Source organism: Heteronotia binoei, chromosome 17, assembly GCF_032191835.1.
Source record: "Heteronotia binoei isolate CCM8104 ecotype False Entrance Well chromosome 17, APGP_CSIRO_Hbin_v1, whole genome shotgun sequence".
Taxonomy (NCBI): domain Eukaryota; kingdom Metazoa; phylum Chordata; class Lepidosauria; order Squamata; family Gekkonidae; genus Heteronotia; species Heteronotia binoei.
This window is the reverse complement of record NC_083239.1, coordinates 11,797,292-12,085,649: the sequence shown is the minus strand read 5'-3', so window position 1 is coordinate 12,085,649 and position 288,358 is coordinate 11,797,292. Positions and strand designations below refer to the sequence as shown.

At 45.3% G+C, this 288,358-nt stretch overlaps 4 protein-coding genes and 1 non-coding gene across 11 annotated transcripts; 4 read left to right on the top strand and 1 right to left on the bottom strand.

Moving 5' to 3' along the window:
* The first annotated feature begins 76,516 nt into the window (after positions 1-76,516).
* On the top strand, positions 76,517-145,792 carry GRHL3 (grainyhead like transcription factor 3). 3 transcript variants are annotated; one of them, XM_060258090.1, is made up of 16 exons: positions 76,517-76,732; positions 100,941-101,127; positions 102,819-102,880; positions 106,240-106,576; positions 108,183-108,262; positions 108,988-109,141; positions 109,328-109,439; positions 110,631-110,725; positions 115,565-115,723; positions 117,510-117,588; positions 121,934-122,067; positions 123,125-123,165; positions 125,026-125,114; positions 125,428-125,513; positions 132,252-132,316; positions 144,849-145,792. In XM_060258090.1, the coding sequence occupies exons 1-16, from the start codon at positions 76,716-76,718 to the stop codon at positions 144,961-144,963; spliced, it is 1,812 nt and encodes a 603-aa protein (XP_060114073.1). In that variant the 5' UTR covers positions 76,517-76,715; the 3' UTR covers positions 144,964-145,792. The 3 variants fall into 3 exon arrangements, with proteins under 3 accessions (XP_060114073.1, XP_060114076.1, XP_060114075.1); XM_060258092.1 differs by having other exon boundaries at positions 76,564-76,732; positions 123,128-123,165; XM_060258093.1 differs by lacking the exon at positions 144,849-145,792 and having other exon boundaries at positions 76,559-76,732; positions 132,252-132,320.
* Positions 145,793-149,830: 4,038 nt separating this feature from the next.
* Positions 149,831-222,593, bottom strand: STPG1 (sperm tail PG-rich repeat containing 1). The gene is given in 10 exon segments (XM_060258592.1): positions 149,831-149,959; positions 164,435-164,625; positions 172,019-172,042; positions 172,869-172,954; positions 172,956-173,014; positions 174,061-174,172; positions 191,463-191,636; positions 198,644-198,745; positions 208,558-208,661; positions 222,347-222,593. Coding segments are annotated over 10 exon segments (1,176 nt in total). The 3' UTR covers positions 149,831-149,882.
* On the top strand, positions 161,771-161,842 carry TRNAT-GGU (transfer RNA threonine (anticodon GGU)). Its single transcript has one exon. It is a non-coding gene; the product is annotated as a tRNA-Thr (tRNA).
* On the top strand, positions 222,342-251,972 carry NIPAL3 (NIPA like domain containing 3). 2 transcript variants are annotated; one of them, XM_060258354.1, is made up of 12 exons: positions 222,342-222,565; positions 228,239-228,511; positions 232,451-232,519; positions 232,606-232,777; positions 234,406-234,465; positions 236,780-236,925; positions 238,103-238,199; positions 238,833-238,968; positions 243,370-243,458; positions 244,921-244,984; positions 247,309-247,403; positions 249,275-251,972. In XM_060258354.1, exons 2-12 carry the CDS (start codon positions 228,425-228,427, stop codon positions 249,472-249,474), a joined length of 1,215 nt encoding a protein of 404 aa, XP_060114337.1. In that variant the 5' UTR covers positions 222,342-222,565; positions 228,239-228,424; the 3' UTR covers positions 249,475-251,972. The 2 variants fall into 2 exon arrangements, with proteins under 2 accessions (XP_060114337.1, XP_060114338.1); XM_060258355.1 differs by having other exon boundaries at positions 222,472-222,565; positions 236,804-236,925.
* Positions 251,973-259,692: 7,720 nt separating this feature from the next.
* Positions 259,693-283,185, top strand: RCAN3 (RCAN family member 3). Of its 4 annotated transcripts, XM_060258099.1 has the most exons (7): positions 259,708-259,966; positions 265,069-265,170; positions 269,361-269,438; positions 269,547-269,799; positions 276,313-276,486; positions 278,989-279,160; positions 282,213-283,185. In XM_060258099.1, exons 4-7 carry the CDS (start codon positions 269,605-269,607, stop codon positions 282,419-282,421), a joined length of 750 nt encoding a protein of 249 aa, XP_060114082.1. In that variant the 5' UTR covers positions 259,708-259,966; positions 265,069-265,170; positions 269,361-269,438; positions 269,547-269,604; the 3' UTR covers positions 282,422-283,185. The 4 variants fall into 4 exon arrangements, with proteins under 4 accessions (XP_060114083.1, XP_060114081.1, XP_060114082.1 ...); XM_060258100.1 differs by lacking the exon at positions 265,069-265,170 and having other exon boundaries at positions 259,693-259,793; XM_060258097.1 differs by lacking the exon at positions 265,069-265,170 and having other exon boundaries at positions 259,744-259,966.
* The last annotated feature ends 5,173 nt before the right edge of the window (positions 283,186-288,358 follow it).

The window sequence follows — 288,358 nt, the reverse complement described above, 5'->3', positions numbered from 1 at the left end:
GTCGGCGCTTCCCAGGTGCCCTTATCTCCTTCCCAGGAAGGAACCCTGCTGGTTACCTTGGGCACACTAACTTCAAAGGCCCAGATGTTCTTTGTGCCTAGTGTGAAAATTCCTCCCTTTGCGGTCAGTACATACTTTGAAATGCAATGCAAGGTTATGTTCTCAGGGTTAGTAAGAAGTAGAGGTTACATAGCAGGTTACAAAATGGCGTTAGTCATGTCAAGCAGTTACCTTTATTCAGTATAATAGCTAAGCTCAGTTACATGTCTGACAAAATGGTTACCATATCAACTAAACTTATTATTCCTGTTTGATCCTCAAATCTGTTAAACATCTTCATTATGCTGTATGATAATTTACTGCTCACTCTTTGGACTGGAAATTTCCAATTTTTTTCTGTCGCTGTCTTGACTCTAATTAGCCCTTCCTGGCAACGACCCCCCCTTCTTTCTTTATGTAATGGTTGAAGAAATTCTGTTTCACTGTGTCTGAAGAAGGGTGCTTGCACCCAAAAGCTTATATCTTGAACAAAAACTTTGTTGGTTTTAAAGGTGCCACTGGATTCAAACTTTGTTTTGCTACTTCATGGCTACCTATCTAAATAAATATATGCAAGAGAATAACAGTGAAATGCTAAAAAAAAGTTATTCCTTTCGAAGCCCACTGAAGACAATAGGTTTAGAACAGGGGTCCTCAAACTATGGCCCGTGGGCCAGATGTGGCCCACTGAGGATGCTTATGCGACCCGCCGGGTTATGGCAAAATCAGACCGGAAGTTATGTTTGATCTAAACTCGCGTTAGCAACGCACACTTCCGGCACTGGGCTGAGGTGGCGGAAACAGAGTGTGAGGTGATACCGAGGTGAGGTGAGTTCCCAAGCCGGGGTGTATGGTGTGGGGAAGGGAGAGAGATGCAGAAGACGGAGAACTGACGGCCCGCGGCCTTGTACAGTAACGGCAGTCCGGCCCTCCAACAGTCTGAGGGACAGTGAACTGGCCCCCTATTTAAAAAGTTTGAGGACCCCTGGTTTAGAAGGATGAAACTCAGCTTAGAATCACACTGCAAAACTGGCATCTCCATGCCAGCAAGGTGTTCTGTTCCCTTGTTAATATTCAATTTCTAAAAATAGAAGTCTTCAGGGGGGGGGGGGGTTCAGGGACTGATTCTGAAACCCAGGTGAGTAGGAGGGCTGCAGTTACTGTTTTTCAAGGAGATACACTGCATTTGCTCAGAAGTATACTATTTGCTATAACCAAGACTATCCTATGACTGAGCTATTAGCAGTGTGTGATTGTGGGGAAGACAATAATCCTTTTAATGAAAATTGGGGTGCTGCGAATGTGTTGCTATTTTCAACTGTAAAATGTTAGCAGATATGCCTGCAGAAATAACTGCTGCAGATGGACTTCTAATAAAGTTTATACTGAGCTTCTATCAAGTTATTGCCTTCTGTCTATCAACCAAGAAATATTCTGGCATAGTACAGTTAATACCTGAAAAAGTAGAGCAACACCCTTATTTTAAAAAATCACCAGGTCTTGCATAGGTGTGCCTGTCTATGTGTCATTTGGAAGGAGAAAGGAGAGAAGTTTTCATCATATACGCATAAATCCGTCCAGTCTCGTCCTTGCACTGTGGTGGTTTGTGATGTTTGTAACCCTTATTTCCACAATGAGATGGGGCAGAGGAGGATCTTGAGTAGTTCAGGGCGTTGCCAGTTGCCCTACATTAGGTCTCCCAAGATCAACAGATTCATGCAGGTGCCTGAGGCAATGGAGGAGGATTTTTCATCTCAGAAAGCTGTGAGGATGTGGTTAGATGATAAATAAGGGCTGCTCTTTATTGCCCCCATTTACTCCATTCTTACCCTGGGAACTTTAGAGGAAGAAGAAAAATGTTCAAAGATACACCTGATGCCTACAGGCCACAAGGGGAGAAAATTCAGGAACTGAACTCTCATATTTGTGTCTTTAGCAATTTCACCTTCCTCTTCTTGGCCTTTCCCAACCACCAAGGCTTGAAAAATGGCCAGTGTGTGAGGCAGTTAAAAAGGTAAAGGTAGTCCCCTGTGCAAGCACCAGTCATTTTCAACTCTGGGGTGACATTGCTTTCACAACGTTTTCCTGGCAGACTTTTTATGGGGTGGTTTGCCATTGCCTTCCTCAGTCATCTACACTTTCCCCCCAGCATTTATATGTACGTTACATTAGAACTTAAAAAATAATTATCTTCTATTTTTGTGAGAGGTATCCATATCTCTGGGTTAGCTTAGCAGTACCTTTGCCTCCCACTAGTATTAATCTGTAAAGTCATCTGGTCTTTGAAATTTGCCAACATTTCCAGTTTTCCTATTCACATTTAGATTTGGCAACTGCATATGCATTTTGGGTGTGAAGTTTTATCTCAGAATGTGAGTGGATATGAGATTTTACCTCAGAATTTGAGTGGATATGAGATTTTACCTCAGAATGTGAGTGGATATGAGATTTTACCTCAGAATTTGAGTGGATATGAACTTTTACCTCAGAATGGGTGCAATATTACCTCAGGATTTTCATGAGTGTGAAACCTCTACCTCAGAATCCAAGTGCACAAAACTCAGGTTTATCTTTTGTAATCTTTTTGTGAATGTGAGGCCAATTTTTGTTAAAAGACATTTGCTTCAGCTGTACTTAAACATATATGACGCAAAAGGAAATGCTGGAGGGCACATATCATACAAGAAAAAGATTAATGGAGAGGGGAAGAGGTGAACAGCACTTTGACAGAGTCTAAACTGAGACTACAAAAAATCTGCTATTTACCAGAACCTTGGAGAGAAAAGACTAAGAGGCAACTGAGTTCAGATTGCAACAAAGTAGATTTGGTTGGCAATCAGGAAGTGTTTGCTCACTCCCCAAGGATGGTTGGAATGAACTAAGGGGAAACAATTGGCCAAGAGAACTGTGGAATTACCTCTTCTGGGCCATCCTGGGTCCACACAGGAGACTTCTTAGGGCCAAATAGAGCAATAGGTGCAGCTAACCAGAAAATGGCCATCGAGATACACGAGGCATGTGTGAGGGGCTGGGGAGGAAATGTTGCTTATATTTTTGTCCAAGGATCGGTTGATACACTACACTACACAGAATCTACCTTTGCCTTGATGTGAAATGCTTTGGTTCTGCTGTTTAATGCATGCTTGTGCATGATTGTATGGACTGCAATTCATTATATTTCATGGTCATATGGTGGAGTAATGGGTGGTGATGGTGAAATGGATGGATTCCAGGCCGTTGTGGACTCATTCTCCCATCCATTCCCCTTCATTCTACTAGTTTCTCAACCACCGTGTTCTTGGATGCACTACATTCCTGCTCTCCTTCACTCTATTCTCTTCTCCCACAGAAAAACATGAAGCTGCCTTCTCTAGCCCTGTTCACTTGTTAATGCATGTACATCTATTCATAAGACCCACTCATTGCATGTTCACTTTGCAAATAATACCAGGGACCAGTTGCCAGTTGCCAGGTTGCCATTTCTTATTGAACTTCCAGTGGGGGGCTCCCAGGTCCACCTCAGAATCTTCTTGCATGTACACAATATGCATGTGGCACAATGACACAACCTGTACATGACACCATTGCACCAGGCACATCACGTGTATTTACTAATTCAGCTCTAGCATTTACTAATTCAGCCAAAATGTCAGAGTATTGACTTGCAACAAGGTCAGCATGATGACATCACTACCAGGTGACATCATAGCACTGATGACATCGACACAGGAGGGGGCTGTTTGGGGGTGGGGCTTCCCCTGCTGGCCAGCTGGCTGGCATAGGACTAGAGTCCCTGAAATTGGGGATATCCTCTCCAACTGGAGGTTTGGCAACTCTAAGATGAATTATTATGCTGTTTCTGTCACACATTGAGCTGCATTGAATGTAACATGAGAACCACTCAATGTGAGTATAAAGAAAAATCAAGTGTATGTTGTGAAGATGCCCTGTTAATATATTACAGTGAACACATGTACAAATTGTGTGTGTGTGTGCATACTCCTGTTTGTAAGAAACAGCCAACACACATTCACATTACAAATCAAATTAGGGATCAGTACCTGGATAAATCATAGAATCATAGACTTGGAAGGGACCTCCAGGGTCATGTAGTCCAAGGTCCAATCATAGACTTGGAAGGGACCTCCAGGGTCATGTAGTCCAAGGTCCAATCATAGACTTGGAAGGGACCTCCAGGGTCATGTAGTCCAAGGTCCAATCATAGACTTGGAAGGGACCTCCAGGGTCATGTAGTCCAAGGTCCAATCATAGACTTGGAAGGGACCTCCAGGGTCATGTAGACTCCAGGGTCATGTATCTCCCCCTGCACTCCTTTTCATGATCTGCCTAAGTTCACAAACTCAACATTACTGTCAGATGGCCATCTAGCCTCTGCTTAAAAATCTCCAAGACAAGTCTCCCCCATCCTATAGTTATGCATTTGATTTTTCCTTCCTAAATGCAGAACTTTATATTTATCCCCAATTTTATTTGTTTTAGCCCAGTTTTCCAGCCTGTCAGTATCATCCTGTATCCTGACTCTGTTTTGAATGTAATGTGAGAATTAGTCAATGTGTGTATAAAGGACAATCAGGTGTACAGTGTACATGGATTGGATGTGTGTTCACCATAACCATTTGAACATGGTTACTGAGTAGGGCTGCCAACCCCTTGGTCAGGGCGGGAGATCCCAAATCTGAGCTCACATTGCCTGCCACCACTCCAAATGGCAGTTTGTGAAGGGGGGGGCAGATTTTTAAAAACTGGGAGCATCATCAGCCTGACAATCTCACTTCTGGGGGAAAATCTGGAAGTGATGGCAGATAGCTTTAGGAATTGCTGGAACCATTTTGGTTTTACCCCCAAAGTGACATGGTCATGCCAATGATGCCCCTCAACTGTGTTCCTCCCCCAACCCTACTAGTGAGTCAGAACACTGGCTTATCAAGATTGGCAGTCTCAAACAAAGATCTTTCACATTACCTATTACCTGATCATTTTAATTGGAGATGCCAGGGACTGAACCTGCCGCCCTCCTCCAGAGTGCCCTACCCCACTGCTCGCACCCTTCCACCCCCTCCCCTGAGGGTGCACGTGGTGAAGTAGGGTAGGGATGGTGCATAGGCGGCACCTGGTCTGCAGCACTCTCTTTAAGTGCTGCAGAATCGGAGGGAAAGCAAAGCGAAGCCAGCCAGCTGATGTGCAATTTCTTTGTGGCACATAAATAGAGCACCACAGAACAGAGGGTGGGAACCACTCGGGCACCCTCCCCACCCTACTTTGCTGTGCGTCCTCCGGGGGAGTGGAAGGGTGTGAGCGGTGGGGCAGGGCAGCAGGCTTGCCTAGAGCCTATCTTGGATTGGATAGGGCCGCCTCTGGGCAGAGACAACTACAAAATGGCTGCTCCAAGAGGCAACGTCACCCATAAAATGTCAGCAAGTGAGGTTGTGTATAACTCTAATAGTAAATAATCAACATTTCAGGCTGCAGATCTGTTTAACAGGATGCCTTTTAAAATGAACATATTGTTTAAAAGTATTTTCCTGCATACACAGAGCTTCAGTCATACAGTTAAGATCCTTGGAGTATGGTGACAGTTACTATCAAAGCAAAAAAACTTTTTAAAAAAAAACTAACAAGCCAATCAGATCTGCGGTGATCTTACAAAAGAATTGAAGGTAAGCAAAGGTACAAGACAAGGATGTCCGTTATCACCATTGTTATTTATAATGACTCTTGAAATTTTATTACAACAAATACAAAATGACAAAGAAATAGAAGATTAAAAATCAGAGGACTCTCTTATAAATATAAAGCTTTCGCAGATGATATTGTGTTCATAACAGAGAATCCGATCCAAGTGTCACCATTGCTGTTAGCTAAGATAAAAGAATATGGAGAGTTAGCAGGACTATATATAAATAAAAAGAAATAAAAAATTTTATGCAAAAATATGCAACCAAATAGACTTAAAGAATTGCAAACTGCGACAGGCTGTGAAGTCACTACTAAAGTTAAATATCTTGGATTGGAAATAACCATGAAGAATATTGACTTGTTCAAAAATAATTATGAAAAATTATGGTGTGAGATGGACAAAGATTTGATGAAATGGAATAGACTTAACTTGTCCTTATTGGGCAGGATAGCTGCAATTAAGATGAATATTTTGCCAAGAATAATGTATTTGTTCCAAACTATCCTGATTGTGAAGGATACTAAACAATTTAATAAATGGCAAAGGAAGATTTCTGATTTTGTATGGGCCGGAAAGAAACCAAGGATTAAGATGAAGATTTTAATAGATGCCAAAGAGAGAGGTGGGTTTCAGCTCCCGGATTTAAGATTGTATCATGATGCAGTTTGTTTGACATGGATCAAAGATTGGATAATGCTGTTAGATAAAAAACCTTTACTGTTAGAAGCTCATGGGAATAAATTCTGCTGGCACGCATATTTGTGTTATGGGAAGAATAAGATGGACGGGTTTTTCTCTCACCACTATATCAGAAATAGTTTATTAAACACTTGGATAAAATATAAGAAATATGGTGATGAGAGAAAACTGCTTTGGATAGTGCCAGCAGAAGTAATAAAAATAACAGCTGAATCTGATGAAGAAAGAGCGATGTCATATAATCAACTGCTCAAGATTCAAGGAGACAAAATTGAATTAAAATCTGCAGAAGAGTTAAATAATAAATACGACTGGTTTCAAATGCAACAAATTAAAAGCTTGATGGAAAATGATATTAAATCGGATGGAATTAGACGTGAGCAAACAGAACTGGAAAGGGTCCTGCTTGGAGATAATGAAAAAATAATATCGAAAGTATATAAATTATTATTGAAATGGTCTACAGAAGAAGTAGTAAAGTCTCAAATGGTAAAATGGGCAATTAATGTGAATAGAGAAATACAAATGGATACACGGGAGCACCTTTGGAAGAACTCGATGAAGATCTCAACTTGTCAGAGTATTAAGGAGAATTGTTTTAAGATGATGTATAGGTGCTATATGACTCCGAAAAAGCTGGCTAGGATGAGTAAAAAGATGTCGGATAGATGTTGGAAATGTAGAAAACACGAAGATTCTTTCTTTCATATGTGGTGGACTTGTGAAAAAGCGAAAGAGTATTGGAAGATGATACAACAAGAAATCTCCAAAATTTTGGGTTATGACTTTAAGAAAACTGCAGAGACTTTTTTGCTTGGATTACAATTAGAAAAATTTCCAAAGGAAGATAGGACTTTAATTTGGTACTTGCTCTCAGCTGCTAGGACATTGTATGCGCAGCTGTGGAAACAAGGAAAAATACCAGAGAAATGGGATTGGATTGTGAAAGTTTTATCATGGAGTGAGATGGACAAATTAACTAAAACTTTAAGAGACTATGACTTAGATATATTCAAAAAGGAGTGGAAGAAATTTAAAGGATATATGGAGAAAGAGTGGAACGTAAAAAGACATTGGACAATTTTTTAGTATTAATGAGAAAAGAAAAGTATTGAACTTTGATAGATTAGTGGTACCTTTATAATTGAACTTAAATTTATAACTTCGGGGAAGTCAAATATTGGAGGGAGGGGTGGTGGAAATATCATATGGGTTAGTATAGAAAAAGACAATTAAACATTAAATATTGTAACCATATGTTATTAATAAATTGTTAAAAAACAAGCCCATCAGATCTGCAGTGGCCAGTTAGAAGCCGTGATGGCCAGAAGCCCCACTTGGTCCCACCCATTTTTAACAACACTTGGCAAGTGCCAGGAAAAGTGTATTCTGCCCACAGCCATTCCATGTTACAGAATATGTAAGACAAATCTCAATTTTTATTTTTGAAATGACACAAAAAAGACCTCCCTGGTTTCCTAGGCTTCAACAAAATGTACCTTTCAGACATTACAGTAACACATGCTGGACCTACCAATTGTGTGTAGATTCACCTGATATGTGCTGTTGCCATGCTGTATGAACAGGGGCAACACGTGTATTTATTATGTACATACAGCTATTGCACACACTAACTGACCATTGTACTTTTCGAGATTCATGTTCTTGCATACCTGGGAACTGTACACACAAGTAAATATACACATTGCCCTGTTCATACAACATGATGGCTAAGTGTATTGGGAGTATCATGGGCAGGACTATGTTTGCCACCCAGGCTGACAATTCCTAGGAGACCAGGAGTTGGGAGTAGGGTTGCCAGTCCCCAGGTGGGAGCAGGGGATCCCCCCAATTTCACAGGTTTCTGCCTGCCACCAACCTGCTGGCCGGTGTGCGGAAGTCCCACTCTCTCTTTTTTTTTTTTTAACAATTTTAAAAATTTTATTGAAACAAGAAGACACAAAAAAGTACAATAACTCACAAACAACGAAACACCAATCACATATAAACACATAAAACAAACAACACACCACCCTATACCATAGCTATCCTCTAACTACATCTACTACAACAACAACTACTGCAAATACCCAATCACCCCCCACTGGGAGAAGGAAAGGATTAAACATATAATCGAACAGTATTTATTACTCCGTTATTACTCTTGCTTGATATAGTTACTCCATATCAAAGCCTCTGCTTTTAACCCAGTTATATACATGGTCCCACTCCTCCCGACATTTCTGCACATTTCCACTTCGTAGTCGGGTGGTCATTAAATCAGATTCCGCGGTTTCTAACAACTTAGTAATAAATTCCTCTCTATTAGGAGTTCTGTCTTCCTTCCAGTACTTGGCATATAGAATTCTAGCCGTTGTGACTATGTATAACAGTAGTTTCAACTTTGTCACCGGTAAGTTTTGCCTACAAATATTTATAAGATACAGTTCCGGTACATGTTCCACTTGTATTTTCAAATTTTTTTTGATCCAGATATTTACTTGTGCCCAGTATTTTTTGGCCTTTTTACATTGCCACCATATGTGAAACAGGGATCCTTTAACTTCACTGCACTTCCAGCATTTATTGGAATAAGAAGGGTAGATTTTTGCCAGTCTATCTGGTGTAAGATACCATCTATATACCATTTTATACAAGTTTTCTTTAAGATCTGCAGGCTTTATTAGCTTTATATTTTGTTTCCATAACTTCTCCCATTCTTCCAAGTCTATATTGTATCCAAAATCCTTTAGCCATCGGATCCACGCTTCTTTCACCACCTCGTCTTGCATTTTAATTCGGAGCAGCCAATCATACACCTTGGCAATTAGTTTACCTTTAGACTCTAAAATCAAATCTAATTCAGAATAAGAGTTCACGAACCCTTTCACCTTATCCTTCTGGAATCTTGATCTCAGTTGACATCTTAGCCACCAAGATAGCTTTGACACTTCTTCCTCAATCAGTTCATTCTGATCATTTAACAAATAAGCATAATCCAGTTGACTATCCCAGTCATATAACTTAGGATGCAATGAGGCCTCTATCGGAGAAATCCATTTTGGAGTATAATTATAGTGTACTTTGATCTCATTCCAAACCGTATACAAAGATCTTCTTATTTCATGTCTAAGGAAAGACCCAGTTCTAATAGGAGTTTTGTACCACATATAACTATGCCATCCTTCTCCCAGACCAACTCCTTCAACAGACAGCAATCTCTTGTTATCCAATTTACACCAAGTTCTCAACCACGCAATGCAGCAGGCTTTATAATACAAATTCCAATCTGGAAGAGCTAGGCCACCTCTTAACTTACTATCTTGTAAAACTTTCATTTTAATTCTGGCCTTTTTGCCCTGCCATATATACGTCTTCACCATCCCATTAAGTTGCTGGAAAAAGGATTTGGGTAAAGTAATTGGAATCGTTTGAAATAAAAACAAGATCCTCGGAAGAATATTCATTTTAATTGTTGCTATTCGGCCAAGAAGCGAGATTTGAAGGTCTTTCCACTTTAATAGATCTCTGCGAATCTCTCTCAAAAATTTTTCATAGTTGTCCCTATATAAAGTCTTCAAATCATTAGTCAAGATAATTCCCAGGTATTTAACCTTTCTTTCATTCTTAAATCCAGAGAGTTGCTCCAACGTTTCAGTTTGAGCTTTGTCCATATTTTTGACTAAGATCTTAGTTTTGATGACATTCAGTTTAAATCCAGATACTTCACCAAATTCTCTTAATCTTTGCTTTAGAAACACTATCGAAGATATGGGTTGTTCCAAAATAAATACCAAGTCATCAGCAAACGCCAACGTCTTTAATTCTGTGTTATTTATTCTAATCCCTTGAATTTGTATATCCTCTCTGATCTTCTTGATCAACGGTTCTAAAGTCAATATAAAGAGTAATGGAGATAAAGGACACCCTTGTCTTGTTCCTTGTTCTACTTCTATCCGATCAGTCGTCACTCCATTAAAATTCACTTTTGCTGCCTGCTTCGTATACACTGCTTCGATCATTGTGCAAAACCTTTCACCACAGCCGATCCCTGCCAAAGTCGCCTTAATGAAATTCCAGTTAACATTGTCGAAGGCCTTTTCAGCATCTATCAAAATTGCAGCAAATTCTTTATCTGGATGTTCCCTATAATATTCAATCGCATTCAGGAGCAACCTCACATTTTGATTCATTAAACGACCTGGGACAAATCCAGTTTGATCTTCATATATTAAATTTATAACAACTTTCTTCAATCTGTTTGCTAATATTGTCGCAAAGATCTTATAGTCGCTATTCAAAAGTGAAATTGGTCTGTAATTTTTGATTTCTGCTGGATCAGAATCTTCTTTGTGTATAAGCGATATTAAGGCTTCTTTCCAAGATTCTGGGATCTCACCTGTATTATAAACATTTTCAACTACCTTCTTAAATGGTAGTAACAATTCATCTTCAAAAGCTCTAAAAAATTCAATCGGTAACCCATCTGAACCCGGCGTCTTATTACTTTTTTGAGTTTTAATGGCTTCTACTATTTCCTGCATAGAAATCGGGTTCTCCAAGCTTGCTTGCTGGTCCTTTGTTAGCTGTTTCACTCTCAACGGTCACTCACAATCTCCCCAACGTGATGGTAACCAAAGAATTTTGCCTCAAACACCAGAGCGTCACTGCACGATGTCCCTGGCATGTGACATCATCAATGTGGGGGCACTGTGCACAGTAATGTTACCCTGCCCTCCCCACTCCTGGAAATCTCCCTCCCACCCATCTCACCAGTGAGAGGCTAGGATTTGCCAACCCTATGGGGGGGGGGACTTACCCAAACAGCATTCTATGGTGTCTCATGATACTTCTGAGTGCATAATTTGAAGTGACATCACCTGCCTTGCAGGATACTCTAAGACTAGGGTTGCCAAGTCCAATTCAAGAAATATCTGGGGACTTTGGGGATGGAGCCAGGAAACTTTGGGGGTGTAGCCAGGAGACATTGGGGTGGAGCCAGGAGCAAGGGTATAACAAGCATAACTGAACTCCAAAGGGAGTTCTGGCCACCACATTTCAAGAGACCGGACACCTTTTAAATGCCTTCCTTCCGTAGGAAATAATGAAGGATAGGGGCACCTTCTTTGAGGGCTCATAGAATTGGACCCACTGGTCCAATCATTTTGAAACTTAGGAAGTATTTTGGGGAGAGCCACTGGATGCTATACTGAAAATCTGGTGCCTCTATCTCAAAAAACAGGGCCCCCAGAGCCCCAGATACCCGCAAATCAATTCTCCATTATTTTCTATGGGAATAAGCCTCCTTAGGGAATCATGAGTTCCCAGCAGACATTTCCCTCCCCTCTCCCCGCTTTCTGATTACCCTGAAGTGGGGGGACGGTCTCCAAACCGGGGGATCCCCTGCCCCCACCTGGGGATTGGCAACCCTATCTAAGACTCAACTGAAACTCACCTGTGATGTTACTTCTTGTTATGCAGTTGAAGTGACGTCGTGGATGCTGTTTCTCCCTTCTCACTTCCCCCAAACTCTATCAAGTGGCAGTGAGGGATTGAGATTGATGGTGGAGGGTCACCTGCAAAAGGCAACCTAATCAGTCTCGGTAAAACCTGCTCCAATTATGCATGGTGTAACATCTGAAAAGGGCTAGTGTATTCACTAGTGATTATTGTAGAATAGATTATTTGAACCAGGTTTTTTTTAAGTCAATGTTCTTGTATATGTGACACACAATACATAAAGGCCCACAAATCATGCTAAATTTGTGACCGAATACCCTTTTTGCAGTCCCATATTTAGCATAAATTTTTGTGAGCAGAACAAAAAATAAATTTAATCTTATTTCCCCTTGGCTTTGTGCTGGATCATTCAGAAATGGTTTAGAAATGCAATGCTACATGATGACACATGATAAAATCACAAGGATCGGCAATAGGGCCTTGTTGCTGGAAATGGTTCCTGGGCAGCTGTGTTCCTCTAGGGACATTCCTGCACTTCGTGGATTTTTAAAGAGGTAGCAATTTTTAGTCTGCAGATTTCAATATATGTAATTTACATCAAAGGGCAGAGTTATGCTGGGAAGCATTGGTGGTGGCCACACCTCAGCTTGGAGTTAGTTTAGTTCACTTTATCCTGCTTCAAGGTTTGTCCTGTAACACTATGTTAATTGTTTTATTAAAAAGACACATGGGAAGAGCACCTACCCCTGAGGTTGCTATTCAAAGTGGTTTGACCCCTATCAACTCATCAGGTTCTATGTTCCCAAGGAGATAGCTTTCTTTTGGAGAACCGGAGCATTTACAACATTTCCAGTGTACAAAATGTTTAACAGTGGTCATCTTAAATATTCTCACAACAGTCCTATGAGCTGTGTTGTGAGGATAACATGGGAATCAGTATACCAATCTGAACTATAGTGGGAGACCTCCTACCTCGGGCCTTTTTCCTCCTGCTGCTGCTTGACTAGGGTTGCCAATCCCCAGGTGGGGGCAGAAGAGCCCCCAGTTTGGAGACCCTCCCCCCGCTTCAGGGTCGTCAGAAAGCGGGGGGAGGGGAGGGAAATGTCTGCTGGGAACTCTATTATTCCCTATGGAGATTTATTCCCATAGAAAATCATGGAGAATTGATCCGCGGGTATCTGGGGCTCTGGAAGGGGCCCTGTTTTTTGGGTTAGGGGCACCAAATTTTCAGTATAGCATCTAGTGCCTCTCCCCAAAATACCCCCCATGTTTCAAAAAGATTGGACCAGGAGGTCCAATTCTATGAGCCCCAAAAGAAGGTGCCCCTATCCTTCATTATTTCCTAGGGAAGGAAGGAATTGAAAGGGTGTGCCGTCCTTTTAAATGTGATGGCCAGAACTCCCTTTGGAGTTCAATTATGCTTGTCACACCCTTGATCATGGCTCCACTCCTAATGTCTCCTGGCCCCACCCCCAAAATCTCCTGGCTCCACCCCCAAAGTCTCCTGGCTCCACCCCCAAAGTCCCCAGATATTTCTTGAATTGGACTTGGCAACCCTATGCTTGACAGAGTAGTGGGAACAAAAGTGTGTGTGTGTGGCGGGGGGGAGACTGGCATTGTGTCAATACCATGACATTCCTTCTGGTGTGAACCTGGAAGTGACATTGTTGCATCAATGTGGTGATTGGGAGGCTATAGATAAATTATAGAAATAACACTATAGCACTGCCACAACAATACTGTTAGGTGCATCTCTGCCCCACACCCTGGTCTCTTGGATTCCCAAAAGGTATGTCTACTGAAAGAGTCACTGTGGTGTAAATGCAATGTTTGGTTTGCCTAAAAAAGAACTGGGTTCAAATGCCCATTCTGTTATGAAAATCACAGGGTGATGATGAGCCCGTCCCTTCAGCTTAGCCTAGCCTCCCTCACTGAGTTGCTACGAAGGGAGAAAAAGCATACAACTCAGTTTTCCTGAGTTCCTTGGAGGAAGAATGGAACACAGATTTAGACATCTAATTTGGAAGTAGCTGGTCACTGCCATGGATGATGAACTAAAGTAACAAAAAGGACATCCAAACTACTTGGGAAGTTCCCTCATGGGCTGCTAATTAGCAGCTGGCTCAGTGGGAGGCTGGAGATAAGGGTGCCAATCTCCAAGTGGTGGCTGGAGATCTCCTGGAATTACAACTGGTCTCTAGATGGCAGATATCAGTCCCCCTGGAGAAAATGGCTGCTTTGGAAGGTAACATTATACCCTGAGTCCAGGGCTTTTTCCCTGGGGAACATGGCAGAATGGAGTTCCGGAACCTCTTCGTGGAAACAAAATTATCAAAAAAAGTTTATAAATTCATGAGGGGCACCCACGTGTTCTCAATTTCCCTCTTGAGAGTTCTGGCACCCCTTTTTCCAGCAAAAAAAGAGTCCTGCCTGAGTCCCTCCCCCTTCCCAAACCCTGTCCTGCCCCAGGCTTCACCCTCAAAATATCCAGGTATTTTCCAACCCAGGGCTGTCAGGCAGCAGCCCCAGCTTAAGTCTGGTGTGTGTGTGTGTGTGCTGTCAGCATCATGCCCTAACATCACTTCCAGGTTTTCCAGAAATGACATAACACCATTGCACCAATTTATTTTCATCTGCCATCTGATGGAGTGGCAGTGGGCAGTGGCGGTTGCCAGCAGGAAGTCTCATATGGACATATGAAGTTGTCTTCTACTGAATCAGACCCTTCTTGGTCCATCAAAATCAGTCTTGTCTACTCAGACTGGCAGCGGCTCTCCAGGGTCTCAAGCTGAGTTTTTTCACACCTATTTGCTTGGATCCTTTTAGTTGGAGATGCCGGGGATTGAACCTGGGACCTTCTGCTTCCCAAGCAGATGCTCTACGACTGAGCCACCATCCCTCCTACATATGAAGCTGCCTTCTACTGAATCAGACCCTTCTTGGTCCATCAAAATCAGTCTTGTCTACTCAGACTGGCAGCGGCTCTCCAGAGTCTCAAGCTGAGGTTTTTCACACCTATTTGCTTGGATCCTTTTAGTTGGAGATGCCGGGGATTGAACCTGGGACCTTCTGCTTACCAAGCGGATGCTCTACCACGGAGCCACAGCCCCATTCATGGCTCTCCAGGGTCTCAAGCTGAAGTTTTTCACGCCTATTTGCCTGGACCCTTTTTAGTTGGAGATGTCGGGGATTGAACCTGGGACCTCCTGCTTACCAAACAGATGCTCTACCACTTAGCCACCGTCCCTCCCCTAACAGGTCCCTCCCACCGTCTCCCATCATAGCAGGGGACCTGGCAACCCTAGGATACCGTTGTAGATTATATTATCTTATAATTTATCTATCTCCTGCTTTTGTTCCGAATTGGCACTCATAGTTTGCATTATTATCACATCAACCTGTCTCCTCCACATACCCCCACAGCAACCACCTTCTGAGATGGATTAGGTTGAGAGATTGTGGCAGGTCCAGAATCACCCAGCAAGCTTCCATGACAGAAGTCGTAGTCCACCAATATGCCATACAATAAAGGTGTATTTTCATTTTCATTTTATTCAGCAACAGCAAGCCTTTATTGGCATAAAACAGATTTAGCAGTAAAATAGCAATATAAATAATATAAAATCCTAGATAATAGAGTACATAGGGAGATAATATACATAAAATAAGTAAAATATATATGAGTCGAGTTTAGCCAAATTAAATAATTAAAACAAATAAAATGTGGTCATTCCAGAACCATTCTCTGTCGTATTTCCATGGCCTGTTGAAGAAATCTAGCCACCATTAAAGTTACCTCAGAGCAAGTGTCATTTAAAAGTTTGTGGACTTGGATGGGAGGGCGATCTGGCTGCAACATGCCACCCCATTGGTCGCCAGGGATGATTCGGCTGATCTGGCTGGCTAGGTGGGTGTCCCCTACCTCCCTCACCGCTCCATGTGTGTCCCTCCTGAAGCTGCGCGCTTGGTGGAAGAGGACGACCATCCCAGATAGAAGGAGTGTGTTCATTTTATTCGATTTATATCCCGCCCTCCCCACCGAGGCGGCTCAGGGCGTATTGTGAGCCACTGCAAAACAGGAAGTTCCTAAATACACGCAGGCTAATGTTGGGAAAGTTAAACACTTTTACATAAAATTTATTGCTAATAGACTCAAACACAAGCACCAAATGCCACTCTCATGCTGAGCCTTCCCAAATTCCTTCACACTCAACATCCAGAATGCTGGCAATTAGGAGCAGGTTGACTTCTTGTTAAGCAATTCAACAAAAGTCTTGCACACGTGAAAAATACTTCTGCAAGCAGAAGGGCTAGAGACTACCCTCCCTCCATGAAAGCCTGTATTACCCATGAGTCCCCCTAAACCAGCTCCCACAGTACCCTTCTTTTTTGTGACTGTGAAGGATTTATTCATATAACCACTGGTTGTGACGCAATAACAAGATTTTTTTTTTAAGTATCGAAATAAAGACATCTTGTCTATGGTTGGCTGGGAACTATCCTGAAATCTATACTATGACACAAAGGTGTATCTGTTAACGGATGTGTTCCTTCACACTTATTGTCCTGAGCCCTGATGAGGAGGAGCTGGAAGGGTTAACAGACCTGGAAGAGTTGCCAGCCAGTTCCTCAGCTGAACAAACAGCAGCTAGCCCATCAATTATTCTCCAGGCACCAGGGTCAGCTGTTGAAGATCAATCTCCTCTGAGCTCTCCTCCTCCCATCTCAAGAGTTCAAAGCAGGCTCCGGAAAGAACTTTCAGAGCGAAGACATGAGGCACGCCAATGCTTCAGATCTCTCAGCCCTGAGTTCTAGCAGAGTCACTGCCACCCAGGGAGCAGGCTGATTGAGACTCCCATATAGCTCCCACCCAGGTCCTGGTAACCTTGTGGAAGCAACAAGTCTATTCTCTGGCTTGCATCCTGATCCTTCCTGATCCCTGATCCTGACCTGCTTGATTTCCTTGGCACCCTGAACTTTTGGCTTTTGGACATTGACTTCTGATTCCGGTTAGTGATTCTTCATTGGTGACTTGGCTCCTGCTTGACTTCCTGGATTTTGACCTTGGACTGGCTTTGGACTCCTGCCTGCCTGCACCCTGAGAACGTGACACTTATAAGACAAGCCAGAGCTGGCATCAAAAAAAAAAAGGAACCTCCATAGTTTATAGCCAAAGCATTCTTTTCTATTTTACAGTCAATATAACTTTCTGTATTGAAATTGATTTTTACATTTCTGCTACACTCTCCCTTCAAAGTGCTTATGGTAGTATTCATAGTTCCCTGGCTCCCCCTCAAGTTTATCTCATTCACACCAGTTCTGTGAGATAGGTCAGGCTGATAACTAATAGTTGGCCATAATCACCTGATGGATTTCATGGCTAAGTAGTGAATGGAGAGAGAATACTTGAATAAATTTGGCTCAATTCCTGCCAAATTCATAAACTAGAAGACTTCTTGGGGCCCTTTTTAGTGAAAACACAGGGTTTTCTTTTTACTAATTCCATATGTCAATCCCTCATCCCCAAAACCTCCTATATCTGATCACCCACTACTTCATCTTTCTGTGAATGTATCTCCGCTACAAACAGACAGCCTGATCCTATTCATGGTTCTTGAAAGGGTGTGATAGGACTTACTCTCAGGTAAATGTAGGCAGGATTGCATCTTCAGTCTAGGGCTGTCAGCTCAAGGTTAGGAAATACCTGGAGATCTGGGGGGTGGAGCCTGACGAGTGTGGAGTTTATGGGATATAATGCCATAGAGTCTTCCAAAGTGGCCATTTGGTGAACCAATCTCTGTCGCCTGGAGATCAGTTGCAATCGTAGGAGATCCTCAGCCACCCCCTGAAGGTTGCCAATCCTACCTCAATGCAATATAATAATAATTCAATTACACGAAAGTATGTGGAGAATTTTAGCATTTGTAAAGGGATGAAATGGGGAAACCTGTAACAGAATAGGTTTACCAACTCTAGGTTGAGAAATTTTTGGCGATCAGGGGATGGAGCCTGGGGAAAAAGCAGATACCGATTTCGCACACAGCTTACCCCGTGGTCACGTTCCTCTTTTCTGCGCAGCATCCGTCAGATTTCCCACTATCTGCACCGGAGTTACAGGAAGTGTCACGGCTTTCGCGTAGCAAACGTAAACCGCTAAAGCCCAGTTTACGTTTGCTACGCAAAAGCCGCGGCACTTCCTGTAACTCCGGCGCAGATAGCGGGAAATCCGATGGACGCTGCACAGAGAAGAGGAACGTGACCGCGGGGTAAGCTGTGTGCGAAATCGGTCAGAGTTTAAGGAAGGGAGGGACCTTAACAGTTCATAACGCCAGAGTCCCGCCTCCAAAACAACCATTTTTTCCAGAGGAACTAATATCTGTATAATCTGGAGATCTGTTGTAATTCTGGGAGAACCCCAGGCCCCACCTGTAGGTTACCAACCTTGAATTCCCAGCTTGTTCATAGGGTTGCCAATCCCCAGGTGGGGGCAGGGGATCTCCCAGTTTGGAGGCCCTCCCCCCGCTTCAGGGTCATCAGAAAGCGGGGGGAGGGGAGGGAAATGTCTGCTGGGAACTCTATTATTCCCTATGAAGATTTATTCCCATAGAAAATCATGGAGAATTGATCCACGGGTATCTGGGGCCCTGGGGGGGGTCTGTTTTTTGGGGTTGAGGCACCAAATTTTCAGTATAGCATCTAGTGCCTCTCCCCAAAATACCCCCCAAGTTTCAAAAAGATTGGACCAGGGGGTCCAATTCTATGAGCCCCAAAAGAAGGTGCCCCTATCCAATATTTCCTATGGAAGGAAGGCATTGAAAAGGTGTGCCGTCCCTTTAAATGTGAGGGCCAGAACTCCCTTTGGAGTTCAATTATGCTCGTCACAGCCTTGATCTTGGCTCCACCCCTAATGGCTCCTGGCTCCACCCTTAAAGTCTCCTGGCTCCACCCCCAAAGTCCCCAGATATTTCTTGAATTTGACTTGGCAACCCTACTTGTTCACCAAACTATATTTCTCATTATTCTCTTTAGAGCCATGATACTTAAAACTGGCTTGGCCCAGAGACCCAAATCTTATCCTTTAGCTTCCTATTACAATCAGTGCAATCCTACACACTGTTGGTGGTGAGAGGAAAGGGCCATCCAATGGCAGCTGACACAGATTTTAAAGGGTATCACTTCTTAGAATGATGCTTTTTTAATTTATTTGAAATATGTAACTTCAATCCTTCCAGCGCAAGTGTATGGTTTGGGCATTTGTATTTCTTTCTTTACTGATTAAAAGTACAGGAAGATCCCACCCTGTATATTTCCCACTGCAGGGCCCAGGGAAAAAAAGCTTCCACAAAGCCCACACATTTTTGCCATCACGCAGGGCGTGTGTGGTGGTGCTGATAGAGCAGATTCCATGCTGAGCTGGGAGCATCTCTGATGGCAACGATGATTAATTGCCAGCCCTTTCAGAGAGGAAATTCTGCTTATTAACTCCATCGAGGCAAATTGTAGCTCTTGCCAAAGGGGAAAAAAATAAAAGGAAAAGAAAGGTCCTAATTGCATCGGTGAGTTCGAGCAGCCCTTGTGGTTAAACTCTGCCGGAAGTTCACACACCCTCTCGACCTATCATTAGGGATTTCAAAATAGCCTCAGATGTTTACGCACTGGAACCAATAACATGTTTGTGTTTCTTCCTCTTTTCTTTTCTCTCTCTCTCTCTCCCCACCCCCATTTATTAAATTATAAACGAGAGGAACAGTGATGTAAAGGGACACAAAATCAAAATCCTCCAGCATTTCAAAATTCTCAAGAAATGAATCTGTGGAGAGGCTGATGGTCAAATTAAAAGGCAGTTTAAATTTGTTTCCTATAGTATCATGCTGAGTGTAGGGCTCACCTGATGATAAAGACGAGACTGTTCTTGAACATGAGTAGATTGTCTTTCATTCATCCTTGGATTTAGGGCTCCTCAACTCCTTAAAGGGATAAATCCTGTAAGAATTTTTAGAAAATCAGCTTTAATGTGTGGCTTGGGTCATGTTTGCTTTTTGCAGTCACAGGGACTGGATGTTTGTCCGCATAGCCTCAGAAAATGTATCCTGCTACATTTTGTTTCATGGAAGTATTTTCCAAGCAGTTCATCATATGCACAAAGAGCTACAAAGAATCTGATTTGAACTGCTGTATCTACATATATTCAGATAAGTATTAACATTCCTACTCATTTGAGAATTATGAACAGAACAGGGAAGCCAATCCCAGATCTCCCATCTCATCTAGTTTGACCCTGAGAACATAAGAACATAAGAAGCCATGTTGGATCAGGCCAATGGCCCATCCAGTCCAACACTCTGTGTCACACAGTGGCCAAAAAATTTATTTATATACACACACACACATACATACACCCTTTGGGTGAAGAAGTACCTCCTTTTATTCGTTCTAACCCGACTGCTCAGCAATTTCATTGAATGCCCACGAGTTCTTGTATTGTGAGAAAGGGAGAAAAGTACTTCTTTCTCTACCTTCTCCATCCCATGCATAATCTTGTAAACCTCTATCATGTCACCCCGCAGTCGACGTTTCTCCAAGCTAAAGAGCCCCAAGCGTTTTAACCTTTCTTCATAGGGAAAGTGTTCCAAACCTTTAATCATTCTAGTTGCCCTTTTCTGCACTTTTTCCGATGCTTTTTGAGATGCGGTGACCAGAACTGCACACAGTACTCCAAATGAGACCGCACCATCGATTTATACAGGGGCATTATGATACTGGCTGATTTGTTTTCAATTTGCTAAATGGCTGCGGTTAGAGGGGTATATTCAAAGGCATTGATTCTGTGTCACCACAGACCCTATGGTCACATACAAGACAAGGATTGCTCCAAAAATCAGCCATCCTACCTGTATGATAGTCTACCAACTAACTCTACAGAACCTGTTGCTGGTTTGCAAGGCACAATAAAAAAGAGCTTGCACAGTAGTACCAGGCAGGACACCATACATGGCTTGGTGGGCTACATTCTGTGCGAGAGTGAGGCTGCTCAGAAAAGTTGGCAACCCTAATCCCCACTGTTTCCTCCACCGAGCTGTAACTATTGGCAAGCTTTTGCAGCTGCGTAGCTTGTGATAATCATTCTGAAACTCAGGAAAATGCACGCAGCATGAAGCCAGCAGTAGGTGGCCATGCACCTGCTTATGGGAATAATCACCCCAGCAGATAAATATCTGCGTCCACATCTGCTTTAATTAGTTACTGCTGTGCTAATAGTTTGCCTTTATTCTTGCTGAGCAACAGGAAGAAAGAAAAGGGGGGGGGACCTCTTAAACTAGACTAGCCATTCCACGGTTCTATTCTAATTTTTGTTTCCTCCCCCCAAAACACCTCCCATGAGAGTTAATTTAAACAACCCTACAGGACTGTTAATTTAAGGAGTCATCCTTTCTATTCATCCTGTAACAAAAGCAGCCAGGTACAACACGACCACACACAGCCCAACCACACACAACCTGGACATCTGCACAACTTTCCCTAATCCTCCCTTAAAGAGGGAGGGGGGGGGCTTCCTTACTGCAAACTTTAATAACCAGGATTTGTGTGGGGGGGAGGGTAATGTTTAATTTGAGCAACACTGAATTATCTTTATGTTCCATCTTCAGACACAACGAAACTGAAGGATGTGTCATCAAGTCTGTTTTGTTTTCATCTCATCTTGGTTCCAGTTCCTCTGTAATGTTTTGTCCCCTACGCTTGGACTTTAGACCGTAAACTCCTCGGGACAGGGATCTGTCTAGCTGTCTATGCTGTAAAAGTCATTTAGATTGCTGTGTAGATAATGAATGAATCAAGCCTAAAATCATCTTGACTGCATAATAGATAGGGTTGCCAACCTCCAGGTGGTAGCTAGAGAACTGGGATTACAACTAATCTCCAGGTGACGGAGATCAGCTCACCTGAAGAAAATGGCTACTTTGGAATGTGGATTCTATGGTATTATGTCCCAAAGAAGTCCTGCCCCTCCCCAAACCCCATCCTCCTCTGGCCCCACCTCCAAATTCTCCAGGTTTTTCCCAACTCAGAGCTGGCAGCCCTAGTTCTCAGGTTCGGTCCGGCCTGGGTACAACACAATGACATTCAGTCAGATTTTCCTTGCTGGTAAATCAATTCCTTTGATGTAATAGTTTCAGAGAGTTCTCCTTAAGGGCTATCAGTATAGTTTTCCTTGCTTGTATCAGGCATAACTTATTCTGTATTTTGTTCTATTTTTATTCCAATATCATTTCCCCATATTGTTTTCAAGCCATTTGGTGTACTTGTATCTATTTCAACTAAATGAGAATATCAAAGATTTCAGGTTTTCACGGCTGGTAACATCATTAGGGTTTGTAGAATCTTTCGGGATCAAGTGCCGTGTTCTACTGGAGAAAGTTTTCCTTCCAGACGTTTCATTCTCAGCTGCAGAGAACATCCTCAGTGGCGTTGCAGCCGGAGCAGGCGCTCTGACCTTCTTGGCTGCTGTGCATTGAGTGGGGCCAGGGCTGCTGGAGAGCTGCTATTTATTTGCCCTTTCATCACACCCCCTCCAGCCTAGAAGGTCAGAGCGCCTGCTCCGGCTGCAACGCCACTGAGGATGTTCTCCGCAGCTGAGAACGAAACGTCTGGAAGGAAAACTTTCTCCAGTAGAACACGGCACTTGATCCCGAAAGATTCTACAAACCCTAATAAATGAGAATATCTGTTGACTAAGATTTGTTCAAATTTCATCATCCTTCTGGTCATAATTACCCTTACGGTAGGATTTACAATTAAGTAGTGTAATTGATTAAGAGGAATCCAATTTGTTAAAGCTCCTTGTAGCTTTTCTTTTCGTTGTATTTAGGGCTTTTTTCTGGTGGAATATGGTGGAATGGAGTTCTAGAACCTCTTCATAGAAGCAAAATTCTCAAAAAATGTTTAAAAGTTCATGAGGGGCACCCATGTGTTTCTCTTTCATTTCCCTCTTGAGAGTTCCAGCGCCTCTTTTTCTGAGAAAAAAAGCCCTGGCTGTATTACAGTAAGGGGGTGGAGTTCTATTTACATAAAAGTGTCTCATTCTGAAACCCCCCTTTCTTTCCATTTAGTAGGGCTGCCAATCCCCGGGTGGAGGCAGGGGATTCCCCAGGTTTGGAGGCCTTCCCCCCACTACAGGGTCATCAGAAAGTGGGGGAGGGGGAGGGAAATGTCTGCTGGGCACTCCATTATTCCCTTTGGAGACCAATTCCCATAGGATATAATGGAAAAATGATGTGTAAGTATCTGGGGGTACGGGGGTTGGTTTTTGAGGTAGAGGCACCAAATTTTCAACATAGCATCTGGTGCCTCTCCTCAAAGTACTCCCCAAGTTTCAAAAAGATTGGACCAAATGGTCCAATTCTATGAGCCCCCCAAAAAGGTGCCCCTCTCCTCCATTATTTCCAATGGAGGGGAGGCATGTAAAAGGTGTGTGGTCCCTTGAAAAGTGATGCCCAGAACTCCCTTTGGAGTTCAATGGTGCCTGTCACACCCTTGCTCCTGGCTCCACCTCCGAAGTCCCCAGATATTTCTTGAGTCGGACTTGGCAACCCTACATTTAAGATATTTTTCTGGTTTATCTAAAAAAGAAACGTTCGGGTGTCACGTAAAAGGAAGCAATGGGGACATCTCTGGAATCAGTTTGTTCTTCCATTTAATCCAAACTTTTAATGTAGATTCTCTACCCATTATGTCTCCTGCTTTCTCCCTCCAAAAACAATTTTTTTAGTTAATTCCAGATGTTTTCCCTTTGCTTCTATACTGAAGAAGATGTTGGATTTATATCCCGCCCTCCACTCTGAATCTCAGAACAGCTCACAATCTCCTTTATCCTCCTCCCCCACAACAAACCCTGTGAGGTGGGTTGGGCTGAGAGGACTCTCACAGCAGCTGTCATTTTAAGGACAACCTCTGCCGAAGCTATGGTTGACCCAATGCCATTCCAGCAGGTGTAAGTGGAGGAGTGGGGAATCAAACCCGGTTCTCCTAGATAAGGAGAACCACTTAACCACTACACCAAACTGGCTCTCACCCATGGCTCATCAGAAGTTCTGTCTAGGTATGACATGTAGGGCTTTTTTTGCAGAAAAAGCCCAGTAGGGACTAATTTGCATATTAGGCCACACCCTCTGACATCACCATTGTTTCACACACAGGGCTTTTTTGTAGAGAAAGCCCAGCAGGGACTCATTTGCATATAAGGCTACACACCCTGATGCCAAGCCAGCCGGAACTACTTTCCTGTGCATTCCTGCTCAAAATTCCTCCCGCTGATTTGCCTCATAATATTTACTAAAACCCATCCCTCTTGATCCAACCTCTTTTGTCTCATAACCATAACTCTCTATTTTTGCCACCTTACCGAGGTTTTTTTGGTGTAATAATTACTACAGGAAGTGTTTGAAAAAAATAATTTAATTTTAGTATCACCACCATTTTATGGTGTTAATTCTACCCATAATTTTCAAATGTATAAGGGGCCAACTTTTAATATCTTTTCTTATTTGTTGAATCACTGGATGGAAATTTAGCTGTTGAAGTTTCTTATTATTTTTGATGAAGTTTATTATTATTGTCCTTTATGTTTGTAATTTTCTATTTTTTGCTTCTGTATCATTTGTAGAGTGGTGGTTATTCCTGTTCTTTTCCTCTCCTTTTTTGTATCTAATTTAAAACTAATAAAATATTTTTTTTAAGTAAATCAATTCCTAGATATGTGGGGACTGATTTGAATTTAGGCCATAGCATAAGGGGGGAAGAGGGAATGCTCATGTCTTCCTCCTTTGCCATTTCCCCATTTCCTACTTCAGTGGGAGATAGAAACCATATTTCCAACCGAAAACAGGATTGCTGGAGATCCCCTACTATAACTGATTAGGGTTGCCAAGTCCAATTCAAGAAATATCTGGGGACTTTGGGGGTGGAGCCAGGAGACATGGGGGGGGGGGAGTTAGGAACAAGGGTGTGACAAGCATAATTGAACTCTGGCCATCACATTTAAAGGGACAGCACACCTTTTTAAATGTCTTCCTTCCATAGGAAATAATGAAGGATAGGGGCACCTTCTTTTGGGGCTCATAGAACTGGACCCCCTGGTCCAATCGTTTTGAAACTTGGGGGGTACTTTGGGGAGAGGCACTAGATACTATACTGAAAGTTTTGTGCCTCTATCTCAAAAAACAGCTCCCCAGAGCCCCCAAAACCTTCAGAACAATTCCCCATTATACCCTATGAGAATCGATCTCCACATGGGGAATAATGAAGTGCTCAACAGACATTTCCCCCCCCCCTCCGTTTCTGGCGACTCTGAAGTGAGGGATTGGCCTCTCTATTCACGAGTTGCAGCCAACTGCTTCCAAGTAACACAGACACCCCATCCCAAGAGGAAGCCTTTCTAGTCGGAAACTGGAGCCTCCAAAGGGGGAAAGTCACATGGTGGCTTTGGGGATGGTACTTTCCCCTGCTGGCCAGCTGAATAGGGGCAGGAAGGAGCCTGGGAAAGTGGAAGAACCCCCACTGGGAACTGGGGATTGGCAAGCCTACAACTGATCTCTAGGCAACAGAAATAAGTTCACCTGGAGAAAATGGCAACTTTGGAAGGTGGCCTCTATGGCATTATACCACATTGAAGCTCCTCCCATCCCCAAACCTTCCCCTCCTCAGGCTCCACCCCAAAAAACTCCAGGTATTTCTCAACTCAGAGCTGGCAACCCTATTGCTATTTGCCTCAGTGAAGAGTACCCTATTGTACACACATAGGGACGCCAGCCTTCAGGCTGGATCTGGGGATTCTCTGGAATTACAGTTCATCTTCAGACTACAGAGATCAGTTCCCCTGGAGTAAATGGATGCTCTGGAGGGTGAACTCTATGGCATTGTACCCTGCCAAGGTCCCTATCCTCCTCAGTCTCTTTCCCCAAATCTCCACAACCTGGATCTGGTAACTCAACTCACCTCCCATTCCTTGACAGCTCTACCTCCCATAAGTCAAACAGCAGCTCTTTAAAGTTTTTTCAGGTCAGGACAATAGGGTGGCTTAACCCGCATCTCTTTGCATGTACAAACTATTCTGATCCAAACTAGGCCCTGTGTTCCAAGAAAGTGAGTCTTATGTAGAAACTCACAGGCACATCTGGATTGTGTGGACCTGGGAAAGAACATAATGTGTTGTTAGGCACTTAGTACAAGGGTGTCAAACATGTGGCCTGAGGGCCGGATCAGGCTCCCAGAGGGCTCTTGTCAGGCCCACGAGCACCTCACTGTCCTCTACTTCCTTCTCTCTCTGTTGCTTCTTTCTGCATCACAGCTTGCTTTGCCAGGCTTGCTCAGTCAAGCTTCAGAGCAAAGCCTCTTTTTTCTCCATTGGCCGATCAGCACATGAAGCAACTTATGTACAAAAGCTCTCAATGCCCAGCCATTTCATGTTTTCCTCTGGGTCTTAGGCTCAAAGCATTGACTATAAGATTTCTGTAATGAATGTCTATAAATCAAAAGTAGGTTGCAACTTACACACACACCTCTGAACAACACCTGAACAGCATTCTCAAGATTGCTGCAGCACAGACATTGTTTCCAGTTTTTGATGCAATTATTCATAGCAAGAGGTGTCAGTTATCAGAAACTGTTAAATAAACAAAATATTGCAAGAGTGCTAATATTTTAAGCATATTCTAAGGCTTTTTTAAAAAAATAATCTTTAATTGTGTATGTCTGTGTCCTTTATAAAGTTTATATCTCCACTACCTGGCATTACATTTTATGACACAAATGGCCCGGCCCAACAAGGTCTCATTTATGTCAGATCCGGCCCTCATAACAAATGAATTTGGCACCCCTGCCTTTGTATCTTCGTTGTTTCATTTGCAATTTTGGTGTTTGAAGGAGATCATTTGGATATTTTCTATTAATGTTATAAAATTGCACTGCCATCTCCCAACCACTTCAAAAAAAAAAAAAAAAGCTCCTGTGGACAGAGTGCAAATATGAGAATGGGTGCATAGGGACACTTCCTTGCTGAATGGCCGGAATAAAACAGTCTGGCCTGCTCCTGCCTTTGTAACCAAGAGATCAGCCAGTGACACAAGAACTCGTGGACAATCAATGAAATTGCTGAGCAGTCGGGTTAGAACGGATAAAAGGAAGTACTTCTTGATTAACATGTGGAATTCACTGCCACAGGAGGTAGCAGCTCCAAGCATAGCCAGCTTCAAGAGGGGGTTGGATGAAAATATGGAGCAGCTATTAGCCACAGTGTGTGTGTGTGTGTGTGTGTGTATTGGATGAAAATATGGAGCAGCTATTAGCCACAGTGTGTGTGTATATATATAAATAAATTTTTTGGCCACTGTGTGACACAGAGTGTTGGACTGGATGGGCCATTGGCCTGATCCAACATGGCTCCTCTTATGTTCTTATGTGACACAGAGTGTTGGACTGGATGGGCCATTGGCCTGATCCAACATGGCTCCTATTATGTTCTTATGTTCTTATGACACTTGTCATGGCATGGAGCAAAAATTGCCAATCCTATCTCTACCTCATAAGCAGTTGTTAGAAGCACAGGAGCTCTGCTCCTCAAAAAACCCCACGGCAACTGTATTGCAAATATAAAATTAAGTAACCTGACCACTCACGCGTACACACACACACTCACTCACAGAGCTTTCACAACACATTCCTGCAAATACTTGCAATCTGCTCTGATTCATGTTCTCTTTTGATAGACCCAGCAGAAGAAGTAGGATGGGGCAATAAGAGAACCTGCCAGAAGCTGAGCCCGGGCAGAAAAATTGGCAACAGGGATCATGTAACAATATTAACACGTATTTAAAATAATTCAAATTAAGTGATGGTTTCCATTCTGTTTGGAATAATAAGATGGTTTTTTTCTAGCCGGTATCAGAGTCTAGGTTCAGTCCAAACTAAATTCCCAAGTTAGAGTCAGAATTCAGGTCCCAGTTACCAAGACAGCAGAGTCCAGTTCATAGTGGCACACAGAAAGTGAGATCCAACAGTCTGAGGTTGTTCAGGCACAGGTCCAAGAGTCGCGGACATTAAGCAGGTTGAAGGGAGGTAGTACAGAGCCAGATAATTCAGGAGTTTCAGGAGAAAACACAGTGCAGTGGTTGCAGCTTCAGCAGTAGTGTGACATGTTGCTTCCATGTGTGACCTGTCTGCAGCTTCCCCTTCCCCTTTTAAGCTAGGCTCACAGCCAAATCTCGTTGAGCTTGTGAGTGAACTATCAGCCTAGCTTGTTGGTCCCAGGTGGTCCCAGGTTGGTCCCAGGTGGTTCTCCTGAGACGCAGGTGCCTTCGGGCAGCTAGGCGCACACTCCTCCTCCCTTTGAGGAGTTCCAACTGTGCTCTCTGGTGCCAACACTTAAGCAGCTGTGGGGATCTGTGCAGCAATGCCGCCCTTGACATCTCATCTGGATCCTGGGTGCTGCATTCTGAGGGTGACCCCTTGGCAGGCCCAATGCTCATGGAGACTGCTGGCATATTATCAACATCCAACTGTGCACTGTGGCCTTCCTCTGCTGTTTCTGTGCCATTGACAGTGCTGTACATCTTGTCAGGACCGGCCTGCTCAGGCTGACCCACGACAGTCAGTAGAGGAAAAGCCAGGCATCAGATGCTTAGTGAGGGCAGCATGCCAAGCACAGCAGCAAAGTTGTAGCTTTTCCTAGGCTCTGTGCCTCCAACCTATCACAGTGAAAGATTTCAAGTTTTCACGGCTGGCATAATCATTAGGGTTTGTAGAATCTTTTGGGCTCAAGTGCCGTGTTCTACTGGGGAAAGTTTTTCTTCCAGACGTTTCGTTCTCAGCTGCGGAGAACATCCTCAGTGGCGTTGCAGCTGGAGCAGGCGCTCTGACCTTCTTGGCTGCTGTGCATTGAGTGAGGCCAAGGCTGCTGGAGAGCTGCTATTTCTAGGCTGGAGGGGTGTGGTGAGAGGGCAATTGGTTTGTGAATGCTTCCAACCCTCCCAGCAATCAACACAGAACAATGGTCACATTCCACAGCCAGTTTCCTTATCACCACCCTTATGGGAAGCCCCACCAAACAATGGGTACATTCACAAACCAATTGCCCTCTCACCACACCCCCTCCAGCCTAGAAATAGCAGCTCTCCAGCAGCCCTGGCCTCACTCAATGCACAGCAGCCAAGAAGGTCAGAGCGCCTGCTCCGGCTGCAACGCCACTGAGGATGTTCTCCGCAGCTGAGAACGAAACGTCTGGAAGGAAAACTTTCTCCAGTAGAACACGGCACTTGAGCCCAAAAGATTCTACAAACCCTACAAACCCTAATCATTTTGCTATATATTTATACTGCTCTGCATGTTAGAAGACCCACTTCCTCAGTGGTGTTGCAGCCGGAGCAGGCGCTCTTGGCTGCTGTGCATTGAGATAGCAAAATGCCATGTTTTATCAAAAGTAGCATGCTTCCATATACCAGATTTGTAATAAGTTTCAATGATGAAGGCTATTTGTGTGTGTGAGGGGAAGTCTTTTATCTGTGTGTGTGTGTGCTGAAAACCAGCTTGTGGAACCTCCAAGTACAGAAGCAGTCTACCTCTGAATGGAAGATACTGGAAACAAACAGTGCAATATTATCTACATGCCCCATTTGCTTGTCAACCCCAAAGCATGTGGCTGGCTGTTTTTGGAAACAGAATGATGAACTGAGTGGGCCTTGTTTGGTCTAAACCAGCAAGGCCACACAAATGAAGATACCGGAAGCCCTGCCTAAGCTTTCTCCACTGTGTGGCCTTCAAAACAGACTTGCACGTTCCTCTGATGCCGCAAGGACCAGCAACTTTTACAAAGCCGGGATGCTATACAGAGAGGGGGGAACAGAAGCAAAGCAGCTGCTGCAGCTGTGTGTTAACTGGAAAATATGAAGACACTTTCCTCAAGACTGAAACTTTCAGCAGGCCGATAAGGATCAGTGGCTGTGATAGAGCTTAACTAACCACTTCCATGCGATAAAGAACAGCTGTTGCCCAAATGCTTGTTTATGCGAAGCTGTTCTCATGCATGCAGGGCCATGGCATCCATCAGCTGAGGAGGAGAGGCAGGTTGGGATGAGCCAAGAAATAAAGGAACTGTGATCTTGAGCATCCGATAAAGGGTTTACATTTTTTTTTCTGTTTTTTAAAAAAGCAGAATCATGTGATTGCTGCCAGTTATTTGGCAGAAAGTTGTAAGACACTTTATTTCATCATATGTCAGTTTGCAGGACACAATAATTGCTCATCATATGTCAGTTTGCAGGACACAAGAATTGCTCTACTAGATCAGAAGTCCACCTGTTTCTAGCAGTAATTTCTGAGAAGATCTCAACATATGCTTTTCTACACCTTTGCCTCTAGTATCTGTTCTTCAGAGGTACAGGAGGGAGACCCACAAAGGCTTGCAGAGGTGGTGGGAATGTTATTTCCCTCTTACAACCGCTCCATCTCCTGCTTGCCATTGCCTATCCCTTCACCTTGCTGCTCCCCCACCCCTTACATTGCCTCTCCCATCCTTATTCTGGCAATCTTGGAGACTTCACACTGAATCTCTGGACAGGTGCCTCAACACGGAATGTGTTTTGCTACGGCAACCCAAAATATTGATCAAACTTGAGCCAGAGGTTTTTCAGTGACTGCACAGATGTTGCATTTAAATTTGGAGGGGGAGGTTAAACCCTCAAGTTTAAAATTTTTAGGTTTTTGTCCTGCAAACCTACGATTCATCCCAGGAGAACGTTTGTGGCTCAGTGGTCGAGGATCTGCTTGGCATGCAGAAGGTTCCAGGATCCAACTTCAGCATCTCCAGCTAAAAGGATCAGCAGGCGGGTAATGTGAAAGACCTCCACCTGAGATGCTGAAGAGCCACTTCCAGTCTGAGCAGACAATACTGACCTTGATGGACCAATGGTCTGATTCAGTATAAAACCTGGCTGTTAGATACCACTGGTGTTCCCTCTAAGCTGAGTTAGTTTGAGCTAGCTCACAGCCTCCATCTTACGCACTTTTGGCTTAGGTCAGGAAAAATGGCTCCAGAGAAAACTAATTTATGCAGTAGCTCATAACTTTTATGCCAGTAGATCACAAAGTGGAATTTTTGCTCACAAGACTCCACAGCTTGGTGGGATCATTGCTACCCACCTTGGTAGGTGAAAAGTCCACTTAGCTGTCTACTAACTGTTGGGAGATCTCTCCTGCATGCAGCTATCTAATTTTTTTTAGTCATCTGGCTGTCACATCTAGTGGCAGTTGAGATATGTGCCCAATCTGTCACTTTAGTTCTGCGTTCTGCTTTTCCAGCCCATGGTCTCAAGATAATCACAGAAACTCTGTGTGGATATCAAAGTTTTTAAGGAACGTGGGCATCAATCTGATGTGCGTTTGATTGTGCATCCCACATACAGATGCTGCCCATTATTTACAACAACATGTACACTCATAAGCACATCTTGTGCAAGAGCTTACTGAGAGCCATAAGCACTCAGTACACTCATAAGCACATCTTGTGCAAGAGCTTACTGAGAGCCAGTTTGGTGTAGTGGTTAAGTGTGCGGACTCTTATCTGGGAGAACCGGGTTTGATTCCCCACTCCTCCACTTGCAGCTGCTGGAATGGCCTTGGGTCAGCCATAGCTCTGGCAGAGGTTGTCCTTGAAAGGGCAGCTGTTGTGAGAGCCCTCTCAGCCCCATCCACCTCACAGGGTGTCTGTTATGGGGGGAGAAGACATAGGAGATTGTAAGCCGCTCTGAGTCTCTGATTCAAAGAGAAGGCCGGGGTATAAATCTGCAATTCTTCTTCTTCTTCTTTTTCTTCCTCATCCAGCCACTGTCTTGCAGCTGACGAGCCACAGGGTGCTCATTCTCCCACAGCCCTCTTTATTCATGCAGCCCCATTTGTCTCCTGGATTCTTGGAGCCTTGGGACACATGTGAAATCATACAAAGCAAAGAGTGCTGCTAAGTGACCGTTGGTTTCCAGATGTGACAAGGAGCATTCCTCTCTGATAAAATGTTAACAGCACAAAGTTGGAGTCTAATGGCACCTTCAAGGCTAAAAAAGTTTAATTCAGTTATAAGCGCATCAGAGGGTGCCCCAACAATTTCAAGGACGAGGTGGTAGGTAATGTGAAAGACCTCTGCCTGAGACTCTGAACCGATGGATAACTGAGGGGGTACAGCGAGGTTTGTGGCCCAGCACAGAGGAAACTGAATGAGCTTTCTAGCTGCCCCTGTCCTCAACCATATGCCCAGTGGGACATCTTGGTTTACAGATCCTGCGGAACTAAGCCAAGTCTCACAGATAGAGAGTCCCACCAGATTGGGGCCAGGATTGGAATGGCCCCGGTCCTGGTCAAGGACACCCCAGGCCAGCACCTGCCCTGTGTTCCCCCCCATACCTGCCCTATCACCACACCTCCACCCATGGGGAGAGAAGGTGCAGCGGTGTGGAAAGAGGGCTGGGTGGGCTCTGACCAAGCTGTGCCCATGCAGTGCCACCAGCAAGAGATGGCAGGGGATAGAGTTGCCAGATCCTGGTTGGGAAACTCCTGGAGATTTGTGAATGGAGCATGGGGAGGACAGTGGGGTACAGCGCCATACAGCCAACCCTCCAACACTTCCATTTTCTGCAGGGGAACTGATTTTTATAGTCTGGAGATGAGCTGTAGTTCCAGGGGATCCTAGTCTACTCTTACTTGCAGTGGCTCTCCAGGCAGAGGCCTTTCACATCACTTATTATCTCGTTTCAAAAAACAAACCAACAAAGAATCTGGAGAATCTGAGGATAGAAACAAAGTACTTTCTGCATGCCAAGCAGATACTGTACCGCAACGCCACCCCTCCTTGCCTGCTGCGGTGATCAGGTGCAGTAAAAACCCTTGAGACAAGAAATAGTGTATCTCATGAGAACGGCAGGAGAAAAATAGGCACAGTTTTCATGCCTAATGTGAAGGTTTCTTGGATGCGTCCAGTTGGGTGCTTTTGGCAACAGAATACAGAAGTAGACAGATTGTGATCTGATTCAATGAGGTTGCTCTTATTTTTATGAACATCTTGGAAATGCTCCTTAAGCAGGGCTTTTTGAAATAGAAGAAGCCCAGCAGGAACTCATTTGCATATTAGGCCATACCCCTGATGTCAAGTCAGCTGGAACTGCTCAAAAAAAAAAGCCCTGTCCTCAACCACTTTCTGATTTGTGACTAAAAAAAACCATGCACCAGCAGCTGGGCTGTTTTCAGCCACCAAGGGGAATAGAAATATGCTGTTTACGTTTTGAAATAAGCAAACAATGAAAGCCCAGGAAATGTGCCCAATACTAGGTGAATGCACAGATCCATGGCATTGCCTGTTCCCTCCCCACTCATTTCTTATTACAAAGTCTTACTGCACAGAGCGTAGTGAAATGGTTACATTGCTGCCTACATTTTTAAACGGCTATGAATGGTAGTGTGCTGAAAAAACATGGATGCAAATTAGCCCTGACTGTTTATGAGTCATATATGGAAATGTGAAACCGAGGTCTTCCTGGATTGATTCCTTTTATCACAATTAGGAAATATCAACCTGCTAGCTACTCAGAACTTTCAAACGCCCTTGCCATTGGGAAAGGATTCCACATCTTTGCGTAGTTCAGAAGCTGACTTGACAATCACTGACATCTATTAATTTTTTTTCCAATTAGGCTCATGACTTACGTTTTTTAGAAGAACGGCATTGATTGGGGTTCATTCCTGCCAGAAGTTATTCCTAGAATCCTGGTCTTGATTGCAGTACTGTGCATGTGATTATTCACTGGCAAGGAGGAAGGCACTTTGCATGTACTCAGAGGACCTCAAGTCTTGTTTACTTCATAAATTCTAGCAGACCATGGCCAAAAGAAATAAGTTCCAGGGATCAATCCCACAGCATCCCTGCCTCAAACAAAACCATACTGCAGTGTCTCTGGCAGAGTCTTGTCATTTACTTGATTTGAAGGCTGGATAGCCTTGCATTGAAGCTAGAGTCTGAACATGGTGTGTGGCCCTTGGATTCCTCCCAGGCAGGCCACGACATGAGGCTCTGGCAAGATGGTATAACTCAGACCTGCACATTTTGGATCATCCATCAAGGGCAGCAAATGATCCATTTCGTTTTTTCTTCTGCTCTTTCAGTGGCTCAGTTCGGTCATGGTGCAAACATGTGATTTCACAGAATCATAGAGTTGGCAGGGACCTCCACGGTCATCTCTAATCAATGAATTTAATTAATTGGGCTTACTGTGATTGCCTAAACATGGGCCACTCCACAAACTATGGTTAGATGCAGTTTGTACTGCCAGGGTTCTGAAACCAGATCCCTTACTTAACCAAGGGAGGGACGGTGGCTCAGTGGTAGAGCATCTGCTTGGTAAGCAGAAGGTCCCAGGTTCAATCCCTGGCATCTCCCCAAAAGAGTCCAGGCAAATAGGTGTGAAAAACCTCAGCCTGAGACCCTGGAGAGCCGCTGCCAGTCTGAGTAGACAATACTGACTTTGAGGGACCGAGGGTCTGATTCAGTATAAGGCAGCTTCATATGTTCATATGTAAGGTATTCTTAAGTATGGTTTCATATGATGCACAGATATGGACATCCTGGCTTAATCCTGGCTTCTTCCTCACAGGGTTGTTGATGGGAGGGGGGGGGGGGAAGACTAGGGAGACAAAGTCTTGGAGACTTTGGTAAAATTGGGGGCTCAAGGAGCTGAACAGCCATGGAATTTCTAAGTGGTGATGTTTGGGCTGAGTCTAGGTGGTGAGAAGGTTAGGTCCAAAGGGAGCCTCTGTCTGGGGGCTTATCATGGCCCTTGGCAACCCAGTGCAAGTTGGGATAGCATCGTGTTCTCTGCAGGAGAAATGGGGGAAAGAGCAAAGGTGATCGGGTCATCATACATGGGTCCTGGGTCATCAAGAGCTTTAAAAGTGAGAACGAGCATGGGAAATTATGGGTAGCAGCCACTGTGACTAAATTTAGCCCAGGAGAAGTATGTTAATGGCATCTAACTCCCAATAACATTTTGCAGCAGCTGATTTTTCCAAGTTGTCTTCAAGCCCATTCCAAATAAAGTCTTTGTGTGGCGACAAAGGTAAGGAAAAAAAAATCACAAACCGCCACCACCCCACATAAAAAGCAAGAGATGGAATCATTTGAACCCGGCCCAAATTCTAGTCCACTGAGTGCAGCTTGAGAGAATTCCCTTCTATTTGCACATTCATGGAAGCAGCCAGGACAAGGAGCAGGACAAGAAGATGTGAGAGAGGACAGGACTCCTATGTCCTGGCAAGGAAGGGCAGGTTGGCTGGCGCAGGCTTATTTTCCAGCCCCCAGAGACATGATGATGAGCATTTGTGCTCCCTCTTTCCTGTGTGGGGATCCTTGACTTTTGGTGACCTTTGGAAAGGTGAGAAAGGATTGTCTGGGGACAAGGAGGCCTTGATTGCTCTCAGTCAATCCTATCTGCATTTTAACTGAGACGTCCTTAAGGCAAGAAATCTCCCATCCCCATGATCCTTGTTCTTTTGCCAGTGGAGCCCCAAGAGAGGCATAAAAGCAGATAAGAACAGCAGGGATGTCTGTGACCCTTCTGGCCACCAGCCATTCTGTCTCCTATGGGGACATCAAACACTGCAGACATCATACCCCCCATAACTCTGTCACCTTCTCATATCTGCCATCTCCAAACCTCTGAGGCTGGCGTATCCCAGCGTCCATTCCATCCCTGGAGGCTACAGATATCCAAGGGTCACTGTAATAACTTCAGCTTTCTCTTTTTAGCCCCCTACAAGCTTCTGGACACACCTTTGGTAATGCAGCTGAGATAATAGGATGGCGCTTCATATGATTTGCCCACATTATATTAAAGGGGCACTGAGTGAGGGGTTTGAGAATTACGTAGATAAGCTGAGTTTTCTTTTTGGTGGACTTTTCTTCCCCACTGCATTTCAAGGGCAGTGAAAAGACCTTGAACCCCCCCCCCCCCCCACCCAGGTGTTAAAGAGTCATGATTTAACTTGTTGGATTTGCAAGTAAGTGTGTTCCATTGGGCCCAAAGGATTTAAGTACTTCAGTGGCATTGCAGTTTACAGCTATACTACAAATGTATATCAGGGTCCAGGGATTGTGTTTTTTTTTTTAGCAGGAATGCAGTTTCAGCTGACCTGGCATCAGGGGGGTTGGCCTAATATGCAAACAACGTCCTACTGGGCTTTTTTCTTTTCTTCAAAAAATCCCTGTGTGAAACAGTGGTGATGTCAGGGGTTGTTCCCTACTATGCAAATGAGTTCCTGCTGGGTTTTTTTCTACAAAAAAAAAATCCCTGTCAGTTTCATATCAGTTTAACTGTCATAGCTTCCTGTTTTCTCCCCCAAAATGCTTAGGATTCTGAAAATTCTGTTAGAGATCCCTTGTGTCCCCTCCCTCCCCCTCCCCGTAAGTCTCAGGGTTCTCTTGGCAGATTGAATGGCTATTTAACTAGTAGCCTCTGGCTCACATAAGCCATAGACCTTTATTGGCATTAATACAAAAATACAGTATATTTTAAAACCAACAGTGACACTATAGAATATAATAAAACCTTAAAAAAAAACAAAAGTTAAATGACATAAAATAGCAGTAGGCTACGCATGAGTAAAAGCCTCTCTGATTTGGATCGCAACCTGTAAAAAGCAAGCAACGTGAGTAGTGACAAAGTTGTGTTTCCCGTGGAGTAAAAAACGAACCTTGGCATTGTCAGAAAGGTCTTGATGGTCAGAAAGCAATGCATCTAGATATCTTGCACGTGGACTGCTATAAAAAGGGCAGTCCAAAAGAACATTTGTGGTGTAAAGATGTCTTTATGAAAGGGATAAGTTTGGATCTTGAGTTTCATGCTTCTTGTACAAGTTTATTTAAACCAAAGCCATTAAAATCTGGAAGGGAAGGCAGCATGGCATAGCCTGGTCTTGTCAAATCTCAGAAGCTAAGCAGGCTCAGTACTTGGAAGGGAGACCGCTAAGGAACTGTCTGCAGAGGAAGGCAATGGTTCACTGCCTCTGCTATCTCGCTTGCCTGGAAAGCCTCTTACTAGGGTTGCCATAAATTGGTTGTGACTTGACAGCACTTTACACGCACACGCACACACACACACACACACACATTAATATTTTCAGTTCTTTATGTAGGTATGTATGTGCCACCAAGTCACAACCTTTCGGGACCCCAGCAAGGAGCTTTCAAGGCAAGGTGAGAAGCAGAGGTCATTTGCTATTGCATAGAACCCCATCTTCCTTGGTGGTCTCCTCCCATCCAATTTCTGACCTTGCCTAGCTTCCGTGATCTGATGAGATCAGGGTGTTCCAGACCATTCAACATCCCTACAGTTCTTTAAGGCTGCTAAAAAAAAAAAAAGGATGGAAAGCCTTCAAAAAGTTTAAAGAAGAACAAGAAGCAACGCCCTTCCCCTCCCACTGCTGCCAAACCCCACCGATCCCTGTCCCCAAGGAACAATCTAGATTTTGATGGTGGGAATCACCAGGGAGAGAGGTGAGAAGAAGTGGAGCTAAGAAAGAACGGATGTGCAGCATCCTAAGCAGGGTTGCCTGACTTCAATGGACTTCGAGGGGTGCAACTCTGCTTAAGATGGCAGTGAGAGGAGCCAGTGCAGATGTGATTGTGCAGATGATGGGGAGGGACGGTGGGGGGAGGTACGGTGGCTCAGTGGTAGATCATCTGCTTGGGAAGCAGAAGGTCCCAGGTTCAATCCCTGGCATCTCCAAAAAAGGGTCCAGGCAAAGAGGTGTGAAAAACCTCAGCTTGAGACCCTGGAGAGCCGCTGCCTGTCCGAGAAGACAGTACTGACTTAAGGCGAGAGAAGGTGGCTCAGTGGTAGAGCATCTGCTTGGGAAGCAGAAGGTCCCAGGTTCAATCCCTGGCATCTCCAAAAAAGAGTCCAGGCAAATAGGTGTGAAAAACCTCAGCTTGAGACCCTGGAGAGCCGCTGCCAGTCTGAGAAGACAATACTGACTGTAATGGACCAAAAGGTCTGATTCAGTATAAGACAGCTTCATATGTTCATATGTTCATTGTAGTGAAGCAGGGAGTCATGGTTACAGATGAGGGTAGTAATCTTTTTTTAAAATGGATCATGCAGGTGATGGGTACTAAACGACTCCACTCACCTGCCCTTACCTTTCACTTCCAGTACTGCAGGTGGACTTGTGGGGTGCTTCAAACAATGGAGGACAAGGCAGGTGAAGGAAAGGGGCAGGGAATGTCCTCTCACCCGCAAGCACTGGATTTTTGTTACAAACAACAGTCCCCCACAGCCCGTGCCCACTTTGGATGTGAACATGTGTATCCTTCTCACCACGTCTGGTTTGAAGGCTAGGCTTTGCTTCAGTTGGGAACCCTTCAGTTACTTATTTACTTACTTCATTTACAGTTCACCGTTCTTGTTGAGACTTGAGATGGATTACAGAAATGGCAAACAAACAATGCAATAAAGACAAGCCTAACAAATGGTGGTGAAGTTCTTCGTATTAAAAAGTGGACTTATGAAAAAAGGAGAGAGAGACTCACTCTTCTGGGTAACCGAGGATGCTAGGAAGCTCCGAGCATGACGGTGCTGCCTACCAGACAATGAGGCCCAATTGCCTTTAATTCACAAGGTGTATGAATAAATTCATGGGTAGATTCCAGAGACTACAAGATAGGAACATGTCAGGAAAATAAGTTAATAAACAAATGTATCTTAAAGCACAGATAAGCCAGGAAGGGCCAACTGGCCATTGCAATAAGCTTTGTAGCCCAAAACAGCAGTCTTTGGTCAAAATATGACACTTCTTAATAACTAAACCTGTACACTTCTTTATCCATGTTCTGATGGCATGCCATGTGTCCTCCCTCTACATCACTGGTGATCATGGGTGCTGAGAGTCAGTGAAAGTGAATGGGGGCATCAGGACACAAACCCATTTACGGGAAAAGGCAGAATATAAGCCTACTAAATAAATAGACAATTTGGCTTAAGGGTTATGCACTTGCCACTGCAGATCACATCTTTGCTTTGTACTTCAGGTCACCTTGAAAAACCATCAGGAAATTCAGTTGCCCTTGAGAACATGACAGCTGGCTTCTTCACTGGTGCCGCTTGCCGGAAGGAACAAATTATTTCTCTGCTACTCAGAGGTCTTCACTGGCTTTCTTGGTGGCAGCACCAGAGCTTTGGAATGCTCTTCCAGAAGCCATACGGGGCCTGCGGGATCTGTCTGCATTCCGCAGGGCCTGTAAGACCGAGTTGTTCAAGCAGGCCTTCGAGGCTTGACGAAGATGGCTGCCACCGGACATCACACAGAATGCCGGTGTTCACGGCTTGGAATTCTAATGCCGCTATAATGTATTCAGCACTATATAATGGTTTTAATAATCTCGAATTGTAATACGTTTTTAAACATTTTCAGTTTTTAAACTGAAAATGTAAATTATGGTTTTATATATTTTATTTGTTTAATTGTGTAGATACTGTGAGCCGCCCTGAGTCCGCTTGCGGAGAGGGCGGGATATAAATCAAATGTAATAAATAAATAAATAAATCCTTTTCTTTCTGAACATAGTTTAAAGTGTGGACCTGAACCCCCAAAGTCTTGAACCATCTTCTTCCATATGAGCCCCTCTGTTGAGGCTTCATTTGGGGGTCCAATTTTTTTGGTGCCTCCACCTTTAGAAGCTAGACAGGATGCCAGTGAAGATCTCTGAGTACTGAATTTTCAGCAGGTTTGTTTTGCTTATGAATCTTCCTCTCAAGGAAGTTTGTCCAGTGCTGTCTTTATGCAAAAGGTGGCATTCCTTCTGTCTTTGGCAGCTAAAGATCCCCAACCTGAGTGCTGTAGTTTTTTAAAAGTAGTTTTCATTTTTATTACTATTGCTAGTTTTATTGCTGCTGCTCAATGTGATCCCCTCTTGCTAGGTTTTCTTTTTTTCTTTTTTCATATGTTGGGAGGCATCCACCTTCAAAACCCTAATTGGAAGATACAACAATAGGAGATTCATGGGGGAAAGGTATAAACTATGAATCAAACCCATGAACAAATAACTAATCAATATATCTCACATTTATACAAAATATTCCTTAAATTCATTCACATTACAAAATACCAATTCAGGGCCAGATCTGCATATTTTTTGAGTGCGGGCAAGAGTAAAAAATGCACCCCTATGCAAAAAATGGTGGGAGTGAGCACCAGCGCTAGAGTGCTACCTTCCCCTGGGGAGGGGGGGAACCTTGGGGCTGCTTTTGTGCCTCTCTGCCTTGTGGAGAGGTGGCAAAAGCAGCCAGTCTGCCTCCTTCAGTGGTAGGGGGCAGCCCCACTGCTGACTTGCTCCCCCCACCTGCCCCCCAGAGGACACCCAATTCAGGGGCTCCCAGGCAGCACCCAGGGCAAACGCCCCCTCTGCTCCTCCTTAGATCCAACCCTGAACCAATTTCATGCAGAGTTCAGTATTCAAAATTTCAAAATGTCCACTAAAGGTGACGTGTATCAATGAAGTCGAAAAGTTCCCATACAAAACTACAGTACAAAACTGGGAGATAACCACCTTCAAAACCCTATCAGGACAAAAAAGCAATATATGTTCTTTTAAAAAAAAATTAAGCACATGCTGATCATCTGCTTTGGTCCAAGTTGTTAAAAACAAAATAACTCTGACATCGGAAGCAACCTTGTGTTTGATTCACGCCATAATATCTGTTTGCCCCACAGCATTATTAAAAAATACCCCAGCAAACATTCCTTTTGTCATATTTGGTTGAAGAAGGACTTTGAAAACACCAGAGATGGCAGTTTTGAAAATGTTACTGCTAGCCCTGAGGGGTTGTGGGGATTTTCCCTTCTGGTGGAATGTACCTACTTCAAGACAACACACTTGTGACTCCAAAACAAGACACTGCTGCTATAGCATTGCTATGGGAAAACATAACACCCCATCTTCCACTGCCACTCCTTTCCTATCCAGCTGAAGAACATATTGATAAACTGGTTTATCAGATTAGACCAAAGATCCATCTACTTCAGCATCTGCCAGAGGATTTTGGGAAGCCTCCCAACAACATATGATAGCTACGGCTATTTGTAGTTGTTTCTTCTAGTGAGTGGGGAGGCTCCATTTGCTGTCAAGGCTCATAGATGCTAGGTAGGACTTATTTTCCTGGCATTCCACAAATCCTTCTTACAAAATCCGGATCAAATGCATGGCTGTTACTTCAGAGGAGAGTGATGAAAATGGAACTCAAGTCCTATGAGGAATATTGAAAGGAGCTGAGTCAGATTAGCTTGGAGAAGACTGAAGGGAGGTGTGACCCTGCTCTTGAAGCACCTGGAGGGCTGTCTTATGGAAGAGGGCAAAGGTTTTGTTGGGGGCTTTTTTGCCACTTCAAGACTAGATCTAATGGACTTAAGTTATAGGAAGGTAGATCTGGCTGAACAGAAGGAGAAACTTTTTAATGGTAAATAGAGTTTAATAGCAGAATCAGTTGGACATGGGTTCTTTCTCACTGGAGACCTTCAGCCAGTGATCTGGGGGCTAGACTAGATGGCCCTTCCAGTTCTTGAACTCTATGGGAAGAAATGTTTTCTGCTTTCTGCATAAGACTGAACCTCTCTGCATGACAGAATGAATGGACACATATTTGACATAAACAGCTGTAAGATTCAGAAATCTGTGAGAAAATATTTCATACTGGGACACTTGCCAATATTTTTCAACTACGGAACATCAAAAGGAGACACCAAAGTAAAAAAAAAAAAAGTGACTTAGAATATATCAGTTCATTTAATTTTAATTATTAATCAGGGCATGACATCTTTTTTAGCCACAACAATTATTATTTAAAATAACTAGGGAGACATCATCTATTACAATTGTGAATGGTTATTGCAGCTATTGTGAATCTCTTGCATTTAATTTCATTTTAATCCCATAGTTCATATTACAGGACTTTTTTCCCGAGCAGGAATGCAGTTCCAGCTGGATTGGTGTCAGGGGTGTGGCCTAATATGCAAATGAGTTACTGCTCAGCTTCTTCTACCAAAAAAGCTCTGGTGCATATTATCTTTCCTTCTATCTTCCTCTGTACATCTATATTTATGTTTATTATTTCTATCTGCATCCTAAGATTTCACTTCATGCAACTGATGAAGTGTGCTCATGAGCGCGTATGATACAATAAATTAGTTGGTCTTTAAAGTTCCATAATCTTCTTTTTTTTTCCTGTGGATACACAACAAAAGAAGAAAATTCCATATATGCTCCCTTGAGCTCCTTGAAGGAAAGCAGTCTTGGACAGAAATCTGACAAATGGCTAGTCATAAAACACAGTGTTTGAAGGGACTGGCTTCAGATACCACTTTATAATACGTTTTGCATCATTTCTCTTTCCTCCATGTCCCTAACACAGGTGTAGGAGTCAAGCTGGCATCTTAACTCCTTTTCTTTTCAGTCAAGTCACAGCCAACTTATGGTGACCCTGTAGGGTTTTTAAGGCAAGAGACAAACAGAGGTGGCTTGCCATTGCCTGCCTCTGTGTAGCAACCCTGGACTCCTGGGTGGTCTCCCAACCAAATACTATTTTTAGGATTTGTAGACTCTTTCGGGCTCAAGTGCCGTGTTCTACTGGAGAAAGTTTTCCTTCCAGACGTTTCGTTCTCAGCTGCGGAGAACATCCTCAGTGGCGTTGCAGCCGGAGCAGGCGCTCTGACCTTCTTGGCTGCTGTGCATTGAGTGGGGCCAGGGCTGCTGGAGAGCTGCTATTTCTAGGCTGGAGGGGGTGTGATGAAAGGGCAAATAAATAGCAGCTCTCCAGCAGCCCTGGCCCCACACAACGCACAGCAGCCAAGAAGGTCAGAGCGCCTGCTCCGGCTGCAACGCCACTGAGGATGTTCTCCGCAGCTGAGAACGAAACGTCTGGAAGGAAAACTTTCTCCAGTAGAACACGGCACTTGATCCCGAAAGATTCTACAAACCCTAATGATGTTACCAGCCGTGAAAACCTGAAATCTTTGACAAATAATATTTATTTATTTATTGTATGGCAACCCATCCAAATACTAATCAGGGCTGACCCTTCTTAGCTTCCAAGATCTGATGAGATCAGGCTACTATTAATAGAGAATTATGCTATAAATGGCCATACTGCATTTCATTGCCTTGTCTCATTGCCCAAGTGAGATATCATGTTGCGACGCACTGACATATTTGCTGGTCCTTTTGGAAACAGCTGCAGGGATCATGCTGAGGGTTTGACTTAGTATCATCATCAGTAAACTGGAAGGCCCCTGTGTGGGTTACAGAAAGCAGCAAAACTGAGTCACCCACAGACATGTTTGGGGTCTCTGCCTACTTGGGGGACTCCCTAGGTAGGCAGGAAAATACGATTTGTAAATTAAACAAGAGGAAAAAGAGCCCTTAAAAAGTACAACAATAAAAAAAATCCAGATAAGACTGAGAATGCTCCAAAGGGCCGGGAGTGCTGAGAGCACTGAAGGATCAGTTATTCGTTAATTTTCTTATTTATGTCCTCTTTTTGCCACCTCTCTTGAAAAGGGGTTCGCCCTGTTCAAACCTCTGAGAGCGTCAAGAATCTTTCAAAGGGAAATATGTATCAATTTATTACAATCTCTGTTAGGGCTGTCTAGGGCCATAGCCAGGATTTCAAGTTTGGTGGGGCACTCTAGAGGATTTTTTGTTTATTTAGGGGGGGGGGGGTTAGGGCACTGAAATGTCTACTCAGGAGTAATCCCTCTGCAGGAACCTCGACTGGGAATCCATCCAGGGGCTTCTTTCAATGCCCCTGCCCCTTTGCTCTGCTGCTCCCAATGGGCTAGCCTGGGGTGAGAAGGGGGAGCCTGGGGCTGAGTGTACCTTCCCACTCTGCTGCCTGGCCCAGTCGCCCAAGACTCAGCAGTGCTATGAGGCCAAGCATGGGCCCTCCAACCTTGGCCAGTGACTTCCCAGCAAACTCTGGTCTCCAGCCTCTTACCCCGGGGCCCTGGGGCTTGGCTTTGAAGGAGTTCAGGAGTCAAGAGGAGGGGAAGGAAGTGGATCCACTCCTCCCTCCTTCCCTGGCCAGCTCTTCTGCCTGCCTTGCAGCATCTGGCGGCTGCTGACATTGTGGATGTGAGCACGGTGCAGCCCGCCACTGCCTGCTCCAGTCAGCCACCCCAACTGGGCTCCGCCACTACTCTTCCCCTCCCATTACATCCCATGCCCCAGTTCTGGGTGTCTTCAGAAAGTGACAGCAAGAACAAGAAAACAGTGGAACAGTGGAAGTGAATGCCACAAAGTGCTAGCCATAAGTCTACGAAAAAGCCCAACAGGAACTCATTTGCGTATTAGGCCACACCCCCTCGTGCCAAGCCAGCCAGATCTGTGTTCCTGCTAAGAAAAAATCCCTGATCAACAGTATCAAAACCATACAGAACCAACACTTAGCTTAGAGTATCATCTACATTCTAACTTCTGTAGTATAGCAAAATGGAAACAAACAATATCCAGCAGAAAAAAATTTATACTACAGATAAAACACAATAAAACTGAGACAGCCTATGTAACAAGGAAGTAAAACAGATCAGAGATAAATGCAGCATTAAGCATTTTCTGTTTAACAGCTGAACTTTTAATACTGTACAGCTGAACAATCAGGAAAGTTCCAACTACTGCTTTATGACAAAATACATTGGGCGTTTTCGCACTGACCTTAATCGGGAGCGACGTCCCTCTTCAACGCGCAGCGTCTGCGCAGATTTCGCACTAATTGCTCCGCAGAACCCGGAAGAGCCGCAAAGTCCCGCGGCTTTTGCGTCTCAAATGTAAACTGGTTTTTGGCTAGTTTACATTTGCGACGCAAAAGCCGCGGGACTTTGCGGCTCTTCCGGGTTCTGCGGAGCAATTAGTGTGAAATCCGCGCAGACGCTGCGTGGTGAAGAGGGACGTCGCTCCCGATTAAGGTCAGTGCGAAAACGCCCATTGCGTCAATCAGTATGAACCAATACCAATGTGTATAGCTTTAACAGCAGAAATGCATTTAAGAATCACACTTTTCCAACAAATGCCCCAAATTAAGACTGTGACAAAGGTGGAAATAACCATGTTCAATTCAAATGAAGTCATCCCAGGTATTAAGAACCATTTAGAGCAGAGTGACACAAAAGTCTGTGGAAAGAACTATGAAAAGGGAAGACAATAATAATACTAACTAATATAAAAAAGAAATAATATAGAAGGAACTTCTGAGGATAGCCCAAGGAATTAAGATACACAGGCACACAGAGCAGCCAAAATAAACACAGCACGCACACACTTTTGTGATCTCACTGGGGCAATTTTCTCAGGAAAGTTATTGAATGTAACCAAGTTTCAACCAAGTTCTTCAGACTAACACAAAACAAAAGGTCCTAGTTTACTATTTGCTATCTATTTTACTGTGCAAATGACTTCTAAAATGAATGCAAAACAGACAGAGGCGCTCTTGCTTTCCTACAGTTTCACTATTTTCGTGCGTAAATTACTTGAATGCAAAACAGACTTACTTTCTCACAGCTTCACTGATTATTTTATTGTACAAAGGACTTCTAAAATGAATGCAAAACATTGGAGGTGCTTATTTTTTCACAGACTCTGCAGGAAGACCCATATGGCTCTGCTGGCTCACCCCACCCATCCCCAGCCAGGCTCCTACAGAAATTTAAAGGCACACACATCTTCCAAAATCAAGCCGTCCCCTGGTTGGGGCTTTCCCCTGCCGGCCTGCTGGCCGGCAGAGGGGAGGAGCCTGCAAAACTGGGACATAGGGACTGACTAGTCTTGGTGGCAGGCACTTAGCAGTCTTTCTAAGTACCTGCTTTCTCCAAGTCACAAGATTGGAAAAAGCAGGCTATGAGGGGGCAGGCACTTCAAGAGACAGTCCCCTAAGTGCCTGCCTTCTCTCCAAGCCAGCTGGAACGCTCTCCAAGTCAACTGGAACTCCATTCCTGTGCATTCTGGCTCAAAAAAAGCCCTAGTGGTGGGGCCATCCAATTTCACCTAGGGTGAGGTGGAGGGGCCCATACCCCATGAGCCCCACTGTAGTTATGGACCTGGGCTTTTCACTTGCCCAACTGTGGCAAACCCCTGCTCTCAGTCCCAGTTCCATGCCCTTAAGAAATTAAGAAGCAGGAGAAAAAAAATGGCTGTAAAATGTCTTCTATAATGATGGTCTAAGAAATTTCCCATGTCTCTACAGTCTTTACCATAGAAATTAGGGGAAATTCCTAGAGTGACACCCAGAAGTGACATCACATCCTCTCCAAACTCCACCCTCCCCAGGAATCACCCTCAACTTTAAGAGCCATACAATAAAATGATGGCTTAGATGCACACATCTTTTTGACACTCAGCTTCACCTAATGAACCCTCTTCCTACAATCCTTGCACCTCATGACTTTTGTCCATGCAGGTCTCATAATCCCCAGCATTATTTTCTTGGTGGTCTAATGGAATCCCCTCCTATCCTTTTCAACAATCAAAAACTAGCCAGATCTTACCCAATATTATTACATTATGTTTCACACCTGGTTTCTTTGTAATCTCCCAGGTTTTTGGGGGGGAAGGGGTTGCAATTATTATCAACAGATATACTTGTTAAGAGCAGGTTCATAACAAAGTTCATTGAGGTCTCTGACAACAGAAATCAGAAACATGTGGGTTCCCAAGCAGAGGCCGTGAATCCAGGCGTCAGAGGGGGTAAAGGAAAATCAGCAGGCATGGGGAGTACATCCCCCTTTCTTGTACCCATTGGTTCTCCTTTGCAAATGCCCCTGAGTCTCATAATCCTCCCAGTCAAGCTTTCCCCATCCTTGGAACACAGTTGGAGAAAAATTGGTTGAAAACAGCAGTGAGAGGGCATTGACAGGGACAATCAGTGGACAGGGGGAAAGGTTAAGAATGTTGTTTTGCTGTCTGAGTCTTTCCTGAAAATATGTATACCTCCTCTTCCATACCAACAGCAAACATAAGGCTTGGAGACTCCATGTTAGATCATAGTGTCCTGTTCCACTCCTCCCACAAAGCCTTTAAGACAGATATCTCAGTACAAGGTTGGTTACATCTTTCCAGCCACCCCTTTTGTCCATAACAAAACAACATCTTTCCTACCCACCCCTTTTGTTCATAACTGACTAGTCTAGGTGGCAGGCACAGCAGTCTGCTTTCTCCAAGTCACAAGATTGGAAAAAGCAGCCTTGGAGCAGGCATTTATATATTTATTTTTACTGAGCCTGTGGATTTGGTTCAGACTGAACAACACTGCAACATGACTTTGATCTCTTATTGTTGTTAATGGCCTCAGATCAATGGACTTCTCTACTGACAATGCTCCTTGTTTCCATTTTGATGGGAACTGGGCCACAAACGTTGCATGGCGTCTTTTGCTTCCAAGCCAACCAACTCCTCAGATATTGCGAGTTAATCAGACAGCAATCTTTCCTCCCCTCCTCCCATGGCTGACTTGTTAGACTAACAAAAAAAAAAAGATAGACGGGTGTGAAGGTATAATATTTGCATGGATTGGAAAGAGGCACTTGCTTCTTCTTCCCAGGAGAGGCTGGAAATTTTCGGTATTTCACGGATCAGTTTACTAATACCATCCAATCAATAGGCACAGATGAGTCAAGAGGAAGCTTTCCCCAGATTTCTTCTTAGATACGGGAGTGGCAGAGAGCGGTGATTCAGAGTCAGTTCATGGAAGGAATGCTTGTGTGATCAGTGGCAGTTTTTTTTTTTCTATATTATTTTCTTTGTAAAAGAATTGTGTCGAGCATATGGTTAAATACCAAAATAATTGTTGCAATGCTGTCACTGGGAAAGCCCAGGCTAGTACGCTTTCACCCAGGTTCGGCCCTTGGGCACATAGCACCCTGAGCAGACTCAGGCCAGCTACACCCCACCACCACCGTGCCACTGGAGTGTCACTCCTCCATGCCGTCGCCTCCCTCCACCGCCTCCTCCTCCTCCCTCCCCCCCAGGTCCATTTAAATGCCCAGAACCGGCGATAGAGCGTTGGGCTCTGGGCTATCTAAAAGTGCACCCTCCGCCTATCAGCTGATCAGTGGTAAAACCGCACGGCACGCAGTCGATGTCTGGGCAGGCCAGCAGAAGCAGACCACGAAGTGCTGCCACTGCCTCCTCCCCACTTCCTGGATGGAAAGGAAGTGGGGAGGAGGCAGCGCCGCAGCTGCCCTTTCAGGCTTCATAGTCCACTTCTGCTGGCCTGCCCGGGCATTGACTGTGCACCACGCAGTTTTCCCGATTGGCAGGGGGGTTGGTCCTTTAGATAGCCCGGAGCCTGGCACTCCACTGCCGGTTCCAGGTGTTTAAATAGACTTGGGGGGGAGGGAGGGAGGAGGAGGCTGGGGAGCAGGCAAACAAGGCATTTGCCTAGGGGGGAGGGGGGAGGCCAAATTTGGCACCCCCACCCTGCTGGTGCCCTAGGCAATGGCCTAGTTTGCCTAGTGGATGAGCCAGCCCTGATCTCACCAGATCTTGGAAGCTAAGAAGGTTTGGCCCTGGTGTTGCCAGATCCCCTGGTTCAGGTGGGGGTTTCCCACTTTCGGACATTACTCTCCCCTCCAAAAAAATTACCCCCTCTTACCTCCAAGAAGCTAGAAATAACCGTGATGTGCCTATATAACCTGGAACGTGATGTAGGCATGTTGAGGACGTTGGGCAGCAACAATCTGGGTTCTGGGCAAAACTCTTATGATTTGTAGCTAATTTTACCACACAGTTTTGCCCAAAAACCAGAGCACCTCTTCCTCTTGTCCCCAGTGTGCCTACATCACTTCCAGGTGACACAGGCAGTGGCGTCACTAGGGCGGGGCCAAGGGGGCCATCGGCCCTCCCCCAGAGCATTCTCATTGGCCCCAGGCACTGACCCATGACCCCCCCGCAACAGGAAGGGGCTGGCCCTGGGACTAGAACGCTGCTGCTGTGTGTGGGCTGGCCGGGATTCTGAAACCGGGGCCGCGCTGCCGCCGGCTCAGCTAAAAGCGTGTGGGTGAGTGGGGGAAACTTAAATGCTGCAAAACTGGTATCTTGGATTACGGGGGCTGGTCATGTGACCAGAGGGTGGATGAGGGAGGGGCCATGTGAAGTGGGCGGGGTTGTGTGCGGAGGGGGTGACGCAGCCCTCCAAAAGGGGTGATGCCCAATGGGGGGGGGGGTGACTTGAATCAGTTACACCCCAGGGTGCAACCCACCCTAGTGACGCCTCTGGACACAGGCACATTGCGGTGCTCCTCCCCACTTCCAAAAGGCTATTCCCACCCCCTGCTGGTGCACCACTGGGATTGGGAAATCCTATTTGACCCTGGTTAGTGCTCAGATGTGTGACTGTCAAGGAAGTCAAGGGTTGCTATGCAGAGCCAGGAAGAGTTGCCAGCCTTCAGGGGGAACAAGCCAAAAAGGTCTCTTATGATACAATTTATATCATCCTGATTCAATACAAAGATATAGACATACAAAAATATTCTTACGCATCAGTATAAAACAGTATATGCTATGGTAGATGCATCACTGCAACGTTGGCATGGTCTGGGTCATTTCCGAGGTAAGTCCCCTCTGTTGGCCAGGTGATCAGTGGCAGGGTGGTAAGGTATAGCTGCACCTGGTGTTGAGGGGGCCCTGCCTTCCACCAGCGGTCCGGCAACCCTAAAAAACTACCAAATAAATGCCAGAGACTCTGTGACTTTTCAACAATAGTTATTGTAAACATAAAACAGAACAGCTTTTTCCTCAGGGTTCCTTTCCAGTGTGATGTTTCTGTTTTTCTCTATTCTCTGTTGGGTCTACTAGCTCCTCTCCTCCCCCTTGGGCCTAGTAGAAGAAAAACAAAACACAAATAGTGATGGAAGGAGAATAGGGTTGCCAAGCAGGGCAACTAGCTGAGGAATTTACTCGGGGTGGGGGAAAATGGGGGGGGGACATCAGCACTTTGGGACACTGCTGGTGTTCTTACCTTTCTGCCATTTTTCCTCTCATCAGGCAGCTGAGCAGTAGTAGCGAAGTGACCCTGGGTCTGTGGGTCTGGGCCAGGACCTGGCAAGCCTGAGGGAGAGGCTAAATCCACTTAATCCTGCTTGCTCTGGTTACAAATCAGAAAGTGTGTGTGTGTGGAAGGCACAAAACTCTCACCATAGATATGGTACATGTTCTTCAACAAACATGAGAACTTTATAATATGTAGCTGAGCCCTAAGGGCATAAGTGACATGACAAAGGTTTATAAAATTATGCACTTCCTTCTCCCATGACATTAGAAATTGAAGGCATTCATGGAGGAAGAGTAGGCCATTAATGGCCACTAGTCCTGAAGACTAAATGGAACCTCCATATTCAAAGGCAGCAAACCCCTGAATACTCTGTTAGGAGGCAGAGAGGAAGACTTCTATGCCCCATTTGATGACCCTCCAGAGCAACTGGTCGATGTGTGAAACAGGATTATGGACTTGATGGGCCACTGGTCTGATCTAGCAGTGGCCCATCAAGTTTTATGTTCTAGTTTTCTCTTGGGAGAAAGCAAGCTCATCGTCAGAACGTTGGTAGCATAACAGATTGCAGGTTAGAAATCGAGAGTGAGTGACTGGCTCAAGATCACTCAGGGAGGCTGATTGCTTCCCCACTGGGTCCTGTCTCAAATGTGCTTTCAATTTAAATGCTGATGTAAGGGAGAGAACAGAGAGACCAGCATCACGACAGATCACCATGAGGAAATAGCAGTGTACACTAAAGCTACATCTACATTTAAGGTTGCCAACTCCCCCCTGGCCACCAGCAGTAGATGGGGCAGTAGGGTTGCTGGATCCAGGTAGGGAAACTCCTGGAGATTTGGAGGCGGAGCCTGGGGAGAACAGGGACCTCAGTCAAGTATAATGCCACAGAAGCATCCATTTTCTCTGCAGGAACTGATCTCTGTACTCTGGAGATGAGCTGTAATTCCAGAGGATCCCCAGGTCCCACCTGGAGGCTAGCATACCTATCTACATTACAGATTATTATCAATTTAACATTCATTTGCTCTCCCCAGAAATCATTCAGAATTGTAGTTCTATAAGGCCTTTGGTTTCCAGCTGATAATTCTTGACATCTTCTTCAAACCATAGATCCCTGAATTATTTGACAGAAACCATGGCATTTAAACTGTTATAGCACAGATTTGTAGTGTAAACAAGGCTTTGGGAATACTTCAGAAGGAATGACCAAAAGGCGAAGTCAGTTTTATGGTGGTATCTAGAAACAAGTGACACCACATAGAAAAGATTCTGAGAGGGAATTCTAGTTCTAAGAGGCCAGCAAGTAGGAGGCCTCTTTTCAATCAAGCATATTTTAGCAGAAAAGCTGCCATTTTGGGGACAGAACAACAGCTCTTGAAAGAGTTAACTATGAAGGTGGTTCCTATGAAGGTGGTTCCAAAAATCTGAGCCCTGCTACGATACATTCATATCCGGTGTGAATCAAGAACAGAATAGGATGTGTAACTTATTTTTGATGAATGAGCACTATAATTTTCTACCAGTTCTAGGGACTAATTTCAGGCAACTCCCCAGCCAGCATGTGATTCTGCATGACAGATCCCAAGAAGAAAGAGAGAGTTTAGGGGAAAAAAGCTTTTACTATTTCCCACTTTTTCTGACATACATGGCTGAGGATGGGAGGTCACCAAACAAAGTCCAGGCTTGCCTTGCAGAGCCAAGCAATAGTAAACCACCCCTGTTTGTGGTTTGTAGATCACATTGTTGAATAGTATTGGAGCTTAACTGTGTTGTATGTATATTATTACCATATTGATGTATATTTATTTTATGTACTGATGTACGTACGTACATGTTCTATGCCACTCTGAGTCCTGCTTGCAGGAAATGGAGCAGGATAGAAATATAAATACATACATACATACATTTAGTGGGGCTTTTTTCAGATTCCCAAGTAAATCAGTTGCTTTTACTCCTAGATATCAATTGCTTTTGTTCGTATTTTAAGTAAAATAATAATATCGTTAATTGGGCTGGCTTGCCTGTGTCCAGTACTTAATACAAAAATATCAAAGATATTGTGCAAAAACACTCTTGACTAGTGTATACAAAATTAAGTAACTTATATTATATCATATAATAAACAGCCTACAAAAGTAGGCAAGCATTCATATTCAAGCTGCTAATTAAGATACCAAAATGGGCGTTTGAGAGAGAACTTGGCTGGAACTTTCAGTTGGCTTACGAGGAAGCTGCAGGAGCAGCGGAACGCAATCAAAGCCGGAGTTTGCGTGAAGGCAAGAATTTTTCCTTCAGAAGTCAACAAGCAACGGAGGGACTCCTGTGGAACTTTATTGTTGAGTCTTAGTACTCTGTTTGGAAAATTAAGAGACTGTGTGGGGTCCTCCCTGGAATACTGTATTTGAGACTCTTGTTTGTCTTTAATTTCTACTGGATGAATATGAATGTTTGCCTACTTTTGTAGGCTGTTTATTATATGATATAATATAAGTTACTTAATTTTGTATACACTAGCCAAGAGTGTTTTTGCACAATATCTTTGATATTTTTGTATTCTATATATTGTGCTGCCATTGTTCTTTTGATTTGTTGTGTCCAGTACTTAGCATTATATTTTATGGTACACATGGCCCAGCCTGGAAAAGTAACATTTATGTCAGATCTGGCCCTTGTAACAAAGGAGTTCGACACCTCTTGCCTACAGGGTGGTTCCATGGTGGAAGAGGTCTTCAGCAGGATATCCTTGGCGGAGGGGAGGGTTCTCCTCTTCTGCCAGATCTCTTCTTGGTGGTATTTCTTTGAACCTCTGTATGCCCTTGCCAATATCTCCTCACACACCTGGAACAGACAGGCCTCTTAACAGGTGAACAGTAAAGCAAAAATGTAAAAATCTCTGTGTTAACCATGCTGGAGATTAGCTTTAGCTGAAGCGCTAGGTAAAGACTAAGTCAAATTACAGTAGTAGTACATAGCATAGCTTCCCTGATTCTCTAGAAATAATTGTTCTCAAACTAGGTGAAAGTACCCTTAAACTGAAATGCACTGCGTGTGTATGAAATTTGTTTACATATTTAAACTGAAAGCAATTGCCTCTCAGGCAGTTAAACTGTTTATGACCCAAACTTTTTTACTATATGAAAATTGGTAGAACCAGCTAAAGCCACACACACACACAAAATTCCTAGTGACTGGCTGTAGACGATGGTAACAAACTGGGGCATTTCTTTGTTTTGACTGTTTTGTAGCTTCTGGCAGGACACAGTCCATTTAGGGGGGAAAAATGTTCTATGATGTGTTTTTCAGATGCAGGATGGTTTGCATGGGTCAGCCCTGTGCTTCTATGTTACATAGGATTTCTGGGGTTCAGAAATAGCTGGAGATTTTGCAGAGGGGGTGGAGCCTGCAAGGGGCAGAGCTTGGGGTGGAGTTTAAATAAGGAATGATGCTATTAAAAACACCTTCCAAAGCAGTCATTTTCTCAGTCAGTCCCTCTGGTCCCAAAACAATCCAGTTGTCTTTGACCGGGGCCAGGGCTGAAAAGGAACTTGGTAGAACTCTCTTCCCACTAAGAACCAAGCCCTAGGGGCCTTAGCTGAGTTTTGCAGGACCTGTAAGTCTGAGATGTTCCACCAGGCATATCTGTTGCCTGGAGATCTGTTGCCTGGAGATCAGCTGTAATAGTGGGAGATCTCCAGCCACCACCTGGAGGCTGGCAACCCTACAGCAAATGACTGAATTTGGGTAACTCTCTGTCAGCATTACTATATGAACAAGCGGGGACCTGCAAGAAACTTGTGAGGAGGAGACATTCCCCACCTTTGCTTCTTTCCCCCTCCCCCTCCATTCCCTTTCTTTCTGTTGCACAGTCCCTGGCCCACCAGCCTGCCTGCAGTGTGCACAGGAGTGTCCTGTTGGTGCCAGAGCCATGGGGCCTCTCTATTCCACTGCCACACTTCCTCCCTCCCATGTTGGCTGGGTGCAGTAGTCACCTCGAGGTTGGACTACTGCAACGCCCTCTACATGGGGCTGCCCTTGTGCCGAACCCGGAAGTTGCAGTTAGTGCAGAAGTTGCAGTTAGTGCAGTTAGTGGAGAAAGTAGAGAAAGAAGTACTTTTCTCCCTTTCTCACAATACAAGAACTCGTGGGCATTCGATGAAATTGCTGAGCAGACAGGTTAAAACGGATAAAAGGAAGTACTTCTTCACCCAAAGGGTGATTAACATGTGGAATTCACTGCCACAGGAGGTGGTGGCGGCCACAAGTATAGCCACCTTCAAGAGGGGTTTAGATAAAAATATGGAGCACAGGTCCATCAGTGGCTATATAACATTTTTTGCCACTGTGTGACACAGAGTGTTGGACTTGATGGGCCGTTGGCCTGATCCAGCATGGCTTCTCTTATGTTCTTATGTTCTTATGAATGCCGCTGCCCGGCTGCTATTGGGGCTCCCAAGATGGGAGCATATTCGGCCGGGGCTCCGGGCTCTGCACTGGCTGCCAATAATATACCGAGTCCGGTACAAGGTGCTGGTCATTACCTTTAAAGCCCTAAGTGGCCTAGGACCTGCCTACCTGAGGGACCGTCTCTCCCCACATGTTCCCCAGAGAGTACTGAGATCAGGAACCCAAAATCTTCTCGTTGTCCCTGGGCCAAAGGAAGCCCGCTTAAAATCTACCAGGGACAGGGCCTTCTCTGTTATGGCCCCTTCCTGGTGGAACCAGTTGCCGGAAGAGGTGAGGGCCCTGCGGGACCTTGTTCAGTTCTGCAGGGCCTGTAAGACAACCCTCTTCCGGCTGGCCTATAACTAACCGGCATAGGAAATTGGGTGTAGTTCTATTAGATTTCTGCTATGTTTTAAAGTTTTTAACTGTAAAATGCTTAATTTTAACTGTGTAAAATGCTTAATTTAATATTTTAATGTTGGATTTTGTGTGTTGTGAGTCGCCCTGAGCCACCTCGGTGGGAAGGGCGGGATATAAATCATAAATAAACTAAACTAAACTAAACTAAACTTTTCCTCCATGGCTATGATAGCAGCCCAGAGAGCTCTGGCAGCCCTGTGTATGATAGGATGGATGCAAGCATCTAGTGGCCCTCCTGGGGCATTGTGGGAGCTGTAATTCTTACAGAGGGCTGGGGCTTGAACACTGGAAGCTGCTGCCCCAAACAGAATCAGCTGCCACCGCCAAGTTCTGCCACAGTTCCCAATGAAAAGTATGTTCATTGCGCATGTGCAGAGATAGCTGTTATAGTTTGGGAAGGGGGATTTAAGTATCCCGCGTATATATATTTTTAACATGTCAGATTTCTCTGCACACTTGGGGAGTGGTCCACATGTGCAGGAAATAGATGTTTACCCTCCATGAGCCCCCAATCTGCAGAAATAAGTATCTGCACACAGGGGGCCATGTTGGAATTAGATATATAGATGTTGTTGACCCAATATGCCCAAACAGATTTTCATTTATGTTTGCAAACTCAAAAGATACATGGATGAATGCTGGCAGTTTTCTAAATGGGATCGTTGGAAATACAGATCTATTTTTCAGGCCTTTACAAAATTTTATCACGGATTTATTCATTAAGACACAAATAACCTACTTTTTGGTACAAGAAGTGGCTCACATAAAATAGTACTAGTTTGGTGAGCCAGTTTGGTGTAGTGGTTAAGTGTGCGGACTCTTATCTGGGAGAACCAGGTTTGATTCCCCACTCCTCCACTTGCACCTGCTAGCATGGCCTTGGGTCAGCCATAGCTCTCGCAAGAGTTGTCCTTGAAAGGGCAGCTTCTGAGGAGAGCTCTCTCAGCCCCACCCACCTCACAGGGTGTCTGTTGTGGGGGAGGAAGGGAAAGGAGATTGTGAGCCGCTCTGAGACTCTTCGGAGTGGAGGGCGGGATATAAATCCAATATCTTCATCTACCTCACAGGGTGTCTGTTGTGGGGGAGGAAGGGAAAGGAGATTGTGAGCCGCTCTGAGACTCTTCGGAGTGGAGGGCGGGATATAAATCCAATATCTTCATCTACCTCACAGGGTGTCTGTTGTGGGGGAGGAAGGGAAAGGAGATAGTGAGCTGCTCTGAGACTCTTCGGAGTGGAGGGCGGGATATAAATCCAATATCTTCATCTACCTCACAGGGTGTCTGTTGTGGGGGAGGAAGGGAAAGGAGATAGTGAGCCGCTCTGAGACTCTTCGGGGTGGAGGGCAGGATATAAATCCAATATCTACTTCTTCTAATATCTTCTACTAAGTGTAAAACATATTAAAATAGGACACCACTAAAATCTTTTTTTAAAAAAAACCAGTAAAACAACAAGTTCAGGACCATGAACAGCAGAGAGAGCTGGGACAGCAAACAGTGAAGAACCAGGAGGTGAGGAAGAAGTCAGAGCCATGGACAATGCACTTTACCACTAAGTGACCACATTTCACCATTCTCTCGTTGTGTGTGCAAAAGAAGACACGGGAGCTGCATTATTAGGCTTGCCAGCCCCCTCATGGAAGCAGGAGATCCCCTACCCCCAGTGCTTTTTTCCAAAGTGGCAGTGGGAGAAAATTTTTAAATAATGGCCATCAGGCTATTGGCGTGACATCACTTCCAGCGAAAACCAGGAAGTGATGTCAGTCCTCTGTAGGATTCACCCAAAACTTCTTAATTACTGTTTCTGCGACAAAAGTAATAGACTTTGAGCTACCACACAATCACCAGGAGATATAGCTTTATGAAATCAGTAGAAACTCTATGGTCTCTAGAAGTAATGACATCACTTTTGGGTTTTTTAGGGAGTAATGTCATGCTGTTGCTGATGGCCGCCCCCATGTTTGTTCCTCCATGGGTTTCCCCTGGTTGCCAGGCTATATCTAGTTACCCTATGTGAGGCCCTTGCTCTCTACTCATGTAAAGTAGCAGCAGGTAGCTGGTAGCCCACCCAAAATGGCATCTCTAGAAGACTTGCATATCCCACATGATTGCCTCTACCCATGGGTTTCAAACAACCGGATTAGCCCCCCTTTCCCCACGCCGTCCAAATAGCAACAACCATTGCAACGGGACAGGTATCACAACACATCCACCATTGCACCAGATCCTTTGCAGCTCCTGCAACCAGCCCCGGCATTCCCCGTGCAATTATTAAACCACCTGCTCAGTTTTCATAACATATCAAAGAGGGAGCTGAATAGATTTTCAACTATGCAGAGACATTTTGCTCCTAAGAAAGTGGTCCCACATGTTTCATAGTCTTGCTGGTTACGAAACACGCCACGGTGTTGTCGTTTCTTCAAGCTCTCCTGTTAAATACCAGCTCTGCCCTGCAGTTTATCTTAACTGCCTGTCTCATTTTATTTTTAGAATATCATAATGGGCTTTTGTTTGAAGGTATATTTGGCAGGGGAGTGGAAGGAGGGGTGGTTGGCCTTGTGCACAGAGAATGTCTTCCTTCTTCAGTCTCTCCCTTCCCACCCATTTTCCCCAAACACTCCCAGAAGGTAGAGTATTATATTTTTAAGGGAGAAAATACTAATTAAACATACCAAAAACCATAGACAATGGTAGTAATCTCTAGGTGCCTGAGCCTAAGGGCATCTGCGCAGCTTGCAAGAGAAATTATTTCAACATGTCCCAAGTCATGTCAAATGTGGAACAGAGGTGGTCTCTTGCCTGATGATATCATTCTTTGAAATCAAAGTGTCTTCGACCAGCAATTGCAATGCTAAAATATTCCACAATAGATCTTAATTCTGCATGGGCAGCTGGGCTAGGCTGTAGCAGCAAAATTTATCAAGAGCCACTGGCACCTTAGTTTCCCTTGTATCTGACAAAGGGAACTTTGACTCTTAAAAAGAGCCAGTTTGGTGTAGTGGTTAAGTATGCGGACTCTTATCTGGGAGAACTGGGTTTGATTCCCCACTCCTCCACTTGCACCTGCTGGCATGGCCTTGGGTCAGCCATAGCTCTGGCAGAGGTTGTCCTTGAAAGGGCAGCTGCTGTGAGAGCCCTCTCCAGCCCCACCCACCTCACAGGGTGTCTGTTGTGGGGGAGGGAGGTAAAGGAGATTGTGAGCCTCTCTGAGACTCTGAGATTTGGAGTGGAGAGCGGGATATAAATCCAATATCATCTTCATCTTCTTCTTCTTCTTCTTCTTCTTCTTCTTCTTCTTCTTCTTCTTCTTCTTCTTCTTCTTCTTCTTCTTCTTCTTCTTCTTCTTCTTCTTCTTCTTCTTCTTCTTCTTCTTCTCCTCCTCCTCATACCCTGAAAATCTTTTTCATCTCTAATAGAAAGTGCTGTCAAGTCACAGTCAATTTATGGCAATCTCAGCAAGGGGGTTTCAAGGCAAGTGTGAAGCAGAGGTGGTTTGTCATGGCCTACCTCTGCAGGTCTTCCTCAGCTATCTGCCTTCTAAGTACCAACCCTGCTTAGCTTCTGAAAACTGACGAGATCGGGCGGTATCATACTGCCTTCTGTTTCTTGTGGCACTTCAAAGATGAACACAATTTATTCCCGCAAAAGCTATTGTGAAACAGAGCTCACTTCACCAGATGCCTGAAGGCCGGGTCTCCAACCTTGTTGAACCAGTGGGCACTTTAGTATTCTGACCCACAAGATGGCTGCCACAGGAGGTGGAATCAACCTCACAGAGAAAGCTCAAGTGTATAGGAAAAGGAGGGTAATTTAAAAAGTACAATGGGAAAGAAAAGTGAAAGAGAAAACAAACACTGTGGTGGCAGCTGCCATTGAAACAATGTTATTCTATTCTGCATGGCCAATCAGATCTTCAAGGGCAAATCAGAAGCCTTGCAGGGTGAAAGGCCTGCCTGGCCCCACCCACTTTCTAAAAAACATTTGGTGAGCACAAAAAGAAAAAGTCAGTGGGCCCCATGGGCATCATGTTGGGGACCCCAATCAATAGTATATGAAGTGTACATCTTAAATGGAACGGATGCACACTTCATACACATGTATGTGAGGTTGGTTTCATCTCCTGTGGCAGCCATTTTGTGGGTCAGAATACTAAAGGTTCAAAATAAAAGAAAACTTCAGCTGCTCATTTTTGCATATTAAACTTCTATTAAAGAGAGATTACTTTTTTTTCCTTCTGGCAGTCAACAACCTGAAATCCAATGTACAGATTAATAAAATTTATTCCAGTGTGAACTTCTGTTAGCCCAAGCTCATTTCATATGTATGGAGCTTGGGCTAACAGAAGTTCACACTGGAATAAATTTTATGAATCTGTACATTGGATTTCAGGTTGTTGGCTGCCAGAAGGGGGGGGGGGGAAGTCATCTCTCTTTATGAGCAGCTGAAGTTTTCTTTTATTTATTTAGAAAATTTATCTGCTACCTCTTGAGAGACCTGTTCCAGGCAGCTTATAACTAATAAAATTAAAAATCCCATCACCTGATAACTGCTGATGTTAAAGGGACAGTTACAGGGACCCCAATGTAAAGTCAGCAGTTGTACCTAGACTTGAGTTTTATTTCACTATAGGTCTGCCACTCTTGACAGAGGCATGGCAGTAGATATCTGACAGGAATGGTCCTGTGCTAGGGGGAAGCTATTCTGATTCCTGTCAGTCATGAATCAGATTGTCGGAACTGTTTGGCTGCATCCAGTCAAGGTCCACCCCATCCAGCATTTCTGCTGTCAGGAGAAGTTAGCCAGATGCCTCTTGATGCTCACCACCATGGCACTGTCCCTTCTCCGCTTGTCCTCAGTGTCTAATCCTCAGAGGATGCTGCCTCTTTACATGGAGGTTTCATCCTGCTGGCAGCACTAAATGAGGTGCTGATGGAAGTATCCTCCATGAATTATATCTAAACCTTGAAACTAAAGTTAGTTGTCTTCACCACTTCCTGCAGCAGTGAATCCTATACATTAATCACACCTTGGGTGAAGAAACGCACACAGTTGTAAACATCACAGGTGCTACACTGCGGAGATGATAGCCACAGCCCTGAAAGAGTACATTCAGCTGCAGGACTTCCACATGCCAGTTGTATGGTCTATTTTTATCTGCAGACGCTGAACTAGCCTCCAACCAATTATTGGGATGTGTAGGTTAGAACAGCCACTTACAGGAATCGTTTTATTTTTCCAGTCCTGTTAGGCCCTTAAGGTACTTATATCAACTGGACTTATTGTGATTTTATTAATAAAGAGCTGTAAGGAGGGAGGGAGCAGAATAGTTAGGGACTGTACTGATTAGGATAGGTATTATCTGTTAATTAGTGTTAATAAGTTGTTTTGATAAAGGATTAGTGATTTAATGTGTGTTGATGTGATGCAGAGAGGGTGGTGGTAGATGAAATTGACTGGGGGAGGTTATCATGGAGTTGGGGATCCCTTTAATTGGGAGACGCAGGAGGTATGGCAGTGAGATAAGGTATTATAAAGGAAGGAGGTGGAGATATGGTCGTGCTTGGTCCTCTTCCAACCTTCATCCCATCCTGAGAGGAGAAGAAGAAGAAGAAGAAGAAGAAGAAGAAGAAGAAGAAGAAGAAGAAGAAGAAGAAGAAGAAGAAGAAGAAGAAGAAGAAGAAGAAGAAGAAGATGACGATGATGATGACGATGATGATGATATTGGATTTATATCCCGCCCTCCACTCCGAAGAGTCTCAGAGCGGCTCACAATCTCCTTTCCCTTCCTCCCCCACAACAGACGCCCTGTGAGGTGGGTGAGGCTGAGAGGGCTCTCACAGCAGCTGTCCTTTCAAGGACAACCTCTGCCAGGGCTATGGCTGACCCAAGGCCATGCTAGCAGGTGCAAGTGGAGGAGTGGGGAATCAAACCCGGTTCTCCCAGATAAGAGTCCACACACTTAACCACTACACCAAACTGGCTAGTAGTGGGGCTAGAAAAGCATACCTTTCTCCTGCACTGATGTTGTGCAATGCCAGGTCCATTCGTGACAAGACCTCAATGCTGCAAAATTATTTTGCAACATAGAAAGTGGACTTGGTGTGTGTGACTGAGACCTGGGTGAGAGAGGGTGAAACAGTTGCAGTGAAAGAGCTGGCTCCCCTGGGTTTCTCTGTCTTCCATCAATCCTAGACAAAAGAATAGGTGAGGTGGTGATACTCACCCAGGAGGCGTTCTCCTTCAGGTCACTCCCCGTCCAAAAGATCCCAGGCTCTGATGGTGTAGGCCTGGCATGGGATGCTGAAGAGAATTTGGCTATCTGGCTGGTGTACTGACTGCCTAGGGCACCATCAGATACCCTGTTGTACCTGCTGGAGGTGGTGTTGAGCTGGGCCTTGAAGTTTTCCAGGCCCTTTGTCCTGGGGGACTTCAATGTCCACACCAACGAGGCTGCCTCCTTGCAGGTAATAGACATAGTGTCATCCATGGCAGCACTGGGACTCTCTCAGTTTGTATCAGGCCCCACTGTCAAGCAAGCCGCAACTGGATTTGATCTTTGAGATGGGGATAAATGTGGATCTAGATGCCATAGATACGGTGCCATGGTCTGACCACTCTGTGCTGAAGGCCCAGCTGAGTATCCCAACCCCTCCCTGTTTAGGCAGTGAAGTGATTTATGCTCGCACACAAAGACTAATGGATCCTATTGGTTTCCAGAATGCTCTGTGGGATCCAATGCCCCCTGGCGACTCATTAGATGTGCTGATAGAGGACTGCCATAGCTGTCTCTCTGAAACCATTGATGAAATTTCTCCCTAATGTCCTCTTCAGTCCCATACCAGACTAGCTCCATGGTACACCCTGGAGCTCTGAAGGATGCAACAGGAGCTGAGATGGCTAGAGTAAATGTGGCAGCAGACTTGTGATGAAGGTGTGAGAACATCTCATAGGACAAGGGTGGCCAAACTTGCTTAACATAAGAGCCACAGAATAAATGTCAGATGTTTGAGAGCCAGAAAGAAGGAAGAAAAATAGATGGGGGAGAGAGAGGTGGAAAGAAAGCAACTTTAACTTTAAATACATTCTCCAAGCTGGCTTGGCTTGGAGCAGTGATTTAAAGAGAGAAATGCCTTTTTCAAGCCAGCTGACGGGGCAGTGGGGCTTCAAGAGCCACAAAATATGTGTGAAAGAGTCACATATGTCTCCCAAGCCACAGTTTGGCCACCCCTGTTATAGGATGTTTATGAAATCCCATGAGGTGGCAGTGAAAACCACTAAGAAGGACTTCTATGTATCCTCTGTTGCATCCGCTAGCTCTCACACAGCTCAATTATTCAAAATAATCCATTAACTTCCCTCCCTCAGGGAATACCAAAAGGCAATAATTTGCATTGAGGCTTTTGTGAGCTATTCTGTGGACAAATTCTTGTCAATCTACCAGGAACTGCTGACCATTATTGATACAGTACATGAACTGGAGGTCCCTTGGCTGTCTTCAGATCCAGTAATGGAGCACTTCAACTGACTCTCTCTCAGGACAAGGTTGATAGGATCCTGGGTACTGTGAAGCCCACTACATGCCTCCTGAACTCATGCTCGTCATGGCTCATGAAAGCCAGCGGAGATGGGATACAGGCCATCCTGGCAGATATTATCAACTTGTCCTTGAGTTCAGGGACTTTCTTGGGGGCTTTAAAGGAGGATATGATGAGACTGCTCTCAAAGAAACCATCTCTGGAGGAACCCCACCGATCCAGTCACTGATCCAGTTTCAACTCTTTCGTTCCTGAGTAAGGTGGCTGAAAGAGTGGGAGCTGGACAGCTCCAAGTTTTCCTGGATCATTCCTCAATCCTGGATCCAATCCAGTCCAGTTTCCACCCAGGCTATGGGATGGAGGTGGCACTGGTTGCCCTTGCAGCTGATTTCTGGAGGCACCTGGATTGAGGAGGATCAGTGCTGCTGTTATTACTTGATCTGACAACAGCATTTGATATCATTAATTACAAACTCATGACCTTACCAATATGGGGATACGTGGGACAGCCTTACAGTGGTTTGTCTCCTTTCTTCATGGTCGGGGACAGAGAGTAGTGCTTGGGGAAAGAGTTTGCTGCATTACCCTTGGCTATGCAGTGTTTCACAAAGGACGCTTCTCTCTCCCATGATAGTCAACATCTATATGTACCCCCTCACCCAATTGGTCTGGAGTATCTGGCTGCATTGCCATCAATATGCTGATGACACCCAGCTGTATCTGTTAATGGACAGACTTAGGTGCACTTTGATGGCTAAATTCAGCATTTCCCAAACTAGACACAGGTCATGAGTAACCATGTTAGTCCACAGAAATATCTACAATTCCTTTTGCTTTGTGTGGCTTTAATACTTTTGTGTTTATGGATTTAGAGTTGAAGGGAATCCTTGTGGTTTGTTTTCTTGTCTCTAAACTAGGGACTCCAACCAGAGCTCAATCTTCATGGCAGTGCAAAAATGTAGCTCCACTATTGGCCACAGCAATAAGAGGAGTGGGAACAGCACCGGCACCCACCCCCCCGCTGCTGCTGCTGTTCCCTGCTCCTCCCCTTTTCTCCACTGTGGTGGTTTTGTCCCCTCCCAAGTTAGAAACCCCCTTTCTCAAGCCAGCTGTACTGCAAAACTACAGGATGGCTCAACTGGGGAAGATTAAAAAGTTCTTTAAAGGCCTAAAAGAGGGTATGGCCTGGGGATATTCTTGGCCCACGCCATCTAGGACAAAAAGAAGGGGAAAAAAGCCTGCTGACATTCTGGGATTTTTTGCTAGCTGAAGCAACACTCTTGACAACGGGGTAGAAAGGGGGGGGGGAGAGGGGAATAAACACCCAGGCATGCCTTGCAGGGAGGAGGAAGGCTCAGTTCTCTGGTTCTCCCTTGGGCTATGTACTGCCCAAAGCATTTGAAGGAGCATACACAGCTTCCTGCCAGAGGAGGGGAGATTTCAAAACACAACAGCTTCTCCCACTGCCAAAGAGGCTGTAAATAGCAGTGCCTCTCCTACTAAAGCAGCTTGTTGCTGGCCTTCTTAAGAAACGTTTTCCTTCCACCACCCCTCCTCCCATTCCACCCTCTTTGATGCAGAAGAGCTCCAATCCCAGTTCTTTGGAGAAGTAATGAATAAGGAACTGCGAATAAGGAACCAACTTAAGCCTCCTGTTCTTTGGGCTCTTATCCCAGCCCTCTGCCCATATTTTCACGTATCCCTTAAAGCTGGTGGATCCAACGTGGTGTCCACCAAGACCTTTTTTCTAAGCACCTACTCAGTGTTTTTAGAAAGTGGATAGGGCCATGTGGGACTTTTGTCCAGCAGAAATTCTGATTGGCTGTTAGAGATTTGATTGGCTGTGCAGATATTTTTTTTTTTAAAGTTGCTTTAGCAGCTGCTACCGCCAGAACACAAAGATCTTCACTGTGTGATTGAAGTGGCCGCCATTATGTAGATTCAAAATTTCTAAAGTGCCCAAAGGCTCAAAAAATCTGGAGACTCCTCTGCTATAAACTCTAACTATTCCTGTTGACTTGAAATCACCCTTCTTTTTTGGAACTTTCCCCTAACAAATCACTGCCCTAATTTTTGCTTTGTTACAGTTTCCTTAGTTGTGCTTTATTTATAGTTTGCCTTCTTTGCTGAGCCTCAAGGCAGATTTCAAAATGAGAAAATTTTGCAATTAAAAAACCCCAGCATGAGACATACTATAAGAAATGCAAAAATCGGGTTACAATAACTAGAAGACTGGTTTTACCCTCCTGAATGCCCTCCTGAACAATTTTCTTAGTGTGAGATGCTCTTTTTCTTCAAGCAGTGACTCCCTGAGTCCTGGAAGTTCAATCTCTGAACTTGGTCTAAATATGCAGCAGAATAGATTCTTTCTTTTAGTTAGGAAAATGTATGTGCCATGCTCTCCAGAGACCTGAGGCGCATCAATAATTTAAAAAAAATGGGAACAATCAGAGGCGTCACTAGGGTGGGTTGCACCCTGGGGTGTAACTGATTCAAGTCACCCCCCCCCCCATTGGGCATCACCCCTTTTGGAGGGCTGCGTCACCCCCTCCGCACACAACCCCGCCCACTTCACATGGCCCCTCCCTCATCCACCCTCTGGTCACATGACCAGCCCCCGTAATCCAAGATACCAGTTTTGCAGCATTTAAGTTTCCCCCACTCACCCACACGCTTTTAGCTGAGCCGGCGGCAGCGCGGCCCCAGTTTCAGAATCCCGGCCAGCCCACACACAGCAGCAGCGTTCTAGTCCCAGGGCCAGCCCCTTCCTGTTGGGGGGGTCATGGGTCAGTGCTTGGGGCCAATGAGAATGCTCTGGGGGAGGGCCGATGGCCCCCTTGGCCCCGCCCTAGTGACGCCGCTGGGAACAATCAATAATAACATAAGTCATAAAAATGAGGCGACAGCATCAAAACTGCATCAAGCAACCTAAAATAATCAGAAAACAGCCCTCAGGATAGAGGCAGGAAAGGAAAGGTCCCCTGTGCAAGCACCAGCCGTTTCCATCTCTGGGGTGATGTTGCTCTCACAACTTTTTCACGGCAGACTTTTTACGGGGTGGTTTGCCATTGCCTTCCCCAGCCTACACTTTCCCCCAGCAAGCTGGGTACTCATTTTACTGACCTCGGAAGGATGGAAGTCTGAGTCAACATCGAGCCGGCTACCTGTAAACCCAGCTTCTGCTGGGGATCGAACTCAGGTCATGAGCAGAGCTTAGGACTGCAGTACTGCAGCTTTAACATTCTGCACCACGGGGCTCTTAATAGGTTAGAGGCAACAGACCCTTAAAAGCAACTTTAAAAGGAGGAATCCTTCAGTTACAAGCCTGGGCAAAGAGAAATGTTTGGGCCTCACCCTTTCAAGACAGTAAAGTAGGTGTCAAGAGAGCCTCTGGGCAGATGGCATTCTGCAGGTGAGGTGCCACCACATCGGGTTGCCATTTCTGAGTTCGGAAATTACTAGAGATTTGGGGGCAGTGAAAGGGGATGGCAGAGTTTGGGGACAGCACTCAATCATCATATATATATACGCCCAAGTGTATTGGCACTTTCTATCGCATTGGCTGTGGTGTGCACTCCATCAGCCATTGGCCTGTCAACTGCCACTCAAAAGTTCCATTGCATTCCATTGGTTGAGTCCACTTTTCTCTCCTGTCCACTGTCACCTACCCACTCTCTGTGGCATTCAGAAGAGAAAATAGGCAGGGGTGGTGGGGAGACAGTGAAAAGACAGGGAACAAAGGTGGCCATGGCGACTACCTCTTTTCTGTCACTGCCTCCCTCCCTCCTCCTCTCAGCCTCACCCCAGGATAGACAAGGATTGGGCCACTGGAGAAGCTGCTAGGCAGTGGCTGTTGCTAGGCAACCAAGCTTGGTTTTGTCTGTAAAGGGAGAAGCCTCAGCTGAATATAATGCCAGAGTCCATCCCCCAAACCAGGGGGAGAGAGATCTGCGGTCTGGCGTTCAGTTGTGATACCAGGAGATCTTCAGGCACCACCTGGAGAGTGGCTATCCTAGGCCTGACTGCTTGCTACCGTTCAGCAACAGCCCCCACCCCATGACAGCCAATGTGGCATTAGTGCTTCAGAGCAGGGTCTGTCACACCCAGATTCTTGCTGTGCAAGCTAACTGGGTGATCAAAAAGGGAGAGGAGAATGATGTAAGCTGCTTTGGTCCTCACAGCAGAGAAAGACTACTTTTCCTAGGTAGAAGCTGCAGGGAGGGGGGAGGAGATGGAAAGCTGAAGTCAGATCAGTTCCCCTACAGAAAACAACTGCCTTGAGGTGCATACGTTATGGTATACCATAACACAACTATGCCAGGCCAAAAAACCCAGATCACAACAAAAGCTCACACTGATGTTAAATGCTGCAAGGCTGAATATGACAGGAAAAAGCGGCATCAGTGCACTGCAAACAAAAGGAGTGCTGAGTTTGAGTGTCTCTGTGACTGTTGTCATGCCCCACCTCATTCCTCCATAATTATTCTTCTTTATCTCCATTCTGGGCCACTTTCAGGGCTTTGAGCTGCCACAGACACAGAGACACAGAGGCAGGGAGGGAAGCTGCCATCTGTTTCAACTGCAGGTTTGGTGGGAAGACAGCAAAGGTTGGGGGGTGGCGAGTGAAAACCAAGGGTTGGTGGGTGGGTTGGAAGACAGCAAGGGTGGGGTGAGTGAATGTCATGGGGGGGCGGAGTAGTGGAGTCCCAAGGATGCGGAGGTTGTTGAGAGGACACTTGGTGGGTGACCTTGGCACAGTCTTTCTCTCTCAGCCTAACCTACCTCACAGGGTTGTTGTTGTGAGGTTCCACAGTATAAATATTGAAAAAAGGAACTGGGGGAGGGACTAATTTTGGCCAGGAAAAGAGTGCAATGGTCAAGAGTTTAAAAATAAACTTACACCTTTCTCAGGACTGCTTTTAAAAACTGCTTTTTAAATGGGGCATCTGATTATAGATCCTCAGAGTAGCTTGGCTCTCACTGCAATGGCAAGCCTGTACTTGGGCTGTGCCACTACTGACAATAGGCAGAGACCTCTGTGATTGAATATTCTCCCCATACACAAAGATTCCCTGCATATAGAAAGCTAGACAAAGGAAGGTTTCTAGAAGCTAGTTTTCCATGTGTAGGAACTTTTGCATGGGGGTGTATTCTGTAGTCTAGAACCAGGCAGTTAGGAAATACTGTGAGAAGTTTTGCTAATTACTGGGAAGAACTGAAACAGAGGCGGGTCTTCTGGATTGTAGGAGTTGCTAGTTTTTCCTTTCCTGCTGCAGAATATCCGATCTAGTCTACACAAAGGGCATGAATGAGGTTTAGAACAGACAAAAGGTCTAGAAGATGCTAAATGTGGAAGCAGGGTTGCCAGCTGCCTGGAGAGGGGGGAGGGGAACGTTCTGTCCCTTTAACAGAGGCATAGTGGGAATATTATTGATGAGGGCATGTAATTTACCTCCATGTGAAGAAAAGTGTCACAAGCAATAGCCACACATTAAACCTCTGTTAAAGGGAGAGGACTTTTTTTCTAGGCCTGCTGGCTACCCTAGTGGAGGATCATGTTTCTTTAATGTAAAATAAAACCTCCCTTCAGGTAGAAATGTAGCAGAACAGGAATCAAGCCAGTTTACAACTATTTTTTCTCTATTTGCTGGGAGGAATTTTTTGTATGCAGGGAGGAACATTCAAAATGGCAACCACTACTTCTGTGGTACAGTTCATACTCTCCTGTCTCAAGATGCTATCACCTCATTTATAGGCTTGCTAGACCCCAGGTCAGGGTGGGGGATCCACTGGTTTTGCAGGCTCCTCCCTGCCACCAGCCAGCTGGCTGGTGGGGGAAGCCCCACCTCAACAGCCATGATTTGCCTTTAAATCTCCGCAGGTTTAGAAGAAGCTTGCAAACTGTGTTTTGGAATGTGTATGTGCCTTTAAATCTCAGCAGGCGGAAAGCTGCATAGGGGCGGGGGGCGAGCAGGCAGAGCCATGTGTGCGTGTAAAGTATGTGAGGAAGGAAAACAGAGTCCCTCTGTTTGTTTTGCATTTGTTTCAGAGGTCGTTTGCATAGTAAAATGGGAAGTAAAGAGTTAACTGGAACCTGATTATGGGATGGAGGAAAATCCACCCCCTAGACTGCTCTGTTCCTTACTTTGGCGTTTCTGTGTTAGTCTGAAGAAATACAGCGGATTGTTACATTCAGTTACTCCCATGAGTAAATTGCCCCAATGAGATCACAAAAGTGTGGGCTTGCAAACTGTGTTTATTTTGGCTGTTTTATGAGTTTGTGTGTATGTGTCCCTTAGTAAAGCCATGCTTGGAAATGCTACCAAAGCCTGGCAAGTGACTTATTGGGTATGACAAATTTCACTTTCATTTAGTGGAAGTTCTGCTGCTGGGGAACCCTTTGAAGGCAAAAAAAGTGGATGAGGAAATGAAGACTGTATTCAAGGGAACTGTACTGCTGTTTTTTAAATTTATTTATTTAGGGAACAGGAAAGTCTCCCGGCTCCAACCCCAAAGTTCCCACACATTTCCTGAGCTGTACCTGACAGCCCTAATTGCTGTGGGTGCTGGCATAAATTATATTCACAACAAGTGACTTGCACATTGAGCTTCATGGCTGAATAAAGATTTGAACCCATGTCTCTCCAGTCAAATCTGAGTATGTTATACTGGTTTTCTCCATTTTCCTGGATGTGTAGACTAGATTTTTGTCACAGCGGACTCCCAGCCAGACCCTGGAGAATGTCCCAATGTTGTAGAAACCCAGCACAACCAAGAGATACTCACAAAACTGATATTACAAAACTCCAAAAGCAGCAATATAGTTATGGGGTGTTCATTTTTCAGTATTCTAGAATTATATAGCTTGCCCACAGAACCTGATGGACCCAGTACGGTTCCAGACGGCGCTGTGGGATACCTGGTCCCCTGGCAATTCTCTCGATGATCTGGTTGAGTCCTGGCAAGATCAGCTCACCATGGCCATCAATGAGCGCTCCCCGGCGCCCTCTGCACCCTCGTTCTAAGCTGGCGCTGTGGAATAGCCTGGAACTGCGGGTGATGAAATGGAGGCTCAGACGGCTAGAGAGGCAGTGGAGGCGTACTCGAGACAAAGCAACTAGAACATCTTATAGAGAGTTTATGAGGTTCTATGAGATGGCAGTCAAAGCCACAAAGAAAGCTTACTTTGCGGCCAAGATTGCATCTGCGAATTCACGCCCGGCTCAATTATTTAGTATCATTCGGACTCTTACAACTCTGCCACAAGGCAGACCAAATTGTAGGGAATTGGACATTGGCTGCGAGGCTTTCACGACTTTTTTTGCAGATAAGGTCTCGTTGCTCCGTCGCGACCTCCCTGCCGCAGTTGAAACAATATGTGAGTTTGAGGCTCTGTGCCTGTTTTCCGGACCAGCTTTGGACCGTTTTACAACACTTAGCCTGGAGGAAGTTGACAGAATTCTCTTCATTGGGCGCCCAACAATGTGTGATTTGGACCCTTGCCCATCTTGACTGGTTAAAGCGTGCTGGATGGAGCTTCGATATCCTATATGGGATATTGTAAATAGATCCCTCTCTGAGGGGCTTTTCCCAAGGCCCCTTAAAGAGGCAGTAGTCCATCCTCTCTTGAAAATACCAACATTAGACCCGGTCGAATTGGTACACTACTGGCCAGTCTCAAATTTACCCTATTTGGGTAAAATTATCGAGAGGGCAGTAGTGCTACAGTTACAGAGCTTTCTGGAGGACGCTTCCATCCTAGACCCACACCAGCCCGGCTTACGCCCGGGTCATGGGACAGAGACAGTGCTGGTCGCCCTGGTGGATGATCTCCAGCAACATCTGGATCAAAGCGGTTCGGCAGTACTGATGTTGTTGGACCTGTTGGCGGCGTTTGACACAGTCCACCATCAGTTGCCGATCCACTGCCTTGCCGACGCAGGGGTTCAGAGGGTTGGCCCTGCAATGGCTCTCTTCCTTTCGCTGCGGTTGGGGACAAAGGGTGGTGATTGGGGGACAATCATCCCAGAGACATCCGCTTAACTGTGGTGTGCCTCAGGGGGCAGTGCTCTCCCCGATTTTGTTCAACGTTTATATGCGCCCCCTTGCCCAGATTGCCCGGAGATATGGGCTGGGTTGCCATCAGTACTCTGATGACTCCCAGCTCTATCTATTGATGGATAGCTGGCCTGCCTGTGCCCCAGAAAATCTAGACCTGGCATTGCAAGCCGTGGCAGGGTGGCTTAGGCTGAGTTGTCTGAAGCTGAATCCAACAAAGACAGAGGTCCTTTGCCTGAGTCGCATTGATTCTGGAAGGGAAGTCCCTCTACTAGCTTTTGATGGGGTGCCACTAATATAGGCGCCCAGAGTCAGAAGCTTGGGGGTGCTGCTGGAGCCCACATTGGCAATGGAGGCCCAAATAGTAGCCACTGCCAAATCCGCCTTCTTCCATCTTAGGCGAGCAAGACAGTTGTTCCCCTTCCTTGAGCACAGCAATTTCGCAACTGTGATCCATGCGACGGTCACCTTGAGACTGGACTACTGCAATGCCCTCTACATGGAGCTGCCCTTGTCTTGTACCCGGAAACTGCAGTTGGTGCAGAATGCGGCGGCCAGGCTGTTATTGGGACTTTCTATACAGGAGACCCTCTCATGGATTGCTGCCTTGTCATGGCGAGAGGGCTTGCGCGGTTCAATGAGGCTGTGGGTTATGCCACGCATGAAGTCAAATGGGCATTAGAAAGCATTACTAACAACAAAGCGAGCGGAGATGATGGTATCCCAGTTGAGCTTTTCAAAGTCCTAAAAGATGATGCTGTTAAAGTGATGCAGACATTATGTCAACAAATTTGGAAAACACAACAGTGGCCATAGGATTGGAAAAGATCGGTTTATATTCCAATCCCAAAGAAGGGTAATGCCAAGGAATGTTCAAACTATCGCATCATTGCACTCATTTCACACGCCAGCAAGGTCATGTTAAAGATTCTATAAGCTAGGCTTCAGCAGTATGTAGATCTGGAACTACCAGAAGTTCAAGCCGGGTTTCGGAGAGGTAGAGGAACTAGAGATCAAATTGCCAACATTCGATGGATTATGGAGAAAGCACAGGAGTATCAAAAAAACATCTATTTCTGCTTCATTGACTATGCTAAAGCCTTTGATTGTGTGAATCACAACAAACTGTGGCAAGTTCTTAAAGAGATGGGAGTACCAGACCACCTCACATGTCTCTTGAGAAACCTGTATAAGGGTCAAGAAGCAACTGTCAGAATGGGATACGGAACAACTGATTGGTTTAAAATAGGAAAAGGAATTCGACAAGGATGTATATTGCCACCCTGCTTATTTAATTTATATGCAGAGTACATCATGCAGAATGCTGGCCTGGATGAAGCACAAACCGGAATTAAGATTGCTGGGAAAAGCATCAACAACCTCAGATATGCAGATGACACTACTCTAATGGCAGAAAGTGAGGAGGACCTAAAGAACCTCTTGTTGAGGATGAAAGAGGAGAGCACAAAAGTAAGCTTGAAACGCAACATCAAAAAAACTAAGATCATGGTATCTGGCCCCATCACACCTTGGCAAATAGAAGGGGAAGACATGGAAGTAGTGACAGACTTCGTATTTCTGGGATCCAAGATCACTGCAGATGGTGACTGTAGCCATGAAATCAAAAGACGTTTGCTCCTTGGGAGGACAGCTATGGTGAACTTGGGCAGTATAATAAAAAGTAGAAACATCACCCTGCCAACAAAAGTCCATATAATCAAAGCGATGGTATTCCCAGTAGTAATGTATGGCTATGAGAGCTGGACCATAAGGAAGGCCAAGCGCAGAAGAATAGATGCTTTTGAGCTGTGGTGCTGGAGAAGACTCTTGAGAGTCCCTTGGACTGCAAGAAGATCAAATCAGTCAGTCCTAAGGGAAATCAACCCAGACTGTGCACTGGAAGGTCAGATGCTGAAGCTGAAGCTCAAATACTTTGGTCACCAAATGAGAAGGGAGCACTCCCTGGAGAAGATCCTGATGCTAGGAAAGACAGAAGGTGAAGAAGGGGATGGCAAAAGATGAGATGGCTGGACAGTGTTACTGATGTAACAAACACGAATTTGAGCAGACTTCGAAGGATGGTGGAAGACAGGAGGGCCTGGCATAACTTTGTCCATATGGTCGCAAAGAGTCGGAATAGACTGTGCAACTGAACAACAACGAAATACGGGAGCACATACAGCCAAGGCTGCAGGAACTGCACTGGCTGCCAATAGTATTCCGGATTCGCTACAGGGTGCTGGTTATTACCTTTAAAGCCCTATATGGCCGAGGACTTGTCTACCTCTAGGGACCGTCTCTCCCCACATGTTCCCCAGAGGGTACTTAGATCTGGGACACAGAACTTATTCTCGATCCCCAGGCCGAGGGAGGTGAGACTGAAGTCTACCAGAGAGAAAGCCTTCTCAATTGCGGCCCCCTACTGGTGGAACCAACTTTCAGAAGAAGTAAGGGCCTTGCGGGGCCTTGCTCAGTTCCACAAGGCCTGTAAAACGGTACTATTTCGACTAGCCTTCAGCTGAATTATAGTACAAGAGCATGCCCAACATTGCTGAATATATTGAAATAAAAATTCATACTAGCACCAAAACTGTTTTAATTGTTTTAAATTATTTAACTGCTTTTATCAATTGTCAGAACGCCACTGTTTATTCATTGTCTATTGTTTAGTCTTGACTGTTGTGAGCCGCCCGGAGCCTGCTTCGGCGAGGAGGATGGGATATAAATCCAAGGAATAAATAAATAAATAAATAAATATAGCTGGGAAAATGATGTGCTCCACCTGACTAAAATCTGCAGTGAATCCCCTATGGTGAAGGATACAACCCAGCCAAATTTCAGAAAAATCTGATGGAAGATTATATAACAGTCGCATGAGTTCCTCAGTTCCCAAATGGGCAGTTCCTGAATCCAGTCATGACTGTGTGGTGGGCTTGGAGAAGGAGCGTCAGCCTCTCCCCCACCCACCCACACACTAGAACCTTTTCAAGTCAAGAAACGAGGCGTGGGATGGGGGGGCTAAATTCTCTTCTCCACATCCATCACAATCATCATCGGAAGCAGGCGCCACCCCATAATATGGAAATTGGCCCTGGATAAGGATATGACTGCCCAATAGATTTGCCATTTCTGGGTTGAGATTTTGGAGGTGGGGCCTTGGGAGGGAGGGATTTGAGGAGATGAGGGCCCTAATCAGGTTATAACGCCATAGAATCCACCCTCCAAGGCAGCCATCTTCTCCAGGGGGATTTTGTTGTCTGGAGAACACCTGCAATTCTGGGAGATCTCTAGGCCCTGCCTGAAGATTGGCAACCCTATTCCGGCCCTCTTTCCTTTTGGGATCCTCCTTGGTAGAAACTGTCCATCCTATATGGGGTGAATGGGAGATTTTGCCTTCTCTCTATTGTACATTGCTTGACTTTTCCTCCCTAGAAGAGCATTGTGTGTACTGGAAACAGTGGGAACTAAATTTGTCCCCTGCCTTAGTGACTCCAGTTCCTAAGTGGTGGGAAAAACACTTCAGCACCTGGAATCCTTGCAGGTTTATCATGGATGAAGGAGACAGAGGCTGTGTTTTGTTCCTTGGTTTAGTTAGCAGTTGAGGCAAGTGGGTGAGTTAACACAGATTAAACAGCAGAGGAGGAAAAATAAAGGCCGCGAGAGAAAGATGTGAACTTTTTTTTCCTGACAAAAAGGCCTGTTCTAACAAGTCTTTTGGAATCCTTCCGTACCCAGCCAAACTGAGTCACACGCCAAGCCCATCTTTTGCCTGTTCATTACAACGTGGGTGACAGAAACTCTCCAGGAGGATGGGAAGTGCCTGAATTCTCAATGAGTTTTGTTTCTGTTGCATAAATCTTACAGCTCTGTGAGAGCCCACAGCCTGAAATCCCTGTAAGAACGACAGCAGGAATGTACACAGGTCTCCCTAGTGCCCACCGAATGGCAATGGGGTTGTGGAGGGTGAAGTGCCAAAAAGGTACTCCTAAACAGATGAATCCCATAACTGTGTGTTTAGCATTTTCGATGGCACTAATTCAAGCAGAACTTTTTTTTAAATTAAGGGGGATGGGTAGAGTTGCCAACCTCCAGGTGGATCCTGGAGATCTGCTATTACAACAGATCTGCAGACAACAGAAATCAGTTCCCCAGGAGAACATGGCTGCTTTGGAGGGTGGAGTCCATGGCATTGTAACCTGCTGAAGTTCCTCCCCTCCTCAAACCTCGCCCTCCCCAGACTCCACCCCCAAATTATTCCAGGTATTTCCTATCTCCATCCAGAGCTGGGAACCCTAGGGATGGAAGACTTTGTTGCCCAAAAAATACAGTACCTGCTTGCTTTGATTCCTGATCCAGACATAAAAGTTGCTTTAGCTTCTGGTGCTGGATTGTCCTGAACCCACACAGCCTACAGACTCACCCAGAAGATCCACACACCTTCATAAGCCTCAACCACTTTGGGGCACATTAGCACAAAATGCATGCAGCTATCTTTTTACCAAGTCAGACCTTTGCCCCATTTCACTTGGTGTTGCCTACTCAGATTGGCAGCTGTTCTCTGGGAGAAAGGGGCCATTCTGCTGGAACCATCTTTGAAATGGAGATACTAGGGAACAGTTTTAGAAACACATGAAACCACATGCATTCTCAGTGAGCTGCAGACCCCTTCCAATAGCGAATGAAACTGTGTTATGCTGGATCAGAACCACTGGTCCAACTAGCTTGGTGATTTCTGCTCTGACTTGGAGCGACTCCCCAGGATCTCAGGCAGAAAAGGGTCTTTCCTAACACTGGAGATGTTTTTAAACAGAGATCCCAAAGTTACTTCCAAAGATTGAATATTATGTCTTTGGCATACCAAGCAAGGAAAACTGTTTAAATAAATTAAACATGTTGCCATGTGAACAAGAAAAATCAGCCACTGTGTCTTGTTGAAACCAAGCCCACAGCTGATGTGCGTGCAATCAATCAATCAATCAACATTTTATTTATATCCCGCCCTCCCCGCCGAAGCAGGCTCAGGACGGCTAACAACATCAAATACAATAGATTATACAATAAGTATTTAAAATCAGTATCTAGCTTTAGAACAGCAGTGCTCAGAACCTGCCCCAAATCATATTTGCACACCTACAGGTGAGGCAACTTGGACTCAAGAAGAAACCAGGCTCATGTGACAATTCAGGTCTCATTTTTTGTTACTTGTTCCCATTTTTAAACCAGGTCATGAAAAAACAAGGGGAAGAGACTAAAGATAGTATGGGGAATAGCAAGAAGACTCCCCCCCCCCAGGACAATAAAGGTAATTTAGATATTTATACCTTGCTTTTCTCTCCAACAGCAACACAAAACGTACTACATAATTCTTCCTCCCTCCATTTTATCTTCACAACAACAACCTTGTGAGGTAGGTTAGGCTGAGAAAAAGCGATTGACTGGGCCAAAGTCACTCAGTGTACTTCAGTAGCAGAGTGAGGATTCAAACCAGGGGTCTCCCAGATCCAAGCACTACACTCTAAACATGACACCTTTCCAGCTTTCACAGGCAATATTCCAATTACTATGTCAAGTGACCAGTTGTGGTGCAAACCTGTTTTTAAACAGGCATGCAGAATGGAGAATTTCAGTTTTCAGCACTGCATGGGTAAGAAAAGCAGCTAAAATCCCCTTTTGTGCAAAAGTGGCTACATCTGAGCCCTCTTTGCCATGGCCATGCCAGCTGTGTACCATATAGATCACATGATGTACACCGCAAAAGAACTGGACAGCTTGTTCATCGTCAAGAGAAATGAATTTTTCCAAGAAAGGCAAGCAGGCGTTGTGGACAACTTCCCCCCAGCTGTGCCTAAAATCCACAATACTGATAATGAACATGAAACTAATTATTTCGTGAGATAATCCACTCCTTTCTCTTTCTGCCTTGAGGAACATTCCCTGGCGCTTCCCTCCTCCTTCTCCCCAGTTCAGAAAGGGGTATAGCTGTCAGCTCAGCTTCATTGCCCAGTTTGCAAAGGGTTAAAACTGTTGCACCTGCTGAGGTGTACCTGTCTTCTGGCACCTGTCTCTTCCAGCCAATCAGCAGCCAAGCTCAGATTGAACCTGCCTGTCAGCAGAATGCTTGCACACTTAAACCTCTAAGATGAATCAAACCCTTCACTTTGCAGGTGATGTCTCTGTTTAGCAGGCACTAGGAAAGAAACGGCGAAAGGTCTGATTGCTGGTGACGGATTGGAAAACTTTGTGGGGAAACATGTCTAATGAGATTGAGTAAGTCAAACGGCTTTTATTATTCTGTGTAATCCCCAACGTGCATGCCGTGGATTTCAAGCTACCTGTACTTTGTACAAATTTAAAGCAGCCACTTCTCCAGCTGCAGCAGAAAGAAAAAGACCTTTAAAGTTTAGCCTTCTGTTTTGTTGTGTGGAGTGCTTTGATATTCCCCTAAATATTGCAAGCCTTTGGGGCATGCATGCATGCCTGTGGTTTGCTTTAAGGTCTCCTTGGTATGAAGTAAGAAAAATGATCCGGTCTTAAGTTAAAAACTCTTGGAAGCTGCTGTTGATTTTAATGGATGAAGCTTCTAGATTTTGAGAACTGGTAACTGAAAGATATATTTCTCTGATGTTCTAGTTTATGGGTGTTTCTCAATGAAAACCACCCTGGAAATGAATACATGTTAGATGTGATTCTTGTTTAAGGTTATTTATCCGTGGAGTTTTCCCCGGATGTGTTTTTGTTTTGGTTCTTCTTGACACACAAAGAACAGCAGCGGATTTAAGGAATTTGTCAAGGAGTTCTTCAGATCCTTTTATTTTCTGCTGAGAAGGTGCTGTAACCAGAATACTATGCATAAGATCAGTAACTTTCATAGGGTTTTTTTTTTTAAAAAGATTCCAAATATTGTTGAAAATACATGTTTGGGGAGTTTCCAAGATCCAGCAAACCATTGTGAGGCAATTTAGGCTTACTCTGGAGTGGCTCTATTTTCTTCAATACACCTACTCTGGAGCTTGATGGCTTGTGGATTGGAGTGATAGTTTTTGTGCCTAATGACACATCATGGATTACGTAAATCTAGGAAGGTATTTATTGTTGTCCCAGGAGGAAGATCCAAGAATGTTATGACAACTTAAAGACTAACAGAAGTGCAAGCTGTTGTAGACAAAAGCTTATTTCTTGAGATATACATGGAGCATCATACTGACAGATTTCAAGAAACTCATCTTGACTTGGATAATCAGATTGGCTGAAGTTAAAGTGAGATGTTCTGGTAACCTTGAAGTTGTCTTGCCGATAAGTAGCTGGAAAATTCTTGCTGTGCAGAATTGGGCAATGGAAAATAGACCCTTCATTTACAGCCAGGAGAGAAAGAAACAGATGACGAGATTCCAAAGGAGGAGGAGCGGGGTTAGTTGGATGCAGTAATAGAGTCTGATGGCATCTTGAGAACAAGCACATTTGTTGTGGCAGAATCTTTTGAACACACAAAGCTACCTTCTACTTGAGTCAGACAGTTAACTGGTCTAGCAAAGTCCATCCTGTCTACTCTGACTGTCAGGTGGAGGTCTTTCACATCACCTCCTGCCTGGTTTTTTTTTAAATCTGGAGATGCTGGGGATTGAACCTAAAACTTTTTGTGGGTATGGCACCGAGCCACAGCCCTTTCCCTCAGCTCACTTTCTCTAGCCCACAAAAGTTAATCTTTAGAGAGCCAACAGACTCTTTATCGTTTTTATGTGTACTGAATGTGTAGTATTAAAATGTGTTTGTGGCATTCTGGAAGGTTGTGAGTGCAAAATTTATTCTGCTCCTCTGATATATTTGGCAGTTGAGACTTTTCCAGATGTGAATTTCTGCACTTAAAGGAGGTGGAGCTATGGAGTCTAGAATCAGGTCCTTGTGCTTTGTTCAGTGACACTACGGAGTTCTTGAGCAAGTGCAAAGCATTTTCAAATAAAGGGGCATTTGGATACAGTGTACACAGTTGTTCTAGATGACCCAAAGACTAACTTCTCATATTGGACCAACACTTTGTGCATATAATAAGCTTTTCAACTTAAGAGTCTTTGAAGATGGAAAGACAGCATATAAATGCCTAAATCAGCAAGTTTGTAAGCCACTTTGAAACTCCTTCGAGTAGAGAAAAGCGAGTTATAAAAACCAACTCTTCTTCTAGTTAAAGGTGATTCTCTGAATGGGGATTCTTTGAAAGTGTGTATAACCAGCCTATGGTAGTGAGAAAAGCAGGCTTGGTTCTGTAGACAGTGGCCAAACTCAGCACTTCAAATACAGTACAGAAGGGGGAAAAACTCCCTATTTCAGTGCTTGTTATCTGAAGGTTACAAATCCAGATTCCCATTTCATCTTTCAAAGGTAATGAAGTTTCCTTTTAGGAACACACATTTTTCTATGTTGGTCCTTTTTAAATAAGTCCAGCATGATGAGTGCCGGACAGACGAGGGTCTGGAAGACTCACCTCTGTACTCTGTCACTGGAGCTTACTGGGTGACTTTGGGTTAGCCACTGTCTCTCAGCCTAAACTACCTCACTAGGTTGTTGTGAGGTTAGCATAGAGCAGGGGTCCTCAAACTTTTTAAATAGGGGGCCAGTTCACTGTCCCTCAGACTGTTGGAGGGCCGGACTGCCGTTACTGTACAAGGCCGCGGGCCGTCAGTTCTCCGTCTTCTGCATCTCTCTCCCTTCCCCACACCACATACCCCGGCCTGGGAACTCACCTCACCTCGGTATCACCTCACACTCTGTCTCCGCCGCCTCAGCCCAGTGCCGGAAGTGTGCGTTGCTAACGCGAGTTTAGGTCGAACGTCACTTCCGGTCTGATTTTGCCATAACCCGGCAGGCCGCATAAACGTCCTCAGCGAGCCGCATCTGGCCTGCGGGCCGTAGTTTGAGGACCCTGGCATAGAGGAAGAAAGAATGCTATTGCAAGCCACTATCGAGGAGAATAGAGGGTGTAAAATTAAATTACTGTGCACTATTACCTGTATTTTTACATATAGGTTGCCAACTTTTCTTACTAGCCTTGTCCCTATGTCTTTAACAGCGGCCTGTTTTAAGTAACATTTTGCAGGGAGGCAAAAATCATGAGAACAATCTCCCTTTCCTTAGTTGCCATGTGTATTGTGGGGGGCAACTGTTCATTTCACTCACAGGGCAAGGTTGGGGATGGGAAATGCGGCAATGTATGCTGAAGGATGTCCAGTTTGTTTTGATTTAATTAACACCCTTCCCCTTTTACAGTGTTTTTCAATCAGTGATGCCACAGAGTATGATCAATATGTCTTATTTCAGAGTATCACCATTTGTAATCCTCGTGATGTTTCATGAGGATTTTTTCCAGTTGCTCAAAATGTTTCCCAAGCATCATCTTAGTCATTTTGGAGCACAATGTGAAAACGATTATGCCACAGTGATTATCTGCGTACAACTAGTGCTTGCTGGATTGAGGTTGTAAGTGCAACCCTTTTCTTACTTTCTCGTGCTGTTTTCAGACATGCCTTGATCCAGTGTGACCATGTATGACTCCTTGGGAGCAATCCCAAGCAGATGTACTTGGCAGTAAGCCCTATTTTATTCAATGGGGTGCCAACAAGAATTTGTAGGATTATAGCCCTTGGCTTGGATAGATATTGCCTGTGATTGCTGCACACTTTTTGAGTGCTTACATTGTTGAATGTATTTGAATGTATCTCCAGTTTTGATTCTGTATAGGGCCAACCCTCCCCCCTCCTGTGTAGGTGCTAAACTAGCATAGCAAAGTTATTTTCTTGCAAATCGCCTTGGACACATTTGGACAAGATTGGTGCATAGAAATGTCCCTCATGACCTTCTGTCCCTCATGACCTTCTGAGTCCACTGTTCAAACTTATTATAAGAACATAAGAGAAGCCATGTTGGGTCAGGCCAATGGCCCATCCAGTCCAACACTCTGTGTCACACAGTGGCCAAAATACACACACACACACACACACACACTGTGGCTAATAGCCACTGATGGACCTCTGCTCCATATTTTTATCTAACCCCCTCTTCAAGCTGTCTATGCTTGTAGCCGCCACCACCTCCTGTGGCAGTGAATTCCACACTAATCACCCTTTGGGTGAAGAAGTAGTTCCTTTTATCTGTTTTAACCTGACTGCTCAGCAATTTCATCGAATGCCCACGAGTTCTTGTATTGTGAGAAAGGGAGAAAAATACTTCTTTCTCTACTTTCTCCATCCCATGCATTATCTTGTAAACCTCTATCATGTCACCCCGCAGTCGACGTTTCTCCAAGCTAAAGAGCCCCAAGCGTTTCAACCTTTCTTCATAGGGAAAGTGTTCCAACCCTTTAATAATTCTAGTTGCCCTTTTCTGGACTTTTCCCAATGCTATAATATCCTTTTTGAGGTGCAGTGACCAGAATTGCACACAGTACTCCAAATGAGACTGCACCATCAATTTATACAGGGGCATTATGATACTGGCTGATTTGTTCTCAGTTCCCTTCCTAATAATTCCCAGCATGGTGTTGGCCTTTTTTAATTGCAATCGCACACTGTCTTGACATTATCACATCCATATCTGCCAGTTAAGGAGATCTGTGCATTTGATCAAGTGGGATCTCGTCTATGAAATTTCCGTGAACCTTTAAGGTCTTTATCTTTCCACAAGATGCCTTTTTTAGATATCTTATTTAGATATTAATATCCTGCACTTATCCCCAATGGTGCATCTTACAACATTCTTATTCTATTCTCCATTTTATTCTTGTAAAAACATCCCTGGAAGGGAGGAGGTTTGGCTGACACAGAGTGCCTGGCCAAGATTTGATCCCATATGCCTTATTTTTCTTAGTTAGAAGAAAAATTACTACCATGGAAGCAGCTGTGGATTCTAGTGTGGCAGAGTGGCTGAGACCAAGATCTCCATGGCAGAATTGTAAGGTTGTATGCAAGTCGTATACTTGCTCATATAGATAAACCGCTCTTATTATCCTTTTAAATATGCAATTGATGTACCTGGTGCTTTACAAAACAATGTAAAAGAGGCAATTTTCCTACCATGAAGCCATCCATCAATGGCCATCCATCAATGGCTTTTGCTGTTTGTTTTTCCTTATGAAGTTTTTGAACAATAAGAGTTGAACTTTCTTTTTGTTTGAACTAGCAGAGGTTTCATGCAAACTGCTGTGTGTGTGAGTGTGTGCTCGCACATCTTCTGTTGTGGTTCTGTGTCTGTTTCTTTGTTTTAAAAGACTAAATTCAGAGCAAGGAGACAGTGTAAGTCCATTCTATTGCAACTGCTTGCCTTTTGTACAAACCTACTTGCTTATACCCCTACCTTCAAAGGAACTTCGGAGAGCTGACGACTGGGCTTCTCCTTTTGTAATGCTAATTTTACTGATGGCTCATTTAAAGAAAAACACACATGTCCTTCTTTCTCTGATCTGTACTGATGGGAACTTGTTTGTGTTTCACCTCTGGCTCCAGGCCTTCAGCAAAATGAATGCCTTTTTCTATCACTTCAAACCTCATGGCTATAGCTTTGTATATGTAAGCAAGCTTTTTAGGATGATCAATGAGCCAGCTGATGGGTCTTCGACCTAGAGGCTCTGCAATCACTGCAGATGCGGAGACCTCAAATGCTGACAGAAAGCAACAGATTTCTCAGGAGAGTCACATCCCCTCAAGAGAAGATGGAAGAGAGGAGATTAAAGAGGAGAGATGTGAAAAAATCGTTCTGGAATCTTGTTTGCAATTGCTGGATAGGCCTAGGTGACTGTTTTTCATGCAGATGAGAAGAAAAGCTTCAATACAGATGAATCCATTCCCCGAAATGGCTGCTCACTGGGGCATGCATGTTATTGTTCCAGTTGTCCTGAGGTAGCTTGGTTGGAGCTATATCATCATTTGTTTATTAAAATAATTACATCCTGCATTTCTCTAAGGATTCGAGGCAGTTCACCAGGTTGCCTGCTGGCATTTAAAAAAAAAACCCTCACAATAAAAGAATGCAGTATAAATCATATCTTAAAAAGAATGGTTTGACATTACTGATTCAATGAGCTTGATCGGCATCTTGAAATGAAACTCATTAATGCCCCCCCTCCCCTAACTAAATGTGCTCTGAAATAAAATGTATATCTTAAAAAAAAAATAGGTGACTGTAGCGCTTGACCTCCTTTGGCAAAGTGTACCACAGTCTTGGTCTGGTGACTGAAAAGGCCATGGGCTGAGCAGAAGAGGCAGGCATAGGTCTATGGGAAAGCACTGTAAGCCAGTGTGCAGTCTCAGATTCGCAGTCTTAGGTTGTGAAGGCTTTAATCGTCACTGGTGTTTTACAGCACATTAGATACAAGTGGATGGTCTGTATGGGTTCTTCTCTGTACTATCCTGACAAGTCGTGAGGAAAATTTTATCTCTCCCCTGGTCTCCCTTAATCAAGCCTAAAAGTGTATTAAATTCCTCTCTGCTTAGCTGATGAGTGCAGAAAACCACAAACGGTTTACCCATTTACGACTACAGCTATGTTCCAGCTACATTAATTTCATCAGGAACGTTTTCTTCCTCTCTCTTTGACATTTTCCTTAGCAAAACACTGTGGTTCATATTTTGCTTTCTATGGTAGGGAGTTTTGGGAGGCAGGGCTTGCGTAAAAATTTGCTATGCTTCCTTGTGTACTAAAATTTACCTTTTCCAGATTTCAGCCTCCTCCTCCAGGTCTCCAGAATTTAAATCCATGATTGGTACTAGAGACATTTTAAGTACAGAAATGCAAACAGTAAGAGTACCATTTATGGTATACAAAACTGTCATATCATGTGCCCTAGTCAGTGAGATTTATTTCTAGCGATTACTTTACAATGGGATCAACTATTGCAGAATAAATTAATGCAGCAGGCAGAGAAGAATCTTTAGAAACATGCATTAGAACTGGGCCATCCAAATAAGGATGGGGTGTATGTACTGTGTCCCTAGTGGTTCGAGGGCATTTGTACACCCATCTAAATTATCTGCATTTATTCTCTCTCAGTAAAAGACAAATCAATTCCAGTTCAAAGTTCACTGGGGGGGGGGAGTTGAAGTTTCTCTTATCCAGCATCTAAGAGTCTCTAGACTAGATTTTGTTGAAGAAGAATTTATAAACTGAAAGTAAAAAATAGCAGGCTCTGGGACCCTCTCCCCTTCAATGACTTCCTTCTCTGTTATTTGAAAAGGGGGACATAAAGCAGTTGGAGAGCACAAAAACTAGTCAAGCTCCTGTATTCTGTGTTAAAAAGGTTTATCCAACGGAAAGAGGTGGGTGTTTGGGGTTGGTGGAGAAACCTGGCAATTAGAGTCAAAACATAATTTTAAGTAGGGTTGCCAATCTCCAGGTGGGGGCAGGGGATCCCCCGGTTTGGAGGCCCTCCCCCCGCTTCAGGGTTGTCAGAAAGCGGGCGGAGGGGAGGGAAATGTCTGCTGGGAACTCTATTATTCCCTATGGAGATTTATTCCCATAGAAAATCATGGAGAATTGATCTGCGGGGCTCTGGGGGGGGGCTGTTTTGGGGGGTAGAGGCACCAAATTTTCAGTATAGTATCTAGTGCCTCTCCCCAAAATACCCCCCCCCCAAGTTTCAAAAAGTTTGGACCAGGGGGTCCAATTCTATGAGCCCCAAAAGAAGGTATCCCTATCCATTATTTCCTATGGAAGGAAGGAATTGAAAAGGTGTGCCGTCCCTTTCATGATGGCCAGAACTCCCTTTGGAGTTCAATTATGCTTGTCACAGCCTCTATCTTGGCTCCACCCCTAATGTCTCCTGGCTCCACCCCCAAAGTCCCCAGATATTTCTTGAATTGGACTTGGCAACCCTAATTTTAAGAGACATCCCTTGCTAAAAGGACTGTGTGAATGTGCATATATGATCATATCTGCAAAGTTGAACTGTGTAGATGAGCAAGCTCAAAATGTGTGTGTCGCAGGCAGAAGAGTAGTTGGTTTAGAAATTTAAAATCAATGTACATGATGTGAAGGGCCAGTTTTTTGGATCCCTCCAACTAGTACATTTGTGCATTGTGCATGCCAGCAAACACTTCTGGGTAGGTGGAGTCTTTGCCTATGTAGGATCATTCACCAGTGATTTGATTGGGAGCCTAGATTTGGGTCTGCAAGCAGGCCCAGGGCAGTAACTATCCCAAATAAATCCATCTCTGGTTTTGTGTTGAATCAAGAGTGACTTGTAGTGCAGAATGAAATTGCTGGCAGTTTGATGTATAGATTGTGAGCTTAATATCTTCAAGATGCCTGCCTACATCAACCTGCAGAAGCTCCAGGCTCTAACGCTTTCCTTAGTGAGGGCACTGTAAACGGATATTTAGAAATGGCAGGTGGAAAGGATAGGTGGGACCAAGCTGTGTTTTGCAAGTGCATTTATCATCCACATGAAAGGATGGTTCACACACGTGTGTTGTTCATCTCTTGAGCAGGGTTATCAACAGGCCTGCAGAAGGATGATCTATCCCTTTAATAAAGGCTGAACAGTATGTTAATTAGCAGGTGATGTTATTTACTTCCATGCTGTGAAAAGACAGTGTGGTTTGTGGTTAGAGTACCAGACTAGGGTCTGGGAGAACCAAGTTCAAATCCCCATACTACTCACCCTGACTCACCTCACAAGTTTGCTGTGAGGAAAAATGGGGAAGGGAAAACCATATGAGCTTCTTGGACAAAAGGAGGAATAGAAATTTAGTAGAGAGGATATATGTGGGAAACAATGCTTTCCCCTGCCATGCACATACATGAAAAACTGCTTGAAAATTTAAAATAGCAAGACTTCAAGCTTCTAAGCTTGAATTTAATACCTCCAACGAGGTTTTTTTCCAAGAGGGGAATATTCAAAAAGATTATCCTTGCATGACTTGTACAGTCTATTCTTCCCCTCCTTCACTGCTAAGTATAACAAGACCAGCTATATTTTCCCCTTTGGCATACATTCACTGGCCACTGATAAAGTCTATAGGAGGTCATGAAAAATCATCCACATGAACACAGGGGTCATTTTATAGAAAAAGAGGTGCTGGAGCTCATTAGCACAACTCATTTGCATATGCCAGACCCCCCCTGACATCACCAGAAGGTGTACTAATTTATATCAGCTCAGCATCTACCTTAAAATGCTTCTTGAATTGTCATAATAGAACTTTACTCCCATCATACTTCTGAAATTACATTCTGTGTAGCTACAGTGGCATGATGATGATTTCCGTCTGTTGACTTTATACGTTTTGGATATTTCCCCCCCTTTTTGTGGGGAAAAATATAAGAAAGTTGTCAGATCTAAGAGTTCAGCAAAATTCTCACAGGGGGTTTGAACAATGGAGCCCAGAAGCAAGTATTGGGGGTGGGGGGTGGGGAGAGAAAGAAAGAGCACAATAAAATTTAGAGGTTCTGGAGCTCTGCTCCTGCCCAAAATGAGGCTTGCACACACATTTGGTAGGGTATGAGAACAAGATCTGGCTGTTTGTTATAGTTCACTTTCAGAGGCAAACCTGTGAGATGCCTGGCATCTAGAGATGCCAGGCCACTATCCAGCATCCTTGTAAGCTTTCTGGGTAGGCAGTGGACATAAATGACATCTAGTAGGGTTGCCAAGTCCAATTCAAGAAATATCTGGGGACTTTGGGGGTGGAGCCAGGAGACATCAGGGCGGAGCCAGGAACAAGGATGTGACAAGCATAATTGAACTCTGGCCATCACATTTAAAGGGACAGCACACCTTTTTAAATGTCTTCCTTCCATAGGAAATAATGAAGGATAGAAGCACCTTCTTTTGGGGCTCATAGAATGGGACCCCCTGGTCCAATCGTTTTGAAACTTGGGAGATACTTTGGGGAGAGTCACTAGATACTATACTGAAAATTTGGTGCCTCTACCTCAAAAAACAGCTCCCCCAGAGCCCCCGAAACCTCCAGATCAATTCCCCATTATACCCTATGAGAATCAATCTCCACATAGAGAATAATGCTCAGCAGACGTGAGAGGATGCAAGGACTACAAGTCCCAGCATGCACCTCGCGAAGAGAGGCCAGACTGGAGCGTATAGCAGGCCGGCGGTGGGCGGGTCTTTGTGACCCGGAGGAAGGGAGAAGCCTGAACCCAGGCAGGGGAAGTGACACAGCGCCGTTCCACCCTCCCCCACTCCCGCTTCCAGATTTTTAGGGAGCGGGGGATTAGGCTGCTAATCCAGGGGTCCCCCGGCAGGGCGGGGGGGTTGGGAAGCCTAGACATCTAGTGGCGTCACACCTGCCCCCAAACCCTTGTGTGACATAAGCGTGTCAGCCTGTCCTCAAAAACTCCATGGTACTTATTGTGGAGTTTCTGGGGATTAGCAGAGCATTGTCCTGACATGCTTAATCACATCCAGGTTTTTGAGTAGGTGTCATGCCTAGCAGCCTGGGCCTTTTCACCTCCCACTCAGCACGGCAAGGGCTGTTTAGAGGCCCAAACCACTCAGAGGCCTCCCACTATAAGCAGACAAATGGCATCCCGCTTGTGTCATGAAATGCTAGATTTGAGTCAAGTAGCAGTTTAGAGACAAACAAGTTTTTTTTTAAATATAAGCTTTTGAGAGTCAAATATCCATGCCTGTGTCATGAAATGGCTTCTAGGTGTGAGCAGCAGCCCAGGACCAGAGAGTTGGATTGAGACATGTGGAGGCCCTAAATTATGTCAAGTTTTGAAAGCCCCACAAACGTTACCCAAAAAATGGCAGTTTAGACATGTTTTTTTTTATAAAATTAGAAACCCCTCCGTAATCTGAGGCCCTACTCTCTTAGCTTCTTTTACTTGTGCATAAATCCTGCTCTGCAAAACAAAGATGTGTCTAGAGATCTGAACTTCCTTCCACCATATTCGGTATGCTGGGAGGAAAACAAGGTGGAGATCAACCTCCTTACATGCGACCCCTCCAAAAAAGGACCAACCTGTAACATGTTGAGCCCTGTCCATTAACCAGGTGTGCGTCACGATGGCAGCAGCAGGCAGCTCCGAAAGAGTTAACCAAGAACTGCTCCTTGCTGTGGTTTGTGGTCGAAACCATGATTGCCAGGAGCAAATTTTTGTCGTGCAACAAGGCGTGCTATTAAAATGTCGAGTTATACTTTTTTTTTGGGGGGGGGGGGATGAAAAGGTTAAAGCCTTTTATTAAATCCCATGAATGCTTGTCACCCTGGCAGCAAGGAATCTGTTTCCGGGCCAATTGCCTTTTCCTGTGTGTTTTTTTCCTTTCTTTTAAAACACACTCACATATATATTGGGGAGGGGAAGGGGGGGGTTGAAAGCAAGTCTTGCAAACAGTACCTGTTTCTCATTAATTGGACAGGTTGGAAGTATGTAGTGAACTTGCACTTAAAGCCATATTTTCCTCTTACCAACTAAACCAAGGGCAGATGTGTTCTCTCAATTGGTGGTTATATTTAGAGGATAGTGCCTCAGTAGTCCAGTGGCCATTTCCTAGAGGATCAACTGGCACTTCTTGGTTGGTGGGATTCATGCAAAGAATGCTGGATTAGGTGAACCATATTATAATCCTGAAAAACTCTGTTTTGATTTTGAAGGAGGAATGCATGCTGCAGATCAACAAACACAGACACATTATTCCTTGAGTGCTGACTTTGCTTTGCAAATGTCAAACCTAGGCTTCCCAATCCCCAGGTCCCAGAGGGGGATCCCCCGGTTTTATAGGCTTCCCCCCTCCCCCAGCCAGCTGGCCGGCGGGGGAAGCCCCGCCCCCAGAGCCATCATGCACCTCCATGAACGATTCCCATAGGGAATGATGGGGAATTGATCCGCAGGTATCGGGGGCTCGGGGGGGGGCTGTTTTTTGAGATAGAGGCACCAAATTTTCCGTATAGCATCTAGTGCCTTTCCCCAAAATACCCCCCAAGTTTCAAAAAGATTGAACCAAGGGGTCCAATTCTATGAGCCCCCAAAGAAGGTGCCCCTATCCTTCATTATTTCCTATGGAAGGAAGGCATTTAAAAAGGTGTGCAGTCCCTTTAAATGTGAGTTCCTTTGGAGTTCATTGATGCTTGTCACACCCTTGTTCCTGGCTCCACCCCCAAAGTCTCCTGGCTCCACCCCCAAAGTCCCCAGATATTTCTTGAATTGGACTTGGCAACCCTAGTCAAACCTGCTGGTGGGTCAGGGGGATTCTAATACAGGGGTCTGAAATATTTCCAGAGCAGTGGCCTGTTTGTACCCCTAGGTAGCAGTGTAGCACTCATTCACTGAGTTACAAGCATGAAACAGGAAGTAGTAACATGGCATCAGAGTCACATGATGGGAAGAAGTTGCCTTCTGCCTTTGCTTGAAAAGTCATCCTGTCCACTGGCTGTTCTGGTGCTCAGTCTGTGTCAAAGGAGAAGCAATTGGCATAGAAGCCTTGTTATACTTGTATGCAGGCTTAAATTTTCCGTGTGGAAACTGGATTTGGATTGCATAATGTGCAGAGACTTCAGAGCCAGCTTGATCTGACCTAGTGAGAATCGTCTGTGTAGAACTCCTGTCACTTAATTAGCTTGTGTTGAACGGAACAGCTTTTCTCAACAGATGTGGGGCTATGGGAGAAAATGCCTCTGCCAAATTTCTCCCTTCTATTATTTCACCATCCAGAATTTGGTTTGAAGAAGAAATGTTCCCCTGCTCTCTTGTTCTTTATAGGACAGGGTATATCCAGATTTCCAACGTGAGGAGAGAGCATAATTAGACGATTGTGGAATAAAGGAGAGTTGTTCCATTTTGACTGCCCCTGTTGCATTGCTGGTTGAACACCTGCTGTAGCCCGTATGCTGGAGCTCCAAATATACACAGTTTTTTGCTCTTGTGGTATTCTGGATTCTTTGCACTTCCTTACCAGCCTGAGAATTGGTGGTTGAATAAATCACAATTCCTTCTACGCTGTTCAGGCTTCATTTCACAGCTCACCCCAAACAGCACCAGCTGATCCTCTGGGAAATGGCTAGTGGACTACTGGGTAGCCATTTGCCCAACACGACCTTCAATTTAGAGAAATGGGGGAAAGAACAAATGGGAAGCAAGGAAAGAAGCAGGGCTGACCTTTGAGTGTGACCGAAACCAGCCCTGCAGAGTGGGAAAATTCCTCTCTCTATCCCACTGTGCTTTTAGAGGCCAGTGACCCGATTCGCTTTGCTTGATATTCATAAAGAGAGTATAGAGCAGGATGGTGCTCTGCGCCTCTGTTTTCTTCCTGGTTGGAATCAGTACCTTCTGTTTCTTCTGCCCCACGGGCGTTTTTACTGTTTCAACTAGTTGCCTGTTAAAGACAGCGTCCTTTGTGTTGTACTGAATTTTTTTTGATGCTTTTTAAAACAGCTGTGACTTTAAATGTAGAAGGTGAACTTTGCGATGGGACAGACCCCTTAATGGAACAGAAGGGTTTTTTGTGTGCACTGTACAGAGGTGTGTTGGTATTTTATTTTATTTTTTGCCTGAGGTAAGAAGTTAGGCTGTGTGTGATTTTTAAGTTTATGTAAACAGTCATGGATTATATGTACAGCCAGGCAAATGAGAGTGTCTCTGTTTTTAGCTTTGATCTGGAATGATATCACTGGAGTTGAATATAAGGAGGGCAAAAAAAAGATTAAAAGAGTCTGAGGAAGAAGAGGCTGCATATTCATATGCATTTGTGTAGAAGCAGGAGTGTGTGGGGGAGAACAGGTTATCGTCCCATTTGACTACCTCGTTGTCTTGTCCTTCATTTACTGTAGGTTAGATCACTGCACAAACAGTGGCGCGTTCCCCCAGGGCAAGAAGCCTTTGCATGGATTCTTGTGTCAACAGAAGGCCTCTTGCTTTGGGGAGGGGAGCACTGCTGTTCTTGAAACGGATCAGATCCCTGCCGTTTACCCCTAGCAGGATATTGAAGATGGCCAGGAAGCTCTTGTGAATCCCACTGAAAAGCAAAACCTACGTTGGGTTAGAAATGGACCAGTTGTACTGGAGATCTTTTGGTTAGGGCCAGGAATGGTGGACAATGGCTGAACCAAAACCAGGCCAAATGCTGGTGCTTTGATGTTAGGGTTGCCAATCCCCAGGTGGGGGCAGGGGATCTCCCAGCTTGGAGGCCCTCCCCCCACTTCAGGGTCATCAGAAAGTGGGGGAGGGGAGCCTAATGTCTGCTGGGGACTCCGTTATTCCCTATGGAGATTTATTCCCATAGAAAATCATGGAGAATTGATCCGCGGGTATCTGGGGCTCTGGGGGGGGGGCTGTTTTTTGAGGTAGAGGCACCAAATTTTCAGTATAGCATCTAGTGCCTCTCCCCAAAATATCCCCCAAGTTTGAAAAAGATTGGACCAGGGGGTCCAATTCTATGAGCCCCAAAAGAAGGTGGCCCTACATGATTTCCTATGGAAGGAAGGCATTGAAAAGGTGTGCCGTCCCTTTAAATGTGATGGCCAGAACTCCCTTTGGAGTTCAATTATGCTTGTCACAGCCTTGATCTTGGCTCCACCCCCAAAGTCTCCCGTCTCCACCCCCAAAGTCCCCAGATATTTCATAAATTGGACTTGGCAACCCTATTTGATGTGCTTTGTTTTGTTTTTCTGGATGCAGGGTCCAGCTAGGTTGGAAGTTGCCTGGCCTGTGCTGCCCCCAAGTATCCTGGGCAGCACTGGAGAGCCCCCCTTCTCCAACCATCACAGCACTTCTCCCCCTTCTAGGGTTGCTTGACACCAGTGGGGGATTAGGGTGTAAAGCTGACAGATCCAACTTGGGAAACTCCTGGAGGTCTGAGGACAGAGCCTGAGGAGGATAGGAACTTCAGTGGAGTAAAATGCCATAGAGTCCACTCTCCAAAGCATCCATTTTCTCCAGAGGAACTGATTACTGTAGCCTGGAGATGAATTGTAATCGCAGGGGATCCCCAGGTCCCACCTGAAGGCTGGTATCCCTATCTTCTGCCTTTGAGTGGGTTCATAAGAAATATTGTTTGAGTGACCACAAAAAAGCTGACCTACCCCAAGATTATGCTGGAGGTATAATGAAAATGACAAGTAAGTCCTTTAAAAAAAAAAAAAGAGGCTGGGTAGTCTAGCCCAGCGTTTGGTTTCCAATAGAGCATAGCCAAAAGCCTCTAAGAAGGCTGCCAGTGCAGACAAGAGCAGTGAACTTTTCCTGCAGGTTGAATTGCACTGAATTGCACTGCCTCTGCATGCTAAGGCTCCCATTGCAATTGCTAACAGCCACTGATAGATCTGTCATCCATGAATTTGTCTAATGCCTTTTCAAAAGCCTTTTCAGCTCATGGCCTTGTGGCATTCGTTGTATAACCTAGATATGTCTTGTGTGCCGAGGCGCTTTGTTTGTCTTAGATCTACTGCCAAATCAATTTCATTGCGTGATTTGGAGTTCTGGTATTAGGAAAAGGGAAGGAAATCCATTCAGTACTTCACAAACTCTCTCAGGTCCGTATCCTGGGAAAGGTCCAAGAACGCTATTAATCTCAGTTTAACCTTCCTCACAGGATTGTTGTGCAGACAAAATGGAAGAGAGGAGAATCATGAAAGCCATTTTGGGTCCCCCCCCCCCCGGGGAGGAAGGTGGGGGTATAAAAGGAGTACTTAAATATGTCAAAAGGAGATCAGAAAGCCCCTAGAAGTACACTTGATGAAAGCGTGAAGGCCAGCCTTGGAAAGATTTATAAAAACTTACCAGCTTGTCAAAAAGAAAGAAAAATGTACTGGACTAGATGCTCATTAGCACTAATGTGGCAGATCTTTAAGACAGCAAAGAACATTCACAAAAAAGTGGGGGGGGGGGGGGCGGAACTTAACCCAAAATGCGTTTTGGCCAATCTGGCCTTCCTTAGTGCTCAAACATATTTATTGCATATTGGATCTAAGTAATACCATAAATGCAAAAATAGGGGTCAATTGAAAATTGTTCTGGAGGAGAAAGGAAGAACAAAATAGTGATTTAATACACATTTATGAATATAATGGAAAGATGTGTTAAAGAGATATCTTGTTACTTATAATAAGTCTCAGTGACTCAAGACAGAGATGAATATGATAGAGGCCTCATTTTAAATAGAACAGGAGATTGGAATAAAAATACAGAGCAACAACCTATTTTTTTTTTAAGTTTACAGAGTCAAGTAGATGCGATAAGTTGATGCTTGGCCTACAATCCAAATGCATTTCTGAGAACACAGATCTAGTCACATATTGGTGAAATGCATGTCACGTGTGTCTAGAAATAAATGCCTAGAATCAGAAGCAGGAGAGCACCATAATTTACCAACCTCCAGCTGGGCCCTGGAATTCTTCCAAAATTATAACAGATTTCCAGGCAACAGAAATAATCTCCCCTGGAGAAAATGGCAGCATTGGAGGGCGGATTCTGTGGCATCACGTGTACCTCTGCAGGTACCACTCCTGAATCTCCAGGAACTTCCTAAACCAGAATTGGCAAGCTTAGAGCGTCTGTAGGAGTTCTGCAGAACAAGTGTGCAATTGGGACCTCGCAAAATGGCAGAGCTTTTGATTGCTTCTACAATGCCATGTTGTACTTGGGCACTTGCAGAAGGTATGCTTCAGGCACATTGACTGTTATGGGCCCATGGCTCAATGGTAGAGCATCTGTTTTCATGTTACACACTGATAGAAATTGAAGGGTGCTTTTTTTTAAGGGGGGGCATTGCTTTAACAAAGGTCACCTTGTCTAAGGCATATGTTACAACAGCAGATTTCCCCCCCCACCCTGTTCTCCATCATCCCTTTCAATCTGACAGCTGCACAAAAGAGGACAGCTTGTAAAAATAGAAAGTTTGTTTTGCCAGAGAGACTGAGCACACACACACACAGTACATAGAGCTCAAGACCAGCATGACCAAGTCTGCAGGATAGGTGGGAGAAGGACTTCTCCACTAAAGATGCTAATACGTGGGGGCAGAGACGAGCAGGTAACTGAGTGTCTTTGCAACTCCATCATTTTGCGGCACCTTAATCTGAGATTCGTTCCCACAACACAATTCAGAGCCTGGCTTTTAGTCACATTTTACAGTTAGAAATTAATGCCAAGAGCTCTTCATCCTGGGCCTCTTGAGGAGTTTTAAAAAAAAAACTATAACCCTCCAGAGATTATTTATTTAAGCATTTATAGGCCACCTTTATGAAAAGTCTGTAAGGCAGCATATGATAAAATCAGACTTAAGAACTGCAGAATCATAAGGAAACAGACTTAATGCAGCCGAGAGTGTCCATAAAACTAATCACAGAATGGAATAACAGTTGGATAAAATAGAAGAGATTCAAATCAAGTAATGAGAAGCCTTGGGGAAATAAAAAGCTTCTTAAAGGAGATTAGGGGGCCTCAGAAATCTTTCTGGGGACGCTATTGTACAGATGGGGATCCACCGCTATAAAAGGCCCTGTTCCCAGTCTCCACCCACTTACTCTCTGAGATCATTTAGGGAAGGTGCAGAAACTATTTTGTTCTGTGAGATTGATGCTAGCCCTGATCTGGAGGGGAGGGCCCCTGGCTCAGTGCTTGGCATGCAGGAGGTCCTAGGTTCGATCTCCAGGATCTCAACTTAAAAGAATATGGCAGCAGGTGATGTGAAAAACCTCTGCCTGATCGCTTGGTGAGCTGCTGCCAGCCTGAGTAGACAATACTGCTTTTGATGGACCAAGGTTCTGATCCAGTGCAAGGCAGCTTCATGTGTGCCAGCCTTGTAGTGCAGCTACTCACGTGTAAGGGATGAGGGGGAGGGGGTTTGGCTGTAGGGGTGCTAATTACCAAGATTGTTGGGGGTGAAGCCTCAAGGCAGAGTCTGTTATGCCTTTAGTTAGTTTAGCTTTTTCGCTGATTGAAATCCTTGCCAAAGCTAAACTTGCTTTGCAATCAGCAATATACTCCTCTAAAACTTCTTAGTTAAATTAAAAGGTCAGAAAGCTGAATTAACTTAAAGCTCCCTTTATGACCACTAATACAAGTTGGCAATCAGTGCTGAATGAGTAGATAGCTTTTTTTAGATGGGAAAGAATAGGGCTTGTTTGCTTTTAGCATACTTTTTGGAACCTAGGGGAAAAAAAATATCTTCAATATTGGAATGCATGACCTTGTTTTATTGGGTGTTTACACTTTTCAGCAGATGTGGAAATTCTAGGTTGCAGTCAGAATCTTATGTCTTATCTCACATGTATCTTCAGATATTGACAAGTATGATTAAAGAATGTGGAGCTGAAGGGCTCTGCCTTATCATACACTGAGGGGGCAGGTAATTTTCTTAACTCTTCTCTGTGTTTGGTCATCCTCATGACTATAGAAACTCTAGTTACAAGGAATATGTCCAGAGAAGGCATGGACAAAAGATTTTTTCAGTGGGTCCTAGGCTTCCCAATCCCCAGGTCCCAGAGGGGGATCCCCCGGTTTTACAGGTTTCCCCCTTCCCCCAGCCAGCTGGCCGACGGGGGAAGCCCCGCCCCCAGAGCCATCATGCACCTCCATGAACAATTCCCTTAGGGAATGATGGGGAATTGATCCGCAGGTATCGAGGGCTCTGGAGGGGGCTGTTTTTTGAGATAGAGGCACCAAATTTTCAGTATAGCATCTAGTGCCTCTCCCCAAAATACCTCCCAAATTTCAAAAAGATTGGACCAGGGGGTCCAATTCTATGAACCCCAAAAGAAGGTGCCCCTATCCTTCATTATTTCCTATGGAAGGAAGGCATTTAAAAAGATGTGCAGTCCTTTTAAATGTGATGGCCAGAACTCCCTTGAAGTTCAATTATGCTTGTCACACCCTTACTTTTGGCTCTGCCCCCAATGTCTCCTGGCTCCACCCCCAAAGTCTCCTGGCTCCACCCCCAAAGTCCCCAGATATTTCTTGAATTGGACTTGGCAACCCTAGTGGGTCCAGTGCCTGCTGGTTGTTGATATTCTTTTGGAAAGTGCTGGCTAGAGTTGCCAGGTCTGACTCAGGAAATATCTGGGGACTGGAGCCAGGAGCAAGGTTGTGACAAGCACAATTGAACTCCGAAGGGAATTCTGGTTATCACATTTAAAGGGATCATGCTCCTTTTAAATGCCTTCCCTCCACTGGAAGTAATGAAGGATGGGGACACCTTCTTTGGGGGCTTATAGAATTGGACCCTCTGGTCCAATCTTTGAAACTTGGGGGGGGGGGGGCGAGGTTTGAGGAGAGGCACCAGATGCTATGCTGAAAATTTGGCGCCTCTACCTCAAAAACAGTACCCCAGAGCTCCAAATATCCACAGATTGATTCTCCATTATGCCCTATGGATATAATAGGGTATAATGGTATTCCCAGTAGACATCCCCCCTCCCCCACTTTCTGACAGCCCTGAAGTGGGGGAGGGCCTCCAAACCAGGGGATCCTCTGCCCCCAACTGGGGATTGGCAACCCTAGTGCTGGTTTAGAATAATAGAATCATAGAGTAGGAAGGGACCTCCAGGGTCATCTAATCCAACACCCTGCACAATGCAGGAACTTCACAAATACCTCCTCCCCTCACACACATATATACCCAGTGACCCCTTCTGCATGCCCAGAAGATGAACCTGGGTTCAATGGAGGAAGGCACTGCAGGAGGTAGAGATAGTTTAGGATGTTGCTAGTATAATCCTGCACAATGTTGACTTTAATGGACTCCGAAGGATGTAACTGCTTTGGGATCACACTAAAAAGCAATCCTGGAGCAAGCTGAGCCCAGTGGCACCGGAAATATCAGCGGTGTTTTATTTTTCTATTTATTTACTTCATTTCTATCCCACCTTTCTTCCTGAAGGGGACCCAAAGCGGCTATTCTCTCCTTCTCCATTTTATTCCTCACAAGGACCCCTGTGAAGTAGGTGGATCTGAGAGAGAGTGACAGGCCCAAGGTCACCTAGTCAGCTTCCACAGCAGAGGGGGCATTTGAACCAGTGTCTCATGTATCCTAGTCTGACCCTATGTCTCGCCGACTGGGTCTGCTTGGCTGAAACCCGGGAGGTGTTATCGATAATGAGGATCTGAGCCAAGTGGACCCTATGATGACAAGGGTCCCTTGTTCTTGTTACGGCAGCCCGGCTCCAAATCAAACAGACCTTTGCCACGCGGGATGGTACTTCCTTGGCAGCACCCCTCTGGGAACATTCCCAGGGAACTCAAAGGTCGATCCACTGCTGAACTGAATGTGTTTCTTAAGAAGAAATGCATGTTTGGGCTTACTGAGTACAGATGCTTTACATACATTCTAGCTTTGCAAATGTTTTTTTTTTAAAAATCACATTTGGGATTCTAGTAATATACAAATGAGGACCACGCACGATTAAATTGTGCTCGCCCCTGGGGTAATCAGCATCAGTGCTGACTCTTCTGCTCCCCCCGCCCCTTCTTTTCATGTGAATATTTGGGATTCACTCTGGGTGAAGGTTCTTGTCTGAACAGGATTCAACAAAGTCAACGGTGGTGAAACCTGAGTCATCCTAACGTGTGCTCCTTGGAGACAGTCGGGGCGGCACTAAGGGGAGGAAGGGCTGCGTGAGAAAATTTAAAGACAACGAAACTCGCAAAAGAAAAAAAAAAGCACACCTGTTAAGAGTTTTTAGTCAGTGGGTGAAACCAGCTAGGTTTAAAGCATCGTCTCAGCGGGAGAGAGGAGGGGGAATGCGGATGGGGGTTGTTGCCTGTGCAACGACATAAAAGACACAAATCAGAGTGTGGAATTTTTTGCCCTTGGAGATTTGGGCTGGATTTTTCCTTTCTGGTGGCCAGAGGAAAAAAACTGTTGGGTGATTCAGGCAGGTGCAATTGCTGTTTAAAAAAAAGAAGTCCTCTCTGGAAAAGCTCAACGAGACGAGTTTTGCTTTCAAATTTTAATGGCAAACGAACTTTTTAAAAAACGTTTGGGCCATGTTGTAGAAGCAGCTTGCCGTTAAAGGCTCATAAAGCTGCTTTCTTCTCAGTCGGGCTGTTGAGCAGTCAAGGGCAGTATAGTCTACTCTGTCTGGTCTTTGGTGGGAGTCTTTTATACCCTACAATACCTGAACCTTTTAACTGGAGCTGTCAGAGACAGAACAGAGCCTAGGGCTGTCTGTTGTTGCTCAGTCAGATGCTCTACCCTGAGCCATGGCTAGAAAGACTCGGTCTCCCCCCCACCCTCTACCTGCACTGCTCACTGTTGCTCAACTAGTCAGTGAAGGGAGGAAATGCCAGGGAAAATGGGGGGAAGGCAGGGCTGTCCCTGCCACTAGGCAAACTAGGCAATTTCCTAAGGCACCCCCATATGACTCGGTGATATTATCAGTGCAGGGGAGCGCCAGAAGTTAGCATTGCCCAGGGTGCCAGACAGTTGAGGGCCAGCCCTGGGGGGAGGTGCTGCCCCAGTGCCATGACACCACTTCTGATGCAACCCAGATGTAATGTCATCGCTTCAGGCAATACTCTAGCATGTGCCCAAAACTCTGTGGTTAAAACGTAGAGGCTTGGGCAAATACTAGGGTGGTGCACCAATGCCCCAAAAGGTAAGTCCCTGCCCCCGTGAATCTCCCATCGGTTGTCAGCCACAGTCAGTTGGTAATCCAAGATGATACATATTCAGAAATATTAGGTGGTAGTTGAATATGAACACAGATTGGGCCTGAAGCTTATACCCAGTTGCTACTCATGAGAAACACCATGTAATATTTCTTCTGTGTCTTAGCAGGCAGAGTCAAAGAAAAGGGGTGGGAGAAATGGGTAAATTCTTTGGAGACAGAGCAGATTTACTACCTACTATCTGCTTTGCACTTTTTTTAAAAAGCCCTCTGTTTGTATTTACAGATTTTGCTCCTCCAAAGCTATGGCCAAGTATGGTGGTTTTGCATGTTCTTAGGGTTGCCAGGTCTGAAAATACCTGGAGACTTTGGGGGTGGATCCAAGAAAGGGCAAGGTTTGAGAAGGGGAGGGCCCTCCGGTACATTGCCATAAAGCCTACACTTCAAAGCAGCCATTTTCTCCAGGGGAGCTGATTGCTGCCAGCTGGAGATCAGTTGTAAAAGTGGGAGATCTCCAGGCCCCACCTGGAGGCTGGCAATTGTACATGTTCTTATGAAAAGATTATTCTGGAGGAGGGAGTCTTCCTAGCCAGCTAGCCTTGTTAAAAAGGCTATGGTTTGTGACTCTCAATAGCAAATCGTACTTCCTTTTTCGTTCTGGGATTCTGGAGTCGAGAATGATCTGAGGGAAAAGTCTTGCTCCTGCAGCCACGGCACCTCTATGTGGTGGTGGGGTTTGGCAAAGATATCTTTGGCTCCATCCTCTTTGATCATGCTCTTCTGATTCTTGTTCACTCCCTATCATCCTCAGAAGGTTCTTCCTGTTCTTTATCCTCACAGCAACCCTGTAGGTGGTCTAGGCAGAGTGACTGGCCCAAGGTTATCCACTGAGCTTTTTGACTGAGCAGAAATTGAAACCTGGTTTTCAGAATTCATCCAGTGTACCATATGCTTGTCCTCTGGATTGAAGGGAGAGAAGATCAGTTTGTTTGAACCAAGATCTGAGAAGGTTATCGCAAAAGCTCGATTGTTTACTGCGCATGGCTGGTAATCTTGTAAAAGCCTGAGGATCATTAGGTGACCTGAGTCATGCACTCTCACCTAACCTACCTCAAGGGTTGTTGTGAAGAGAATGATGAAAAACACTTTGGGTCCCTGTTGTGGAGAAAGGTGGGGTATCAGGTAAATAAATATATCTATACTTTGTTTGAAAGGAGGTATGTGGCTGCGGCTCAGTGGTAGAGTGTCTGCTTTTTGCACATAAAGTCCCAGGCTTGATCCTTGGTGGGTCCAGATAAAAGTATCAGGTAGGAAACCATGGGAAAGACCTTGACCTGAGATTGTGAAGAGCTGCTGCCAGTCAGAGCAGACAAGACTGCAAACGGGTCCCCCTCAAGGAGCTTACAGAAGAGGAGATATGGACAAGGGCAACACTTGTTATTCCTTTATCGCTGCCATTTTTCAGGTGCTGAAATGGTCATTGGGTGGGCTCTAAAGTGGTGTCAGCATCCCTGGTTAGACCTGGGGCTGCCGAAACACCTAGTGATGCCTTGAGAGTATGTAACTGTCCCAAGGTCACCCAGCAAGCTTCCATGATAGAGTAGATCCTAGATCCTGTATCTCCTAGATCCTAGTCCAACACTAACCCTCTATACCATTGGTTCTCCACTAAGAAGAGGGTTGCTTGGTGATTCTGTGACTGTTTCCTGTTTTACCATGGTGGTTGTTTCTAATTACTTATTGGCATCTAGGGTTAAATTGTATGGCTAGGTTTTTCTGGAGTGGAGTGACAGTGGTGTTTGCGACACTTGATACCTTCTGGCTTTTACGTTGCCATGGATTTGTTCCACACCTTTTGGGCGGGGTGTGATGTAAATCTCCAGAACCAAATAATCACTTGAACATTCAGCAAACAAGAGGGGGGGGGGGAAGAGGAACAAGCCCAGATGTGTTGTGTTCCTCCATTCTCAAGCTGTTGTTTCCTTTTGCATTTCATAATATGTCTGAGGGGCTTTTCGTAGTTGAGATTTTAACAGTTGCATCACAAGAATGTCATGAGGAACAATCTAGATCAGGGGTGGCCAACGGTAGCTCTCCAGATGTTTTTTGCCTACAACTCCCATCAGCCCCAGCCAGCATGGCCAATGGCTGGGGCTGATGGGAGTTGTCAGCAAAAAACATCTGGAGAGCTACCGTTGGCCACCCCTAATCTAGATAAACACCATCCTGATGCACGTAAATGAAAGTTGGTGAGAGAAAGGCTGGATCCTCTGAGTTAAGGGGACCCTCTGAAGCTCAGACAGGACTGCAGACTTAGAAATCTCTTTTTTCTTGAGGGCTGAATGCAAAATTAGAATAGCTGTGAGAGCAACATGGTATAGTGGTTAGTGTGTTAGTGTAGGATCTGGGAGGACCAGATTTTGAATCCCCATCGTGCCACGAAAGCTTACTGGATGAACTTGGGCCAGTCGCATGCTCTCAGCCCAGCCTACCCCAGAAGGTTGTTAGGATAAAAGAAACAAAGGAGAGGAGAATGATGGATACCTATTAAGAAGGAAAAGGAAAGCACCACGTGCAGTGTTCCCTCTAAGGTGAGTTAACGTGAGCTAGCTCACAGATTTTTAGCCTCCGCTCACACATTTTTGTCTTAGCTCAGGAAGGATGACCCCAGAGCACACTAATTTATGCAATAGCTCAACTTTAATCGTAGTAGATTAAGTAGAATTTTTGCTCACAAGACTGCAGCTTAGAGGGAACATTGACCACATGGCTTCCGACCTGCTCTCACTGGGCACATCCAGTTCTTCATCCCGCCCTCCCTTCAAATTGGCTCATAACATTTTTAGCAACAACAAAAAAGGAAAGGCATGCTGATAAAAATGTGCCCTGGAAGATCTCGGAGATCAGTATTTACCCTTTGTGTTTCAACTCAGTTTCAGATCTGTGCGCCTTCTGAAGAATGATGGGATGGGCTTCCAAAAATACTCCTATGTAAATGAAGACGAAGCTTGGAAGAGCTACCTGGAGAACCCCCTGACAGCAGCCACGAAGGCTATGATGAGGGTCAATGGAGATGATGACAGCGTGGCCGCCCTGAGTCTCCTCTATGACTATTACATGGTATGAAATGCAACCAGCATTAGACCTGGAAATACTAAACTCTCTCACTTGGTGTTCTTTCAGGACAAAGGGTTGGATCCAGACTAGGCATTTCCACTCACAGAGCACCATTTCCCCACCTTCTTTGTCTCACAGCAACTCAAAAATCCTGGGGGGGGGGGGTGTTTCATGGTGTTGCAGTAGGAGGGGAATCTGGAACATCATGTGCCTTGAGTAAAAATCCTTGAACCTGCAGAAATGTTAGTCTTCAAGGCCAGTTCCAGTTGAGGGGGACTGGGCAGAGAGTATATAGAGCCCTCCTACCCTTCTTTGGTTACGTCTCTCTTTGCACCTACCAACCCACATCCCTGTAAATCATTTCCCCCACCTCCTATCACAAGCCCTCTCACAGCTCATGTTCATAGATTCCTGTACCGCCTACATACCTTTTCCTATGCTGGGCAATTTGTACAGCTGGGAGCATGAATGGTACAGTGCTTGCAAGCAAGTCAGTGGAGTTATGGGCATGCAAATCAGTAGCAGTGGGCACTGGCAGTAACTAACGGGCTATTATTAGGCTTATTAGTTTGTTATTAGTTTCCTTATCACTAACCTTCCAGGAAGCCCCACCAAACAATGGGCACATCCACAAACCAATTGCCCTTTCATCACACCCCCTCCAGCCTACAAATAGCAGCTCTCCAGCAGCCCTGGCCCCACTCAATGCACAGCAGCCAAGAAGGTCAGAGCGCCTGCTCCGGCTGCAACGCCACTGAGGATGTTCTCCGCAGCTGAGAACGAAACGTCTGGAAGGAAAACTTTCTCCAGTAGAACACGGCACTTGATCCCGAAAGATTCTACAAACCCTAATGATGTTACCAGCCGTGAAAACCTGAAATCTTTGATTAGGCTTATTGTTTGGCCAATGGTAGCAGGCAACCTCCCACCCTGTCTCTGTCCCCTGTCCTTGATAATTTAGGCAGTGGGAGAAAAATGGGGGCGATGTTCTTGGATGCCTCCCAATCTCTGTGGTAAAGATCATAGAGACTGGTAGAGATTCAAAGAATATCATTTGGAAGTCACTTCACATCCATTAGGCCTCTGTCCAAAAGTTAGTTATCTAATGAATTGTTGGAACTGTTTTAATGTATGGTTTTTTACTGTTGTTCACTGCCCTGAGCTCTGTGTACACTGAGAAGGGCATCTATAAATTTAAATTATAAATAAATTACATCACACCCTCAATGCTGCTGTAGAAACTTCGGCAGTCTCTGTGATAAAGACCATGGTGTCTGGTGAAATTTCTAAGAGCATCACCCAGAAATGACATTGCGTCCCCCCCAGAACTTTGCTCATACATAGAATCGTTTCCACTCTGTTTTTGTGTCCACAGTATGGGCAGACAGACACCTTTAAACTTGTTCCCTGTCAGAAACATGAGCAATAAGCTGTTGGCAAATCAGTTTTGTGTTTTGCTCCTTTATAAGATAACCTGTGCAAGTAGACAAGCATGGGGGACTGACAGGTGGGAGTCAATCCATGTGTGGGAAAGTGTGATTATTGGCAAGGCAGATGCAGACAAAAGCAACATTGCTTGACTGGCGTGAAATATCGGCCTTCCATCAAATGGGTCAACATACATGACAGTGGAAAGCCAATCCCAAAGTGTGGTTCCTTGTTATGGAGACAGTGTTTCCTTTTTCCCTGAGCAGGTTCCTAAGGAAAAGAGGATCCTTCCATCAGGAACTACAGGCCGCAATGAAATTGGAAAGAGGTGAGAGAACCAGGGGAAACATCTGTATGTTTTAATCCTTCTCTTCCTCCGCAGAGCTCAGGATGGCATACATGGTTCTCTCTTCACCTGTTTTATTCTCCCAACAGCTTGTTAAGGTAGCTTTGGCTGAGACAGACTGGAGGCTGTAAGGTTTATGGCTGAATGTGGGTTTGAACTAGGGTTGCCAATCCCCAGGTGTGGGCAGGGGATCCGCCGGTTTGGAGGCCCTCCCCCCGCTTCAGGGTCGTCAGAAAGCGAGGGGAGGGGAGGGAAATGTCTGCTGGGAACTCTGTTATTCCCTATGGAGATTTATTCCCATAGAAAATAATGGAGAATTGATCCATGGGTATCTGGGGCTCTGGGGGGGCTGTTTTTTGGGGTAGATTTTCAGTATAGCATCTAGTGCCTCTCTCCAAAATACCCACCAAGTTTCAAAAAGATTGGACCAGGGGGTCCAATTCTATGAGCCCCAAAAGAAGGTGCCCCTATCCTTCATTATTTCCTATGGAAGGAAGGCATTGAAGAGGTGTCCCTTTAAATGTGATGGCCAGAACTCCCTTTGGAGTTCAATTATGCTTGTCATAGCCTAGATCTTGGCTCCACCCCTAATGTCTCCTGGCTCCACCCCCAAAGTCCCCAGCTATTTCTTGAATTGGACTTGGCAACCCTAGTTTGAATCTGGATTTCCCAGCTTCCTGGTACTAATTGGGCATTCTAACCCCCTACACCTTGCTGGTTGTATGAGTGCAAGGTGTTTTATGGGTTAAAAATGCTTCAGAAAATGGTTCAACATTTCCTTTCATCTGGCCTGAGAAGGACTGAATTTCACCCCATGTCCTGTTTCCAATACCCCACCCCATAGAGCTTGCAAAGGACACAGAGAAACTTGGAGGCTTTTTGTGGCCTTTCTAAACTTGCCGTGAAGGTGATTAGCCAGCTTTTGTTTCAAGCGCTTCCAAAAATGGGCTGTGTTCTTCCTTTCATCCTTTTTGGCTTCCATGCCAGCCAGATAACCCTACCAGAATAAGTTAACGGTCACTCTGGTATCTCTCCGTTCAGTTCCGCTTCCTGGACTTTGTGTACCCATAGCTATGTGTTGGGGTTTTTTATATATTCAAAAAGAAATGTTCTATTTTTACACTCTTGTCCTTTCAGTAAGGCTTTGCCTCCCCCCCCCCCCCACCCGGCTCCTTTTTGCCTGTGAGGGCCATTAGGCAAACATGGGTGAAGCCAACTTCTAGATAGCAGTTCTAGGAGGCAGCATCAGGAGAAGGCCTTTTTGGCTGTGCTCTGTTTATTGGCCTTCAGGGCAACTTGTCAGCTGCTGTGTGAAACAGGATAGTGAACTAGATGGACCATTCATCTCGCATTTGTATGATTCAGTCAACTGCAGTACTTTTAACGGAAGCAACATCTTGGATCCACTAGAACAGGGGTCCTCAAACTTTTTAAATAGGTGGCCAGTTCACTGTCCCTCAGACTGTTGGAGGGTCGGACTGCCGTTTCTGTATAAGGCCGCGGGCCGTCAGTTCTCCGTCTTCTGCATCTCTCTCCCTTCCCCACACCACACACCCCGGCCTGGGAACTCACCTCACCTCGGTATCACCTCACACTCTGTCTCCGCCGCCTCAGCCCAGTGCCGGAAGTGTGCATTGCTAACGCGAGTTTAGGTCGAATGTCACTTCCGGTCTGATTTTGCCATAACCCAGCCGGCTGCGTAAACGTCCTCAGCGGGCCGCATCTGGCCTGCGGGCCGTAGTTTGAGGACCCTGCACTAGAGTGCTCTTGTGGATGGAATGACTTGCAGCTGTAGAATGTGACTTTCTCTCCTTCCCTGCCCACTGCCCCTCCAAATGCAGCTGCCGGAGTGGGAGAGAAATTCATACTGCAGGTGGAAATCACCCCAACCTAGATGGCCCAGGCTAAGTTTGATCCGATCTGGTCAGATTCTTGAAAGCTAAGCAGGGTTGGTGCTGGGAGACCACCAAGGAGGTCCAAGGTTGCTATGCAGAATGCAGGCAATGCCCAACCATCTTTGAATGTCATTTGTCTTAAAAATACTACAGGGTTGCCATAAATCAGCTGTGACTTAATGGCACTGTCCTCCACTGATAGATGGAAATTATTCTATCTGTGGAACCATGCCAGTGGACCTAAGCCACAGTTCTTAATTAGGAGACAACAGCATCTAAGTCCAACTCAAGTTCTGGTCGGAGCATCCAAGTTTGCTCAATGTACTTATTTTCATCATCTTTCTCCTACCACCTCTGCCAAAGGTGTTCAAGGAAGCCTACAGACCAATTAAAATATAGCATAAAAAAAATCACGTGATAAAACTCTAATAATCAATTAACTGTAAAACTCAAAGTTCCACATAGGGATGCGCATGAAACACATTTTTGCAGTTCGCTTCATGGTTCATTGTTGAACTACAAATTGTACAAACTGGGAGGCTGCTTCGCAAACCGGACTGGTTTGTATGGGTTTGTGACCCCTGCTTTCTGCTCCCTGCCTCTTTTCATGGGGAGCAGAAAACAGGCGTTTAAATAGCTCCGGGCCATTTAAATAACTGCTTTCTGCTCCCCAAGGAAAGTCTTGGAGAGCAGAAAGCAGTGGTTTACATGGTTTTGCATGTCTCTGCTGTTAAAAAGGCTTTCTTGGGAAGTGAGCTCCAGGGACTGGCTACCCAGAAAAGCCTCTTTAAACAGGTGAGCCATGGTAACAGACTGTCACTGTGACTCAAGTATTCCACTCTAAATAGTTAAGTAGCTATGGGAACAGCCTGCTCCTGTGACTTAGGAGTTTCCTCAGCTGTTTGGGTGCCTTTCATCAGGAGGAGAAAGCAGGGGTTTAACCCCTGCTTTTTGCTCCCCACAAGCCCATGAATCTCCGCAAACTGCCTTTAAAATTCATAGAGGTTTGTGGCCAAGCTGCAGTTTGTGAACTTCAGTTTGTGAACCACAAACTCACCAAAATTCATCACAGATGAAGGTTTGTGAGCCAGTTTGTGCCCATCTCTAGTTAGTTCCACATATGTCAGTGGTTCTGTATGCATACTGTTCCTGATACATATTAATAGATCACCTGCAGGCCCCTCAATCTAAACATCCATCTGTATTAACCACTTACTTATAGGTATAAATGCATGTAGAGGGAAATGTATTACAGACTTCATGTACCACCTGCCAAGAAACAGTATGGAGAATGTTTGAAGATATGTGACCATTGCCAGGAGATAACCTGTGACACTGATCAAAAACCTGGGGAAACAAGAGGTGGTACAAGGATGTAAAGGATGGTATTCAGGAGTGGTTGTAGTAAAACATTCTGCATCTCTTCTTTCCTATTCCTTCCTCTAGGCACTGCCATGGGATGGAGTACGAACCAGAGATTTCGTCCTTTGAGAGTTCGGCTCATCTCATGAAGCTCCTGGCCGAAAATGTCTCCATGAACCAGGAATATTCTGACCTGCCCAAGAAGAATGGCTTGGGCCTGGATGGCATCCCTCCTCCTCACAAGCCTCCAGCTCTGCCCCCTGGCACCAGCAAGCTGGAAACCAGTCCAGACAACTACATGATAAATTCGGGGGACGTCTATGACAACGGCACACTCAATTCCCTCTTCGACACCATCCACGTGGCTCCTCCGCAACAGAGATGGCAGCCAGACAGCACCTACAAAGAAGACCCTCAGGAGGTTAGAATTGCATGCTGGCTTTGTAGCCGTTTTGCTTGGCAGTTGGTTGTTTTGTACTGATGACTGGAGAGAAAATCCAACACACTGAAATCTGACCCAAAAGACTTGGAATCTGGACTGAGAAACTGGGTTTGTCAAGCTTTCCCAGAGCCAAGCAAAGGGGTTCTGCCCATCTCTGTACAGGATGTGACACGCATGGTGTATAAAATGGGAGCAGCACAAGTTGTACTAAACAGGCGTGCAGAGGGAGTTTCCTTTACATGCCACGTTAACCGTCATGGAGATTCAAGGGATGATTTTGTTTGTTTGAACTTTGATTGAGAAGACATTCTTTATGTTCCTTCTCCTTCTTTCTGTTGCCTTCACCCCTTGCACGTAGCTTGGGATGGACGGGCTCTTTACCTTACTGGGAAAGTTTATGGACGACTGCTTAGCCAATGGGCTTCTGTGGCGCTGGGCTGGTAGCACTGTAGAGGCCACTTAGATCAGATGGCTGATCCTACACTCATTCTCATAGTTTCCCTGGGACAAGTCCAAGCTAAGCACCCCTGGGATTCTGGCAGTCCTGGATGTGACCCCTTGGCTTCTTTGCTCCAGGGCTGTTCCAATTTCCTGATCCATTTCTGACTTCTGTTCATTTGCTGTAGAGCACAGCAAGCTTATTGCCTCCACCTATCACCTTATTGCCTATGATGGCTGGGGTTTTTTTTAATCTGTTAAAAATGTTGACTCAGTCTGGGTGAAGGAGAGATCTCCATTCAAAACAGCATAGTGGGCCCTGTGTAAATGAGGAAGTCTTTAAAGCTTCTGGGCTTACTAGGAGCCGTTCAGCCAACTGTCCTTTCCATACATCTACTTCATGTTCTTAGTAGGAAGGGAAGGAAAGCAGTTTCGTATTAACTCCTCAGGTTCCTGGGACATTTTCTGAGCAGGAAGTGCTTTGGGTAGTTCATAATTCATAGTTCATAATCTAGATAGCTCATAATTTACCTGACACTGTCTAGAAAAACTCCCTCTCTTATATATAGTGATTCATCATTATTTTAACAGTAGGTTTTCTGGGATTTTCTCCAAAGCCCTGTTTGAAAGATACAATACTGAAGAGTTGGTCTTGAGAATTGTGCGTTTTGCTCAAGGCCTGATCATGTTGCCTTAAGGTTGCTAGGGGTGGCAACTTTCTCTTCTGACCTTACCTCAGAAAAGTATTAAATGTGTGTTTAGGGGGAATTTTCATCTCTCCATATCAGTCAAATCTTCACTAACTAAACATCCGCACACTGGAGTTGCTGCGAAAGGCACATAAGCTGGGCTGCTTAAAAGAAAAGTTAGCAACTCATAGCCCCCCCCCCCCCCCCCCCAAAAAAAATGATGTTCAGTCTTCATTCCAGTAAAAGTTGGGACAGGCCTTTTAGAGGGTCTGTGGAATGGCACATTGCATGCCCCCCCTCCAAACAGGGCAAAGAGCTGTTCCATGGGGGCCAATGGAGGATGTTTCAATCAAAATTTGTAGCATCCAAAGACTGCTTTTTTTTTAAGCACATGCACAAACAATTACGGATCTTCACATTTCGAACAGAGTTCATATACAGCTTTTGTATTTCTGCAGTCTGTGATCTTCAATGATATTCTCAAATCCCAGACAGAAGCACCATGCTCAGAAGCTTACTCCACTGAAGATACCAAGAGGTAACAAAAAAAAAGTGTGTGGGCGGGGGTTGGGGTGGGGGAGGAGATGACAGCATAGAGCAAGACCATCTCCAGTGTGGCACTTCAATCCTGGGATGTCTTTGGAGGTTATTGTGGCACCATATCTGGTGTGTGTTCAGGGACAGATGAACACTCATTTATTTTCCCAGGTTTTTATGCGAAGGTTGTTCTGGTTTCTGTCTCTATTTTTCTCCTCTTTTTCCTGTGATTATTCTGGCTTGGTTTTTTTCCCCTTCAAATTTCTTCTTAATTTCTGTATTTTCTTTAATAATTTAGATGTGTCTTGGTTTTTAAATTCTTCTGTCTTTGTTTTTTTTTTAATAGAATTTATATTTTATGGGGATCTTAATTATTTGAATATGCTGCTAGCTGCTTCAGAAGTCAGTTCTGTGGCTGAGGAAAGGGGTACAAATGTTTTAAATGGATAAGTAAAAGGGGAAAAAAATGTCTGTTTGCCTGGTCACCTATAACATGTAAGAATGGTCCTGGACAACTAGATGGGAAAACCTGACACAAGTTGGCTCTTTTACATGTGGTCCTTAAGCTACTGAAGTGTTTTTGGGGCCTAGTGTTACCCAAGGGAGAATTCACTCGAGTTGCACCACAAAAATACACTGTCTGGGTCGATTTTCTGTGAATGTCTTTCAGAGTAAAATGGCACAAACTGTTCTATTCACAATCAATTTTTAATTTTTCCATTCAAGTGACTTTGAATATACACTGGGATCCCCCAAAGCGATTCACATCAAGTCGGGTGACTCACCCATGGCCTACCTCAACAAAGGACAATTCTATCCAGTCACCCTGAGGACTGTTGGAGACGCCAAATGTTTACACTTGACTTCCAATAAAGTGAAGGTAAGAAGTCGGTACTCACACATTTGACAAATTGCTGAGCCAGCTGCTACAGAGATATTATTTTGCCTCTGTAAAGTGCTGTAAAATGGTTATCTGTTGCTGGCTTTGATTTTGCAAATAAATGTATACATTAAATCTTCGTATCAGTGGCTTGGGACCTAAACTGGCTTTCCATTTCTTTTCTAGAGTGTTGTGATGGTCGTTTTTGACAACGAAAAGATCCCAGTGGAGCAGCTCAAGTTTTGGAAGCACTGGCACTCCCGCCAACCAACGGCCAAACAGAGAGTGATTGATGTTGGTACGGAACTGGTTGGGGAAGGGCCTTCTTGCATGGGAGGAAAAAGATCTCAAACTGCCCTTTTATCAGTGCGGTTCAGTCCCCTTGCAGTCCTTGGTGGAATTTTGGTATTCAGTTGAACTATTTACCAATCTAATTACCAATCTCATTTCCACAAGTGCCTCCAGCTGCCCGATTCATGTAGTAGCCCCCTGAAAACCTTGTGGACTAGCACCTCACATCTTGCAAGGGGCTGACCCTGGAATAGAAAATGGCACCTTGTCTGCATAATAACGGCTTGCTTGGTGCCTGCTGTCCTCTCTTTTAGGTGGTAAGAAAAAAATAGCACCCCTGACTGAGTATATGAAAAAGATTTTGAATGACCCAATAGAAAAAAATGAAATTGAAGCAGCAATAAATGTAATGAAAGTAGGTAAGGCTCCTGGGCCGGATGGATATACAACTAAATTTTATAAAATTCTTAAAGATGAGATAGTACCAAAATTGCAAAAATTGATGAATACGATAAGAATAAAAGGGGAAAATCCAAATACTTGGAAAGAAGCTGTAATTTCGTTGATTCCCAAGGAAGATAAAGATGTCACAAATGTAAAGAACTATAGACCAATTTCATTATTAAACAATGGTTATAAGATATATACAAGAATCTTGGCAGAACGACTTAAGCAATATTTTTTACCCAGGCTTTTAACTAGGTTTTTTGAACTTTTAAAAACTATTTTTTTGCAATCTGCTTCTAGCCTTAAGACTGTTATGAAGATTGTTTAGGCTGCTAAATGTGGGGTTTTTATTTGCTTTTACATTCAGGTGGCAGATTATGCTTCTTAAAATTCACTTTTATGTTCTGGGTTTTTTATTGGCTAGGGTTTTAATGGTTGCTAATATGAAATGCTTTCATTATTTTATGATTTTTTAATATTTTACTTTGTGAGCCATCTCAAGCAGGTTTCTGATCTGATGGCATATAAATGTTTTAAAATAAATGAAAATTGCTAATCCCTTCTTTCCCCGAGTATATATGCCCAAATTCCTCTGGATCCTGACCTTTGCTTCCAGGTGGCGTTTAGGAAGAGTTTTTTTAATGGTTTAGGAGGGTGAGGTTTATCACTCTTTAAGAAGATGGGAGTTGCTCAGTTCCACAAACTAGAGTTTGGCAATTAGAAGAGTCATTATGTACTTAATGCCTTTCAGCTGACTGTAAAGAGAATTTCAATACCGTGCAACATATCGAGGAAGTAGCTTACAACGCCTTGTCCTTTGTCTGGAACATTCATGAGGAAGCAAAGGTATGACTAGAACCTTACAAAAGACAAGTATCCACACACACCCTTTGCTACAAAGCTGTTATCTGTTTTATACAATTGTAATGGTCATAGTTTCTCACTCAGAACTATGGGAAATGTAGTTTGAGAGTACAGACAGTTCCCACCCAAACTGTAGTCCTCATGATTCAAAAGCTTAAAACTGTTTTAGGTCTGTAACGCAAATGCATCCTTTAGTCCAACCGTTTTATTTTTACCCAAAGCCCGTTACGATGGACAATATGAACCAGTTTAGAAGCAAGTCCAAAAGAGACTGAGTGAAATGATGTGGACTTTCTCTTCACAGGCACTGTCTGGAGCAAATGAAGCATGCTTAAGGCTGGGACTAGCCCAGATCCCGTTCATTTCAGAACAAGTAACCTCTGCTTTCTCGAGAATGGCAGCCCTCCAAGCACGTTCCAATGACTTCTATGCATCTGGGCAGCCACTCACCACATGCTTATGATTGATGTATATTGCTCATCCCTTACTGTCTACCACGGCTATATGTGGTCAGACTATGGCTGCTAACTGCCAGATAGGGTTTGGGGATTGTCAGGAATTACAACTGAAATCCAGGCAATAGAGATTAGTTCCCCTGGAGAAAATGGCAGCTTTGGAGGGTAAACTCTGTGGTGTACAATATATTCTAGGTGAAATCCAAATTCCTCTCTCCACAGGCACCAGATGCAAATCTCCAGAAATTTCCTATATCAGGATTGGCAATCCTAGATCAAACAGGATTTGCAGGTTTTGACAACATGATAAAAACTGCAGATCCTGTTTCACCATATAAAATAACAAAATAAGTGTGCACATGAAAATATACCACCTTTGCTTCTGTGGACCCCTCCCCCCTCAAAATTTGATTCCTGCTTGAGAAAGTTGGAGTTGTGCGAGGTCTTCCAAAGAATTCATGTCTGGACTAGAACTTGGGATGGGGGCACAGATCTAACCAAACTACATAAGCTGCATTGCACCTGCAGCTGGGGGTGGGGGGTGGGGGGGGAGAACTTTGCCACAATTTTCAGATCACATAAATAGCCCCTTCTCCTTCAAAGGAGTGCTACAGTACAAAAGTTAGACTTTTGTAGAAACCTGAACCATGACCTTCTTGCAGTTCTGTATTACAATCGGGCAGAGCTTCATGACCCACTATGCCAAAATGCCTTCTTTCCTGGCTTGTATTGTGGCCTGCCAGCTTCCAAGGTTTTGCAGTCCCAAGGAAAGGAAGGAAAGGTCCTCTGTGCAAGCACCAGTCGTTTCCAACTCTGGGGTGACGTTGTTTTCACAACATTTTCACGGCAGACTTTTTAAGGGGTGGTTTGCCATTGCCTTCCCCAGTCATCTACACTTTCCCCCCAGCAAGCTGAGTACTCATTTTACCGACCTTGGAAGGATGGAAGGCTGAGTCAACCTCGAGCCAGCTATCTGAAAACCCACAGGCAGTGAAGATGATGGTTTCTTGAGCTGTGGATGATCCACCATGTCAGTGTGTTGGGCTGCCTTCAGCTTGGTCGATTACAGCTGCGTTGCAGCCTGCAGACAAGCCTATATTGCACAGGGAAGTCCAAGCAAAGAGATACGCTCATGAAAAATGGGGCAGAGATGAAGAAACCCCAGAAACTTGATTATTGTTGTCTTTTGTTCCGGGATCTCTTTCTTTCTAGCCCAAAGACAACCTTGGCCCTCTTTTGGGCTATTTTTATCTTTTACACAGTTCTAAAAGGTTACAAACTGTCTCTGAGGCAGCATCCTGTTCCCCCTCCCTCCCCCAATAGAAACATCCCAGGCATGCAGCTAGTCCTGTGTGGCACTGAGGTTAGATGTGATTTTGCACTTACCAGAAAGATTGCCTCCTTTCTGGCTTGGGGCTGTTTTAAGGGTTAGGATTTCAGAGAAGTGAAAAGCTTCTGAGGCCCAATACACATGCATATCTTAGTGCAGATTTTTTGGAACAGTAAGCCTTTAATCTTGTCTTTGGGTTCTGTGTCCACCTTGTGCACCATTCTTTTTCCACCAGTATATTTTTTCTGAAGCTACAGTTTTTTAAAAAAATGCACTTTTATCAGGGTGGAACATCACTTGTGACGTGTGGAGGGTGGTGTCTAAAGTTTTTTTTTTTAATTTGCATAATTGCCCTTTCTTTTTTAAGGAAAAAACTTTTATTACAATACTACAGCATAACATAACAACATATCAACCTAACTAACATATACATAATTGCCCTTTTACAGTTGTGCAGCAGCTTCCATTTAAATTCTTGTGATTCAGCTTTTGCACATGCATTTTAGCATTAGTTCTGTGAATGAAAAGGAACAAAAAGGAAGGCAGGCAAAGGGGGGAAACCCACTGCTGAAACTGATGAGACTTTTTCTGAAACTGACAAGCAGCTGCAAAGCCCGGTTTTCCATATTGTGGAGGACTAGGGGATTCTCTGCTGTGTTATTAGCCACTGTGAAATGGGGAAGAGTCACATAATCTCATAATATGGAGGAACATACATGTTGAGTGTACAGAATGCATGGTAGAACCCACTGATATTGGCATTGCAAGCTGTGATCATTGGCAATGTGTGTGTGCATGTGTACCTGTGCAAAGTCAGCTCCACCAATGCTTTGCACAGGGCTGCCAGTTGTATGTGGGAGGAGTCCTCTGACAGAAGCTTTGGAGAGCTTCTTTAGCCTTGTGCCACTGAATTGAAAAAAATGGGGGGGAGGTGCCACGTGCCCTAGCACAGCTGCATAGTAATGCTAATTTCCTGCCCTTCCTTCCCTGTGGTTTTCTTTGTGATTCTCAAATTTGATCCTGTACACAGGTTATAATCTTGGCAGTTTTCAAAGCCTGTCCTGTTTGGATTCCACTCGTGCTCCCAATGATCAATCCCAAATGAGTCTTACATTTGGCAGTTTGCAGAAGGTCCATGTGGCTTAGCTGCCATTTTAATGTTAGGCTTCTGGAGACTGCCAAAATGCCCCCCCCCTCCAAAAAAAACCTCTGCTCACTAAAGCATTAAAGGGGAAAATGTTTTCAAAGCTTTAGGTTTCCCATCCCAGTGTCTGTCTGTCTGTCTGTCTCTCTCTACATCTCATATCAATTTCATTATGTGCTGATCTTCCTCCCCACCCCCCTTTTTGCATTTTTTGCACTGAGGATGCTGCCGTTTGCTTCTTCTCCAATCCCACTTTCAAGTCAACACCAGAAGGAAACTAAACCTCTCACAGCTCCTTTTAAACCTTCTCCCTGTCATTTTTTTTAAAAATTCATTGATCCAAGACTAGCAATATACTCATATCACTAGACTCATGCTGCTTGTAAACAAAATTTAAAATTTAAAAACAAGGGGGAAATGGAGCCTGTACACCAATGAAGAGAGGAGGATGGTGGAAGATGCAGAGTGAGTGGAACAATCTTGATGTAGACAGGGAGTGACCTTCAAGGGACAGCAAAACGGCAAGGGGGGAATCCAAGGCAATCTGTACGCTTTTGAATTACCTTTGGCTTGGAAGCAAAATGAGGGGAAAATCAGCACAAGAGCGCACTCAGAAAACCTGAGGAAACAGTGACCAGAAGGCGAACATGAGTGATGAAGGGAGGAAAATCATTGCAAAATGACAAAGAAAACCCACAGACATGCACAGTGAAAGCAAGGGGGAACACCCATGCATAATAGGCCTGAGTTGCAGCACCTTCTCTTCCCCACCTCTAAACTTCAAACAATACTTACTAGTTTCTCTGTGCAAGGGAGCAACAAAGACCACCGCCCCACACACATCCCCAGTCCTTTTTCAACTAAGAAACTAGCTGTGCTTTTTCTATTACTTTAGTTTAGCCAGTACTGATTTCTTCTGCTGGGAGTCTGATGAATTCTACGGCATTAGTGCTGAATGAACATCCCCCTTCTGGTGGCAGAGTCTAAATAGTAAAGTTGATGTGAAGCAGCAGCAGAAGGAATCGACTCCTGCTTTTGCATTTCTGACATGGAAAGATGGCTGTTTAAAATGATCATTTGAAACTGTGTTTTGCTAGTTTAAACTCTGGTTATTTAGGGGCACCCTAAAATCTAAAGTGTGACTCTGTTCTTAGCCCTGGGAGATTCACAGGCATCCTGTTCTAAGTGTTTGCTGAAAGAAATTTCCAATTAGAGAAGCAAAAATTCCACCTTGGATGGGGAATGTTTCCCAGGATTCATGCTAGAAATCTTTTGTAGAAATGGCTGATATAGGCCTCCTCCCGGTTTCATTAACTGTTCCAGTGTAGCATCACCCCTTCCCAACTTTGACTATGCCACCTTTGAGGGACAAGTGTCCTTTGAATATTCCCATCACCACTGAGCAATTACTGAATGCTCCTGCACCATTAGAATTAAGCAACAGAACTTCTTCCTTCCTGAAGCTTGACAACCCTCTTTTTAAAACTGAATGCTACCCTCAACTTGTCTAAGGTTGCCAAATCCAGCACTGGAAATTCCTGGAGATTTGAGGGTGCTGCTTACGGAGGGGTAGAGTTTAGGAAGGGAAGCTGAGCAGGGATGTGATTCCATACACTATGCTCTTTGAAGCTGCCATTTACCCGGGAGAGCTGATCTCTGTAGTGTGGAGATCAGGAGATCTCCAGGCCCTTACCTTGAGGTTGGTAACTCTACCTTTGATGGACAGTTGTCCAGTTGCCGTTGCACCCAGTTGCTTCTGCTTTGGCAAACGGGTGCATGTGGCATCTGAGCAATTAATTCTAGTATATCATAGTGCCAGGAATCTGCTGGAGTTTCGTGTGTATTTTAGACCTGTGTTGTTAAATTATGAAATAATCTGTTTCTTCTTGCAGGTGTTTATTGGGGTGAACTGCCTGAGCACCGATTTCTCCTCCCAGAAAGGTGTGAAGGGTGTCCCTTTGAACCTTCAAATAGACACGTATGACTATAGCACTGGGACAAACCGACTGGTCCATCGAGCTGTTTGCCAGATCAAAATATTCTGTGATAAGGTAGAGTCAAACTTTGGGGGCAGGTTTTATGTGGGGGCTAGTGGCTGAAGAAAGAATTGGGGTCTCCCACTGTGGCTTCCTAAGCCAAGATGTTTGCTTTTATAAGCAACTTTGCAAGAACTCATCTACTAACTATGATGAAGGTTTAAAAAAGACAAGCAAATTAAGAGTTCAGTTATAAATCAATCAGAAACAAAATGTGTACACTGGTAAGTTTCTAGGAGGAATTTCCTTTTTTACTGCTGAGAGATACGAGTCTGAGTCAGTTTGATCCATGATGCATCAGAAGTAGCATCCAGATTGCTGACTGCTTTAACTTGACTGTTTCTGTCTGCTTTGCAAACAGTATGAGTTGAAATAGATATGTCAGTACAGATCTTTGGCCTGAATTTAGAGTTCCTTGTAATTCTCCTTCTGATACTGCTTGCGTGATTATAGCCCTATCCCAGTCCCTGCAATCCCCCTTCTTTTGGATATGTCTTCTTGACAGTCATTTTCCTTAATACAATAATTTTGGTGCCAGTTTTTGCACTGGTTGCCCTGCAAAAATTGGTCCTTGCTTCATAGCAGGAGTGCTTTGTGGTGAGGGCATCATGGATATCTTCTCAGTACTATTGCACAAGGGGGCCATGAAATTGCCTGCCTCCATTTGCGAAGCCCCCCTTAAGTACTGTGATTAGGGGTTTCAACCTCAACGTGAGGCTGGCAGTTAGGGTTTCCAGCCTCTAGGTGGGGCCTGGAGAAGATCTCCTGCTTTTACAGGAGATCCCGAGTTGGCAGAGATCAGCTCCCGTGGAAAAAATGGCTGCTTTGAAAGGTGAACTCTATGGCATTGTACCTTGCTGAGAGGCCCCTCCTTTCCCCAAACCCCATACTTTAGGGGAGGGATGGTGGCTCAGTGGTAGAGCATCTGCTTGGGAAGCAGAAGGTCCCAGGTTCAATCCCCGGCATCTCCAAAAAAGGGTCCAGGCAAATAGGTGTGAAAAAACCTCAGCTTGAGACCCTGGAGAGCCGCTGCCAGTCTGAGAAGACAATACTGACTTTGATGGACCAAGGGTCTGATTCAGTATAAGGCAGCTTCATATGTTCATATACTCTCCCAGCTCCACCCAAAGTCTCCAGGCATTTTCCAACATGGACCTGGTAACCCTACCTGCAATTATCTCCGAATTTCAAGACTACAGAGATCAGTTCCCCTGGAGGAAATGGCAGGTTTGGAGGGTAGAATCTGTGGTGAGCCTAGGAGAAATAGAAATCCTGGAGTGACAATGACAACACATCCCCACTGATCTCCCTCCCCAAGCAGGATGTCCCCAGGATGTCCTAAGCCAGAGTTGGTATCTCAAGCCATAATATAAAATACCTGTAATTTGCAGAACAGTTGAGAAGTGGGGGGAGACCAGTGGTTAAACTCCCCAGCACTATGGTCCCCACTCCCAGAGGAAGGATTAAATACAGAGGTCGCGGCATCCCTGATGCATCTCATGGCTTTTCCCTAAAAGGGAAATTTTGTGGCCAGATTTGGGGCAAGATCAAACAGGAAGTAAAACCTGCACATTGTTCACAGTGGTGATGATCCCTTGCTTCACGGTGACACCTGGGCCATACAACATCAGGGCCCTTTATGTTCATATACATGACTATGTGCTCCCCCACACAAATTGTCCCTGCATCTCATAGGCTTTCTGTTAGTGCTAGAAATGTCACAAGTACTCAGGAACGTGCGGTTTGTGGCAAGGAGCTCACACAAACATTTTGTCTGAGAATCTCTGACTTTTTCTCCTAGGGTGCGGAGAGAAAAATGCGAGACGATGAACGCAAACAGTTCCGAAGGAAGGGGAAATGCCTGGATGTGAATAATAATGGTTAGTTGACTGAAGCCCGTGGGGAGTATTCTGAATGCTGCCATGGCGGGAAGGATGCTGCCATGGCGGGAAGCTTGCTGCCATGGCGGGAAGGATGTTTCAGGTTGAGGGCAAAATTAAAGGGTGACATTAATGTTACGAAGATCTTGTGGCCGCAAGGGCTACATGTTCCTCCCAGATACAAATGGGCTTGATTCATGTGCACAGAGAGCAGGCTCAGAACTCCCCACCCACCTGCCGTGCCCTTTTCTGCATTCTGAAACTGTTTGTTGCAAAAATCACATCATTCTCATTTTTGCAATAGAGTGTTATAGGATGTGAAAGCAGTACAGGGAGGGTGGGCAGGCTGGAGCTCCTCCTTCTCCACATGCATCATGATCAAAATGGAACTGTTTACCTCTGGGAGATGATGGGACAATTTGCATTGCATGTCTGATACACAGTCCTTTTGATAGCCGGGAAGATGCTGTGAACATGTGAATTGACCCTACAATGGTCCTATCAACAAAATGCACGATGCTTGAAGACATATTTAGATAGTCTGCTTTTCTTCCCACTGGGAACCCAAGGAAGTTTACAGCAGCCTTCTCTCTTCCTTCATTTTATCCTCAGAATGACACCTCTGTGATGTAGCTTAAGAGAGTGCCTGGCCCAAAGTCACCCATGGCAGAGTGGGGTTTTGTACCTGGGTCCTAGTCCAGCAGTCTAACCACTTCACCACACTGCAAAAATGATCTACCCTCAATCATTAGCTAAGGGTCTACTGGATATGTTGCACCAGCCGGTGGAGATCAGCCTGGCCGCAGCTGGGATTGAAATGGCTATTTAAAAACCTGCTTCCTTGTTCTTTGCAATGTCAAATTGAGCTTCATCCTTTGCCTCTCCACACCCCTCCCCCCCCCCACCCCTGCCGCCTCCTTTCACTTGGGGCGTCTGGTCTTTTAGACGGCAAGCCAGCTGGCAAGCCCTATGTCTTCATCAAGATTAATGAGCAGTGCTGAGTTACTGTAGGCACTCTAGGAATTATTATTAATAATATTGCGAGACAGAGGCTCCTAAGCTCTGTTCTCGATTTTTTTTCTTTGTTCCCTAGACACATATAATCATTCTTGTCTGAGAATGAGATCTTGCAGGTTATACCAAGTCCCTTCCCACGCTGACTCTCCAGACCTCCTCTCTCTTATCTAGTCTCTTGAAAGCCAAGATCACTTTATTTCTGAAGGCTTTAGGGGGAACGGGCTGATCAGATTATATTAGTCATTCCTGCATCCAGTCTGACATTTTTTATTTGTTGCCTCCCGGTTTATGTGTTTTATGTTTGCTTGGGGGGGGGGGGCATACCTGCCTGCTAAATTTCAGTTTGATTTTTCCAATTGCTTGGTGACTTTGACTGCTTCTACATGGAGCATTCTTGTTGCTGCGGCCTGCTGAAAATGCAGAGGTGTTCGTAGTGGAGCCACTCATAGCGGTTTTTCTTGGACCTTCCTTGCCTAAGCTGCCCTTCTCCTCTCACCACTGGAGGGCTTTTAAAAAAAAAATCAGGAATTGCTAGGTTTCAATCTGTACCATATGGCAATAATCTACTAGTTTCTAGCTCTTAAATGGAATTTTAAGGGGAAACGTAAATGCAGAACCATTTGGAAGGTTAAAAGGTAAACTCAGATTAATGAACTGGGAGAGCTAGCGCAGTGCTTAAAATGTTGGAATATGATCCATGGTTCCTGGGTTCAGTCAGTAACCTTGTGCCAGTCATACTCTCTGTATCTTGCAGCCAGGGCCGGATTAACAATTAGGCAAATGAGGCACTTGCCTATGGGCCCCCTTGCCTTTGGGGCACCGGAGCCAGCTTTCCCCCCACCCCAGTTTCCCCGCCAAGGCCCGCAGCTATTTTGCCTCTTCCTCCGTCGACCCCTTCCCCTCAGCTTGCCTGCCTCGCCTCCACCCCATCGCCTCCCCCTTCGTCCGTCCGCCCGCCCCCTCCTTTCCCCTTGATTCCATCTTCACCTGACCCCTCCCACTTGTTTCATTCTTTGTCCGCCTGCCCCACCTCCTCCCCATCTGCCAGCCCAGCCCCAAAGAAACCCATCTCTGGAGCGGGAAAACTGCTTCTGTGCTTGCCGGGCTTTTGGCCGAGTCAGGAGGGGAGGAAAGGGAAGCCCTTGCAAAACTCCATCTGGGCTCTGGTTGAGTGGTGGGCAGTGGGCACAGGACACTTCCCCCCCGCCTCGAAGCAGAAATCCGAATCGCCTGCAGCAAAACAAAGTTGGAAAACCAGCCAGGCAAGCCGGCTCCATCAGGCTCGCCTGCCCTTCAGCAGCTCCTTAGCCCCTCTTCTGCGTCTGGCAATGCCAGGCCAGCCAACACTGGCTCTCACACAGCAATGGGACAGGGAGAGAGATGGTTTGGGCCAGCAAAATTGCTGCAAAGCTTCCTGCCTTGGGAGCTTGCTTCCCCACCCCCCTGGGTAACTTGCAGGCTGCCTCTGTCAGTAGCAAAGGACAGATTTATTTAAAAGTTCCCTTTGCTCTTTTGGCTGCCTCCGCTCTTTCTATCAAGTGCACATGAGGGGGTGGGGGACAACAACTTCCCTTTGTTCCCTGGGGAGAGGGAGGGGAAAGAGACAGCGGAAAGAGCAAGTTGTCCAGGAGTGCCTTGAGAACCCAGCGAAGCTTCCCTCCAGATTTTGTGCGCGGTGCTTCTCTGGGATGGCTGCTCCAGAGCCTGCAGTCAGTTCAGCAAGAAAGAGTCTTGATTGTTTCTGTGAGTCAGACTGCTTTGCAGGCTCTCTCTCTCTCTCTCCCTCTCTCTTTCTCTCAGTAGCAGAGGCAGGCCCTGCGCTAAGGGTGAAGCATGTTCAGGGGCGGGGTGGGAGAGGCGGAAGGTGGCCGCGGGAAGACAGTGGCGGCTGCGGGGAGGTGGCGGGAAGACAGCAGCAGCTGCATGAAGGCGACAGGAAGACAGCGGCGGCTGCGGGGAGGCGACCAGCCTTATTCATTGTGCGGCACGTGGCTCTCTCACTGGTCTCTCCAGTAATCCTGACTTTATTTTCCTGCTCTTCCCTGTGTGAGGGTCTGCTTGACATCGCTGTCCAGCTTTAGCCATTCCAGACAGTTCAGCAGAAGCGATATAGACTCTGTCAAGACTGGCCCTGCCTGGCAGCCAGCTATAATCAACGCTTCACATGAACACAGACATGAAACTGCCTTGTATAAGTGAAGGGGAAATATAAGGGGCTCCATTTTTTACTTTCGCCCTCCCTCAAAAAATACGTAGATCCTGCCCTTCCCCCGCAGCTTTGTCGAAGGGGCTTTTGAGGTTGCCTGCAGGCTGCAGAGGGGCAGGTGCTCTGTCTCTGACAAGGCCACCCCCCCCCCCCGAGTTTGACTGCCTAGGGGCGCGGGCAGTGGGGTGGGTGCTCCAACTCGGAGATAATTTGCGAGGGGAGCCCCAAGATTTCGACCGCCTAGGGGCCTGCACAGGGTTTAATCCGGCCCTGTTTGCGGCCTAGCTTATCTTGCGGGGCTCTGATGAGGATGAAATAGAGTGGAAGAACCATGAGCTCCTTGGAAGAAGGGCAGGGTTAAAATGTACTAGCTAGAGATATTGTGCTGTATTGTATTGTCCTTCAACCAGAGCTTTTTGTGAGAAGGAATGTACAGGAACACAGTTCCGACTGGCTTGGTGTCAGGGGGTGTGGCCTAATACGCAAATGAGTTCCTGCTGGGCTTTTTCTACAAAAAAAAAGCCCTCCCTTCAACACTTCAGAGGTGAAAACAAAGACATTCTTGTATCCTGGTCACACACCTCTCTGGCCCTCCTCACCATTGATGTCTGTGGCCAATGGCTGCTTTCCATGTCATCAGATCTGTTAATTAAATCTGCAATGGTTCGTCCAGCACTAAGTTCCAAAGCAGCGATTCACCAGGAACAGGCCCCGCTGCTCCACCAAATGAGGGTGATGGGAGTTTAGAAGAAGAAGAAGATATTGGATTTATATCCCACCCTCCACTCCAAAGAGTCTCAGAGCGGCTCACAATCTCCTTTACCTTCCTCCCCCACAACAGACACCCTGTGAGGTGGGTGGGGCTGGAGAGTGCTCTAACAGCAGCTGCCCTTTCAAGGACAACTTCTGCCAGAGCTATGGCTGACCCAAGGCCATTCCAGCAGGTGCAAGTGGAGGAGTGGGGAATCAAACCCGGTTCTCCCAGATAAGAGTCCGCACACTTAACCACTACACCAAACTGGCTCTCCAAGTTTACCATCTTGACCAAGGGGGGGGGGGGGGTTGGTGCTCTTTTCCTTGACAAGTCAGTGGTGAAAAGGGGATTTCTTTTCTGCCTTCCAGGTCTGAAAAGCTGTTTGGTTTCAGGCTTCCGAGGCAATGAAATCACATACCTCAAGCCCCAGGCAGACTTGGAAACTCAGCCTGTCTTGTTCATCCCAAATGTCCATTTTCCAAACCTCCAGAGATGTGGAACAGTAAGTCCCTTTTTAATGGCACTACCACAATGCTTTCAAAGTCCAGTCAAAGCATGGAGAAACTTGTTGTGTTATCAGAAGGCCTGTTTTATAGGAAATTTTAAAAGACTAAATTCTAGTTTATTTTAAGGAATCGTCGCTATTGGCTTGGGAGGGTTCTTGGTAGAAGACTTAAGCTATGGGAGTGTTCTGTGTAAGGAGTTAAACTGTAACTTTTAGATGGAAGAGAGATAGAGAAATCCAGTAGAAGAAAAGCATAACAACCATTGGATATATAAAACAGGCTGACAGAATGCATGTCTTCTTCATGGACTTAAGCAGGCTTTAATACTTATTTCCCCAATTCCTTGTGAAGAGGAAATGTCATGCTATGTTGGAGAGGAAAGTGATTTGTGATAGAAAGTTAAAGGCAGCCTTGAAGTAGAATTCTTAGGGCTAGTCTGGTCTGAAAGCAAGCTGTGCTTGTAATGTAGCTGTCTGACCGAAGATGTAGGAGGAACTTCTAAGAGGGAAAATGTGGGTTCTGAGGGGGAATTTGAAAGTGTCAGATTCAGAGCGTTCTGTGAAGTGCAAGCAGATTTTAATTAGAAGAGGGTGAATGAGAGTGGTTGTGTGTTTGCAGGCCAGAGATGTACCATTTTAGAGACTCTGGATATACTCAAGATTAAATTGCAGAAATGCAGGGGACAGTAAGAGTGCATGTGTCCATTTACCTCTGAATCACCATGGCAAAACCAGTTGCCCTAATTTTTATTTTTAACAAAGAGATTTCTGTCTGTGATATACCTGTGGTGACCTTTTAGTTTTAAACAAATAAACATTACCCCCCACTGGGAAGCATTGTGTGTACATAGGTCCTCTGCATGATCTCTAACAATAGTTAATTGGTGTAGAAATGCTGAATCAGCCAGAGATGTATATAGTCTTGAAGAATAACTATGCAGTGTCTGAAACAGGGTGGGGGAAGGCACAGGAGTCCAGTTCTTTTGTCCCCACAGAGCAGGGCATACTTTCATGTTGAAAGACACTCTTTTAAAGCTTCTCTCTCTCTCTTCAGCAGGCATTACCTACCACTGGTGTTCCACATGACCCTACTAGGTATGGAAAGAAATATTTCCTCTGGCTTGTCTTCCTAAAATCTTCTCACTTCTGTTTTTTTGCTTTTCTTCTGGGAATCTCAAGGCACACTGCATAGTTCCTGAGTGATCTCCTGTTTGGCCCTGTCCAAACCCAGATCTACTTGGCTTCTGTAAGGCTGGTATATCTGGCAAATCATGTCTGAGGCACAATCTGAGAAGAATCTTCTCAGTGAGCCTAATTTAAGGGAACTGCATGGGAGTTGTGGGGTTATAGGACTGTTGCCCGATTAGGCTAAGGTCTTGAAGATCTCCATAAACTCAGCCATGATGAATAAACCAGACCTTCTGTGTAGGAAGGGTCTGAGGACAGTCTTTAACAGAGGGTGCCAGAGTGTAGCTATACTTAACTGAACCACTGGTGTTGAATGTCAAATTTTGTACACCATGAAGGGTGGCAGAGAGAGACCAACAGATCTGATTCATGGGGCACTGGACAAATTTCTTCTTCATGGGCCCTATTGAAATGACTAGGCACGGCTCCTGATGCTTTAAATGAAGAGCACAACATTTGAGTCACTTTTTTATTTAGATATTTATACCTTCATTTTCTCCCCAGTAGGGACTCGATGACGTGGATTAGGTTTTCTGGAAAGTCAATGTACAAATGTCTAAATAAATAAGCAGCTTACAATATTATTTCCCCCTCCTCCGTGTTATCCTCACAACAACAGCCCTGTGAGGTGTGTTAGGGTTGAGAAGGAGTATTCTGACCATGGTCATCCAGTGAACTTTTGTGGCAGAGTTCAGATTTGAACCTGGGTCTCACTAGTCTAACTCTCTAGCCACTTAAGATTGCCAGCACTGCCTTGGCAAATGTGGGAGGACTTTGAGAATGGTGACTGAGGAGGGAGCACTTTGGGGAGGTTGTCATGTCACTTCCAGGTGATGCTTTAGGAATTTCCCTAATCTGTGTTGCAAAGACCACAGAGACATAGGGAAATTCCTAGACTATTAATATGGAGGCCATTTCCTGCTCATTTTCTCTCCTGGTCCTCAGTTTCTTGAGGGCAGGAGACTGGAACTAAGGACAGGGGAAATGGCAAGTTTCTAATGACTATACTGCCTTGAGTTCCTATAATTTGGTAAGACAGCTAATAAATGTTTTAAATAATAATCGGCTGTCATGGTAGAACAGCCTTTTGTATCTGAATATCAATCTGGGGCAGAGTCCATGCTTTAGAACCAGAAAGTCCTAGATTCAATCCCTGACACAGCAGCTGAAAAGCTGGAGGGAAATGTTCCTCTGCTGGAGATCTGTTGCCAGGCCTGTAGCTACAGGGGGTCCTGTAGGGGCCCTGCCGACCTTCCCTTCTTCCCCTCGACCTTCCCTCCCTTCCTTTGCCACCACCATGGGGAGGAAAGCTGAGAGGCTGGGGGTTGCCCCCTCCCTCCCCCTGTGATTTAAATGACATGGGAGGAGTTCCCAGGAGCAGCCGCTGCCCCTCCCATGCCATTTAAAGGGCCTGCTGATCAGAAGGGCTTCAATTTAAATCACGGGAGGAGGAAGGGGGTGGTCCCTAGCCTCTCAGTTTTCTCCTGTGGCCCCTCAAGCAGTGGCAGCAGCGGGAGGGAAGGTCAAGTACCCTGAGTCACGGCAGTGACAGCCAGGGGAGGGGAACCACTAAGTGCCCCCTGGCTTTTTTACATGCCCCCCCCCAACTTTTGAAATCCTGGCTACGGTCTGTTGCCAGTCAGAGTAGACAATACTCAACTAGTTAGACCTGTGGTTTGACTCCATGTAAAGAAGCTTCATGTTTTCATAGATTCAGTATGGGGGCCTGTCTGGACTTCTTCTGACCACCTGTTTTTCCTCACACAGGTTACCCTTGAAGCGGAGCTGCCCTTCATTCACAGACGAATTTGATCCTTTAGCTTCAAAACAAGTGAAGGAAGAAGACCCTCAGCGAGGTAATACTGGTGCTGGAGCTTCCCTTCCTCATTTTCTCCAGGCCTGTCATTAGGCAAGGGTTTCCAGCTGGTTTGGAGGGTTTCAGGTAAATAACGAGTGCAGTGAGCTTGTGGGACATAAGTGAGTAAGCTTGGTTTGGAGACAAAGGGAAGGCCAAAGATGTGTGGGGGGGGGTAGGGGGGTGGGAGGGGACTTGGGGCACCTGAGGAAAGAAAATGGCAGGATCAGTTAGGACTTGCTGATGCCCCTCAGAGTGCTCTGCATTCAGGGAGGGCTTCATTTTTAATATTTGTGGTCTCTTCCATCTTTCAGTCTTGCTTTATGTGCGGAGGGAATCAGAGGAGGTTTTTGATGCTCTCATGCTGAAGACGCCAGACCTGATAGGTCTGAGGAATGCTGTAAGTTTCCCCATTCTTATTTCTACATCCTAACATTTATAGTGCTACTGTAGTAAACACGTTAAGAGAGGGGATGGCTGACTGTGAGTTCCAGAAGATGAAGCCGGTTCTGGCCTTCCAGGCAGTTCCTCTGACCCCAGTGCATTTCACTGAGCTATGTTAAAGAAAATGGTTGCCCATGATTTTACTTGCGAAAAAAGGATTTTATGTTGCAAGAAACAGAGATTCTATGGTTGAACGTTACTGTTCTCTTTTTATTCGGTGTACAACTAGGGTTGCCAAGTCCAATTCAAGAAATATCTTTGGACTTTGAGGTTGGAGCCAGGAGACATTGGGGGTGGAGCCAGGAGTAAGGTTATGATAAGCATAATTGAACTCTCTTTGGAGTTCTGGCAATCACATTTCAAGGGTCCGCACACCATTTAAACGCCTTCCCTCCACTGGAAACAATTAAGGATGGGGCACCTTCTTTTGGGGCTCATAGAATTGGACTCCCTTGTCCAATCCTTTTGAAACTTGGAGGGTACTTTGGGGAGAGGCACTGGATGCTATGCTGAAAACCCTGAAGTGGGGGGAGGGCCTCCAAACTGGGGGATCCCCTGCCCCCCACCTGGGGATTAGCAACCCTACTGCAAAAGAAATCCTGATGGGCTAAACACTGAATATGCATGTGCTTATACATACTACCATACCATACCAAACCTTTAATGGCATAAAAGATTCAAATAAAAATACACAGAATATAAAAATTTAAACATTGGAGATAAAATCAAAATAAAACCGAGCTTACAGATGCATTCAAACATGGTCAGAATTAAATTTAAGGATGTCAGCCAGAAATTTTGCCACAGCCTCACTAACCACCCCCTCAGTATCACTCAATAAATAATAACAGGGTGGCAGAATAGACAAATCTGGGGGAAAAAGAAAGCTTGCCAAATAAATCTTTACGGAGGTTATGGTAAAAAGAACAATCAAGCAATATATGCTGGATTGAGTCAGAAGTATTCGCTCCACAGGAGCAAAGTCTGTCGGCTAAAGGGACTTGCTGATATCTCCCTGATATACATACTATGATTCTTGCATCATGCTTTTATTATTATTAGTCATATCATTTGCTGTTTTGGGGATGCATTTTAGTCCTGTCCCCCAACTGTCCCATTTTAGAAGATCTTAGTAAGAGTTAAAGGAATGACAAGGTATGCTTTTCTGCATGATGTCAAAGTAGTACTTAGGGAATGTTTGAAAAATACAGTTTGAAAAATACAGTTGTAGATAAAAAATCTTGAGTAAAAATTCCAGGTTGGGTAAAGCAGGAGTCCAGCGACATCTTGTGAATGAACACATTTCCCCCCCAGCATCAGCTTTCATGAGTCAGAGCTCACTTCATCAGATGTACTGGAGTGCATGTCTACCTAGCCGATGATGGAAAAAGCGCAGAAAAGGGCAACTAGAATGATTCAAGGTTTGGAACACTTTCCCTATGAAGAAAGGTTCAAACGCTTGGGGCTCTTTAGCTTGGAGAAACGTCGACTGCGGGGTGACATGATAGAGGTTTGCAAGATTATGCATGTGATAGAGAAGGTAGAGAAAGAAGTACTTTTCTCCCTTTCTCACAATACAAGAACTCGTGGGCATTCAATGAAATTGCCGAGCAGTCAGGTTAGAACGGATAAAAGGAAGTACTTCTTCACCCAAAGGGTGATTAACATGTGGAATTCACTGCCACAGGAGGTGGTGGCGGCTACAAGCATAGACAGCTTTAAGAGGGGATTGGATAAAAATATGGAGCAGAGGTCCATCAGTGGCTATTAGCTACAGTACGTGTGTGTGTATGTTTATATATATGTGTGTACGTGTGTGTACGTATATGTGTGTGTATATATATATATATATATATATATATATATATATACGCACACACACACATATATTGGCCACTGTATGACACAGAGTGTTGGACTGGATGGGCCATTGGCCTGATCCAACATGGCTTCTCTTAATGTTCTTATGACTTTATATTAAAGTCAACCAGAGCCTCTTTTTTTGTAGAAAAATCCTAGCAGGAACTCATTTGCATATTGGGTCACACCCCCTGACACCAAGCCAATCAGAGCTGTGTTCTTGTGCATTCCTGCTCAAAAAAAGCCCTGAAGCCAACAACAGTGGACTACCCAACAGGGCAGTTCATTGTTGTAGCAGCCTTGAATTGACATTCATCAGATTTATGGATGTGTACTCCAGGATATCCGATGAAGTGAGCCCTACCTCACCAGAATTTCTCCTGGAAGAAATTTGTGTTATTCTCTACAGTGCCAATGGAGTCCTGAAATGAGTTACTTGAATGTTTGCAAAAATGGCTGCCGTTTCCTACTGGAAATCAACAATGCCAGCTCTTTTAATAAAAAATTTTTTAAAGTATACTCTGCATCTTTGGTAACGAAATGAACACACCAGGGGAAAGAAGAAAAGATTTTCAGCCTATTTGTGGAAAAATGGACAATCCTCCAGAGTTCCATCCCTTCCCCAAGCTGTTTCCCCAGGCAGGCTCCAGGAATCTCCCACACAGGAACTGGGAACCCCACCTACACATTTATTTTTGACTATGAAAAACTGCTCCGTCTGTCACAGGAGTGGCCTTCATGAGAGGGAAAGTGAGGCAGCTATTCATGGCAGGAAGATTTTAGACACTGCTAAGGCCAGCAGTGGGACAGATGGATACAACCCCGCCCCCCCCTTGGAACTTTTCTCCTGCTCAAGCCCCACTGCAGTAAAGTGGAGGGCACGGGGTCACAGCAGACCCAATGAGCCTTGTGAGAACTTCCTGGGAGATTGTGCCCCACACTGAGGAATTCAGGGAGCCGGTAGATATTCTGCCTCCGTCTCTTGGTCCAACCCCAATACCACACACAATTTTGCAGCTGGTAGATTTGAATGCCTTTTGCGTGGAAAGGGTGGCACTGGATTGTCAACGTCCCACTCCTGTTCTAACCCCAGCCAAGGGCCATATTGCTCCAAATGTCACACAAACACAAGGAGCCAATTGCTGCTCTTCACTGAGGAGTGTAGCTGTGCATGTTTTGGGAATTTATTTTTATTGCTAAGATGGCATTTGTATTTTCCACTACCTGCATCCCCTCTCCAATCAAACTCCCAAGACTCTATCTCCAAGGGAAAGTGTTCCTGTTGATTCTCTCCCTCTGGCCACACCTCTCCCTCTTTCCCTTGGGCTGGCTGGAAACTCCCCCCTCCTCAATGTTTGAAGAGCACACAAGATATATCTGAGATTCCTATCGCCCAAATTCCTGATAACCCACAGCTCCATCTTTTCCGAGGTGGGGAAATAAAAGCAAACAATTCTCCAAAATTATCTGATAACCTTTCTGTTTTTTACGGCTGTGCTTTGGTGGGCGGAGCAGGGAGAGGGCTTGTCTGTGTGCCAATTTTGCACACTTTTAAAACAGAACAGAGGGCCAAAATAGGGTTGCCAACCTCCAGGAGCAGCCTGGAAATCTCTCAGGATTTCAGCTCATCTCCTGACAATAAAGATCTGTTCCCCTGCAGGAAAGAGTTGCTTTGGAGGGTGAACTTTATGGCATTTTACCTAAGGTTGCCAGGTCTGTATTGGAAAATACCTGGAGACTTTGGGGGTGGAGCTGGGAGAGGGTGGGGTTTGAGGAAGGATGGGAAGGAGCTTCAGCAATGTATGCCATAGAGCCCACCCTTCAAAACAGCCATTTTCTCCAAGGGAGCTGATCTCTGCCAGCAGGAGATCAATTGTAAAAACAGGAGATCTCCAGGCCCCACCTGGAGGTTAGCAACCTTAATACCCCACTGAGGTTCCTCCCCTTCTCATACCCTGAACTACCCTCAAATCTCAAGGAATTTCCCAACTTTCCCAGTTTCCCAACTTGGATTTAGGGTTGCCCGTGGATTAGGGTTGTCACATTGCAACTTGGATATAGGGTTGCCACGTCCCCCGCGGCCTCTGGAAGCTACATTGGTGGGGCGTGGTATCATAGAGTTTCCCTCCCAAATTGCTAGAGTGTCTGGGGAAATCGTAGAGTTTTTCCAGAAGCCCCTAGAGCGGCCAGCAATGTCAGGAGGGGGTCCCCCCTGCAAGCCCAATGCGGGCCGGTGGGTTGGGGACCTCCAGAGTGGGAGAACCCCCACCAGCCCTACTTGGATTTGGCAGCCCAAGCCAGGCTCAAAATGTCAATTTATAGAACAGCTTTTCCTCCACCTTCTTTTTGAAAGCAGTGGTGTTCTGAGGAAAAATAGCGATGAGGCTTTGGCTGGCCCCACAGATTTTAGAATCCTAGAATCTTACAGTTGAAATGTAGTCTAGTTGTCCTCCATATGTCCAGTTAAGATTATTTAATTTATTTTGAATAAATAAATGTACAGGAAATGCCTAAATATGTAATCCATATATAATAGTGTTTATAATAACATTCTATCACTGAAGAACTGGAGATGGGTCAGGAAATCCAGGGTTAATCCTACCTGTCTATGACCATTCCTAGTAGTGTAGCACTTTTGAATGTTCAAGAAGAAGAAGAAGATATTGGATTTATATCCCGCCCTCCACTCCGAAGAGTCTCAGAGCGGCTCACAATCTCCTTTACCTTCCTCCCCGCAACAGACGCCCTGTGAGGTAGATGAAGATATTGGCTTTATATCCCGCCCTCCACTCTGAAGAGTCTCAGAGCGGCTCACAATCTCCTTTCCCTTCCTCCCCCACAACAGACACCCTGTGAGGTAGATGAAGATATTGGATTTATATCCCGCCCTCCACTCCGAAGAGTCTCAGAGCGGCTCACAATCTCCTTTCCCTTCCTCCCCCGCAACAGACACCCTGTGAGGTAGATGAAGATATTGGATTTATATCCCGCCCTCCACTCCGAAGAGCCTCAGAGCGGCTCACAATCTCCTTTCCCTTCCTCCCCCACAACAGACACCCTGTGAGGTGGGTGGGGCTTAGAGGGCTCTCACAGCAGCTGCCCTTTCAAGGACAACCTCTGCCAGAGCTATGGCTGACCCAAGGCCATCCCAGCAGGTGCAAGTGGAGGAGTGGGGAATCAAACCCGGTTCTCCCACATAAGAGTCGGTACACTTAACCACTACACCAAACTGGCTCTCCCATAAAGTAGATCACCGTCATGATTCTAGGATTGCCAACCTCCAGGTGGGACCTGGAGTTCTCCCAAAATTACAACTGATTTCCAGATGACAGAGATCAGTTGCCCTGGAGGAAATGGCTGATTTGAGGGTGGGCTCTCTGGCATTGACTCTGTTGAGCTCCTTCCCAGGCTCCACCCCCCAAATCTCCAGGAATTTTCCAATCTGTAGCAGTCAACTGTATATGATCCCCATCCTGCAGACATGGAAAGTGATACTGCGTGGCTTCCTTATGGCCCAGTTTATTGATGGAATGAGATTTGAACTTGGGACTTGTACTTCAAGACGCACGTTGGTTCTGGCCTATGAGAAGTCTCAGGATTGATTAGTCTCACTCCTTCTCCCTGTACCTCTGTCACAACCATGTAAACTGGGGATAATAGTAGTGACCTACCTTACAGGGTTAGAAGAGCCCTGTGGCGCAGTGCGGTAAAGCTGCAGTACTGCAGTCCTAAGCTCTGCTCACGACCTGAGTTCGATCCTGGCGGAAGCTGGGTTCAGGTAGCCAGCTCGAGGTTGACTCAGCCTTCCATCCTTCCGAGGTTTGTAAAATGAGTCCCCAGCTTGCTGGGGCGAAAGTGTAGATGACTGGGGAAGGCAATGGCAAACCGCCCCGTAAAAAGTCTGCCATGAAAACGTTGTGAAAGCAATGTCACCCCAGAATCGGAAACAACTGGTGCTTGCACAGGGGACTACCTTTACCTTTATACCTCCTTCCCCTCCCCAAGACCCAGCGTTCCCAGGCTCCACCCCCCAAATCTCCAGGAATTTCCCATCTCATCATGAAGTGCCTGACAAACACATTGAGGTGACAATACAGCCCCTAATCACTTTGTTGGTGTGTACCCTGCGCTTTCTCTTGCCACCCAAGGAAAGAAACAGCAGGAAATAAAATATATATATAAAAAAATTAATTAAAACACAGAATTAAAAAACAACCATTGGTGCTACAAGATGGTGAATGCCTATTGTATTTCGATATCTGCAGTTTATTTCACTGTCGATATTTAGATGTTTGTCCCAGTAGGGAGACCGTAGTTTGTTGCTAGACCAACTAGACACGTATAGGTGGAGGGGGTGGGAAACAGAGACCGAGGAGAAAGTCCAGCAGGGGCTGTAAAAGAAAGACCAAAGAATAAAATCCTGCCTACCTGCGTCAGGCTACAAGGAGCCAGCCATGATTGGTGGGGCACTGCTCTCTGCCACACCAGTGCACAAGCAGATTTCTGGATCAGTGTGTCTGTCAACTGCTAGGGCTAAGTGCCCTTGACTGAATTCCTTCACACAACTCTGCATGCTCAGGTTGTGACCAACAGGGCTGTGCATGGGGTGTGCTTAGCTGGGATGCTTCTGGGCCTTGTGGCCAGTGGAAAAAACCCAGTGGCCTGATGGCTCCCACCTAATGCTGATGCCTTTGTGTGCAGAAGAATTCCCATGAGAAATTGCCATTCATAACAGTCTTACATTACAGCGTCCCCAGTGAGGACACGAGTGATTTTGTACAAATCTGAGTGTTTTCAAGAATATCGACATTATTTTTGTCTTTTCCCATTTCAGATTTCAGAAAAATATGGCTTGCCTGAAGAGAGCATCTACAAAGTGTACAAGAAATGCAAACGAGGGTAAGGAACGTTCTGTGCACACTTACTCTGTGCGTAAGATGTTTTGGAAGTAAAAAGGAAAAGCCAGCCAATGGACTCTCCAGGTTTTGAGGTTACACAGAACTCTTAACCAACCTTCCATAGTGTTGCTGTCTGACCAGAGGAAGAGCTGAGTATGGCTTGCTACGCTTTAGTTAATTATGTAACTTCACTGGTTTAGGGTGTTAGGCCTGAGGAAGAGAAATTTTAAGATCCTGGTTAGAGTTGTATCACATGTTATGTGGAGACCTGGTGTTACATATTGTGTGTTTATGCAGTGGACGTGTGCTATGGATCTGTGAACAATTGGTGTGCACCAGCTCATGTCCCACAGAATTTAGAAAACCCCATTTCACATATACACTTGACCTGCTTACTCTGTTAAGTGCAGACTGAGTGCTGCAGATACTGGAAGGGAGGTTACATTTGGTGTACTGGCTAAAGTGTGTTGGATGAGTTTCCCCATCCCTGTTCTGCTGGAAAGCTTGCTTGTGCCACTTACTCGCAGGTTTCTTGATTACACCTCTGAGCTGCTTGATACAAAAGCAGTGGGACTTGAATAAAATATTTTCTGTGCTCCTCTACCAGGAGAAGGTAGGCCAAAGAAGGATAGGACTTTATCCAGTTTGCGTTATCTGAATGATCATGTATACCTGAGGCAAAGAAGTGATTTTGCCCCCAGGCCACATTTCCTAGTAACCTTCAGATGAGTGGGAGCCCTACAAAGAAAAGGCAAACCAAAGACCTGTCCTTTGAGAGGCTCTTAAATAAGAACTGTGTTCTGTCAAGTCTTTTTCTGTCTGGAATACTCTGCTGGAATACTGATTTTATACTATTTGATGTTCAGTATATTATGATGTGCCCAGCTGAGCCTCCAAATTGTATTGTTTACTTTTATTGGTTTTAATGGCTGTTTTATTGTTTTAAAATGTTGTTATCCGCCCTGAGCCCGTCTGGGAAAGGGCAGAATATAAATTACCCAAAATAAATAAAAATAAATAAAGTTGCAACTGACTTATGGAGAACCTAGGATGGTGGGGTTCTCAAGGCAAAAGGTGAGCAAAGGTGGTTTGTCATTGCCAGCCCCTGCATAACAACTCTGGTCCTCCTGGGTGGTTTCCCATCCAAGCACCATCCGCGGCCAACCTTGGTTCGCTTCCAAGCTTGGGCTAGTCAGAGCTATTCAGGCTGCTGAGATGCTCTTAGGAGGGAGATTTTGGGATTTTTTTTTAAAGCAGTATGTTTTCCTATGGAAAAGGAATTAGCAGGTGTATGTGGCACCTGTGATGCAGAGTGGTCAAGCTGCAGTACTGCAGTCGGAGCCCTCTGCTCACAACCTGAGTTCGATCCCAGCGGAAGCTGGTTCAGGTAGCCGGCTCCAGGTTGACTCAGCCTTCCATCCTTCCGAGGTCGGTAAAATGAGTACCCAGCTTGCTGGGGGGGAAGTGTAGAGGACTGGGGAAGGCGATGGCAAACCACCCCGTAAAAAAAAAAGTCTGCTGTGAAAACGACTGGTGCTTGCACAGGGGATTACCTACCTTTACCTGTATGTGCCATAGGCTGGGTAGTTCCTGAATATTTTGCTCCTCCTCCTCCTAGCAGTTGCCTGAGGTCACAACAGATTTCCTTTATCTGGAACATCAGGACACCAGTGTTTGTTTACCAAAGCCAGCCCAATTTTGCAGGGACTCAGAGCAGGGTCAGAGTGACCTTTGGGCTTCTAGGGAGGGATGACAGCTGGTCCTTTGTGATAGCAAATGGAAGGCACAGAGTGTGAAAGCTGCAGTACTGCAGTCCTAAGCTCTGTCCACGACCTGAGTTCGATCCCAGCGGAAGCTGGGTTCGGGTAGCCGGCTCATGGTTGACTCAGCCTTCCATCCTTCCGAGGTCGATAAAATGAGTACCCAGCTTGCTGGGGAAAAAGTGTAGATGACTGGGGAAGGCAACGGCAAACCACCCCGTAAAAAGTCTGCTGCGAAAACATTGTGAGAGCAACGTCACCCCAGAGTCAGAAACGACTGGTGCTTGCACAGGGGGACTACCTTTACCTTTTTTACTGTGCTCGGAGGGTATTTTAGGGCTGGAGCAGCAGCCAATAGAGTCAAACCAACTCTGCCTTTGGTTAGAGGGATTAATGAGGTCTTGCCGCCTGATGGATTTCACTTATCTGTGAGCTACATGAGTCCTGGTGCCCCTAAGGGCACTTTTCTACCACTCTGATCCCTATCTTGCCTCAGAATTCAGAGCCATCACGTAGATTCGCATCCAGCAAGGGTGGGGAAATTGTGACTTGTGAGAAGGATGGCTCCGAATTATGAGCATCAAACACTATGGCTGGAGGATGTGGGTGGTTAACTGATCAGGGCCACTCATCTCTGGGTAGGGTCGGCGGCTCTGGGTTGGGAAATACCTGGAGATTTGGGGGTGGAGCCTGAGGAGGGCAGAGTTTGAGGAAGGACTTAAATGCGGTATAATGCCATAGACTCCACCTTCCAAAGCAGCTATTTCCTCCAGGTGAATAGATTTCTGTTGCCTGGAGATCAGTTGTATCCTAGGAGATCTCCAGGCACCGTCTGAGTGTTGGCAACCCTATTTCTGGGGCAAATATAATCTGCATTTTTGGTTGAGGTTATGGGTGAGTGGCAGTAAAAATCTTTTTTTATTGGGGTTTTACAGCCTGTTCTAAAGTGCGTGTGTGAGAGAATTGCAAGTGCAGGCTGCAGAACTATCAGCCTAGCACTGGCCCACCCTTTGTACCAGTTCTCAAAGCCAAGCCCTCCACCCCAGATCAGCTGGAGTTCTCCTCCTCCGCTCAGTTTTGGGGGAAAGAGATGGGCCAGATTTTTCTATGGTAATCTGCAAGCCCTGCTTGGCTTGGCTCTCTTCCACACCACACCTTTTTGAAGAAGTCAATTAGATGAACCGAACATACCCAGCCCTGAGGACTAGAAGCTTACTGTTTATTTTTAAAAAGTGAAAGCAGAGGTCCTTTTTCAAAGGGCAAGTCAAATGTTAGGTTCCTTGCTTCTGTGACAGTGTTAAAGACACAAAAAGCCAAGGAACAGGAGTTTGGAGAATAGGAATAGTAAGCCAGTTGCTTTGCCCCGCCCCCCGCACCTTCAGTTTGTGCTTAGTGATTTCCCCCCCTAACCAATTTATCTCCAAGCCCAAAAACTGAACAATCTCACCCCTTTCCCAACACTAGTTAGAAACTATATCCTCCCCCAATGCATTTCACTTCTTACTATTTGGGACTGGGGCGTAACAAACAGATCAATTGAAGGTGTGAGGCAGCTACTAATCTCTCCCCAGGCATTCCCCCCACCTTGCCAGACAAGGAAAATCTTTGGTAATGGGGCCCCTGCCCTCTTCTGACCTATCCCCTAATCTTGTTGTGTCTAGAAAACTGCAGTTCTTTGGTCCATTGTGGAAGCTGGAGGTTTCGTTCCTACAGCCAGCAAGCTTCTCTCTCAACAAAGTCTTCCTGGGATTTTGTGGAAATGAGCTTTCTGTGGAGTTGTACAGAATGGTTCTTAATGTCACAAGATCCCTGCAGGCTGTTCTCCACCCCCACCCCCACCCCCATCAGGGATGCAGGCATCCTTAGTTTAAAGAATTGCTGAGTTCTCTTACTTGCTTGTTTAAAAAACCCCAAACCTGGCAGCTGTAGGAAGCCAGGGGGATTTTAGGGCTAAGTGGCCAACAGAAGGGGAACCTGGCCCTTGGGACGCACTCTACTGCGAAACCCTTTTGAGCAAGCCCCTTGGAGATAGATAGAAGAAGAAAATATTGGATTTATATCCCGCCCTCCACTCCAAAGAGTCTCAGAGCGGCTCACAATCTCCTTTACCTTCCTCTCCCACAACGGACACCCTGTGAGGTAGTTGAAGATATTGGATTTATATCCCGCCCTCCACTCCAAAGAGTCTCAGAGCGGCTCACAATCTCCTTTACCGTCCTCCCCCACAACAGACACCCTGTGAGGTAGTTGAAGATATTGGATTTATATCCCGCCCTCCACTCCGAAGAGTCTCAGAGCGGATCACAATCTCCTTTACCTTCCTCTCCCACAACGGACACCCTGTGAGGTAGTTGAAGATATTGGATTTATATCCCGCCCTCCACTCCAAAGAGTCTCAGAGCGGCTCACAATCTTCTTTACCTTCCTCCCCCACAGCAGACACCCTGTGAGGTAGATGAAGATATTGGATTTATATCCCGCCCTCCACTCCGAAGAGTCTCAGAGCGGCTCACAATCTCCTTTACCTTCCTCCCCCACAACGGACACCCTGTGAGGTAGATGAAGATATTAGATTTATATCCCGCCCTCCACTCCGAAGAGTCTCAGAGCGGCTCACAATCTCCTTTACCTTCCTCTCCCACAACGGACACCCTGTGAGGTAGTTGAAGATATTGGATTTATATTCCGCCCTCCACTCCAAAGAGTCTCAGAGCAGCTCACAATCTCCTTTACCTTCCTCCCCCACAGCAGACACCCTGTGTGAGGTAGATGAAGATATTGGATTTATATCCCGCCCTCCGCTCCGAAAGTTTCAGAGCGGCTCACAATCTCCTTTACCTTCCTCCCCCACAACGGACACCCTGTGAGGTAGATGAAGATATTGGATTTATATCCCGCCCTCCACTCCGAAGAGTCTCAGAGTGGCTCACAATCTCCTTTACGTTCCTCTCCCACAACGGACACCCTGTGAGGTAGATGAAGATATTGGATTTATATCCCGCCCTCCACTCCGAAGAGTCTCAGAGCGGCTCACAATCTCCTTTACCTTCCTCTCCCACAACGGACACCCTGTGAGGTAGATGAAGATATTGGATTTATATCCCACCCTCCACTCCGAAGAGTCTCAGAGCGGCTCACAATCTCCTTTACCTTCCTCCCCCCCACAACAGACACCCTTTGAGGTGGGTGGGGCTGGAGAGGGCTCTCACAGCAGCTGCCTTTTGAGCAAGCCCCTTGGAGATAGAGCTCCTATGCCTTTTGTTGTGGCTTGTGTCAGAGAACTCCACAGCAGAATGTGGCCCTGTTTAAATCAATAATTTACATGTAATTGAAGGTTTTGAATTTTTGTGGGGGCTGAATCTGTGAAAGGCTGATTACCTGACTATTTTTAGTCTGATGTCTTGAGAGGGTGGGGGGGGGAGCTGCTGTTGTTATGTTTTGTTTTGTTTTTGGAAACTAACAAGTATGAGGCAGGAGTGAGTGAGAAGGTCTTAAAGAAGTACATTTTTACTAAGCGGAAAAGGAGTCATTTTGGAATTTCTGCCTGAGGCACTGAACTACCTTGAGGTGAATTTGAGAAGTACGGCCTGTCTTCTGTGGATAAACCCAGAAACAGAAAAAAGCCATTTAAAAGGGAAACAAAAGAGTACTATATTTGCATATGCTGATTGATTGTCACAGGTGCAAATTTTCTGATGTAGGACTAGGATCTGGAAGACCCAGGTTCAAATTCACCCTGCCATGGAAACTTGCTGGGTGACCTTGAGCCAGTCACATACTCCCATCCTAGCCTACCACACAGAGTTGCTATGAGGAGAAACAGAGCGGAGGAGAATGATATAAGCTGCTTTAGGTGGCAACTGGGGAGAAAGGTAAAATCATTATCATCACAAAATATCAAGACCTACGAATAGGGTTAGAGCACCTCTGGGAGAAGAAGGTTATCATTGTGCCAGCTGTGATTAGAGCCCTTGGAGCAGGTCTCAAGAAACCCCTGAACATTGACCAAATAACACCAGCTCAGCCCCAAAAGACAGTGTCGCTTGGAACAGCAAATGTCCTGCACAGATACATCTGCAATTCCGAAGAACTTGGCTAGGTCTCAAATTGCAGAACACCGTCTACCAGTCAAATATCTGACTGCGACAATCCATGACAAGAATTTAACAAGAATTAAAAATAACAATTTAAGTACAGCTCTCCACAGTGCCAGCTCTATCAGGGCAGCAAGTGGAGCTCAGCTGCTTGAAGGGCAACCTGTTGCTCAAATATCTTACCCCTTAAATTCTTCAGCAGCCCCCTCACCAATCACCTAATTTAAAGGCAGGGTTTGTGGAAGGGTGGGGAGTGTGGCAGGGATGTGGTGGCATAGAGTCAGCTGCTGTTTCCTCCCAGGGACCAATCTCTGCTGTCAGTTGAAATTCCAGGAGAACTCCAGGTCCTAGCTGGAGGTTGGTAGCCCTGCAGTGTAGCTGCTTTGCACAGGCCAGGCTGGTTGAGACAAGCCACTGGGCGTGTGCAGAGTCCCACGGGAGAGTTCCTTTTGCCTGTGCCAACAGTGTCACGTTGAATCAGGCCTCAGCGTGAAGAAGTGTAGAGTGACCCTGCCCTTTCTGCGTCACAGTCTTGCCACTTGGATACTGCTCAGAGCATGTGCAGACTCAAATTGCCAGGCAGAAAGAGACTGTGGATCCTTCCCTTTTGTGATGGAAGAGAGCCAGGAGGAGATGGAGGATGGGCACAGAAACAGAAGGCCTGCCTGTTCTCTCCAGGCAAGTGGAGAAATCACTGGGATTTAAAAAAAAAAAAAAAACCCTCCACCTCTCTGTGACAGTTTCTATCTTGCAATTGTCTTCTTTTCCCCTTTGGTTGGTTTTAATAAAAGGGATTATGTAGGGTTTGCATGTAGATTTTCCCTTTTTCCACATTGCACTTAACTGACAAAGTTGTATATGCTAAAATCACCTCAAGTTCTGGCCTGGGGAGAGGGGAGTAAAGTGAAACTGAGTTTCTCTCTTACCTGTTCTGTGCCTCCCAGTAGAAACCTCAGGGAGCCAAAGCTCTTTGTGAAACAGCAAGCTAAGCACAGGTGAAGGTGTGAAGTTCTTTTGTGTACAAACAAGCTCATTATCCCAATTGTGCTATAATTAAATGTGTGTACAGGCACTCATTTATAAACCAAGCCAGGGACCAAAATGGGGGGGAGGGGGACAGCTATCCCAAATTGGTCATCTGGAGGTTGAAATGGAAAGTGATTGATGGACACCAGCAACTTCCTAAACAGACAGATGTTTGGCAGCACGTCAAAGGCTGCCAGTGATTTATCCCAGAAGTTTCATGGGATAAAGCCCACTTGACTATAGTCCACAAATGTTTGACTTTAGGCACTTTATTTTTTGCTGAAGCAAACTAATGGCAACTACCCCTCAGCATCTTCCAAAAGGACGGGAATGGAGTTCCGCAAATTAAGAATATAAAAGGTACCCTATTGGTTCAGACTAGTGAACCATCTTGACTACGGTCCTCTTTCACCCATGAGCCAGCCCTAGAAGGTGGTGGGAACTGCAGTTGTCCCAGAATTACAACTGCTCTCCAGACTACAGAGATCAGTTCTCCTGGATGAAATCAAGGTGGGCCATGTTAACCTGTCTGGAGAAGATTAAGCACCTGTATGGGCGCTTTTTGGATTCTTAAAAATGAGCTGGTACAAAGTACTTCACCCATCTGGCCATTCAAAGCTGGAATTCACTGGCAATGAATGTAGTGATGAGCACAGGTGGCTTTAAAAGGGCATCAGATTGAGGGAGGAGAAACACTAGACATGGCGACTGAAGGGAGCCTCCACAACAGAGGCAGCAAACCTTTGAATACCAGTGCCAGGAGGCAACCTCTGGGAACACCTTGGCCCATGGTTGCCAGCTTCAAGTTGGGAAATTCCTGTAGATTTTGAGGCAGAGCTTGGGGTTTGTGGAGTATGCAGAATAGAGGGAACTCAGCAGGGATGTGATGCCATAGAGACCACTCTCCAAAGCTGCCTTGTTCTCCAGGATTAGAAAAGAGAAAGAGTCCAGTAGCAGTTTAAAGACTAACAAAATTTGTGGCATGGTATGAGCTCTCGTGAGCCACTGCACACTTCAGATACAGCTAGAATGTGAGTCTGTCCGTCCTATATATCGGAAAGCGGAGAGATTTCAGAAGCCAAATGACAATAGGTGTGATTGGATTAGTTGTGATAATGAGGTAGTCGGTGTGGAGAAATTGGCATTGGTAATGAGACAAGAAACCTAGGTCTCGGTTCAGTCCAGGTGGATGCATTGTCTTGTATCTGAAGAAGTGAGCATTGACTCACAAAAGCGCATACCCTGCCACAAATTTTGTTAGTCTTTAAGGTGCTACTGGACTTTTACTGTTTTCTAATCCTGGAGAACAAGGCAGCTTTGGAGAGTGGTCTCTATGGCATCACATCCCCGCTGAGTTCCCTCTGTTCTGCATACTCCACAAACCCCAAACTCTGCCTCAAAAATCTACAGGAATTTCCCGACTTGAAGCTGGCAACCATGGGCCAAGGTGTTCCCAGAGGTTGCCTCCTGGCACTGGTATTCAAAGGTTTGCTGCCTCTGTTGTGGAGGCTCCCTTCAGTCGCCATGTCTAGTAACCACTAATGAAGTGTTTCTCCTCCCTCAATCTGATGCCCTTTTAAAGCCACCTGTGCTCATCACTACATTCATTGCCAGTGAATTCCAGCTTTTAATGGCCAGATGGGTGAAGTACTTTGTACCAGCTCATTTTTAAGAATCCAAAAAGCACCCATACAGGTGCTTAATCTTCTCCCACAAATGAATCCCCTCCATAGTCAGAAAAGACCTGACATTACATAATGAGCTGGGAAGTTTCTGTTCTTACAAGTGTGGATGCCTATTGGATACTGCCCGTGCATCACTGCTAAAGATGCAGATACCTTCTCCCCTCCTTTGCCCATGCAGTTTTTGACTTTCTTTTGTTTTTAAGTAGGTGATGTTTTAGAAAGTACTCTCAAGAATAAAAACAGAGAAAGTACTCTCCAGTTCTGCCCCCCCCCCCCCGCACATGCTCTCATGTAGCCCTTTCGTTATTGGGGGTGGGGGTGGGGGGTGGGAAGGAAAATAAGGTTATCACACTTATTTGGATTTTGTTTAGATTGTTCTTCTTTGAAGGATGTGTGTTCCAGTGTCACCCTGCCCCCCCCCCAAAAAAACCCCCCTGCAGTTTACATCTCCTGTTTCTTCATTTTAAAGCACAAACTTGCTTCTATAAAGTCTCAAGTAGGGATGTTGACCAATTAAAGAATTGCTAGCTGATTAGTTGATTAAATCATATTGATGAAGACTTTAAACCTCTGTATGGGTAATTTTGGCCAGGTGCAAGATACCAATCAATTCCTCATGTTCACTATTAGAAAGATAAAGCTATCTTTAATATTTTCATTTAGCTCCCTTACAAAATCCCGCCTAAACTTTAGTTGCCTATTATATACCTTTTATAAAATTGGTCTACAAGGGTGTTGCCCTGTTTTATCCTCACAACAACCTTGCAAGTTGGACAAGATTGAGAGAGTAAGGATGTTTCTGGCCCGCGCTCACCCAGTGTAGTTGTCATTTGAATTCAAGCCTTATGCAGGCTGCCCACTAGAGCAAAAGGTTGTGGCTGTCCTTGCAGCCTCTAGTTCTTTGATAGCAGCGTGAGAATTGAAACGGCTGCTGCTGTGCTTCAAAACAAACATCTGTATGAGCTTGGCGAGAAGTTGCTTGTTCTTCTCCTTCAGGGACTTGCTTGCTGCCAAAGCTGGGTTGTCTCAGAGACATAGGGCTGTTTCATCTGCAGAACTGGCCAAGAGGCCCTCCTGTTCCGGGAAGGCGGGGTGGGGGGGGGGGAGCTTAATTCCCTGGGAACGAGCTAGCAGTGGTTTTCCAGGATCTGAAAAGAACAGCTGTCTCTCTGAATCGCCTCAGGTCCTCTTTACCAAACCACAGCCTTCTCCCCTCAATGGAAGGGGATTGTCTCCTCCGTTGGCAGCCTTTTGCCTTTCTTTTCTTAGAGCTGTCCTTGCCAGCAAGATACGATCAAGCACCCCGAGTGTCTGCCCCCCGCCTCATTTCAAAATCGATGCTTGGGAGATGAGCTCATTATTTTCCTTGGCTCCAGTCCAAACCTGTTGCTGGAAAGTGAGGCCGGGAGCTGAGTTGAAGGTGCGCCTGACACAGCTCAGCAAGGCTTTAGACGAGGGGACAGAATGCCTAGGCAGGTGGGAGCATTTGGATTGAGAGCCTAGAGAGGAGATGGTTCAAGTTTGGCCAGTTTGTATCCCCCCCCCCGCAAGACCAATCGATTCCTCTAGCACCATATATCAAGAGCTATCGGGTCGTCTGTCCAGTCTTGAGATCTAATGACCGTGGCCTTTGTCAGGTGATAAATGCAGTTTTGTTATTGGGAGGGTGTCTAGATGGCTGCCTGCAGTGAGTGGAAAGCACCAAGAGAGAGCGCTCGATAGGAAGCCCACCGAAAGGGAGTACTGTCTGGTATTGGGGGGCTGACATGATTGCAGCTTGACTGGATATTACTTCTGCATTGTCAAAGAGCTCAAACAGACCAATTGTGGCTTGTAGGTGCCAGGCGTGCGGACTGAGCGTGTCTGATGTTCTCAGATAGTCTTATCTGGAAGCACAGTGACATGTGGCACCCAAACCAGACTGTTCTTAAAATAGCAGCTTCTTGTATATGATCCAGCTGTGTCCAATTAGTCTATCAGATGCATTAAAAAAAATCTGGCCCTTCCAAGTTCAGGCCAATCCATAAGGTTCTCCTTTTCCCATTTTTATCCCCACAACAACCCTGTAAAACCCACCTTGAGCTAACAGGAAAGATGGGGCATCAATGAACGAAGTAGGTTAGGTTGAAAGGGTGTGACTGATCCAAGGCCACCCAAGTGCTCTCTGTGGGAGAGCAAGGATTTCTAATTGGGTGTCATATGAACATATGAAGCTGCCTTATACTGAATCAGACCTTTGGTCCATCAAAGTCAGTATTGTCTTCTCAGACTGGCTGCGGCTCTCCAGGGTCTCGAGCTGAGGTTTTTCACACCTCTTTGCCTGGACCCTTTTTGGGAGATGCCAGGGATTGAACCTGGGACCTTCTGCTTCCCAAGCAGATGCTCTACCACTGAGCCACCATCCCTCCTACATATGAAGCTGCCTTCTACTGAATCAGACCCTGGGTCCATCAAAGTCAGTATCGTCTTCTCAGACTGGCAGCAGTTCTCCAGGGTCTCAAGCTGAGGTTTTTCACACCTATTTGCCTGGACCCTTTTTGGAGATGCCAGGGATTGATCCTGGGACCTTCTGCTTCCCAAGCAGATGCTCTACCACTGAGCCACGGTCCCTCCCTGCTGAATGGCACTGGAGTCACACCAAACTGCTTTGGGTCCCATTGGGAGAAGAGCAAGGTACTACATATAAATATATTATTTGAGTATATTTGTCATGTCACTGAGATGAAAGGCGATTCTGTAATGTGTACTATATGCCACAAGTTTGACTTCTCTATCACAATCACTCCCATCTTGGGAGTATCTTGTCCACAGGGGAAGATCCAGTTGCAAATTGCTGAATATTACGCTGCCGTTGCACTGTAGCAACGATATGTGGATGCAACCATGGTTGAACAAAATGGGTCTTTTCTTTTTATGACAGGGAAATGTTGCCATAATATGAGGAATTCCTAGCATTCTGTTATCTCATGGCTTCCATTGCTAGTGTTCTGTAGAAAACACACCTCTGTGCAGTGAAGAGGGAATGAGAGCTGACAATCACCCATGCAGTTTAGAAAATGCAAAACATGACGATAATTTACCTGGTTTCTGGCTTTGTAAGCCGAGGATTTTCCCTCTTGTGTTTGGGGGCGGCTGGCATTCTTTACATTTTAGTGTGAAAGGGTGCAGCGCTTGTTGGTTAAGATGACATTTGAACAGGGAGTTGGAGTGCTTCAGGAGAAGCGAGTGTGAGCACCAGGAAGTCCTGCGTTTAAATGTCTGATTTGTCACAAATTCAGCCAGTAGGCCTACCCTTGTAGATTAGGCTGAGAGAGAGAGGGACTAGCCCAAAGTCACTGAATGAGCTCCCTTGGCAGAGTGGAGATCAGAACCTGAGTCTCACAGATCCTGTCCCATGTAGGGTTGCCAATCCCCAGGTGGCGGCAGGGGATCCCCTGGTTTGGAGACCCTCCCCCCGCTTCAGCGTCGTCAGAAAGCGGGGGGAAGGGGAGGGAAATGTCTGCTGGGAACTCTATTATTCCCATAAAAAAATCATGGAGAATTGATCTGCAGGTATCTGAGGGGGCTGTATTTTGGGGTAGAAGCACCAAATTTTCAGTATAGCATCTAGTGCCTCTCCCCAAAATACCCCCCAAGTTTCAAAACGTTTGGACCAGGGGGTCCAATTCTATGAGCCCCAAAAGAAGGTGCCCCTATCCTTCATTATTTCCTATGAAAGGAAGGAATTGAAAAGGTGGGCCGTCCCTTTAAATGTGATGGCCAGAACCCCCTTTGGAGTTCAATTATGCTTGTCAAAGCCTTGATCTTGGCTCCACCCCAATGTCTCCTGGCTCCACCCCCAAAGTCCCCAGATATTTCTTGAATTGGACTTGGCAACCCTAGTCCCATGACATGCTGCAGAACTTTTCTCTCTGCACTTCGGAAAGGAATCCTGTACTCATCCATTGTTCTCTCTGCTTCTCCTCCAGGATCCTGGTGAATATGGATAACAACATCATCCAGCACTACAGCAACCATATGGCCTTTTTACTTGATGTAGTGGAGGCTGAAGAAAAGTTCCAAGTGACCCTCAAGGAGCTCTAAGGACTCAAGAGACTGGGATTCCTGGAATGTCACTTGCAAAGCTGAGGAGTTTGACATACACACCTCCACCCCAGCATGAACCATCAGCTCCATGCATTGGACTTGAGCATAGTCCCACTGAAGGGGGAAGAGAGAAAGAGAAGGGGAGAAACTCCACTGCATGGCTCTGGTGGCCAAGGGACCTTGCTTATATCATCCATGCTCAATGTGAATGTGGAACTTCTCTCCGTTGAGTCGTTGCTGATATTTTATACCTTGTTGTTGTTATTATTATTAATATACACCTCTACCATGAATTCTGACTTGTTTCACAGTCTCACACTCAGGAAATCAACACGTTCCTTCAGGTAGTTGTCGAGGCAGGTGTGGGATACGATGCTGGGGAAAAGCCAAACCTGCCAGTTGTGCCAAACCATCACGTTGGATCCAAAGGGACTCTCACAACTGCCTTTGAACACTGCCAAAGAGGTGGTGTGTGCACACACACACACGCAGTCTCACTGCCTTATTCCTTGCCTTTCCAATTCTGGATGTAAATAGCCCCCAAGAGAGAAGAGCCTGGCTAGAGTGACTGTTTTATACATTTCCAATTTCCTTTTGGTATTTTATAAATATAAATATATATATATATATATAAGCTGTGTATGTATAAATATACTTTGTTTTGTATTGAACAAGTGGAGGAAGGTAGAGCATTTCAAAACCAGGCTGCTTCACATTTCCCCAGTGAATTTGTTTTAATTGTGGGTTTTTGTCTCTGTTTTGTCCATTTTTGTAACTTTTTGTTTTGTATATTCTATGGAAATAAAGACTCAGAGACAGAAAAAAATGTCAGTGTCAGAGTAAATCTTGGAGGAGTTTTGTTTGAGTGTGTTTTGAAAACCAAAATGGTGAGATAGACTGTGGTTCTTTGAGGTGAGGTTGCGGCCCAGCAAAGGTAGCAGAATCAACTCCAAATTTAACTGCCAGGATAGCACTTAGTGGTGCAACAGTGTGTTTCAGGCAGGCCCCCTCTAGAAAAGCCCCTCTGTGCTTCTAGTTATAAGCCAAGAGTCTCCAACAAGTAGCTCATGAGTGACCAGTAGACTGCTGCCTGCTACAAAATAACTCATGTATTGCCTAGAAGATCCAGGAAGATCCTTTAGGGTTGGTTTGATTTTTAAACCTTGTATTTCATAGGATTTTTTTTATGTGCATGCTGGTGAGGCAGAATAAAACCTGATAATGTCACGTCAGGTGGAAGGGACATAGCTTGGGATATTTTCCATTTCTCTCGGTTGGCAAATTCCTGGCAATTTGGGGTGGAGCCTGGAAAGGGCAGGGGTTTGGCGGGGGGCGGGATGCTCAGCAGGGATGTGATGCCATAGAGCCCATCCTCTAAAGTTGCCATTTCCTTCATGGGAACTGATCTATGTTGTGCACAGATCAGTAGGTAATTCCAGGAAAGCCTCAAGCCCTATTTGGACCTAAGTGGTCCAAGTAAACTCATTGCTGATCCTTGCTATAAGCCATCCTTGGTAGCACTAAAACTGACAGCAATGGAGGTGTTATTTGACATAAAGGTTTGGAGTTGCTGCTGCTGGTCAGATATTTCTCCAAAAAGAACTGATTGACATCTACAGTCACAGATCAGTCAAGCTGAGCCAAAATGTGAAGAATACACACTCTGTAATCATTCCCCTTCCCTATCCTGAAGCACAATATACATCCCACTTAGTGCATGCTTGCTAACTCTGAGTTAGGAAATTCCTGAAAATTTGGGAATGGAGCTTGGGGAGGGAAGGGACCTATGTGGGGGATAATGTCACAGAGTCCACCCTTTAAAGTTGAAGCCGTCAAGAAATAGAAAGGAGACTGCAAGGGGGAAGAACTATGACGTAAAATAGTGTGGTGGGAATGGCAATGAAATCAGAGAAAGGAGAGACAAGGTGGTTTTTCCTACTACCTCCTCTGACCTCAGCTCAGTGAGGATTGGCAAAGTCACTACATAAATGCTGGGGGAGGGGGAGGGGGGTTGGCAGAAGCAGGCATGGTTTGCTAACAAAGGGATGGGGTTGGCAGAGAAGAGAGGAGGTGGAGGACAAGTGCATGGATTGTCTTGTGCATGCTGCTCTGAGGGGGAAGATATCCAAGCCTTGGAAGTGAGTGGAGGAACGAAGTGAAAAGGGGAAGCTGCTGTCTCCAAAATGGGAATCTGGCATATCTGGGAAGCAGCCTTGCACTTTCCAAATGCAGTTAAAATCAGCAGGGCTGGGGTGGAAAATTGCCTGTAATTAGCTTGTTTGTCTTTTTTTGTTTTAGCTCTGGTAGCTAGGAGTTGCCAACTCCAGGTCAGAAGACTGCTGATGATCTGGAAGTGAAGACCAGGGGAGGGTCCTCAGGTAGGGGCTGGAAATCTGGAATTAGAACTGATCTCCAGACAACAAAAGTCAGTCCTCCTGAGTCTTCAGGCAACAGAAGTCATATCGCACTGAAGTCCCTCCCTCCCCAGTCTTCACCTCCAAAATCTCCAGGTATTTCTCAACCTAGAGGTCCTTAGCAGGGTATGATGCCATACAGTCCACCCTCCCAAGCAGCCATTTTCTCCAAGGGAGCTGGTCTCTGGAGATCAGCTCTAATTCCAGGAGATCTTCAGGCCCCCCACCTGAAGGCTGGCAACCCCACCTAGATCCTTATCTCTGGTAGGACATGCTGTGGCCTTGGATTCAACCTGGGGCAATTCACACAACTGCTTTATTTAGTGCAAAACTCTGCACCGCTGTGAGCTCAGCCTACATGCCCTGCAATCGCATTTGGTCCGTGAATGCCACCCGCCAATGTCACAAATGAACTCATGTCAAATGAACTGAAGAATCTGATGTCACCCTAATGCCATTCCAGGCCAGTTCACACCACCTGACACAGAAGGGCTGTTGGGATAATTTAAGGGAGGTACCGGTAGATCTGGAAGCATGAGGAGTGGCTTTCAAGGCCAAGGCCGGCCTGCCCACTAGGCAAACTAGGCCGTTGCCCAGGACACCAGCAGAGTGGGGGCGCTGAATTTGGCCTCCCCCCTAGGCAAACACCTATTTTGCCTGCTCCCCAACCTCCTCCTCTCTCCCTCCCCCCAAAGTCTATTTAAACACCTGGAACCGGCAGTGGAGCGCCGTGCTCTGGGCTATCTAAAGGCACCCCCCACACACAATCAGTTGATCGGCAGGTAAAACCACCCGGCACTGACGCTGCCTCCTCCCTACTTCCTGGATGGAAAGGAAGTGGAGAGGGGGCAGCGCCGTGACTGCCCTTTCAGGCTCTGTGGTCTGCTGCTGCTGGCCTGCCCGGGCATTGACAGTGTGCCGCGTGGTTTTACCCGTCGATCAGCTGATCGGCAGGGGATGGCCCTGTGCTTTTACATAGCCCAGAGCGCCCCCCCCCCACATTGTTTTAAAGTAGACCATGCAGGCAAGGTGCATCTTGCACAACAAATGGTTGCATGTTTCACTTTCCCCCCAGAGCCTACTGAAGGTGAACATGCAGCTCCTGAGATGACCAGAATGGCCATGAGTCCTGTGGTTGTCCCATGTGATGTTCAAGGATTCCTAACTCTAGTGGAAGCAGCAATATTACAATCAGCGCAAGGAGGTGGCTGGTTTGGACTGCTCTGAAGTTATTTCTCTCTGGCTTACTCCAAAAATATTAGGCATTCAGGGTAACCTGTACTCTGGTATTCATTGGAGACTATTTGATGCCTTTATGGAAAGTCTGAGGATGATAATGACTCTATTCATGGCATGATCGCTATAGGCACCAGAGCTGACCGTAGAGTTTTCCCCCAAATGATAGAGCGTCCCCTGCGATGTGCCCAGCGCAATGACATCACCTCAATGTGAAATCATTGCACCATGTACTCAAAGCATGTGAGGGAAAAAACCTCCTGGACAGAGGGCAAAACTCCACTGGCAGCCAGGTAAGACCTGACGTGACTTCCCGCATCCCTAGCTCTTACCCTGCCACAAATTTTGTTAGTCTATAAGGTGCTGCTGGACTCTTGCTCTTCTACTGCTACAAACCAACATGGCTACCCATCTCTATCTCTTTTCTTACAACAAAGGCGATCTTCGTAATCTAGGCCTGCGACTGCCCAGTAAAGGGCAGGGAGGGGGTCCTTGCCAATCCTGGTGGCCAAAGGAAGAAGGCCTCTGCGGAGGCAAATAACTACAGCCAGTTTGGTTAAGAACGGTAGGCTCTGATCTGAAGAACTGGGTTTGATTTCCCACTCCTCCACATGGAGCAACTGGGTGACCTTGGGTCAATCACAGTTTTCTCAGAGCTGATCTCTCAAGAGCAGCTCTTTGAGAGTTCTCTCAGCCCCACACAGGGTGTCTGTTGTGGGGAGAGGAAAAGAAGATTATTAACTGCTCTGAGTCTCCGAGTGAAGGGTGGGGTATAAATCCTATTCCCCCTCCTCCTGCTGCTCCTCCTCCCCTCACTCGCATAGGTGGGGCAATGTGCACAGCCATCCTTCCATAGTAACTTCATGCAACGTTATGTGGGCTTCGTTATGGTTCTGCTTCCAAAAGGCAGACAGCTTTTCAGTGCAAGTTGTCCCTCCTCCCATCTTAGTTTTGGACTTAGCCTCCCAACTCCTATTCCAGAGATGACCACATTGCTTTAAGAGATTTGTAAATGAAGAGGCCAATGCTGGACCTCCTCCCCAGCTCCGAGCGCAGACCAGGAGGGCAGGCAGGAGAACCAGCAGCCATTCCTGCTTTAGAACAGCTTCCCCTTTTTGCTGGCCCTACTCCTGGCCAGCAGAAGTGAAGCAAGGGATGACTCATTGATCCACTAAAAGGAAATACAGGATTTCAATCAGATGGATTATTATTATTTTTTTGCTTGTCTGTTCACAGGCAAAAGAAATCCTTACAAGGTCTTCTGCATCAAAGTACTGGCACCCATTTGTTCTTGGTGTTGTAGATGAAGGACTGCTTCTGGGGTATTGGTAAGTCATATGCTCCTACAATGGGAAAAAATATCAAGCATGAAAGGTTTCAAGATTAAGATTGCATAACATTAATGGCTGCTTCTCGCTGTTCTGAATACACAGCATGGTTGCACCACCTCATATATTTCCTGGAAAAGCCATTCCACTCTTTACTCCTCCACTTGCACCTGCTGGAATGGCCTTGGGTCCGCCATAGCTCTGGCAGAGGTTGTCCTTGAAAGGGCAGCTGCTGTGAGAGCCTCTCCAGCCCCACCCACCTCACAGGGTGTCTGTTGTGGGGGAGGAAGGGAAAGGAGATTGTGAGCCGCTCTGAGACTCTTCGGAGTGGAGGGCAGGATATAAATCCAATATCTTCATCTACCTCACAGGGTGTCCGTTGTGGGGGAGGAAGGGAAAGGAGATTGTGAGCCGCTCTGAGACTCTTCGGAGTGGAGGGAGGGATATAAATCCAATATCTTCATCTACCTCACAGGGTGTCTGTTGTGGGGGAGGAAGGGAAAGGAGATTGTGAGCCGCTCTGAGACTCTTCGGAGTGGAGGGAGGGATATAAATCCAATATCTTCATCTACCTCACAGGGTGTCCGTTGTGGGGGAGGAAGGGAAAGGAGATTGTGAGCCGCTCTGAGACTCTTCAGAGTGGAGGGCGGGATATAAATCCAATATCTTCATTTACCTCACAGGGTGTCTGTTGTGGGGGAGGAAGGTAAAGGAGATTGTGAGCCGCTCTGAGACTCTTCGGAGTGGAGGGCAGGATATAAATCCAATATCTTCATCTACCTCACAGGGTGTCCGTTGTGGGGGAGGAAGGGAAAGGAGATTGTGAGCTGCTCTGAGACTCTTCGGAGTGGAGGGAGGGATATAAATCCAATATCTTCATCTACCTCACAGGGTGTCTGTTGTGGGGGAGGAAGGGAAAGGAGATTGTGAGCCGCTCTGAGACTCTTCGGAGTGGAGGGAGGGATATAAATCCAATATCTTCATCTACCTCACAGGGTGTCCGTTGTGGGGGAGGAAGGGAAAGGAGATTGTGAGCCGCTCTGAGACTCTTCAGAGTGGAGGGCGGGATATAAATCCAATATCTTCATTTACCTCACAGGGTGTCTGTTGTGGGGGAGGAAGGTAAAGGAGATTGTGAGCCGCTCTGAGACTCTTCGGAGTGGAGGGCGGGATATAAATCCAATATCATCTTCTTCTTTACAATGAGCAATTAGTTAGAAAATACAGAGGAGATTTTAACTAGGGTGACCAGACTACTGAGGAACTTCCCATGCCTTTTAACAGGTATGCAGAGGAGGGGTGTCAGCAAGTGTTATTTTTCTCTGCAGGCCTCTTGTATCCTGCTGCATGGGGAAGACGCTTTCCCTACTGCAGCCTTTGCAGGGAGAAAAGAAATCGTCATTTCTGCCCTCCACATACCTGCCTTGCCATACAGGAGTCTTGCCAGAATGTAAGGGTTGCCAACCTTGTCAGGGCCCACAGGAAATAAGAAGTACAACTGCCACCTTCTTGTCAAGCCTGCTCCTGCCTCCTAAATCTGTGTCCATCATGGCTGGTGAAAGCCAGTGGAGATGGAATATGGGACCCCCAGCCAATATTATAAATCTGTCTCTGAGTTCAGGGATGTTTCTGGGAGCTTTAAAGAAAGCAGTAGTGAGGCTGCTCTTAAAGAAATCATCTCTGGATCCCACTGATCCATCCAACTACTGCCCAGTTTTGAATCTTTCGTTCCTGGGCAAAGTAGTTGAGAGAGAGGCTGCTGAACAGCTCCAGATGTTCATGGGTGACACCTCAGTTCTTGATCCCTTCCAATCCGGTTTTCACCCTGGCTATGGGATGGAGACGGTTTTGGTTGCCCTCAACGATGACATCTGTAGACATCTGGATCGAGGTGGGTCAGCACTGCTGTTTTTGCTTGACCTTACAGCAGCGCTGGACACAGTTGATTATGATCTAATGACCCACTGCTGCCTCACCGACATGGGGATTTGTGGGATAGCCCTGGAATGGTTTGTCATGTTTTTCCATAGCCGGGGACAGAGGGTGACGCTTGGGGTCATCTCAGTGCAGCACCCTCTGGCGTGCAGTGTCTCTCAGGGGGCAGCCCAATGTTATTTAACATCTATATGCGCCATCTCACTTAGCTGACACCAGGCTTTGGGCTGGTGACACTCAGGTGCATCTGTAGATGGATGGAGGGCCAAATGCCGCCCCAGACAATCTGGCCAGGGGACTAGAGGCTATGGCTGGTTGGTTGAAACAGAGCTAGCTGAAACCAAATCCTTCAAAGATGGATGTCTTTGGGCTGAGTTGGGGAAATCCCAAGCTGTGATGCTTACTTCCAGCCCTTGACGGTGAGCCACTAACACTAAGGCCACTTGTAAAGAGCTTAGGCGTGATTCTGAATGCCTCCCTTTCAGTGGAGTCCCAGATCACTAATACTGCTAGACTGGCATTTTCCCATCTGTGCCAAGTTCAGCAATTGGTTCCCTTTCTGTCTCACCATGACACAGTGATCCATGCAATGGTCACCTCCAGACTAGGCTACTGCAACTCGCTCTAGGCAGGGCTCCTTAAGACTGACCCAGAAACGGCAACTGGTCCACAATGCAGCTGCACGAGTGCTTATAAGCACTCCACAGAGCCCACATTCAACTGGTGCTCTGCCAGCTGCACTGGCTTAAAGTTGAATACTGGGTCAGGTTCAAGGTTCTGGTTCTAACCTTCAGAGTCCTACACAGTCTGGGACCAATATATCCTCAGGACCATCTCTCCTGGTACACCGCCCAGAGAGCATTGTGCTTTATGAATAACAATCTTCTGGTGGTCCCCAGCCCCAAAAGTATTAGTCTTGCCGCAACCTGGCCCAGAGCCGTCTCAGCTCTGGCTCCAGTCTGGCCGAATGATCTTCCAGATGAGATCTGGGTCCTGCAGAACCTGCAGGGCCTGCAAAACAGAAAGATTCTGCCAGGCACATGGCTGAGGGAACAAAGTTCCATTTTTATTGCCCTCCCCCCCCCCCCATTCAATGCATTGCGTACCAGCTTTAAGCACACAGCTTGTACAACTTCACTTGGATAAACTTAGTGCCTATGCTGCCATCTAATCTTATCTGTTATGATATGATATGATATGATATGATAAATTTATTGTCATTGTTCTCAAAAAAGGAAAATGAGAGCAACGAAATGAGGTGCTCTTCCACAAACATACCAACACATCAACACTAAAGAAAAGGACATATACATAAACCATTTAAATACATCTAAAACAAATAACCATTCATGACCCTACATTTAGCCTACATCTAAAACAAATAACCATTCATAGCCCTGCATTTAGCCTAACCACAGCACTTGGACAGAAGCTGCCCTTAAATCTATTTGTCTTAGCCTTCAACACTCTGTATCGTCTGCCCGACGGTAAGATCTCAAATAGCAAGTGGCCCGGATGTGAAGGGTCCTGTTATTATGTTAAAATGTTTTAATTCCAAATTATGACATGGTTTTAACCTGTTGTCAGCAACCCTGAACCCTGCGCTGAAGGGGAGGGCAAGTTAGACTAGCAGCAGCAGTAGAAGAAGAAGAAGTAGCGGCGGCAGCAGCCGCCACCACCTCACTTGGAAATGTCGCAAGTGAAGCTTTCCCCGCTACTTATTCCCATGCCAGGAAAAGTTTCCCCAGCTCTACCTGCATGCATTTGCAGCAGCCTGTTAAAGGCACGAGAGCAAGGCCAGTTAACAGGGGAGGGGCAGTGAGGATTTTCATCATTCTCTCTAGGGTAGGGGACGGGCAGTGAGGATTTTGACCAACTCTGGCTTGGGAAATACTTGGAAATAATGGGATGGAGCTTACAGAGGGTAGAGGTTGGGCAGGGAGAGAGCTTAGCAGGGGCGTGATACCTCTGGAGCTGCATTTCCTCCTCTGTTATTTGGAGACCAGCTGGGGGCTGGCAGTCCCAGTCTCCATGGAATGCTCACCCTCACCTTCTCAGAGTCCAAGGCCCCTGAAACCTAGCCCCATCACAAGGCAGCCTTGCAAGCAGGGTTGCCAACTTCCAGGTGGGGACTAGAGATCTCCTGCTATTACAATTGATCTGAAGATGACAGATTTGATTTCTAGCCCGCCCTTCCCAAGAATGAGCTCAGGGTGGGTTACAACATAGCCATAAAAACAGCAGAATAAGCATTCGATATACTTTAAAATCATAGTAATATAAAACCGTTTATCTACAGTAAAACGATGGCATTCAGAATTAATCGCATTATATTCCAGTGATCCGGTAAAGTGTAAATGGCCCCAATAAGTTGTCTTCGGTTCCTAAGGGACCGAATATGTATAATGATACTCATTCTCAAGAGGTAACTGTATAACAGATAGCCGTACGGCGAAGGGGCCTGATGGAAATAACACCCACTGCCTCATTCAAAAGCCCAGTGGAAGAGCTCTGTCAGTTTCCTGGGATAAAACGGCTGTTCTGCAGGGCAGACTCTATGGCATTATACCCTGCTGAGGTCCCTACCATCCAACCCCAAACCCTGCCCTTTCCAGACTCCACCTCCAAAAACTCCAGGTATTTTCCTACCTAAAGCTGGCAACCCAAACTACAAGATCAAGGAGGAAACCAGTCAAAGGTAAATCCTTTAGAAAAGATGTGGGTGCAAGCAGCTAATACATTGAAGGACTAATAGCATGGGCTCTCCCCCGCCAATGGACAGTACACAGCTGCCTTTCTTCATAGTCTGAGCATTGGCCCGACTAATTCAGGATGGCTTCCTCTAACTGGGAGCAGCTATCTGGGTCACAATACTAGTAGAACTGCAACCAATAGGGTTGCCAACTCCAGGTTGAGAAATTCCTAGGGATCTGGAGCCCGGGGTGTGGTTAGAGGAGGGACCTCAGTGAGCTAAACACCATTAAGTCCACCCTCCAAAGCAGCCGTTTTCTCGGAGGGAGCTGATCTATCTAATTTTGCAGATCTGTTGCCATTCTGGGAAATCTCCAGACTCTGCTTGGAGGTTGGCAGCCAACCCTAGTTGAATGAGACAGGAAGGGGAGATGCCAGTGATTTTCCATGGCAGAGTTTGGATTTGAACATGGGTCTCCCAGATCGTACGTTGACCTAGGGAGGCCAGGTCTCCCGCTTCAGTTAAATCAAAGAGTTCTGGCCAAATGCTAGAACATCGCTAGTGACGTGATGATGTCATTTCAGGCATGACCCAAAGTGACATCACCATATAGACAGTAATGTCATCATGTGATTGGCAAGACCCTCCCCCCACAGGTGGATCTCCTACTAGCTGCCAACCCCCTGCTGGCATAGTCTGACCTTCTAACCCCTGGATGACACTGGTGCTCTTCATTCTGAAGAATCAGGCAAACATATTTCCCACGGAAGGCTTTTGTTTTATATGTCTCCCTTGGATTCCAAAGGAGGACTCGAAGGTCCTGTTCTTGTCCCTTTCTGCACAACGGAACTGTTGCCTGAAAACAGCCATGCGCATCAATATGAATCTGCCTCGTGCCCAATCAGTCCATTGGCATGACTTGCTCAACATGGTCTGTCCTGGCACAGAAAACCTTCTCTCAGCACCTGCTGTCTGGGAGTCCTTAATTACAGATACCAGAGAACGAACCTGGGTCCTTCCATGTGCAGGACCGCCCTGAGCCACTGCAGTCAGGGCCCCAGACAAAGACTCCCTCTGGGGCCCTCTCACAATGCCCAGATCCAAACCAAAGATCAGATGAAAAGAGATCACCTGACGTATAAGCAGAGCTCCTGGAATTTAGTCCCTCTAGGACCCACTGTCAGCAGCTCTCTCTGCATTCAAAGCAGGTGCTTTGCTGTGGAGTGGCAGCCCTTCCCTTGGCCCCCAAGGGCTGCTTTTGAAAGGGTGTCAGACTGTAGGTGAAATGCTCCCCTGCTGTAATTTGCAGCCTCTTCGTCTTGCTGGAGCCACCTTTGCCATGTTTAAAATAGCAATTAATAAAGAAGATATTAACTTTGTATCTTAAAAACTAGCAGAAGTGTCTTCTCTGTTGTATTTTACAGGTTACTGAAAATCAGCCTGTACAAGAACATTAGCTTAGACACAATCCAATGAGACTCTTCATAGTATCTGTATTTTGGATCATTTTTTTCCCTGTGAATATTGTATATAGGCTATTTAGAGACATGTATATTGTTTTGCTACTTGTTTAGACATAGGGATATGTTGCCTTGTTGCTTTATGCCTCAGGGATGTCAGCCTCCAGGTGAGGCCTGGGGACCCCCTGGAATTACAGCTCATCTCCAGATTACAGAGATCAGTTCTCCTGAAGAAAATGGCTGCTTTGGAGGGGGGGTTGTATGGCATTGTGCCCCACTGAGTTCCCTGTCCTCCCCAGGGTTCATCCACAAATCCCCAGGAGTTTCCCAACCTAGATCTGGCAGCCCTACCCCCCCAATCCCCTATAGGGAGATCTAAAGCACCTTAAATTGTTTTCTCCATTTTATCCCCACAAGAATCCTATGACGTAGGTTAGGCTGAGAAAGAATAACTGGCCCAAGGTCACCCAGGGAGCTTCCATGGCAGTGTGGGGATTTTAACCTAGTTCTAGATCCTAGTCTAGCACTCTAACCACTACCTATTTCCTGGCTACGGGCCTGCCACCAGGGCCAGTCCTAGACAGTCCTAATGGGAGGGACGGTGGCTCAGTGGTAGAGCATCTGCTTGGGAAGCAGAAGGTCCCAGTTCAATCCCTGGCATCCCCAAAAAAGGGTCCAGGCAAAAAGGCGTGAAAAACCTCAGCCTGAGACCCTGGAGAGCCGCTGCCAGTCTGAGTAGACAATACCGACTTTGATGGACCGAGGGTCTGATTCAGTATAAGGCAGCTTCATATGTAGGAGGGACGGTGGCTCAGCGGTAGAGCATCTGCTTGGGAAGCAGAAGGTCCCAGGTTCAATCCCCGGCATCTCCAAAAAAAGGTCCAGGCAAAAAGGCGTGAAAAACCTCAGCCTGAGACCCTGGAGAGCCGCTGCCAGTCTGAGTAGACAATACTGACTTTGATGGACCGAGGGTCTGATTCAGTATAAGGCAGCTTCATATGTAGGCGGGACGGTGGCTCAGTGGTAGAGCATCTGCTTGGGAAGCAGAAGGTCCCAGGTTCAATCCCCGGCATCTCCAAAAAAGGGTCCAGGCAAATAGGTGTGAAAAACCTCAGCTTGAGACCCTGGAGAGCCGCTGCCAGTCTGAGTAGACAATACTGACTTTGATGGACCGAGGGTCTGATTCAGTATAAGGCAGCTTCATATGTTCATAGACAGTCTGACACCTTCTGGCACTGATAACGTCACCGAGTCACATGGGGAGGCACCCGATTTGGCACCCCCAGAAGACTGGCCCCCTAGGCAATTGCCTAGTTTGCCTAGTGGAAGAACCGGCCCTGCCTGCCGCTATCCTACACGGACACATCCGTAGGATGATTTTGTGATACTGCTGTTTATTTATTAAAAAAACACATTTTGCCCATATTTTATTATATATTTTTAACCAACAGATTTATAGCTACCTCCTTCGGCTTTTTCAATTTATGTCTAGGTTGCAGGTCTATCCCGCCCCCCCTTTCCTATACATAGGGGCACCGTGGGTCAGGAAAGTGGTGGCTGGGGAGCTTAAACAACATCTCCATGAGTGCTTTGGTTCCAATGTTAGTTGGGCTTAAGTTCCCAGTGAGGAACTGGAAGACTTAAGAGACTTAAGTTCCCAGTGGTGGACTCCAGGCAAATATCTGACCCCACGTGCCCATCACATGAAGATGAAGAAGAAGATATTGGATTTATACTCTCCATTCCGAAGAGTCTCAGAGCGGCTCACAATCTCCTTTACCTTCCTCCCCCACAACAGACACCCTGTGAGGTAGATGAAGATATGGGATTTATATCCCGCCCTCCACTCCGAAGAGTCTCAGAGCAGCTCACAATCTCCTTTACCTTCCTCCCCCACAACAGACACCCTGTGAGGTGGGTGGGGCTGAAGAGGGCTCTCCCAGTAGCTGCCCTTTCAAGGACAACCTCTGCCAGAGCTATGGCTGACCCAAGGCCATGCTAGCAGGTGCAAGTGGAGAAGTGGGGGAATCAAACCCGGTTCTCCCAGATAAGAGTCCGCACACTTCACCACTACACCAAACTGGCTCTCCATGGACTTTATAACATGTGAACTGTCTCTTGAGTGTGAACCAGAACTTGGTAGAGTTTTGGCTCATGCTTAGGATGTAAGTTGCAAATCTCAAATTATACCTAGAGGAGCAGGTCTAGTTAGAAAAGTTACATCAGGCTCTGCTCTTTGGAATAAACTTTAAGCGCATTTTCTGTTTATCTCTCTTCAGGATGTGATGTTGGGTGGGGGAAAAAATACAGCTACTAACCTAGATCACTGTCGGGAAACAGCTGGCAGGTGCACTGTTTTATAGTTTGGGAAATTATCATCGGCAGCTGAAAATCCATTTGCATGGGGTTCCAATTACTTCTACGGGATGTAAGGGAAACATTGATTTATTTGCTCTTTTCCCTGTCTTCCACTTGCTCTCTCATCTTTAATTTCTTCATTTAAATCTTTAATTTGTTTTCACCTCAGTAGACTCCATTCAGATTCACCAGACACCATGCTCCCTAGGCAAGGGCCCTACATTAAACCTTTCTGTGTTCCAAGCTCACATGCCTGAAACCATTTTTTTCCTTTACACTCTTGGACGTTCTTATCGCAAGTCCCCTGCTCTCTTGCCTGTTCTGACTGATCCTGCATCCTGTCTGTTTCCTTCTTTAATTCTGACTCCAATTCACACATTAGGGAATACAGTAGGATCGGGAAGCCCCACACTCTTGTTACCCTCACCCAAGAATTATAGGTTCTCCTCAGTTCCTGCATGTACAGTGCCCAATTCACATCAAAACTGTGGTAAGCATTGAGAAACTTGGAGGGTGTTTTGAGGAAAGGCACAGGATGCTATGCTGCAAATTTGGTGCATCTACCTCAAAAAACAGCCCCCCCCCCCGATCTATTCTCCATAATTCCCTATGAGAATAGGTCTTCATAGCAAATAATGGAGTGTGCAGCAGGCATTCCACTCTGTGAGAAAAATACCCCTAATTCCAGAACATCATAGTCACCCGTTTCGTTGCAGGGTGCCTGGAGACTCAATTCACACACATCTGCCAGGAGAACGTGCGTTTTGTCTACCAGACTGGAAGGGACTTATGAGTACTAACAGCCACAACGTTGCAGCAGCACTCCGTGTCTCTCGAGGAGTGCTAATCAGGAGAACAGATGGTTTCCAGTCGCTCTGTGCGATCCCCATCTTGGCCGTTGTAGCAGAAGAAGTTGCACCGCCAGGAACTGTCCAGGCAAGCGGTTTCCAGCCTTGACCAGAGACTCCATCTTGGAAGGCTAACACCACCAGCAGCTATTTTCCTGCAGTGCCAGACTCCACAGCAGCGAAGCGGGAGGCTCACGTACTCAACAGATGTCACCTATGCATAAAGCCATCAAGCTTATCTCAGGCGTGGATCCTGCCAGACCGCCTAAGCCTTTGTCCAACGGAACCCAAGACAAAGACTGGTGCCAGTAGAGGGATGAAGAGGAGGAAGAACATCTTCACCTAGAGCCAAGTGTCTTTGTCCAGACAGGGTGTTACCTTAGGTAGCAATTTGGCCATCTATTGTCACCTTTCTAGATAAGTTTGATAGTTTTAATCACCCCCACCCCAATCATTTCTCCCATTCTTTCCCTTAATGGTCATCCTGGAGCCTCCCACTTTGTCCCATTGTTACCTGGAAGTCCAATCAGGTAACCAAGGCCAAGGCAGCCCATTGGTCAGGTAGGGGCATCCAATCAGGTGCCCCCAATAAACTGGCTATTGGCTACCTCATAAGTCCAGCCCTTATGGTCATTGCAGATCCACCCCTTTTTCTGAGGTCATGTACCAGCTGACCACTGTTATCCGCCCCTGTACCTCCCATCCCCTAAGGGCTCAAGGTAGTCCTTATAACCTGTGGTCCCGTATACATAGATTCTAGATCCTTTTTAAGCCAATGGTGCCCACCTGTCAATTCCCAAACCTCTTTTGAGGGCATTTTGGCTTACAACTCCCCCCCACCACTTTATGATGATCCTGAAGTGGGGGGAGGGCCTCCAAATGGGGGATCCTCTGCCCCCACCTGGGGATTGGCGGCTCTATTTAGAATTCTGACTCAGCGTAGTGGGTGTTGCCACAAAATGGCTGCCACAAAATGGCTATATCAGGAGGCAAAGCCAGCCACAAAATGGCTGCCACAAAATGGCTATATCAGGAGGCAAAGCCAGCCACAAAATGGCTGCCACAAAATGGCTATTTCAGGAGGCAAAGCCAGCCACAAAATGGCTGCCACAAAATGGCTATATCAGGAGGCAAAGCCAGCCACAAAATGGCTATATCAGGAGGCAAAGCCAGCCACAAAATGGCTGCCACAAAATGGCTATTTCAGGAGGCAAAGCCAGCCACAAAATGGCTGCCACAAAATGGCTATATCAGGAGGCAAAGCCAGCCACAAAATGGCTGCCACAAAATGGCTATTTCAGGAGGCAAAGCCAGCCACAAAATGGCTATATCAGGAGGCAAAGCCAGCCACAAAATGGCTATATCAGGAGGCAAAGCCAGCCACAAAATGGCTGCCACAAAATGGCTATTTCAGGAGGCAAAGCCAGCCACAAAATGGCTGCCACAAAATGGCTATATCAGGAGGCAAAGCCAGCCACAAAATAGCTGCCACAACTTTCCTTTAGTCACACAACCAAGATCCTCATGCTGTGGTAGCAGCTGCTGCAGACTAATGTGTTTTTTAAAAAAAATCTACGCAACCAATCAAATCTCCAATGGTCAACCAGAAGCCCTGCTGAACAAAAGCCTCACCTGGCACACCACCCACTTTGCAGGCACCAGGAAAGGTGTTGGTGGGCACCATGGCATCCGTGAGCCCCATGTTGGGAACTTCTAGTCTAGGACTTTGTTTCTACTGGAAATACCCTTCAAAGATGCCATCTCCTCCAGAGGAACTGATCTCTGTAGTCCGGATATCATTTGCAATTCAAGAAAAATCCCATGCTGCACCTGGAGGTTGGTTCTCCTAGCCATGACTGTTGTGATTTTCAGTCACACTCATTCATTCTGAGCGCCTTGTCAAACTGCTCATTCACACATGCAGGAATACCTGCCCAGAATTAGGAAAACCAGGCATTTCACACAGAATGCATAATAAAACTTTTTATTCCTATAATTTATACAGATATTTACAGCAGCAGGATGTGGTTGCCATATGCTTACTGGAGGTGGGAGATCTCCTGCCCCCAGTGGCCATTGCCTGTTGACACTTCATGGGCCAGGGGAGGAGGAAAACCGCCACAGGTGACAGACATCACTTCCAGGGGGGCAAATGAAACAGGAGTGATGTCCGTCTTCCTAGCAATTGACGAAAATTCTATGCTGATGTCACTTCTGGGAAAACCTAGAAGGGGAGGGACAGTTTGGGGAGGGACGGTGGCTCAGCGGTAGAGCATCTGCTTGGTAAGCAGAAGGTCCCAGGTTCAATGCCTGGCATCTCCAACTAAAAGAGTCCAGGCAAATAGGTGTGAAAAACCTCAGCTTGAGACCCTGGAGAGCTGCTGCCAGTCAGGGGAGGGACGGTGGCTCAGTGGTAGAGCATCTGCTTGGTAAGCAGAAGGTCCCAGGTTCAATGCCTGGCATCTCCAACTAAAAGGGTCCAGGCAAATAGCTGTGAAAAACCTCAGCTTGAGACCCTGGAGAGACACAGGGAGGGGCTGTGGCTCAGTGGTAGAGCATCTGCTTGGTAAGCAGAAGGTCCCAGGTTCAATCCCTGGCATCTCCAACTAAAAGGGTCCAGGCAAATAGGTGTGAAAAACCTCAGCTTGAGACCCTGGAGAGACACAGGGAGGGGCTGTGGCTCAGTGGTAGAGCATCTGCTTGGTAAGCAGAAGGTCCCAGGTTCAATCCCTAGCATCTCCAAAAAAGGGTCCAGGCAAATAGGTGTGAAAAAACCTCAGCTTGAGATCCTGGAGAGCCGCTGCCAGTCTGAGAAGACAATACTGACTTTGATGGACCGAGGGTCTGATTCAGTATAAGGCAGCTTCATATGTCCATATGATGTCAGTCCTCCTTAGCTGTTGTTGGAAAAGCTGTCATTTCCCCGGAAGTGACATAAACCACTGCTGACAGTGCCCCAATGACCCTGCCCCCCAAAACTCCTGTCAATTGCCAGGCATGGCTTTGCAACTCTACATACTGCCAGTTACGTACCGGGTTCGTTACAAAGTGCTGGTCATTACCTTTAAAGCCCTATATGGCCGAGGACCTGCCTACCTTAGGGACCGTCTCTCCTCATATGAACCCCAGAGAGCACTGAGGTCAGCCGGGAAAAACCTGCTGACTATCCCCGGACCGAGAGAGGTGAAGCTGCAAAGCACCCGTAACCGGGCCTTCTCCTCTATAGCCCCGAGCCTATGGAACCAACTTCCAGAGGAAATGCGGGCCCTGCGGGACCTAGAACAGTTCCGCAGGGCCTGCAAGACCTTCCTCTTCAGACTGGCCTTCCCTGATGAAAATGGAAATTGCGAAGGAAACCGCCATCAGAAAAAGTAACATAGCACTAGCACTTTTAAAAATTAACTAATTTAATTTTAAAGCTTAACCAGATTTTAACTAAATGCTGATAATGTTTAATGTAGTTTATTTACTTGTATAATTTAACTCTGAACCATGTTGTTAGCCGCCCTGAGCCTGCTCCGGCGGGGAGGGCGGGATACAAATAAAATTTGTTGTTGTTGTTGTTAAAAAAAAAAAAACCTCTACATTGGGATTATGGTTCACCTGGAGCTTCAGCCTTCCCTCCTGTGCCTTTTTCCCAACCAAAAACAATCCAGGAGGGGCACTATTTGAGGAAACCCATGTATCCAACGTATGGGTTTCCTGAACAAGCCCAATAGTGGTTCCTGTTAGGGTTGCCACTCCTCAGTTGGGGGCAGGGGATCCCCCGGTTTGAAGGCCCTCCCCCCCCCACTTCAGGGTCATCAGAATGCAGGGGGGGAGGGAAATGTCTGATGGACACTCCATTATACCCAATGGAGACCAATTCCCATAGGGTATAATGGAGAATTGATCCATGGGTATCTGGGGCTCTGGTGGGGCTGGGGTTTTTTTAGGTAGAGGCGCTAAATTTTCAGCATAGCATCCAGCGCACCTCCTCAAAACACCCTCCAAGTTTCAAAAAGATTGGGACGGGGGGTCCAATTCTGTGAGCCCTAAAAGAAGGTGCCCCTATCCTTCATCGTTTCCAATGGAGGGAAGGCATTTAAAAGGTGTGCGGTCCCTTTGTCATCCTGTCACCTGCCCTGTGCTTCGATGAACAGGGCGGGTTCCAGCTTAAAGAAAGAAAGCCAAAATAAATAAATACGAAGGCAGCCTTGGACAGCTGACAGAAAGTGAAGCTAGCTATTAAAAGCACTTCCTGGCTGGGCAAGTCAAGCATTACAAGGCCTCAGAATCACTTGCTTGTCATCCTCCTTCTCCTCTGCCGCCCCCTCCACCCTTTCTACTTCATTGTGAATGAAATGAGTGAAATAAGTTTGCTGCCATGGCAACACAAAAAGTCATGTTGTTGTTTTCCCAAAAGTGGCTTTTTTTTGTTGTTTTTTTGCTCTAACGACGGCAAACCTGTTTGTGTGTCAAAAGCTCTCCCTACCTGGTGACATGCTAATGGGACTTACTGAGCAAATGTTCTCATGAAAAATGTAATTGGGCCGAAGCTAACACAGCTGGAGTCATTTGGCAAGAATAAACTTGTAGGTGAGTATCAGCTTCCTAATGTGGAAAAGCACATTTTCTAGTGATGCCCCAACCCCTTTTTCCTTTCCTTTTTTTTTTTTTTTTATTCCCACCTCTGGCTAATTCACTTTGCTTTTGGTACAGCCTCTATTCAAATGGAAGATATCGGGTTTATTTTAAAAGAAGCTGTTAGAACTCTCTGAGGACTGAACCCCAAAATGTGCTTGTTCAGAAGGGCCGTGGAGGTATTGCCCACCCAGAGTACTCATGGAACCCACCCCAAATTAATTTTCAAAATAGTGGTTTAATTCGTGAGACGGGCCCAAAACAGATGTGAAAGAGGTCACAGATCTCTGTTCATCTGGGGAAAAAAATTAATTGCAAGAGGACATAATTGTGATTTGGATTGGGGCCAGCCCCAACTCTCTTAATGCCATCCAAAACCTTCAGTCCTGGCAGCCACCTGGAACTGCTTTGTGTTTGGGGAAGGAAAAAACCCACCCTGATGGTCCATAGATCTCTATCTGCATCAGTCCACTCTCAGATTCATAGTAAACTATCATTATTGCTAAACAAAGGAATGTGCTACCTAATTTTTGTAAATGCTGTAAAAAAACTTTAAAAATAATTATACTCTTACCTGGGCCAGGTATTTCTTGGTGGTATTTATCTCTGAAACAACGGTCTGTGTTTGAGACAAATACAGCACTGGAAATGTAATGCTTGCTGGGTCCTTCAAAGTCTACTATTTCATACTGGCCAGGTCCAGGAGAAGGGGGTGGTTTGGGACGAGGGGCAGGTGAGGCTGAGAAGTTCAAGGTGTGCTTTCGCCTAGGAGAAGCAAACAGAGATGTTGTTCGAACAGACTTTAAACAGAGTGTGCTTTAAAACCAATGATCGCATGTTAAATTGCAGATGTAGATCGCATGTTAAATTGCAGATGTAGAATAGATTCCCAGAGAAGCATCATGTCAAATTGTAGTAGGGTGCTCTTGGGTGCATAATTGAAGGCAAGCAACTGTTGTTGTAGATATATCCATAGCAGTGTCCCCTAGTGCCTTTTGACATCAGAAGAGGGGATGCCTTTGATAGGTCACTCAATTCAGTTGCATCTGGAAGACCAAACACAAACTATCAACTCTGGATAGAAATTAAGGATAAAGATTGGTGCTCAAACCACTGTGCCTGAAACTCACCAGGAAACTCCTGAGTGATGACCTCTAATTCACACATGACAAAGATCTTATGTCCCCACAAGACAACAAAAAGTCCTGTCAATCAGACACATACCTGGAACGCTGTACTCAGAACTTAATTCTCATGTACACACAGCCCAGTTCAGATCAGGATTGTGGCACTTGGGAAAAGGGGGCTTAAGTAATCTGGCCCATGCCATTTCCCTGTCCAGGAAAAGGGTGCATTAGTGAATGCTTAAATCCCCATCTTGCATATACCATGGTCCCGATCTGAATTGGGGCCCCATGCCCCGCGGGATTAAGTTCCCAGCACTGACCTCCCCAACTACATCTATTGACAGATCATATGTCTACCATGTGGACTTCATAACACATGAACTGGCTCCCAGAGTGTTTACCTCCTGAGAGCGCTTATCATTCTGCTTCCATCTTGATCACCAAAGAAACCAGCACTGTTGGAAGGCAGCTCACTGATCTCTGTTAGAACAGAACTGTAGATTTCAGGTTTTCTACATTCAGGCCACTTTCCACATTGAGTTGTCTGCTGAAAGAGTCCCCCTGTGCATTGCAGAGTTTTGAGACATGTTTTCAACCAGACACGCCCTCAGTTCACAAAGACTAAGCCTAAATTTCTAGGATGTGTATCTGTTCCACTTTTTGTTCTACATTTTATTTTGTCCATTTATTCAACAAGCTGGAATATGCTTTGACAAGGGAAAGGGAAGTGGCTTCCTGATCAGGGGTCTACTAGGTAGCCCTAAGTGATTGCCTAAGGCAGCAATGATGGAAGAGGACCAACCAGCCCTGTTGTCCCCTCCCAGGCATCAATGGGTGGCCAGCGGGAAGCCTCTGTTGGGGGTAGGGGCAGGGCAGTCCTGGCCCTCTTCCTCCTCACTTCTGCCTTGTCTATTGGAGGAGCAAGGAGAGCCAGCAGCTTCTCCTTTCACTGACAGGCACATGAGCCAATCAATGCTGTGCACAGCTCCAAGAAAAGATGAGAGCCTGTGACGGAACCAGCCCGATTTGGCCTTCAGACCAAGTCTCATCAACTCCCTTTTGGGTTGCCAACTCCTGGAGGGAGCTAATCTTTCTCCTGCCACTTGGGCACACTGCCACCACCTGCTCAATTTAGGGGTTCCTGACTGAGAGGAAAAGGACTCCCAATCCCCTTTGCCAGTTCTGAGGTCTCAAGGTCCTCTGCCATCCCGGCATCTGGTTAACACAGAGACCAAAGTCCTTCTTTGGGAGACCTTCTTTTAAAAAGTGAACAGAAGAAACAAATCATAGTAGGAAGAAAACAACGCTCCTTCTCTCCCTATTACACTACTTGCCCTCACTAGATGACCTGCAGGGCAGGCACCTCACTTGAACTGTTGCAATCCAGACTCCAACTCTGAGACTGAGCTCCACTGACTGCCCAGCTTTTACTGTCTTCCAAGACCATATTCAAACTCTAGGTTTCCTGCCAAAAATCTCTAATATCCAACCCAGTTCCCACCCAGGAACTGGTTTACCCTCCTGCAGCTTTCTGGGAGACCAGCCTGAAAGACTTCCTGTCTCTAGGAGGCCTCCTCAGAAGTGCTGCTTCCAGACAGGAGGGGAGGGGGAAGGAGGAAGGAACTAGGCCCCACTCCAGTTTGAAGGCCTCTTCCTGCCAACTCCCAGATAACCATAGCCTAAAATGGCATTTTTCCACAGAGCCGCTTCACAATTCAGTCACCCTTTGGTTACTTGGGGCTGTCCAAAGCTGGTTTCCACTCTAAGCTAGAACAGCAGATTCCTCACTAAGCCTACCGCTTAAAAGTGGCACTGAATACATTTCTACTATGGGTTTACCACAGAAATTATGGCTTCACAGATTCTCTCTTGGAATAATTGTGAAAATGATTAGTTTGAAGTAATACAGGCGTGAGGTGGGGACTATCTTACATAAATGATGTCCAGTTTGCTTTGTACGCCAAGCAAGTCCCATGCATCTGCTACAGAACCTTTCTACTTCGCAAAGGGAAGTGCCTTGCGTCAGACCAACGGTCCATCTAGTCCAGCATCCCATTTCCCATAGTGGCCAACCCAGTGCCCTGGAAGATCCACAAGCAGGGTGGCAAAGGCTCCCCCCTCATGTTGCACCACACAAGTGGCCTCTGGACAAGAACTCCTTTTAGCTAAAATACCCCAAATAATTCCTTTTAGCTCTCAATAAACCTATCAGCCAGGAATTTGCTTTTCCACTTCTAAAGCATGGGTGCTACAGTCCCACACTTTATCTACTTGTTGCTGGATTCTACAGAAAGTTATGTGGTACATTCTCAATTTTGTGTGGGGTGCAGGATAGTCTTGCTGAGCCCTCAGTAAACAGAACGTGCGGCGTAGAATGCACTGTAATAAATTGCATTATATTGAGGATTCCCTTGGTAAGCTTCCAAGGATCCCCAGAGCCAGTGTGGTGTAGTGGTTAAGAGCAGCAGACTTTAATCAGGAGAACCTGGTTTGATTCCCCACTCCTCCTCTGCGTGAAAGACCTAGGGGACCTTAGGCCAGGCACAGCTCTCTTAGTATTTCCTCAGCCCCACTTACCTCACAAGGTACTTGTTGTGGGGAAAAGAAGAGAAGGTGATTGTAAGCCACTTTGAGACTCCTCAAAGGTAGAGAAAAGAAGGTATCAAAATCTAGTTTTCGTCTTCCTAGGAGCACAGGGTACACACCACTATAATAGGCAGCACATATGCTATTGTGGAGCATGAAGTGTGTACCCTTTGCGGTGGTGGTAGCAGCCTCTTTAGGACATGCTGAGGTCCTAAACTCTAACAAATTCAAGGGGCTCCATACCATTACCAAACATAGTGATTTAGGGTTTTGTTTTGCATTCTGAGAGGCCCTCATTACTTGAGGCCCTAAATTGTAGCTTACTTAGTGCTTCTGCTTAAATTCAGCTCTGCCTCCGTCACCTTTTGTGTTTGCTAAGGCGAACGACTGCAGATCAGTCTCTCTTACTTTTTCGTCCTAAACTGAAGCTGGCACAGCCAAGTTAACTCTGCTGCAATGCCTGTAACGCCAAAGCCAACCAAGTCAATAGGGAAGACTGACAACGGGCTGAGTCTTTTCTGACCAGTCTAGTCCTGTTCTGGCTGAGAGCTGCAGCTGGGGCTTTGGTGAGAATGAACCAGAAGCGACACATTGAAATCCATGGGACTGATGCTCATCTGGAGCAAACTGGTCTTGACTCCCTGTTGGAGTTGATGGCTTTTCACCAGCTGCTGCTCTGGCCCCAGAGGCATTAATCACCTTGACATAAATGGTAGTTGGATCGGCCTCCATGAGGCTGATAGGGCTGGTATTTTTTGCCAGCCCAGATGGATGTTCCTTTGCCCCGTCAGGTTTGATTTACATCTTCCCTAAGTCATGTTGGTTTATTACATGCTAAGCCGGTGCCAGCTCTCCCTCCCTCTTCCTCGACAAAGACCTGCATTTAGAAAAAGGCATGAGATGTAGTAAAGATACCCCTGACCACGTGCAGAGGGCTCCAGCTATGAGGAGTACAGGGGCAGGAATGCAGGGGAGTTAGATCTTAATCTTATCTCAAGCAAACCAACATGGCTGTTTACAGGACCGGTTGCCATAAAAATGGCTTGGTTGAGTAACTGACTGATAAAACAAAGTTCTGCTGCTTCAGACCAACACGGCTACCCACCTGAATCTAATGATTGATAGATTTATTAGACCTGGGGGTGGGGTGGGGGGTTTGTGACCAGGGAAGTGAGTGTGTGTGCATGTGTGCATGGCCACGGAAGTGAGACTCCTTGCAGAATGAAAGTAGATCTTCACCTTCTTACTTGCCATAATGCAGCTGAGACTCCTGCAGGTCTGGCTTCCTAATCTTTTTTTACCTTCCACTCCCATTTTTTACCTTCTGCTCCCATATTGCAGCTCAGCTATGGACAGGGAAACTTATCTGTGCAGTCTGAGGTAGCTGTAACTCTGGGAATTCTCCAAGCATCACATGGAGGTTGATAAATATATATGAAGTTATAATAGAAAGTGTCTCCAAAATGGGCAGAGTGCCTTTCTCTCATTACTGAGCAACCACCATCAGACCTACACATCTGAGTTCAGAAAGAAATCAGGGCAGAGAGGGGGAGAATCTGAACCCAGCCCTTACTGATATTCTTCCACTGAACTGAACTGAAAGGCCTCTAAGGCTTTCACCAGAGAGCACCTTTCCTGGTGCCCACCAAGGGTAGGGTTGGGCAGCCCCAGGTGGGAATAGGGGATCCCCTGGTTTTGCAGGCTCCTGCCTGGAGGGGAAGCCCCACACTCAACAGCCACAACCAAGTGTGATGTCCTCAATGCAATAACATCACACAGACGTGACTTTATCACATCAGGGACGCTGAATGGCAATACTCTGGTACTCTGACCCAAAATACCAGAGTGTCACCATAACATCCTCACAAAGTGATGTGGCCTCACCTTCCCACTCCTTGAAAGCTCCCTCCCACCCTCTGCTAGAGAAAGCCAAGGGTCTGGGCAATCCTTGTTTTTAAAAAGTGAGTGGGCTGGGTGGGGGGGCTTTTGCTCAGCAAGGCTTCTGATTGACCACTGGGGATTTGATTGGCTGTACAGATTTTTTTAAAACATTAGTCTGGCAGCCACTGCCACCATAGTACAAGGATCTTCACTATGTGACTGAAGGTCAGCTTTGCCTCCTGCTATATCCATTTTGTAGCAGCCATTTTATGACTACAACCACCATGCTGAGTCCAGGATTCTAAAGGTGCCCAGAGGCTCAAAAAGGTTGGGGACTGTTGCCATAGGGGTGCAGAGACAAAGTGAATCCTCTCGTCCTCTCCCACACAGAATAATGACATTTTTAGTTCCTGTTCAGGTCATATGCGACAGCAGTTCCAAGATAGCTTTCTTTGGTCTCATTGTTTTCTGTCTTCTTTGAAAGTGAAACTAACCATAATTAATTAATTATGTTCCCAAAGTCATGTTTCCTGCTCTTCCCACAAACCCAGAACTAGATTGCCCTAGAGTGCCTTGTAATACTGTGTTTTTTTTTATTATTTACTTGTAAAGTTTATTTATTTATAGCCTACTTTTCTCCCCAACAGAGAGCCAAAGCGGTTTACATCATTCTTCCCTCCATTTATCCTCACAGCAACCCTGGGAGGTTGGATAGGCTGAGAGTGACTTCCCTAACATCACCCAGTGAGCCTTCCACAGCAGAACCCAGGACTGCCAGATCTTAGTCTGACTCTCTGAACCCCATACCACCAAGGCTCTGCCTTTATTTTATTATTTTATTTAGCTTCTAGCCTGCTCTACCCTGCAATCAGGCTTAGGGCAGGTTGCAACAGCATAAACACAGCATAATATCAACCAATAAAAACATAATAATTTTAAAGTACCATATCACAATTTACACTATGCTAGTCGTTCACTATTGATAGCACTGATAATATATCTACTACTGGCAGAGTAGCCAGGTCTAGTTACCTGGTAGGGTTGCCAATCCCCAGGTGGGGGGCAGGGATCCCCCGGTTTGGAGGCCCTCCCCCCGCTTCAGGGTCATCAGAAAGCAGGGGGAGGGAAGGGAGATGTCTGCTGGGAACTCTATTATTCCCCATGGAGATTTATTCTCATAGAAAATAATGGAGAATTGATCCGCGGGTATCTGGGGCTCGGGGGGGGGGGGCTGTTTTTTGAGGTTGAGGCACCAAATTTTCAGTGCAGCATCTAGTGCCTCTCCCAAAAATATCCCCCAAGTTTCAAAACGATTGGACCAGGGGGTCCAATTCTATGAGCCCCAAAAGAAGGTGCCCCTATCCTTCATTATTTCCTATGGAAGGAATGCATTGAAAAGGTGTGCCGTCCCTTTAAATGTGATGGCCAGAACTCCCTTTGGAGTTCTATTATGCTTGTCACAGCCTTGATCTTGGCCCTACCCCTAATGTCTCCTGGCTCCACCCTCAAAGTATCCTGACGCCACCCCCAAAGTCCCCAGATATTTCTTAAATTGGACTTGGCAACCCTATTACCTGGCCTGTGGGGGGTGGGAGGGAGCCTTCTGGGAGTGGGGATGATGTCATCACACAGGGCATGTTGAGCAGTGACCCTCTAGTATTTTGGTCAAAACTCTATCGTTTTGACCAAAATGCTCGAGTGTAATCAAGTGACATGCCAAGTGTTATGACATCACTTCCACGTGACATCAACACGCCGACAGTGTCATTGTGGGAGGGGCTACCTGGCTGCCAACAGATTAGAGCCCCCCAAATCAGAGGATCCCCTGCCCCAACCGGTGGTCTGGCAACCCTAACTTCCAGGTTTCCTATACGGGTACAGGTAGAGGTAACTAAAGCTGGGATGAGAGGCAAGCAGACAAAAACAGTGCCAAATGGAACCAATGCAGATCAGGGAAAGGCCAATACAGTTCAAATTCCTGCCACCTCAACCATAGGCTCAGCCTAGGGTTGCCAAGCCCAATTTAAGAAATATCTGGGGACTTTGGGGGTGGAGCCAGGAGACTTTGGGGGTGGAGCCAAGATCAAGGCTGTGATAAGCATAATTGAACTCCAAAGGGAGTTCTGGCCATTACATTTAAAGGGACGGCACACCTTTTCAATTCCTTCCATAGGAAATAATGAAGGATAGGGGCACCTTCTTTTGGGGCTCATAGAATTGGACCCCCCCTGGTCCAATCTTTTTGAAACTTGGGGGTTATTTTGGGGAGAGGCACTAGATGCTATACTGAAAATTTGGCGCCTCTACCCCAAAAAACAGCCCCCCCAGAGCCCCAGATACCCGCGGATCAATTCTCCATGATTTTCTATGGGAATAAATCTCCATAGGGAATAACAGAGTTCCCAGCAGAGATTTCCCTCCCCTCCCCCCGCTTTCTGACGACCCTAAAGCAGGGGGAGGGCCTCCAAACCGGGAGATCCCCTGCCCCCACCTGGGGATTGGCAACCCTAGCTCAGCCAAACATTTCTGCTTTACAGACCCTGCAGAACTGCATTAAGTCCCACAGGGCCCAGAACTTGCTTGGGAGACTGTTCCATCAGGTCTTCTGAAAAGGGCTAAGTGGACTTCCTTCTAGGCTTCCCAATCCCCAGGTCCCAGCGGGGGATCCCCTGGTTTTACAGGCTTCCCCCCTCCCCCAGCCAGCTGGCCAGCGGGGGAAGCTCCACCCCCACAGCCATTATGCACCTCCAGGAACAATTCCCATAGGGAATGATGGGGAATTGATCCGCGGGTGTCAGGGGCTCTGGGGGGGCTGTTTTTTGAGGTAGAGGTGCCAAATTTTCTGTATAGCATCTAGTGCCTCTCCCCAAAATACTTCCCAAGTTTCAAAAGGATTGGACCAGGGGGTCCAATTCTATGAGCCCCAAAAGAAGGTGCCCCTATGCTTCATTATTTTCTATGGAAGGAAGGCATTCTAAAAGGTGTGCTGTCCCTTTAAATGTGATGGCCAGAACTCCCTTGGAGTTCAATTATGCTTTTCACACCCTTGCTCCTGGCTCCGCCCCGCAATGTCTCCTGGCTCCACCCCCAAAGTCCCCAGATATTTCTTGAATTGGACTTGGCAACCCTACTTCCTTCAGGCCAAGATCACCGGTAAATGTAGGTCTGTAACGCGTAATGCTCTGTGGGGGACCTTCAATGTACATGGTGCTCTGGTCTAGAGTGACGCAACAAAATACCGTAAGTCTTTGCCCCAAGAAACTTCTAAATAAGTTAAAACCGTTCCTTCCACTGTTATTTTTAATATCTCCAGATGAGAGCACCCCACCTTTTAGAACACATCTGGACCAGATATTTTTCCACTCATGTCAGTAATGCGGATCAGAACTCACATGCAAGCAACTTCCGCTGTACTGGGATGGGGCTCCCCTCTGCTGATAGGCTGCAGGTCCTGGGCTCAGGAACTCTGTTTTTGTTTCACGAGTAGTTCTAGACTTGAAGCCAGGACACCAGTACTGCAGGTGACTGCCGGACAAAAGAGTCTTTAATTTGGTAATGACCTGCATTTAAAACAGATATGGAAACTGTCACCAAATTGGCCTATCCAAGTTTTTGTGCAGCAATTGCCCTCTGGTGATAAACTAGTGTATAGTGGATACCTTGAACAGATATCCCCAACTTTGTTGAAACTGTGCACATCATGGTATTTAAAAACAGGTTGTTGTACTACAACAAAATGGCTGCTGAGGGCAGAACCAATAGGGTTCCCAATCCCCAGGTGGGGGCAGGGGATTCCCCGGTTTGGAGGCCCCTCCCCCACCACTTCAGTGTCATCAGAAAGAGGGGGGAAGTGAGAGAAATGTCTGCTGGGAAATCTGTTATTCCCACAGAAAATCATGGAGAATTCAACCGCAGGTATCTGAGGCTCTGGGGGGGAGCTGTTGTTTGAGGTAGAAGCACCAAATTCTCAGCATACCATCCAGTGCCTCTCCCAAAATGCCCCCCAAGTTTCAAAAAGATTGGACCAGATGGTCCAATTCTATGAGCCCCAAAAGAAGGTGCCTCTATCCATTATTTCCTATGGAAGGAAGGCATTTTAAAAGGTATGCGGTCCCTTTAAATGTGATGGGCAGAACTTCCTTTGGAGTTCAATTATGCTTGCCACACCCTCGCTCCTAGCTCCACTCCAATGTCTCCTAGCTGCACCCCCAAAGTCTCCTGGCTCCACCCCCAAAGTCCAGTTTGGTGTAGTGGTTAAGTGTGCGGACTCTATCTGGGAGAACCAGGTTTGATTCCCCACGCCTCCACTTGCACCTGCTAGCATGGCCTTGGGTCAGCCATAGCTCTGGCAGAGGTTGTCCTTGAAAGGGCAGCTGCTGTGAGAGCCCTCTCCAGCCCCACCCCACCTCACAGGGTGTTTGTTGTGGGGGAGGAAGGTAAAGGAGATTATATAGAGAGAGAGGGGTGGGATAACTCTTACCCTGGCAGAGACCACCTCCCTCACTTTGGTTGGAGAAAAGAGAGGAAACTCCTTTATCACATTATGCTTTTGCTTTCTGATGTACTTTTGGGAGCTATAAAAAGAAAGAGGGTGAAGATTACTCACAAGGAGAAGGAACTCTGTCCTTGCTACTGACTGGCAACTCCCGTCTTGTTTTGGATGAGAACACAGACTTGGCGCCTATGTTCTGGCTCCCCTTGCAGGCATCCAAGGAGACCTGTGAATGGAAATGAGGTTTCTGCAGAAAAAATTTCTGGTGTTCATTTTAACAAACAATCAGAAGTTGACTGTCTTAATACAATGGCATTTGATATCAGATCACCAAACTGGAATTATGGCAGTACATGGTTCAAGTGTAATTTGTGAAGTGTGTGTGGATGCATTTACTCTGAATTAAATTTCAAGACCCAGCTGGCTACCAATGGAATCCTCACTAGCTGACTTGGGCTGTTTCTACACTTGACATCTCTCAATGCACATTTAAAATGCTCATCTGCATTGCATACCGCAGTCACTTCTGTCTTGCTTTGCATCATCTTAAGTTGTTTATGCTCATTTTCTTGAATTGGCACTGGAAGCGGTTTCACCCTGGATAGGGTTGCCAAATCCAATTTAAGAAATATCTGGGGACTTTGGGGGTGGAGCCAGGAGACATTAGGGGTGGAGCCAAGATCAAGGCTGTGACAAGCATAATTGAACTCCAAAGGGAGTTCTGGCCATCACATTTCAAGGGACGGCACACCTTTTCAATGCCTTCCTTCCATAGGAAATAATGAAGGATAGGGGCACCTTCTTTTGGGGCTCATAGAATTGGGCCCCCTGGTCTAATCATTTTGAAACTTGGGGGATATTTTGGGGAGAGGCACTAGATGCTGTAATGAAAATATCGTGCCTCTACCTCAAAAAACAGGGGGCCACCCAGAGCCCCAGATACCCGCAGATCAATTCTCCATGATTTTCTATGGGAATAAATCTCCATAGGGAATAACAGAGTTCCCAGCAGACATTTCCCTCCCCTCCCCCCACTTTCTGATGATCCTGAAGCGGGGGGAGGGCCTCCAAACCAGGGGATCCCCTGCCCACACCTGGGGATTGGCAACCCTAACCCCGGAGTTGCTCCTCACTTTACAAGAGTGCTTTTGAACAGGAGTTTTCTGCAGGCGGATTCAATGCTCATAAAATCAGAATCAACCCTGAGTGTTGAAACAGCCCAATTGGCTTGTATCTACACAACACTGGTATTATATCGTTGCATTATAGTAATCACTTGTATCTGGATTTTCCTGTGTGGACAAATCCAATCCAGTTGTGAACAGCAACAATAGCATAAAAGCTGATAGTGTGCAGCCCCTGGACAGTCTAGGAGCAAACTAAGCAGATCTGCTCAGAATAATGCCCCATTTTATTCCATGGCACTTATTCCCAATGAAGCGCTTTTGGGATTGTAGCCTCTTGTTTTGTACTAAAAGCTAGTGGCCACAATCCAGTAATGACTACTAAGGGATAGTATGTCACAGCAAATAAAAAGTCTAATATCAATGAAAAGATTAACAGCATTTATCTCAGTATGTGTTTTCATGGGTTAAATAGATATGTGATGGAGAATCATAAGCACTGGGGGACAGAGGTTAGCATCTAGAGAGATCTCCTGGTATCACAACTGAACTTCAGACAACAGATCTCTCCCCCCCCCCGGAGAAAATAACTGCTTTGGAGGGTGGACTCTATGGCATTATATTCAGCTGAGGCCTCTCCCATTACTGACAGAACCAAGCTTGGTTGCCTAGCAACAGCCACTGTAGCAGCTTCCCCAGTGGCCCAATTTTTTTCTGACCTGGGGCGAGAAAAACAAATTGATGCTTAGGGACTGTATGGTACCACATCCCTGCTGAGATCCCACCCCAAGTTCCTCCCCCAAATCTCCAGGAATTTCCTAGCCTGCAGTTGGCAACCCTATTTTTAGGTTGCTCTGACTAACAACCATTCTATCCTTCTTGTGAGATGGCATTTTAACTATTCTTTTAATTTTAGGTCCTGAGCCAGCAGCCCTAAGGCAGATCACCTGCTGTTACTTTATTTTATTTTTCAAATAGCAGTTTTGCCTGAGTTAGGGTTGCCAACTTCAGATAGGGAATTTTGTGGAGATTTGGGGTTGGAATCTGTGGGGGATGGGCTTGGGGAGGGGAGGGAGCTCAGCAAGGTAAAATGTCATAGATACAAATCTCCAGAGCAGCCATTATCTCCAGGGGAACTGATCTTTGTACTCTGGATATCAGCTGTAATTCCTGGATATCTAAAAGCTCCACCTGGAGATTGGCAACCCAACAGACTGAAAAGCTGGGCCCTCAGTTTCTTCCCATGATTTTTCTCTTGCCCATAGCCATAAATTATCCCAGCCCTGGTGCCTTATGAATGGATCATTTCCTGTTTGGCTTGGCCAAAAGGTTACACATTGTCGTTCTGAGTAAATCATGGGTTAGTGTAATTAACTCCAGAAGGTCCTTCCCAGAAGAAATCCTGTTTAGAATATTAAAATATAACCATAGTATTTTTATAATGGGTGTGGCTGGCAAGACGGTAATAAGAACCTGCAAAAATAGGGAATGTCTTCGGGGTGGGGGGAAGGTACTTAGCCTCTTAACTTCAGCGAAATGGTAATGAAGGGCTGGTGCCATCAGCAAGGTAGATGACTCAGGACTGAAAGACACATAATGGGAAGAGCAAAGATGATGTTTCCTGGCATGGGGCTTTTCTGCTCCTGGTTTTTGTTTGGCTTCTTAACTGCATCCTTTCTGGCATCTTTTTTCCATTTTAAGTTTCTCCTCTATTTTTTTTTTCAGACCTCTGCAAAAATGGTTAGGAAAAACTCATGGACAAAGCAGAAAACCAATGCATTTAACTGGAGCGAAAACCTGTACCAGAAAACTTGGTAACTTAAAAACCTTAAATAGCCACGGGCAGGTGGGGGCCCTATGGGGAGAAACCCCAAGGTTGTGGCGCTGGGGGATGAAAAGGTTAACCATCACCTTCACTTGGGGTTGCCAACTCTAGGTTGGGAAATTCCTGGTATTTTAAGTGGAGCCTGAGGAGGGTAGAGTTTGAGGAGGGGAGGGAGCTCAGGAGGGATGTGATGCCATAGAGTCCACCCTCCAAAGCAGCCATTTTCTCCAGGGGAACAGATCTTTGTAGCCTGCAGATCAGCTATAATTCCAGGAGATCTCCAGGCCCCACTTGGAGACTGGCAACCCTACACTCACTGAAATCTTCTACCACCATCTCTAGTAGGGGGGAAAGACGGGATCAGTACAGTGCTTACTTTTCTCTATATGTTGGAATAACAGGAGACTTTCCATCGGGAAGACATTGGATAGAAGGTAATTTAGGTTACCAACCTCCAAGTAGCGCCTGGAATTCATCCAGAATTATAACCGATCTCCAAGCTACTGATATCAGTTCCCCTGGAGAAAATGACAGCTTTGGAGGCTAAACTCTACGGTATCATGTCGCCATTGAGCTCCCTCCCTAAACTTCATCCTCCCAAGGAGCTGCTCCCCAAATTTCCAGGAATTTTTCAAGCTTCCCAACCCATAGTTGACAACCCTATCCTGATAGTTTAGCCTCCTGCAGCACCACAGAATGGACTCCAGACAACCCTCCTCTCCTCACTTGCTTTTAAGATTTAAAATGCACAGATTTCCCATATGATGTCTGGTCTGACTCTTGACTACATCACTCCGGTTCATTTGTGATTTGTCTCTTTTGTAGAAGCAGTTTCTTTTCTTGGATTTCATACTACAAATTGTCTCCATTGACAGGGGGAGTCTTGCTCTGATCCAAGGAGTCTCTTGCATGGGAGAAAGAGGCTCCTTGCGCTGGAGGAAGGCTCTACTGGATTCACAGTATCCACTGCCTTGGTTGTTTTGTACCGGCTTTCTTTTAAACTGATTGTAACACGGCAATTCTAAACTGAATTATACTCTCCAAAGTCTACTGAAGCCTACAGGCATAGAAGGGTGTAGCTGTGCTTAGCATTGGGAGCAAAACATTCTTTTAAAATGGAAATACCTGTGGGGACAGAATCTGGGCAGTGAGTCACCAGTTCTGGCCCACTGCAATGTGTTCTACGTGGAGAGGCCCCTGAAGAATGTCCAAAATCTATAGCTAGTATACAATGCTGCAGCCAGAATGCTGACTGGCGTGTAGGGTTACCATTCCTCAAGCGGGGGGCGGCGATCACCTGCTTTTGAGGGCTTCTGCCTACTGGCAGCCAGCTGGCCAGCTGGAGGAACTTCCTCCCACCCCCCACCCCCAAACAGCAGTGTCATGTGTGACACAGTGACATCACCCAAAAGTGATGGAGGTGCATGGGTGAATTATCTGGTTGTTGGGCAAAGCTCTATGGTATGAAGACGATTTTACCATATTTCCCCCCCAAAAAACAGAGTGTCATCACTGAAGAAGATGAAGAAAATATTGGATTTATATCCCGCCCTCCACTCCCAAGAGTCTCAGAGCAGCTCACAATCTCCTTTACCTTCCCCCCCCCCCACAACAGACACCCTGTGAGGTAGATGAAGATATTGGATTTATATCCCGCCCTCCACTCCGAAGAGTCTCAGAGCGGCTGACAATCTCCTTTACCTTCCTCCCCCACAACAGACACCCTGTGAGGTGGGTGGGGCTGGAGAGGGCTCTCACAGCAGCTGCCCTTTCAAGGACAACCTCTGCCAGAGCTATGGCTGACCCAAGGCCATTCTAGCAGGTGCAAGTGGAGGAGTGGGGAATCAAACCCGGTTCTCCCAGATAAGAGTCCGCACACTTAACCACTACACCAAACTGGCTCTCCCAGTCTCTCATCACTGGCATGCCTATGTCACTTCCGGGTGGTACATGCGTGTTGCAAGGCGTACCCGTCCACTCCCAGAATGCTCCCCACCAATCCTCCCGCAGGCCTGACAAGTGGACTTGGCAACCCTACTGGATCATAGCGACTGTTATCACTCCAGTCTTGTTCCATCCACACTGGTTCCCAATTTGCTTCTGGACCCAAGGTGTTGGTATTTACCTTTTAAGCCCTATACAGCTTGAGGCCAGCATATTGGAAGGACAACTTATTTCCGTATAAGGCTAACTGACCACTACAGTCATCTTCCAAGGCCCTGCTTTGACTGCCTGTGCCTTCTGAGGCTAGAGGGGGGCGACCAGAGAAACGGCCTTCTTGGTTATGGCATCAGAACTCGGGAACTCCCTCCCTCTATTGTTGCCTTTCACTAGCAGGTAACATTTTCTTCCCTTTTGTTTGAGATTTCCTCACTAACTCTTATCAGCCATCCTCCCTGTTTGTGTTTTTATGTGTCTAATTTTTATGTGTTTATCTTATGTTTTATTAATTTGTCTAAAATACTTTATATATCTTTGTGTTTAAAATGCTTTGATAATGTCTGAAATGTTTTAATGCTTGCCTCCTTTGAGTCTTTGAATTGGGCAGAAAGACAGCATAGATATGTTTTGAATAAATGATTTGCCATTCCTTGAAGAGACCATGGGAACAACCTCAGAGACCTAGGGCAGGGGAGAAGTAAGGGACTGCTAGGGGATATGCTATATGATAATCATAGGGGACTGGAATGCAAAAGTAGGAAACAATGCAGAATTAAACAGTGTTGGAAGATTTGGGCTAGAAGCATGAAACGAAGCAACTCAATAGAATTCTGTGAAGACAACAATTTGTTCCTTGCAAATACATATTTCAGGTAACCAAGCTGACAACTGAATATGTGGACATCATCAGAGATATTATCAATGAAAAATGCATGACTATTTCCATAGCCAAAAGAAATGAAAAGCCTTGATGGATGACTGATGAAACTTAAAATTGCTAAAAACAGAGAAGCAAAAGGTGACAGAAACAATCAAAAGCCTGAATGCAAAGTTCCAATAAGTCATATGTACAAAGAGAATTATTATAATATACAAAGTAAAGCAATAGAAGAGAACAACAAAAAAGGAAGGATAAGATATCTGTTTCACCAGATCCAAGAAACCAAAGGGAAATTTAAAGTACATTTAGGCATACTAAAAGATCAATGTGAAAATGCATTAATTGAACAGGACAAAATAAAGAAAAGATGGGGAGAATACACTGAAGAACTATACAAAAGAGATGAAATGATGACAGATTCCTTCCAAGAATATTTTGAAGAAGAACCTATTGTTTTAGAAATTGAAGTGAAAGCTGCATTGATAGTAATTGGGAGAAACAAATCACCAAGAGTAGATGGGATATCAATAGTTATTCCAGACCACAGAAACTGTCCATCAAAAACTTAACAAGATTGTGCCAACAAATATGGAAAACAAAACAATGGCTCACAGACTGGAAATGTTCAATTTACATTCCAGTCCTGAAAAAAGATGTCAAAGGCTGTGGCAATGACCATCACATTAATTTCTCACACCTGTTTAGTGATACTAAAAATATTACAACAAAGACTACCATATATGAAACAAGAAATGCCAGATATTCAAAAAGAAGAGGCACTAGAGATCATAGTGCAAATTTACATTGGTTATTGGAACATACGAGAGAATTTCAGAAGAAAATTGGCTTGTGTTTCATAAATGACAGCAGAGCTTTTGACTATGGATCATGAAAAGTGATGGTTAGTTTTAAAATAAATTAGTGGGCTACAGCATATGATTGTTTTGGTGCACAACCTGTATTCTGGACAGAGTAAGAGACCAGTAGCACCTTAAAAACTAACAAAATTTGTGATAGGGTATGAGCTTTCATGAGTCGCTACTCAGTTCTTCAGATACCAGTGACTCATGAAAGCTTAAACCCTACTACAATCAATCAGTCAATCAATCAATTCTTTATTACGGTCCAAGGCCCAGCCAGTTTGGAGCAAATAGAAAGCAGGTTTGTAAATGTACATAAAAATAAATTCTAAGTCAATTACATTCCGTTACTCATAGAGTTCCTTTTCCTAAGAGCTAATACACAGAATTTTGCTACCGTACGTGTTACCCATTTCTGGCTATCCCTTAACAAGAATGTCTGCAATATCTCCCTGTTTCCTTGCTCTATATGCAGAATGGAAAGACAGATAAGAAAAGACGGATTAGATTTAGATGAAGGTGGAGTGAAAATTAGTGGAAGGAATATTAACAGTTTAAGATATGCAGATGACACCATGTTACGCGCAGAAAACATTAAACTCCTGAAACAATTACTGCTGAAGGTTCAAGCAGAAAGTGCCAAAGCAGGGTTGCACCTGAACATCAAGAAGACAAAAGTAATGACCACTTGGGAATTATACAACTTTAACGTTGACAATTAAGAAATTGAAATTGTTCAAGATTTCCTGTTCTGATTGCACCCAAGAAATCAAAAAATTGAAACTGGGAAGGGCAACCATGAAGGAGCTAGAAAAGATTGTTAAGTGAAAGAATGTGTTGCTGGCAACCAAGATCAATTTAATTCATTCCATGATATTCCCCGTTAACTATTTGTGGGTATGAAAGTTGAACAATGAAGACTGTAGAAAGGAAGAAAGTAGATTCCTTTGAAATGCAGCGTTGGAGGAGAATTTTATGAATAACATGCACTGCCAAAAAGACAAATAAGTGGGTTCTAGAAGAAATCTAAATGAACTCTCCCTGGAAGCTAAAATGACTAAACAGAGGCTGTTGTACTTTGGTCATATTACGAGAAGACAAGAATCATTAGAAAAGAAAATAACGTTAGGAAAAGTTGAAGGAAGTAGAAGAGGAAGAGTCGAGATGAGGTGGATTGACTCAATCAAGGAAGCCACGGCTTAGTTTGCAAGACCCGAGCAAGGCTGTTAATGATAGCCGATTTACCTGACTGGCCTCCTGTCCCTCCAGAGGAAATAAAAGAATTACACAACTGAAATTAGGAAAGGCTCCTGGCCCAGATTTCCTCCAAAATCTTAAAATTAGACCCAGACTGGTGGGCTTCTCCCCTTGCATCTCTGTTTACAATTGTAGATCGAACTGGCATAATTCCCTTGGCATGGTTGAATGCAATAGTGGTCCCGCTATACAAAAAGGTGATCACACTAACCCTGCCAATTACAGGCCGATTAGCCTACTCTCCATCATTAGCAATCTTTACTCCAAACATCTATTAGTCAAGTTCAATCTCTGGATGTTGCAGGAAAAAATTCTAGGCCCTGAACAGTTGGGCTTCTGCAAAGGGAAGACCACTTTATTTATATTCAACGCTTTTGTACAAGAAATGTCAAAGATACCGTAGAGGGAAAATACAATATACTCACAACATCCAGTACTTAAATATTCACTATACACACACACTCATTTAACAATAAATAAATAAATAAAAATATTTTGAGAAGGAAACAATCATGAAAGGATAATTCTTTTATGAATTACCCACTGGTTAAGTGAAGAGGAAAGGGTGAGGTCAATGTCTATCTTATCCAGAATTGGATACCACTTTACATAAAAATTTTTAGCTGCCTTTACTGGGTCTAAAATGTCAATATCAGCAGTGATTTTCTCCATCATGATAAAGTCCCAAATTTTAAGGATCCAACTGTCTATAGACAAATTGAGTGAAGATTTCCAATTCTGGGCTATTATAGTTTTGCTGCTGTTATAAGCGAAATAATACTTTGGAAACCAAAGCCTTAACAGTTGCCAGTTATTTAGAATAATGGTAATCACTTGATGTGGAATGCTAATGCCAGATATGGTTTCTACTTGAGTTATAACCTTTTGCCAAAAAGAATTAATGATCGGGCATTCCCACTAACAATGAACTAGAGAGGCCTTCCTGCCGCAGTTACACCAACGAAGTGGGGAATTATTATTATTTGGGTCAATGCTAGCAAAATGGGTAGGAGTGCGATACCATCTTGACATTGTTTTGTAATTTTGTTGAAACGTGGCTATTGATTTGGTCCTACAAGCTTCAGATTCCCATATGGCCTCCCATTGTGCTGTTGTAAGTGTGACCTTGCTATCTTGGTGCCATTTATCACAGTAAGAGGGTAAAGAGTTACAGACCTGCTGTAAGAGGATACGATAGATTTTAGAAATCAGACACTTAGGTTTTAGAGAAGAATGGGAAATCAAGTATTCAAAATCAGTTTTAGGTCCCAAGGCTGTCATACTATAAAAAGAACTATTAACAAAATGGCAGATTTGTAGATACTCAAACCATGGGATCTTGATGGATGCTGAACTTTCCAGCTGAGCTTTGGTCTTAATTTTATTAATGCTGAAGAGCTGAAAGAGAAAGACCAGCGAGGCAGACTCCCATGAATAAAATGAAGGAAACTGAAGAGCTGGGGGGAACCAAAGCTGTTTTTAAAAAAGAAGAAAGAATAGATAGATTAGGGGCCAAGACCCTCCGGACTTGGTTCCAAATAACAACAACAACAACAATTTTTTATTTGTATCCCGCCCTCCCCACCGGAGCAGGCTCAGGGCGGCTAACAACATTATTTCATACATTGGTCATACAATATTAATAAAACTACATTGACAGTTTAATTAAAATTCTGATTAAAATTCTAAAATTAATAAAATTAATAAAATACATTAGTGCTATAATTACATTTACGTTTATGATGGCGAGTTCTTTACCAGTTTCCCTGGTAGTGATTAAGGCCTGACTGAATGGATTGATTATCGTCCAGGAGGGACAATCTTTTTTCTTTAACCATAGAAATTCATGATATTTGTAAGGGGTTATGTGGGTCTCCTCGATGTGAATCCATAACGGGCACGGTCGTGTGTATAGTACAGTGACCATGGAGGAAAGAACAGAAGCTTTATAAGTCAGGGAAAGCTAGCCCACCCTTATTTTTGGGTCTTCTAATTGTAACAAAGCAGATTCTTGGAGGTTTATCATTCCATATAAAGTTTGTCAGTAAGGCCTGCCACTTCCTAAATAGGGCAGCAGGGATGTTAATGAGAAGAGCCCGAAATAAATAAATACATTTTGGGAAAATAAACGACTTAATTGTATTAATCCGTTCTATCCAAGACAGAGCTAAAGAATTCCAGGAGTGAAGAGTTGTAGAAATTTGGTGGTATACCGCAGAATAATTAATTTTGAGAAGATCCACAGAAATCAGTACTCCCAGATATGACCAAGAGGAACTGACCCAATGATAAGGGTAAGAGGCTTTAAGAGAGGATTGGGTAGCTGCTGAAATGTTTATTGGAAAAATAATGGATTTAGATTAAAAGATAAACCAGAATATTTTCTAAAATCTAGGAAAAAAGGAGACAGTGCTGACAATGGCATTAAAGGGTCCCTCAGGTAAAGGGCCATATCGTCAGCAAACAGGCTGATTTTATATTCAGTACTGTTGATGTTAAAGCCACGGATTAATGAGGAATGTCTGATGTAGTTCGCTAACGGTTCAATTGCTATGGCGAACAACAGAGAAAGAGGATCCCCTTGGTGAGTCCCCCTAGAGAGAGAGAAATCAGGAGTTGGGACCCCATTGATATATAGCAGAGCTTTGGGAGAAGAGTAGAGAGATTTTATAATTGAGATAAATTTAGGGCCAAATCCCATTGTTTTCAAAACTAAGAGTAAGTAAGTGGGTTCTACGCTATCAAAAGCTTTCTCAATATCTAAAGCTAAAATACAAAGATTCATACGGTTGGAATTTGCCGTATTGGATGATATTTAATGTTTGACGAATGTTGTCTGTACATTGTCGTCAGGGGATGAAGCCAGTCTGGTTCTCATGAATATACTGGCCTATAAAAGAATTCAAACGGGCAGTTAGAATAGAAGTTAAAAACTTATAATCAGTGTTGAGAAGTGAGATTGGGCGGAACGATTTTGGGTCTAAAAGATCCCTCTCTTTTTTAGGTAATAATATTATTTTTGCTAGCTTCCAACTCCCAGGAATTATACCAAAATCCAGGGCGTGGTTGCAGATTTCTGTGAATGGCATGAGAATGTTTTGGGAAAATTTCTTATAAAACTCAGATTGAAAACCATATCTCCCCGGGGTCTTATTAATTTTAGCATTTTTAATGGTGGAGTGAACTTCCAAAGATATAATTGGAGAGTCCATACAAGATTGATGAGCTGTATCCAATTTTTAAAGAATTTCATGTTTATTAAGGAAGTTGTTTATGGAGACTGGGTCAGGGTTCTCAGAGGTGTATAGTTTTTGAAAAAATTCTAAGAAAATTTGTCGAATTTTGGGAGAGGAGGAATGGGTTTTCCCTGCCAAATCTCTAATTAAATTAATTTGACGGTCTGCAATTTCAGTTCTGAGTTTCCACGAAAGAATTTTTAAGGATCTAGGATGATTAAACCAATACTTTTGCTTAGTAAACAAAAGATTTTTCTTGATGGTATTGGACTCCAGTAATTCTAGTTTTTTGCGTTCAATTAATAATTTTTTATAGACCTTGTTAGCACATGTGCGTTTATGTAAAGTTTCCAGCTCTTGAATGGAGTTTTGCAATGCTAATCTGGTTTCCTGTCTTCTCTTGTTGTAGGCCGCACTCAGTGAAATACACTTACCGTGGAGGACTGCCTTAAACGCATCCCAGATTACAGGTTTCAAAACAGTCTGAATTTAATTCTAAGAAATTTTGGATTTCCTTTTCAATTTCTTTGCAAGCATTGGAATCTAATAAAATAGCTTTGTTAAAAGACCATGATCGTGAGTGTGGTTCTTGTGTGATTGTGTTTAATCGGCACTCCAACCAAGCATGGTTAGATAAAGTTTGAAGACCAATATTTGAATAACTAAGCTGGGGGATCAATGAATTTGAAATCAGAAAATAATCTATACGGGTAAAAATATTATGTTGTGAGGAGAAATATGTATAGTCCTTCACTCCATCATGCTAGAGGCACCAGATGTCGCACAAATTATGTTGATTTATTAAAGAATGAAGGGGAGTGCATACCTCCTTAGGGGATTTCCAGTGAGGATGAGATCTATCCCAAGAATTATGCATTATATAATTAAGGTCCCCACCTATTACCACGTGTTCCTCTTGAAAAAGAGACAGTTTGGCAAGAATGTTCTGCATGAATACGATCTGATTGTCATTTGGGGCATATAAGCAAGCAAAGGTATACAGAGAGCCCTCCAGAAGACCTTTAATGAACAGGTAGCGCCCTGTAGGGTCTGCTTCTTGAGCCAATAATGAAAAGCGTACCTTATTGGAAATAAGAATGGCTACCCCACGAGATTTGGATGAGCCTGCCGCTTGGAATTGAAGGGGGAAGCGTTTAGACCGAAAAACTGGATGCCCCGTGTTCTTCAAATGAGTCTCTTGCAAAAAGAGAACGTCAGGTGAAAGTCTGAGAAGGGCTGATTGAGATTTTCTTTTTTATAACATTATTGAGGACACAACAGTTTAGAGAAATTAGCTTGATGTCTCCTGCCATATCACCAAATAAGAAAGGGAGAGTTAAGTGGAGAATTAATCCAATATAATAAAAAATAATGTGACCAACTCATTTTTGCCAACCTCCTTGCCACAATATTAAGAAACAATCGAAAAAATTCCCTCCTGAGTCTAAAAAGTGCAATATAATCATACTGCCATACCAAAAAATAAAAAGGATAAAACAGATGCACCCACCCAATCCTCTTCACTATAAGGATTGCAGTAGATAAATATATGCCAATTAGCTTTAAGAGTGAAATAGTAATAGTAATACAGGGGATCACATAAGAACATAAGAGAAGCCATGTTAGATCAGGCCAATGGCCCATCCAGTCCAACACTGTGTCACACAGTGGCAAAATTTATATATATATATATATATATATATATATATATATATATATACACACACATACACACACACACTGTGGCTAATAGCCACTGATGGACCTCTGCTCCATATTTTTATCTTGAAGGTGGCTATGCTTGTGGCCGCCACCACCTCCTGTGGCAGTGAATTCCACATGTTAATCACCCTTTGGGTGAAGAAGTATTTCCTTTTATCCGTTTTAATCTGTTTGCTCAGCAATTTCATCGAATGCCCACAAGTTCTTGTATTGTGAGAAAGGGAGAAAAGTACTTCTTTCTCTACTTTCTACATACCATGCATTATCTTGTAAACCTCTATCATGTCACCCCGCAGTCAACATTTCTCCAAGCTAAAGAGTCCCAAGCGTTTCAACCTTTCTTCATAGGGAAAGTGTTCCAGCCCTTTAATCATTCTAGTTGCCCTTTTCTGGACTTTCTCCAGTGCTATAATATCCTTTTTGAGGTGCGGCGACCAGAACTGCACACAGTACTCCAAATGAGACCACACCATCGATTTATACAGGGGCATTATGATACTGGCTGATTTGTTTTCAATTCCCTTCCAAATAATTCCCAGCATGGCGTTATAGAATGCTAGGAAAATATATAGTCTTACAGGGGATAACCATATAAAAGGCTTGGGCAGGCTGCTGTGAGTTATACCAGAAAAGCGTATACAAAAAAGTACCATAAAGCTGACTAAATAAGATGTAATATTCTCCAGAGGTCTGTAGGTGGTTATATAACTACAGGGGATCCTCTTTTGAATAGCTCCGGAGACTTAGCAATGGGAATCAAAGCTAAGCTCGTAAGAACATACACCCTTAGAAATGGAAAATATGATAGAGTAAGAACAGGAATATCATCTTGCCATACCAAAAAATAATAATAAAGCAGATGAATCCACCTAGACCTCTTCATTATAAGGATTGTCATAGATAAATATACCCCAAGTAGCCTTAAGAGTGGAATAGTAATAATAATACAGGGGATCACCATATAAAATGCTTGGAAAGTATACAGTCTTACAGGGGATAACCATATAAAAAGTTTGGGCAGGCTCTTCTGAGTCATACCAGAGAAGCATATACAAACAAGTACCATGAAGCTGACTAAGTAAGATGTAATACTCTCAAGAGGCCTATAGGTGGCTATATAACATATGATGGCTACAGGGGATCCTCTTTTGAATAACTCAGAAGGAATAGCAATGGGAATCAAAGCTGAGCTCTTAAGAACATATGCCATTAGCTGAGAGGAAAAGCACGTTAAAGCATGGACAGGAATATAAAGCCATTTAGAGACAAATCGACCCACAGACGATAAAGAAGAATAAAAAGAGAAATAAGAGTAAGATGAACCAACAGGTCTGACAGTAAATATCAAAAGTGAAGAAAGAGTAACAAGAAGTAAAGCGTGAATAAGGACAGAACATGCAATCGAAACTCCCCCCATTCCCCACCCCCCACCCCCCAAAAAAACCCTTTAACAACCCCCCCGCGCCCCCCAACACATATAAAACCAACACACAACCATTCTTATCATTTTCTGTTGTAACAAAAATCAACTCTAGCTATAAAATTCAAATAACACAATGTAAGGGGGAGAACAACCCTTCTCAATCCAACACAGTAATAAGCCATGTGTAAAATACCCTAACTCCGGCCTAGATCAATTATATTAACTGAAGTCTCCACCATGCTGCTATGCATACTAAATACCCTAATGGGAGAATACTAAAAAAAAAAGTCAAATAACAGTAGAATTAGGACTTTCTTCACTGGCTTGGAGATGCCCGTCTTGCCCCAGACCGTCTGGCAGATGAATCGGAATGATCAGATGAAGATGACACTGGAGAAGCGGGCCGCTCAAGATGGAGGGTGGCAAGAAGCTCCTGTCCCAAGGTAAGATCAGAAGCTGTCAGGCGTTGGCCCTGATGCACTACAAGAAGTTGAACAGGTGTAGACCAGTGAAATTGAATCTTGTCCATTAGGCAAGAAACAATCGGGCGTAGTTCTTTACGGTGCTATAAAGTTTCAGGAGATAGGTCCAGAAGGACAAGGATCTTCTTGTTGTTGTATCGCAATCCTTTTTCAGAACGAGCTTTGTTAAGGATACTTTCCCTGGTGCGGGCATCAGGAAAGGTACGTAGCTATAATATCTCAAGGAATGTCTGCCGCAAGGTTTAAGGGGCCCCAGGCGAAAAGCAGTCTCAATGATTAGGGCGATGCCATTTTCTAAATTGAAGGAGGAAGCAAGTCAATTAATCAAAAAAGTGCGTGCTCCCTGGTTTTCTTCCGCCTTTTCCACTATTCCCATAAGTTTGAGATTGCGTTCCCATAATTTGTTTTCTAAAAATATAATTTTTTCTTTAGCCCATGTCTCTGCTTTGGATAGAGTCATAAAATCGTTTTGGGCTTGAGTAGCTATTTCGTAGGCTAAATTCGCCGTCTGCGCCACTTCAGAGATGGTATCGTTTAATTTTTTAAGTTCATCTTGAATAGGGGATGTAGCCTGCATGATACGGGCCAAAAGATTTTTTTCAAGTTTGGAGATTGCTGCAAAAAAAGTCTGACTTGAAAGAGCAGTGTTCCCTTCAGCTGAAGGGGGATTTTCTCCCGCCATTTTTTCTGAGGCTTCTTGGGCCCGGAGAGAGTCACAGCGTAGTTCTCCTGAATGGAGAAATTTGGTCAGATTTTGGGAAGCTCTAGTAGTTTTGGACTTACCAAGGGTTCGTCTGACCATGTCTTTGAGGCAGGAAGAGGTCCAGATACCGGAGGAAGGAAAATTTGTTTGGATTAGAGAAGGAGCCGTTCTTTCAGGTGTCCGCCATCTACCACGACACCCCGCCCCCTCTGGGAAGACCACTTTAGACCACTGCATTACCCTATCCCATCTTGTCAACAAGTACACTGTGCATAATAACCAGAAATTATTTGTTGCTTTTTTAGATTTAAAAGGCACATTTGAGTCAGTTGACAGGGACCGCCTCTGGATTAAGCTAGATAAACGAAACATGGATAAAAGACTCCTTATGCTTATTAAGAGATTACACACTTCTACCACCTGCCAGATCAAATGCTCATTAGCAGGCAACCTAACATCAAAGATTGCTGCCAATAAGGGTGTCAAACAGGGTTGCACTTTGGCTCCCTTTTTATTCAATCTCTTCCTTAATGACCTGGCTATTCAGTTGTCTGGTCCTGACTGCCATAGTCCAAAACTCGGTGCATTACATGTACCCTTGTTACTTTATGCTGACGATACGGTGCTGTTGTCCTGCTCTTTTCTTTTCTTTTTTTAAACCAACCTGCTCTTTTCTTTTCTTTTTTTAAACCAATTTGCTCTGATATATATATCTATATATTTTATGCCAATAAAGGCTAACTTGACTTGAACGAACTTGATAGGGCATTTTGGAGGACATTAACTCACAGGGCTGCCATAAATTGGAAGAGACTTGACAGCACTTAACACACACATAGGGCAGGGGTGGCCAACGGTAGCTCTCCAGACGTTTTTTTGCCTACAACTCCCATCAGCCCCAGGGGAACACAGGGCCTATTCAACTTTTTCCTCTGCTTACCCCTCCCCCCATCCCAACTGGGGAAAACTGTTATTGTTTTTCTTTCCCCTAAAAGGAGTAAAAGCACCTCGCAGATGGTGTTCTTCATTGGATAAATGACTGTGGAACAAGTGGTCAAAGAATCCCTTACCTGTGCATTGTAACCTATGCATTTGAAAACTGTTACATTGGAAAAAATAAAAGTATTTTTGAAACACTTTTCCTTATAAAATTTCAGAACCACCACCACCACCACCACTTCTACTCTTAGCTAGTGAAATAATCCCACTCTTGCCTAAATTAAACATGCTCAGGGCTTTTTTTGAGCAGGAACACACAGGAAAGCAGATCTGGCTGGCTTGGCATTGGGGTGTGTGGCCTAATATGCAAATGAGTTCCCACTGAGCTTTTTTTCTACAAAAACCCTGTGTTAAATAATGGTGATGTCAGGGTGTGTGGCCTAATACGCAAATGAGTTCTTGCTGGGGGTTTTCTACAAAGGAAGTCCTGAACAGGCTCAGCTGCCATTCTATCCGTGCAATTAATGGGGCACAAACTTTGTTCTGTTCTTAATACAGTAAAGACAGATTAGTCAGACACAGGGGGGAAAGTGAATTTTCAACTCCATCAAACCGAATGACATCTTATTGGTTTTTTTTTTTAAACTGATCTAACTTTAGCAGCTAATGGTTCAAAGCCTTCACGTGGGCTTATTCAGATATGTTTGAATGAATGTATATGTTCATTGTGTGGAACCAAATCCCTCACTAGTCTAAACGGGTGTGTAAGCCGCCCTGAGCCTGCTTTCAAGGGGAGGGCGGGATATGAATTGAATAAAATGAATAAATAAATAAACCAATGAATGAACAGATCCTGATGGAAATGGCACATGAATGAGTAGAAGTGTGGGGGAGAGGGGGGAGGGAGGTCAAAATAGCACTAACTGGACAATCCCAAGCAGAGTTATACTCTTCTAAATACACTGACTTCAGTGAACTCCAAAGGATTTAACTCTGTTTAGGATTGCATTGTGTATACACACACTCAGTGGCTTTCCCATCCCAGTTTTTGTCAGCAATCTGAAATCTGGCCTGGATTTCATCATTTTTTGATGGCTCTCCCTCCCCTTTCCACTTCCACATACGTTATATTGGTTGGGGGCTGGAGTAGCTGCTTTGCGTATCTTCCTAGCTATTGGTTGTTGAAACATGCTGGAATATCCCAAGCTAAAATCATGCTTGGACTGGAGAGTAGTTGGAAGGCTGTAGGCATTTGCAGCAGGATAGCTGGGGACTCTGTGCCGAGCAACACGTACATCCTGGAAAGAAGAAAACAAAAATTGGGTTGGTTTATACTGCTTGCTAACCTAAGAAAATGCCCAGGCTAGTCTGATCTCATCAGATATTGGAAGCTAAGCAGTGTTCCCTAGGGTTGCCAAGTCCAATTTAAGAAATATCTGGGGACTTTGGGGAGGGGAGGGAAATGTCTGCTGGGAACTCTGTTATTCCCTATGGAGATTTATTCCCTTAGAAAATCATGGAGAATTGATCCGCAGGAATCTGGGGCTCTGGGGGGCCTGTTTTTTGGGGTAGATGCACCAAATTTTCAGTATAGCATCTAGTGCCCCTCCCCAAAATACCCCCCAAGTTTCCAAAAGATTGGACCAGGGGGTTCCAATTCTATGAGCCCCAAAAGAAGGTGCCCCTATCCTTCATTAATTCCTATGGAAGGAAGGCATTGAAAAGGTTTGCCGTCCCTTTAAATCTGATGGCCAGAACTCCCTTTGGAGTTCAATTATGCTTGTCACAGCCTTGATCTTGGCCCCACCCCTAATGTCTCCTGGCTCCACCCCCAAAGTCCCCAGATATTTCTTGAATTGGACTTGGCAACCCTGGCCGATGGTGCTGCAGACTAGCTCTATGACTCCTTATTGGTTTCATCTGCTCCTCCAGCAAACTGTCCCAGATACCGAGACTAATGGCTGCTTCACATGATATGAATGCTGGGAGTTTTGTGCTTCCTAGTCGTATGAGGGCTGTATTATGGTTACAACCATGGTTATGTGGGGAGAGGGGGCTTCCAGACTTCCCCCTCACTGTTTTCACAGGAAGAATAGGGGCTTGATAGAGTCACAAAGGTATCCTTACATGGCAGCCATCTGACATTGAAATGCTATATCTTTCAGCTTTGTCTGTGAGAAAACAGAAAGTATAGATGTTGTGGTCTTTTAGTTTCCATTTGCCAGCACACTTCCAGTCTTTGCCTGGAATTAAATCTCATTAGTTTCAGAAATACTTGCCTTCCAAGGGTAAGCTGAGGGTAGAATTCATGTTTAATTACAGCCATCTCAGCCATAATTAATTATCTCTCTTTATCTCATAAGTCTGATCCTGACAATAGTAAATGCTATTATTACTGTAGCTCTATTATGCTTGCAGCAAGAAAAAAATGCTAAGGTGTGACCATTTACGATTTTAATAATGGAAAGAATGACAAGGGCTTCATACCCCTGGCCTTTTCTTCTTGACATTAAACATTTCTTGATTTGTTTACTTTAGTTGTACTCTCCCTTTTTCATTAAGGCTCAAGGCAGATTACAAAACTAGAAAACAATGCAATAGAAACAGTACAAGACATGACATATCATTAAACAATGCAAAAACAGCATTACAGAAATTAGAAAACAGCAAGCAAGGAACCCACAAGGTCTTACAAGGGATATCTCATTTTACACTATTTCCTCCTTCCCTTCCCTGAAAGCCCCCCCCCCCTTTTCCTGTTTCCTCCTTTCCACCCACCAGCCAACTTACTTTATCTGCTCCATTGTCTTCAGTTTTCACTCACCCTGGAGCCTCTCCCCAGCTGCACACTGGGGAACCTGCAAGAACTAGCTGGGGGACTGCACTTCTCCTTGTAGCCCCCTCTCCATACTATTTATTCTTTTCCTCCTTCTTGTAACCCCCATATCCTCACCTTTCCATGTCTTCTTTTATTGTTCCCACCTACCAATCAACCTACCTTTTATCTGCCCCCCATCTTCAGCCATATTTATTCTTTATTCATTTCCCCCCCTCTACACTGGGGACCCAAAGTAGTTTTAGCATTTTCCTCTCCTCCATCTTATCCCCACAATAACCCTGTGAGGTAAGTTAGGCTGAGAATGTGAAACTGTCCTGAAATCACCCAGTGAGCTTCCAAGGCAGAATAGGAATTTGAGCCTCAGTATTCCAATCCTACCGTGATCTGGATGGCCCAGACTAGCCCAATCGTTGGAAGCTAAGAAGGGTCGACCCTGGATAGTATATGGATGGAGGACCATCAAGGAAGTCCAGGGTCACTATGCAGAGGCAGGTAACAGCAAACCACTTCTGAATCTCATTGCCTTGAAACCCCTATGAGGTTGCCACAAGTTGGCTTTGACTTGATGGCACTTTCCAGCACCACCATCTCTATCCTAGTCTGAAACTCTAACTACTGCATAACACTGGCTTTTATGGGGTGGCTGCTGTTGAACAGTAGTGACCAGCCTGGTCTCAGTGAGTCATGCAAATTGTGGGGTATCATGTCACCTGGTGGCTGCTACCAGGCCTGGCCCCAGAGTCCTCCTTTAAAGGCCAAAACAGCTCTGAAAATGGTCCTGCCCTCTCCCTTCCTTTTACTAATAAAAACAAAGCTTGGCAGGCTAACAATGTTATTATTTTTGATTAGCAATAGCCACTGAGGGCATTTACTTCTTAAAGCTACAGGCACTACTTTTATCATTTTGTGGGGTTTTTAACATCCTCTATTTTTTTTTTTTTAGATTTCAGATTTTTCTGCAAACATGGTGCTTTTTTTTCAAGTTTGCAGAAGGATCTGTCTTGTCTGTCTATGGCTCCACTCTCCAGATTTAAGACTCCACAGACTGAGCCACGTTGCAAATTAGATATACTGATGCTGTAAGAATAGCAAATTAGATATACTGATGCTGTAAGAATGTCTTTTCCTCCCCTGTGTTGGATAACCCTCCAGCCTTGACCCCAATCCCCTATTCTTGAGAAATTGAGGAACAGGAGAAAAATGGCCTCCATAGTGATGCTCCAGGAATTTCCGCATTTTTTAAAATTTTATTTTGGGGATTTATATCCCACCCTACCCTGTGCATAGGCTGCGGGAGGCTCACATCATATTACAACACAATAAAACAATATCTTAGCACAACCATGCAATAAAACATCAATTTATACAAATTTATAAAAGTTTAAAATTAAATACCCAGTTTAAAATGCCTGACGGCTGCATGAATGTGAGGCTCATTTCACTGCAAGCTACGCTCATGCCAGGATGGATGGGAGAGGGGAGAAACGCTCTGATGGAATATGTCAGTTGCTCCAAGTTCCATGGAGAAGACAGTATCATGGAGCAAGTGAAGTAGATGAAGTAGAGGAGGCAGATGTTACTTGATGTCCACCACCTCAGCCAAAGGCCTGGCAGAATAGCTCCGTTTTACAGCCCCTGCGGAATTGCAACAGATCCCACAGAGCCCTGATCTCTATCAGGAACATGTTCTACCAGGCCGGGACCAGGGCCAAAAAGACTCCAGCCCTGGTCAAGGCAAAGCAGAAATATTCTGGGCTGGGGATTACTATACGGTGCTGGTCCGAAGACTGCAAAGCTCTTTGGGGCACACATGGGGAGAGATGATCCTGCAGGTACGCTGGTCCCTGGCTACATAGGACCTTAAAATGTATTACCATAACCTTGAACCTGACTCAGTACTCAACTGGTGCAGCACTGGCTGAATGTGCACCTGCGTAGATGTCCCAGTCCGTCAGTAGGCATGCTGCTGCATTCCGTACCCACTGGAGCTTTTGGATCAGATTCAAGGGTAGGCATGTGTACAGCAAGTTGCAGTAATCAAGTCTGGAAGTAATAATTGCATGGATCGCTGTCGTCAAGTTCCAGGAGGAAAGGTAGGGGACCAGCCAAAGATGGTAAAACATTGATCTGGCAACCACGTTGATCTAGGCCTTGACGGAAAAGGGGGCATCCAGGATCATTCCTAAACTCTTCACCATTGGTGTCAGTGGCATCCCACCCCAAGAGCTGGGAGTTGGATTTCCGCACCCATCTCCCCATGACTCAGAAATGAGACCTCTGCTTTTGCTGGATTAAGTTTCAGCCAACTCTGTCATAACCAATCAGCCACAGCCTCTAAGGCCCTAGCCAAGGTATCCAGTGTGGAGTCCATCCATCTGTTCACCAGCAGACACAGCTGGATGTCATCCACATATTGATGGCAACTCAGCCCTAACCTCTGGATTAACTGGGCAAGGGGACACATACAGATGTTAAACAACTTGCAGGATGCCACATACTATAGGGTAACATGCCAAGATTCTCTCCCCAAGCACTGACCATAAAGAAAGGAGCAAAGCCACTGCAAAGCCGCCCTGAGCCACTCGTGGGAAGGGCGGGATATAAATCCCGAATAAATAAATAAATAATAAAAAAAGGCCATTCCCCATATCAGCATGTTGGCAAGGTGGTAGGTCAAAACTGAGTCCGCTTTTGGAATGGGCGGGATATAAATTGAAGGTAAGTAAATAAATTTAAAAAGATCACTGTTAGATCAAGTAACAACAGCAGCACCAACCCTCCTCGATCCAGATGTCTCTGGAGGTTATCCATGAGGGTGACCAGTGCGGTATCCATTCCATGGCCAGGCCAGAAGCTGGACTGAGATGGATCCAGGATAGAGACATCATCCAAGAATGCCAGGAGCTGCTCAGCTACTGCTCTCTCAACTACCTTACCCAGGAATGGAAGGCTTGATGCTGAACAGTAGTTGACTAGGACCATGGGGTCCAAAGATGGTTCTTTCAAGAGCAGTCGCACCACCACCTCCTTTAGGTTCCTTGGGAACATCCCTTACAATAGGGACAAGTTGATAACGTCTCCCAGGGGAACCCGAATTCCGTCTCCACAGGCTTTAACAAGCCAAAATGGGCACAGATCAAGCGTTGGGTTTCAGAGCTACTGGAGTTTTGTCAACCTCTTCCTGGGAGATGGCTGAATTGGTCCAACACTAGACCAAAAGATGGCCAAGAAGCTTCTGTTTCCCTTACTGTTTCAACTGTGGCAGGGAGGTCCTGGTGGAGCTACAAGACTTTATCCACAAAGTAGCTTGCAATTGCCTCACAGCCAATAGCCAATTCCTTATCATTTTGTTTCCCTTCTGGCAGGGAAGTTTATGATCTAATTGTCCTAAAGAATTGGGCTGGGTGAGAGCTAGTGGATGCGATGGAGGCCACACAGAATTCCTTCTTAGCAGCCTTCACTGCCACCTCACAGGGCCGGATCTAGGGGGAAGCAGAGGGGGTGCTTGCCCAGGTGCCACCGAAAGGGGGGGGCACCAAATTTGGTATGGAGTCCATTCTATTCTATGGGCCCATAAGGTGGCATCATTTTTTAATCTTGCCCTCCTCAAAAAAAAAGTAGATCCGGTCCTGTCATCTCATAAAGGTAAAGGTAGTCCCCTGTGCAAGCACCAGTCGTTTCCGACTCTGGGGTGATGTCGCATCATGACGTTTTCATAGCAGAGTTTTTTAACGGGGTGGTTTGCCATTGCCTTCCCCAGTCATCTACACTTTCCCCCCAGCACGCTGGGTACTCATTTTACCGACCTTGGAAGGATGGAAGGTTGAGTCATCCTTGAGCCACCACCTGAACCCAGCTTCCACTGGGATCGAACTCAGGTCGTGAGCAGAGAGCTCGGACTACAGTACTGCAGGTTTACCACTCTGTGCCACGGGGCTTCTGCACCATCTCATAGGCTTTCATAAATGTCCCAAAAGATGCTCTTGTTGCTTTGTCACAAGTACACTGCCACCCTCACTCTCTTAGCTCCCGCTTCATCCTCCAGAGCTCCGGTGCATACCACGAAGCTTGTCTGTTGCAGAGGTGAAGAGGTCACTGGAGAGCAATTTCATCGATGGCTTCTGGGAGGCGGCCCTGCCAGTCCTCCACTAGCTCATCCAATGAATCACCAGGTGCCCTCAGATCCCACAAGCATTCTGGAAACCATTTTAAGAAGAAGATATTGGATTTATATCCCGCCCTCCACTCCGAAGAGTCTCAGAGCGGCTCACAATCTCCTTTCCCTTCCTCCCCCGCAACAGACACCCTGTGAGGTGGATGAAGATATTGGATTTATATCCCGCCCTCCACTCCGAAGAGTCTCAGAGCGGCTCACAATTTCCTTTACCTTCCCCCCCACCGCCACAACACACCCTGTGAGGTAGATGAAGATATTGGATTTATATCCTGCCCTCCACTCCGAAGAGTCTCAGAGCAGCTCACAATCTCCTTTACCTTCCTCCCCCACAACAGACACCCTGTGAGGTAGATGAAGATATTGGATTTATATCCCGCCCTCCACTCCAAAGAGTCTCAGAGTGGCTCACAATCTCCTTTCCCTTCCTCCCCCACAACAGACACCCTGTGAGGTAGATGAAGATATTGGATTTATATCCCGCCCTCCACTCCGTAGAGTCTCAGAGCGGCTCACAATCTCCTTTACCTTCCTCCCCCACAGCAGACACCCTGTGAGGTAGATGAAGATATTGGATTTATATCCTGCCCTCCACTCCGAAGAGTCTCAGAGCGGCTCACAATCTCCTTTACCTTCCTCCCCCACAGCAGACACCCTGTGAGGTAGATGAAGATATTGGATTTATATCCTGCCCTCCACTCCGAAGAGTCTCAGAGCGGCTCACAATCTCCTTTACCTTCCTCCCCCACAGCAGACACCCTGTGAGGTAGATGAAGATATTGGATTTATATCCTGCCCTCCACTCCGAAGAGTCTCAGAGCGGCTCACAATCTCCTTTCCCTTCCTCCCCCACAACAGACACCCTGTGAGGTGGGTGGGGCTGGAGAGGGCTCCCACAGCAGCTGCCCTTTCAAGGACAACCTCTGCCAGAGCTATGGCTGACCCAAGGCCATGCCAGCAGCTGCAAGTGGAGAAGTGGGGAATCAAACCCGGTTCTCCCAGATAAGAGTCCGCACACTTCACCACTACACCAAACTGACTCTCCCACAGAGATTGGGGAAATTCCCAGAGAATGCATCCTTAACCCCACCAGGAAATGACCTGGAAGTGGCATCATAATTCTCCCCAAACTCCACCCTTCCCAGTCACAACCCTCAAAATTTTGGCATTGCTGAGGCAGTGCTGGCAGCCTACCATACAGTGAACAATGCAACTGGCTGCAGCCCTATTCCTTTTATATTAGCGTCCTCCTCAACCATTCTATTTTACTACAAGCCTACCATTTCCCTTACCAAGGAAGGAAAAGAACAGGTTCCTTTCCGCGACTGGGAGACATTGTTCCGAACCGTAGATGGATGCGTGACATTATAACATCCCGGGCCTGGATTGTCATTCTAGGAAAAACACAACACATCATCATGATTAGGCGGAGTGATATTGTGAAGTTATACTGCCAATACACAGGAAATTTCTGATGGCTGAGTTTTCTGAAACCCAATGAACCCTTTTCTGTTGTGAAACTCACGAATTGGTTAGGTGTTAAGCTGATCAACCGAGAATTCTATAAATGATTGTTAACCCTATAAGAAAAGGCACTGAATGTCAAAAGCGAGGGCAAGTTGTTTTCCTCCATCCAGCATATGCGTGACACGAGCATGACCTTTTGGGTGGAGTTCCATACAATGGTATTATAATGTGGGTTCGATGCATCTCCTCCCATGACTTAAATCTCTGGATTTGGGGCTGGTTTTTGTCAATTGTCACTGTACACTAAGCAGGCTCTCTGCTTGTTTCAAAATCAAAATAATCTCATTTTAATGGGTAGTCTCAAATTGCATGGCAAAATGGGTCTAAAACGGAGGATTAGATTTCTCCGGTGTCTGTGCAGCAGCAACAGAGAGGCTCTGGGAGTTCAACTCCATTGCATTCCTAATCCCACCTTTACATCTTGATTTGGCCAAAATTATTTCAGTGTGTGGGCAGAGTGTATTATTTCGCCCCTCCCTGACTCAACCTCACTTCCAAAGATGCCTTTTCTTTTTATTCCAGGATGATTTCTGGGTGGGATTTCTATTTATAGAATGAAAGAAAACAAAACTGTCCAGGACACCACCTTGCAGACAAACAAACAGGACTTAAGTAGGGGCAGGGCTCATGTCAAAGAGTTGAGGGTCAATCGAGTTGTCTTGATAGAGTGACTCTTACAATCAAGCTACTGAGAGGAGATGGGCAGCCAAACATTTCGCTATCCGTTCCATCTGGCAAGGCAGCCATTTTGTTGTGGCAGTCTTTACCAGTTCTTAAAACTCCAAAATTGCCAGAAGGTTCTCATGGACCAAAGAACCAACTCCTCTTCTCTAAGCAAAGAGATCAAATATGCAGGTGAGAAGGGGGTGAAGTCTCCAGAAGGAGGCAGCAATGACACCCCCTTTGATGCAGGAGGAGTCCCAAAAGTCTGTGTCAGCCCACTCACTCTGGGATACAATCCTGCCTTCTAACTCAAACTTGGACCCTGAACCCTCCCTCATCCCAGAGCCCACTGAAGCACGTGAAGTCTCACCCCAAGCCACTGCCAACCTTGCCAGAGAGCTCACAGACATAAGCAGGTGAGATCCTTTTAAAAACTAGCAGTCTGCTCCTGGAGGGCTGCGGCTTACATCGCCACCTCCTTGTTGGAGTTAGGGTTGCCAATCCCCAGGTGGAGGCAGGGGATCCCCCGGTTTGGAGGCCCTCCCCCTGCTTTAGAGTCATCAGAAAGCGGGGGGAGGGGAGGGAAATGTCTGCTGGGAACTCTGTTATTCCCTATGCAGACTTATTCCCATTGAAAATAATGGAGAATTGATCTGCAGGTATCTGGGGCTCGGGGGGGGGCACTGCTTTTTGAGGAAGAGGCACCAAAGTTGCAGCATAGCATCCAGTGCCTCTCCCCAAAATACCCCCCAAGTTTCAAAAAGATTGGACCAGGGGGTCCAATTCTATGAGCCCCAAAAGAAGGTGCCCCTATCCTTCATTAATTCCTATGGAAGGAAGGCATTTAAAAGGTGTGCAGCCCCTTTAAATATGATGGCCCGGCCAGAACTCCCTTTGGAGTTCAATTATACTTGTGACACCCTTGCTCCTGGCTCCACCCCCCATGTCTCCTGGCTCCACCCCCAAAGTCCCCAGATATTTCTTGAACTGGACTTGGCAACCCTCGCTGGAGTATTTAAGGCCTCAGTTCATACAGCAGTTCTTGGAGCAACATCTCAGCTCTGATACTGTTGGTGCCTTGGCTTTTTGACATCAGCCTTGAGCAGAACGAGAATGGGGTTGGAGGCAACTGGTGTAATAGAAAGAAGGCCTGGTCATCTGGCTGGCCACTATGGGAAGCAGGATCAGGGATGCCAGGTGTTTGTTGGAAAATACCTGGAGACTTTGGGGGTGGCTCTAAGAAAGGACGGGGTTTGTGGAGGGGCCTCAGCATGGTGCAGTGCCACAGAGTCCACCCTTCAAAGCAGCCATTTTCTCCAGGGGAGCTGATTTCTGCCAGCTGGAGATCAGTTGAAAAAGTGGAAGGTCTCCAGACCCCACCTGGAGGCTGGCAACCCTAACAGGATGGTTATTTAGGCAGCTCTCTGGTGATGTCCAGACCTGATTCTTATGTTCTGATATAGGTCAGAAATTTCCTCCTCTGGCATGCTGGCACAGTGAATCCTGTGCTCCCATAACACGAGTTCTTGGTTTCTGACCTCTGGCACTTGAAATTAATCCTTTGTCTACCAAGACTCATATCTCCTTTTAATGTAGACTTGTGTGTTTTTATGAGCCACCTGGTGAAGAAGACAGTATGCCTAAAGATGTATAGGTTCACCACATGCTTACAATATACTGAAAACACAACTACAGAGAATGCCAGACTGTTATGTCACTAGTGTGAGGTGATGGGGCTGCAGGCAATGTGTTGGACAGGCACACACAACAGGCCTGAAATCTGCTATAAATACACTAAATGTCACTTAAAAGTAGTATTCAATTACATAATATTTTGAGCTTGAAAAAAGTAGATAAATTTTCAAGGAGATTGTGGGGGGAGCAAGTTATCCAGCTATCCTGAGGCTTAGTGAGAGCAGCCTGTCAGGCAGAGAGAGACAAACACTGCATCTTTTCACTGGACTGCTGCACTGCACAGTCAGACAGCAGTACATCACTCTAGTAGACTGCCAGGGCTGTAGCTGCAAGGGTCTTGATCTCAGGTATATGTCATGTCTTTCCCCTGAGTGTTAAAAAGTCAGCCTCTAGTTCTTGCATTTACAGAAATACAAGGACAAACGTGTATCAGGAGGCAGAACTCCATGCATTAGATGCATGCCTGTTCTTCTGTTTGATTATAACTGAATATTGGATTATAATGATTTATGACATTAATGTCCTAAACTTATGCTTGTTTACAGAAGCCAGTCTTCTTGTGTTCAGTGAGCTTTTCCCTACCTAAGTTTGCTTGGGATGTACCCTAAATAAATCCTAGTGAGCTGCTAACTTTTACTGTTTCTTTTGACCTAGCATGTCCCCATCCATGTCTCTTTAAGGGCTCATCCATACACAGAGGTTATGGCTAACATATTACCGGCTATGTGGTGATGTTTGCTAGGCAGGGCTTTTTTTCCTGAAGGAATGCAGCTGAACAGAGTTCCAGAACCTCTTCATAAGAACATAAGAGAAGCCATGTTGGATCAGGCAAATGGCCCATCCAGTCCAACACTCTCTGTCACACAGTGGCCAAAAAAAAATTATCTATCTATCTATCTATCTATCTATCTATCTATCTATCTATCTATCTATCTATCTATCTATCTATCTATCTATCTACACACTGTGGCTAAGAGCCACTGATGGACCTCTGCTCCATATTTTTATCCAATCCCCTCTTGAAGCTGGCTATGCTTGCAGCTGCCACCACCTCCTGTGGCAGTGAATTCCACATGTTACTCACCCTTTGGGTGAAGAAGTACTTCCTTTTATCCGTTTTAACCTGACTGCTCAGCAATTTCATCAAATGCCCACAAGTTCTTGCATTGTGAGAAAGGGAGAAAAGTACTTCTTTCTCTACTTTCTCCATCCCATGCATTATCTTGTAAACCTCTATCATGTCACCCCAAAGGCGACGTTTCTCCAAGCCAAACAGCCCCAAGCGTTTCAACCTTTCTTCATAGGGAAAGTGTTCCAACCCTTTAATCATTCTAGTTGCCCTTTTCTGCACTTTCTCCAATGCTATATTCTTTTTGAGGTGCGGCGACCAGAACTGCACACAGTACTCCAAATGAGACCGCACCATCGATTTATACAGGGGCATTATGATACTGGCTGATTTGTTATCAATTCCCTTCTTAATAATTCCCAGCTTGGCGTTGGCCTTTTTTATTGCAAACGCACACTGTCTTGACATTTTCAGTGAGTTATCGGCCACGACCCCAAGATCTCTCTCTTGGTCAGTCTCTGCCAGTTCACACCCCATCAACTTGTATTTGTAGCTGGGATTCTTGGCCCCAATGTGCATTACTTTGCACTTGGCCACAATGAACCTCATCTGCCACGTTGACGCCCACTCACCCAGCCTCAACAGATCCCTTTGGAGTGCCTCACAATCCTCTCTGGTTCTCACCACCCTGTACAATTTAGTGTCGTCTGCAAACTTGGCCACTTCACTGCTCACTCCCAACTCCAAATCATTTATGAACAAGTTAAAGAGCATGGGACCCATACTGAGCCCTGCGGCACCCCACTGCTTACAGTCCTCCACTGTGAAGACTGCCCATTTATACTCACTCTCTGCTTCCTATTAATCAGCCAGTTTTTGATCCAGGACCTGTCCTTTTACTCCATGACTCTCGAGCTTTCTAAGGAGCCTTTGATGAGGAACTATCAAAAGCTTTCTGGAAGTCAAGGTAAACAACATCTATTGGGTCTCCTTTGTCCACATGTTTGTTCACCCCCTCAAAGAAATGTAACAGGTTAGTGAGGCAAGATCTTCCCTTACAGAACCCATGCTGAGTCTTCCTCAATAACCCATGTTCATCAATGTGCCTACTCATTCTGTCCTTGAAAATGGTTTCTACCAACTTTCCCGGTATTGAAGTCAGACTGACTGGCCTGTAATTTCCCGGATCTCCTCTGGAACCCTTTTTAAAGATGGGGGTGACATTTGCTACCTTCCAGTCCTCAGGAACGGAGGCAGATATCAATGAAAGATTACATATTTTTGTCAGAAGATCCACAAGTTCAACTTTGAGTTCTTTCAGAACGCTTGGATGTATGCCATCCGGACCTGGTGACTTATTAGTTCTTAATTCGTCTATCAGTTGTAGGACCTCCTCTCTTGTCACCGCAATCTGACTCAGGTCTTTCAACACCCCTTCCAAAATTAGTGGTTCTGGAGCAGGCAAACACTTCTCGTCTTCCACAGTGAAGACGGAGGCAAAAAATGCATTCAGCTTCTCAGCCATTTCCCTATCCTCCTTCAGTAATCCTTTGACCCCTTGGTCATCCAAGGGCCCCACTGCCTCCCTGGCTGGTTTCCTGCTTCTAATATATTTGAAGAAATTTTTATTGTTGCTCTCTTTTTTTTTTTTTGCAATATGCTCCTCATAGTCCCTTTTTGCCTGCCTGATCACAGTCTTGCATTTGATTTGCCACAGCCTGTGTTCCCTTTTATTAATCTCACATGGACTGGTTTTCCACCGCTTAAAGGAGTCCTTCTTACCTTTTACAGCTTCCATTGCTTTGTTTGTTAACCATGCAGGCCTTTTCTTATACCTGTTTGTGCCTTTCCTAACTTGTGGTATATATTTTATCTGAGCTTCTAGGATTGTAGTTTTAAATAGCCTCCAAGCTTCCCCAAGGGTTTTGACCGTATTTACCTTTCCTTTCAGTTTTCTCTTCACATGCCTCATCTCATTTACCCCTTTTAAAGTTAAACGTGGTTGTGCCGGTCTTTTGGGGCAACTCCCTATTTATACAAATGGTGAAATCAATAACGTTATGGTCACTGCTCCCAAGCGGTGCTACCACTTTTACATCTCTCACCAAGTCTTTTGCCACCCTGCTTTTGCCAGTGGAAAAGGCAATGGGGACCTTTTACTTTTGCTCTGGTTGGAAAGAAACAGAAACCTCCCTCACAGCAAACAGAGTAAAAAGGTGAGTTCCCCCAATGCATGTCTGTCCAATGCATACCGTGAATCAGGTTGTGTACCCGTGACCCAATATGTGTCATGTGCATTGCATCGCAATAAAGTACTAATCCTGAAGTACCTTGCTTGTAATACCATTTGTGCCTCATTGAACCATTGAGATCACAGGGTATTTCACATGGAGGTTTACTTGCAGTTTGAGTGTCAAGCTGCAGCTTTCCCCCCTCTGAGCTTCTTCACTTCTTTGTTTGTCAGCTGTTCTCTTTTCATGGTTTCCTCATCATTTCTCCATGTTTCCTCTCCATGCTTACCCAATTGAAGAAGGCACAGAGAAATGACAAGGAAATAAATGGAAAGCAGGATGTGAGAGGAAAACCTGTGGAAATTTGACACACACACCTCCGTGTGTGAAGACCCATTAGGTTGGGGCTATGTGTCATGCATTATGGATCAAATGCGTACGGCCATTCCAGTGGAAAGCTGCTGAGTGTATCATTTGACTGTGTTATTTGCACTCTGCAAAAATGCAGCCACTCGTGGCTCCCAAAAGCAGGTATATATGGGGGACCTACCAAGTATGTGGTTGCTTCATTCAAAGGAGACAACAAAGACCCGGGGAAAGAGGCAGACTATTCTTGGTAGCTCTTCCATCACTGGCTTGCAGCAGCCCTCCAAAACGGCAGCCTCCAAGGAACATTCCCATGAAGGGTTAATCCCCTCCCACAAATATTACATGTAGTAATTTAGTGCGGAAAACCAGAGCAATTTTAGGCCAGAAGTGCCAACAAGGACTGCAGTGGATTCTGTCTCTGTGACTGCAGCAGTGAGAAAATATGCACTTCCAAATAACCAGGGGTCACCAATGTCTTGGGCATAATTGTTCCTGCAGAAGGAAACCTGTCCTTTCTCAGCACCGGCTTTCCCCAACCTAAAGCGCCTCTGAGGGGCTGAACTCATCCCTTCTGTGAGATTCTGCTGCCATCTAGTGGTCAGAAGAAAGAGCACCCATCACAATATGAGACAATTTGGCAGAGAAATTATTCACTTTTCAAAAGGTGCTACTGGACTCAGATCCTGCTCTCTACTTCAGACCAAGATGGCTACCCACCTGGAGCTAGCCTGCCATAGTTCATCAACTACTTAAAAATACAATTTAGCTGCTGGGGCTGTGGTTTAAAGGACAAGACTTGTGCGGCTGGAGAAAACTGCCACAGCAAACAGCATTCACTTTCACTGGGGAAACTTCTGGGGTTTCAGAGTGACGGAGGAAAGAGAAGTTTAGAAGAGGCTAATTGCATTTGGGGAAAGGAGGAATGGAAATGCTTTAATCATTTCCTACTGTGGCCAGGGCCGGCCTAACCACTAGGCAAACTATTTATTTATTTTTTATTTATTCGATTTATATCCCGCCCTACCCCACCGAGGTGGGCTCAGGGCAGCTCAGGGCGGCTAGGCATTTGCCTAGGTGCTGGCAGAGCAGGGACGCCAAATTCAGCCTCCCCTCGCCCTGCCCCCCTAGGCAAATCCCTATTTGCCTCCTCCTCCTCCTCCCCTCGTCAAAATTTTAATGCCAGGGAACCGCGGTGAAGCGCCACGCTCCTGGGCTCTCTAAAGGCTGAGACGCACTCCCGCCACTCAGCTGATCAACAGGTAAAACCATACCAGGGGCTGGGGGCTATGCTGCCCCTTGGGTGTGCTCTAGATCAGCAGCGAGGCAGCAGCAGCGAGCCAGCCACTGAAAGAGTTTCTGCCTCCTCCCCACTTCCTTCCCGGATTGCATGCCGGGGGCAGGGAGATGGGGCGGTGAGGCTGACTGGGGCACTATGCGCCCTAGGGTTGGCCCTGACTGTGGCAGTCTCATCCTCAGAATCTCAGGCCTGGCAATTGCATTATTTTATAAATAAGTGGGGAAACAGATAACTAACAGAATGACATATAAAGCATATTTCCATTCTGAATCATTTTTTGGCCTTAAAACAAACAGCTAGCTGTCAGACATTGTAACTTGACTGCTTAAAAAGATATTTTAATCTCCCAGGCCTCTTGCCCTGACTGACTCCATCTTGAAGGAGGCAAGAGCCCTGGGAATAAAAGACTGCATTTCAAACGCTTGCATTTCAAATGCTTTTTGTAGCAGCCACTAACTCCCTAGGAAATTCCTCACATAGTACTAACAAGTGTAGAGGGCCTTGGAAGACAAGCCTCAAGGTGACCAGCCGGGTTCCTTCCCTGGGAAAGAGATAAGAACGTATGGGAACCGGTAATTGCCGCCCAAATATGTGAGAATGAGTTTATGGTTTGTCTTTGATGTTAGAGGTTAAAATGATATGTCCCACTGTCAATTGTATCAATTCCAACTTGCTTTTAACCCAGACCACTAGTTCTCAAATAAATGGATTAACTTTGCCACAAATGATGGTCCGTTTTATCTTGAAGTTCCAAGTCTGACACTAGCTTCTTTGCCTGATCGCCTAGAGAGGATTCTTACTCGCCAAAGGTGACCAGTTGAGTGGAAATTTTCCGTCTAATATGGGAGTAAAGCTAGAAGCAATTCTCCAAATTGTCTAGCGGCATTGCTGCTATTGCTATTATTGCTGCAATTTTACTGCTGAAGTTCGTGCAAGCTGCAAACAAACCTCTGAACTCTATGCACTCAGAATCCTTCACTTTGTTGCCTGAGTGTAGAGATTTGCCAATACTCTCTTTCTACTGGGCAGCCTTGGTATGTATGTCCTTTTGTAGGTATGTAAAATGTTTTGGGTAAACCCACTAAGATGGAATGTCTACTAGGTATTTCCCATGAGCTTTCTAAGCCTGGCCTTAGAATCTTGAGGGTTAGAATTTTGAAGAAACCTATACGTAGCCTATTGCTGTATTTGTAATGCATCCGTATGTTTCCCCAGCAGGGCAATCTGCAGCTCCTGGAGCCACTTCCAGTAGGGGTATGGAAAAAATGCTTCAGCTCTCTTTCCCTGTGTCTCATGCTCCTACTCTGAATAGGACCCTTGTGTATCTGGGGGTTAAGTTCCCAGCATGGAGTTCCAAATGCGTGTCTGGTCAACAGGCAGGGGAACACATGGGGATCCTGTAATGTATCATTAGGTTCTGAATGCTACAAGTTTCTGTTTTCATCTATGAAATGGGGGAAGATGTTAGAGTTGCCAGTCCCCAGGTGGTGGCTGGAGATCTCCCAGCATTACAGCTGATGTCCAGACAACAGAGAATGGTTCCGCTAGAGGAAATGGTAGCTCTGGAGGACAGAGTTCATGGAATCATATCTCCACTGAGCTTCCTTCCTCTCCAAATTCCTTCTTCCCCAGGCTCTGTCCTCAAATCTCCAGGAATTTCCCAAGCCAGAAGACACGTTCCTCAGCATGGGCTGTGCCTCCTGCCCTGTTTTGGGGGCTCACTGGCACCACTGTGTAGCTCACGATGCCATTGGGTTTGCTGCAGCTGGCTTCTTTGATTTAGTGCATTCAAAACCTCGCCAAAAATAGCTCATAGATATTAAGATACAGAGGGGCATACTTCCAGTGGTGGACTGGCCAGGGTGTCAGCTTGCCCGATGGCAAGAGGGCCCTGTGGGCCCCTGATGAAGTAGGCCCCCTTAAACATTAGACGATATGTTAAAAATCTTAATGATCTTTTAGTAGCTTGAAAATATAACAGAAGTTCCAATATTATTACTGTAATGCAACTAAAATTTACGTTGTATTACTATTTTAATGAAGCTGAGAAAAGCAGGGCCCAGGGAGGGGGAGCCTGGCTGCACCCTGTAGGCATGGTGGCACCCTAGACTGCCACCTACCTTGCCTACTGCCATGCGCCAGCCATGGGCCAATATTTTTAGACCCAGTCTGCCACTGCATACAACCAACTAAGAAACCTGTGGCACCTTAAAGACTAATGGATTGCTTGTGACAAAAGTTTTTGTGGGCCAAGTTCTACTTCTTCAAGGTGCCACATGACCGTTGTTTGTTTCTGGTGTGACAGAATTTTCTCTAGAAATTGTGTCTGAATCTCAGGAAAAGGAACTTGCTTACCGGGATAAACAGGAATCTCTTTGATTGAGAATTGAAACCTTTCCTTTCGGTGTTTGAGATCACAGAAGTCTGGAATTTTAAAGGCACTGAAGAAAAGTTGCTATCTAGGAAGGAAAGGTGATTAATAGAACCTTACCATAAATGCTAAGAAAGCGAGGTACAAAATGTATTTATGATCAAATTTGATTTTAAAATGCAACTTGACCAATTAGATAGTTATGTAATGTGTGGTGTTTTTCCCCCATTGGCATAGGGTTGCCAGGTCTGACTCAAGAAAAGTCTGGGGACTTTGGGGGTGGAGCCAGGAGACATTAGAGGTGGAGCCAGGAGCAAGGTTGTGACAAGCATAATTGAACTCCAAAGGGAGTTCTGGCCATCACCTTTAAAGGAACCGCACACCTTTTCAATGCCTACCCTCCACTGGAAATAATGGACAGGGACACCTTCTCCTGGGGCTCATAGAATTGGACCCCCTGGTCCAATCCTTTTGAAACTTGGAGGGTACTTTGGGGAGAGGTACTGGATGCTATGCTAAAAATGTGGTGCTTCTACCTCAAAACACAGGCCCCCCCCCTCAGAGTCCCAGATACCCGTGGATCAATTCTCCATTATATTCTATGGGAATTGGTCGCCATTGGGAATAATGGTTTGCCCAGAAGACATTTCCCCAGGGCTGGATTAACAATTAGGCCAAGCAGGTACTAGCCTATGCCCCCCCCCCCCCCCGCCGCTTTTAGGGACCTCGGGCTAGCTCCCTCCCATTTCCCCCCTGCTTGCAGCCTTCCCAGCCTGCACACACAACCAGCAACTGAGCCATACTTTGCCTGACTTGTCTGGTGCAGCTGCTGCTGATGCAGTTGCCAAGTTTGCCTTTCTCTGCCTCTCTCACAGCTTTGTCAAAGGGGCTTTTGAAAAGGTATCTGCAGGCTGCAGCAGGGGGCCCCCAAGAGTTCAACTACCTAGGGGCCTCCACAGGGTTTAATACGGCACTATATTTTCCCTCTCCCTCCACCCAGCTTTCTTATGACCCTGAAGCAAGAGGATGGGCTTCCAAACCGGGGGATCCCCTGCCCCCACCTGGGGATAGGCAACCCTACATCGACATTATCCTAGGTTACTTATTTTAAAAAATGTAAAGGTAGTCCTCTGGGGTGACGTCGTATCACAACGTTTTCACAGCAGACTTTTTACGGGGTGGTTTGTCATTGCCTTCCCTAGTCATCTACACTTTCCCCCCAGCAAGCTGGGTACTCATTTTACCGACCTCGGAAGGATGGAAGGCTGAGTCAACCTTGAGCCGGCTACCTGAACCCAGCTTCTGCCGGGATCGAACTCAGGTCATGAGCAGAGAGCTTAGACTGCAGTACTACAACTTTATCACTCTGCACCATGGGGCTCTTTTTAGGTTACTTATACACAGGGCTTTTTTTTTGTAGAAAAAGCCCAGCAGGAACCTTATTGCATATTAGGCCACACCCCCTGATGTCACCATTGTTTCACATAGAGCTTTTTCAGTAGAAATAGCCCAGCAGGAACTTATTTGCATATTAGGCATGATGCCAAGCCAGCCAGAACTGCATTCCTGTGCGTTCCTGCTCAAAAAAAGAGTCCAGTTTACACACCAGCTGTTTAATCTGAACTTGTCATGATTAATTCACTCAGTTTTCATGGAGAATCCAGAAAATACTGTCAGTGACCCAATGCATGCCAGCGTTTTCCTTGTTCTCCTCAGTTCTCCCCAGAACTGATTTGTGGTGATTTTTTAACATAAAAAGAACTGTCCTTCCTTCCTGAACCAATGCATTGGCTGTATTATGCCTAATAGCTTCTGACCTAGGGTTGCCAATCCCCAGGTGGGGGCAGGGGATCTCCTGGTTTGGAGGCCCTCCCCCCCGCTTCAGGGTCGTCAGAAAGCGGAGGAAGGGGAGGGAAATGTCTGCTGGGAACTCTGTTATTCCCTATGGATATTTATTCCCATAGAAAATCATGGAGAATTGATCCACGGGTATCTGGGGCTCTGGGGGGGGGAGCTGTTTTTTGAGGTAGAGGCACCAAATTTTCAGTACAGCATCTAGTGCCTCTCCCAAAAATATCCTCCAAGTTTCAAAGTGATTGGGCCAGGGGGTCCAATTCTATGAGCCCCAAAAGAAGGTGCCCCTGTCCTTCATAATTTCCTAAGGAAGGAAGGCATTGAAAAGGTGTGCCTATCAGTAGAGCATGGGCAGAGTGCAGAAACAGGGAACAACCACCAGTTCGACGCGAGGAAAGAATCTGAGCCACACACCAGCACCTAGTGTAAAATAGTGTATTTACAACTATATACAACAGACGTGGTGCGGTGATTAACATATACAATACTCAGGAACAAAGTGCTTCGCCAGGAACTCGTTCTCACAAGAGAGAGATATTGTCGGGCTCTGCACTCCATATATACAATGGTCAGCCAATCATAGCAGTCCACAAATATGCTGACTTGCAGCAGGTGCTTTCCCCAGATACAGTCCAGCTTCAACCGGCCTTCTTCCAAGGTTGCTCTGACCTGAGCTGTCAGAAGCTGTCATTGTAGATCCACCTGCTTCATCATGCTGTATCCATGCTGTCGACTATGGACTCACATACTGACAGTGCGGTCCCTTTAAATGTGATGGCCAGAACTCCCTTTGGAGTTCAATTATGCTTGTCACAGCCTTGATCTTGGCTCCACCCCTAATGTCTCCTGGCTCCACCCCCAAATTCCCAAGATATTTCTTGAATTGGACTTGGCAACCCTATTCTGACCATATCACCTTTTTTACAGGTGGTTCTTGCTGCTGCTGCTGCCAGTTATGAGGCATTTTCTGTTCCTGAGCTGTGCACATTTTTTGAAATGAGCTTTTAGAGGCAGTACAAGAAGCTCTTCTCTTTACCAGGCTTTAGGAAGGCTTGCAAAACTACTGTGTTCCAGAATTCCTTTTTTTCCTGAGAGAGTTTTTATGGAGTTCCATTGTGCAATTCAAATATAGCATTATTCGTTTTAACTCTAGTTGATTTCAGTTAACTTTCAGAACTAATCACTCCAAAGTACTTGAAAGGGTTGGGTAAGAATTGTAAAAAAAAATGCATAAGTAAATAATAAGACACAATTGTTATGTTACACTGCCCCATGTATGTTGTCAAATCACTAATGAGGTTTCTCAGGGTAACCCTATACATTCTGTTCTTTTGTTCTGCTACAGTGAATTAATTACTTCCTGTTCTCTCCCACTGCCAGCCTCAGCTTTCATGATTCAGCTGTTAATTATCAGTTCTTTGGGGTGGGGTCAGGAGCAATGCTATTTTTTACTTTGCTGGCAAAAATCACCTTTTAAAAAATTACTTCTTATTATCACAATAGCTCTTTTACACAAGTACAATAATTTGGAAATAATGAACAATGGCTTTGACGGCAAAGTGAAAAGCAGCACTTTATTCCTTTATACCCAACCCCACAAACACAACTGTTAGTTAAAAATTGGTTAGCCAGCTATGGAGGGAATAAGGAGCAGTTAAGTAGCCTATAAAACAAAGGGACCAAAGTAAAATTACAGGGAGAAGCAGGACCTTCTGAGTCAACACATAGGTGGATCTTGCCCACGTGTATAAGCATTGCTGTTTTCTTTATGGGAACCCCAGCTGCAATCCTTCTTGGTGCTGACTGTACAAAAGGAACAATGAGCAATGCATAAGCACTTTAGTATTGAAGCAGTCCTTAGGAAATAAAGAATGAAAATAGGCTATGAACAGAGAAGCTATTGAGATTTACAAACACCGCACAATTTTAACAGAAAGGAAGAAGGCATTTTCATCCACCAATCTTGGTACCCAGCTCTGCAAAACACCCTACAGACTATAAATTGCAGAAAGTCTAAGAACAACCAGCAAATTCCACAGAACAATCAGCACAGTCAACAACCATCTTCCTTATCTTCAAACCCCTTCCAACCTTCCCAGCAATTAACACAGAACAATGGTCACATTCAACAGCCAGTTTCCTTATCACTACCCTTCCAGGAAGCCCCACCAAACAATGGGCACACCCACAAACCTATTGCCCTTTCATCACACCCCCTCCAGCCTACAAATAGCAGCTCTCCAGCAGCCCTGGCCCCACTCAACGCACAGCAGCCAAGAAGGTCAGAGTGCCTGCTCCGGCTGCAACGCCACTGAGGATGTTCTCCGCAGCTGAGAACGAAACGTCTGGAAGGAAAACTTTCTCCAGTAGAACACGGCACTTGATCCCGAAAGAGTCTACAAACCCTAAAAATAGGCCATGCTTTTACTGCTGTTACTTAACGTCAACCAAGAAACTGGGGCCAGTTCACATATGTCCACATGGCTAGCCTGGGTCCTGCCAATCAGATGTGGTCTGGGAGCTCTACACTCTTGAGAGTTTCATTTGCACGCATGCATGGGGCCAATTCAGATCAGGCCTGAAGCTGGCCGGGAAAGGGGGCATATGCCTTCCAAGCCACACAATTTCCCCAACCTGAAATGTCTGCGCTGAACTGTTATTTGCTTTATAGGGAGCTCCATATGTACTCAGGGCATTTTTGGGAGCAGGGACGCAGTTCCAGCCGGCTTGGTATCAGGGGGTGTAGCTAATATGCAAATGAATTCCTGCTGGGCTTTTTCTACAAAAACCCCCCATGTGAAACAATGGTGATGTCAGGGGGTGTGGCCTAATATGCAAATGAGCTCGTGCTGGCCTTGTTTGTAGAAAAAAGTCCAGCATGAACTCATTTGCATATTAGGCCACACCCCCTGACATCACCATTATTTCACACAGGGCTTTTCTGTAGAAACTTAGGTGTAGTACATACATGCAGGGCTTTTTTTGTAGAAAAAGCCCTGCATGTATTACACCTAAGTTTCCTCACTGGGATAAACAGCAGCTCCCCAAGGCCAGTTCAGGTCAGGAAAGTGGACAGGGGGAAAGATGTAAGCCTCTGTTCCCTGTGCCCTGTGCTCCCAATCCAAATTGTGCCTGCAGTAGAGTTGCCAGGTACCCCTTAGCCACTGGCAGGGGATGGAGGGGGTAGGGTTGGGAAACTTCTGGTGATTTGGGAGTGAAGCCTGGGAAGGACTGGGACCTCAGTGGGATACAATGCCACAGAGTCATCCATTTTCTCCAAGGGAACTGATCTCTGCAGTCTGGAGATGAGCTATAATGTAACATAAATATATACATCATTCTAGTTTGCCATTAGGAAAAAAACGCATTGAAATATATAATTAAATATATAATTAAAATATATAAATTAAAAAAAAAAACATCTTCCGCTATATTTTAATGTATTTTTTCCTAATGGCAAACTAGAATGATGTATATATTTATGTTACATGTTAAAAGGTAAATTAGTCGGACAGGAAAAACTTCTGGGAAAGAAATGCCTTCTTTTTGACCCAGGTTTACTAGCAACAGAATAATTAACAGGCATTCTCACATTCTGACATGTTACTGTTTTACGATTTCCCACGCAAATGCAACCCAGATCAAAGGTTTTCTGAATTTGCTAATTTTACTGTTCTGCTATTGGTTTTTCACTTTGTACCACTCGGCATTCCAAACCCCACCAGCTATACATGTCTCTGCTTGCTGTACCTCCTTCCTCGTCTGAAGAAGTGTGCATGCACACGGAAGCTTACGTTCTGAACAAAACTACATTGGTCTTAAAGGTGCAATTGGCTCCTATTTTGCTCTGCTGGTGAGTCATGAGGACCTGGAAATCCTGTCCTGGGACTTGTATTGCATTTGGAATTCTGGTTTGCAATTAAAGCTCAAATTCTGGCAGTTTAAACGTAATGGTGGAAAACTACGATTTGCCTTGAAAGCTGAAATAACTCATCAGGTGGTTCATGTAGAACCATATTTTGCTGCCGTGCCACAGACAGTAGGAGAGGCCACAACTATTAAAAGTCAGGGGCTCTGTGCTATTTGAAATACTGAAGGTGCCTTCATTGTATCTTATGGATGACAAATATTTAGGGCAAAGAATGGACAGAGGCATGACTTGGTGACTTGTTCAGAAATCTGCCATACCTTTTTTCACGTTTTCTGTTTTCATTAAGTACATCATCCTTTGCAATCTACAAGCTGTGGACAAGAAGGCTCAAAGAAGTTCTCCTGCTAGCTGGAGGCAGGAAGGCTCAAAGAAGTTCTCTGTAGTCACACAGCTATCTTGAGTGAGCTGGATAATCTCTTTGGATCAGCCTTGCCATCTTGCTTCTAAAATATTAGAGATATATTGTTTTAAGTCAAAAAGGAGGGCGGACTTGTCTTTTGCTAAACATCTGAAACGAGAAAGAATTACTGTGAGATTATGTTTCATCAGTGTAAATGGGCTTGGCCTAAAAGGGCCAGATGCCAGATCTATGAGAACAGGATGCAACATTTCTTATTGACCATATAGTCCTAACTACACATTTTGAATGCCTCAGGTCATGTCCAGGTCCACTGCCAGGATTTTCAGTTAGATGCTTGTTGCAGGCTTCCTGCTGGTAATGAAGTTTCCAGTTGCATGAGGAGCTTGATTCAGACCTGGACTATGGTATTTAGAGAAAGGGTGATTATGCCTTCCCTTCATACTGTTTTCCTGATCTGAAATGGCCCCAAGAGATGCTAGGTCAAGATTGTCAGGCCTAGTAGAATACTGGGGGAAGGGGTGGATACATATGCAACCATCTGTCAGAAACAGCATGATGTCACCTCCTGGAATAATAATAATAATACCTTTTATTTATATCCCGCCCTCCCCGCCGAGGCAGGCTCAGGGCGGCTAACAACGTCAATCAATATAACAAATGATACAGTACTTTAACAGTAGGTAACAATTAATTAAAATTCTAAAAACAGTAAAACAATAAAATTAACATCTTGGTGCTATTCTGACAGATAACAAAATCATTTAAGCAGTCTCTCAGTGTTTAGTCGGTGAAGGCTTCACTAAAGAGGAAGGTCTTGCAGGCCCTGCAGAAACGGTCAAAGTCCTGCAGGGCCCGCACTTCCTCTGGGAGCTGGTTCCACAGGTGTGGGGCCACAACAGAGAAGGCCCGAGTGCGGGTACTCTGCAGTTTTGCTTCCTTCGGCCCAGGGATAGTCAACAGGTCTTTCCCTGCTGACCTCAGTGCTCTCTGGGGTTCATATGGGGAATAGGGTTCTTAGCCTCACACTGGGGACAGGTTCCCCTCCCCCCCGCCCCTGCCGAATCCAAGGCCTCCAACACGCCACCTCGGAACTGGCCGGCGGACGAAATCTGCTCCTGAAGAGCTCCAGTGCACCGCAATGTGCCCAGTATGATGACATCACCTGGAAGTGATATTATCATGCCAGGCAAGTTGTGTGTGGGGGGGGGGGGGAATGCTCTAGCATTTGGGAGAAAACTCTATGATAAGTTCTCCAGCCAAAAGCCAGGTAAGACTTGGTAACCCTATCTGGGAATCCCAGAAATGACATCAGCCCTCTATAGAAATTGCCAGTTAGCCCCGGGGCTGGGGATTCTGCTGCTTGAGGCAGACCCCTGTGACGCCCCCGCCCCCCCCTCCCCGCAAGCTCCCTGTTTTGAAATCATCATGTGCGTGCAGCACAATGACGTCACTGAAAATGATGTCATTGTGCAGGCTGGGTGAGTGGGGGACAAGGGAGTGATTGGCAGTGCACAAGAGTGCTGCTGCACCACTGCTTTCCCCTGCAGTATGCTCTTCAGAGGCTTCCTTGGAAGTCTCCGAAGAGCGCACTGTTTTAGCGGTGCCTGGCCACTAAAACCGAGGGGTGCCTGATGAGCGCAATGGGAAGGCACCCCTCGGCTGCTTTCAACCCAAAAGCGGTTGGGCACCGCTAAAACAGAGCGCTTTTGGGAGACTTCCAAGGAAGCCTCCGAAGAAAGTACCGCACTGTGTAGCGCTCCTCCAATCTTGCCTTCAAGGCAAGCTTGGAGGAGCACTCTGCATAGGCAAGGGGAAGTAAGGAGGAGCCTGGCAGCGCACCCAGGACAGGGCAGCGCCCTAGACAGCCGCCTCCACCGTCTACTCCCACACACCAGCCCTGTTGCCAGTTTCCAGCAATTCCTAGAGAGTTGTGATGTCACACCATCTCGGCAGTTCTTTTTTTTAAAACAAATTATGCCACTGACCACTGGAATGCTAAAGGTAAATGTCTGCTGGGGATAGGAGATCTCTTTCCCCAATGGGCCCCTAGGCTATGTGCCCCTTTGGGCAAACCTGCATGTACCCCATCTAGAGTTGCCAACCTCTAGGTGGGATCTGGAGATTTCCCAGAATTACAACAGATCTGTGGATGAGAGAGATCTGTTCACCTGGAGAAAATGGCTGCTTTGGGGGATGAACTCTATGGCATAATCCCCCACTGAGGTGCTGCTCTCCTCAAATCCCACCTGCCCCAGCTCCATCCCCCAAATTTCTATTTGTTTCCTAACCCAGAGCTGGCAACCCTAAATCCCCATCTGAACGTATGGAACCCCCAACAGAACAAATAATTTTCCCAGGAAACACTTCTGGTCAGAAAAACAGCACAGGGGGAAAGGCTTGAGTATCCTCCCTCCATGTGCCATGGTCGCAATCTGATTCAGACATCACTGTTCCTGGGAAATTTTGTTCCCAGTGGGGAACTTCAAGAAGACATGCGATTGAAAATCCTTGGGGCAGACAGAGGAATTTGTAATGTGTGGTTAGGGGTATTTCCTCAATGGGGGGTTATTGTCAAGTGATGTTACCTCAGCAATTCAGTTAACATGCACATCACAGCTTAGCGAAAGGGAATCTTTCCAGTTGGGAGGTAGGCAAGGATGTGTGTGTGTATTTGCAGCTGAGCCTGTGGGGAATCAGAGAACTGTGTGATGAAACGCACTGGGGATGTAGAATCTCTTTCTTTCTGAGGATCTGATATTACATAGCAGATCTGCATTTGCTACTTCTTCGCTTCACACCTTTTCACTACTCATATGTTCAAAAATAGGAGCCAATAGTGGCTACAGTGATGTACTAGCATGTGGGAGACCCAGATTAAATCCCCACTCTACCAGAAAGCATACACAGTGATCTTGGGTCAGTCACTTCCTCTCCGCCTGACCTACCTCACAGGGTTGTTGTGAGGATAAAATTGAGAAGGGAGAACTATGCCACTGCTCCTTAGAAGAAAAGCAAGATAATATGTGCCGAATAGATAGAAATGTCTTTTAAAAATGGCCTAAGTTCAAAGGGAACCAAGCTAGGAAACAGGCCCTGGAACCTCTTGTTGCTCACTTGCCCATGGTGGTGGGAAGCATAAGAGAACATCACTGTCATTTTTTTAAAAAAAGTAGCAGCCTACATTTTTATTTCACTCTGGGACCTTGGCTAGCAATGCCATGAAGGCTCAATCCTGGCACAAGGTGTTTTGCTGCCTGAGGCAGAGCACAAAATGCCTTCCATCGCCCCCACCCCCCAACCTGCGCCGCTTACTGTTCCTCCCTTCATGCATTTGGACTCCACATGCAGGAGCACTCTTGCTTGGGGGTGGAGCCAGGGGAGGGTGGAATTTGGAAGGAAGGGACCTCAGCAAAGTATAACGTCATACAGTCCATCCTCCAAAGCAGCAACTGTCTCCAGGGGAACTGATCTCTGCAGGTCGGGATTCGGGACTCTCTTCAGAGAGCCATCTTAACTTCACATGAAGCTACCATAGTGAGTTAGATCAGTTTGACTGGCAGCAGCTATCATTCTACCCCTCCTACCTGAAAGCACATGTTTTGCTGGGGGGATTAATGGCAGGGAGCCAGGAATGAAACCCGGGACTTTCTGCTGGTAAAGCATTGGCTGTGCCACTGAGCTGGGGCCTCTTCCCAATCCAGCTGCCACTGATGCAGTTAGATGATTATAGACCTTAAACTTTACAGTCTGAGGTCCACACCATGTATTTATTTATGTACAACATGCATATGCTGTCTCTTCAGAGAGCAGGTCACGGTGTCTTGCAAAACAATACAGTTGAGAGCCAGTTTGGTGTAGTGGTGAAGTGTGCGGACTCTTATCTGGGAGAACCGGGTTTGATTCCCCACTCCTCCACTTGCACCTGCTGGCATGGCCTTGGGTCAGCCATAGCTCTGGCAGAGGTTGTCCTTGAAAGGGCAGCTGCTGTGAGAGCCCTCTGCAGCCCCACCCACCTCACAGGGTGTCTGTTGTGGGGGAGGAAGGGAAAGGAGATTGTGAGCCGCTCTGAGACTCTTTGGAGTGGAGGGCGGGATATAAATCCAATATCTTCTTCTTGATAAAACCATCCCACCGATAAAAGCCCAGAATAATAAAAAGCAGCATAACAATCCAGAGCATTAAACATTTGGCAGCACAAAGGATCTTTGTAATAGTCTATATAACAGGCCTTTTTTGTAGAAAAAGCCCAGCAAGAACTCATTTGCATATTAGGTCACACACCCTGACATCACCATTGTTTCACACAGTAGGAACTCATTAGCATATTAGGCCATAGCTCCTGACATCACCATTGTTTCACACAGCAGGAACTCATTTGCATATGGCCACACATCCTGACACAGCCGGAATTGGGTTCCTGAGCTTTCCTGATTAAAAAAGCCTTTATCTATAATGTAAAGCTACAGTCTAGGGAGAGGGCCCAGAGATCCCAGACTTCTGCCCCTGACAGCAGCCTTTGGTCCTTGGATCCATAATGGATAGTAAAAGCCTCACATCTGCATGTAGGGTTCTGGTCCTGCCCTTGATAATCAGGGACTGAAGCCAAATTTCTACAGCAGCCACTAGGGTCCTTCCCTCAATAATCAGTCTCTCTTCCCTCTTGCTGTCGGAGTCATCTGTAGATCCCCCCAGACATCACTGCTGATGGTGCTCCAGGTCAAATGTGGTTCCATGATAGGAAACTGTTCATTTCAGTGGTTTGCAAGGGCCTCAAAGAAAGCCGGTGCTTCCTTTAACTCTTGGTACTCTCCACAACTGAGGACTGTTTTTAGCTGTCACAGGGCCAATTGGGGGGCAGAATGCTGCCTGACAGTATGTAAACCTACCCAGCAATGGGGAGCTGCAGGCCTAACCAGTCTTTCCAGTTCCTACACCTCCTGCAAAGCTTCAGGGCTCCCCCAACTCAGCTCTCAAAACTTCTTTCTGTGGCTTGCTGCTGGAGCGACCTTTCATTGCTGAGACTTGGTGGCCATGTAGTATTTGCAGGGGTTGGCTTATTTTGGAAGCTGCAGCAGTGTGTCCAGCTACCTTGTCCCTGCTCTTACCTGGCTTTCAGGGGCTGCCTCTGAACAGAATCTTGAGCAAGATTGCATGCTGTTGCCTAGGCATCAAGGAACAAAAGCATCTTCCAATCATTTTGCTTGTCACAGTTGCTAGCTTAAAAGTGGTCCAATCGCAGGGAGGCTTTCTGAAGTGGCCTTTTCTTCCAAAGGCTGACTGGAAACTGAACTTGATGGCATGCCAGAAAGTTCAGCTGTATGCTCCTTGGCAAAGGCCATTTTTGTATTGAGTGCCTTTTTTAAAAGGTGACTTTCAGAACGGGATTTGCAAATTTTACCACAGAACAAAAAAGGCTGCAACAAAATGTGAAGCAGAACCAGTTGAGTTTGCAGTGGTTATTACTTCTGATGCTGAGGAAATACCACTGGCGACTTTAGTTTCAAAAAAAAAAACTCTTCAAGCATCTTTCAGTATGTGCCTTTCTCTCCTGAGGAGGAATCAAACTTCTTTGTGTCTCTGAGCACATGCAGAGTACCTCTCTGGGGGGAAAACTCACTATGCTTGTACTCAATAAGGTTGCAAGCTCAAGACTGGGAAATATCTGGAGATTTTGGGGATGGAGCCTAAGGAGGGTGGGTTTGGGGCATAATGGCATAGAGACCAAGTTCCAAAGTGGCCATTTTCTCCAGGTGAAATGATGTGTCACCTGGAGAATAGTTGTAATAGTGGGAGATCTCCAGTCACCACCTGGAGACTGTCAACTCTGCTTTATTCTAAAGATTTGGACCCAATTTTTGATCAAATTATCGACAAAGTGGCTTATTTATTTCTTTAGATATTTATTATCTGCTTTAATCCGCTCTGGGGACTCGGAGCAGTTTACAGCATTATTCTCACATCCATTTTGGCAAAGAGTCTGTGACTAGCCCAAGATCACCAACAAGCTTCCATGACAGGGTGATGATCCTGGATGCCAGTCTGACATTCTAATTACTAGACCATGCCAAGTGCAGATAGAGATTGGAGGGGGGGGGGCGGTTGCTTAGCAAGGGCAGGGTTTAGGATGTGAGGTCATCAGGTTCACTCTCCAAAGCTGCCATTTCTTCCAAGGGAATTGATCTCTATGGTCTGGAGATCAGCTATCATTCTCAGAGAACTCCTATCACTTCCCCCACCCCCCTTTTCTGAGTATTAATCTAGCCTGATGTATGTACATTTCTATGTACCTGAGGAGGCAGCGAGCTCTGACATATGAAAGTTCATGCTGGAATAAATTGTTAGTCTTCAAGGTATTTTTGGATCACTATTTTACTTTTTATCTTGCCTCTAAACATGCATACATAAACATTAAGCCAGAGTGAGAAGAGCCAGCTCTGGGGAAACCCCAGCAGCAAATCTTTGCTAGGAGACCCACGAGGCAACCCTAAACAGAGTTACATCATTAGGATTGGCTTAGAAGGGTGTAACTCTGCTTACGATGGCCCTGGTGGTGTATTACAAATTTTGTATTTTAATAACCCCATTTATTAATGTAGAAGAGTTTGTTGTTGGCAGGGTCCTTGGATGGCTAGAATATAATGTTGAAATTAAATAAATGCAACACACCCCTCCAGCACAAGGTTTTCAGCAAGATAAGCTTGTGTTTTGGGAGTAAATGTCCCCTTGAATTCACAGGGGCAAACACGCCAAAGTAAAGTGCAATGGAGCTAAAACCACTTAACAAGCAGCAAGATAGCATCCAAAAATCATTTATATAGGATACAGAGTTGCCAACAGGCCTGGAGAAAAATGTTATCCTTTGAATGGAGGTTTAATGTGCAGAAATAGGCATCTGAAGCTTTCCATGATATGGAGGTAAATAAAAATTCTATTACGTCTTTATTAAAGGAACAGGAGAGTTTTCTTATTTCATCCACCCTAACCACATACAACCTGCATTTTAAAATTTATTATTTTATTTATTCGATTCATTAATCAAACAGATAACTCCAATATTTCAGAGATGGTATTAAACATTTTTACACCCCGCTCTGGTACAACTCACAGGTGCTGACTGAAACAGAGGTGGAAGAAGAGGGTGCCAGCTATGATGGAACCATCTCCGACCTCAACCAAAAGCCTGGTGGGACATCTCCCCCTTACAGGCCCTGAGGAATTGTATCAAGTCCTGCAGGGCCCTCGCGGTAATTGGCAGAGAGTTCTACCTTTTTGGGCCCTGGCTCCAGTTGAGGAGAGCCAGATATTTTTAAGGCCAGGGACCAGTAACTACCATGCCCCACTGGAAATAATAAACGTAAAGTTTACTTTCAATGTGTGACCATCTCAATTATAAATATACGTTATGTCTGTAAATATAAATATTATATACTTATGTATATAGATGCATGCATGCATGTGACAAAGCTCTCCGTATACTTAAAAACATCCTCGGTTTGTTAGAAGCAGGTCGCTTCCTGTTCCTGCCCGTGGCATCCTTGCACGCGTCAGCCAAGCTTTGCCAAGCTCAGCGGAATTTTCACAGCCAACCTGTAATTTATAGTTCCCTTTCTCCGCAGCGACCAATCGCCTTTTTGAGCCAAGTGAGTGGCAGCCTCCCGGTCAAATCGCAACGCTTGTTTTGGAAGCGCAAAGCCGAGTTCAGGGTTGGAGAAGGTCTTTACCTGAGGAACGCGTTCAAAGGCTTCCTTGGGTATTTTTGTTTTCCGGCGGTGGTGCGTAAATTTTATTTTGCTTCCCGGCAGTAAAAAAGCGGCGGCATCCTTGAGTGGGAAGAGAAAGAAAGCAGGTGAGCATTTGGGTTGCTTGCGCAGCATTCCGAGCTTTGATCCCGGACATCTGTTTTTGACGTTCTGCACTTCAGACGCCACAGTTTGCGGGAGGGTAGGATGCCCTTGCGTCGCTTTGCTGAGAAACTGAACCGATTGGCTAAGGATGCGTGTGGGTGAAATGCGAATTTCAATATAACCCGAAAGTAAAAAAAGGAAGAACTTGCTTTTGCAAAGGTTCCCTGTTCGTTCTTTTGGAGTACGAAAGTTCTAATAAAAAGATTCTAGTCCGCCTGAGGTTCCGGAGAGGTAGCCCCAGCTCTGCTTCCGGCAAGCTTATGCTGAAAAAAAATATATATATTGTTCCTCCTTAAAGTGCCGCAAGGTTATTGTTCGCTTTTTACTGCCGCACAGGTACCCTTCTCTGGAATGATTAGCAAATGTAGGTTGCCTGAAGTCTTTCGGTGCTAGAGCTGCCTTTCCCGTAGGTGAACTACAGCTAGGGTTGCCAAGTCCAATTCAAGAAATATCTGGGGACTTTGGGGGTGGAGCCAGGAGACATTGGGGTGGAGCCAGGAGCAAGGGTGTGACAAGCATAATTGCACTCCAAAGGGAGTTCTGGCCACCACATGTCAAGGGTCAGCACACCTTTTAAATGCCTTCCTTCCATAGGAAATAATGAAGGATAGGGGCACCTTCTTTGAAGGCTCATAGAATTGGACCCCCCTGGTCCAATCGTTTTGAAACTTAGGAAGTATTTTGGGGAGAGCCACTGGATACTATACTGAAAATCTGGTGCCTCTACCTCAAAAAACAGGGCCCCCAGAGCCCCAGATATCCGCAGATCAATTCTCCACTATTTTCTATGGGAATAAGCCTCCTTAGGGAATCATGAGTTCCCAGCAGACATTTCCCTCCCCTCCCCCCGCTTTCTGATTACCCTGAAGCGGGGGGATGGTCTCCAAACCTGGGGATCCCCTGCCCCCACCTGGGGATTGGCAACCCTAACTACAGCACAGTCCTCAGCATTTCTATTCGGAATTAAGCCCTGTTGTGTTCAGCGGGGCTTGCTCTGAGGATTGTAGTAGTCACTTAACCTGGAGTGGGTGACTATCAGGGATTGTTAACCTTTAATGAGAGTTATTCCTGAGAAATAGAAAATAAACCATACGCAAGCTTCCCCCCCCCCCCCCTTACCAACTTTTGTTCTGCCTTGGAAACAGAGCATAGGAAGAGGACCAGAAATGAAGCTACCTATTGAGCAGTGCAAAGGGGAAAAAAATCTGTGAAATAAAATGGTATAGTGTTTAGAGTGTGGAACCAGGATCTGGGAGGCCCAGGGTTGAATCCCCATATTTGGCCCGAAGGACTTGATGTACATCTAATCATCTGCTGGTTGTCCGTCGTCGGTCTTGCCTCTGCTAGAGCCAGGGCCTTTTCTCCCCTGGCTCCAGCCTGATGGAGCATGCTTCCATTGGAGAGTAGGGCTCTACCTGATTTACTACCTTTTTGCAGGGCCTGTAAAACGGAACTGTTCTGCCAGGCTTTTGAATGAGGCAGCAGACAGACACCCATAGGACATTGAGTCTGGTCTCCCTGTCGCAGCATTCCATTGTGTATCAGGCCTATTGGAACATTATTAGTTCCAACTCTGTTTGCACTATGAAGAAGAAGAAGATATTGGATTTATATCCCGCCCTCCACTCCAAAGAGTCTCAGAGAGGCTCACAATCTCCTTTCCCTTCCTCCCCCACAACAGACACCCTGTGAGGTGGGTGGGGCTGAGAGGACTCTCACAGCAGCTGCCCTTTCAAGGACCACCTCTGCCAGAGCTATGGCTGACCCAAGGCCATTCCAGCAGGTGCAAGTGAGGAGTGGGGATTCAAACCTGGTTCTCCCAGATAAGAGTCTGCACACTTAACCACTACACCAAACTGGCTCTCTATGGCCCGATTAGTAGTCTTCCATCTGAAATTGAGTAATTTTATTGTTTTAATTGTTTATTTACTAATTTTATTTGTTATTAAGTATGTTGTGATCCACCCTGAGCCCACTGGCAGGATAAGGCAGACTAGAAATTAACAAAAATAAGTAAATTCTGTCAGGGAAGCTTGCTGGGTGATCTCAGGCCAGTCACACACTCTCCTCCCAACCTACCTCAAAGGCTTGTTAAGATAACAGAAACAAAGGAGGGGAGAGGGATGGGTACTCAATGGAGAGGAAAGTCAATATGTAAATAAAATGCCTTATAGTCCAGCTTAGTTTGATTTAGCCCAGGCTAACCTCATCTTGGAAGTTCAGCTGCATTGGCTCTGGTCTGTATTTGGATGGGAGGCCTCCGAGGAATACCAGCATCACTACACAGGCGAGAAATGGCAAATCAGCTCTGAATATCTCTTGCCTGGGCAGGCTGACAGGGTCACCCTAAATCATCTGCAGTTTGATGGCAAAAAAACCCAATTCCATAATGAAAGCTTTAAAGAAAAGCCTAAAGCAGATCTTTTCCTGGATCGTCAAGGAGATGCACATGCTGCTGTGCAGCAGCCTTCGACCTGCCTGTAAATATAAATATTGGCGAGAGGGAGAGATTAGATCATTATGAAATGAAACCAAGTGGTTGAGTATTACAAGAGAGCGGCATTGTGTTGCCAGTGAATACTGAATCTTATCAATCTATGATCAGTCTATCATCAAATCTGCGTGGGTTGCAGTTGCATCTGTGCATACTTAGCAGCCCAGTCCTGTTGTGCAACCATGCATAGGGCTGAGCTGATAAAACTGGAGACAGGCAACGCATTGGACTTTCCACTTGCTGTAATGAAAGAGGAGCTATCGACAGAAGGAGAAAATAATGATCCTTCAATTTGGCCTGATTGGTAACGCAAGGAATGAACCTCCTCACTGTACTTGCTTTATGGGACACGGGGAGGGCCTGGAAGGGCCATTTGTGTTGAGATGAGATCCCCAAATGTTTTCTCCAATGAAAGTGACATTGAATTGCAGGTTGAATGATGTGACCTTGGCTCAGGGGTTCACTGCAGACTTCAGAGGCATGTAGAACTGTTAACTGGGGAATGGGCCAGGAGCTGCGGGGTCAAGTTTTTGTGTTTACAGGGATCATTCAGGGTGAGGAGCTGCAGGGAACTCAGCAGGTGTTCCTGGTACCTTTGCAGATTTTTCAAAAGGAAATCATTAGCCTTTTGCTTGTTGAGAAATATTCTGTGCCCTGGCTTGCTTTTATCAACTAGGCTTCCTTTTGTTGGTGTGGTTTTTATTTGTTGACTTGTTTTTTCATTGGTTCAGTTGGTTTTATTTTTAGTTAGGCGCTGTGTCAAGCACTTCTTAAGAGGTGACATTCGCTAAATATTGTTTCAAATGTTTACCCTGTTCGTTCATCTGTAGCTGGTGGCAAGGGGTATATGTGAGAAGGGATGTGGGTAGTGTGTGTGTTCCCCCTTCTCCAGCTGCTTTTAGGCAGGCAATATTTGTAGCTAGCGGGTAGCAGGATTCGGAGTGATGTACACAGTCCTGCTCTCCAGGGCCCTGAAAGCAGGAAGATTGCACCAGAGCTTCAGCTCCTTTAGGTGCACTAAGATTATGGCCCTTTTCACACTTACCAGTGGAAGCCGGAAGGGAGTCGGTATTGTGCCGCCTTGCAGTAATCCGAGACAGGGATGGGAGTTTTCAGACACATGTTTTTTTTCCCAATAGGGTTCCGTGATTGAAGCGAGCCATTTCACACTGTTCCGCTCTTATCTCGCTTCCACCAGCGCCAGCCGTTTTTGCCTGCCGGCTTGCGATCTCCAGCTTATTTTTTTTTTTTTTTGGAACGTCGGGCAAAGATCGCTATAGCACTATAGCGACGTATCACAACAGCAACACCATAGAGATGGCTAGGCTCTATTGAGATAAGTTACCAGGTTTCAGCGACGGCGATATCTGGCATCTTAATGGAGCCCAGGCATCCCTATGGTGATGCTGTTGTGATACGCTATAGCGATCTTAGCCCGATGTTCCCCCACCAAAAAGCCAGAGATCGCATGCGTCGGCGGGCGAAAAAGGGCGTAAAAACTGCTCCCGGGTTAGATACTGGACATTTCACACAGCACCCCCATAGCGATTTCAACCCGGAAGAATGGGTTGAAAAGTGGAAGAAGCTGCTCTTTGTTAGTAACGACTCAGGCATGCCTCACTACCGGGACAGCCGCGGGACTGTGTGAAACGGTGAGAGTATTCCGGTAGCAGCCAGTTACTGAATCGGGTCTGTCTGAAATGCCAGCAGAAACCCGTTACTGTTCAGTAACTGACCAGCTGGCATACCGGAATACTTAGGCTGTGCGAAAAAGATCTATCTCTTTGAGGACTAGATTCCATTGGATCCGGGAAGTTATAAATGCCTCTTTCTGAGAGGAAGTGCTAGTTTTCAGCAAGATGCTTGAGCAGGTGGCGGGGGTGGGTCAGCTTCAGGCATTTGGGGATGCTGCCAGTTATCAGATTTATAACCTGTGCTGTGTTTCATATAGAAACCATCGCTCTCTGGTTTGATAACTAGGAGAGAGAAAGGGGAGAGAGTAGCCTTGTGAACTCTCTTGAACCTTTCAGGATTCCAGGGATTGAACCAAGGACCTTCTGCATGCCAAGCAAGTGCTCTGCCACTCAGCCTTGGCCCCCATCTTTTCTTCCAGCTCACCCTATTTCACCTCCTCCCTCCGGGCTCCATGACCCATCGGAACAAGAGAGCTGCAGCCTGTTTTTGGGTCCTGACTCACAGTTTGAGAACCACCAGCCTAGTGGATTTTGAGTTGTCCCCAGCCAACCACATAACATCAACTCAGTCAGTCAGTTTATTGTTGCAGTACATAACCAATAAAAACAATTTAAGAAGCCAGTCCATTCAACATCAAGTCTCAGTTAACTTCAGAGCCACTTTGGTGTAGTGGTTAAGTGTGCGGACTCTTATCTGGGAGAACCGGGTTTGATTCCCCACTCCTCCACTTGCACCTGCTGGAATGGCCTTGGGTCAGCCATAGCTCTGGCAGAGGTTGTCCTAGAAAGGGCAGCTGCTGTGAGAGCCCTCTCCAGCCCCACCGACCTCACAGGGTGTCTGTTGTGGGGGAGGAAGGTAAAGGAGATTGTGAGCCACTCTGAGACTCTTTGGAGTGGAGGGCGGGATATAAATCCTATTTCTTCATCTACCTCACAGGGTGTCTGTTGTGGGGGAGGAAGGTAAAGGAGATTGTGAGCCGCTCTGAGACTCTTTGGAGTGGAGGGTGGGATATAAATCCAATATCTTCATCTACCTCACAGGGTGTCTGTTGTGGGGGAGGAAGGGAAAGGAGATTGTGAGCCGCTCTGAGACTCTTCGGAGTGGAGGGCGGGATATAAATCCAATATCTTCATCTACCTCACAGGGTGTCTGTTGTGGGGGAGGAAGGGAAAGGAGATTGTGATCCGCTCTGAGACTCTTCGAAGTGGAGGGCAGGATATAAATCCAATATCTCCATCTACCTCACAGGGTGTCTGTTGTGGGGGAGGAAGATAAAAGAGATTGTGAGCCGCTCTGAGACTCTTCGGAGTGGAGGGCGGGATATAAATCCAATATCTTCTTCTTCTTCATCTAGAAAATGAAAACATCAGGACATCAGTGTTGTTTCTTGAATAAACTCCTCCCTTTCTGTGTTTTATGCTTGTAGGATGGAGGAATAGGAGAATGACAATAGACACCCAGACCTGCTGAGCAGTGTTTCTATAGCTTGGACAGCACAATGTAGAGGTGGACTGTGGTGGACCCCCTCCCCACCAAGTCTCCTTTTTAAAGCACTGCTGTGGTTAACTGAGCAGGCCAGCAAGGTCAAGAGGGTATGTGCAAATGAGTCACGATGGAAAGAATGAACGGCCCTGGTCTGCAGCTCCTCCCAACAGCAGCTGGACCCCAACTGGTCCATGAGGATTCCTTCTCATATAAGGTAAGATTATTTCTCACCCTAGGCCAGGGGTCCTCAAACTTTTTAAATAAGGGGCCAATTCACTGTCCCTCAGACTGTTGGAGGGCCGGACTGCCGTTACTGTACAAGGCCGCGGGCCGTCAGTTCTCCGTCTTCTGCATCTCTCTCCCTTCCCCACACCACACACCCCGGCCTGGGAACTCACCTCACCTCGGTATCACCTCACACTCTGTCTCCGCCGCCTCAGCCCAGTGCCGGAAGTGTGCGTTGCTAACGCGAGTTTAGGTCAAATGTCACTTCCGGTCTGATTTTGCCATAACCCGGCGGGCCGCATAAACGTCCTCAGCAGGCCGCATCTGGCCCACGGGCCGTAGTTTGAGGACCCCTGCCCTAGGCTTTTATTTTGAGTGATACAGGAGGGGGATTAAATAGTGGAGATTTTTCTCTTTGGTAGTACTGTTGCCATCATTATGTTTTAAGCCTGTTTATGCAGCTTCAGGTTTTCTCACAGTCCTGGTTTGGTCAATAATTCTGAGAGCTAACACCATCAGATGAAAGAATTGCTCTGAGGAGACTTAAGCACCCATGAAGGTGCTTTATACCAAGTTATGCCCCATTAGTCTATCAAAGTATTGTTTCAGGCAGAGATCTTTTGCAACAGCTGCCACCTGATTCTTTTAAGTCAAGTGCCAAGGATTGAACCTGGGATCTTCTGCATGCTGGCCAGATGCTATAGTCAAGTGCCAAGGATTGAACCTGGGATCTTCTGCATGCTGGCCAGATGCTATACCATTGAGCCGTAGCCCCTCCCTCCTGGATAGGCCTCTTCCCTGTCTACCCTCATCCCCTGCAAAAAATTGGACCTGTCCTGTTGTGATGCAGGCCCAGGAGGGGATGCCAGTCACCTCCTTTGTGGCTGTTGGCTGAGAGTGAGCTGCCAAGTCTTGGTACCCTCCCTTGTTGGGAGTGCAGTCATTTGGGTTGCTTGGCTGAAGAACCAGTCCTGGCTAGTAGATTTACAGTGCAATCCTATGTAGAGTGACTTCTTTCAAAGCCCACCGGTAACAATCTTATTATGCATTTATATAAAATTGTAGATGCCAAGCTTTTCACATGTAAAGTAACTTTAGTACACTGCGTCCCTAGTATTTAATGTGAGCTATGCACCGTATTTAATGTGAATCATGCGTAGTTAACATAACTATGTTACTTTCCCCCTCTGGGTTAGTGCAATCAGCTGCATATTGCAAGTGCATACTTGAAACTCAGTTCCGGGGGTGCATGAGCCCAATTTGGATTTGGAACTGTGATGCACAAGAAGCAGGAGCTGTCTCTTCCCCTGATTGTGTTGTTTTCCTGATTTGAAATGCCTTTGGGGGAACTCTGTGTGACTCATTCAAGGCTCCATGTATACTAAAGGGGTACACCAAACAGCATCCCCCAGGGCCATTTCAGGTTGGGAAGACAGCATTGGGCAGGGGAACAAGCCCATTCTTGTGAGCAGTGATCCAAACCCCAATTGAGCTTGTTCATGGGACGGAATTGAATTCTCAGCAAGAAACACCAGGCATGTGTGTGATCATGCGACCTGTGGTGGATCCTCGGAAAACATAGAATGTGTTTAGGACCTGAGTCACAACCAACAAGGCCATGCCAGTGCGTTTACAAACTAACTAAAACGTACATCGTTCTCATCTTGTCCTTTTTCTGAGCAGCTTCATAAGGTATAAGTGGCTCTCCTTTTCCCTGCTTCATCCTCACAACAGCCTTGTAAGGTAGGTTAGGCTGAGAGACAGAGTGTGGCTTGCCCAAAGTCAACTTCTGATCTTCCAGGTTGCAGTTTTGACCAGAGGTGACCTTTCTGTATGTATACCCTCATAGGGACATCATAAGTCCAAAGTCTCCGTCTATCACTATACAGGTTGCTGGTCCTCTTGTAGAGAAGGAAACTGATTTTTAAAAACCTCTTAACTTGCTGAGGCGAAAATTGGAGAAGTGATTCTGCTACTTGGAAAGAGGGAAGTAAAGAAACTTTGATGGCCCTACTTCCAGGTGGGGAGGAGGAATGGGGCTGCAGAGGAGAAAGGAAAAGGCTGTACGTGTTCTGTTTCCTTCAAAGATGCTTCCTAGCAAGGGGGAGCACAGGAAAAAAAGAAGATGAAGGGAGAATGGCAGTGGCAACAGACATGGCCTCTAAGAGGATGAAAGGCACCACCATTGCTTCTGTCCCCTTTCCTGCTTCCTCCACAGTTCCTTCTCCCCTTAAGGTGGTATTTTAAAAATCTCCCTGCTTCCTTTTTTCTAAACCTCAGAATCACACTTTCTTTTCTTCTCTCTGCCAAGGTAACATTTTTCCCCTTCATATCTGGGAGGAGTGATTGCATCCATGCTGATGGTAGTAGCCAGGTGGACACAGTACTTCAGAGTTAAGTGTACACATACATGTGGGAAATGTCACATCTGGTTAGGTCTGGAGTGGGAATTTGAACACTGGACTCTCCATTCCAAGTCTGAAACTTTGACTTCTGCACTGCACTGGTTCTCATACAAAGCACAAAGAAGACAAGTGGAAATCCTTTACAGAATTTCTAAGTAGGGGAAAGAAAAGAACTTTAGATTTGGTTGTCAAAAAATCCCATGACTTGCATGAAAAAATATTAGGTAGATAGAGTTATGGGGATGTTTGAGGCCATTTTAATTTTACGTGAAGTAGTTGCTTTTTATTAAAATACTGTGTGACTTCCTTTTGCTGGGGTATGATTCAGACTCTTTTGATGTCATTTAATGAGCACAGCTGTGTCATCCTGGGCAAGCAGTTGCCATGACCTGCTCAGTTAAGATCTGGCTAAAACCTGCAGAAATCCTGAATTTGCTGGAATGTCCTTGCCTTTCCTCTCTTGCATAGTTGTTGTTTCCTGAGCTGCAGACAGAATTGGTTGGAGGACCCTCTTATACCTTCCTGTTTCCACATGTCTGTGGTTTGAAGACAGGGCTTTCTACAGGGAGACATCTCCCTTTGGAGAAGGTGCAAAAAGAGCCTGGCCAAAGCGGGCAGAGGAAGTGACCTGGAGTGAGATGGGAGGGGGCCAGTATCTCAGCTTGACATCTGTAGTGTGGGGATAGTAATCCTGCCCTACCTTGTAGGGTTGTTGGAATTACTGAGATAACATATGGGAAGCACATCATGAACACTCAAGCGCAGCAGTCTGTATATTTTGCCTTTATTCAGTGCCAAGCCATATTTCATGGCTGCCACTAATCCTCCTCCCCTCCCCAATCTTTTGACATGCTCTGAGATTCTCAGAAGCCATGAAGGAGACTAGCTGTTCCTTGAAAAGCTCTGCACAAAGGGAGATCATCCTTCCCCCATGTCCCAACTAGACAAGATAGTGGGTGAGCGCTGGCTGAGTCATCCGCTTCAGAATAACCAAAACCAGCAGCATCTTGGGAGAGTGGTATTTGGATTGGGTTTCAGCGGTGAGGGAAGAGGAACTATTACTTGTTCCTCTGTTCGGTTTTACAATTCTCCTTCCCTTACTGTTTCTTCCCCCTTCCTCTGCTGTTTGCCTCTTTGGAAGAGACCCCACAGATGATCATTTGTTTGTTTTTTTCCTGTAGGGAGGAAGGTGGAATAATTTCAATGTGAAAAACATACGCCTCCCCTTTACATTCATACTACAGTCCAACGGCTTGACAACCGCTGCCATTAGCTTTTTATGAAAAGTCAAAGACCCAATCATGGACCTGCTACCATCTTGCTGAGTTGGCCCTCAGGAGGAGGGACCTTTGTACTAGCCAGTGGTGGGAAAGGATATTACATGTGGAGCTTGGGGAAGAGGTTATGTTCTCCAGATTTATGGCTCCTTGAATTCAAAGTATTACATGGTTAATGCCAGATATATCTACCCCATGGACACCTGGAAGGGAAAACGAATAGCTGTGTTTTTCTTTCATTTGCAGGAAAACCTGATCGGTGCATTGCTGGCTATTTTTGGGCATCTCCTCATCAGCATTGCACTTAACCTCCAGGTGAGCATGAGAAGGACAAAGAACCGATTCTGACACCAGCCTTGTTGTGACTGGCAGCTTGACTTTTTGTTATCTCCATTTCCTAGAAGTACAGCCATATCCGGCTGGCGGGCAGTAAAGACCACCGAGTCTATTTCAAGACCAAGACATGGTGGTGTGGGTTGTTTCTGCTCTTTCTTGGAGAACTCGGGGTATTCTCTGCCTACGCCTTTGCACCTCTTTCCCTGATTGTGCCACTTGGAGCTGTGTCAGTCATAGGTAAGTCACTCTACTGGTTCATTTTATTGATTAAGGCTATCTTGGGGGTGGGGAAGGGGAAATGGGAGTCTCGATATTCAACAGTTCCTTAATAGAAAACTAGTAAAATACTCAGCACTATAACCAGAAGTAAGTGTGGGTATGGAAGGTATTGGTACCGAGCTGTACAAGAACCCCATGGGTTATCCGTTTCAGTAAGCACTGGGCTGCTGAGGACTCAAACAGATGACAGGAAGAACACACATCTCTGGTTGTGTTTGTAAAATGCTAGCTGCAGGCTGTTGTGGGCTCAATTTGCCTTTGAGCTATGCTGGGAAGGGAGGCGATTAACCGTTCAGCCTTCACTGGTTTTGGTGTTCAAAACTGGGTCCCTCACTCTGCATTTAGCATTTTAAAGGGTAGGGGGAAGAAGACATGTGCATTAAAAATACATTTTTCCTTTTTAAGATGCAAAGAACTCAGTTGAAGGTAGCGAAACTGAGAGGAGATTGAAGGGTTAGTCTCACAGTCCCTTCCCTGTGTGCACCTAGGCAGACTGGGGCTGCAGAGCCCACTTCTGCATGTTTCTTTTTAATGCCAGGTACATATGAACATATGAAGCTGCCTTCTACTGAATCAGACCCTTGGTCCATCAAAGTCAGTATTGTCTTCTCAGACTGGCAGCGGCTCTCTGGGGTCTCCAGCTGAGGTTTTTCACACCTATTTGCCTGGACCCTTTTGAGTTGGAGATGCCGGGGATTGAACCTGGGACCTTCTGCTTCCCAAGCAGATGCTCTACCACTGAGCCACCATCCCTCCTACATATGAAGCTGCCTTCTACTGAATCAGACCCTGGGTCCATCAAAGTCAGTATTGTCTTCTCAGACTGGCAGCGGCTCTCCAGGGTCTCAAGCTGAGGTTTCTCACACCTATTTGCCTGGACCCTTTTAGTTGGAGATGCCGGGGATTGAACCTGGGACCTTCTGCTTCCCAAGCAGATGCTCTACCACTGATCTTAATTTCATCTCTATGAGCCCTCACTCTCAGAGGTGTCTCCCCTCCCTTCCCACCAGAATGTCATTGCCAAGTGCTTTCTTCTTTTCTGTAAGATGTGAATGTCAACTATTCCTTGATAGAGGAGAAGTAAAAAGGCGCCTTCAGGGATAGCACTAAGGTGGGGACTTACTTGGATCCTTCTGAATTGTAACCTTCCAAGAAGGGCAGATTGGAGAGCCCACCTTCAGAGTTACACAAACTTATTCCACCTGGAGTTACTTGCAAAGTTGTTTTCTGGGTTCCGCTTCTTGGTTATGCCAGGGTCTGAGAGCAGGAGCTGGCTTTTAGAAAGTGAGAGGGATCCTGACAGTGTTTACTGGGATGAAATAAAATAGAAAGAGGTGGACAGTCTGCCGCCCCTTGCCCCCTCTCCAAGCTGCTGCCTGCAACATGTGGGAAGTGAGGGTAGGGCAAGAGTTTTGCCTCTGAGATCTGACGGGATCAGACTAGCTTGGTCTATCCAGGTCAGGCAGGCTCAGAGTTGGGAAGATGGAAGCATTGATAGAGGGGGAGGAACAGATGCTCCCAGCCCGTTTCCTTTGGTGCCACCCACCCACCCACCAACTCATAACTTTGTCTTTTTATCCCCTTAGCAAGTGCAATTATAGGAATCATATTCATTAAGGAAAAATGGAAGCCCAAAGAGTTCTTGAGTAAGTTTCAGATGAGTATTTTGTGTTGTTGTTATAGTTATTTGTATGTATGTGCAGCATGGTTTATTTTGTTTTAATTTATTTTGTTTTGGTTCCTTCATTACCAGCAATACCAGTCAAACAGAATTGCTTGCTGGCATTTCACTCTAGAAATCCCCGCTCTTTTTACAAATGGCTGCTTTCCCCAGCATTCTTTGTTTCTGGTTTTTAATTACTAACTTGCAAAAAGAGTCTAGCCTGCCTTTGTGTAGTCATTTCCAGTACCTTTAGCAGCCTAAAAGAGGGAGGGGAAGTAAGGAAAAAAATTACAGATTTACAAAAGCTTCCTTACCTGGTCACCTAGAAGTGATCCTTGGTTAATGCCAGGGGAACAGACAATTGGCAGTTCATAAGCCTGGCTTAAAACAGTGGCAGGCAGTTGACAGCAGTGAACTCATGGAACCTTCCCCCACTGGCCAACCTCACCAAGAAAATAATTTTTCCCCAAGATGCCCTCCTGGCTCAAGTTGCAGGAGGAAAGGTCTGTTGGGATTAGAAATGGAAAAATGTCCAAAAGAAGATAGAACTTTAATATGGTACTTGCTCTCAGCTGCTAGGACATTGTATGCGCAGCTGTGGAAGCAAGAAAAAATACCAGAGAAATGGGACTGGATTATAAAAGTTATGTCATGGAGTGAAATGGACAAATTAACAAGAAAATTAAGAGACTATGATTTGGAGCACTTTAAGGTGGAGAGGAAGTTCAGAAGATACGTAGAAAAAGACTGGAAAATAAAAGGACATTGGACAATCTTTGATAATGATTAAGTTTTTAAAATAAGAATATAACTTTTGGTTTTTTAATAGTTAAGGGTACCTTTAATATTTGTTTCTTTTAAGTAAATAACACTGGCGGGGGGGGTCAAGTAACGGGGGGAGGGGTGGGGGAAAAGTAAGATATGGGTTAGAAGAATTTTTCTTTTTTTAAGTCTTTATAAGATGTAGATATAGTTTTGCTACCATATGTTACTAATAAAAATTGTTTATCACAAAAAAAAGTTGCAGGAGGAAAGGCAGATTGACAGCAATTTATGTACTGTGATGTTTGTATGTTTCCTGCAGTGTCCCTTAGCCTCCCAGGGCGCTAAATCTAGGATTAGCATCCCTTATGGCACTTATTCCCAAACCTGTGACATTCTCGTGTGTCCCCCACACAAAGCTTTAAAAAAAATCAGTCACCAGAGATGTTCACTGTTGTCACACTTGTCACCTCAGAGAGGGCCTCTGTAGTATTAAGCCATCTTTTTTTCTGTCTCTCTCTTTATGCCAATCTATGGGCTGAGATTCTCCTACCAAGAGAGGATTCCTTGAAGGCTGCCCTGAAAAATAGCCCTGAACACCCAAGGCTGACCCTGGGCCCTAAAGGACTGGCAAAGGGGAGCATGGAATGCCTGGAAGGAAATGTTCACTGGCCTCTGCCCTAGTTGCAAGGAGGGTGTGTTGATCAGGAGCTGACTGAAGGGAGGAAATGTATATTAGTTTAACCAGATGGCACAGTCCCTGAGTTGGATCTAGGTCTGCCTCAAGGACTGCTGGACATGCACATGTGAGTTCCCTGGTGGGAATGCAGTTTCCAGGCACACAAGGCCCAATACAGATGGAGGGAGATGGTTTTATGTCTTCTCCCTGCTGCCCCTTCCAGTGCTGTTTCCTTATGCAAAATGGCCTCACAAAAGTGCTGTCTGCCTCAATGGGGAAACCCTCATGTAACCCATCATTACATTTCTGAGCACAGGAATTTATTTGTGGCATCAGATCCAAGAGTGATGGAGAGTCACTGTCTAAGCCTTTTGTCTGCCATCATGGTGACCTTGAAGCTTCTTGCATTCAGTATTTAAAGACTGAGATTCTTGAGGAACAGGGTTCCTGCTGGAGCAAATGATGTTTACTGTATGAGACCTGTACATTTTCCCACTAGATAGCAAGGGGGAATGGTTTCCATGGGGAAAACATCACATGGGGAAGAGCTAAGCCCACACACCACAAGCTCTCTACAATCCTTGTCCCTTTTCCCATTTGGATAACTGCTGCCATTGCCTTTTTATAAAAGGTGGGAGATCCAAACACGGACCTGCTGCCATCTTGGTGAATTGGCTGTCAGGAAAAACGAACTTTGTAAGAGCCAGTGAAGGAGGTTACCGGTGGGGTGTGGGAGAGGTTTGCTGACCAAAGTTCGCAGATTTCCCCCTTGCCTTGCTTTGTAGTCATTCTTGTGTGGCCTGTGCCTCCAGATTAACCCACTAATACGGCTTTTCCTGTCCTCCTTCTGCCAAAGGACGCTATGTTTTATCTTTCATAGGCTGCGGCTTGGCTGTTGTCGGGACATACCTGCTGATAACCTTTGGGCCTAACAGTCATGAGACCATGACGGGAGAGAACATCACAAAGCATTTAGTCAGCTGGCCTTTTCTCTTGTACACGGTAAGGGGACACACACACCCCAGTTGAAATGAGGCTGAATGGAAATAGGGTACTCCTAACAAAAAAGGGTTTTTTAAGGTAGCTCAAAACTTTATGCTCAGCATCGGTGGCCTTATTTTGCATCAAGAAGGAGCCGTCTTCATGGACAGATCAAATAATGCATGGTGTAAGAGAACAATCTGTTCATGAGTCAGGAACGTAAAGAGAAGGGGGTGATCCCATCTTTCTGACCATGGAGCGATGGGGGAAGCAGCCTTCAAGCAGCCTTATCAATTTCAGGTTGGTGATGTGAACCTTATTTGCCATCCCTGGGGACAAGTAGGGCATAGTCCTCATTTGCCTTCATGCACTGCTTGGGTACTTACCAAAACTAGCTCTTGTCAGGCCCTCTTGGAAAGGGGTTGTCCAACTAGATGATTTTCTTGGTCTGATCTAGCTGGGTGACTCTTTTTAGTTTTTAGTACTAGGAAAGAATACCTCAAGGAAAGAGGTGAATTCCTACACGTGATGGTGATGTCAATGTTGGGAGTTTTAAGTCTTATTTCTTTTAGTCATTTGTATAAGTACTGGGGCATTTTTGTAACATTGTGAGTGTTGTGAAAAAATTCCAGTACTGAGGTTGCTGAGGATCTAAGACAGAAAAGCCCATCTGAATGTGGTTGCCTGCAAAACAAAGACTATTAGGGTTTGTAGAATCTTTCGGGCTCAAGTGCCGTGTTCTACTGGAGAAAGTTTTCCTTCCAGACGTTTCGTTCTCAGCTGCGGAGAACATCCTCAGTGGCGTTGCAGCCGGAGCAGGCGCTCTGACCTTCTTGGCTGCTGTGCATTGAGTGAGGCCAGGGCTGCTGGAGAGCTGCTATTTCTAGGCTGGAGGGGGTGTGGTGAAAGGGCCTAGAAATAGCAGCTCTCCAGCAGCCCTGGCCCCACTCAATGCACAGCAGCCAAGAAGGTCAGAGCACCTGCTCCGGCTGCAACGCCACTGAGGATGTTCTCCGCAGCTGAGAACGAAACGTCTGGAAGGAAAACTTTCTCCAGTAGAACACGGCACTTGAGCCCGAAAGATTCTACAAACCCTAATGATGCTACCAGCTGTGAAAACCTGAAATCTTTGATAAAACAAAGACTGTTTTGACTTAATTATCAGTCTGCCTTACTTCTACTGTCATCTTTTTCTTAGCTGGTGGAAATAATCCTCTTTTGCCTACTGCTGTATTTCTACAAGGAGAGGAAAGCACACTATATCGTTGTGATTCTTCTGTTGGTAGCACTGCTAGGTAAGTTTCACATGTGCACTTATTTTGCTGTGGATACTACCCAAATAGTGTTACTCTATTTTCTAACCTTTGTATGCAACAGAAGACATGTTTTCATGTTTAAATCTAATTGCGATCCTCAACATGGCACCCATGTGCCTCATGGTGCACACCTGTGTGCTTCCTAGTGCCTGCTTGCTTCTTGTCAGTAGCAAAAACCAGAACAGGAAGTGTCTTAGAAGAGCCTGGACCATCACATTTGGGTCTGCATGGAGCTGAGCGTATATTAGGATTCTTGGCTTGGAATGTTTCAACATTTTTTAATTGGTCCTGCCTCCCATGGCAGCCATTTTGCAGTGGTGTCAGCTACCTGCACTGAATATTCCATGTCTGAGGATCCCCTGAGCGACAAGATCAGGGCTAAACTAGATGTGGCCCACTGTAGTCCCAGGTTCAATCCACTCCTCAGTTTGAAAGGATCTGGTAGCTGGTGAAATGAAGGACCTTTACTCAAGATCCTAGACAGCCTAAACTGGTCAGGACAGACCTCGATAGACCAGGGCCTGGCTCAGAATAGAGCAGCTTTGTGTGTTTATTGAATGCTTATTTTCCTTGTTTTCTAGCATCAGGAGTTTTGTCTTTAATGTTTTCCAGGCTCCATGACAGCCATTACAGTGAAGGCGGTTGCAGGCATGATTGCAGTCTCAATCCAAGGGAATCTGCAGTTGGGTTATCCTATTTTCTACATCATGGTGGTTTGCATGGTAGCAACAGCCACCTTCCAGGCAATGTGAGTGGTTTGGAACTTCTTTCCCTCTCTTGATTTTTTTTTAAAAAATCTGTAGCTGCAACCTACTATTGAATGACAACATGTAGTTAAAATGAATAGTATATTTTTTCAGAGTTTTTTTTGTAGCAGGAACTCCTATACATATGAAGCCACACAGCCCTGATGTAGCCAATCCTCCAAGAGATTACAGAACTTTTAGTGTAGGGTCTACTGGAAGCTCCAGGAGGATTGGCTACATCAGGGGCATGTGGCCTAATACGCAAAAAAGTTCCTGCTACAAAAAAAGCCCTGTATTTTTTTTAAAAAAATACACACACTAAAATCCACCTGGGCAGGGGCAGAAAGAGGCTTGTGGTGTTGTTGGCTCTGGCAAAAGCTGGAGGCATTTTAGGAACTATTAAATTGTTTGCTGCTTCATGACATCTTAGGCTTTTTTGAATAACATCTGCTGCTTCTGCCGGTTAAGTGCTGGAGCACAGAAGGATTGCCCTGCTGGGTTTGATTTCAAAGTCCATCTAGATTGGTGCTCTGGCTCCACTGGTGGCTAGTCATTCATCCATTCTGTTCAATACAGTCAGAGACCCATCGAGTAGCATAACACGGCACACCATGGCTAGTCAGATTCGCTCGGGGGGGCGGGGCTTGTTAGCAGAGTATGATGGGAAGTGGCCTTCTCTGTTGTTTCTCCTGAACATCTGGGTAACTTGCCTATGAACATGGAAGCTCATTTGTATCTATGGGGTTTGCTAGTTTTGGGGGGTAAACCTATAGGTGAACATGATAGAAATATCAAGTTCAAGAACCTTTAATGGCATAAAAGATAGAAATATATTAAAAAGTAAAGGTTTGAAGGCAATAGGTTTGGTATACCTCAGTACAAAGTACTCTTTCACATAATGCTAAATTATCTCCAAGAATTCAGTGCCACTACTGGCTTAGGTTTATTTAATATGTTTTTTTTAACCTTGCCCTTCCACCAGTGACCTCAGTATGGAATACATAAGTCTCCTCCATTTTTATTCTTACGACAACCTTGTGATGTCGGTTAGACTGGGAAAGAGTGACTGGTCTAAGATCACCCAGTTAGTTTCATAAACTAATGGAAATTTGAACCTGAGCCTACCAGATCCCTGACTAACAATATTAACAACTGCACTATACTGTCTTTCCAGTCATTGGCTTTGAATTGACTGGTATCTCCATGGGCTGCTCGTGAAATTCCCAGAGGAGTAAATGTGGTCTAGTGGTTACAATATTGCACTAGGAAGACCTAGGTTTAATCTCTCATTTTGCCAGGAAAGTTACTGTGAGACCTTAGGCCAGTCATTCTGTCTCAGCCTAACCTACCTCACAGGAGGATACAGTGAAAGAGGGAAGAATGATATTTGCTGCCCTGAGCTCCTTGAAGGAAAGATGCGGGGCGGGGGGAGGAGGAGAAATGTACTAAATAAAAGTCCTGGGCATGCTGAAAGCAGGATGCTGGACTTGATGGAATTTTTGCAGTGTTCTTCACTTATTAGAAGAGACGTTCTTTCATTCCACAAGTATGAGTTGTTTTCCTCAGGCTTGGTGGAAGCAAGTGTATCTTTTCCCAAAATACCTCCATGCTTCTTGAAGGATGCAGAATGTTTGGACTATCCCACTCTTATCAGTTTATTTATATAGAAAATTGGTGTGCCATTTCTCCAAACTTGCTTGAGGTGTAGCTCACATTGGTTAAAAAGAAGAAGAGGAGAATTCATGCCAATAAAAACAAGCCAGGACATAAAGGCACATAACATAAAAACAAAGCTGTGTAAAATTTATCTGGCTAGGAGCAAACCATAAAACAGCTAAAAAATTAGATCCCCTTTGATAAGAGCCTAGGGAAAGAGAAATGCTTTGGCTTGGCTCCTAAAATAGTAAGGATCTGAGCATATGCCAGTGGGATGATTTGGTATGAGCGCAAGTCAGAGGCATATTTTGGACACCCTTGAGGGAGTCAGACAGACCTTATTTGTAGGGAGAATCCGCTGTTAAGCTGTCATGCACAAGTCCCACTGAAGTTAATGAGAAATGGACAAGGACATATGAACATGTGAACATATATGAAGCTGCCTTATACTGAATCAGACCTTTGGTCCATCAAAGTCAGTATTGTCTTCTCAGACTGGCAGCAGCTCTCCAGGGTCTCAAGCTGAGGTTTTTTCACACCTATTTGCCTGGACCCTTTTTTGGAGATGCCAGGGATTTTTTTGGAACCTTTTTTGGAGATGCCGGGGATTGAACCTGGGACCTTCTGCTTCCCAAGCAGATGCTCTACCACTGAGCCACCGTCCCTCCCAGGACCTCTCTGCTGGTGGAAAAACATCCACTGCATGGCCTAGCTTGGAGTCCTGGTGGGCGAAACTGTGTTCATGAGTCCATTTTAGAAAAGGGTAAAGGTAGTCCCCTGTGCAAGCACCAGTCGTTTCCAACTCTGGGGTGACATCTCATCATGACATTTTCATGGCAGACTTTTTATGGGGTGGTTTTTATGGCATACTTTTTACATCATCTACACTTTCTCCCCAGCAAGCTGGGTACTCATTTTACTGACCTCAGAAGGATGGAAGGCTAAGTCAATCTTGAGCCAGCTATCTGAACCCAGCTTCCACTAGGGTCGAACTCAGGTCATGAGCTTGGACTGCAGTGCTTCAGTTTTACCACTTAGTAACAAGGATTCAAATAGCCCTCAAGAGACTTCTTTCTTTCTCTGACGTTGCAAATGAAAAACCAGGGTCCTGCTACTAAGTGACTCAGCCAGAAATTTTTTTTCCCAAAAAACCCTTTGATTTCTAACCTGCCTTCTCCATATGTAGGGAGAAAGACAAGGCAGGATACGGGGAGCAAAATTGCCCTCTCAAATGAGACTATGCAGAACTGTGGCTCAGTGGCAGAGTATCTGGTTTGATGCAGAGGGTGCTATCACACTGGGAAATTGAAGCGATAGTATCTTGAGGCAAACCCCCCCCCGATTCAGTCAGGTCTGTTTTGGAGCGATTAGACAGTCGCCATTGAAGCGGCAGGATCCTGGCAGCTGGCAGCGGTTGTGCATTCAGACGGCTAGTGTGGCTCAACGCTGTGGAAAGGGTTGTTTTTTTCACAAGCTCCGTGTGTGTGCTCAAGCAGAGAAGCACACAAGCGCATCTTGGTGAGGGTTTAGGGTGGTGAAAACTGGAGAGCCAGTTTGGTGTAGTGGTTAAGTGAGCGGACTCTTATCTGGGAGAACTGGGTTTGATTCCCCACTCCTCCACTTGCACCTGCTAGCATGGCCTTGGGTCAGCCATAGCTCTGGCAGAGGTTGTCCTTGAAAGCGCAGCTGCTGTGAGAGCCCTCTCCATCCCCACCCGCCTCACAGGGTTTCTGTTGTGGGGGAGGAAGGTAAAGGAGATTGTGAGCCGCTCTGAGACTCTTCGGAGTGGAGGGCGGGATATAAATCCAATATCTTCATCTACCTCACAGGGTGTCTGTTGGGGGGGGGGAAGGTAAAGGAGATTGTGAGCTGCTCTGAGACTCTTCAGAGTGGAGGGCGGGATATAAATCCAATATCTTCATCTACCTCACAGGGTGTCTGTTGTGGGGGAGGAAGGTAAAGGAGATTGTGAGCCGCTCTGAGACTCTTCGGAGTGGAGGGCGGGATATAAATCCAATATCTTCATCTACCTCACAGGGTGTCTGTTGTGGGGGGGGAAGGTAAAGGAGATTGTGAGCTGCTCTGAGACTCTTCAGAGTGGAGGGCGGGATATAAATCCAATATCTTCATCTACCTCACAGGGTGTCTGTTGTGGGGGAGGAAGGTAAAGGAGATTGTGAGCCGCTCTGAGACTCTTTGGAGTGGAGGGCGGGATATAAATCCAATATCATCTTCTTCTTCTTAACTGTGCCAGAAACAGCTTCGTTCAGTCACACAGCTCTTCTGCATATGAGTTGCACCGGGGCATTCAGACAGCAGCTGATTATGTGACCTACATGCGATTCAGGGGGATAACACTGGGAAATTCCAGATAGCTTTTAATGCAGATAGGAGGCATTTGGAGACGGGGTAAGAACGGGCGCGGCTCAGAGGGCAGATGTGCGCGTGTGATTGTGTGCTTTTAAACCAAATGGGAGGTGGGATTAGGTCGGGCCAAATCTTCTGTGTGAAACCACCCAGAATGTCCCAGTCTCAATCCCTGTCATCTACAGCTAAAAGAACCAGGTAGCCGGTGATGTGAAATACCTCTGCCTGAGAATCTAAGTAGACAAGACTGACCTTGAGATATCAGTGACATGATTAAGGTCAGGGCAGCATCATGTGTTCAAGTTAGCCAGTAAATGCTGTTATTGACTGATGTGTCCCAACCATGAACTCATTGTCTGATTTTTGTTTTTTTACTATAGGTTTTTAACCCAAGCTTCACAGCTGTATGATGCACCCCAAATCACTAGCGTAGGTTACGTTTTGTCCACCATGGTAGCAATTACTGCAGGTAATATCAATCGATCGTATATCTGGTAAACAGAACTTTTAAAACGAAGGGAATAAAATAAAACAATCTTTTATGTCTTTTATGCAATCACCTCATGAAATCTCGGCATCCATTTTTGGTTGCCTAGGCAACTTATTTTGGCTGCAAAGATCTCATGAGAGTATCTCACAAGATTTTCAGTCAACATATATTCCATTTTGAGAAGGCGAGGAAGTAGTGGGTAATCAGGAAATATCGGGGGCGGGGGGACGATGAGTGGGTGAGGGGAGGAAGCAGAGTCAGAATGTAGGAGGAAGTGAAAATGGAACCCAAAGGAGGAGGGCAGCATAGGGAGAATGAGATTCCCTTCATGTGTGAAAAAATGATTAACGGAGCAGTTCACCAGACCATGGAGAGTAGTGGTTAGAGCAGGGGTGTCAAGCTCATTTGTTATGAGGGCCGGATCTGACATAAATGAATCCTTGTTGGGCCGGGACATGCCAGGCTGGGACATGTGTGTACCTATTGATGATTAGGTAGCAGAAATATAAATTTTTATAAAGAACACAAACACAAATATATTTTTTAAGAACTTAAAACATGCTTAAAATGTTAGCACTCATTGATTTTAAAGATGCTTTCTTTGTATTTCTCCTGTGGGGTCCAGGGAACTGAGCAAAGGAAGCTCTGGCTCTTTCCTTCTTTCCCCAGGGAACTGGGGGGTGGGGGGAAGCCTCAGCCAATAGAAGGAAGAGAGGATTGGCTCAGTAGCTCTGCTGTGCAATTGAGGGAGCCTGGCAAAGCAAGCTATTCCTCCCCACTTTCTCCCCAAGGGAGGAGCCTCGGCCAATGGAGAAAATAGAGGTTTTGCTCAGTAGCTCCTGTGCAATTGAGCAAGCCTTGCAAAGCAAGCTGTTATGCAGAAGGAAGCAGGGGAGAGGGAGAAGGAAACAGATGACAGCCAGTTGCTTGGTGGCCTGATAGGAGCCCTCCGAGGGCCTGATTCAGCCCCCGAACTGCATGTTTGACACCCCTGGGTTAGAGTATTGGCGTAGGACCTGGGAGAACCAGGTTCAAATCCCCACTATGCCACTGAAGTTTGCTGACCTCAGGCCAGTCACTCCCTCTCCACCTAACCTGCCTCACAAGACTGTTGGTTGTGAAACCAAAATTGAGAAGGAGAGAACCAATTTGTAAATCACTTTTGGTCCCCTTTGGGGAGAAAAGGGGGGTATAATTAAATTTGAAAATGGGGGGACACCTGCTGTGTAGAAGTCTTGTTGCCATTGCACTGAACTTGCAGGCACAGCATTAACATAGAAATCACACAAGTCCGTCCTTTAATGTCCAGTGACAAGATGTGGGAATTAGAGGAGGAGGGGCCAGTAGGCCCCACATGAATGAAGTCCAATACTTCAGCTGTGAATTTCAGCAGTGCTTGCCTGTTAAATGTTGTTTCATCTTCTTTTTTCCTCTGTGCTAGGTGCAATATTTTACTTGGACTTCATTGGGGAGGATGTCCTACATATATGTATGTTTGCCTTGGGGTAAGTTTGCAGCGTTGGGCCAGTGGCTTTGAAACTGTGGTTATATTCAGCCCCACTGAAGAACCCGAGTAGCCAAATTCATAGCAGATCAAAATTGCTATTTTTTAAAAAAATATTTTTTTAAATACCAATGTAAAGTCTTTATAACCTTCACTGTTAACACTCGAGCAGGACTACCAAGCTCCTGAGTGGGGCGAGGGTTCTCCCGCCTTGGGGGTCCCTAACCACAGTGGGCTGGTGGGGATCCCCTCCTGACGTCGCTGGCGCAATGACATCACTTACATGAGACGTCATTATGCCGGCAACATCAGGAGGGGGGAAAGTACCCCACTGGAGGCCGTGGAGAACTTGGTATCCCTACACTTGAGCTCTAGCTAGCCAACCTTAGTCCTTAGAACATGCAGGGGAAATGAACATATGAACATATGAAGCTGCCTTATACTGAATCAGACCCTTGGTCCATCAAAGTCAGTATTGTCTTCTCAGACTGGCAGCGACTCTCCAGGGCCTCAAGCTGAGGTTTTTCACACCTATTTGCCTAGACCCTTTTTTGGAGATGCCAGGGATTGACCCTGGGACCTTCTGCTCTGGTAAGACCTCACCTGGAGTATTGTGTTCAGTTTGGGGTACCACATTTTAAGAAGGATATAGACAAGCTGGAACGGTTCCAGAGGAGGGCAGTGAAGATGGTGAGGGGTCTGGAGACCAAGTCCTATGAAGAAAGGTTGAAGGAACTGGGGATGTTTAGCCTGGAGAGGAGGCGGCTGAGAGGTGATATGATCACCATCTTCAAATATTTGAAGGGCTGTCATATAGAGGATGGTGTGGAATTGTTTTCCGTGGCCCCAGAAGGTAGGATCAGAACCAGTGGGTTGAAATTAAATCGAAACCGTTTCCAGCTCAACATTAGTAAGAACTTCCTGACCGTTAGAGCAATTCCTCAGTGGAATAGGCTTCCTTGGGAGGTGGTGGGCTCTCCTTCCCTTGGAGGTTTTTAAACAGAGGCTAGATGGCCATCTGACAGCAATGAGGATCCTGGGAATTTTGGGGGAGGTGTTTGTGAGTTTCCTGCATTGTGCAGGGGGTTGGACTAATGACCCTGGAGGTCCCTTCCAACTCTATGATTCTATGAACTACTTTGGGCCCCTGTTGACAAGAAAAGCAGGGTTTAAAGTCAGTAAATAAAATTAGGGAAGCAACAGATATGACACTAGAAACAAATTCAGTGGCTCTTTTAAAATATTTAAAACACATATGTCCGGCCTTTTCAATTGCAAAGGAAGTCTTGAAAGCATGTGAGAATGACCAGTGATATCTCTAGTGCCAGAAGGAGAGCTCAGGAAGCTTTTCTGTGCTCACAGATGTGGAGGTGGCCTCTACATGAAGAACTTCCTCTTAAAGTGGAGGGAGGTTTTTTTCCAGAATATCCACAAAATGGCATCCTCCAATTGTTCTCCTTCCATGGCTAGCCCCAGTATTTCCCAGTCCGGCTTTTCTCTGCTCTTTCTGGAAAGATTAGAAGCAGAGAAGTTTTGCCCACAGGGTGGATTTGAAGGTACAGATTTTGAAGCCTCCCTGCAAGTATCTCCTTGAACCTCCCTCCCCCCCAACAGAAGCAGGCTTTCGCCTAACTTTTCTGTAGACAGTAGGTATACTGCTGTAATATCCTAACAGTATGGCTATGTGGTAGTGGTGGAAAGTCCTGTCAAGTTTTGGTTGACTTACAGTGATCAATAGTATTTTCAAGGCAAGAAACTTATCAGGTAGCTTTGCATTGCCTGCCTCTGCATAACAACCGTAGACTTTCTTGATAGTCTGACCCTGCTTTGCTCCAGGTCAAAGACAGCAATGTATCCACTAGCAATTACCCAAAAAAAAGAAAAGGCAAAAAGCACTTTGGCAGTGGGAGAGGGGTTTGGCTGTAGAGAGATACCACAGAGAATGCCTCTGCATTCACAGAAGTGGTGACTGTACATTGGGGAATTGTCCCTGTACAGAAGCCATAAGAGGCTTCAATATTTGCCACGCTCCTCCACACTTAGTAGAAGCAGAATATTTATGTAAAATAAGCAGCTATCTGTCTTCCTAATGCAAGGTGCAGAATTCAGATCCCACTGCAGAATTTTTATTCCCCACCCCCCCCCCCTCTTTATTGAAGAAAGCAGGCAGCTGTTATAAAGTGGGATGATGTGAACACTGTGAAAGAAAAGAAACATGAGAGCCAACATCTTCTTCCTTTATGAGCTGATCTTGTATTATGCCTCTTCTACGGTGTTTATTTTGCTGAAATATTTTTCTCACCACCCTCCATTCCCCCCTTTCAGGTGTCTCATTGCATGTTTAGGAGTCGTCTTGATCACTAGAAACAAGAGGAAATCTATCCTTTTTGAACCTTACATCTCTATGGATGCTATGCCAGGTAATGCTTAAAAATCCATCCTCTTATGGGCCTGTATTAAGAACGTAAGAACATAAGAGAAGCCATGTTGGATCAGGCCAATGGCCCATCCAGTCCAACACTCTGTGTCACACAGTGGCCAAAAAAAATTATATATATATAATTGTGGCTAATAGCCACTGATGGACCTCTGCTCCATATTTTTATCTAACCCCCTCTTGAAGGTGGCTATGCTTGTGGCCGCCACCACCTCCTGTGGCAGTGAATTCCACATGTTAATCACCCTTTGGGTGAAGAAGTACTTCCTTTTATCCGTTTTAACCTGGCTGCTCAGCAATTTCATCGAATGCCCACGAGTTCTTGTATTGTGAGAAAGGGAGAAAAGTACTTCTTTCTCTACTTTCTCCATCCCATGCATTATCTTGTAAACCTCTATCATGTCACCCCGCAGTCGACCTCCTAAAACTGGCAAGATACTATAAATGTTAGTCATCCACTTCCGACCCCAAGATTATTAATTCTCTGCTAGTGAAAGGTCCAACAAATGTGATGAGCTGGTAAAGGGAAAAGGCTGTTGCTGTAAGTGGAACTAGGAATGGAGCCAGGCTTGTAGGGCTCCAATTGTTGGAAGATTCTGGGGGTGGTACCGAGGGATGGTGGAGTGAGTGTCACTATGCATCCATTTCCCCCTTTGCTCCTTAGTTTCCCTTCCCAATCTTGATTCCTGTGGATTTGGGGGGGAATGAGGAGTGACATACAGAAACATGTTACTTATTTCTCTACAACCCAGTACTTGTTTTCCAAAGGAATAGGTTCTTTTGGACTCTGTATCTTCCCAGATGAATGGATGGAAAGAGGCCAAGAGGGGAGAAGTCATGGTATACAGCAGTCTATCTACCATGAGTCTTTGAGTCTGATTTTTTCTTAAATGTAAACTTGGGTTTTTTAAAAAAAAAATATTTAAACACACACACACACCACACTCAGCAGTGACCTGTTTGCTTGCAGCTTTAAGTTCTCTGTGCTGAACACAACAGTTCACATTTATACAATAAGTATACCATCAGGACACTCAACTTCAGAAGAATCTGATTTTTCAATAGTTCCTGTTCCTGGGTTATACTGAGAACTGTAAGAGACCTGATTCCTTAACACTTCATCACTATATAGTTCCAATTATTTTTTTTTCAGTGAGACATTTTTGTTAAAGTTGTATAAAGCCAACATCATGTGAGGGGAAGCTAAAGCCCAAATGGTACAATGCTCAATGCTCAGTCATTTTCTTCCAGAGTTGCATGATTACTTAGCTGACAACTGAATCCTGACAAGGAGTGATGTTGGATGGGAAAGCAGAAGTTCTGAATGAGATCAACTTGCTAACTCAAGAGGAAGTTCAGATGTTATTACCTTACTCAATGCAGAGTGGAGCTCTTTGGATTTAACGTTATAGATAGAAAAACAGGATGGAGCAGTTGTGGAAAGTACCTTTTTTCATCCTGATCTTGTTTGTAAATGCCTTGTGGCCTTTCAGAAAGCATGTAAAAGCATTGCTGGAGAAGGCATTTTATGGAAACCTTAAATTTTAACCATTCTCTGCGGGCAGTATTTTTCAGGTAAACACTGATCAGTGGAATATTTGGAAGATTATTTTTATTGTGCAATAGAAGTTCATTTTATGTACCACGAGCTGCTCTGAATTATGTATTATGCCTGAATGATGTGGAAGGTCAGAATAGAATTGTTGTTGCTGAAAAACAAGTAGTGGAATTTTGGACTTCTGGAATTATTTCCCCACAGTGGGGGAGACCCTGGTTCATGGCACATCAATTTTCTCTCTCCCCCCCCCCCCCCCCACCCGTTGATTCATGGCTTTGTACTTTTCCTGTTTTCAGGCATGCAAAACTTACATGACAATGGAACTGCGGTTCAACCTGACCTCAAAACTTCCTTTTCTTACGGAGCCCTGGAGAACAATGATGCCATCTCTGAAATCTATGCTCCTGCTACATTACCAATAGTTCAAGAAGAGCATAGTTCCAGAGGAGCACCTATCCCTCCTTACCGGGTTACGGAGCACAGCAAAGGAGAGTAAATGCTGTCAGAACTGATGTATGCCTGCAAAGCGTGTGTGTTTAATTTATCTTTTTTTTTTTTTTTGCTCTACTAGAAAAAACAAAAATCAGCTGAACTGTTGTTTAAATAAGTATCAAATGTTTAACTTCCAAGAATAAGTTGTGTTAATTAAGGTTTCCCTATTGTCGTAAGCTCAAGCATTTCTCTCTGATCTAAACTGCAGTCCTCCTCTTGAGGGTGTGAGCTGCTACGTGGAACAAAATACAAAAGGCAATGTGGTGACTGTATTCATGATGGTAAAACCGGGGACAATAATACTGAGTTTAGGTTGTATGTTACCCTGAACATACACATGCTCATACTATGTGAACTATATTTTGTGTTCATGTACCACCCTCCACTGGGCACAGCCTCTTCAATATGTAGCAGATCTTCATGTGTGAATTATTTTTGATCCACTAGAAGAAAACCTGCAGGGCAGTGAGTCTTGAAGATATTAAATAGGATTTTTTTTTTTTACTGTTTCCCCTTCAACCCTGATCTGGTCTCTTAGCATCTATGTTGCTATAAAAGCCAACCAAATAATTTGCCTAACTTCTAAAAAAACACACATCCAACATGGATTAGTTTAGTAGATCCTACCATCATAAAACCCAGATACTCAAAAACCACACAGATTTTTCACAATATTTGTCATTGTTTTAATATTTGCAACTAAACCATCTGTGATTTCTGTATTGGCTGCACTACAATACCCCTAATATTAGGATTTCCCCCACACCAGCTTACTAATTTCCATTAGAGTATTTTATATATTTTAATATATATTTTTAGATGTCTATCAGCTTTCCAGCCCTCTAAAGCCCCTTATGGCAGGTGGTTTGGAATCCAAGCTTTTTGATTTTTTAAAAGTTGCAGTTGCTTTCTGGATTGTGAATGTGGAGTCCTACAGGTCTGAGCCAAAGAAAAGCTGTTTATGCTTATGTCCCATTGAAATCAATGGCTCAGGTAAATGGCAATCTTCATCAGATACAGGAGTTGCAAAACAGATGGAGGGGCAAGCATGCATGTGTGCAAGCACCACTTCTAATGAATTTGCAATATGTTTTGGAAAGTTCAGTCAACTAGAAGTGCATTGCTCTAGAACAGGAATGCTCTGCAGAGATCCTCTGGTATTACTCTACCTGCCTTCTCCTTTGGGCTGGCTGTTCATCACACAGGTGAAGATATAGGATCCTAAATTCTGCTCCCCCCCCCCCCCCCGTAATATAAATGTAGATGTCCACTGTAAAAGTGTCACGGACTCCCCTTTGGTTTGATACCTTTCCTAATGTCTGAGATATGATCTTGCAATGGGAATTTATCCAGTGGATAAATGGAGGCTGCTTCCAGTATACGTATTTAGGATTGCTCTGAGAATGTCTTAGGTGTGGGCACTGAACACTTCTTTCTGCATTCTCACAGCTTCAGGAATGTTGATTGTTTTTATCACCAGCGTCTGTTATAGATGCAGTCTACTTGAAAGCAAAACTGATTGTTGCTTATATATTGTGTAACAACCTCTGCCTAGTTGCTTTAACTACTGAAGGGGTTGGGTGGATCAGATTTTTATCTGCAGCGTACATTTGCTACAACACATTCTATCCTTTTTAGCAAGATGACATCCTTATGAGACTAATACTACAAGATCATGAATGTTACTGGGCTAGTGGTGAACACTTGGGGAAAACGCCCCCCGCACCCCAATTTCATTTAGCTCATTTATGAACTATGCTCTTTAAAAAGTGATAACAGTTGAGGAGCCAAGAGTGAGGGGAGGAACAGGCCTTTGAATCGCCTTGTTGCCATTATGAATTCAGGAGGATGTCTTTCTTTCACTATGAATGTACTGAAGACCTCTGCTGTTTATAACCACAAAATGGCATGTGTTTTAAACTGCCTCCTCCAACCGCAGAATATTGTGCCTCAGTGATTCATCTGTGTCTCTGTTTGGGCTGAATTCCCAAGTGGTTGCTTGCGTAAATGGATTGCACTTTGCATTATTTATTTTTGATGGTTTCTAATGTATTTATAAAATGGGAGCAGTTCAGTTGCATGTAGTTTGCACTTTTTGTTCAATTTTTGTTTAACTTTTTGGTTTATTTGAGCTGTGGACAGAAAGAGGGTTTGCAAATGCAGGGGTTTTTCCTGCTCTGGTTTTGTGGTAGTCCAACTGTCTGATCTTTTTAATCTTCAATTCCCCATATTATTTTGTCCTTTCCCATTCTGAAAGGCCCATAATAAGTCTGGCAGTCACATTGTTGGTTCCTGCTTCTGAAGGACCCTATGGAAAGCAACACATCATTAGTTCATTTTAAAAATTCCTCTTAAACTTCCCCAAAAGGATGGCTAAAGTTTGAAAATAACTGTGGCAAGGCCTTTTTTTAAAGGCAGATCATGAGGGCAAAATGTTTTCATAGTGCCCTGAGAGCTGAAGGAATTTTGCTATACTTTTTCCATTAAAATTTCTTCCTAAAATTTCTTGCCTTCCTTTTTTGATTTGTAGTAGGTGTAAGCACTGTTTTCTGCAATGCAAAGAGACACCTTGTGCTTTTTGGCAAGAAGGCTTTTCAATAGGGTTGCCAAGTCCAATTCAAGAAATATCTGGGGACTTTAGGGGAGGAGCCAGGAGACTTTGGGGGTGGAGCCAGGAACAAGAGTGTGACAAGCATAATTGAACTCGAAGGGAGTTCTGGCCATCACATTTAAAGGGACAGCACACCATTTAAATGTCTTTCTTCCATAGGAAATAATGAAAGATAGGGGTAACATCTTTTGGGGCTCATAGAATTGGACCCCCTGGTCCAATCATTTTGAAACTTGGGGAGTATTTTGGGGAGAGGCACTAGATGCTATACTAAAAATTTGGTGCATCTACCTCAAAAAATAGCCCCTCTAGAGCCCCCAATACCCATGGATCAATTCCCCATTCTCTATAGGAATCGTTCTCCATAGGGAATAATAGAGTGCCCAGTAGACATTTCCCTTCCCTCCCACGCTTTCTAAAGCAGGGGGGAGGGCCTCCAAACCAGAGAATCCCCTGCCCCCTCTAGGGTTGCCAAGTCCAATCCCAGAAATATCTGGGGACTTTGGGGGTGGAGCCAGGAGACACTGGGGTGGAGCTAGGGGGAGGAGGGGAAACGGCGCCAGGGAGCGTGGCGAGCCGCCCCGTCTCGGAGCGGGCGACGCTGCTGCGCGGCTGTTGCCTCTTCTCCGCTCGCCGTGGCTGCTCCTCCGAGATGGGCTCAGGCTGAGCCCATCTCGGAGGAGCAGCGGCGGTGGGGCGGCAGCGGTGCGGCGGCCTCGCCCGCTCCGCCTCTGGGGTGGAATGGGAGGGGGGGTGGAGGCGGGCCGGGGGCGTGGCGAGCCGCAAGTCCGGGTCCTAGAAGGGCCCGGATTTGCGGCTCGCCATGCTCCTGGCCTGCCTCCGCCCTGCCCTTCTCTGGTTTTGCCTCGCTGGTTTTGCCTGCGCTGCTGCCGCCTCTTGGCTGCTCCTCCGAGATGGGCTCAGCCTGGGCCCATCTCGGAGGAGCTGCTGCGGTGGGCGGGGAGGGGGCGGCAGAGGCGCGGCGCCCTCGTCCGCTCCAGGATCGGGCGGCTCGCCATGCTCCCCGGTGCCGTTTCCCCCCCTCCCCCCGCTTCCGTTTTTTTGGGGAGCGGGGAAAGAGGGTGGAAATCCTGGGGTCCCCTGCCAGGGCGGGAGGGTTGGGAAGCCTAGCCCCCTCCCTCTCTCACACACACAAATACTTACTGGGTCTTGTTCCTGCAGAACTTTACTTGCTCTGAAAACGAAAGCAAAACAAAGGGAGGGGCTGTTCTCCCACGAAACTGTTATTGACCCTTTCCCATGAAGCCCTTCCTCTTTCCTGCTTCCTGCTCAGCCTTAAAGGAACACATTTTAAAAACGGACTTTTTAACAGGTTTCTAAACCTGCAGGAGCTCTAAAACTACATGGTGACTGTGGGGGCGGGGCTTCCCCGCCGGCCAGCTGGTTGGGGGCGGGGGGAAGCCCGTAAAAACGGAGGATCCCCTGCTGGGACCTGGGGATTCGGAAGCCTACTTTTCAACCTGTTTATGTCCCATTCTGGGGCCTTTTCAGAATTGCCTTAGAATGTATTCATGTGTATGTAGCAAGTATATTCAGGAAATCAACGCACAAGTTATCCCCTGGCTTTTGCCACTTATATTCAGTGGGGAGGGATGCACATAGCAGAAGGTGTGAGCTTTCAGAGGAGAGAGGACATCAGTTGTTTCTGCACTGACCATTAGCTGTATGGTCCCCCACAAACTGCAGCAGTTTTGTTTTTCTTCAAGTCATCATCATATTATGACCATCCACTTTCCCAATTTTCTCAAGCCTGCTTTGGAACAATCTTGCCAGAAAGATCATACTTAGAGTATGCTTGGTTTCCATGCAAAAGGGTGCAGGCTTCTGCACCTCCCCCCCCCCCCCACACACACATCTAGCACCATCTTCCTTTCACCTGCTGTGGGTGTGCTTTTTGCTCTCTCTTTTTTTTTTTACATAAGTACTGGGTACATTGCTGTAGTGTCATTTTTAAGCTCACAGAAACCATTCTGGCAGGAATTGGCGGGGGGGGGGGGGGTTGCAAGGGAATAATATGGAGAATATTCTGTGTGGTACCTATGCTGTAAGCCCATTAGGGTTGCCAAGTCCAATTCAAGAAATATCTGGGGACTTTGGGGGTGGAGCCAGGAGACATTGGGGGTGGAGTCAGGAGCAAGGGTGTGACAAGCATAATTGAACTCCAAAGGGAGTTCTGGCCATCACATTTAAAGGGACCGCATACTTTTTAAAATGCCTTCCTTCCATAGGAAATAATGAAGGATAGGGACACCTTTTGGGGCTCATAGAATTGGATCCCCTGGTCCAATCTTTTTGAAACTTGGGGCGTATTTTGGGGAGAGGCACTGGATGCCATACTGAAAATTTGGTGCCTCTATCTAAAAAGAAGCCCCCTCCAGAGCCCCAGATACCCATGGATCTATTCTTTATTATTTCCCATGGGAATAAGTCTCTCTAGGGAAGAATGGAGTGCCCAGCAGACACTTTCCTCCCCCCGCTTTCTGATGACCCTGAAGCGGGGGGAGGGCCTCCAAACCGGGGGATCCCCTGCCCCCACCTGGGGATTGGCAACCCTAAAGCCCATTGAGGAATTGTCTCCATGTGGAAACAACCATTATGGGGAGGGTTTGGTGTCCTAGGACTCCCAGGTGATCCAAATGAATGGCCTTGTAGCCCTTAGAATGTCCCTTGCCCACAAAAGCTTGCACCACTGTAAATCTGTTAGCTTCCCCCCCCTCTCCCCACGTGTAGTTCCTAGACTTTTTGCTATGGTAAGCATGGCAGGGATGGCTGGGATTTTGCTTTGTCTCCACTCATCTTAATTCCCTGACCCTTTAGTCTTTAAAAGGCAAGTATGGAGAGAAGACCAGTTGCCAATTCTCCCCTTGTCTCAAAGGGGCCATAGGGAGATCCATTTGCAGGTTTGCGCATGGATTTTCTGATTGAAATAGCTGTGAGGTCGGGTGGATTCACCATTCTACTCCAGTGGTGGTTTTCTGATATAATCACCCCTATCTGCTGAATCAGGGAAACGTTATTTCCACAGTACCTGCATCTATGAAGAATAGTGGTTCTTCTCTGTCCATCGTTCCTCAGTATACATCTATTTAATCTGTAGCATGTCCATAATTACAAATAGCTTGAAGCAGGAAGAGAAGTGAGACCCTTTTGATCACGGCAGGAACACATCTGATTTCTGGATGGTTTGAAAAGTCTCAAGTCTTTTCTAGAAAGAGGGCTGACAATGTCAGATAATTTGATTTGCAGGATCATTGCCTTGTTGAATAACTCCACACTGTCAGATGGATTGGATGCTGTCTGTCTGAAAACTTTCACGTTAGTTGTGTGTTAATAAACTGAGTTTTATGGTACACACAATGAAGGGCTATGGTGTCGTTCTTTTAAAATCTCAGATAAAGCTGGGCTATAAATGTAAGGAAATTAAAGGGTAGGGGGAAGTGGGGCTGGAGAATTCAGTTGAAGCTAAGCTAAGCCATAGGACTGGGAAGGCTTTACCATTTTGCAAGATGTGTGGAATGCAACATCATGAGATTTGGGCAGTGGAGAACTGGCAGATGGAAAAGAACCTTAATGTTTCCTGCACCTGCTTATTATTCATGGCAATGGCCATATCGCTTTTTTTTGCTCCTGTTCCACCTCAAAAATCTGGACTCTGAAAGCAGAAATAAGCCCTGCTTAAAATGGGGTGAGGATGAAAGAGGTGGCACTTGCAAGGTTAGCAGGCATGGAAAGAGTTAACCACCATTTCCTCTTGCCAGTTCTTTTAAATATAAATGAGGGGGCAGCATGTGTAATCTTGGCAATGACATGTTTGGAATGAATAGTTGTTGAAGGGTTGTGTCAGTTCACTCATAGCATGAATGAAAATACAATTCCAGTACGAAACAAAAGAACAGGCCTGCATAAGCCAATAAGAAAATAGAAGTGGACCCAAAGGCTTGAGATGTCCATGATACAATATCTTCATTTGAATGTATACTTCTTACTGTGCAGTCCCAAGAAGAATTACAACCATTAAACCCATTGATTTAAATGAGCTCAGAAGCGTGTAACTCTGCTCAGGAACTCTACAGAATTTGAAGACTTGCAACTAATAAATCTGAAATGCAGTTGATCATACATGGAATGCTGCCAATAAAACTCGGCTAAGTGCTCGTTAGCATAAACACTGCCCATATGGATTTTGTTCTAGAGATGTAAACAGAAGCTGACCTGGAGAAAAATCTTTCCTTTGTTTTATATTTGAGTACTAAAATACCAAGGGAGGGGGGGCTCTAGAAGCCATCTGCTGTTATACTACAGGGGCACTTAACTGATGCTAATAGAAAGAAGCCATAGAAATTACTGCCCATTTGACCTAGTCCATATGTATGTTTTAGGCACTGCTGACTGGAAAAAGAGCATGTGATTGAAAAGCTACTAAAAGGCCACTTGGTTTTTAAATAGGTGCTGTTTTCACCGTTATACATGCCACTTTTCTGTTTGTATTATATGATCTTTCGTGTCTGACTCCAAGTTGGAAACGAGAAGGTTGTGTTTTTTTTAGGAGCGTTAGATTCTAGATCCAGTAGCACCTTAGAGATCAACAAGATTGGGCAAAGGGATAAGCTTTCAAGAGAGCTGTTTTAAATGCAAAAGGGTCCTAGAGGGTCTGTTGCCCTAGAGAGCTGCAGGTGACCAAGATGCCATAGAGTCCACCCTCAAAAGCTACTACACCTAAGGTTGCCAACTCTGGGTTAGAAAATACTTGGAGTTTGGAGGGAGGGTAGAGTCTGGGGAGGGCAGGGTGGTTTGAGGTGGGATCTCTTGGGGTTATAGCACCATAGAGTCCCCCCTCCCTACTGATCTCTGAAGTCTGATCAGTTGTAATTCTAGGGGATCTCTAGGCCTCACCTGGAGGATGACAACCCTAAGTCACAGCTATGCAGAGTGCTGCTTTAATGAAGGAATGTGGACTGTGCCACCTGAGAATCTCCTGTCTGGAGATTGGCAACCCCTCCCTGTGAGTGTACTCACTAGAACAAATTAATCTCGTGATAGAACGGCAAAGAACAATACATTTATTTATTCTTTCAAGTTGCAGGAAGCTGCTTCTCAGATAAGCAGCTGAGAACAACTGAAGGCCACACAAGAATGTTAGAAAAAGACATAACCTGCTAACATGGCAAAAGGGTGTATGAAATTAACACATCATTAGGCAGGTGCTTGCAATAATGAGGCAGGGTTATTAGATATGGGGCAGAACTACTGAATATTCATTATGTACATAAGTGCTTGTATTACTTATCTAGAGGCCTTCTTTATTGCTTGATTGTTGGCGGGGCGGAACTTTTACTATAGTAAAATAAATTATTTATTTCCAAGCGACTTTGTCTGGATCTTTGTTGGCAGGGGTCTGAATGAGGAGTTTCTAGTGATGCTCCCTTCACAATACTATCTATTGCCATATGTATTACCCTACTCTATAATTTCTACATTGTTTAACATTTCATGTTAATACTTATGCCATTTCAGTTGTTCTCCAATTCTGTTTGCTTTCAGTTTTCTGCAATAACTATTGCATTGCTTATTGGATTTCCAGTTCTGATGATCTGTAATCTACCTTGAATCTCAGAGAAAGGCAGCCTATAAACAACATAAATGAAGTAAGAACAATTTTTAAAAGTATGTGTGTGCCAGAGGACCTTTTGAGGGTTACAGGAGCCATTTTCTTACGAGAGGTGTTCTCTTTAATCTCTTTCCACGCTGGGAAGAAAGGTCTGCCTCAAAAAGGTTTATTCATTTGAAATATGCTAGAGGAGAGTTTTACTGATACCGCAGCGTGGACCAAGAAAAAAGACATACAAGTGCTCTAGATCAAAACAAGCCTAGAATTTTAAATGAGTAAACTGATACTTTGGTCACATTATGCAAAGACAAGCTTCACAGGAAAAGTTGAAAGTGGCAGGAAAAAAGGAAGATCCAGGACGAAATGGCTCGACTCAATCAAGGAAGCCACAGCCCCTCACTTTGCAAGACCTGAGCAAGGCTGTTAACAACAGGACGTCTGGGAGGCTATTCATTCATAGGGTCGCCATACGTCGAAAGTAGGGCTGCCAAGTCCAATTTACGAAATATCTGGGGACTTTGGGGGTGGGGACGGGAGACTTTGGGGTGGAGCCAGGAGACAGTAGGCGTGGAGCCAAGATCAAGGCTGTGACAAGCATAATTGAACTCCAAAGGGAGTTCTGGCCATCACATTTAAAGGGACGGCACACCTTTTCAATGCCATCCTTCCATAGGAAATAATGAAGGATAGGGGCACCTTCTTTTGGGGCTCATAGAATTGGCCCCCCTGGTCCAATCTTTTTGAAACTTGGGGGATATTTTGGGGAGAGGCACTAGATGCTGTACTGAAAATTTGGTGCCTCTACCTCAAAAAACAGCCCCCCCCAGATACCCGCAGATCAATTCTCCATGATTTTCTATGGGAATAAATCTCCATAGGGAATAACAGAGTCCCCAGCAGACATTCCGCTCCCCTCCCCCCGCTTTCTGACGACCCTGAAGCGGGGGGAGGGCCTCCAAACCGGTGGAGACAACTCAAAAAGGTAACAACTCAAAAGCTGGCTTGTAGAGGAAGAATGAAGGGAAGCAATTTCTCTGCTCCTCAAGGCACCTCTGAGCTGTGGCTAGAAATCCTCTCCTTCCCTTTAAATGTGATGGCCAGAACTTCCTTTGTAGTTCAATTATGTTTGTCACAGCCTTGATCTTGGCTCCACCCCTAGTGTCTCCTGGCTCCACCCCTAGTGTCTCCTGGCTCCACCCCTAGTGTCTCCTGGCTCCACCCCCAAAGTCTCCTGGCTCCACCCCCAAAGTCCCCAGATATTTCGTAAATTGGACTTGTCAACCCTAGTCGAAAGCGACTTCACAGCTCTTCTCTCTTTCTTTCTGAACCAAAAATTCAAAAAGGTGGTGGTGGGGAAGTAGGCTTCCCAATCCCCAGGTCCCAGCGGGGGATCCCCTGGTTTTACAGGCTTCCCCCCTCCCCCAGCCAGCTGGCCGGCGGGGGAAGCTCCACCCCCATAGCCATTATGCACCTCCAGGAACGATTCCCATAGGGAATGATGGGGAATTGATCCGCGGGTGTCAGGGGCTCTGGGGGCGCTGTTTTTTGAGGTAGAGGTGCCAAATTTTCAGTATAGCATCTAGTGCCTCTCCCCAAAATACCCCCCAAGTTTCAAAAAGATTGGACCAGGGGGTCCAATTCTATGAGCTCCAAAAGGAGGTGCCCCTATCCTTCATTATTTTCTATGGAAGGAAGGCATTCTAAAAGGTGTGCCGTCCCTTTAAATGTGATGGCCAGAACTCCCTTGGAGTTCAATTATGCTTGTCACACCCTTGCTCCTGGCTCCGCCCCCAATGTCTCCTGGCTCCACCCCCAAAGTCTCCTGGCTCCACCCCCAAAGTCCCCAGATATTTCTTGAATTGGACTTGGCAACCCTATGGGGAAGGCAGGGCACCGCCTTTTCGCCACGTGACCAACGCCTCCCCCTAACATCCCCGGAGAACCGAGCTGTTTTTTTTTTTTCCCACCCCTTTGTCCCCGCCTCCTCCATCCGGGTCACTCCTTCATAGCGGTGCCAAGAAGCTAAAGAGAATGAGTGCGATAGACACGCGCATGCGTATACACCCGCGGGGGGGGGAGCGAGGTAGGTGTAGAATCCGGCGCTCCGTCAAGTCAGGGAAAGTGGGGGAGGGGCTCCTCGCCGGAGCAGGTGGTGTCAGCGCACTCCTCGCCCCCTTCTGCAGCGCTCCGCTTTCCCCCTCTATGAGATTCGTTTGCGAGGGGGACGGCGCCGGTTCTGATTCTGAGAAGGACGCGGTGAGTGAGTGAGAGAGAGAGCCGGTTTCGGTGCGCCCCCCCCACCGCCTTGTCCTTCCCTGTCCTCTGACTCCCCTTTCATTCCGCCGCAGCCCCCGGGATCTCCTTCGCCCGCTTCGTTTCTCCTTTCTCCCTTGCCTTGACCGCCCAGCCCCTCCCGCTCTCTCGGCCTCCCTTTGCTGGATGTTTTGCAGAAACCTGTTGCTTTCTTTGGATATCACTCCCCCCCCCCCCCCGATACAGACCCCGTCCCACCCCCCTCCCAACCCTCAGTTGACCGACAGTGTCACTCTGGCACCCCCTCGGCTGCTGTCAGTTCGATGCAATTGCTGAGCAGACAGGTTAAAACGGATAAAAGGAAGTCCTTCTTCACCCAAAGGGTGATTAACATGTGGAATTCACTGCCACAGGAGGTGGTGGCGGCCACAAGCATAGCCACCTTCAAGAGGGGGTTAGATACGGAGCAGACGTCCATCAGTGGCTATTAGCCACAGTGTGTGTGTGTGTGTGTGTATACACACACACACACACACACACACACTGTGGCTAATAGCCACTGATGGACCTCTGCTCCCATCAGAGGTCCATCAGTGGCTATTAGCCACAGTGTGAGCAGAGGTCCATCAGTGGCTATTAGCCACAGTGTGTGTGTGTGTGTGTGTATATATATACACACACACACACACACACACACTGTGGCTAATAGCCACTGATGGACCTCTGCTCCATCAGAGGTCCATCAGTGGCTATTAGCCACAGTGTGAGCAGAGGTCCATCAGTGGCTATTAGCCACAGTGTGTGTGTGTGTATATATATATATACACACACACACTGTGGCTAATAGCCACTGATGGACCTCTGCTCTATCTATCTATCTATCTATCTATCTATCTATCTATCTATCTATCTATCTATCTATCTAATTTTTTTGGCCACTGTGTGACACAGTGTTGGACTGGATGGGCCATTGGCCTGATCCAACATGGCTTCTCTTATGTTCTTATGTTATTTAAAGATCTTCCGAAGATAGAAGCAGAGATTTTGTGAAGATTTCTCCCCCCCCCCCCCCCAGCTCGGACATATCCACTGCTGTGTAAATAGAGCCTCTATGAACAGGGGCAGTATATCTCTTAAGGCTGGATGCTGAGGATATTTATTTATTTATACTCCATATTCATGCCCAGTGGAGACCCAACGCATTGAATGTAAGCAATTGTCTAATCTATACTCCATATTCATGCCCAATGGAGACCCAACGCAGTTTATGTCATAGTCCTCCCATCGTCCTGTTTTATCCTTGCAGCAATAACCCTTTGTGGTAAATTGGGCTGAGAAAGAGAGACTAGCCCAAGGTCACGCAGAGACCTGTGGCAGACTGGGGGATTTGGGCCCGGGTCTCCCAGATTCTGCACCAGCATTCTAACGGCTAGACCACATTGGCTCTCCATATCAGATCATTAGCACATATATGAAGGGAGAAGGGTGGCCATCTGCCTTCATGCTCTGCTTAGGGGGGGGGGGTTGGCGGGGGGGGGGGGGGGAGACTGTGGCTGAATGGTTTCCCTGCAAAAGGCCCAAGGGTTAATTTCTGGGATTTGAAGTTGAAAGCATCAGGGAGCTTACCTCCACCCTGGAGAGTTCCTGCCAACCAGAGCGGGCAATACTGACCTTGGTAGAACAATAGCCAGGCTCAGTATAGGCAGCTTCATGCGTTCAAAGGCTATCTGGTTGGCCCCTGTTGACAACACTTGTGTTGATAGGTGAACACTTGAATGTAAGCAACTGTCTTATATTGAGTGCATCTAGTTCAGCCTTGTTTACTCTGTTTGGCAGCGACTGTCAAGAGAGCCAGTGGGGTGCACTGGTTAGAATGTTGGACTAGGGTTCGGAAGTCCCACGTTCAGATCCTCCCTCTGTTGTGGAAGCTTTCTGGTTGACATTGAGATGGTCACACACTCTTAGTCTAACCTGCCTCATGGAGTTGTTGTGAGGATAAAATGTAGGAGAGGAGAACGATGTAGGCCACTATGGGGCTGTATTGGGGGGAAGGTGGAATATAAACAAAGTGAATAAATTCTCCAGGATCAGAAATAAGGAAAGTCTTTTTTTGTCATCTTCTATTTGAGATCCTATATGCTGGAGATTGCACATGAGGTTTATTGCATGTGAAGTGGCTGCTGTGCTCCTGAGCCACAGACTGTCCCTCTCCTTCAAAGATGATATTAAAAAATCATTGTGTGCAAATGCTTTTGTAAACCCCTTAGCCTTTACCCTTTAAAAAATCTGTTGTCCCGCCCCTTCCTGCTTCTCTTCTTGCTTTCTCCCTGAAAGAGACATTCTGGTCGCCGCACCTCAAAAAGGATATTATAGCTTTAGAGAAGGTGCAGAGAAGGGCAACTAGAATGATTAAAGGGCTGGAGCACTTTCCCTATGAAGAAAGGTTGAAACGCTTGGGACTCTTTAGCTTGGAGAAACGTCGACTGCGGGGTGACATGATAGAGGTTTACAAGATAATGCATGGAATGGAGAAAGTAGAGAAAGAAGTACTTTTCTCCCTTTCTCACAATACAAGAACTCGTGGGCATTCGATGAAATTGCTGAGCAGACAGGTTAAAACGGATAAAAGGAAGTACTTCTTCACCCAAAGGGTGATTAACATGTGGAATTCACTGCCACAGGAGGTGGTGGCGGCCACAAGTATAGCCACCTTCAAGAGGGGTTTAGATAAAAATATGGAGCACAGGTCCTTCAGTGGCTATTAGCCACAGTGTATGTGTGTATATAACATTTTTTGCCACTGTGTGACACAGAGTGTTGGACTTGATGGGCCGTTGGCCTGATCCAACATGGCTTCTCTTATGTTCTTATGTACTTTCAACTGTCCTTTATATTTTGTATCGTTTCCCCAATATTACTGTTATCTGTCTGCATCCCCTCATGTCAAATCCCGTAATTGCTCCACTGAGCTTTCGCAAGGGAGCTTCTTTCTCTCCCCCCCCCCAATTAGTGTCAGTTGTTTGTTGCCCCCCACATATCTAAGGCCTCTTGTTACCTTCCCTGAAGACTCTTCCCCACCCCCCACCGCAATCCCTGCAGGGGTGTATTACCATCACCCATTCTCCTTTTACTGATTTTGCCTCGCAATGTCCTCCTCACTTTTTGCGTCTTAAAAGAATGCTTCTAACTTCTCTATCGCCAATACCAACTACTGTTTCCTTCCCCGCCTTTCCCCCCAATTTCTGCTTTGTGTTGTCAACACTCTGTTTCTCTGCTGTCAGTTTCACAAGGAATCTCCTGTGCTTTTCTCCTCTGATCACTTACTTTCCTGTTTTCAGATATATGGTCTCTCCATGTGTCACCTTTTCTCTGTAGCATTCCTGTTCCCTTGCATTTGTATCTTTGCTAGTCATTATTACTTCTTTTTGATGTGTTCTTTGCTGAGACAGCCTGCCCTTTCTTAATGTTATCCCTCTGATTTCCAGAAGACTATAATTTCTTTCAAATGCCTTTCTCCTTCATCATGTGTACTTGTTATCCTCGAGCGTGTTATTTACTGCTAACTCCCCACCTTTGTTGCTTTTTGACTTTACTCCTAGGGGTTTATTGTCCTTGCTGCCTTATCAGGATGAGAAGCCACTCACATACCAAGAGGATGGTGAGGGGGTAGGAGGATAGTACTTCTTGCATTGGGGAAGAAGGAGAATAGTTGGCCCCTCAGTCTAAACACATAATTACGTAATTACTTCATTGATTTTGGGGGTGTGGGAGGGTGTTTCTCACCTTGCCAAGTGTGTTGTGCACATATAATTAGTCAAAGTGATGCAGGCATTACAAAGCTACTGTTTCATCCCTGGGTGTCTTTCTTCAGTATGCAGTGATCACCTTAGAGTAGAAAATGGAATACAGTTTTAACATAAAGGTATCAGCATTTGTATCAAAGTATCTGCCATTGCAGTTGCGTAAATTTCCACCAATGCCATAGCAGTTAACTTTGGAGATCTTTCTGTCATACTCTACCAATTTGGCTTCCTACAATCATTAATGTTTGGGATTTGAGACAAGTGCCGGTAGATTAAATTTGCAAAACTCTTGTGTTAGGAATTGTTTACATTTCTTCTCGTATTGCCTGCTTGTACCCCTCCGTTATTTCCTCATTGTGTTCTTATGTCTTGGGATCAAAAGCTTTTATCCCCAGTAAAACAAACAGGGGCCTCTACTGTGGAAATTCTTGACAATTGCCAAACATGTTGTCATTACTCATTTGACAGTAACAGATTCCATTCAGTTAATCTTCCACAGCAGCTTATTATTTGTCCTCTATCAAATTGTTTAAAAAAAATCTGCTCCACTACTTCAAACACTCAATATTAGGCTGTATATGATTTGGGTATTTAAGCTTAATCTCTGTTTTGTGATATTTTGGTTGATCCTAATAAAAAGGTATTACAGTACTGTGCTGGGATATTTTTCCCATGAGTCCTCACAGCTGCCTATAACTTTTGTTCTTTTTCTTATGATTTAAAACATGATCCTGTACCCTTTGGTCTCAAACATTCTGAAGTGATTAAATTGCCAACTAAAAAATACAATTAAACAAGCAATTCAGACTCTGCTGTATAAACCAATAGCTGCAGGATTATTTATTTATAATTTACGGGAATATTGTGTATTTGAAATCAATATGTGTTTAATCACACTGCCTCTACACATGCATATAATCTTAACATGATTTTTTTTAAATGAACTCGTTACTGAAATACTAGTTACTAATGGTATTGAGAAAGGCTCTCTCTTTCCTTTGTGGTTTTGAGCCTCAAATCTTCCAAGCTCAGGCAACTTCATTTCAAAATTATTTTGTGTTGCTGCGTTTAATTTTTCATTGAGGCATTTTCCCCACTATTTGAACATTAGGACTTCTGTCGATTTCCAGTTCCTTGGTGCAAAATTATTGTGTTAAATCAGGTAAATTCATCATCAAAATGACCGTCTCATGACCCAATCTTTTTTTTTATAATCTGATGAGCCAATTGTTATCTTGTTATGGGTATTGTGGTTTCTCTTGAAAAAATATGCAGTTGTGAATCTACAGTTCTGTTTTGTAGATGGAAAAAAATTGAAACAGAGGTCATTTGAGGTTACTTATGTCATCTCAATTCACCAATCTACAAAGCTGGGAGCCTGGGTTCCGTGCTATAATTGTTTTGGTATAGCCTCCTTTTTGTGGGATAACACAAATATTTCACTGCATCATATATTTTTTAGAAGATCAGCATTTTCCATTTGCTAAGAGATTTGTTTCCACTCAGAATCTTGTTTGGCAGTCATGGACTGTAAAGCAGGAAAGACTGTTAACGAAAACTGAACTCTGTTCTTTAATCATAGTGCTGATCCTATAAGCAAATCAGTTTCTCTGGGTGTTCCTCCTTTTTCATTATGCTCCCCTCCCTACTTTAAAGAAAAAGTTGTGCTATATTTAGGGATTAATTTAAATTGAGAATTTTAGAACAATCAGCTCTCTCCCCCCTTCCTTTACTCCTCTGAAATAATGTGTTGCTAATCAGACTATTCTGATTAGTGGTCAAATCAAAGGCAAGAATACTTTGTGCAAACTTCATGTTTCAGATCTACAGTAACTGTAAATTCCTTCTTGCCTTGTCACATCTTTTGCTTACTGAAATTCTTGGTACTCTATTAAATTCTTGGTACTCTATTAGCTTTAGTCTAATTTCAGGTTTCTCTTAAAAATGGAGTATTCTGTTCAGACTTTAATGGCTTGAGGAACAGTAGTCTTTTCCCATTTCTGAATCATAGGATTGTATTGTCCTGATCCTTTCTCTCCCAACACTTTCATTTTACCATGTTCTTACACTTCTGCTTTCTTGCTTATTTAAATGTATATATACTTCACTTTTCTTACATACAATTTAAATGCAAGATATACAGCACAATTCAGTAAGATATAAAGTTCTCCTGGACTCATGCTGGTTCTGGCAGCAGGCATTTCACAGGGTCATAAAGACTGGGACCAGTCAAAAGACTAAGCCCCCTTTGGGCCCCAGCAAACTATTGGATCTTTGCAGTGCTTCATTTGCATATTAGGCCACACCCCATGACATCACCATTGTTTCGCATAGGGCTTTTAAAATTAATAATAAATATACAGCAGCAGCTAAAACAGCCATAATGAATGCAATCAAACAGCAAGGAACAAAATGGAAAAAACATACCAAAGCAGTCAAAATAAAACCAACTTGGTCTAGTGCCAGAAAAGGGGTGACAGTGCTAAAGGCAAGAAAAGGGGGAAAGATTTCCAATGTCAAGGCATAAGAACATAAGAGAAGCCATGTTGGATCAGGCCAACGGCCCATCAAGTCCAACACTCTGTGTCACACAGTGGCCAAAAATTTTATATACACACATGCACTGTGGCTAATAGCCACTGATGGACCTGTGCTCCATATTTTTATCTAAACCCCTCTTGAAGCTGGCTATGCTTGTGGCTGCCACCACCTCCTGTGGCAGTGAATTCCACATGTTAATCACCCTTTGGGTGAAGAAGTACTTCCTTTTATCCGTTTTAACCTGTCTGCTCAGCAATTTCATTGAATGCCCACGAGTTCTTGTATTGTGAGAAAGGGAGAAAAGTACTTCTTTCTCTACTTTCTCCATCCCATGCATTATCTTGTAAACCTCTATCATGTCACCCCGCAGTCGACGTTTCTCCAAGCTAAAGAGTCCCAAGCGTTTCAACCTTTCTTCATAGGGAAAGTGCTCCAGCCCTTTAATCATTCTAGTTGCCCTTCTCTGGACTTTCTCCAATGCTATAATATCCTTTTTGAGGTGCGGCGACCAGAACTGCACACAGTACTCCAAATGGGACCGCACCATCGATTTATACGGGGGCATTATGATACTGGCTGATTTGTTTTCAATTCCCTTCCTAATAATTCCCAGCATGGCGTTGGCCTTTTTTATTGCAAACGCACACTGTCTTGACATTTTCAGTGAGTTATCTACCACGACCCCAAGATCTCTCTCTTGGTCAGTCTCTGCCAGTTCACACCCCATCAACTTGTATTTGTAGCTGGGATTCTTGGCCCCAATGTGCATTACTTTGCACTTGGCCACATTGAACCGCAGCTACTGAAAAGGTTCTGTCTCCCCCCTCGGCCACTCGGTTCAGAAGGTAGGGGAGAGAAAATGACATGAAGAGTGCAGCGTCCAGGCAGGTTGTACAATCCTTTTAAGTATGCAGGTTCTAAGCTTTGTAGGGTTTTTATAAGCTAAAACTGCCACCTTGAATTGGGATTGATAATGAACAGTCAGGCAATTAAGATTTTTCAAAACTGAAATAATGTGCAGCTTTTAGTCCACACCAGCTAGCTGTCCTGCTGCTGCTGCATCCTGGACTATTCGAAACATCCACAGCTATAGCACACCTTCAGAGTGCACTGTACAGTAATAAGGCTGCTGGTGACAAGAGCATGGATCATTGTGAATAGGTCACAGTTGTCACAGCTCCTAGGATCCAGGAGATGCCATTTTGAGTCTCACTAGGATAATCAGTTCATGCACCTGATCTAACATTTTTATTCCCTCCAGCTATCTGAGCTCTGCAGCGTATTTATTTCTCAGATTTTCTTGTACCTACCAATCCAATAACATGGTCATCTAGTTGCAATCTAATGGATTTTTTTGCCTGGTTCTGGACTTCATGTTCAGTTTTTTGGGTTTTTTTAAACGGAGTAGTGTTTAGACTGGTGGCCTAGGCCCTGGGGAACTGCGCCTTGGACCAATCATTCTTTCAGCTTAACTTACCTCATAGGGTTGTTAAGAAGATAAAATGGAAAAGGGAGACCCATATACTTTACCCTGAGCTCCTTGGAGTAAGAGTTGAATAAAAATATGCTAAATAGACATAGTAGATCCCTCTCTATTCAATTAGACTTCAGCCATGTCCTTCAAATAAGTGTTTCTTGCTTAGTTAGCATGTGTACAGAGAGAGCCAGGCAGAAAAAACCCCCAATACAATTCTCCACTGTAAAGTGGTTGTAGGCTGTGTGTTCAGGCATTTTGGATTATTCTCCTTCCAGCTTGATAAAGGCGTTATTAGGTGCAAATGGAGAGCCAGTTTGGTGTAGTGGTTAAGTGTGTGGACTCTTATCTGGGAGAACCGGGTTTGATTCCCCACTCCTCCACTTGCACCTGCTGGCATGGCCTTGGGTCAGCCATAGCTCTGGCAGAGGTTGTCCTTGAAAGGGCAGCTGCTGTGAGAGCCCTCTCCAGCCCCACCCACCTCACAGGGTGTCTGTTGTGGGGGAGGAAGGTAAAGGAGATTGTGAGCCGCTCTGAGACTCTTCGGAGTGGAGGGCGGGATATAAATCCAATATCTTCTTCTTCTTCTTCTTCAAATGATTGGTGTTATATCAACCACTTGTATGCCTAGTCATTAGGAAGTAAATGCATTGTTTAAAATTGTTCTTTTTCAGTTAACTTAAAACTGATTTGGTTTAAAAGTACCCACCCTGATGCCTTTTGTATGAGCCTGTGATTAAGACATAACTGATGTCAAATTTTCTTCTGTGACATAGTATGTTAGAAGAAGAAGAGGAACCGTAGATTTATACCCCGCCCTTCTCTCTGAATCAGAGTCTTAGAGCGGCTCACAATCTCCTTTATCTTCTTCCCCCACAACAGACACCTTGTGAGGTGGGTGGGGCTGAGAGAGCACTCCCAGAAACTGCCCTTTCAAGGACAGCTCTGTGAGAGCTATGGCTGACCCAAGGCCATTTCCAGCAGCTGCAAGTGGAGGAGTGAGGAAACAAACCCGGTTCTTCCAGATAAGAGCCCACACACTTAACCACTTGGTCCTTGTTCTGCTCTCAAGCCACATCTGAGATTTTGTCTATGAATACTCCAAGAAAATAATGGCATGCCAAAATCCCCCATCCCAAAAGCAGCAGGCAGCCATGAATGATATCAGCTAAACATTTACCTGCTTTATCTCACCGCTGTCCCCAAAGTTCCTACACCCTCGGTACCACAATCTTACACAATGTTCTCCCCTTTTACTTAAATTGTATTATTTCTCCTCATCTGTTTTGCAGCCTTGTTACTTCTTACTTGTTTCTGAATCTAGGTGCATCATGCTCCTAGGTTACTTCTCCGCCATCCCTTTATGATTTAGAGTCTGTTCCAATTGCTAATTATTAGCTGGTGCAAAGTTCAGAGTACTTACAGTGGTGGGTGGGGTTCCATAATGCTCCTTTCCTGTTGGCTTTAATTTTTTGAGAGCATTCAAAGGAGTTAACAGCATAAATATTTTAAGTAGCATTTATTTATTTCACCTTCAGGGATTAAGTATTGATTGGCTTATGATGATTATCATTCACAGCTGAACAGATTGTTCTTTGCATTTGAAATCTTTAACAAAGAATGGCCCTGTGGTGCTGGTAAAACACAATTCACACAGGTATTTATTTCTTGCACATAATGCATCATCTTTAAAAACAGGAGTAATGGGGAAATTGTGGTAAATTTGCTTCTTGCTATACCTTTTTTGTGTGTGTGTCTGCTCTAGAAAAGCTGTTGTCACAGGTCTTCCAATACAGAGAAAGGAAGGTTGATTTGAGTGGGCAATGATTAGAGAGACAATGAAGGCTTGGAGTGACAGCCAGTTGGACCTTTACAACAGTGACCTAGAAGAAGAAGAAGAGATGATTTTTGGAGAAAATGAAGATGACTTGGAAGCAATGATGGACTTAAGTGACCTGCCTACCTCACTTTTTGCTTGTAGTGTTCATGAAGCAGTATTTGAAGTTCAAGAACAAAAGGTAAAGAGATACGTAAAAAATAGGGAGATGTGTTGATTGATAAATGTTTTTATGAAAATCAAGAAAGTTATTGTGGCTTAAAGTGATGAATGGGCTTGCTAGCAATATAAAATGAAAGTCCAGTGGTACATTAAAGACTAAGAACATTTATTTCAACGCGAGCTTTCATGAAAGCTCACTTGGGTTCTGCATAGGGGTGTGCATTCAGATCTTCCTAAGCTGAAAACTGGCAGGTGGGACAGGCATTTTGGAGATCAGGGGAGGCTGAGGGACTGGGAGACTGCTTGCTGCTTATCAGCTGTTTCCCACCTTCTGCAGTGCTTTTAAACCAGGCTGGTTTAAAGGAGCTGTAGAAAAGATCAAGGAAGCAGCTGAGAAGTGGGGCCATCACTGAGCTGTGTTTTTTGGCTTTGCTGTTCCTGGGTTGGGGTTTTCCCCCCATATATTTTTTTTCATCTTGGGTCTATTGAAAAAAACTGGGATTTCTGAAAAATCCCAGATCCAAATGCTTTGCCATTATTGGAATCCAGGTTTTTCTCCCAGAAATCCTGAAAATTGGGAGGGTCCAATAGACCAAGCAACAACAAAAAAGAAAGAAAGAAACCATGCACTTTCTTAGTTCTGAGTGCTCACTCATCTTCTGTTTTGTTTTGCTATAGTAGAGTAACACAGCTACCTCTCTGCAGTTCTTTTCAATGTCTAATAATGATGCCATGTTTAGTTCCACAGTCAGTGTTTATGAGGTAACATTCACCATGCCACTGTAAAGATGGATAGGTTTGAACGCCACACAATACTGGGACTTAAACATCTTTGCTTCTCTGGTTCACTGTGGGTGCTTAAAGCTTGCACTTTGCAAATGTTGAAGTTTCACATAAACAAATGGTCCTTCCCTTTAGTAAGAGATAATGCTGAAGTTGAGAGATTCTGCTCAGTAAAATTGTATTCTGTCACCTGTCTTGTTTCCCATGTTTTTATTCTGTCAGAGAGGAAATAAAATACCACTATTACTTTTCATTGTCATGACAATCGCATCAAGGTAGGTAGACATGTTTCCATGACAGCTGTATGTGAGGCTGAATGTGTTTTCTAAAGGAACTTAGATTCCAATTTTTATAATATGTCCTGCTGACAGAACATGTGTTTTATCTTCTGCTTGTATCAGGTTCCATGTGAAACACTAGGCTTTTAGTGACCATTGTGTGATGGTCGTCTCATTTGTTTTATTAGAGAAATCTTAGTATACAGTAAGGACAGTATTAATAAATTTTATTACTCTGATCTGTGGTATGTCCCCCCACCAGCCTTGGTCACTAGCAGCAGATACTTTGTTCCAATAGTCTGTAATTTTGATTATTCTGAAGTCCCATCAGTTTGGTGGGCACTACTGGCGAGGCCCAATAACCCTTGAAACAAACAGGAATATATTGGACTAAAAATAGTTTGCACATAGCATTCAGATATTGTTCAAAAACTGAAAATAATCTGGGATGACACAATTCAGAATTATTATTCAAGTGACTCTTTTCCAGTTGTTATTAGATGAGTCAGTGGGACATATGAGTATTACATTCATATCAGTGTTTCACATTTCAGCAATATGTTAGGTGGTGTTCAGCCATATTTTAACTAGGAATACTATTGATTTTTTATTGTTTACTGCTGTAGTGAGTTGGATGCTTATGATTCAGTGGGATGATGTATTGCCTCACAGTGGAGGTTTTGCTCCAATTTGGTATTCAAAATGAGGTACATTATTTGGTGGAGGGTCCTTTGGACCATCCATATGATATCCCCTAATCATTTCCTCTCCATCTTTTCCTCAGCTTTCTTCAGCTCCTTTTGAAACTGGCTTGATAGGGTCTTTTGGGGACCAAACACATTCAGAATGTGTCTGCATGTCACATTTTTGCAGGTTTTGTGTCTGAGCCATATTCCTTGCCCCAGGCATCTATTGATGAGGATTTACTTGCCTCAGTGGTTGCAGCAAGGGCATGTGACTTAGGTGTGTTTTCTAGATTCTAGCTAGAGCTTTAAAAAAAACACTAGAAGTGGTGGTGGAAGAAAGTCAAAATGTCCTTTCACCTCATTGTGGGTTTTGTTGTTGTTTGTAACTCAATGTAGTATGTTCCTTTTACATTTGCTTTTCATTGCTGTTGCATAGTGGACTTGTGTAGCGAATAGCCTATGCCTGGCTGGCAGCATGCTGTTGCAAATCAGATATGCATATAATTTTAAAAGCAGCTTACTTAATAGCCTTTAGCTAGATGAGGGGGAATTATGTAATAACACTCCTATTGCTACAAGAAAGTGCGGAAGAAATAACACAAGTAAATTTGGTGGGGGGCAAACACTAGTTCAACCCTTTCTTTAAAAAGTTCATTTCCAGTTAAGGTAAATTAGCCTAATCCCTAGATTTAAACTGCATGTTTTCATGAAGGTGTGCTGTAGATGCTGGAGGTAGTGTTTCGTTTGATAGGCAGCTTTGCTTAAGTCTTATATAATTCCATGTTGCTTGGTCTAAAAGCAATTAGAAGAGCCAAATAAATTCTCCAGATCACAAAATTGAACATGTCAGCAACTTTCTGGACTGATTTAAATTTCATTAGCTTTAAAGGGCTTTCCCATGCTAAGATCTGTCTGTTTTGTTTTAGTTATTTTATTTCCCCTATATCCTATTTTTATGAGAGTCCAAACACATTTTGGGTCATTCGTAATCTATCAGTGGCTTCCTCTATGCAGGAATATCACCAAATCTCAAGGATTAGAGGAGCCTTGATAAGGCTGGATTATGCTTTCCTGGAATAAACTCCAGCCACCTAGTGATGCAACTGCTTAAGTTTAGACACTGTAGTTCATGGCACAGAACTCACCAGCATTCCATGTCTCCAAAATAACAAGCTAAAGTTTGTCTCAGGGCAAAAGGATGCATAGTCTGCTTTTGTCCTTCTCGAGCAGGATCATAATTAAGAGTCCCATAGCACCTTTAAAACCAACAAAGTTTTATTCACTTGGCTTGTTGTTTCTGCTTTGTCTCAAAATGTCTACATCATGTTCTATGCTAATTCATTTTTTTCCCCAATCCTTTCTATAAATTTGAATGCTTTCCTCTCATTCCATTGTATTTGAAGAAGTGTGTGTGTGTGACACACGAAAGCTTATATCTTGAATACAGCTCTGTTGGTTTTAAAGGTGCTACTGGTCCCTTACTTTATTCTGTTGCTTCAGGCCAACACGACTACCCTCCTGGATCTGTCTTCATGGAGAGCAGGATCATAGTGATTCTGAGGCTCCGGGTAAAACTTGTCAGTGGAGCCTCGGAATCACTGGGTGCAGGGAAGGCTTCATCCCCTGTACTGTACAGCTGGTTGCTTCTAGCTGCTGCGTGAGTGAAGCTGCTTTCGCCAAGACTCCAGAGTCTCTGGAGTTACGTTGGCAGCTTTCAGCTGTAGGGTGGAAGTGGGAAAGGGATTCCCACCACTCTACAGTCGGTTGTGCTGCTTGAGTCTCAGGAAGTGTGGTCAGCTGTAGGGCAGGGTGGGGCCTAGAGCTGCCTTGGCTTCAGGGCAGCCAGGAGCCCCTCAGCATGGAAGCTCAGATGACTGCCCTCTACTTGAGGTTAAGTTACATGGTACATATAGCTTCACGTTACATGGGAGTTCTGGGATTGGATCTGAAATGTGTGCAGCTATAGCAGGTGGCCTGTAGGACCTGCCAGTGGGAAACTATGGAACAGAGTGTCTGCATGTAACAAGGATTGTGTTGCCTGTAAAATCCTGATTTTTACAAGATTTGGGAACAGGTGGCTGTTGCTCCTGCCATTGCTATAGGAGGATCCTAGATTACAACCAAAAGATAGGGTGCTGCTTATGCATGCACATTCTTGATTTCATGGAAATCTGTTCAGCATGAAAAGTCAGTTGCAATGAATATCAAGCACTATGCTCCGTCTGCCTTATAGAAAGGCTGGGAAGGCCAGGGGCATAGGAGAAATGTTATGAGGTGACAGAATGACTTGCTGACCAAATTATCTAACGTGATTCTGAATGCAGCTTTTCCTTCACACCTTAAGACGCATGGGTTCAGATCTCAACTGAGTCATGTCATCTGTCGATTAATTTAGAGGTAGGGATGTAAATTTCATGTAATACAGCACATTTTTAAATTATTTAAAAATTGCATTTAACCAGTGGCAGTATGTAATACTTTAGTTGTCAACAGAGGGCACTGTTTTGTACATTTACCTTGAGTTACTGCATGACTTCGGTGGTCAGAGGACTGAACGTGAACAAATTAAAACTGAACCCAGACAAGATAGAAGTGTTGCTGGTTGGGAAGGCAGTGAAGGAAGCCTGCTTGCCTCAATCAAAAGCCTGGCGGAATAGCTCCATCTAACAGGCCCTACGGAATGATAACAAATCCAGTAGGGCCTGGATCTCCATACAGCTGGATACAGCTGTAGAAGTAAGTCAATGCAGCTACAAAAAATGCTTTTTTCTACAAGATGACCCCCTCCCTTGATATGGCCCATCTGGCCATCTGGATCTATGCCACAGTAACATCAAGACTAGACTACTGTAATGCGCTTTACATAGGTCTTGGCTTGGAGTCAGTCTCTAGTTCAGGGGTGTCAAACTCATTTGTTATGAGGGCTGGATATGACATAAATGAGACCCTGTCGAGCCAGGTTCTGTTGGGCTGGGCCATGTGTGTACTTATTTAAGATTAGGTGGCAGAGATATAAACTTTTTAAAGAACAAAGACCAACATGACTAATTTAAAAAAAAAACTTAAAATAAAACATGCTAAAAACATTAGCACTTGTTGGTCTTGAAGGTGCCTTCTTTGCATTTCTCCCATGGGATCCAGGGAACTGGGCAAAGGAAGCTCTGGCTCTTTCCCTCCCTCCCCAGGGGGCCAGGAGGAGGAGGAGCCTCAACCAATGGAGAAAATCGAGGTTTTGCTCTGCAGCTCCTGTGCAACTGAGCGAGGTTTTGCTCTGCAGCTCCTGTGCAACTGAGCAAGCCTTGTAGAGCAAACTGAGATGCAGAAGGAAGCAAGAGAGAGGGAGAAGGAAGCAGATGAGCCAGTTGCTCGGGGGCCTAATAGGAGCCCTCTGGGGGCCTGATTTGGCCCCCAGGCTGCATGTTTGACACCCCTGCTCTAGTTGGTACAGCATGCCGCCACTCGATTCTTATCATAAGCATGTGCATATTACTCCCATTTTGCAATCACTCCATTGGCTGCTTATTTGTTGGCAGTGGAAAGTACCGTGAAGTTACAGCTGACCTACGGCGATCCTGTAGAGTTTTCAAGGCAAGAGACCTTCAGAGGTGGCTTGCCATTGCCTGCCTCTGCATCACGACCAGTGTTCCCTCTAAGCTGCAGAGTCTTGTGAGCAAAAATTCTACTTTGTGAGCCACTGGTATTAAAGTTGTGAGCTACTGCATAAATTATTGTGCTTTGGGGTCCTCCTTGAGCTAAGACAAAAATGTGTGAGCTGGAGGCTAAAAATCTGTGAGCTAGCTCGTGCTAACTCAGCTTAGAGGGAACACTGGTCACGACCCTGGTATTCCTGGTGCTCTCTCATCCAGATACTATCCAGGGCTGACTCTGTTTAGCTTCTGAGATCTCATGAGATCAAGCTAGCCTAAGCTATCCGTTACCAGGCTCAATTAAAGGTATTGGCAATCATATATAAAACCCTCCATGGCCTTGGTCCCTTATCGCTTCAGGATTGCTGTAGTGCTGCTTCTCCGTGCTCCACCGTGACAGCTTCATTCGTCTGAGCAAGACCTTCTGTAGGTGCCACCCTGCAAATGGTCAAAATAAACAACACGTCTCTGAACACACATTGTCTGTTGTGGCCCCCACCTTATAGAATGGGCTACCTGAAGGCTCCCTCTCGTGTGGCTTTCCAAAAACTATGAAAAACTGAATTATTCAAGAGGGCTTCCTTACACAGGTAATAGAGCTGTACTATAGTGAAATGGTTCAAAAAGATGCTTTGGTAAAGGAATAGGGACTGTGGACTATGCTACTATGTTGTGCCTGCTGCTGCAAGGATGCTCCTACTAGGTAATTTCAGCGTCATTTTAACATGCAGTGTTTAAATGCTTATGTTTTGTTTCAGCATTGTTTCGGCTCGGCACCAAATTTTTGCAATCCGAACCCTATTGCATTGTTTATTGGATTTCTCATCCTGTCGACTGCAGTGACTTGCACTGTGGAATCCACTTTGAGGCTTAGTGAGACAGGTGGCCTATAAACGACTTTAAAATAATAATTAATAATGCTTAATGCGCCCTTTTATGTATATCTGCATAGAATTCAAGAATAAATTGGTAGTATGCATTTATTGGAGGCTGTTGCCTTTTGTCTGTATCGGCAGAGGCTCGGTGCAATTGCTGGGTAGCACTCTACTAAAAGATGCCGCACACTGATAGCCAGCCCAGAAGTAGTACGATTGGGGAAAGCTTAAGAGGAAAAAAGTGCTCTTTCTTTTACCCTTAGGAACGATTTGAAGCGCTTTTCTCCGTCTATGATGATCACGTTACATTCCAGCTATTTAAAAGTTTTAGAAGAGTAAGGATAAACTTTAGCAATCCGGAAGCAGCAGCGAGGGCACGGATAGAGCTACACGAGACCGACTTTGGTGGGAAAAAGTTGAAGCTGTATTTTGCTCAGGTATGTTGGCCTCTTCCTTTCTCCCTGATACAACCTTGGAGCAAACACCTCACATTAGAATTTATGCCTGTCTTTCTTATTTTTGTGAATTCTGCCCCATTTTATTTTAATATGATGTTTGGCAATACTTAGGCAATGGATTTTGTGAATTATTTAATACTTGATTTTTTTAAGCAATAGAAATAAAAGGCACTAATCTATAAACATTTCTTTTGCTAATTAAAAATATGTAAAAGAAATTAAAATATCTTTTCCTTCAGTAGCAAAGCATACCTGTAATGACAAGCTCTACCTGTCTTGCAGCTTTCTGTTGGCCAGAGACTTTTCCTACAGCTTGCATGAATCCCATTTTTTAAAAAAACCTGCAAGAATGGATGTACGGTTGCTACACATAGTTTGTGAATCCTTAGAACAGGGTTGTCAAATGTCCAGCCCGCTAGCCAAAACCAGCCCATCCAGGGCTTTAATCAGGCCCCTGGGGCTTTTTCTCCCCCCTCTTCCTCCTCCTGTCCTCACCATTTGAAGCTCAGAGGCTGACAAAGTTCCCTGTTCTTTCAGTTCCCTGCCTTGTGTTTGCAGGCTGGAACAGGAAGCAAAGCTGCAAGGAAAACATGGAATGGATTTTTCCATTAAGGTCTCTGTGTCCAGATAGATAGGGCCCAGAGACCTTAGTGGAAAATCCATTCCATGTTTTCCTTGCCATTTTGTCCATGCTGCAGTCTGTTTCAGCATTCCTATATAGACAGCTGAAGCTCATGCTTCCTGGAGTTGTGGGCTTGCAAATAAAGGACTGATGCTTTAAGCCAGTTTATCTCTGCTCAATGGACCGGACCTAGTGAGTACTCCCAACCTGGAAACTCACAGCCAAAGGAGGGTATTACACTGCAGAGCCATTGCCAATCTCAGTGAACCCTGGGGGAGGGGAAGAAGCTTGCAATGCCATTTCATTGTTTTCCCAGGGTCAGAGCATTGTTATATTTTTTATTTAAATTTATTAGATTTATATCTCGCCTTCCCCATAGTTTCTGCTGTGATCCTTTTGCTTTTTTAATGTTTATTTTAAAAATTGCATTGTCAAATCCCACTTTCCCCCCACCTTTCCATTTTTAACAAAATATTGCAAGAGTTTTTAGCATGTTTGTGTTTTAAGTTTAAAAATAATATCTTTGTGTTTGTCTGTGTCCTTTATAAAGTTTATATCTCCACTGCCTCACATTACATTTTATGACATGGCCTGGCCCCACAAAGTCCCATTTGCGTCATATCTGGCCCGCCTAACAAATGAGTTCGACACCCCTGCTCTAGAACAACCCACCCTAAGACTAGATTCTGGGGACAGAAAGCTTCCCTGGTAGAAAGTTGTATATACAGAGCCTACATGATCTCTCTCATGCTAATCTATTTCACAAGGGGGGTTGTGGTAATAATAATAATAATAGTAATAAATTTATTCTTATATCCCGCCCTCCCCCGCCAAAGTGGGGGGTGAAATAGGAGGGGGATTCATGTATGATATGCTGAACTTCATGGAGGAAGAGCAGAATAAAAATAAATAAATGCTGTCAAAGGTTTCAGGTTTTCATGGCTGGCATCATCATTAGGGTTTGTAGAATGTTTCGGGCTCAAGTGCCATGTTCTACTGGAGAAAGTTTTCTCTGTGCATTGAGCACAGCAGCCAAGAAGGTCAGAACGCTGCTCCGGCTGCAACGCCACCGAGGATGTTCTCCGCAGCTGAGAACAAAACGTCTGGAAGAAAAACTTTCTCCAGTAGAACATGGCACTTGAGCCCGAAACATTCTACAAACCCTAATAAAAATAAATGCTGCTTAATCATTGCCCAAGATTGCTTGCAGAATTATATATCCCCACCTGTAAAATGAAAACAGATGAACACAAGTAACTCTGTAGGGCTTTTGAATGAATGATCCAGGGTAAGAATTGAAAACCATTCTGTGCTCGGAATAGTTTTGGTTAGTGATTCATTGCCAAGTACATTGTCAATGTTTAACTATAAGAAGTGAAGGGAAGAAACTGTGCATTTCATATCCGCATGCCTTTTCCAGTCAGTGAAACAGTTTTACTAGTTCTAGAGCGAGACAAGATGATATGCTAGATTAAGAAAACTCCACGAAGGAGGAATGCTCTTCTTACTGCTCAGAAGAGAGAACTGAAAATTGTAGTCTTGCACCAAACTGAGAGCCAGTTTGGTGCAGTGGCTAAGTGCACGGACTCTTATATGAGAGAACCGGGTTTGATTCCCCACTTTTCCACTTGCACCTGCTGGAATGGCCTTGGGTCAGCCATAGCTCTCGTAGAGCTGTCCTTGAAAGGGCAGCTTCTGTGAGAACTCTCTCAGCCCCACCTACATCACAGGGTGTCTCTTGTGGGGGAGGAAGGTAAAGGAGATTGTAAGTCGCTCTGAGATTCAGAGTGAAGGGCGGGGTATAAATCCAATATCTTCTGTCTTCTTCTAATGTTGTGGCTGTGTTTGTTTTTTTTCAGGTTCAGATGCCCAGTGAAGTGGAAGACAAATCCTATCTCTTGCCCCCACAGCCTGTCAAACAGTTTCTGATCTCACCACCTGCCTCTCCACCTGTAGGATGGAAGCAGAGTGAAGATGCTACACCTATGATAAACTATGACTTGCTCTGTGCGGTTTCGAAATTGGGGCCTGGTATGGAATGCTTTCCAATTTTCTGCTCTACTTTCTCTCTTTGTTTAGCAAAAGTGATCAAGCAGGCTTGTAAGTACCACAGGCAAGCAGCCAAGAGTGTTGTTCCTTGGTAGAGAAACTTTACAGGATCTCTTCTTCTCCCTCTCCACCCTCATGGATCACATTGGAGTGGGCAGGATTAGCTTTCAAAACTGTGATAAAGAGCTATTAGTAGAATATGTAACAAGAAATCTCCAGTTTAAACACTGGAGCAGATTGTACAGATTTGTACTTCAGCTTGCGCAAATTGAAGAGATTTTCTCCCATCGCAAAACTTTTACAAGTTTCTATGTCTGTTTGTCTGCAAGACTCAAAATTGGAGGGGTCTATTATGTGTGGGGGAAAGGATCAGGCCTGTAGCTACGGGGACGCTGGGGGGATCCAGGCCCTTTCAGTCAAACCCCCTTTCAATATGTATCGCCCCTCCAATATGTCCCTCATCACTCACCACCACTCCGCTCTGAAAAGCAGCATTGCTACTGTAGCAAATTGCTACTAGCAATGCTGCCGACCTCCATCTCTGCCTTCGCTCCAAATAAGTAGCACCCGCCGCCGGCACCACTGCTCTGATCAAGCAGCAGCACTGCCTCCACCTTCTTCCACTGCCAAGGCTGGCAGTAGCAGGAGCAGTGGGGGTAGCGAAAACAGTGAGGGGCAGACACTTGTCCTTTTCCCCTCTTCGCCCTGGTGCTTCCTTCTCTTGCTCCATCATGAGGCCACCTCCTTTTCTCTTTGTTCCTCCCCTTTCTGTAGCTCACCTGCCGCCCTCTCCTCTCCCGCTCCCCCAAGCCTGTAGTTGGGGTAGGTCAGCCTTCTTTGGGGAGGGGACTCTCGCAGCCAGCTGCCACGCGAGGTTTTTATTTGCGTTGCAGCAGGCTGCCCAGGTTTTTATTTTATGAAGATGAAGATACTGGATTTCCTTTCTTAAAAGTCTTAAAATCTCTCTAGTCGGGGTCTGTGAAGGAATTTAAACGCTGCCCCCACTGCTCCTTTCTCCGGTGGCCTGATTAGGCACCAAAGTGTTGATGGGCATCGGCCAAGGGAAAGAAAATTGGAGGTGAAAAGAGAGCCTCCGCTCCCCCTCCGCTCCCAAAAAAGCTTCCCAAGCTGCGGAGTGTCCCCAGACACTCCTTTAAGAGGTACTTCCCTGACAGAAGCCCCCTCAAATGCCCATCAAAACAGAGCTTCTCACTCTGCCTCACCATGCACCCGAAGCCGCGGCTCACAATCTCCTTTCCCTTCCTCCCCCACAACAGACACCCTGTGAGGTAGATGAAGATATTGGATCTATATCCCGCCCTCCACTCCGAAGAGTCTCAGAGCGGCTCACAATCTCCTTTACCTTCCTCCCCCACAACAGTCACCCTGTGAGGTGGGTGGGGCTGCCGAGGGCTCTCACAGCAGCTGCCCTTTCAAGGACAACCTCTGCCAGAGCTACGGCTGACCCAAGGCCATGCTAGCAGGTGCAAGTGGAGGAGTGGGGAATCAAACCCAGTTCTCCCAGATAAGAGTCCGCATACTTAACCACTACACCAAACCGGCTCTCCACACCAAACCAGCTCTATTTTTTTTAATTGTGACATCTTTTGTGATATTCTGGGCCCTGCAGCCCCTCCACCTAAAATTTTATCCCCTATTCCCCCCCCACACACACACACCTAAATATTTCTAGCTACAGGCCTGGGGAGGATTCATACTCTCTCAAAGAAACTCTGAGGGTAGTACAGTAGCAGTCCAGGCAGTAGACATCCACAAATGGATATTGTTTCACTTTCTACCAATTCTGCCACCTCTGATTCTTACCACCTGTTACGTACCCCAAGGAGCATGTCCTCACATTTTCTTCTGCAAAATTCAGTGGCTAGGAACACTTTTGCCAGTTCTGCACTGGCTGTCTGATTCTCCACAGGAAACCAGCCGTATTGTGAGCCTGACAGCATCATACATGGGTTACCCTCCCAGTATGCTTCTGAAATGTTTATTCTGGAAAATACCGCATGCAATGATGGCAAATCCCTGACTGTAGCACTACTAGATCCTTTGGGAGATAGGTTTTTGTTAAAATTACAGTAGGGTTGATCCAGGGGGATGTAGACATCTTGGGTATGTTTGGGGTGTGTCTTGCTGTGTTGTATAACGAGCCAACAGTACAGATTCCTTAAATATAGCTGGTGTTACAATTGAAATTACTTTGGGTGGGATGGAGAAACTGCTACTCTAGTTGGAAAAAGCCCTTTCTAGGACTTGCATACATTCTGAGGTACTTACTTTGGTATATTTTGGGTGTGTTTCTGAATTCTCCAAAGTTCAAGGAAACACTTCATGAAAATGAAGCCTTGGCAAAAAAGGGGACCTTTGACTGGGGACAAAAGGCATCGTTTTAAATTTTTAGTGTTTCAGCATGGTTGGTTCCCCATTGTACTCTCATTGCTGTTGCTGCGAATGTAGAGGAATTTGCAGCAGCAAAGGTGGTACCACCTGAGGGATTATCCATGCTACCTCCTTGTAAGCACCATTCTCCACCACCCACAACAAACACCAGGGTGCTTTTTGCCAGCTTTTCAAAAAACTGATAGTAGATGTATCACTATTATGATGCTGCTATAGACGCATACTTCCAGCTGAAAAATTAATAAACAGCAAAAAGCCTGCACTGGTGGTGGTAGAGGGCCTGACATGAGAGGAAATGGTGGCACCTTCCTGTCAATGCATATCCCAAACCCACACTGACTACAGTCTTCCAAAGAAGGTTTGAGGAAACATGCAGGAGGACAACTGTACTATGATGTTGTATGGAAGCCCCTCCCCCCAAGTTGCTGTTGTTGGGGCAGGTGGAAGGGATGCAGTGCAAAACCTCAGCGTGGAAGCAGCCCACGTGTATGCTTCGTCATTTCCCAAATACATGAGAACCAATAAGTGGGGGTTTTTGAGGGGGGTTAAGCTTTATGTGTTTGATACTATGTCGGTATTCACTCTGTTTGTACTGTGATGTTGTGACTTGTTCTGCCTCTAGGGGAGAAGTATGAGCTTCATGCAGGAACGGAATCCACACCCAGCGTGGTTGTCCATGTGTGTGAAAGCGAAACAGAAGAGGAGGATGAAGTTAAAAATCCCAAGCAGAAGATTGTGCAGACAAGGCGTCCAGATCCACCTTCCGCATTGCTAAGTGAAACAAAAACTTTTGAATGTACACTAGAGGTAGGGGGTGGGATGCACTTTTGATCGGTGGCGATCTAACAGCAGTAGTGGGTGGAAATCATGTTTGTGTTGCTTCATGATGTGCAGCAGCAGCAGACATACAGTCATCTCGCATCAAAAAAGACTTTAGATGCCAACGTTCTGAAGAGCACTTTAAGGTTTTAACTCCCGAGATGTAGCAACTCCTTTGGGGTTCTGAGTCCTAGCACACTAGACTAGGAGGATGCCGTTTTGGAATGTGTGTATTGCCATTTTCTTGGTGTATGAAAAAAAGGCTGGAAGAAACTCAGATGCTGCCATCTTTGTATCGGTTGCCACGTGGTTTTGTACACGAGTTTCTTATGTATATTTTTGTGTGCGTTATCCAGTTAACATGATGATGTTCAAAGTAATATATTGATAAAAAAATATTATGTACAATGTACATTGTTATCAAGTAGAGAAATCTCTTTAAACGGTTTGGGGGTTTAGAAGCAAATCTCCAGGTCTGTTTTGTGCTTTTGATTTCCCTTAGAAATGCCATAGTTTTGTGTGTGTGTGTGTGTGTGTGTTGAATTTCAAAGTACTATTGTGAATTAATGTGAGGCAAAACCCACAAGTCTAATAGGCTGTCTTTGTGCTCACTGCAACTGTGAAAACTGAAATACAAGCAGGAAAGCTGCATATTAGAGGCCAACTCCCTCTTTTGTATTTGTTTCCTAATGTTTCTTAGGATGTGGCTTTTCCAAACGGAGTATATTTATGTAAGCTGGCGGTGGGAATAAAGCAGTCCGTACAGCTTCTGGCAACCTCTTGTCATGCAGTCTCGCTACCAGCCTCCCACGGCCTGCTCAATTCCATTGTGCGGGAGTAATAGTATGACCACACCCCACACGAGGCTGGAAATATTTCAAATGAATTTGAATGTATTAATGCTTCTTGCAAGAACGCAACATTTTCTCTGTATCTAATTTAAGTAGCAGGATAATAGATGTTGACAAGTGGGGGACCCACAAGGACTTCTGGGGGGCAGTTCCTCTCCCCCATTACTTCTTCTTTCCCTTCTTCTGGCAGTCTTTCTCTGTTTCCATCTCTCCTTCCCATCTAGCAACCAACATACGTCTTATCAGGTACCCATCTTCAGTTGTATTTATTATTTATTTACATAATTTATACTCCATGTTTCCACACTGGGGATCCAAAGCTGCTTTCATCATTCTCCCCTTCTCCGTTTTATCCTCACAACTTCCCTGTGAGGTAAGTTAGGCTGAGAATGTGTACCTGGCCCAAGGTCACCCAGCCAGCTTCCATGGCAAACTGGTGATTTGAACCTGGGTCTCCCAACTTCTAGTCTGAAACTCTAACCACAATACCACGGTGGCTGTTGTTGAACAGTAGCAGAACAGCCAGTCCTAAGTTGGTCATGCTAGATACATGGTAATGAGTCACCCAATGGCTGCTGCCGGTGTTCCCTTAAAGGCAAAACAGCCCTAGAAAGAGCCCTGCCTCCTCCCCTGAATCTTAGTGACAGAAGCCAAGGCTTGAAGGCTGGCAGTACTGTTGTGATTGCCTAGCAATAGCCCATGAGGGCATTTGTTTCTCTAACACTGCAGGAGTTGTTTCTTTTATTGGTGGTGGAAGAAAGTGCTGTCAAATTACAGCTGACTTATGGCAACTTCATGAGGTTTTCCAGGCAAGAACCATTTGGAGATTGTTTGCAATTGCCTGCATCCACATCCCATCCAAATACTTGCCAGGGTTGATCCTGTTTAGCTTCCAACATCTGACAAGATCAGATTAGCCAGAGCTATTTAGGTCAAGTATTGGGTTGGTTTTTTTGAGGGGGTGGGGTTAATTTTTCATTTTTAAAAGTTCAGATATTCCTGCAAACCTGGAGTGTTTTTTCAAGTTTGTAAAAAGATCTGACTTGTCTGCTCATAACTCCAGTCACCGGATGGCCACAAATCTGGCCATGTTTCTATATTGATGATGATTGAACCTTGGGGGAAACTAACTGCCAGTAAGAGCAGTTCAAGCAGGGAAATAGGTGGACTCTCCTTCTCTGGAGTCTAGTCAAAGCCATGTCCAACGAGTTGGGCTATATGGCCCATAAGAGACCTTCCAGTTCTCAGACTGTATCCTTCTGTGTCTTAAAGGCATGCTGGTGTTCTGATGTACTAAGCTATTCCAGGAGACCTCCTTCATTGTTCCTCCTTGTGACAGTTGAACCATCTTGGAATCCCCAGTTTGCTCCCACTTACATTGCACTAAGTTACGGCCAGCAGCAGACTTGAGCGTAACTTTTCAGATTGCCAGTTTTGTTGTCTGGACTGTTCTGACCTCCCCCCTTGTTGGCTGGTGTGTACTTACCTTCTCTCCCCCGCCCCCCACCATGTCCTCTGTACTTCTCCCTTTCTGAGAAAAAGTGTTTGTCTCAAGGCTGATACAAGAAAAGTGCTGACACCCCAGCTGCCTAGATTTCATAAATGCTAAGGCCAGTACTCCTTGTATAAATTCTTTCCAACATTTTCCAACAAAGTAGCACCTTAAGATTCCAGTTTTCTGATATTTTTGTAATGTGTCCTTTCCAATAGCTAATATTTTACTTCTACGGGATGGGGGAGGAAACAACAGCTGTAATATTTTCACAAGCTATTTGCAGTAACTTTTCAATGTCCCTATTTTGTCTGTGGAATTACAGTGAACTGTACCATGGGAGATGGAGACACCCGTCCCCCCACACACACACGCTGTCATCTTTCCTCCTCAGCATGTTCTTTGGCATATGACAAGAATTCAGTGGAGGTGGGGGGGGGGATCTTTCTCCCACTTCTACATTTTGGAGACACTGAGCAGCAAGAAATGCTTTGCTTCCAAGCTGCTTCAAAACCCAACGTCAAGTGAAAGCTGACCACGTCCTCTTGAATCTTGTACATCTGGCAAGGAAGAGTGCGTGGACCTACACCTAAATGGCTTCTGAGGCCAACTAATACCTCTTGGTTTATATACAAACTCCAAGCCTTTCTTCTTTGCTTGGAAACCAGGGTTTAAGAGTGCAGAATGCAGTTATTTGAGTGTTGGATCCAGACCAAGGCAACATGTTTCAAAATCCCATAAGCAGAGAAGCTCACAGCTAGCCTTAGGCCAATTATACTTAATCAGCCTAACCTGGCTTGTTAAGGGACAAAATGTAATTACTACCTGTGTGTGTATTCTCCCTTTGAGCTTCTTGGATCCAAATGTGATACATTAATAATGGGAGGGACTAAACACAATTTATTCCAGCAAAGCAGCAGTCTTCTGCCTGTTGGTTTTTTACAGCAGATAGTATTCTAAAAGCTTTCTGGGGGAACAGAGAAGTTTCTTGTAGCGCGACCAAGTTGTATCTTGTGTTCTGTTAATATGTTAACAGAATCTTACAATTCCACCCTAAAGGTTTTTCTGTATTTTTTTTTATTATTTTTGAGCACGGTAGAATGCTGAGAGTCCCTACTCTATTTTTAGTAGAGAATAATTAAAACAGAGTATTGAATCCATAGCTGCCTTTTTCCTCTAGATAATGTAAATGGGGAGAAGCCATCAAGAAATGAATTTGTGAATCCGTCTGCTTCAGGATTGCATGCAGAAGAAAAAATCTATTAATATCAAAAACTGCTTTCCACACACTTGCCAAAATTCTAAAGTCACCTGTCTCCCCCTTAAAGCAATAGAAAAAGCAGTCCTTGTGCCAAATCTGATGATGTGAAAGGTGCTGCCTCAGTTGACAGTGTAGAAGGTTAAGGAGGTCGGGACCAGCTGCTGTGCCAAAGGGCCTGCCGACACAATGCTTTAAAGAGCAGGGTCTATCATACTGGATTTCCCTGCCCCAATACTGTCCAAGAGTGGCCCTTTGAGACTAGGTGGCTCTCATGAAGGCAGAAAAAGAGCTTATCAATGTTGTAAATATATCAAATAAGCACTGCATTGGTGAGTCGAAACCATAGAGCTTTGAGAGTATTGTGGCGTTAGAATAAAAATAGTAAGGACACAAAAATGCATGTAATGGATTGGTATTACCACAACTGACTGTCAACAGTGTTTTTAAAGAAGGCGAATAAAATGCTTTCCCATTTCCGTGCCCTGTTTTCTTTCTCTGCAGTAGTGGTGGCGGCGGCAGTTGTCTGTGATCCTTGCTGCAATTCCTGTTTCAAAATTGTAGAACTCCCTGGTAGGTGGATCGGCACATGAATTAGCATGTGAGAGGGTGCCAGAGTGGGCCAGTTGGCCTGCGAAATGTAGCACGAGGGAGGGACTGGGTTTTGAATGGGGTGAAGGCAGGCATTCAGAAATATTCTTGGCTTCAAAGGATTGTTCCATACTCATCCCCTGTAAAGGAGCGAGCAAAACTTACGTGCATTGAGAGTCATTTGGGGAGTGGGAGTGAGCAGGGCCAGCGCCAGGGTTTTTGGCGCCCTTGGCAAGGGTCCCTTAATCCCCAACTGCCCCGCCACTCTGGAGGGAGGGATAACATGTGCAATATCTTAGAGCATACAGATCCTCCCAGTGCCTGGTCAGCACTCCACCTTGCAGAATGAGCACTCAGTGAGAAGCAACACCCTGGCCAGGTAAAGCAAGGTCGAGCTACCCTTCCTGCCAAGGCCCTGCAAAGACTTAATGTAGCCACCACCGCCTTCCCCAGCCTACTCCCCAATCCGTGCAGGGACACACACCCCCCTCTGGTTTTTCTAGTTATGTATACCCGATCTGGTGCACACCCTTCTTTGCCTGCCACTCCACATGACCCTGAAAAGTGCGACTCTTTTTACAACTGCATTGTCAGCTCCCCATTATTTCCAAGCCAATCTTCCCTTAACACACACCACCCATGCCCTGTGCTGACTTGACCTGGCCAGCCTCAGTCACTCCATCTCCAGCTGCTCACATTTTTGTGATAAGTGAGTAAGGGGAAGAAGAGGGAGTTTTACAAAATTGCAACCTGATTATGATCTTGGGGAAGGGTCCAAGTGAAGGGTGCTAGCCTTATGTGCACATGCTCCTCTGGGCACTTCCATGTGTGCTCAAAGTGCATGGGTGGTGTGTGTTTGGAAAGCCAGTTTGGTGTAGTGGTTAAGTGTGCGGACTCTTATCTGGGAGAACCGGGTTTGATTCCCCACTCCTCCACTTGCACCTGCTAGCATGGCCTTGGGTCAGCCATAGCTCTGGCAGAGGTTGTCCTTGAAAGGGCAGCTGCTGTGAGAGCCCTCTCCAGCCCCACCCACCTCACAGGGTGTCTGTTGTGGGGGAGGAAGGTAAAGGAGATTGTGAGCCGCTCTGAGACTCTTCGGAGTGGAGGGCGGGATATAAATCCAATATCTTCATCTACCTCATAGGTTGTCTGTTGTGGGGGAGGAAGGTAAAGGAGATTGTGAGCCGCTCTGAGACTCTTCGGAGTGGAGGGCGGGATATAAATCCAATATCTTCATCTACCTCATAGGTTGTCTGTTGTGGGGGAGGAAGGTAAAGGAGATTGTGAGCTGCTCTGAGACTCTTTGGAGTGGAGGGCGGGATATAAATCCAATATCTTATTATTATTATTATTGAGTATCCAGGGGGGCTCTATGAGGAAGGAGACTCTCACTGATTGCTTTAAAAGCAAATGCTCTTCTTCCTCCCCCCCCCCTTTGGATGAATGTCTTATTTTGAGGGGGCACCCAAGCTTTCAACTTCACCCAAAGCTTAATGGAGGCTGCCAGAGGAGACACCGGAGGGACCTTTGTCCAGGGACAGAGGAGGTGGCTGAGGAGGAGAAAGCCAGACTCTTCCTTCCCTTTTTGCAATATTTCTTCACCTTCCAAAGAACTTTTCCTCCTCCCCTGCTTTCAGTTGGCAGTCCCAGCACCATCAAGCATCCAAGCTAGTCTTCAGGTTTCATCTCTCATTTTCTTTTTGCCACCCTGCTGCCCCCACTTAACCCCTTCCCTGCCACCCACCCGCAGCACTCCT

Excerpts from the sequence above, each read along its gene's own strand:
- GRHL3 (XM_060258090.1), top strand. Across the intron at positions 108,263-108,987 it reads TCCACTGAAGATACCAAGAG|TGACTTTGAATATACACTGG; the intron begins GTAACAAAAAAA and ends TTTCCATTCAAG. Across the intron at positions 132,317-144,848 it reads TACAAGAAATGCAAACGAGG|GATCCTGGTGAATATGGATA; the intron begins GTAAGGAACGTT and ends CTTCTCCTCCAG.
- NIPAL3 (XM_060258354.1), top strand. The coding sequence starts at position 228,425 with ATGGAAAGAATGAACGGCCCTGGTCTGCAGCTCCTCCCAACAGCAGCT. Across the intron at positions 232,520-232,605 it reads GCATTGCACTTAACCTCCAG|AAGTACAGCCATATCCGGCT; the intron begins GTGAGCATGAGA and ends TCCATTTCCTAG. Across the intron at positions 236,926-238,102 it reads GGCCTTTTCTCTTGTACACG|CTGGTGGAAATAATCCTCTT; the intron begins GTAAGGGGACAC and ends TCTTTTTCTTAG.
- RCAN3 (XM_060258100.1), top strand. The coding sequence starts at position 269,605 with ATGATTAGAGAGACAATGAAGGCTTGGAGTGACAGCCAGTTGGACCTT. Across the intron at positions 269,800-276,312 it reads TTGAAGTTCAAGAACAAAAG|GAACGATTTGAAGCGCTTTT; the intron begins GTAAAGAGATAC and ends TTTTACCCTTAG. Across the intron at positions 279,161-282,212 it reads GGTTTCGAAATTGGGGCCTG|GGGAGAAGTATGAGCTTCAT; the intron begins GTATGGAATGCT and ends TTCTGCCTCTAG.